A 288,358-nucleotide genomic window follows, 5' to 3' on the forward strand; every position below is an offset into this window, starting at 1 on the left:
TTTTTTTCTCTCCATAGGGAGAAAGGAGTAACTTGTTGCTATACACTTATGACCTGAATCATTTGCCATTGAAGGGCAGTTAAGATGCCCCCCCCCATACTCATCTATGCATACACATGCCAGTAATACTTGATAGGAAAGGCCACTTTATAGTAAGGGCCGTATTACTCGGGCGATTATCGATTTAAAAAATCGTTAGATCTTTGGATTTGAACGATAATTAGTAGACAACGATTAAACTACCAACGAGAAATCGTTGGGCGTTTGATAGAATTTGGACCTAATTTTATCGCTAATAGTTTGCAAATCATTCGCATGTAATAAGATTCGCAGTAGCAACGACAGTAGGGCCGCAAGAGCAATCATAAGTAACAGTCATCGTTCCGTGTAATTGGGAGAAAAATTTCAGGTCATTTGCCGTAGCGGCTGTTTGAGATTGTTTATTGTTGAAAAATTTCTTAGTGTAATAGTACCCTGAAAGTGTTTGGTTGATTCTATGGGTAAGTGTACTCACTGCACTTGCTGACAGTCCACATAGCACTAATAAGAGACGCCCCACCTCCAGAGTGTCAATCCTGTCTATAAGATGGCCGAGCATAAAGGAGCATGTGACCATGCACCTCTGGGCCTGTATATGCCTATAGAGGACACCATTTAAACATTGCGCTTTTTACTACTGCAAACAAGGAAACTATTCAATGCTTTTCTTTTCAGGCCTTTAGTGCAAGTTTTTAGTTTAACTTTTTTTTATTTATTCTTTTTTTTTATCTTTTGCAGAAAACAAGCAAGTTTCCATAAGATGCCACTGCCCTGCCCCCCCTGGACTTTCTCCTCAGAGCCCTGGCAAAGATCAACCCTCCGACACTAGTTATAACCACCACTTTAATAGAATAACCAGTTTTATATACACACGTTTTATAGCAGAATAAAAAAAAAATACATTTGGAATTGGAGGGGCTTCCACACATCTGGAGAGTAAAAAAAAAAAGTAATTTAAGAATCACCTGGAAGTTGTCTGTATACTGTGAATAATGAATGTGACTATTACATGAAAACCACTGGAAATGTAGCTTTAGAGACTGCTCATGGAGTTGAGGTGTCTGAGGCCTTGACAGAAATGTTATCCGTAGGACACACAGGTGCTATAGCTTGCAGTACTAATATTGGATTTTACTTCTGTAGGTGTACACGACTGGTATAGAGAAGTAATCGTGTTTTATCATCTTTGTTTTTTTGTTTTTTTAATTCTTGGACGTGATATACCATTATGTTAACACTCTGTGTTGGTGTCAAATCATGTGATTCACCATAGTACAGATTTAGTGTGTCACCTGTATTACTGCTTCCAAACGATATAGATCATCTCCCTGAATTTGTCACATTACGGGTCTATTACTTTCCATCTGTCACCGTGTCAGTTTTTAAGATTTCAACTATACGCATGCTCCGACAGTATCGTGGGTGTAACCCACATCTTCTGAGACCATGGGATTCATGAATGTCTCAAAACCATCTCGAGCTGATGATAAGGAGGATACAGGGGTGAGGGGTCATTACAATGAAACAAACGTGTGCGAAATCTGCTTTCTTTTTTTTTTTTTTTTATTTAACATTTTCGTATATATACAATAATTGAGTCTCATTCAGAGGAATTTACAAATAAAGCAACTCATGATGTATTATTTTCTACTTTTAAATAATGAAGGATATTTGTAAATGTGGCTTAATTCGATTTTTATATATAAATAAGTTGTGATAGGTTGTATTTTAGCACATTTTATTGGCTTTTGAGGCGTGACAAGTAAAGTTCTCATCATGTTGTTGCAGGATTGCACATTGAAGTAAATATTTGTAGCTTCTGAAATGTGTCTGCGCTGTTTCTTCTCAATTTTACTCCAACTTACACCTTTCAAGTGGAAAAAAAATAGCTTACAGCCATTTACTATTTATAGTGTTAAAGGAAGACTATGATGAGGTAAGAAGAATCCAACCTGCTGTTATGTTCCTATAATACACGGGGCGCTAAGGATGAAGGTCAGTTTCTCACCTTCATCTTCAGCACCATTTCTGTGCTATTTCCAGTTTAATCCATATGTCAATTAGGTGTTTTGGTATACTGAGGGCAGGTCTACCACCCCTTTCTAATGAATATCAGCAGAGTTGGGCGGATCGGTTATAGAAGGGCGGTCTGCAGCAGTTACTATCTATTAAGTGATCCAAGGACGGACTATCATTGACATGGTTATAAGTGTCCAAGGCTCATCGATGCTTGTGAAGATCAAAGGCTAGGATGCCTGGCCCGATTGGCCTGATCTTAGTAGCTACTGTAGCACAAATTTCTGGAACAGTTAAAAGTGTACTCCAGAGGAAAAAAAGGATTTCCCATGAACTGGTCAGAAAGTTGTACAGTTTGTGAATGACTTCTATTTAATCTCAAACCTTTACGTACTTAAAGCGTAACTGTCATTTAAATGTAATTTTTCAGAAATCAATAAATATCAATGGTACAAGCTATTTTAAGAAACTCTGTAATAGGTTTTATTTAGGGTCCATTTACACAGAAAGATTATCTGCCAAAGATTTGAAGCCAAAGCCAGAAACAGACTATGAACAGAGATCAGGTCATAAAGAAAAGCCTGAAATTTCTCCTTTTCAAATCCATTCCTGGCTTTGGCTTCAAATCTTTGGCAGATAATCTGTCAGATAATCTTTCTGTGTAAATGGACCCTTAGAAAAAGAGTTTCCTTCTGTACTTAAAATGCTTTTTTTTTTTTTCTTTTTTTTTTTTTTTTTTCTTACCTTCCCCCTCAGAAGAAGCAGGATTTCGGTGTCCATTATGCTCTATGGAGAGGGGAGGGGTTGAGGGGAGTGAGTGAGCACGGAGGAGAGAAATGGCAGTCCCGCACAGCACATCATCCTGCAATCTTCTATCAGCAAGTTCCTAGATAAGCACAGACCTTTCTGGCCTCTAAATCCTGCATTTTAGGTGCCCAGACAGTCTGCAAACAGCTGACCTTCATGTCTCCTCTTTCTGCTCCCTCATCTCCCTCAGCCCCTCCCCCCTTCATAGGCTTACAATGGAGAGAGCAGAACCCGTCTTCACTGGCTTCTCTGTAATGAAGGCGGATTTTGAGTACAGAAAGAGGCGTTTTTGCCTAATAAATCCTATTACAGAGGTGTTTTTTTATTTTTTTTAATCGCTTGTACTGTTCATTTCTGGGGGGAAAAAAACACCATCACAGTTACACTAAGGATCTAAGCGGACAGCCATTATGTGTTAGTACACTAAAGTGATAATGATGAGATGGACCGCCGCATGTAGGTGTAGACGGTCAAATATTGCAATTGACAAACAGCAGTAGTTTTGGAATTGTGGGTGGTCAAGTAATGTATAGCTGGTAAAAATTACCTTTTGCAGGTTCCATGGAGGAAATCTCCTCCTCTTCCTCCTGTTTGAATCGCTAAGAGATAAAACCAGTACACGATCATCTACGGCCAGGCAGGGAACAGTAGGTGAAGCTAGTTTAAGTAAGTGGAGATGGCTCTGCTTTGGCAGACAAGCTGCTTCTATAAATCCAGAGCGTGTGGCCACATGCACACCCTAGTGGCCAGATGTATCACTACAGCAGGGACCAGAAAGATAAAGGAGATGCTGGAAGACACAAATGAGCAGGCCCAGGATCAGAACAGAGCAAAGCAGAAGAGCAGGACCCAGATGGCACCGCCGAGGGTAAGTGACCGTTAACCACCGGGTGGCGCCTAGTAGCGTTACAAGGCTGCTGATCCCTTGTGCAAAGGTGGTGTATGTATACAGGTTGCTGTAAAGCTATATTGTGTTTGGCTGTACTGAGTACTAGCTCAGCTGCACCCTGTAGTCAGGGACTGTGATAAGGCTAGGAATTTCTGCTTATGATTTGTGTTTTTGTCATATGCCACCTGTAAAAAAAAAAAACTGGCAAGGAAGCTGGTATACATATTATTACGTATTGTACTGTGTCCTGAGTCTTCAAGTGTGCTGTGCCAAGCGGACTGTGGCCTGTTTATTTTCAACCCAGAAAAGGTGGTCTCATGAGACTAGTGACATTACTTAGGCTTAAAGGACAAATCTAACCTGCTGATATGTCCCTTTTGCACATGAAGGAGGAAGGTATGTCTGGTGAGACCATTAGGACATTTATTGTACTGCAGGACATTGTAGACCACAGGTGTGAAACTCAGGCCCTCCAACTGTTACACAAATACAATTACCATCATGCCTGGACAGCTATAGCTTTGACAGTCCAGGCATGATGGAAATCGTAGTTTTGCATCAGCTGGAGGGCCGCAGTTTGACACCCCTGTTGTAGACCTTTTTCTCTCTTCAATGTGGATAGACATCTGAGGGAGTAACAAAAAGCAAAATATAATATGTAACAAGTATGTTTTCAGGTGCAAGAATGAGCTGACTAGTTGTGAGACACTCCTTAGCTGGTTGGACCCCTCTCCCTCTATAGCCCTTGATTTTACCAACACGTGCCAAATGCCACAATCCCTGTCCTCCTGCGCTATCAGGGTCCCATGTTTTGCAAGACAACCAGAAGATCCAAAGGGCGAAGGGATAAAATGCTGATGGTTTAGAAGACAAGTACAAATGCCAGAAAAAGCCAGGGAAGACGGCAAACAACATTTTACAAACATTTTAAATACCAGATATGGACCGGACTGAACTAGAGCCATTAACTGGATTGTGGAAAAATACATTTAGCAGAACCAGTAGGTGTCTCATTTTTACAATAATAGTTTTACAACAATAGTTCATACTTAGGGTCCATTTACACAGAAAGATTATCTGACAGATTATCTGCCAAAGATTTCAAGCCAAAGCCAGGAACAGACTATAAACAGAGATCAGGCTGTAAAGGAAAGCCTTAGATTTCTCCTCTTTTCATATCCATTCCTGGCTTTGGCTATAAATCTTTGGCAGAAAATCTGTCAGTTAATCTTTCCGTGTAAATGGCCCCAAAGTAACTGAGAAGTGGTCTGTGGTCCCCACCTGCAGAACCACTCCTTGATTGTGTCTTGCTAATTGCCAATAATTTCCACCTGTCTATTCCATTTGCACAACAGCATGTGAAATTGATTGTCAATCAGTGTTGCTTCCAAATGGTGCGTTTACACAGGCAGATTTATCTGACAGATTTTGGAAGCCAAAACCAGGAATGGATTTGAAAAGAGGAGAGATCTCAGTCTTTCATTTATGACCCATTCCCTGTTTATGGTCTGTTCCTGGCTTTGGCTTAAAAAATCTGTCAGATAAATCTTCCTGTGTAAACGCACCATAAGGTTACAAACACACTGGGGGTATCCTCAGCGAATCTGTGCCCTGTACACTCTATGGGCAGACAAACTCACAGCGGGATGTCCATCTCTCTCCAGCTTGCTTCTGGCACGTACCACTCGGCCAATCAGTGCGCTGCCCCGCCGCAGCGCACTGATTGGCTGAGCAGGACGTTAAGACGCCGGGAGCCCCGAAGCAAGCCGGAGCGGGGAGCAGGTGATGTATATGCTCCAGCGGCGGGGGGTTAATGTGGCGGGCTGCTGACATACTCGTTCATCCCGTCCATTCTGCTGCAAGTTTGTTTGCCCATAGAGTGTACAGGGCAGGGAAGCGCAGCGAGAAAATCCGCTGCAGATATGCCCAGTGTATTTGTAACCTTAGTGAACAATTTGATTTCATGGAAGTTTGATTTACCTGGTTATATTGTGTTGTTTAACTGTTCCCTTTATTTTTTTGAGCAGTGTAGTAATAGGGGCTGCTGTGTCCTCAATATAGTAATAATGCCCCCTGCTGTGCACCCCATATAGTAGTTATGCCCCCTGCTGTGCACCCCATATAGTAGTTATGCCCCCTGCTGTGCACCCCATATAGTAATAATGCCCCCTGCTGTGCACCTCATATAGTAATAATGCCCCCTGCTGTGCACACCCACATAGTAATAATGCCCCTTGCTGTGCACCCGGTATAGTAATAATGCCCCTTGCTGTGCACCCCCATATAGTAATAATGCCTCCTGCTGTGTACCTCTATATAGAAATAATGCCCCCATGCTGTGTCCTACCATATAGTAATAATGCCCCCTGCTGTGCACCCCATATAGTAATAATGCCCCCTGCTGTGCACCTCATATAGTAATAATGCCCCCTGCTGTGCACACCCACATAGTAATAATGCCCCTTGCTGTGCACCCGGTATAGTAATAATGCCCCTTGCTGTGCACCCCCATATAGTAATAATGCCTCCTGCTGTGTACCTCTATATAGAAATAATGCCCCCATGCTGTGTCCTACCATATAGTAATATTGCCCCCTGCTGTGCACCCCATATAGTAGTTATGCCCCCTGCTGTGCACCCCATATAGTAATAATGCCCCCTGCTGTGCACCTCATATAGTAATAATGCCCCCTGCTGTGCACACCCACATAGTAATAATGCCCCTTGCTGTGCACCCGGTATAGTAATAATGCCCCTTGCTGTGCACCCCCATATAGTAATAATGCCTCCTGCTGTGTACCTCTATATTAGAAATAATGCCCCCATGCTGCGTCCTACCATATAGTAATAATGCCCCCTGCTGTGCACCCCATATAGTAATAATGCCTCCTGCTGTGCACCCCCATATAGAAATAATGCACCCTGTTGTGCCCCATATATTAGTAATGTTTCCTGCTGTGCACTCCCATATAGCAATAATGCCTCCTGCTGTGCACAAACCAAAAACAAACATAACACTCACCTAATCCCAGCATGGAGCAGGTCTTCATCTTTTCTGGCCTCTAGCCTGTGAGGACCTCCTGCAGCAATTATGTCATATCATTGCACCTACTAGATCATGTCCCTGCATCTCATCGGCTATGGGCGAGGAGTCCCTGCTGCCTATGCGAATGAGTTAGGAAGCCGGATGCTGACAGCTCCCTCTTCTCCATTCTGTTTACTGTAATGTTCACCCCGCTCGCCCTTCACTGCATCTACATTGTAGAGAAAGATAAGTGGAGCATCCCTAGAATCTGCGCAACTGTAGCTTCTAGGGATGCTCAAAATGTACCTACTACTCTGTCCACACAACACGATACCGTTTCAAAACTCCAGCAGTTCCGCACTCCACTTGTAAAGCGAATGTTGTCTTGACCTGTCGCAAACGCATGCATAGACTGCATTGTAAGTGTATTACAATGCAGTTAGCAGTGCTTCCCGCAGATCCATACAACACTCTTTTTAGAAGTGAAGTTGCTGGAATTTTGATTAGGTATCCTGCTGTGTGAATGGGGTGGTAGGTTCATTTTAAATGAACCTATCATCATGCCCATTGCAATATCGCAGCACCCCAGTTGGGGACCACTGTGCTACAAATTGCATCTAACATTTCAACATCTATATCTTCCTGCTCAACTCTCTGCCACATCATGGGGCAGAGAGTTCCATAGTTTCACTGCTCTTACAGTGAAGAATCTGCGTCTGTGCTGGTGATAAAACCTTCTTTCCTCTAGATGTAGAGGATGCCCCCTTGTCATGGTTACACGCCTAAGAGTAAAAAGACCACTACAATGATCTCTGTACTGTCCATTCATATATTTGTACATAGTGATCAGATCGCCCCTAAGACATCATTTTTCTAAACTCAATAGCCCCAAGCTTGATAACCTGTATTGGTATTGTAACCCACCCATTCCCTTAATGACCTTGGTCGCCCTCCTTTGCACCCGCTCCAGTTCCACTGTGTCCTTTTTATATACCTTTGCCCAAAACTGTACACAATATTCCATGTGTGCTCTGACCAGGGATTATATAGAGGCAAAATTATGTTCTCATCTTTAGCATCTCGGCCTCTTTTGATGCATCCCATGATTCTATTACCCTTGGCAGCTGCTACCCGGCACTTATCCCTAAGGTTGAGTTTACTGTCCACCAATACCCCCAGGTGCTTTTCGGAAGCAGTTTTACCCAGTGTTTTAATATTTAGCACATAACTCTATTACTACGCCCCAAGTGCATCTTACATTTATCCACATTAAACCTCATTTGCCATTTCTCTGCCCAAGCCTCCAGCTTCTCCAAATCCCTCTGTAATATTATATTATCGTCCTCTGTGGTGTTACTTTACCCAGTTTAGTGTCCTCTGCAAAAAATGGAAATTTTTACTCTTAACTCCTCTATATTACTTTACTGAAAGAGTAGTAGATGCTTGGAGCAAACTTACAGCAGATGTGGTAGGTAAATCCACAATAAATAAGTGAATGTAAACCTGCCTGGGATAAACATATATCTATCCTAAGATAATAAGAAAGTAGATACTAAAAGGGCAAACTAGATGGACCAGGGGGGCTTTTTCTGCCAACAATCTTCTGAGGTCATTAAAGGGAACCTGTCACCCCCCGTGCCGGGGTGACAGGCTCCCGACCCCCCGTTAGAGCCCCCTATACTCACCTAATCCCGCCGGGTCCCGCTTCTGGAGGTGGTCGGGTGATGAAGATGTCAGCCGCTGCAGCCCGGCGCGCACGCTGAGAGATGAGTCCAACACCCGTAGAGAATGACAGGAGAGTCCAGCGCTCCGTCATTCTCTATGAGCGTTGGACTCCTCTCTCAGCGCGCGCCGGGCTGCAGCGGCTGACATCTTCATCACCCGACCACCTCCAGAAGCGGGACCCGGCGGGATTAGGTGAGTATAGGGGGCTCTAACAGGGGGTCGGGAGCCTGTCACCCGGCACGGGGGGTGACAGGTTCCCTTTAATAAACATATAAAGAAGTGGGCCCGATACTAACCCCTAAGGTACACAGTTATCACTGAACTCAAGGAGAACAGTGAAAAAAATTCCAATGAAGTACTCAATCAAGAGTCTCCACTGATGCCCCCAAAAATTTAAATATGCAAGACAGGAGTCCGTGGAGCCTCGGTTGCGAGTCTCAAAACACGGGATAGCCAGATATCTCTAGCCTGTTGCCACGGGGTGCCTCCATGATAGGGAGAGCACCACACCACCCTGATAAATAACCCCTTAAGTCCCACTCGGTTGCGAGTATTGGAACATAAATAGGGAAACACCAGGGTGGCCCCTTTTTGTCAATGTCTAACTCAAGATGCGAGTATTGCGATCATGACAAGGGCTTGCCAAGGCAGGCTTCCATCCACAGACAGCCGTTTCGGGGTCTTTGCCCCTCGTCAGTGTGGAGTAGGATTCTGGCTAGTTGGGGCAATAGCAAATCCACCAACAAAACACAGTTATCACTGAACTCAACTCAACGGCTGTCTGTGGATGGAAGCCTGCCTTGGCAAGCCCTTGTCATGATCGCAATACTCGCATCTTGAGTTAGACATTGACAAAAAGGGGCCACCCTGGTGTTTCCCTATTTTACATAGTTACATAGTTACATAGTTACATAGTTAATACGGTTGAAAAAAGACACATGTCCATCAAGTTCAACCAAGGAGGGGATGGATACAGGGAAGGGGGAGGGGTGATAGGTTCTATACATATGCATTTATATTATTTTGGTCTAAGAACTTGTCTAGCCCTGTTTTGAAGCCCTCTACTGTTTTTGCTGTGACCAGATCCTGTGGTAGACTGTTCCACAGATTCACAGTTCTCATGGTAAAGAAGACTTGTCGCCTCCGGAGGTTGAACCTTTTTTTCTCCAGGCGGAGGCAGTGCCCCCTTGTCCTTTGAGGGGGTTTTACCTGGAACATCTTTTCCCCATATTTCTTGTAGGGGCCATTTATGTATTTAAATAAATTAATCATATCTCCCCTTAAACGTCTCTTCTCCAGACTAAACAAATGTAATTCTTTTAATCTCTCCTCATAACTAAGATGCTCCATTCCCCTTATTAGTTTAGTTGCCCGTCTTTGTACCCTCTCCAGCTCTAGAACATCTTTTTTATGAATCGGATTCCAAAACTGGACGGCATACTCCAGATGAGGCCGCACCAAAGCTTTATAAAGCGGTAATATTATATCCCTGTCCCGAGAGTCCATGCCTGTTTTAATGCATGACAATATCCTGCTGGCCTTAGAAGCAGCTGACTGACATTGTGTGCTGTTCTGTAGTCTATTATCTACAAGTACACCCAGATCCTTCTCCATCAGCGACTCTCCCAGAGTATTTATGTTCCAATACTCGCAACCGAGTGGGACTTAAGGGGCTATTTATCAGGGTGGTGTGGTGCTCTCCCTATCATGAAGGCACCCCGTGGTAACAGGCTAGAGATATCTGGCTATCCCGTGTTTTGAGACTCGCAACCGACGCTCCACGGACTCCTGTCTTGCATATTAAAATTTTGGGGGGCATCAGTGGAGACTCTTGATTGAGTACTTCATTGGAATTTTTTTCACTGTTCTCCTTGAGTTCAGTGATAACTGTGTTTTGTTGGTCTATTTGCTATTGCCCCAACTAGCCAGAATCCTACTCCACACTGACGAGGGGCAAAGACCCCGAAACGGCTGTCTGTGGGTGGAAGCCTGCCTTGGCAAGCCCTTGTCATGATCGCAATACTCGCATCTTGAGTTAGACATTGACAAAAAGAGGCTACCCTGGTGTTTCCCTATTTATGTTCCAATACTCGCAACCGAGTGGGATTTAAGGGGCTATTTATCAGGGTGGTGTGGTGCTCTCCCCATCATGGAGGCACCCCGTGGCAACAGGCTAGAGATATCTGGCTATCCCGTGTTTTGAGACTCGCAACCGAGGCTCCACGGACTCCTGTCTTGCATAACCCCTAAGGTACCCCTCTTGTAACTGTGACCCAATCAGAGTGACGTCCTCATAGAAACTGGTCAGATTAGTCTGACAGGACCGATCCCTCTGGGCATGCTCTGTGATCTTTGGAAAATTAATTCCACTAAGCAGGAAGTCTCCGCTTAGTTTTATGCATAGTGGGGAGAATGAACATTGTAAAATTTTGGGATTTTTTTAAAATATAGGTCATTCTCTGAATCCTTTTAAAGTCTAAAGCAGTGGTTTCCAACCTGCGGCCCTTCAGCTGCTGCAAAACTGCAATTTCCATCATACCAGGACGATCCAGGTCTAAAGGCAAAACTGGTGCATTGTTTGATCCTAGGAAGTCGCCTTTACTTTATGGTATGGGCCAGAACTGATAGAGTTAAGAAAACCTCTAAACTCCACAAATGATCTCCACCAGCAGCAGCAGCAGCAGGCCTATGTAGCCGGGAAGCTTAGATTCCACATCTGGATCCAATCACTTCCTCCCAGATGGGGCGCCTATGAAACCTTCTTACATCTCCAAGCACTTTTAACCAGTTCTTTACAGTTCACATAGACGGACCTATATTGCAAGCTTATAATCAAGCGAATACACTAAACTGTTAATTTAGAGATGGTATACTACAAAAAATCTGTGTTTAAAGGGACAGAATATGCTCTATAGACAACTAGAACTAGACGCTGGATGTCACTGTATTCTGGCAAATGATTTCTTATTTCTTAAGATGTAAGTGTCAAGTTAGGGTTGCACGGAAACTTTGTCTGCAACACATGTCACACAGCCAAATATTGCAGCGTTGGGTTGTCAGCAGCCCACATAATGGGCAGTAAGGGGAATGTGCTTGTGCTTGCAATATACCTTTTGAATAGAGTTTTGGTTGCAGTTGCAGCAACTTCTTGCTCGTGATTTGACTCATTATATTCCGATTACCTATAATACAGGCCAAAGTTAGTGATCCCGTTTTTTTTTTTAACATTCTTTACACCAGTGCTTCTCAATTCCAGTCCTCAGGCCTCACCAACAGGTCATGATTTGAGGATTTCCTTAGTATTTCACAGGTGATATACTCAGTGCGTCAGATATTATCACAGGTGTTCTTTGTATGAGATATCCTCAAAACATGACATGTTGGTGAGGCCTGAGGACTGAGATTGAGAAACACTGCTTCATACCATTGTCTAATTTCTTATATATACCTGGACAAATATACCTGAAATAAGGCATTTTACCTTACCTGTCACAATAATCTACAAGAGAAAATATCACTTAAACTTAAATAGCACAAACAACTCCTGTTTCACTCTTCATGACAGTAGGAGACCTGACAAATTATCAGAAGCTACAGCAGGTAAGGCCCAGGTGCTGACATATTTCCTTCAATTATAGGTCCAATCATTGCCGCCACATTAAGCCCACCTTCTACAGGGCACCCTGACAACAGCACCTTTAAAAAATTTACTTGCATCTCCAGGTAAAATTTTAAACTCTGATGGAGCCGGGGACCATCGGTATCTGAAATGGGAGAACCAACTGATAGCTCTGTATGGTGGTGGGGAAAGTAATGGGGGCCCAAGATGTTTGTCTGGCCATTCTAAGTAAATGAGTCATGGTTGGAAAGTCATGCCATCTTAGGCTGGATGGGAAACAAAAATACTCAGTTCACAGAAGACATCACCTGCGACTCCAAAGCTTATAGATGAGGGTGCTATTAAATGCTGATCATCCTACAGCAGCACAAGCTTGTGTTGTGCTGCCTAGGAACTCCAGCAAATTTCTGTAAGGTAAGTAAATTTTGGTTTTCCTGATCGTTCTTTGGCAGCACAACAAAAGCTTGTGCTGCCTACGAATACAAGGAAATTAAAATTTTGGTAAGTAATTTTTTTTGCATAAAAAAGTGCTTTTTTTTAAAAAAAAAAAAAAAAAAAAAAAAAAGCATATTTTTAAACAATGTTAATCCTTTATTGATCAAAAACACAAAAAACATGACTTCTTAAAAGGTGCAGACATTTTTATATGTACTTTTCCAAATGAGTTTTATTAGGTTTAAAAGGCACTACAAAACAGTGTTATAGCACCATAATAATGAGTATATATATATATATATATATATATATATATATATATATATATATATATATATATCTGAAAATAATGTATTGTATGCTCACCCATCTATTGTTTTATTCATTGTTATCTTTTATGGCATCATGGCAGAGAGAGTTTATAGGAATTGTCCAAGACCTTTATCATCTTTCTGTACTGTGAAATTTCAGGCCACTTCGGGCACAGTCTCCCGGCTGCTCTCCCTGCTCCCCTTTAACACTTCCTCTGAGGCTTCATGTAATTTTGTGCAATCGTCATCAACGATTTCTACTCTTGGCCAGCTGCGACACTTTTGACCTCTATGAGGGACCTGCATAATGCCTTCCTTTACTGGTCTCATACTCATATTTAATCTGACATCAGAGCTGTAACACCTTTCTGCTTCTTCCTTGAGTTTGATTCTCTCCCCCAGTTGTGGCAAGGAGGAAATACATGGATCAGAGTGTATACTTACAAGAGATAGAGAGAGGTCATTGATGGGCGGACACAGGAGCTGGGCTCTGATTAATATATTCCTCTTGTTGTCCAGTTCTCCAGAGCTGTCACTCCATGTATTCTGGGTTTGACCTTTTACCCCACTATTAGCAGATAAGGCCATGTCAGCCATGTGTCCCTGTGTGACCGCACTGATTTGGAGGAGCCTTCTTGTTTCCATGTCCCGGTTTTCATAGAGAAGTGTGTTAGCACATATGAATACAAACAAACCAAAACCCATTATGACTGGACCGATCAGCTTTAGTTTTTCTATCGATTGCTGGGATTGTGACGGTGATTGGCTGTTGGATTTGTAAGGCCAGTAGCCAATGACGGCCACCGTTAGGCCTATTACTACAAGAAATATACCAACAAATACAAAGGCTCCAGGAAGTGAGCGAAGACGTAGCCGCCCTTTAGGAGGGGCATCGGGTGGTTGAGGAGAAGATCGGCATCTTCTAAACAGACCCAAAAAACAGGGTAAGAAGCGAATGTCCAGATGGGGAGTCCTTAGGCGTTTCATGATTAGAGAGAGCTGTATGGAGATAATATAAAGCAGAAGACGTCTAACAATGCACAGACAAGGACAATGTTTAACGTGACAGTTATAGGTAGAGATGGGCTTACTGACCCCCAAAGTCCAACATCAAGGGGAAATTATCCATTTATCATTAGCCTATTGTGGCCCAAATGGGGTAACGTGACATTAAAGGGAATGGGGGGGGGGGTTAACATTCACAGGGAATATGTCTGCACCCAGTCCCTACCCAAGGTGCTGACAGTGTACTGTAGCTGGCAGTCCCCTAGTGAGCATGGTACCTTTTGGTCATTTTCCGTGCAGTGGATTATGCACAATCTCAGGTCTCCTTCTGTACTGAAGTGACAAAAAGATGATGTTTGTGTCACACTCTGGCCACCTCACCACTCCTCCTTCCTCTTCATGAATAATCAATGCTGCCCGGCCTCCTGCTCGCTCAGCTATCAGCCAGTGTCTCTGATTGCAGATCAGTCCTCTGTAGGCAGGTTATGTGTGAAAGAAACACTCAGATATAGTTGAATCTCTGAACCTAAGGGCCCTATTCCACAGTAACGATAATCGGCCGGATCGGCCCCATTTGGCCGATTATCGTTTGGTGAATTAGAGAGAACGATCAGCCGATGATCGTGTCATCGGCTGATCGTTCATTTAGGGCCAGACCTAAAATCATCGTTCCCCCACCGCGCATCGCTACGGTTGAATAGCGGTGCGCGGCGGGCGACCGACGATTTGACAAGCAGCAGCATCATACATTACCTGTCCAGGCTTCTTCTCCGCGCTGTCTTCATCCCCGGGTCCTGCATGCTCTATCTTCAGAATGGCCGGTCATTCTGAAGATAGAGCGCGCGGGACTCGGGGCTGTAGACAGCGCGGAGAAGACCTGACAGGTAATGTATGATGCTGCAAGGACATCGGGCCATGGAATAGATCCAGTAAACGAGCAGCGATCTAGCAGATCGCCGCTCGTTTACATCACTGATCGGGCCCTGCTCGGTCCGTGGAATAGGACCCTTAGTATGTTGGAGTTGGATGGCCGGGCAGCACTGATTATTCATGAAGAAGAGGGAGGAGTAAGGAGTGGTGAGGTGGCCAGAGTGCAGCACAAACAACTCCTCTTAGACTCTTCAGTACAGTAGAAGACCTGAGATTATGCATAATCTACGGACAAATTACCAAAAGGCACCATGCTCGCTAGGGGAATGCCAGCTACAGAACACTGTCACCACTTTAGGTAGGGCCCGGGAGCTTCCCATTAAAACTTTGTTTCCTCAAGTTGATCGAAAGGGGAAAAAAATAATATATACTGTATATATATATATATATATATATATATATATATATTACAGCATGAGTCAATCTTCCTAAAAGGCAAGTGTTGACATCCTAGTCCTAAGTGGCAATCAATATCATATCATATATATATCGTTCAACATAGGCACTCTATGACATACAATTTTATTTTGACTATTACACACATTTTATAAAATCCTAGACAATCAAATGGACCTGTCTAGTTCTGTTTTATTCTGTGGGATCGCTAGCCACACGTCTGTTCGTCGCCCTCTTGCAATATGAAATGACATCTTGGTTAGTCTTGCCAATTTCAATTGCTATCTACCTCTACAATTAGAAAGCTTTTCTTGTGCTGCAGTCACCACTTTGCTCAACTACACAATCACTGGAGGTTATTTCTAACTATAGATGAGCGGAACTGGAGCATGCCCCAGTCCAGCATTTGGCTGAAGAAGTTTGATGCAGCCCTAGGGAGTCTGGGAAAACATGTATACAGCCATAGGCCATAAGTTGTATCCATGTTTTCCTGGACTACTTCAGCCACTGGTAATCCAATGCCAACTGACTGGACTTCAGCACGCTCCAGACGCCCTTATCTCTACTCATTTTTGATGTTAAGATCCAATTTATACATCTGAAAGTCTTGATTTTTCTATGTAGTTAAATGGCAAAAAAATTCAGCTAGCGTGAAAATCCTCATCAGTTTCTCAATTGAAATGGTAAAATGTAATGAAATCCAAATAAGTGATCTAACCGGCAGCCATTGAGCATTGGGCATAGAACATTCCCACACGTTGAAGGTCAGCGATGTCCAGGGAAATACCACCAGGAGGGCCTTATATGGCATTAAAGACAGAGGACACCAAATCTTAACTGGAACAGATTCGTTTGAATTGAAACTTTAATCAGGAAGAATCCGGGGATACCAGTCCGGTGTGACCACATCTTATAGACAGTCCCACCCCATACTGTACATAGGCAAGCTTGTAGTCACTTGTAACTTACAAGAGAAATACACTAAATGAAGGCAGCCGTGGATCTTTCTTTTGTTTCCATTTTTTTCTCCATTTTGCAACAATGATCTAAAACCAATGATTATAACTGTAACCAGTGGTTGATACCTGTAGGCAAACATTATATACTTGAGTCTATACCAGGGGTAGGGAACCTAGGCTCTCCAGCTGTTGCAAAACTGCAACTCCCATCAAAGCTAAAGCTTTAGCTCTCCAGGCATGCTGGGAGTTGTAGTTTTGCAACAGCTGGGGAGCCAAGATCCCTACCCCTGGTCTATACCCATAATATGCTCAACAGTTTAATGTCTATCAATGACCGAGATGTATTCTGTTCATTTTTCTACATCCCCTATGGTACATACCTTACTGTGCGCTACATGGATCGAGCCCAGATTGGGTGCCAGCTGCTCCTCATGTACTGAGTTTTATTGTTCCTTCATTCCCAGACTCCTATCCGGACAAAGAGGTTACTTTTTGTCTTCTCTTTATTTTTCTTCCATCCTCTTGTTATGACTGTCCCAGGACTGAAGGTTTGGGTTAAGAATCAGAGTTTCTGGAATTGGGAGGAGGAGGCGAGAGAAGGGGGGACAAAGGGAGGGGGGCAGTTTTTAAAGAGAGAGAGAACACACATATGGTTTTCCTCTGTGTTGTAAAATACTTCACGCTGTTATATTGTGCGATGGTTTTCACAAAAAAAAAAAAAAGATATATGTAAAAACTAAACTCTAGTTAACAGCTCCTCACTGTTTGTGTGACAGTCATCCATAAAGACATCCCCAAAAATGATAATATAAAAATATTCTTTTGTAACTAGATGGATTCTAAGGCTTAAAGGAGTTGTCCAGCGAAAATATTTTTCTTTCAAAGTAATATAGATTTCTAAGTTACTTCTTCAAAAATCTTCAGTTTTCCAGTACTTATGAGCTGCTGTATGTCCTTCAGGAAGTAGTGTATTCTTTTTAGTCTAACACAGTGTCCCACCACTGGTGTTTTGCCTCTTCTGTGCACCTGTCAAATAAGCCTTTTTTCTCTCAGGTTAAGTGGTGATGAGGTATTCCAAAGTTTCACCACTAGGTGTCAGTATTTTATAATTATATTTGTTGCACAGCTAAAGGTAGTAATGAGATAATGTTTTATCTGTACCATGTGTTTTGTGCTGACCAACAGGAGACAGGGGCGGATTAACTTTACCATAGGCCCCGGGCTGTTCACTAAGCCTGGGCCCCCCCCCCCCCCCCCAACCTACTGTAACTATGGCAGCACAAGTGTGGTGTTCATAGTACAGGATAAATAATGTCATAATACCCTAATTTGTGCAAAATCGTGATAAAAAAGCAGCATTTTTTTTTTGCAAATCATGGCAGAATTGTAGCCAGAAAACAATACACACCTAAAGTAAAAGTCTGTTTTGGTGGCTGTGGGCCCCCAAGGAGCTCAGGGCCCCAGGCTGATGCCCGAAATGGACCTATTATAATCCGCTACTGACAGGAGATGCTCTTTTCCCTTTCTCTTATCCTTACCACTCACAGAGAAGCACACTACAAGCCCCTGTAGGAGGAGTTTCACTGGTGGAGGAAGTACACTTTAGTCTTATCCAGATTCTCACAGAGAAAGAACACAAAAAACACTGTTCCTGATGTAGTTAAGCCAGGGCCTGGCTGATGACAGGACCTTTGTCAGGGACAATGAGTTCAGTTGAGTTTAGTCTTCCTAGTGTACAGATGCAAATAGGGACCAACAGTTCTTTCACTATGACAACTATACCTAATATGCAGTGCTAAGCACACTAAAGGGAGAGGTAACCAAGGAACATCCTGACCCACACCAGGAACACGTTTGAACAGAGCAGGGTAGTATCCTGACTACAGAGGAACTAGCCTCGATAGGACAAAGCAATCAGTACAGAAGGCCTACGTATCCTATCGCGCAGTACAGGTAACTGGGACACCTCGGATGCCTAGCTACAACCAGATAACCACAATTGGGGCTTGTACTAACCTTCTAGGACGGGTTCAAAGATACCAGAGGGCAGAAGGTGGTCAGACTAAGTACAAGTAACTTTCACTACAAAGATATCTCCAGGTTCCGGCAGAGTACATTCCTACTCCTCTACTCCCCTCTACTCCACTCTACTCTTCAAGCACTGCTACAACTACCTCTCTTACTTCTCTTAAATCACCTACTCCATGCACAAAAGGTAAAGCACTCCAGAGCATGTAGAGATTTATCTATTCTGTGAAACGTGTACTGTTTTATTGAAAATCCTGACAGTAGAACTGTTATATTTTTATACTACTGGGACTCTGCCATCTTCTATCCGCACCGGCACCAATACACACACCACCCCACACCTTGGGTCATTTTTCCCCTCTCTCTGGGTGGCGATACCGACAGTATGGGTAGGTCAGTTGCCACGCAGGACTGCCTTGACAAGAGCCCAAGGGACCCGCAACAACCCAGCAGGTTATCGATCATTTTGGGAACACAGCCAGCCATACAACAAGCAGGTACCAACATCACACCTGTATACTGGACAAGCTCTGGCGTCACAACACTAACATCACCAGCTGAGCTGACACAAGCAAACACCTGCACCTCACCACACTCTCTGCTGCCACCTCTGTCCATGTCAGGAACTGTCCAGAGCAGCAGAAAATCCCCATAGAAAACCCTTTCGTTCCTGTCTTGGACAGAGGTGGCAGCAGAGAGCACTGTGTCAGACTGAAAAGACAACACCATTTTCTACAGGACATGGTAGCGCTTGCTGTAATAGGGCCTTTAGTTTGCCTGAATAAGTGCCGAGCTATCACAATCTCTCCAGATTTGTCCTCAGTTAGCTTTATTACAGCTCATTGTGGGAGCTCATAATCATTATTTACGGCCACCCTTATTAAATAGACTAATGGTGCGTTTAAACAGGCAGTTTTATCTGACGGATTTTTTTAAGCCAAAGCCAGGAACAGACTATAAACAGGGAACAGGTCATAAAGGAAAGACTGAGATTTCTTCTCTTTTCAAATCCATTCCTGGCTTTGGCTTCTAAAATCTGTCAGATAAATCTGCCTGTGTAAACGCACCATAAGTCTATGCACAAGTACAAGTAACTTTTTACTACAAAGATATCTCCAGGTACATTGCTACACTGGGTTGGGGCTCCTCTGACCAACTCCTCTACTAATTTAAAAAAACTGGAGGTTTTTGGCGCTCAAAAAACAATGGCCATTGTATTGAGTGTCAAAGTTGAAAATTGCATTGAAATCCACGCACAATGGCTGGAAATAATTTACATGCCAATCATTTCCTCGGCCGTAGCAAACAACGGCCGTTGTTTAATTCCATTGTGTGAACTACGGCCGTTGTTTGCATTGACTTCAATGCAGCACATTTCACTATGAAAAGATTGTCGAAAAATGGAAGTTTTGTGTTTTGGCCTTAAAGTGTAAAAGGGATCACATCCCAACACAATATCCGTAATGATTTTTCAAGTTGTATTACAACTATTCAGTTGAATTTTTATTCGAATCGGAGCATGCTGCATTTGATTACCAGTGGCTGAAGAAGTTGGATGCAGCCCTAAGGCTGCCTGGAAAACATAGATACAGCCTATGGCTTGTGCTCCATGTTCATATGTTTTTCCTTATGGCTGAGCACCTCATGCTAACCTGAACTCGGCATATGTACAGTGGAGCCCCCCAGCAAATTGGAATATAACGATTTTTCACACAATTCGCCCCCATGTAATGGGGTTCTTACTCCTGCATTGTTATCTAGACATCCATGCTATCAGCCATTAGCGTCTGGTTGAACGTCGCCATCTTTTCCTTTGCCACTCTGCGGGTAGCTGTCAGTGTGTCATGTTTCATATCAGTAACATGGCGCCTCTGCCGTATAGTCTCCCAACTGACTGACACAACTCATACAAAGAATACAATGTGGTGATACCCGCAGAACTGCAACAAAATCTAAACATAACACCTGCAGACTTTGCTATATATGTGCGGCCAAATCCATGGTGGAAAATTTCCATTAGATCTGTATGACGCCTTTAAAACAGGTAACCACATTTTTACAGACTTCCTTCATTTCCTGTAAGTATAATGACAATTTTCCCTGCCGTATACATAAAATCTGTATATTTCTTACCAAAGATGCTGATCCAGGCAGGAGAAGGGAAAAGCCATGGCTAATGCTTTCCTGATGGGTGATGCTTTCTACAATGGTAATTGAGTAAGTGAAGTTAAAGCGTAACTGTCATGTTTTTTTTTTATTGCAGAAATCAGTAGTATAAGCGATTTTAAGAAACTCTGTAATAGGTTTCATTAGCCAAAAAAGCCTCCTTCTGTACTCAAGAAGCAATCTCCCAGCCTCCCCCCCTGACTTCTTATCTGTGCATTATCAGGCAAACACGTCTTGATTACAGAGAAGCCAGTGAAGACGGGTTCTGCTCTCTCCATTCTATGCTTATGGAGGGGGGAGGGGCTGAGGGAGATGAGGGAGCAGGAAGAGGTGACATGAAGGTCAGCTGTTTGTAGACTGTCTGGGCACCTAAACCGCTAAATTCAGGTGTCAGAAAGGTCAGTGCTTATCTATGAACTTACTGAGAGAAGATTGCAGGGTGTTGTGCTGTGCAGAAATCCTCCGTGCTCAGTCACTCCTAACAGCCCCTCCCCTCTCCATAGCCACATAATAGACACATAAAATCCTGCTTCTTCTGAAGTGAGGGGGGAGGCTGGGAGATTGCTTTTTCAGTCCAGAAGGAAACTCTTTTGGTTTATAAAACCTATTACACAGTTTCTTAAAATCGCTTGAACTGTTGATATTTAATGTTTAAAAAAAAATTACCCTGAAATGACAGTTACGCTTTAAAGCTCTAAGGGTATGTTCACACTGATCAAAACAGGCGGAATTCTGTGGCAGAGCCCCCCCCGCCGCGGAATCCCTCCTGCCTCAGTGTCTCCATGGGATGGTTTGTGCGCCTTCGCTCAAACAATTGACACATCAGTTTTAGTAGAGAGCAACAGAAGCAGAGGCGCGCGAGCCCTCCCATAGAGACACCGTATGACACTGAGGCAGGCGCGAGCTCCACACTGCAGAATTCCGCCTATTTTACCGTGCGTACAATGACAGCAAACATGCTTCTAGAACTTGGGCCTTATTAATACAGTTCTGTGTAGGAGTCTTGTATATAATACTAAAATTGGGATAGGATCGTAAAATGGAAATGTATTTACTTTACTGGGTGTTGCATGTTCTATATACACTTTAATTTTTTATTTAGAGCTTATTGTGTTCTCCCATCTAAATCACATGACTTCCTGTTTCCTGTTCCTGCCAGTGAGAGAACAGCGAATCATCAGGTGGGTGGGGTTATGCATCCACATTGATTAAGCCCCACCCTTGTAGGAGGAGCTAACATCTGAGCCCAGTAGAAACTGCAGCAGTAAGGGCAGCATGACATGGAGGAGACCAGGAGCTGATAGCCATGTTGTGGGGGGCACAGAGGTCAGCCATATTGCTTTGTAGTGTTGAAGTCCTGGGACCAAATACCACCAAGGATTTTATCTCACACTCCAAAACATTGTGAGCCCCATTGGGGACAGGGACCAATATGAATGGCTACAATCTCTGTACAGCGCTGCAGGATAAGTTGGAGCTATATAAATAAAGGAACAATATTGTTAGTATTATATGAAACACAGTAGACAATAAGCATGGGGCACTCACCGATCTTGAGGCTTTAGCTTCTTTAACCCATACACAAAAGGGAGGGGAGGACAGGTAGACTAGCGGGGTGGTGTGCGCTCACTGGTCCACCTGTCCTCCCCTTCCTTTTGTCTATGGATTAAAGAAGTCATAGCTTCAAGATCGGTGAGTGCCCCATTCTTATTGTCTACTTTCATACAAGATACCGCTTTATACATTAGGAGCACCTCCGCACTAGGCATCTGTGTGCTTCACATATAGTTACGTTGCTTTGTAGTGTAGTGGTGCCGACGATAATCTACCTACGTCCATTGTTATTGTACTGTAAAGATGTACGGTGGCCAAGCAGTGTAATATGGAGAGGAGAGAAGCTACTTCATCTCATGTCAGTCACCATTTTATAACAAGAGCCTGGCTCACGAAGCCCCGCCCCACTGAAGCCACACCCACCCGTAAGTTGCTGACCCCTGTGACCTGGAAGTTTTTTTAAAAAATAAACAAACAAATCTAAAAAGCAGCAACAAGGGAGGATGCCCGGGATGCACAGAGGCGAAAAAGAGTAGAAGAAAACAGCCAAGGGAAAAGGACAGATTACAAATGATTCTCTATTCCAATAATAAAAGAAAATGGTCGGACAACCCTTTAACGGCCATACAGGTCATCAATAATAATATTGACTGTTGCAAAAAGGCTGAATTAATACTTGTTTGTACAACAGACTTCAGTAATATGGAGCAATTCGATTTCTTGAAGAAAACTCATCAAAGTACAGTGGTACCTTGGTTTAAGAGTAACTTGGTTTAAGAGCATTTTGGTTTGAGAGCTCACAGTTTTTCAAAATTGTGACTTGGTTTAAGAGCATTGCTTTGGTGTAAGAGCTCCCTGTACTGGGTGGGAGGGGGAGTGGGGGAGGGGCATGGTCTGCATAGCGGGGTCTACAGCACTGTACTCTGACCAGGAAGTCTTCCTCACCTTCCAAATCATAGCAGATCCACTTCAGGCTGGGGCTTACATCAGAGGACAGGACTGTGGGGGTAATCTCTCCATAGCTGCCTGTAACCCCTCTCTCCCCGGACAGAGAGTGCTGCTATACTGTGCCCACATCTGTCCTGCTCAGTCCTTCCTGCTCCCTGCAGTCTCTGTCCGCCCTTGTGTTTCCCATCCTCTCCATTACTGTACAGTAACTTATAATATCACATATTCTGCTGTTTCTGTTTATTTCATCTGTTTTACACGTTATTCAGAATATAAAATCATTATTTTTGGGGGGTGGAACCAATTGTCTGCATTTCTATAATTTCTTATGGGAAAATTTGCTTTTGTTTAAGAGTGGATTTGGATTACAAGCGCGGTCCCGGAACGAATTGTGCTCGTAATCCAAGGCACCACTGTACTAGATAAAAAAATACTTCCAGCAATATGTCAGGAGTATGTAAGACAGAACGGCTCGATCCAGACCTACTTGCAACTTGAGTCTTATCTGTTTCAGAGTAAAGCCCCTATATCCCACAAGATGTAAAATACATTGCATGAAGCCAAAGGTACATAACATTGGAGGTATCCAGGAGGCATTGCCCTAAAAGAAGATCCCAGTACGGAACCAAAAACAAGTCATGACTCACTGATACAATTGTTAAATCTGAGTTTATATTGGCATCACCTTTTATACAAGATGAAAAGCTACTGTATACAAGCACAGTGCTGAGCAGCCAAAAAAACCCTATGAATTACGAAGTTCAGAGAAACTGGTTCTGACAACTCAACTAAAGGCAGCTAACAGATTGGCTGAGGACAATGGTGTAAAGTTGGTGTTTAAGACAAGTTCCCAAGTTCAAATTTAAGCAAATGTACCATAAGGTACATTGCTTTTTTTTAAAATGATGATCGGCACAGACGCAAGGATCCCGATGCTGCGGTACTTTTTTTTTAAATGCTGCACAGTTCCCGCCCTCAGCACTGTTCTTTTGCAATGCTCCGGCCCTGCTCTATGAAGTGTGGCGATTTTCCTCCCCTCTGTGATGCTCCTCCATTGATTCTAATAGAGCCGCGTCACAGAGAGGAGGGGATATGCCCCCAGTGCATAGAGCCAGGCCGGTGTACGGCAAAAGAGCGTCACTGAGTGTGGGAACCAAGCGGCATTTTAAAAAAAGGACCATGTCGCCAGGACCAATCGCCTAATATACTAGACGGCTTTGTGAATTCTGCTGCGGCGGCCTAACAAGGTTGTTGTGGCTCATACACAACCTTGCCAGGTAAGCAGGTCCTTTTTGTTGAGGATTGTGGTGCCCCTGTATTAACCCCTTAGGGACCAAGCCTATTTGCACCTAAAAGACCAGGCTCATTTATCAAAATCTGACCTGTCTCACTTTATGCGCTTATAGTTCAGTGATGCTTTAACGTATGCTAGCGATTCTGAGATTGTTTTTTCGTAACATATGGTACTTTATGTTAGTGGCAAAATTTGGTCACTGTCTTGTGTGTTTTTTGTGAAAAACATCAAAATATCATGAAAAATTAGAAAAATTTGCACTTTATGAACTTTGAAATTCTTTGCTTCTAAAAAAAAGAAAGTCACATGACAAAAATTAGTTTGTAAGTCACATTATCAATATGTCATCTTTATTCTGGCTTCATTTCGTAAACACATTTCACTTTTTTTATGGTGTTACGGGGCTTAGAAATGTATCAGCAAATTATCAAATTTTCATGAAATTTCCAAAACTGATTTTTTTTAGGGACCAGTTCTTTTTTTAAGTTGATTTAGGAGGCTTGTATACTGGAAACCCCCATAAGTGACCCCATTTTGGAAACTAGACACCTTAAAGAATTAATCTAGGGGTATAATGAGCATTTTAACCCTACAGGGGCTGGAGGAAAGTATTCACAATTAGGCCAGAAAAAAATGGAAAATAGAAATTTTCCAATAATATATTTGTTAAGATTAAAGTATCTCATTTTCATAATAAGCATGAGAGAAAATGCACCCCAAGTTTTGTAACGCAGGTTCTCTTGAGTAGAACGGTACCCCATATGTGGGCGTAAACAACTGTATGGGCACACAGCAGGGCTCAGAAGGGAAGGAGCGCCAATTAGCATTTCCAGTTCAGATTTTTCTGAAGGAGTTTCTGAGCGCCAGGTGTGTTTGCAGCTCCCCTGTAGTGCCAGCAGAGTGAAACCCCCCCATAAGTCACCCCATTTTGGAAAGTGCACCCCTCAAAGTATTCATCTTAGGGTGTGGTGACCATTTTGACCCCACAGGTATTAGAGGAAAGTATTCAAAAGAAGACAGTAAAAATTTAAAAAAATGTAATTTTTCCAATAACATGTTTGTTTAATTTGAAATTTCTCAATTTCACGAGAAATTCACCCTAATATACAGTATGTAACGCAGGTTCTCCTGAGTAGAACGGTACCCCATATGTAGGCATAAACCACTGTATGGGCACACAGCCGGCCTCAGAAGGAAGGGAGCGCCAATTAGCATTTTCAGTGCATGATTTTTCTGAAGAAGTTTGCAGTGCCCCTGTAGTGTCAGCAGAATAGAACCCCCCATTTAGGAAAGTGCACCCCTCAAAGAATTCATCTTGGGGTGTGGTGAGCATTTTGACCCCACAGGTATTGGAGGAAAGTATTCAAAACTAGACAGTAAAAAAGAAAAAAAAAGATTTTTTCCAATAACATGTTTGTTTAGTTTAAAATTTTTCAATTTCACTAGGAACAGGGGAGAAAAAGCACCCCAACATTTGTAACGGGGGTTCTCCTGAGTACAATGGTACCCCATATGTGGGAATAAACCACTGTATGAGCACACAGCCGGACTCAGAAGAGAAGGAGTTTCATTTTAGTTACAGGCAATATGTGGGTGTTTACTGGTTATCTGGGGTGGTAATGGACAATCTCGGGGTGTTTACTGGCTATCTGAGGTTGCGACAGGCATTCTAGTGTGGTAATGGGCACTCTGGGGTGGTTACGAGCAGTCTGTGCCAATCTGGGTTGGTTACGGGAAATCTGGGGTGGTTAAGGGCAATCTGGGGGTGTTTACTGGCTATATGGGGTGGTTACGGGCAATCTGGGGGTGTTAACTGGCTATCTGGGGTGGTGACGGGCAATCTGGTGGTGTTAACTGGCTATCTGGGGTGGCGACGGGCAAAATGGGGTGGCGACAGGCAATGTGGGGAGGTCACGGGCAAACTGGGGAGGGGACAGGCAATCCGGGGAGGTGACGGGCAATCTGGGGTGGTTACGAGCAATCTGGGGTGGTTACAGGCAATTTGGGGTAGCTACGGGCAGTCTGTGGCAATCTGTAGTGGATACGGGCAATCTGTGGTGGTTACGGGCTGTCTGCGATGGTTACGGGCTGTCTGCGATGGTTACGGGCTGTCTGGGATGGTTACGGGCTGTCTGGGATTGTTACGGGCTATCTGGGGGGGGGGTTACAGGTAATCTGGGGAGGTGATGAGCAATCTGGGGTGGTTACATGCAATCTGGGGAGGTGATGGGCAATCTGGGGTGGTTACAGGTAATCTGGGGTGGTTACAGGTAATCCGGGGCACTTGACTTTGGTGACAGGGGTAAAAAAGTGCCAGCTCCATTTGGAACAAGCGATCAGTGGTATATAGTATATACCGCTGATCACTTGTACTGGGACCACACCGGGTGGTCCCCGATCATTGCCCCATGCTCTCTGCCACCCCCGGTAGTGGAGAGAATGAAGCTTTGATCATTTTTAGGAATCCATCACTGTGAACAGAGTCTGTTCACAGTGATGGCGGCGGCCATCTTGGATCAGATGGCCGTCCAGGGTGGGGAGGGTCAGTGACCAGGTCACTAGGGTTAATTCTGGGGACAGGGGGGGGACATGTTCTCATCTCCTCTCACCGTGGATTCACAGTGAGAAGAGATGAAAGCGTTCAGCTGCGCTGGCAATGTCTGTTACCGGTGGCCGCCGTTATACTGGTAATAACAGTGATCGCTGGTGAGGGGAATGGCAGGGACTGACCCCACACTCTGCCCCAACCCCTCAGCGACCTCCAATAGCTGAGAGGAGGGGGCTGCGGGCGTTACCAGCGCCGCTGCACTATTCTGCACCATCGCCATAAAGAGCTGATGGCAGCAGAATAGAGCCCATTAGTGATCGCTGTAAAAATCTGTATCGGCGGTCACTAATAACATAATACATGTATTCTCTGGGTCACTACGGTTACGGCGATACCACATTTGTATAGGTTTTTTTTAACTATTATCACTTTGGCGCAATAGAAACTATCTTCCTAGCAAAAACCCACAAAAACTGTTGCCACATTGCAAGATCTATAGCGTTCTTATCTTTTGCGCGACAGAGCTGGTTTTGGGCTTATTTTCTGCGGGAAGATCTGTAGTTTCTATTGATACCAAGTTTTATATGTATATGACTTTTTGATCTCTTTTATGATGTATTTTGTAAAGTGGATTGATAAAATACAGCTATTCTTGTACAGGTTTTGTTTTTTTTGTTTGTTTTTTTTTACAGCGTGTGTCGTGCGATATAATTATTAATATAGTTTTATAGATTGGGTTGTTACGGACGTAACAATACCATATATGTATAGGATTTGTGTTTTTGATCACTTTTATGTAATGTTTTATAGTGTATGGGGAATGTAATGCATTTTTATTATTGGGGGGGCTGTGTTGTGTTTGGTGCACATTTTTTTTCACTTTTTTTTACTTTTACACTAGTGTACATTACTGTACACTAGTGTAAAATACTTTGATCACTGATACAATACACTGCAGTACCTAATGTACTGCAATGTATTGTATCATGCCTCATGCTGACAGGCAGTGCCGTATTAACAGCTGCTGCCCTAGGCACTATACCTGAAGACGCCCCATCTTGGGGAGCGACGGGGAGAGTGATTTTGACCACATTGACCGCATTTCTCTACATGTAGAAATATTGTCTGAATTGCATCTTCATAGTTTTTAACTGCTTAAAACATAAATTTCCACATTAAATGAATGATTAGAATAGTCTGCATATTGTCTATTCTCACCAATTCTCACCACAGGATTGGTAGATTGATATGTAGTAGCTCCAGGCGCCACCGCCACACCAGACCTGATCATACCCCTCCCCCTCAAAAAGTCACCAGATTTACTGGCAAGTCTGACCAGGAGGTGGGAGACTAAAGAAATAAAAAACAAACAAAAAAATGTTCCCCCCCCCCTGCTCCCTGGTGCTGCCCCCCTGCAAGGTGCTGCCCTAGGCACCGGACCATGGGTGCCTAGTGGTAAATACGGCTCTGCTGACAGGCAATAGCCAAGGCCACCCCTGTCAGCATGAGGCATCTCCATGGTGAACCCGGGGACCTTCATTAGGACCCCAGATCACCATGGAGACCACCAGGACACCGGACGGCGCCGCGGGACATCGCGATCATGTAAGTGACCCACGGCGCCGACCGGAACTCGTTAGATGCCGCTGTCATGGTTTGACAGCGGCATTTAACGGGTTAAACTGCTCGGAGCGGAGAATCCTCCGCTCCGGGCAGTTTCAGGGGGGGTCAGCTGTCACACTGGCAGCTGATTCCCCGCACTGCTGCCGCCAGGCGGTAATTTATTCCGATGCGTCCGCCGTTAAAAGGCGTACGCATCGGAATAAATCCCATTAGTGGCCGCCGTTAAAAGGTGTACGCATCCTAATAAAGCCCATTAGTGGCCGCCGTTAAAATACATGCGGCGGTCGCTAAGGGGTTAAGATTTATCACCCAATGAGGCGCTCTGCCCTTTCTTTTTCTGTTTTTTTTTTACATTAGAGATGTCAGGTGACGCCCCTCAGGCCAACTCTTTCAGGTCTTACATAAAACAAGTAAGTGTCACAAAGTTGGGGATCCAATCAAATTGGTTTGTGCACCACTTTCTTAGCCCATGCCCCTTGGCAAGGAAGAACCTATACAACGCATCCCTGTGCTTAGTATTAGAACTTTCTTATTTTATATCTTTTTTTTCATTGTTTGCAGTGTCTGTATGTCTTTTTGTTAACCATTTTTTTGTAACCAAGTACTGTCCATTTTAATGCATTAAACCTAAAAGTTTGATAGTTTGTCTTGTACCCTAAAACGAACCTAGTTAGCTCCTTGAAGAGCGCATGTGCGGTGTGCAATCATATATTGTATGACCGGGTGGCTTACTCTACCGTCTGCTTGCGAGTGGAACACTCTTGGGGTTCCCTGTCTCCACTGTAAAGTAACAGATAGGGTGGTGGCAGCAAAGTTCTGTATGTATGTTGTGCTTGGGTGTCTGGACGCGGCTGGTGGGTCACATGTATGACAACAGCCGGTGGGTCCCAACATAGCAAAGTTCTGTGTGCGTGCTTTGTGGATGTGTGTCTGGCAGTGGTCGGTGGGTCACGTGTATGACAGCGACTGGTGGGTCCAGACTCAGCGAGTTTCGTGTTTGTGGTGGCCAGCGAGCAGGCAGCGTTCGTGGCCAAGTGGGTGTCTGGGTTTGCAGAAGGCGTCAGGTGGCGATTTACACTCGAGTTACAGCCTGGGAGCACGGCGAAAAAGCACAAGTGCGTGAGGTGAATCGACCTGTAGGGCAAGCGCAACCCAAGGAAACCCAGAGCTCCCAAATTCCTCCGATCCCCTTGTCTTGTCTCTCCCCCTTTGGTCTTTGTTGTGGTCTTTTCCCTTGTTTTGGTTAGGATTCTCCTCCCCCTAGTCACGGGACGGTCAGGCTTGGCCCGTGTATCCCTGACAAGTACAAATGAAAGAATCAACCTGTTATGGGCCTCATACACATGCTTAGGGTTGACTTTTTCAATCACACCTTGGTAGATATGACTGCTAACTCTTTGGAGGAACAATTTAAACAATGGAACGTCTCAATGAATATTTAAATATAATATATAGAACCTCCCAACAAGAGATTAACTGGACAACAAACACTTGCAATTGCAAACATCACCGAAGCATGGCAGCACCAGTGATATAAATGGTGCAGAACCGCAAAACTGCAACACCAATCCAGATGACTCATTTCAACACTATTCAAGGAGAGACCGTCTTCCCTCGCAGTATTATTTACTGAAAACATTGTGCTAAATTCATGGACTTTACCAGAATAATTGAGAATTTTGCAAAAATAAAGGCATGACGGGTTGTAATTTTTTTTAACCCCTTAAAGACCAAGCCAATTTTCGCTCTTGCATTTTTTTTTTTTTCCTTCTACAGGCCCACATGAGCCCTTATTTTTTGTGACACCAACTGTATTTAGCATATTTTATGGAAAAGTTAAGTCTGTAGTCACAAGGAAAGTGGCCCAAAAAATTATTTGTACCGTGAAATAATAATAATAATAAAAAAAAAAAAAAAAAATTTCCATTTCAGGGGTCCTGAGTTTAGGGTGTTCGTTCCGTAATAAAACTGACCTGTTCCTCAAGCCAGTGCAATTACTGTTAGGCAATTTATATAACTTTTATTTTAACAGCTTTTTAAAAAGCGAAGTTTTTTTTTAAAATTGCTCTATTCCCAGCCTTATAACACTTTTATTTTTGGTCTATGGGATGGTGTGAGGTGTCATTTTTTGCTTCATGATCTGTACTTTCTATCGGTATCTTGCTTGTGTATATGTGACTTTTTGATCACTTTATTAAAAACTTTTCTGGATTTGATGTAAGTAAAAATCAGCAATTGAATAGTTCGGCGGCGATATCAGATTTATTTTTTCATATATATAAATTTTTTATTTACAAAATGGGAAAAAATGTAAACTTTTATTAGAGGATGATTTTTTTTTATTAATGAAAAAAAACTCTATTTAGTAATTAAGTCCCCCTGGGGTACTTCTTATACAACTGCACATACTTTATACAAACTGCATTGATCCATAAGATCAGTGCTCCATTGCTATGGGCTGCTGAAGCCCAGAGCAATGGAGTGTCGAGCAAGGCTCAGCGTCTTTGCGACAGCTGCATTTAAATGTCTAATTAGCAAGCACAGCGATCGGCCTCATCCACTAATAGCTGCAGCCCCCGGCTACTATCAGCTAATAATAATATTAATAATTTTTATTTACATAGAGCCAACAGATTCCGCAGCACTTAACAATTCTGGGAGTATTTACAGAGACAAAAATCAGCCATTACAGAGATCTACAGATAATTATCCATACACGAGGAGTGAGGTGTGCAGACAATTACAGACTATTGGGAGGGGGTTTATGACAAAAAGGCAGAGGGGCAAAGTGCTTCATTGTTACAATGGTCCGGCCATCTTTATAAATAAGACAGTGCTGGTTAAGGTAGGTGAACCAGTCACTAACCAATGCTTGCATGTGTAGGTCTAAGTGCTTAAATGTTGGTGTGTGTATGTGTGTATGTGTGTGTGTGTGTTTGGGGGGGGGGGGGGGGGGGGGCGGGAGATTAGCGGTCAAATTAGGGAACCTGATAAGCCTGCTTGAACAGAGTATTTTGAGGGCACGTTTGACGCTTTGGGTATTGGAGGAGTCTGACAGTCTTGGGTAATGCATTCCATAGAATTGGTGCAGCTTGGGTAAAATCCAGGAGATGGGAGTGAGAGGTGTGGAGTAAGGTGGATGTTAGTCTTATGTTGTTAGAGGAGCATAAAGCACGGGTAGGATGGTAGACAGAGATGAGGGAGATGTAGGGAGGTGCAGCACTGTGGAAAGCTTTATAGGTGGGCAGGAGAAGTTTGTATTGTATCCTGTGTTTAATAGGGAGCCAATGTAGTGACTGGCACCGGGGGGCATCAGTATAGCGATTGGCACAAGGGGAGGCACTTGTATAGCGATTGGCACAGGGAGAGGCAACTGTATAGCAACTGGCACAGGGGAAGGCATCGGTATAGTGACTAGCATATGGGGGAGGCATTGGCATAGTTACTGGTACAGGGGAAAGGCATTGGTATAGCAGCTGGACAGGGAGATGAGCCTGGCCGCTGCATTGAGAATGGACTGGAGAGGGGAGAGTTTAGAGGAAGGAAGGCCGACTAGTAGGGATTGCAATAGTCTAGACGGGAATGAATCAGAGCAACAATGAGAGTTTTAGCAGATTCGACAGGAAGGAAGGGACGGATTTTTGAGATGTTTTTTAGATGCAGGTGACAGGAATGTGAAAGGGATTGAATATGGGGAATGAAGGACAGATCAGAGTCTAACATAACCCCAAGGCAGCGGGCTTGTTGTGTAGGGGTTATGGTTGCACCACAGACAGAGATAGAGATGTCAGGTGTTGGGCGGTTAGCAGAGGGAGGGAATACAAGCAGCTCAGTCTTAGCAAGGTTGAGTTTTAGGAATAGGGAGGACATAGCGTTAGAGACGGCAGACAGACAGTTACTGGTGTTCTGTAGAAGTGCGGGGGTGATATCACAGGAGAAAAGGAGAGGGCCCAGGACTGATCCCTGAGGAACCCCGACAGTAAGAGAGGTGAAAAGATGAGGTGGAGACGGCAAATGATACACTAAAGGAGCAGTCAGAGAGGTAGGAGGGAAAACCAGGAAAGAGCAGAGTCCTTGAGGCCGATAGAGCAGAGCATGGAGAGGAGGAGCTCGGTGGTTCAGAGCAGGGTCTCCGCGTGACCCCTCTTTGAACCCCCCTAAGGCTATCTTCACACAACATATCTTTTCGTAAAAGTACGCCCGTTGTAGCAATCGACAACAACGGCCGTACTTTTTACGAATAGATACGTTGCCCAGCCTTCTATGGGATCCCGGCCGGAGCGTATACACAAAAGAGGATTTTTGTACTCACCGTAAAATCCTTTTCTTGTGGATTCATTGGGGGACACAGGACCAGTGGGTATAGGCTACTGCCACTAGGAGGCGACACTAGACAGAAGAAGTGACTCCGCCTGGCAGGCTATACCCCTGCTACAGACACCAGGCTAACTCAGTTTAGTCACAAGCAGTAGTACACAGTAAGGAAAACAAGCAGCAAAAAACCAGGCTGGTCCCGGGAACAAAAACCCAAGAACAGAACAAGCCCTGGGAGCAACCACCTCAAAAAAACAGGGTGGAAGCTGTGTCCCCCAATGAAGCCACAAGAAAAGGATTTTACGCTGAGTACAAAATCCTCTTTTCTTGTGCCTGTCATTGGGGGACACAGCACCAGTGGGACGTACAAAAGCAGTCCCAGAGGGTGGGGAAAGAAAACGACAATCAATGGCGGTCTTTGGCACCAAGCACCCCAAGCGATCGCTTGGGGCCCCCAACATCCAGGGGGGCCCCCACACCCCGCTCTTGTGCTCAAGACCGCTGAACAGGGCCGCTGCCCCGCTCGCTGCTGCCATCTGAACTGCAACTATGAGCACTCGTAATGAGCGCTCATAGTTACATGCAGCAGCACTGACAGGACGGGAGACATTGGCTCCCTTCCTGTCAGTCACTCTTGTGGCCGCAGGAAGTGTTTTCCCTGCGGTCACAAGTGGCCGCTCTGTCCTTGTGGTGTCGGTGCTCCAGTGACATCACTGGAGAATCGGCGACAGGACAAGGGGAGTGCGACCTCTTGTGATCGCAGGGAAAACCCTTCCTGCGGCCACAAGAGTGAAGAGAAGAGGAGACGCCCCGGACCCAGGTAAGTATAAGTGTTTGTTTTATTGTGTTATATACTATATTGGAGGGGGAGCACGCAGGGGCCTGTGTAACTGGGGGAGCGCACATCAGGGGTCTATATAAATGGGGGGAGCACACAGGGGGGCTATAGACTACTGGGGCTTCACAGAGGGGTCTATATACTACTGGGGTCAGCACACAGGGGGTCTATATACTACTTGGGGCAGCAGAATGGGGTCTATATACAACTTGGAGAGCACACAGGAGGTCTATATCCAAGTGGGGGAGCACACGGGGGCTATGTACTACTGGGGGAGCACACAGGGGTCTATATACTACTGGTGGGGCACACAGGGGGTCTATATACTACTGGGGGAACATACAGGGGGTCTATATACTACTTGTGAGGCACACAGGTGGTCTATATATAACTGGGGGAGCACACAGGGGTCTGTATACTAATGGGGCAGCACACAAGGAGTCTATATAATACTGGTGGGGCACACAGGGGGTCTATATACTACTGGGGGAACCACACAGGGGGTTTATATACTACTGGAGGAGCACATAGGGGTCTATATCCAAGTGGAGGAGCACACAGGAGGTCTATATCCAAGTGTGGGAGCACACAGGGGGGCTAAATACCCCTGAGGGAGCACACAGGGAACCTATATACTAGTGGGGGAGCACACAGGGGGTATATACAACTGGGGGCAGCACACAGGGGGGTCTATATACAACTGGGGCAGCACACAGGAGGTCTATATACTTCTGGGGGAGCAAACGGGGGCTGTATATAACTGGGGGAACACAGGGGTCTATATACTACTGGGGGAAGCAATCAAGGGGTATATACTACTGGGGGCAGGACACAAGGGGTATATACTATTGGGGGCAGCACACAAGGAGTATATATTACTGGCGGTAGCACACAAGGGGTATATACTACTGGGGGTAACACATTGTTTTGGAATGCGTGTCGAGGGGGGGGGGCCCAGACATAACTTCGCTTGGGGCCCCAGAAATGCCAAGACCGCCCCTGACGACAATCCCCATGCGGCCTGCAGAACCGTGCGGCCGAGACTGGCATCAGAGGAAGCCAGGACATGGACCTGATAGAACTTTGAAAAAAGTGCGAACCGAAGCCCAGGTGGCAGCTTTGCAGACCTGGGACACTGAGGCCAGATGGCGAACTGCCCAAGAAGCCCCCATCGCCCGAGTAGAATGAGCAGTGACCCGAAAAGGCGGAGCCCTGCCACGAACGCGGTCGGCCTCCGTGATGGCTGCCCTGATCCAACGCCCAATGGTGGTCTTGGAGGCAGCCAGCCCCTTGCACGGACCTGATGGGACCACGAACAGTGAATCCGAGTGGCGGAAGGAATCAGTGATGGATAAGTATATCCATATGGCCGGGACAAGGTCCAAACAATGCAGGGACCGTTCCCTAGGATGGGAGGGGGCAGGACAAAAAGAGGGGAGAATTATATCCTCATTAATGTGAAATGCCGACACGACCTTCGGCAGAAAGGAAGGAATAGGGTGAAGCACAACCTTGTCCTTGTGAAGGACCAGGTAAGGGGAGCGACAAGAGAGTGCCGCCAGTTCAGACACCCTACGGATGGACCTAATCGCTACCAAGAAGGCGACCTTCCAAGAAAAGAGATGAGACACCTCCCGTAAAGGCTCAAAGGGAGGACCTTGCAGAACCTCGAGGACCAAATCAAGGTCCCAGGGCTCCACAGGCTGTCGGAAGGGAGGGGCCAAATGGGCCACCCCCTGAAGGAAAGTCTTCACCTGAGGGCGAAAAACAAGAGCCCACTGAAAAAGAACAGACAAGGCAGAAACCTGAGAACGTAAGGTGGAATGACTGAGGCCCTTATCTAGACCGGAGTGCAAAAAGGAAAGAATCTTGGGCGTGGAACACACCATGGGGTGAAAATTATTCTGTTCACACCAGCAAAAGAAGGCCTTCCACACGCGATGGTAGATCCAAGCCGACTGAGGCTTAGGGGCCTTAAGCATGGTTTGGATGACTGGTTCCGAAAACCCATGAAACCTCAATACCTGAGGAAAACTGGGGTGGAATATTGGCCCTTGTGAAAGGAGGTCGGCCCGCAGGGGAAGACGCCAGGGGGCGTCGACCAGGAAGTGCACTACGTCGGCGTACCAGGACCGACGCGGCCAGTCTGGAGCAACAAGAATGGCAGGAACGCTGAGTGCCTTGATGCGCTTCAGGAAGCGCGGGAGAAAGGGCAGAGGAGGGAAGACGTAAATCAGGGAGAACTGCTCCCATGGAAGACCAAGGCGTCCACCGCGAACGCGCAACCATTCCGGGTGCGAAGAGATGCACGTCTGGGAATCCCCAACTCCAAAGAAACACCCTGGGATGAAGGGACCATTCGCCTTGATCCAGCTTTTCGCAACTGAGATAGTCCGACACCAATTGTCCACCCCGGGAATGTGGACTGCTGAGAGAGCTGGAATAACCGCTCCGCCCAATGGAGAATGCGAGCGGCCTCGGTCATGACTGAGCGGTTCCTGGTGCCGCCTTGACGATTCAGATAAGCAACGGTGGTGACGTTGTTGGTCTGAACACGTACCGGGTAACCCCTAAAGAGATTGGTCCACTGAGACAGGGCGAGAAAGATGGGAAGACGAGCCTCCATCGGCGACAAAGAGCCCTGAGCCGTGTGGCTCTCGAAGACAGACCCCCACCCGGTCAGGTTGGCATCCGTGGAGATGACCAGCCAAATGAGGGGGGGAAATGAGCCGACGAGAAGGGCCACCAACCAACAAAGAAGCTCCCTGCAAACGGTAGGGGGGAGGAGGATCTTCTTGTAGAGAGACAGAGGGGACCTGTCCCACTGAGACAGAATTGCTCCCTGCAGAGGGCGTGAGTGAAACTGAGCGAAAAGAGCTGGCGCAAAGCAGAGCGGGGGGGGCGTATCGGTGTTGAAAAGCATGCCGAGAAACTCCATAGAACGCTCCCGAGACGCGACCACTAACCGTAAGGATTCCATGCAGAACCGCCGCAGGCGAACAAACTTGTTCAGCCGCTTCAAATCCCGGATAGGACGGACGGAACAGTCCTTTTTTGGGGACAGTGAACAGATAGGAATAGAATCCCTGGAAGCGCTTGGAGGGGAGGACTGGGACCACAACTCCTTGAGCAAGGACAGTCTGAACTGCCCGGAAAAGCTTGGAAAGCCGTGCCGAAAAGCGTGGGAGATTTGATGGGAAAAAACGAGGGGGTGGGATGGACACAAACTCGATCTTGTATCCTGAAGATACCACCTCCCGATCCACACATCGGACACATGGGCGATCCAAACTTCCTTGAAGGAGTGCAGACGACCCCCCAACTGAGAAAGAGACCGGAGTGGGGAAAGACCCTCAGGAAGAAGACTTGGGGGCAGGACCCCTGGAAGGGCGAGAGCGGGGCTGCCAGGAAGGACGGGGTTTGAAGGAGGGCTTCCTAGAAGAGGGAGCTGGAGGCGTATCCGTAGCAGGGTGCCGACGTGCCGGAGGCTCAAAGGAGCGAAATCGGCTGGATCGCCTGGTAGGCTGCGGACGTCGGGACCGGTTTTGAGGGAGCAAGGAGCTCTGCCCTGCAGTAGCGTCCGAGATTAACTTATCCAGGCGCTCCCCAAAAAGTCTGCTTCCTGCAAAGGGAAGAGAAGTAAACACCTTCTTGGAGGCGGCGTCAGCTGACCAGGATTTTAGCCAGACAGAGCATGGATGGCTACAGAGTGCGCCAGGGCCCGAGCAGACAAACGAGCGGCTTCCTGAGAAGCGTCGCACAAGTATTTAGACGCCTGCAGAATCTGCGTGGCCCGAGACAGGAGGTCCTCACGTGGAGAGAGGTCATGGACTAACTGTCTGGCCCAAGAGGAACAAGCTTTGCTGACCCAAGATGCTGCAAAGGTAGGACGCAAGGCCGAACCAGCTGCAAAAAAGACAGATTTTCTTGTCCACTGGGTCAATGAGTGAAGCACCATCTGCCAGAGGCAGAGTAGTAGACTTGGCGAGTCGTGAAACAGGAGGGTCCACCGATGAGGGCAACGTCCATGCAGAGGCCAAGTTAGGGGAGAAGGGAAACCAAACCTCGGCATGCTTAGAGTATGGACTCCGCCAGTCAGGGTGTTTCCACTCCTTGGTGAGAAGATCCTCAAAAACCGTTTGACTGGGAAAAACCAAGGGCTGCCGTTCATGGCGACTGAAGGAGACTTCACTCTTAGATGTAGAAGGGGACTCTTCCTGAATACGCAAGGTGTCCCGCACTGCACGGATCAAGGCTTGCACAGCAGAGGCCAGCTGATCCTCCCTGTCAGACTCTGAGGCAGAGTCAGAGGGGTCCCCCAAGGTGGCGGAGAGGGGTCGCTGGGAAGCGGAACCGCCTGCAGTGGATCTGACAGGAGAAGGGTCTGAGGAATACCGAGAGGGTGACCGTGAGACAGAGAGTCTAGATCTCTTATATGACCGTCCTCTGGAAGGGGAGTCCAGAGATATCCTGGATGGTCCCGCAGCTGGGGGCGCCTGGGAGGGCAACCGCTCAATGGCATGAAACATGACCTGAGACAGCTCAGAGAGGTCACCGATCGCCTGTGACAGGGACCTAGCCCAGTCAGGAGAGGCTACATCTGAGCTTGGAGGGGGGGCCCTCCTGGGAGTTAGCACCACGGTTAAGGCATAGCAGGCAGAGTGAACCAGGCTGACTGCAGGGGAACTTCTTATTACAGCGAGCACAAGCAAAGTGTGTCGCCACAGCCACGGGGGTGAGCTGCCTAGGGGGGTCGTCCAGGAAGGGCAAACATGGTAGCTAGGGCTGTTAGTCTGGGGAGTGGAGGAGGGGGATATCACCCACTGGGTGAGCTTACCCGACCCTGGACCTGCTGTGTCGGCCACTGGAGCTGCACTTGCACTGGATGCTGGAGCAGCTGCTGCACTGGATGCTGGGGCAGCTGCTGCACTGGATGCTGGGGCAGCTGCTGCACTGGATGCTGGAGCTGCTGCTGCACTGAACGCTGGAGCTGCTGCACTGAACGCTGGAGCTGTGGAGCTGACAAGCTGGGGAAACGCAGGTAGCCACAAACTGCTGCACTGATAATAGTCAGCAGAGAGGAGGAGGGAGAAAAACAAGGGTGGGGGCCAATGGGAAAGGAGTAGCCAATGAGAGCAAAACAGGCGGGCGGGAAGGAGAAGTACAGGCGGGCGCTCCGCCCCCAGTGAAGTCACAATGTGCGCCGATGCGGCCTAGCTCCGGCCAAAGCCAGGGACTAAATTTATGGGGCAGGCGGCGAGGCGGCGGCGCGGAGCGCCGAGCAAACGTGCCCACTGGAGGAAAGGGGGGGGGGGGGGGGGAAGAGTCAGCAACCTCCTCTATGAAGCTGCAGCAAAGCCCCAGGTGCGGCCCACGGTGATGCGGCCTAGCTCCGGCCAAAGCCGGGGACTAAAGTTATGGGCCGGGCCGGCGGCCACGAGGAGGCAGCGCGGAACGGCAAAAACGTGGCCGCCGGAGGGAAGGGGGGAGGGAAAGACCCATGACCCCTCCGGTGGTCCCCTATGGAGCTACTGTGGCTGCAGGAGAGGGAGAGAGGGCTGTGCTGCAGTGGAGGCTGCCACCGGGAGGCTGCCCTGCGGAGATTAGGGACAGCACTTGGGTGCCATGGGACGACCCCCCACCCCCTAAAGAGAGGCCTAAAGGGGCGCTAAGGACAGGAATACTCACCTGTCCAGCGTCTTCAGGTGCGCGCAGGGTCACCCCTTCGGTCACCTCGCACCTTGGTGGGGCACCGGAATCCTGCCGCAGGGAGCAGACGTTGGGGGAAGGGTGACCGGCGCAGGGAAGGAAAACTTTCCGTGCACCCTCAGGGGGAACTGCGTCTGATGTGGCAGCCCACGCCGAAGGTCCCCCTGATAACCTAAAAGAAAAAGAAAAGAAATAAAACTAAAATAAAAAAGGAGGTGCATGGCACCTGTGTCTACCTCCTACGGACACTAGACTAAAACTGAGTTAGCCTCGTGTCTGTAGGAGCGGTATAGCCTGCCAGGTGGAGTCACTTCTTCTTCTGTCTAGTGTCGCCTCCTAGTGGCAGTAGCCTATACCCACTGGTGCTGTGTCCCCCAATGACAGGCACAAGAAAGTATACGCTCCAGCCGGGATCCCTTGCGGCGCTGCAAAGAACTGACATGAACTGACATTCAGCGAATAGCAGCCGTAGAACACCATGTCAGTGCACACTATAAAGCAAGCGGCTGCAGCTGCAAGCTTCATAGTTTGCTGTGGAGAGTTCTGATGCGAGCGCGCAGGGATGCACCCGCATCAGAACTCTGCGGCGTGAAAGATCATCGCATGTTCTTTTCAGAGACCGACCGCTCCGTGGGTCATGGAACGGCCGGTCTCTTACGCCATGTGAACATGGCCTAAGGGCGCGATAACATACAGGTTAAACTGCAACATCTTTGTTTTGTAAACATTTTGTACTTGGAGTTCCTAAAATAGTTTCAGTTATGCTGAGGATTATTGGTGCTACCCGTACACTATACTGATTACTCGCAGCCTTTGAAGTATAGAGGAAATTATGACTCAAGAACAAGTAATCTACATTTACTCCTAGGTTTTTTTTTCTCCTGATGGGCCATCTACACTCACAGAGTGGCCCTGCTGCCCTTGATATCTTTATTTTATTGTACAACTTTCTGGCCTATGGAGAGCCTGCCCACCAGGATGATGGAGTACAAATATCTCACCTGGTGGTTCTCTTTGAGTCACCCCTATAATAGCATCCCTGATTATGTGTTTATCCTAGAAAACCCCTTTAACTATGACTCTAGAATTTATGCTGTTAAGCTATTATGACACCTATGACATTATGTCACTGTATTAACATATCTTTTGAAATATTCTATGACCCACCTTGTGAAGAGGCCATGTAACCTCTATTTTATACTTTGTATACTCAACAAAAAAAAAAAAAAACTAAACAAAAGAAGAAATAAACCTGCTTCTGACATTTACTGCACTCCTTCTCTGTGTGCACGGTTATCATTTGCACCTCCTCTCGTCCCGACCTGGCTGTCTTTGCGGAGCTCGATGCCTTCAGTTTCCACACATTCCTTCAGTTCAGCCTGCCAAAGTTGAAGGAATGTGGAAATGTGTGGAAATAGAAGGAAGGAGGAAGCAAGTACAGCAGAGCCTGTCCGGGACAAGATGTAGTAATAAAAGAAAAGACAGGGGTTTAATGCAACTAAAGTATAAGGACTTTATATTTCTAGAATATTCCTTTGCCCAGCATAACCAAAATGCCACTGTCCAACATATCAGCATAAGGTTAATCCCGGCATAGCCACCCCACATTAAGTGACCCCTTAGTGACACTGCCAATTTTAGTTCTCATAGTTTTATGTTTTCCCCACCACCTTCTTGAACCCATGACTTTAAAGTGACTCTGTACCCACAATCTGACCCCCCCAAACCACTTGTACCTTCGGATAGCTGCTTAAAAGCCAAGATCTGTCCTGGGGTCCGTACGGCAGGTGATACAGTTATTGTCCTAAAAAACAAATTTTAAACTCTGTGCCCAATGGCTGTGGTCTAGATTGTGTATGCATTAGGCTGGCACAACCTCTCTGTCCCTCCTCATCATTAGCAATGCCCCAGACAGATTTTCTACTATTCATCACCTGTGTCAGCATGGCACATGGGCTGGATCGTTAAGGCACCTGTGTAGCTTTCACTGCAAAGGAATAGGAAAGAGGGTGGGGAGGAGGGACAAGGGGTGGTGCAAAGTTAGGGCACAGATACTCCAAGCCACAGCCGTTTGGCACAGGGCTGCAAGTTTAAAAGTTATTTTTTAGGACAATGACTGCATCACCTGCCGAACGGACCCCAGGACAGATCTTGGATTAAAAGTGGTTTAGGGTGGGTACAGAGTCACTTTAGGTTTTCCTTCTACAGTCATGGCCAAAAGTTTTGAGAATTATACAAATATTAATTTTTACAAAGTCTACTGCTTCATTTTTTAAAATGGCAATTTGCATATACTCCAGAATGTTATAGTGATCAGCTTAACAGCAATTACATGCAAAGTCAATATTTGCCTAGAAAATGAACTTTATCCCCCAAAACACATTTCAACATCATTGCAGCCCTGCCTTAAAGGGACCCGCTAACATTGTTTCAGTGATTGCTCCATTAACACAGGTGTGGGTGTTGATGAGGACAGGGCTGGAGATCAATCTGTCATGATTAAGTAAGAATGACACCATTGGACACTTTAAAAGGAGGTTGGTGCTTGGCATCATTGTTTCCTCTTCTGTTAACCATGGTTATCTCTAAAGAAACACGTGCAGTCATCATTTCACTGCACAAAAATGGCCTAACAGGCAGGGCTGTGGAGTCGGAGTTGTGGAGTCGGAACTAGTTTTGGCTGGAGTCGGAGTCAGAAAAAAATGTACCAACTCCGACTCCAGCTTTAAAAAAATCTTTAAAAAATTTAGATTTGAGTTTTGATATGAATTTTATAAGTTTTTCTCATCAATATATTTTATGAGCAACATTCTAATAGGACACTGGCCCTATTAGATAAGGGTGGTCGGGGAAAAGTTGTCAGCCACTATTTGGCCGTTTGTTTCTAAGCTGGAATACAGGAGTCAATTGTGTGGGGGGAGATCTGTGCTGTTCTCTTCCTGGATGCTGGAAGACTGTATATGAGCAGCAGTGTAATATGAAGATATCCTGTGTAATATAGAGGAGGAGGAGAAGACATAAGTAGTGTAGCTGTAACCTCTGTCCTCAGTGGGGTGTTTTCTCTCTGGGAGAAGATTGTGTGTTTTTCTTCAGTGTTCTATGGCAGCAGCTGTGTGTGTGTGCTATGGCTGCAGCAGGCTGTGTGTGTGTGTGTATGTATGTATGCATGTATGTGTGCTATGGCTGCAGCGTGCTGTGTGCTATGGCTGCAGCAGGCTGTGTGTGTGTGCGCACGAGCATGTATGTATGTGTGCTATGGCTGCAGCGCCCCCACAGTGACCCTCAACATCACTATGTGTGACCCCTCTCTATCAGTATGGCTGACCCCTCTGTATCACAGGGATTTGGCATTGTTAGCAGTGTTTCTTTGTGTATGGTGAGTATTTAGTTAGAAACATAGAAGACTGTAAGCAGGAAAAAAACCCTGCTCCATCTAGTCTAGTTCTGAGTTGTTCAGGACATAGAGGCTGGAGACTGGCTGCATCCACTGCACACACAGGAGAATCTGCTATATATACAGTATTCCTTTATTCACTCAGAAGTCGCCCCAGGATCATGTAGGACATTAGGGAGAAGCTGCTGAGCCAGTGTGATAAATAACTCCCCTGGTATCTGACCGACCATTTATGAAGGAGCAGGAGTCGGAGTCGGTCCTGATAAAATTCAGGAGTCGGAGTTGGAGCTGCAGCTTACCGACTCCACAGCTCTGCTAACAGGGAAGAGTATTGCAGCTAGAAAGATTGCACCTCAGTCAACAATCTATCTCATCATCAAGAACTTCAAGGAGAGAGGTTTCATTGTTGCCAAAAAGGCTCCAGGGCGCCCAAGATAAACCAGCAAGCGCCAAGATCGTCTCTTAAAAGTGTTTCAGCTGCAGGATCGGGCTACCAGCAGTGCAGAGCGTGCTCAGGAATGGCAGCAGGCAGGTGTGAGTGCATCTGCACGCACTGTGAGGCGGAGACTCTTGGAGCAAGGCCTGGTCTCATGGAGGGCAGCAAAGAAGCCACTTCTCTCCAGAAAAAAACATCAGGGACAGACTGATATTCTGCAAAAGGTACAGGGAGTGGACTGCTGAGGACTGGGGGAAAGTACCTTTCTCTGATGAATCCCCTTTCCGATTGTTTGGGACATCTGGAAAACAGCTTATTCTGAGAAGACGAGGTGAGCGCTACCACCAGTCTTGTCTCATGCTATCTGTAAAGCATCCTTGCATCTAACCCAATTTTAGTTTGTTCTTCTTTTACACTTCATCTACAGGCAGCACATGTAAACGTCTGTGCTGCCTTTGACTTTGTGTAAAGCAAAATTACAGGTATGCAAAAATTTCTGCTTTGTGCATTTACTAATAATTTTCTGTAATAATCCTGGATAATTATAACATCTATAGAAGCTGCGTCTAAAGCTCAGGAAGAAAGATACATTAAAAGTTTAACTGAGGCCGTTGATAGTTATTGGCACAATAACAATATCATAGGTTTCACAATATACAGATGTTTGGCATTGCTACGCAAAAGAGAACTAGCGGATTCATCTTGGGGGGAATACCCCTTTTAAGCCGGCTTATTCAGTGAAATTTATTTACCCCAAAGAGCCAAAAAATGAAATTCTCCCAAACCTAGCTGTTCTTACTCACCAAGTCCCCCTGAGTATTTTGAGCAGTCTCCCGTCATTCTAGCTGCTGCCGTTACCGAGAAAAAGTTTTTCTAAAAAAACATATATGTATACAAGATGGTGCTGGCCGGGGAACTACACAGTGCTCCCTCCTGGGACCTGCCAAAAGGACATGATGGGATATGTAGTTCTGCAACCTGGATGGCTATCCAGGTTGCAGAACTACATCTCCCATCATTACCTGTCAGCAGGGCATGATGGGAGTAGTTTTGCCATCTGAGGGCATCCAGGTTGCAGAACTACTACTCCCATCATGCCCTGATGACAGGTCTTGATGGGATTTGTAGTTCTGCAACCTGTAGCCACCCAGGTTAAAGAACTACATCTCCCATCATTACCTGTCAGCAGGGCATGATGGGAGTAGTAGTTCTGCAACCTGGATGCCCTCAGGTTGCAGAACTAAAACTCCCATCATGGCCTGTTAGCAGGCGGCCACCCAGCTGCAGGGGGGTCGGGTGGCCAGCACCGGGTCACTTGCGGGGGAAATGGGGTTACACAGTGTGGTGGTGGTGGGCTGCTTTCAGAGAGGGGGACAGTGGTTTGCAGCGGCAGCTGTCAGTGGGGGTGAATGCCTCTAGATAACAGCAAAACTGGGCAGAATCAGTAGAAACTTTATATTAAAAAGGTGGAAAGCTAGGGGTGGGCAACATATTCATGCAAAAATAATTTTGGGGGAATACCCCTTTAAAACATAGCTTGGAAAAAAAAACAAAAAAAAACTACGCACTGTTGCCAAGAGTGCTGGGGTCCTGGGTTCAAATCCCATTACGGGTAACAAAGTTCGTATGTCCCGTGTTTGCATGGGTTTCGTCCAGGTACCCCGGCTTCCTCTCACACCCAAAAGATACAGACAGGTAAATTTAGATTGTGTCTCCAATAGGCATGGGGACAAACTATGTGAAGTGCTGCGGAAGCAGTTGAAGCTATGCAAGTAAAAGGATAATAACAATAAAATTATCATATGGACTATTTTTAAATAATTAGAAAACACAAAGGGTCCCTTCAACATTATGGCCCAGCTGAGAGATTACCTGCTCGCCAAACAGTGCTTGTGGTGCTGTCCGCCCCTGTCACCAATTGGCTGAGTGGGCAATTGCTCAGCCAGGCACGTGACATTCCAGATGGAAGGGCTGCAGGCAGCCAACGTCTATCAACAGGACTCGGGAGCAGCGCTACAGGGCACCCTCCTTTACCTTTCTGGGTTTTTTTTTAAGGGTATGGGATTTATCCTTCAGATTTAGTCTTCATTCACTCATTGCAGATTTGGCAACTATTTTACATTAGCCAACCCCAGGAATTATTTGCATCCACTTTTGATTCCGGCTTATATTGATTAAATAGGAGTTAGCCATTAGCCTTGTATTAGCTTCTGCTTGCTTTAAAGCGTAACTATAATTTCAGTAGCCAAAAAATGAAATTCCTCAAATAAAAAGCCCACGTGTTACCCTTTAAAAAGAGCCCTAAACTGCGTTGATAGTGTGTACGCTCGCTGAGATATCCCCAGTTGTTTGGCTCAGAGGAATAAATGAATTTTTCTTCTGGCTGAGAGAATGTGGGTGTGGCCTCTCCCTCATCTCCCTGGCTGACAGAAAGTGGGCGTGGCCTATCCCTCATCTCCCTGGCTGCGTCCCTCCATACACTGAGCAGCACCTTAGCAGATGTATCACACATAGCAGGATTAGATACAGCCCCAACATACAGTATCACAATGTAAGATTAGATTCAGAGCCCCAGCCGATGGTATCACACACAGTGGGATTAGATACAGTCATCTGCTCTCATTACACTGTAGGATAATGTCAGCTCCAGCTCTTCCCCTGCGCTGCTCCTCACACACAACACCCTCAGCTCTGCTTAGTCACCTGTGAGGGGAGGGGGGAGAACGTGCTGCTAGGAGGGGGGAGAACGTGCTGCTAGGAGGGGGGGAGGGGGGAGAACATGCTGCTAGGAGGGGGGGAGGGGGGAGAACGTGCTGCTAGGAGGGGGGAGGAGGTTTTGTTTATGTTTCTCTCTGTGTCAGGACTGTTATCTGTTCCTCCTGTCACAGTCCGTACACTCAGGACGGATCTGCAGGGAGGGGGCGTGTCCAGCAGGAATGCAGAAATAAGTCAGAGCCAGAGAGGGCTGTAAGGGCATAGTCAGCCTTATGTATTTAAAAAACTGTTCATTTTAGGTTATTAATGTATATTGGAAAAATTCTTATCATGACCTAAGCTAACTAAAACTGAATGGTCAAAATATTTTATAGTTGCGCTTTAAACTATAACAAGGTTGACAGGCTTGTTGACTATAGCTAACCCCTTATTACTAGAAGGGTTCCTGAACAGTAAACAGCGTGTTGCGCCTCAGATATAATCAGATACAAGATGCAGCATTTGGCTGGGTTCACAGTATGTTTTTGCAATCAGTTTTCTTTATCCAATTTTTTTTTACATACACAAACGTAGTGGACCTCATTTTTGTGTCAGTCTTGATCCGTTCTTTTTATAATGGAAGTCGATGGAAAAACGGATGCACACAAATGCATCCGTTTTTTCCATCCGCTTTTTGAAAAAGACGGATTGCAAAAACGTAGTAAGGACCCGCCTTTGTCAGTTATCAGTGATAGTGAGGATCATCTATAGTCCCGAACAGGAGCCCCCTCCATCCTCTATCAGTTTCAAGTTCCCTAACAGAGTATTGGGTAAATGGTTTTTTGGACCTTGACAATCACTTAAATTCTTCAGTTTATTACAGATATACCAAACTTAGAAATCACTTATTTCTTTCATGAGAAAACAACAACAAAAAAAAATCTACCATTAACCCCTAGTGGACAGATCACTAGGAATAAAAGCAGTAAGGCACCACAGCAGCAGCAAAGTGTATCCTGCTCTTCAGTGTTAGAGGATGCATACTCTGCCGACTCATGAAGCAGGTATCACAGCAATGGAGCAAACAAAACGCAATATACAAACACCATGGCGGATTTTTTAGTTCAGGACTGTTGAAGTCTTCTATAAAAAAAGTTAATATATTCTTTAAACAAAAGGTAATATATTCTTTAAACAAGGTATTCCTGTACGTCATACCCCATCAGGATGGGACTCAGAAGAGTTCAGTTTCTGACATGTTGTTCTTCTTTTATTTCCTCCTTGTTGTTCTGCCTTTGCTTTTCTTTAAATCTCATTAGTCTTGAGCCAAATTATGGAACATAAGAATAGAATTGTAGATTTTTAGAGCAGGTCCTAATTTGAGTCCCAAGATCTTCACCAAATCTGTCTGCGTAAGCAGGAGAAAGGCCTCACCGTCTATTTGCTGTGGGGAAAAGAGAGGGAAAAATAGGGGACATGAAAATGGTGTTAGAAGAAGTGTTATCAATATAAGCCTGCAAGGGTGACCCTATGTAATTATTTTAGGGAATTGTCATGAGAAAATGATCTACTGCTTAAAGAGACTGTCAGTACATTTCTACTGTCCAATCTCAGAGAAGCATAAACTAGTGACAGAGAAGCTGAACAGAATGATGTATCACTTACATTGTTCTGTGCAGCTGATCCAGAGAGATTCTCCTGAATAACATGGACAATAAGCAGTCCTCTCCATTATGTGCATGAGCCCAGTAGTCCTGGATATTCATGAGCACCAGAAAACTCCACCCACCAGCTGCTGATTGGCAGTAATCACCCATGCTGTATATAGGCAGTCTGGAGGGTGGGGAAAGGGTGTGGCAAGAATCCTATTCTCCTGCATATTAGGAGAGCGGCTGAACAGAATGATGTAAGTAATACACCAATCTGTTCAGCATTTATATCACTAGTCTATGCTGCCCTCATTTAGGGCAGAATAAACCTAGTGACAGATTCTCTTTAAATCACACCTTAATGGTAAAACATACATGACATATATTATACATTTATAATTTTTGGTGATCACTTCGGTAATCAGTCATCAGGGTCAGGATTACAATGAAAGTAACACCTCTATTATAAGCCTACACACAAGCCACCATTCGCAATAGGGGATGGATGCAGTTCAGCCCCTCCTACTCCCTGCACAGGTCATATCATTTGTTGACTTCTACGGGAAAGCATTATCTCTTACAGTTCATGTAGTTGATGTAAACCATTTTTTAGTGTTAAGGAGTATGCGATCCACACTGGGTGGTAAGGTTGCCGTACGATGCCCAGCAAGTTTTGTGCATGAGCCTTTTTCTAACTAACCCCTTGAGGACGGAGCCAATTTCCATTTTTGTGCCTTTGTCTTTTTCCTCCTCGGGTTTAAAAGGCCACAGCGCTTGCATTGTTTCACCAGATGAGCCCTTATTTTTTGTGACACCAATTGTACTTTGCAACAATGACAGACTTAATTTTGTGAGGTGAAATTGAAAAAATACTTTTATAAAAAAAATCGTTAAGAGGGTTGTGTGTTTATGCCATTCATCCTATAGTAAAACATACTATGTTATCTATGTTCCTTAAGTCAGTACGATAATGATAGGCAACTTATATTGGATGAAAACCTTTTTATTGCTCTATTCCCATCCTTATTACGTTTTTATCCTTTGGTCTTTGTGAGGTGTCAATTTTTGCACCATGATCTGTACTTTCTATTGGTACCTTAATTGCGTATATGCAGCTTTTTGATCGCTTTTATTTAAAATTTTCTAAATATGTGACCAAAAATCAGCAATTTTGCACTTTGGCTTTTTTTGTGCTTACGAGTGAGATCAGGAATGCCATCATTTAGTAGTTTGGGGGATTTCACATGCAGAGATAGCAAATATGTTTATTTTTTATTTATAAAATGGGAAAAAGAGGATTTTTTACTCACCGTAAAATCTCTTTCTCGTAGTCTTCATTGGGGGACACAGATACCATGGGGTATAGGCTGCTGCCACTAGGAGGCGCTGACACTAAGAGAAACAAAGGAAGTGACTCCTCCTGAGCAGGATATACCCGCCCACAGGCACTGAGCTAAACCAGTTTGTACAAGAGCAGTAGGAGAAGTCAAGAACAGGTAAAGTAGGAATAACACCAAAAACGGAGAAAACTACCATACCGAGGAAAAACCCCAAAAGAAAATGGGTGGGTGCTGTGTCCCCCAATGAAGACTACGAGAAAGAGATTTTACGGTGAGTAAAAAATCCTCTTTTCTCGTGCGTCTTATTGGGGGACACAGATACCATGGGACGTCCAAAAGCAGTCCATGGGGTGGGAAAGATAACCGCTAGACAAAAGCGCTTGGTGAGAAGGCACAGAATAGCACCAACACAACCATCAACTAGGAATAGAGCAAGGGATGATGCTGAATGCATCAGAGAAAACCCCTACAGGTCCGCAGCAAAGGAAAAAATGTCTAGTCCCTGGAGCAACGTGCTGCACGGCAGACAGAGTGGGTTGTGTCCGTCCTGGAAGCCAGCAACATGATGTAACATCGAGTCCAACAGAACTAGTAAGCTAGATGTGGGGAAAAAAAGCAGACGCCCAGCCAAGTGGGTGACCACAGGCGGCAGGGACTTACTCTGAGGTAGAATAGAATAAAAGGCAAATACAACCATGACGGGAGAGACTGGAAAATGTTTCATGGCACATAGAGGTCTAAGGCGACAAATAAAGGAGAGAGAGGACTGAGCGTCTCTCATAGAAGGTGCCACATGAGATGCAGGAGAAGCTGCGTCCTTGACTATGGAGCTGGGAAGAATGGCCAGGCTGGAAGCTCCATGGGCCTAGGAGTACAGTCTTCACTGAGAAGACAAAACTTGAGCACAAGAGAAGCCATGGCCTATGACATGAGTTATCCCATCTGAGAAACACATGTTAATAAGAAGAATCAAGCTGTCCAAGCATAATGCAGTCCAGGGAAGGAAGGAAAAACAAGATCAGAATCCTGTGTAAGTTGACCTGGAAGGAGTACAGTAGTACCTGGTACCCCGCAGTGCCCGGCAGAAAAGAGGAGCAGAGGAAAGCCGGTAAGCCGGGGAAAAAACAACTCCATGGGCTGTTAGAGCCTTAGAAAGGAGGTTGATCATATAAAACACTCCGCTCCAAGGAAGCCTAGAGGTACTCGAGAGCCTGGAGTCCCAGAAGAAAACTGTCAAGGGAGGTCAAGGTAAGGCTGATGGGCATGGGAGTTGTCACAGGACAATGGGCACAACAGGTAATACATAGACTAGAGTCCATATGTAAACTAGATCCAGAAACCAACGCCTCAAAGGGTGAGCAGAGACGTTGCTTGGTAAGAGCAGAACAGCAAATGTAAGTCCTGCCAGAATGGGCCAGTGAACAACCCTGTTTCCAAGGAGAGGAAACCCTTAAGGGATTAAGTTCTCAAGGAATCCACATGGGAGACAACATAAGGGAGGGGGATGGCCAGTCAACAACAAGACCAAGGACAAGGAATTCAAGCAGGAGTGCTCATAGAGGCCAGTGAGGGTCGGAAACCCACACCTGCCTGTCGGAAGAAGCTATTACGGAATAGCAGTCCTCAGGAGGATACTTATACTAAATATTCCATCCTCCTGGAGGAGGGAAGGGCTGCTTGAAGATTTTCTGACTGAGTGGTAAAAAACCAAACCCAGGATGGGGGGGTCATGCACAACAGTGCATTAAGCCAGGGAGAAGGAGTAATGGTGTAAGCGGGAGCACTGCAAAACCCTGAACTGAGAGCAATGCTTCATAGTCCATATGGCCAAGCAAGGACACCTGGAAAAGCTAGACCACGAAGAGACCATACACCTATGCTTAGGATGGTAGAGAAACAGTGCAGGCAGTAAACATGAAATCCTCACCCTGTGACACTGCAGCTGCCTAAGAGAGAAGACTAAATACTTGCCATGTTGGCCATAGGCAGATGCAGAAGGAGAAGTCCTAAAGTAGCACTGTGATAGACATGTAGGCAATTGATGTCCTACATACACCAGGGGTAGAAGAAACCCTTTACTGTTTTACCTGAGGAGCAGAGAGGCCTCACTTCATCCAGATCAAAGAGGGGACGGCCTAAGCAATTCAAGCCATACTACTGGGGAACAGCCAGCGAGACAAATGCCAGAACATGGTAGTTATGCCCAGACAAAGGACAGAAGAACTACCCTGACAGTACCAGGATGAAATAGTGACCGGATCTGTATGCTGCCGGCCACTCAGAGGACCAGAGTATGAGAGTCCAACAGTCCAGGGGCAGGTAAAGCGAGGGGTTCTGTACCTCGTGTAGTGGGACACGTAGCAGGATGCTTGGGCTTTAGAAAGGATACAGCCCAAGAGGAATACAACAAGGTTACGCTGCCTGAGAGCAGGTAATGAGACTTGTTAGTGGAAACATATAGAAGACAACATGGTGTAGTAACAAGTTACCCCATGATGATCCCCTGAAGTGACAGGCACAGATCATGGAAGTCCTACGAGGATGAAAGGTAATATACAGGGTAACACGAGCAGAGTAGCTGCAAGCAGTAAGTAACAGAAGACCAGCATTCAAGAGATACAAATACCTGGACTGGAAACAGGTAACGTGCCTGGTCAGACCTGTAAACAGAAGCCTACAGTGTGTGCCCTGGGAGCAGGGAAGAGATCAGGACTGTGTCCCTATGTAAATGAGGACTGGATACGAGAACTGCCCAGCATCACCAGGATAGTGAGCAAACCTGAAGGTGGTGTATTACATCGTGTAACAGAATACCACAATCTGTGCACACCGAACTACAGGTAATGTAGTTGGAGCCATATCATGCAGCAGAGGGGAGAGGTCTGAATAACCTTGTACCACCACCTGGGAGGGGGTAACATGTCCAGTTCTATGTCTGTGACATCATGTAGTAAAGGAATCTATGTCATGAAGATGAGAGGCAGGTCTGAAGCACCGCCCGCTAATGGGTGATGTGAGTGACAGGACTGGAAGCTCTGAGTAACACCGGAACAAGGACTGGCAATGGGTGATGAGTCTGGTCCCATAACCTGTCTAACAAACCATGTAGCAGACGGTTCTGTTGTGAGAGCACAGGAACACAGCATAGTAATAGGTAATGTGTCTGGTTCCATGTCCTGCTTGCGACATCATTTAGCAAAGGATTCTGCCTCAAGAACACAGTAGTCCCCTTAGGAACGGTAATGTGTCTGGTCTCATGTCCTGCTTGTGAAACCATGTAGCAGAGGGTTCTGCTCAGAGATAGTTTGTCAACGAGTAACGTGTCTGGTTCCATGTACATACCGTGACACTGTGTAGCAGAGGGTTCTGCTCAGGGCACAGATACACTGTCTGGAAACAGGTAACATGTCTGGTTCCGTGTACTTACCATGATACTGTGTAGCAGAGGGTTCTGCTCAGAGCACAGATACACTGTCTGGAAACAGGTAACGTGTCTGGTTCTGTGTACTTACCATGACACTGTGTAGCAGAGGGTTCTGCTCAGAGCACAGATACACTGTCTGGAAACAGGTAACGTGTCTGGTTCTGTGTACTTACCATGACACTGTGTAGCAGAGGGTTCTGCTCAGAGCCCAGATACACTGTCTGGAAACAGGTAACGTGTCTGGTTCTGTGTACTTACCATGACACTGTGTAGCAGAGGGTTCTGCTCAGAGCACAGATACACTGTCTGGAAACAGGTAACGTGTCTGGTTCTGTGTACTTACCATGACACTGTGTAGCAGAGGGTTCTGCTCAGAGCACAGATACACTGTCTGGAAACAGGTAACGTGTCTGGTTCCGTGTACTTACCGTGACACTGTGTAGCAGAGGGTTCTGCTCAGAACACAGATACACTGTTTGGAAACAGGTAACATGTCTGGTTCCGTGTCCTGCTCGTGACACCGTGTAGCAGAGGGTTCTGCTCAGAGCACAGATACACCACCTGGATAGCGGGTAACGTGTCTGATTCCATGTACTTCTCGTGACACCATGTAGCAGAGGGTTCTCAGAGCACAGATACGCCACCTGATAGCGGGTAATGTGTCTGGTTCCATGAACATCTCGTGACACCATGTAGCAGAGAGTTCTCAGAGTACAGATACACCGCCTGGATAGCGGGTAACGTGTCTGGTTCCATGTACTTCTCGTGACACCATGTAGCAGAGGGTTCTGCTCAGAGCACAGATACACCGCCTGGATAGCGGGTAACGTGTCTGGTTCCATGAACTTCTCGTGACACCATGTAGCAGAGGATCTCACTGAGGGCACAGAAACACTGTATGGTGATGGGGAATATGTCTGTGCGTATGTGGTTGGAGGGGAACCAGAGTGTCTGTATATAAGTATTAACGTAATCTTATATATATAAAATCTGACACAGAGGTGTCAACCAGCACCAAAAATGCTGGATCTGCAGACCAAGGGTTGCTGGAACATTATATGGAACATTGGCCATAATAAAACATGATGCAAGCCATTCTCATATATGTAATGGTGTAATAACCACTTCCACCAGTAGGTGGCAGGAGAGATGCATCAAGTGTCCCAAGCTGCTGGAATAGAAGGGTAGTGTGTGTGGTAGCTCCATCAGGAGACCGCACACACACACATGGCAGGGGGAGGGGGAAGCAGCATCCCTCAGTGCAGGCTCTGGAGAGAGCCAAAAGGGGGAATGCCACGGTCCGCGCTGCACCCGAAAAGGGGCGGGGCCTACCGGGAGAGGGCGGAGCATCTTACTGTGAAGGCTCCACGGAGAGCCACAGGTAAGATTAAGGTGGGATGCTGAGGCCCACCCGACTCCCGAAGGGGGCGGGGCCTGCCGGGAGGGGGCGGAGCATTCCAGTGCAGGCTCCACAGTTAAGAAAAAAGGCGCAATTCTCCGGGCCGCGCGGCACCCGGAAGGGGCGGGGCTTACCTGAGAAGGCGGGGCATCCCCAGAGCAGGCTCCAGTGAGAGCCAAACATAATGAGAAGTAATGAAGAGGGCCGCGCAGCGCCCGAAAAGGGGCGGGGCATATCAGGAGGGGGCGGAGGTAGCCCTGTGTGTACTCTGGAGAGCCACAATATAGGGAAAAAAGGGCAGGATGCCGCGGCACCCGGTAAGGGGTGGGGCTTAGGGAAAAGGGGAGGAGCATCCTTTAGTATGGTCTCTAGAGCCACATGAAAAGGAAAAGTGCGGGAAGCTGCGGCCTGCGCAGCACCCAGTCAGGGGAGGAACATCCCTCACAGTGGCACCCAGAGAGAGAGACACTAATAAAAATAAAATGGTGGAGAGGGCTGGCCTGCTACCGACTGAGGGGAGAGGAGTATCTGCCTGGGGAGGGCTGCAAGTGACTGGAGAGGGAGAGCTGCCTATGTGGAGTAAAATGGCGGCCTGGGAGGGAGGGCAGGGGGAATATACTCACCTATATAGGAGCACATACTCACCATTGTCGTCTTCAGCCGGTGGGTGCCTCACCTTAACGCGCCAAGCTTTGGGGGGCGAGGCGGGAAGGGGCTGTGCGGATACAGAGTCCGCAGAAAGGCGACCAGATAGTCAGACTGATCTGGGGCCCTGGTGTCACGTTGCCGGCCGGTGGCGACCGAGGGGTCACAGCCCATTTACATTTATGGTCTGTTCCCTGGTCGCATAGTGGGGGGATCAGGGTGAGTTTTAGATAACCCACCGTGCCCAAGAATCCATAGGACCTAGAAGGAAAAAGAAAAACCAACTAACTAAACATAAAGGAAGAAACTGGTCTGGAGAACCCAGACCTGTGTCTGCCTCCTACTGACACTAAGCTAAACTGGTTTAGCTCAGTGCCTGTGGGCGGGTATATCCTGCTCAGGAGGAGTCACTTCCTTTGTTTCTCTTAGTGTCAGCGCCTCCTAGTGGCAGCAGCCTATACCCCATGGTATCTGTGTCCCCCAATAAGACGCACGAGAAAGGGGTGATTTAAACTTTTTTATGGGATGACATTTTTTATTGATTTGTAGTTCCCCTAGGGCACTTCTGAGCATCGCAATGATTTCCATAGTGAAGATTGAGTGGGCAGCTATCATTCCTTGTATACTCCCATACCCATGAATGTATGCTATACAAGAGTGGAGGAGTATTACTCATTCCTAGTGAAATATCACACCTCTTCTCTGAAGACTGAGGCTTGTTCCATACAACCTGGTAGCTGCTGGACAAACTCAGCAACCTGCAAAATAAGGGAACATAAAATTGGTAAGACTCAAAATGCCCTTGCATACTGTTCTGTGGCATTTACATTCAGCTACAATGTACTCCCACTCATACTCCTATTTGCCAAAAATTGAAAGGCAACATAACACCAGGAAATATCTAAATCAACTCTTCATTATATAAAAATTTACTAGTTTTACGTGACTATCCAAACTTATAAGATCTTTCTGCTTTCACAAAGGCTGCTACAGCAGACGTGACTGCACTAGGGCCAGTGATTGGCTGAGCGGTCCGTCACCCCCAGATGAGTCCGTCTCGTAAGTGGAGTCAGGATCACTGAGCCGGGGGCCTGTAGATAAAGTAGTAAGACGCCGGGGATGCAGAGAGGTAAGAATATGTTGTTTATGTTATCCCCATGAGCGACAATATATTAAATAATTTTTGAGCAGAATACTCCTTTAACTCCCATTCATTGTGGATTTAAAGCATACCACACACCCTACTGCACCCATACGGGAAGGAAGCATGTATCTCCAATATGGCAAACTTCTGGGAAAGTTAGAAGAGGGGAGAAAAAAAAGAGAAATAGGGCGATTGTTGTGTTTAACAGAATTAACATAATTAAAAGTATGTAATCATGTAAGTTATTTCCAAATGGTCAAAATGCACATTAAAAACTTAAAACCACAAGCTTTTCAGTGATTAACCCTTGTTTGCCCAATCCTCATCTGCTCCATGGACCAACCCCTGGCATATGAAAGTGCCCTTATAATATATAACCTTACTTCTTCAGCATTCCACTTGCTGACAGTTTTGGCAGTATACGTGGACACCTCAGGAAGCAGGTGGCATTGCTTTTCCCAGCAAAGATGAATGCGATGACCAGGATCAGAAGACAGGGATGTCATGAATACTGACTGATGAAGGGCTTGCTCCAAACTCAGCTCACAATCTGAAGAAAATAATACAATTCAAAATTAGTTAAACACTTAACGGCCAAGATTTAGCAATCTGTGTAAAACAGAAACTGATACAATTTGCCAATATCCTATCCTAAGCAGCACCTCTTTTGTCCCTTCTTCCCAGTCACCGTGCTCAGGGAGTTGATGTGGTTCTAGCTGGTGCCAGAAGCTTTGCACCACCAAGACGTCACCATCCTGACAGGACTGCGAGGTGGAGTCGCAAAGTGCTGACCTTCAGTAATGTTTGGGGCCAGATTTAAACATTTAGGTCTGGCAACCTCTCCATCTATCATTTTTGCCTCTATATTCTCTGGGTATAGTCCTAAAGGAACGAAAATTTGTCTTTCATTCTGGGGTCTGATCATCAGTTATGTCTGTGCGGCCCTTGCTGTTATCAGCCGTGTCCTTTAAGTCCGATGATCAGTTCCTCAGCTGATCACTGCCTATTACCAGGGGTTATATCTGCCTCATTCGGCAGAAAGCTGCTCCCTTAATAGGGCCCGAAGCTGATATTGTATTTTTTGAAGGAATAGCTGAGCTTTAAGGCCCTTTATCACGGCCCGATGTGCGGTCACAAATGTTGATCAGTGCATTGACAAGGCGAAATTAACAGAGTGGCCGCATATGTCCTGCTTAGGCCGGACAAAAGATAACATTTTTGCTCGCTCGTTGGCTGATCGCTGGCCCTTTTACAAGGGCTGATTATCGCGTGAATGAGCAATCCTAGGAATGCTAAAGGAGAAGTCTGGCGATTTCTAAAATCTGACAGCCAGCAGGGGCAGGGGGGAAAATAGATTGCAATTAGGAACTTACCTCTCCCAGTGCCCACGGTGACCCCCGTCGGGTTGTGATCACTGTCCAGGGTGATGGACTGGCTGCATAGCCAACTGGTGTCCTACCCCAGTCAGTTATGCAAAAGAACACTGCAGAGACACCATCACATGTCTCGACGTCAGTGAACTAGCCAGACCTTCCCTCCGGGAAGGAACAACCAAGCCAAAGGCGTTCTCCAGTTAAGGAGACCACCTCAGCAAGGTATCCATCCACAGACAGCTGTTTCGGGGTTTTTGCCCCTCATCAGTGTGGAGTAGGTTTCTGGCTAGTGGGAGCAATGACTAGTAGGTGCATGCAAAAGGACGCTGGTTGACCTCAGGGAGATCAACCAAAACACCGCAGAGACACCATCACGTGTCTCAACGTCAGTGTATTCTAGAACATTGCCCCCTGGGAAATCAAATATGCAAAAGAACACTGCAGAGACACCATCACATGTCTCGACGTCAGTGAACTAGCCAGACCTTCCCTCCGGGAAGGAACAACCAAGCCAAAGGCGTTCTCCAGTTAAGGAGACCACCTCAGCAAGGTATCCATCCACAGACAGCTGTTTCGGGGTTTTTGCCCCTCATCAGTGTGGAGTAGGTTTCTGGCTAGTGGGAGCAATGACTAGTAGGTGCATGCAAAAGGACGCTGGTTGACCTCAGGGAGATCAACCAAAACACCGCAGAGACTACCCCAGTCAGTGACTGACTGACTGAGCAGCCAGTCCATCAGCTGGGTTGTGACGTGTCAGCGCTGGAGATCCCGGAGCCCAGCGGGGGGTCCCAAGGCCAGTCCTGCCGCTCACTGTGTGCACAGGGAGAGTTAAGTCTGTATTTGTAATCAATTTCCCCCCTGCCGCATTTTGGAAATCGATGGACTTCTACTTTAATCTCTCCATAGGACAGGAGACAAATGTTTGATATTTAGCAGAGTATCAGGCATACACTTAAAGGGTAAACAGCCCTAACCTATGTAAGCAAAAAAGTCTTCGACATTTTGCACAAAAATATGCTAATTTGTTTCACCCCTAGAGAACTATGAAAGGCAATCCCTATTGCTTATAATAGGATATGATTTCCTATCATACTTCTATCATTCGTCAGCTGCACATCACCTATTTCATACAGCAATGTGTGGCCAAATTTTTATTTTCGACAGGACACAACAATATGATCAGCTGACAAATGAGTGTATGTCCTTTCTTCGACTAATTTCTGGCCTTACTAGACTGGAAGATATTGGCCTGTTCTATAATCTCTCCAAGTAAGAAGGCCATAAGACTTATACTATATATACAAAAAAAGATACATACCTGTACCATCTGTCTCTTGTTTAATCAGCTGCAGACGGATATAAGTGTGTGCACCTCTAGAGAGAAAAAAAGTTATACGGTAGTAGGGATGTCACAATACCAAAATTTTGAGTTCGATACCGATACCAGCTTTCGGATTTCGATACTCAATACCAATTCGATACTAATAAAAAGTTTGAGAAAAAAAACACGTAAAAATACAAATATAATTTCCCTTTTCCCTGACTACAGATATGTTCCCCCCATGCACAACATTTTTATTTATGTGACTTCTTGATCACTTTGTTACATTTTATAGTTCGGACAATTCACATGTAATGGATGTATGCTCTGATACATGTATGTTCTTTTTTTTTTTACTTTTTTTTGAAAAAAAGGGAAAAGGGGGGATTATTAGAACCTTTATTTTTTGTTTTATTTTAAAACACTTTTTTTTACATTTTTTATTCCCCTCTAACCTCAAACATACCTCCCTGTGCACAACAACTCCCAGAATACCTTCTTGTGGGGAGCTGTAGTGCACAGGGAGGTATGCTAGGAGTTGTAGTGCATAAGAAGGTATGCTGGGATGTTTTGAAAGGCTGCTGCCGCGCAACTGTAACTCCCAGCATACCTCCTTGTGCACTACACCTCCCAGCATAACTCCTGGTGAACAACAACTTCCAGCATAATTCCTTGTGCTTTGCAACTCCCCACAAGAAGGTATGCTGGGAGTTGTAGTGCACAAGGAGGTATGCTGGGAATTGCAGTTGTGCAGCTCCTGACACAACTCTGTGCAGCATACATTCTTGTGCACTACAACTCCCAGCATGCCTCCTCGTGCACAAAGAGGTATGCTGAGGGATGTAGTGCATAAGGAGGTATGCTGCTGGGAGTTGTAATGCATTAGCAGCCTCCTGGCACAACAACTCCCAGCATGCCTCCTTGTGAACAACAACTCCCCACAAGAAGGTATTCTGGGAGTTGTTGTGCCACTGTATCGGTGGGCCCCGCGGGAATGGAGAGGCGGCGACAGGATTGTGGACCCGGAGGTTGGGGAACTGGCTGGTGTAAGGGACCGCTGCCGCAGCACCGGCGGGTCCCGTATTTGGAATGGTTGAATGACTGCCGCCCGCGGGATTGCGGGCCGCAGTCATTAGCAGTGAGGGGCCGATCCATATGCAGCAGACTCGTGCTGCATATGGAGCGGCTCTGCAGGGGTTAAATGCCGCTGTCGGTTATGACAGCGGCATCTACCCTTTAGGGCAGGGGTACTCAACAACTTTTAGTGAAGGTCCACTTACCGGGGTCTATTGTCAGGTGAAGGTCCGAGCTGAACATCAGTAGGGAACATGTTTTGTTACTTTGTCACAAACGTTCAACTATTTATATACAGAATTGCTGCTTATTAGCGGGAAAATTGGCATTTTTTTCTCTCTCACCAAGCCTTTGATATAAGGTACAAAGGGAGTGACTGCCCTGGTAGTATATAGCCCCCCTGTTGCTCCCCCAGTAGTGTATAGCCCCCCCTGTGCGCTCTCCTTCAGTAGTATATAGCCCCCTGTTGCTCCCCCAGTAGTATATAGCCCCCCTGTGCGCTCTCCCCCTGTAGTATATAGCCCCCTGTGAGCTCCCCCCAGTAGTATATAGCCTCCCCGTGCGCTCTCCCCCTGTAGAATATAGCCCCCTGTGCGCTCCCCCCCGTAGTATATAGCCCCCCTGTGCGCTCTCCCCCTGTCGTATATAGCCCCCTGTGCGCTGTCCCCCAGTAGTATATAGCCCCCTGTGAGCTCCCCCCAGTAGTATATAGCCCCCCTGTGCTCTCCCCCTCCTGTAGTATATAGCCCCCTGTGAGCTCCCCCCAAGTAGTATATAGCCCCCCTGTGAGCTCCCCCCTGTAGTATATAGCCCCCTGTGAGCTCCCCCTGTAGTATATAGCCCCATGCGCTGTCCCCCTGTAGTATATAGCCCCCTGTGAGCTCCCCCCAGTAGTATATAGCGCCCCTGTGCTCTCCCCCCAGTAGTATATAGCCCCCCTTGTGCTTTCCCCCTGTAGTATATAGCCCCTGTGAGGTCCCCCCTGTAGTATATAACCCCCTGTGCGCTCCCCCCAGTAGTATATAGCCCCCTCAGTAGTATATAGCCCCCTGTGAGGTCCCCCCTGTAGTATATAACCCCCTGTGAGGTCCCCCCTGTAGTATATAGCCCCCTGTGCACTCCCCCCAGTAGTATATAGCCCCCTCAGTAGTATATAGCCCCCTGTGAGGTCCCCCCTGTAGTATATAGTCCACCTGTGCACTCTCCCCTTGTAGATGCCCCCCAGACAGAAAAAAAAATAACAAAAACAACTCACCTAGCACCTCGTTCCCCACTGCGGCTGTCTTCTTCTCTTCCCGTCGGTCCGGCCCCCAGCTGATACGCGCTCTGTAGGGATGTCCCGGGGATTCCCCAGCAGAGCGCGCATCAGTGACCTCAGCGTACGCCGCCGGCCTGCACTTCCGGGAAGGACAGGCCGGCAGCGTACACTGAGGTCTGTGGTGCGCGCTCTGCTGGGGAATCCCCGGGACATCCCCAGAGAGCGCGTATCAGCCGGGGGCCGGACCGACACTGCCCCCAGCCCCACAGGCGTACTGACATCTAAGGACAGTACGCCTATGGGGCGGGAGGCAGTGCGGTGGGGAGCGGGACCTCCTAACCGCCCCGGGACAGACCGGATCCGGGGCGGTTAGGAGGTCTGACCAGGGGTCCGGACAGCTGGCCTCCGCGGTCCGGGTTCGGACCGCGGTCCACCAGTTGAGGACCCCTGCAAATAGCCGGCACTAGCGATCGCTGTGTGCCGGCTATTTAAATTTGGCGCCGCCGGGAGCGGAGAGCTCGCGGGCGGAGGAGGGGACACCAGGGGGCAGGGGGCAGCACACAGAGAACACGGCCGGCGCTCAGGTAGCTGCCGGCCGTGTTCTCTGCACCATACTTTATGTTAATCTGCACTATTATGCAGATTAACATGAAATATCGATACCAGGAAATCCTGGTATCGAACCGTTTTTCTGACCGAAATATCGATAGTAGTATCGATATTTCGGTGCATCGTGCATCCCTATACGGTAGTTACAGAAAAGTAATAAATCATATAGTTAAATGCAGAATCCTAATTAAAGGAAGAGTCAAATCTTAGCAAAACTGGGCCTACACTTTAAACATGTTACAAAAAGTGGAACATTTTGAACTTCTTTACTCCCTTTCCTACAGCAGCACTAGTACTGGGATTCTTTAAGGGGTTTAATTTAGCCCTTTGTTCTGGCAAAAACATAGGACTTAGGTCCCATGGCATCTATTGTGTGAACTGAAAATCACTCTTAATTTATCTATATGGGACGTTTAATATCTCATAGGAATGAACAGAAAAAATAAAATCCTGTCCACACAGCAGACATTGTGGGATTCAAAAAGCTTCATCAGTGACCAAGTGGTGAACATAAAAGCCAAACTAAAGCGAGAACTACTAGTGCAAAGTGCTCAAGTGTTTAAAAAAAAACCAAACATACTATCACCTTTTATGCCACGACAATTACAAATGGAAGGGGGATTTTTTTTGTGGGAGTAACACTTATAAATAAAGTGAGTTTTCTCCAGTAATTGCATACTCTATTACTATTTAGATGAGTATTGAAGATTGAGCTCTTGTCCAGTATGACTGGACAAGTTCAGCAAGGCTGTGCAGATATGGTTTCCCCCAGCACGTATAGATCTACGGCACGTACCGCCCGCGGCTGCAGCAGTAGCTTTAGTAAGCAGAAAAAGACGTTTTATTCTGCCGTGCAATACTGGAAGAGGGGCGGGAACTAGTCACCTGGGTGGGGAGCAACCCGTGACTAGTCACTGTTCCCTGCCTGTCGGCACACAGTGCGGGGTATGATTGACAGGCAGAGAGGCCACCAACAGGTAGAGAGCTGTGACTAGTCATGGGTGGCTCCCGCCTAGATGACAAGTTGCCACCCCTCTTCTGGCCTTGCGTGGCACAATAAAACTTTTTTCTACTTACTAAAGCTACTGCTGCAACCAGTACATGCCACAAGCTGCACAGTAGATGTATACAGTGCTGGAGGGAACCATGTCAGCACAATCATGCAGATTGGTTCCCTTTAACCTACTGAGGTTTTTAGCTTGTTCTTTGGCAGATGGTTCATCAGATGATTACGTAGTTACAGAAGTTGCTGTGTTTGCCCCTATATTGCAAACAGGTATAAAAAAAAATAAATCGTAAAAACATACTTTTTAACTGGTGGCTTTGTATCCGCTTCATCTTCTAGCCATTCCGCCATCTCCCACAAGTTGCCTCGTCCCCACTGCTCCTCTGAAGGAGTTGGAGACTTCCTAAGTTATAAAAAAAAAACACCTTAAGTTAAGTAAAGGTATCATCAGAAAATGACATATGTAAAATCGGTTTGGTTTGTTACCATTCACATAACAGAAGTCTTGCTGTTTGCATGTTGTCCACTAGAGGGCATATAGTCGTAACAATAGTCTTATATTTCCAGTAGCTCACGTATCAGCTTTGCAGTGTAAACTGGACAATTTGTCATACTACCTTTAGAAGGTGGTTAATAAAAGCTCTGTTGTAATAGTTTGAAGCCTAGACATGGCAGCTACATAGATAAAGGGAATCATTTTAATGCTGCCTAAACCATAACTAAATAATACAAGTGAACAAGACGTACATCTCCACCTACTGTCCGTTTTAAGAACATGCTAAAAATTGAAAGTCCTTTTCAAACCCTGCAGAGAATCTAGCAGTTAAAGGGGCATTCCAGTCAGGTAAAATACATGCTAAATCATCCACCTTCTGGGGACTAACAGTTTGTTCCATACTTATTATCTTTCAGTCCCCTTACCCCAGTTCTCAGCTGCTGTTTTTTGTTGAAGACACAGAAAACTGTGTGTAACCTGTTCACTCCATCTCCGCTTTGATCTCCCTCCCCCCCCCCCAATATACATAAAATTTAAGTTAGATATTTGTGTTTAAACTGTAAAAACAGAGAGAATTAATAGCAGGGAAGACATTTAAAATGGATGGTGCTGATATTTTTGTGCATTTTGTGTTCTCATGCATTACCAGTGTTCCTCTGGCTTAAATAATATTTTTATACAAAATATTTTTAAGAATTTTTGGTGACATTTCTTCTAATTGTCCATATTCCTATCTACATTATAAAATAATCCTGGTATCCTGCAGTTTTTATTCTCACCACTGGGGCTAAAACAAAGCTGAGACTTCCTGTTGTGTCTATGGTGATATAAGAGGGGGCTGCGGTAAAAAGATCTGTACAGCATTGCAGCGACATGTGACACCAGTAGATAGAGGAGACAATAGCAGCTTCCTGTGGAATGACCTCTTCAAAGGTCACAGAGCACGCTCAGTAATGTTTCACATTCATCTCAAGGGGACAGAGACTGTTTATTGTCGTATATGTCCATGAGTCTTGCTGTAATGCATGTCACTAAATGCTGTTAAAAACAGCTCAGGCAGCCCCCTAATTATGTACAAAAAGTGAAATAAAAGAAATATATTATAGTTAAAAAAATTGAAACTGATTAGAATTAAAGAATATTTTTTTAGTATCTGACTCTAATCAGTAAAATAAAATGTAGACAATAAATTCCCTTTAAATGGGTTGGCCACTTTATAGTAAAATTGATCTATGTAGAGTATTAGTAACTGTACTGACAGCAGCTCCTTGTGTACCTCAGAGCTAAAATCAGACTCCCCTCCTCCAGGCTGTGCTGTCCTGCTCTGTGGCGAGTCTGTCCATTAGCGGAGCTGACATGGAGGAGTATGTGACCATGCCCCACCCCCAGTGTCCTCCTTGGTATAAACAGGCTCAGTGGTGGACACTGGGGGGAAGGGCATGTCACATGCTCCTCTATACTAGTCAATCTTATGGACAGAATCACCACAGAGCAGGACCGCACACAGCCTGGAGGAGGGGAATCTAATTTTAGCTCTATGAGGTACAAAGGGAGCTGCAGTGAGATAGTACACTTACCAATTCTGTACACTGATCTATTTTACTAGAAAATGGCCAACCCCTTTAAATAAATAAGACACTCCCTTTAAAATTACCTAGACTGTGGAGAATCTGGTGGGGGGTCAGGAACAGGGTTAGGTGTCCCAGGTCTCCGAGTTTTTAATGTGTTTTGAGATGATGGTAATGGTCTTTCCCCACTAAGACGATCTTGCAAGAAAATCTCTCTGTTGAGGTTTACATCTGAGTAAGGACATCCAACAGCACTAAAAGAGAAGAAGAAAAAAAGCAACATAAATACAAAATCATTGAAACTTAACAAGTACATTATTCTCTCTGACAAAGGAAATTTGTACATACGTATAATGGGTACCATATTTTGGCCCCCGCACATGTCCGATTCCTTTACATCCAGCAATGGGGCAGCCTTGTCCAGGCACGGGGGATGTATCTGCAACACCTGGGGGAAAAAATTGTTGCCACAACATATTAAATTATCAAATTTTAAATAAAACTTTAAGGGCTTTCAACACTTTCCCAGATATTTATCTTTATTAATAAAATTTTTATGTTGAAGTAAATAGCAAAAGGTAACAACCACACATTCCACAGAGATAGGAAAGTGCTGTGTTTCTCCAAAAAGATTTTTTTTTTCTCCAAAAAATGACCACGTCTTATTTTTGGGGTATTTTAGAGATAAACAAAATCTATAAGCAGATTCATAGTTTGGGCACAAATTTGTGGACTCGGAAGGCACGAGGCCAGACTGAAGTGGGCGAGCAAATTCTGCCCTGCCATGGCAGGTTGTAAGGGAGCACTTGTACAGGAAGGTTGGGAGTTATGGTATACCTATTCTCCATCTCCATGACATCAGTGACGTCACATGATATAAGATGGCGCTGGAGTCAAAAGGCAAGTCAGGGAGTGAAGTACATGGCTTTGGGACCCTACATGGTTTAATCTATTTGTCCTTTTTCGGCCATGTACCTGGGTGATCATCACATAGACCGAGATTATCCTTTAGAAATAAACAAAGGTTCTCAAGCAGATCTTGAAACCATGAGGGAAAACTGTAAAACACATTCAATCACCAGCAATGTAGGAATAGGTTAAACATTCTTCTCTTACCAGGAGGCAATTGCAGAGGGTGCCCAGTCTTTGCACACCAACCAACTGGGTGAATGTCTGGACTGTCTGCATCAACCCAATAGTCGTATAGCGAGCTCCAGCCGTCAAAGTGCAGCTGAAAGAACAATATATCGATTGTCAACAAATATCCATTAGACTTGAATTCTGAGACGGCAAGTTTAGATGCAAATTACCTTGATGCGGTTTTCCTCTCTTTCAACAATCGTGCAGACTCGGATTAACAAGGGGTTTCTTTTGTCAACAGCTTCTAGTTTCATCTGTGGCTGGAACCCATGTGGGGGACGCTGAAACAAGAAAGCAAGCTCAAAGTATAAATTAAATGTTTAAAGACATGATCAGAAGAGATTTTAGCTAAAAGGGTTATTTTGGCCAGGTAAAAGTTAATCCTCCCCAATCCACCATGCCAATACCTGCCATTGTCCGATAGACATGTAGTATATGTATGACGTAGTTTCCCTGAATTTTGCCCCGATTCATCTGCTCTGGATGCAAAAATACTGCTCTTGGGGGAAGTTTTCTTTCCCTCCTCTGGGACCGGAGGAAAAAAAATCCTATGGAAGAGGGTAGGATTGTACCAGCTGAGCAAAGCAGGCCATGGGCATTCTAAGGCATCAACAAAATGGCCTTATTCCGTTTCTTTAGAGACCCCCTGTTCCCCTTCCTAAGAGATTTGGAAGTTCAGACAAACTGATGTAGTAATCAAGAGAGAGCATGGAAGGCAAAATCAGAAGTAGGTGTGGTGGAGGTTGTAGTAGCAATGACTCAAAGGGAGAGAGGACAGAAGAGACTGTAACTGAGAGCGAGAGCCTGAACAGAGTCCTCTCGAGGGAATCTCCGCAAAGGGAATCAAAAAGAGAAAGGGCAGCACTGTCTGAAATAGTCATTTAGGTTCAAGCTTGTCCGTTACCAACGTAGAAAAAGGTGTTCTTGGCGCAGGTTAAAATTACGGATCGTCAAACAGCAATTTGCAGAGTCAGGTTACGTCAAAAGGTGGCCAGCTTTAACAAGCCCGTCCCAAACAGACATAGACTGAGCAGCAACAATAAATAATGAGGGAGTGTAAGTGCTTCCAGTGAATCCAGAGGGAGAGTAGTCAGCACTACAGGCAATAGGTCTTTCCCCTACCTAGCCCACCATTTACAGCCCCCCGAAAAGGAACCAGTCAACCACTCGCATACACACTGCCCCTGGGTCACTGAAGGATAGACCTACATGTCCAATGCTGCCCCCCACCCCCCAAAAAATAATAAAATAAAATTAAGCAAATAACTGAGCCATGCAAGCAAGCAAACAGGGACCTGGGAGTAGGTTGTCCCCCCCCCCCCCCCCCAAAATGTAAGTATCTACGAACATGCAGGTCAGTATTCTAGAGGTCTAGGGTATTATGTATCTGTAGGACCAAAACAGGCACTAGCTCTCTTATTCTTATACAGTATGTGTAACCGTCATTTAATTTTCTTTTTTGCAGAAATCAATAGTAGAAGTGATTTTAAGGCAAATAAGCCTCTTTCTGTACTCTAAAAGCTGTTTCCCAGCGACCCCCCCCCCCCCCCGCACACGCTTATCTGTTCATTATCGGGCAATGCCGTCATTGCAGAGGAGCAAAGTGGAAATGGGTCTGCAGAGTCCATTTATAACTTACGTAGGGAGGGGAGGCTCGAGAGGGATGAGTGAGCAGGGAGAGCAGAGAAGCAGCTGTATAGTTAGGAGACTGTCTGGGTACATAAACCGCTGGACTCAGAAGTCAGAAAAGTCACTGCTGGTCCGGAAAGTTGGTGAGAGAAGATTGCAGGATGTAGTGTTTTGCAGGGCAGCCTTTACTCTGTGCTTACTTACCGGACCCCTCCCCTCTCCATAGAGCATAATCGACACAGAAATCCTGCTTCTTCTAAAAAACAGCTTTTGGAGTGCAGAAGAAAACTCTTTTGCTTAATAAAACCTTTAAGTTTCTTAAAATCGCTTGTACTATTGATATTTATTGATTTATGAAAAATTACATTTAAATGCTTTAAATTAAATCAGCATAGTCAAATACTTACTGCTTTGAATGCCCTTGCTGGTGCAGCCTGAGTCCCAGTCTTCTCCAGATATATTTCCCAAGAGAAACTTTTAGGATCTTTATATTCTAAAAAAATTTAAGAAACAATTTGCTATTTGTATGTGGGAAATATTCTGCATAAAAATTCATGGCATATCACTACAAACTGTATAGAACACATGCAGATTCTATAAAAACACAAAAATAAATGCAACAGATAATGTCAAGACATACACCATGAATACGGAGACAAAGTCAGATAATAAAGCAAAATGCATTTCCACAGCCTTAAAGCTTGCTGAAAGACTGCACAGCCTTTCAACAAGCTTTGTGTACACAAATTTGTGAGCAGCATGCAGTACTTTAGAGTAGCCCGATACTTGAGCATAAACTATACCCAATAGAACGCGCTCGCTCATCTCTAATGATAACTAAAAATAAATTTAAAGTGCAAACCTGCTTTATATTACATCACCTGATGATTTAGATTTTGAATGTTAGGGACACTTTAAAATTACTGTTGCTTGATATTTGCAAGAAGAACATTACCCCTACTGTACAGAACCTTGTATTTTACTTATGTGTGCAAATTGGCCTATGAAAGGATTTAATAAATCAGGTCACATTCTCACGGCATCTCTCTAATTAAATTGGCGCTGTTGTGCTGGAATGTAACATGGGCCGATTATCAGCCGAGAATTTTTCTAGAATCACTCCTGTGGCCAATAATCTCCCTGTGTTAAAGTGACAGCAATCAGCTGAGGACCAGGCGAACGCCTGATCCACAGCTGATCTGATATATTTATTGGACGTACATTTTCCTGTATAAACAGGGTTACGTGTGGCTGATACCGATTAAGGGAAACTGACGTGCTGTCGGTTTCCAGATCACACAGCAGTGTACACTTTTACCATCAGCGCTGCTGGTGATCCGGCCAGCTCTCCTGTCCAGCTTCGGCTGCCACCTCCTCCAAATTGATTGACAGCGGGAGGAGGAGGGGCCCGAAGATTCAACGGCCAGAGGACTGGAAAGCAGGATGTCAGATCACAAGCAGCACGGATGGTAAGTATACACTGCTTGTGATCCAGAAACTGACAGCATGGATAGATAGATATATCTATCCCAGACCTCAATATATACATATCTGCGCAGTCAGTTTCCATGGCTGTATGAATGATACAAGGATCGTTCGTGCAGCCAGGAAGTACGATTTGTTGTGCCATGTAAAAGGCACTGCAAACAATCGCCAATATCGCCGATGACAAACCTTCAAGTGTAACTTAGATAAAGAGAGCTCTACCTGTGCAAAAATATTTATCGATATAGGATGCATTACCGGGTGGGGGAGTCAGTGAACCACCAGCCTCCTGACAGTGCCCAACAGGTCTGATGTATGGACTGCTAGCATCACACCTGGGAAATAATCAATAAGATCTAGTCAGGAAATTTCTTACAATAAAAAGAAAGATTTAGGTAAAACAAACAAAGTCCTTGTCCAAGCTGCTAGAACAATCATGAAATGATGATTTTATACAAACTTTCCCTAATTTTATTATGTACAAATGACAAAACCAAACTGTGAAACAAATTATACAGGTTTACCAATTCCTTTTTTTAAAGGGGTACTCCATGAAAAATCATTTTCTTTCAATTCAACTGGTTTCAGAAAGTTATTTAGATTTATTATTTACTTCTATTTAAAAATCTCCAGCCTTCCCATACTTATCAGCTGCTGTATGTCCTGCATGAAGTGGTGTTTTCTTTTCAGTCTGACACAGTGCTCTCTGCTGACACCCCTGTTCAAAGGTTTTCTATGGGGATTTGCTATTGCTCCGGACAGTCCCTGACATGGACAGAGGTGGCAGCAGAGAGCACTGGAAAGAATACAACACTTCCTGGAGGACATACAGCAGCTGATATGTACTGGAAGACTTGAAATTTTTAAATAGAAGTAAATTACAAATCTGTATAACTTCCTGACAACAGTTGATTTGAAATAGAAAGATTTACCCTGGAATACCCCTTTAAAGGCCTGAATCAGACATATATGGTGGTCCCATATATGTACACTTTTTAAACTTATTTAAAATATTAAATGTAAATTTACATGACGAATATAAAGAATACCAGTAATCATAACTGTGATCCCAGTTGTCAAAGTGAATGAGCAGTCTGTTTTCCACAATATCTGAAATCGTAGCTACACAAAGCAAAGAAGGATTTTTCCGATCCACAGCTTCCAATTTCATGCCAACCCGAAACCCAGATGGAGTAACCGGCTGTATGTAAAAGAAAACCAAGAATAAGAGTAATGCAACAATCAGATGATAAGAAAAAGCTGTTGATGTGGTCACTTGTTATGCTATATTAACTTTGCCTTCTTACCGTGTTGTAACTTTTAAAGAAGGTTTTGGGAGCAGCCTGGGCTTTAGATTGTTTCAGATATACAGGCCAGCTAAACTCTCCATCTTTGTAACCTAGAAACACAATGTAAAGAACGCTAAATATTATAAACGCTAATATATATAAAGCAAAAAAAAAAAAACTAAAAAAAAAATTATTATTATTATTATTATAATAAAAAATACAAGTACTTTTCCCATGTAAAATAAATATAAAAAGTGTGTAGACGTCTTCTAGACACTGCTAAGGATTTCAACCACGTTCTGAAATCAATGGATATAATTATTGCAGGAGTCTCACTCAGCTTTTCTAGCAACACATAATTGAGGAATAAGCAGTAGGGGCTGCTAAAGTTGGATGCCCATGGCCATATCTATGTTTTCCAGGACTGCCTAGGGCTGCATCCAACTATAGCAGCCATTGCTAATCAAATGCTGCACGCTCAGGTTCGACGTTTGCTCACTGAAGGGATATGTTCACACTGAGTAAAACAGACGGAATTCCTCCTGCCTCAGTGTGTTGATAGGATGGCTCGTCAGCCTCTGCTTTTGCCGCTCTCCACCTAAAGAATCATGTCAATTCTTAAAGCAGAGAGCAGCGGAAGCGTAGGCACGCAAGCCATCCCATTGACACTGAGGCAGATGGGGAGCTCCGTCGTGGAATTGTTTTACCCAGACCCTAAGGGTATGTGTACACTACGGAATTGGGGAGGACATTTCAATCGCAGTCTGCCCTTGAAGTTCTGCCTGTCCTATAGACTCAATGATATTCTGAAGCTCAATTAGCCCAAATAGGACATGTCAATTCTTGAGCGGATTGAGCTTCAGAGTATGTAAGGACTTTGATCTGTCCTTAGGAGAAATATGGTAAAAGCCATTAACTGCTCACATTGCTTACACCTATACTCCACTGTGTCTATATCAAATTAGAAAAATGTTGACATGTTCTTTGTTAAAAGTGTACCTGTCATTTTAAAACAGTCTGTTTTTGTTAAATTAAAGACGCCAAGTGACCACCCTGAAGGGTTAATGCTCTTACTGCTGTTCCTTCCAAGAGGGAAGCCTTGATTTACCTTTTTAGGGACAAGAAGAATCCTCTGGAGAATGAGTATAGGCTGATTGCTTGCAGGTTTATAGCCCAGGCTTGCTTTCCCCCTTCTCCTGTACATATCACTAGCTAAGTCCTGCCCCCACTTCCTGTATTCCATCTTGTTTTTTTTCTTACTAGAGAGGGATTGAGCCTAACAAACAGGCATTGGGCAGCAGATCGTAGAGAAATAAGGCACCCAGTAGTCTCTATTTAGATTGCTTTTCCAGGGTAGAGAGTCATATTTGGTAAGGTAAGTGAGTTACAATTGTATTACAGTTCACACAGGTTAGCAAATAGAGAGTTTGTGTTACAAAAGTTACAAAACTCATTTACTTAAAAAACCAAAAATGTTGCAGACAGTCACCTTTTGGGGGCATAAGCTTATGTCCAGTTTTTTCACACCATCCCACAGGATGTATATCCAAAGAATCAGCATTAACCCAAAAATCATAGCAGTCAGGATAGCCATCAAAATGAAGCCTGATTCGATAGCCTTGAACCTATAAGAAATTAAACATGATAAAAATTTGTACAAAGCTTAGAGGAGAAGTCCAGTGGATTATAAAATCCGTCAGCCAGCAGGGGTAGGGAGGAAATTGATTACAAGTACTGACTTACCTCTCCCCGTTCCCATGGTGAGCAGCGGGCCCCGAGATCTCCAGAGCTGACAAGTCACGACCCGGCTGATGGACTGGCCGCTCAGCCAGTGACTGGTGCGGGATGCCGCACCAGTCACTGATTGGCTAAGCGTCCAGTGCATCAGCCAGAACCGGCATTAACACCCCCCCCTCCCCCAAGTTGTGATGACATAACTCGCAACTAAGGGTCCTATTACACTGAGCGATTTTTAACAATTGCAAACGAGATTGTTTATCGTTAACCTGAAATCGTTCACCATATTACACGGAACGATGGTCGTTAGATACGATTGTTATTGCGATCATTTGCTCCTTCTGATTTAGGAAAACAATGGGCAATGTGCTATTACGCTGAACGATTAGTGAAAAAAATGCGGAACTTGAACGAACAAATGTGGAATTACAGCGAACGATTAGCGACAATTTTAGGTTCAGATCTAAATCAACGATCAACGACATACGAAAGATTTTTCGATTGTTGCCTGCAATTACATAGAACGATTATCGTTTAAATTCGACCGATATAACGACTTTTTGCACAATAATCGTCACGTGTAATAGGGCCCTTAGGTGAAAAAGCCTTCCGGCGGCGGTCCTGCTGCTCAGCACAGGCACAGGGAGAGGTAAGTTAGTACTTGTAATCTATTTTCCCCTGCCACTGACAGATTTTATAATTTGACGGACTTCTCCCTTGGGGTGCGTTCACACGTACAGGATCGGCAGCAGATTTGATGGCCCAGATTTTCTTTGAATCTGCAACTTCAAATCCTGTACGTGTGAACGCACCCTTAAGACTGACTTTTTCATCACCATGTTGTCTATGAATTTTTCCCCTTGTTAAAATACATAATACATACAGTCAGGATTTAGTAGAGATCAGATGTATAAAGAACTAAACTTACTACAGAGATCCAGCAGAACAACAATGCCCAGCTCTGCATACAACTAACATTCTCTGGTCCAGCTCGCGGGATCTCAAGCTATCTGGCAACTTGCTCACATTATTAATGTACTAAACAAAATGTTGGCAACTAAACTTTGTGGTTCTCACCTCTACAACAGTCAGGACACAATACAAGGATGGATGTTCTGGATCTATTCCTTCTAACTTTAAACCCACTTTAAAGCAATTCCGTGACTGGGGAAAAGACTGATGCTGAAAGCAAAGAAAAACAGACAAACAAATAAAGTTAAAGTGCAAAACAGGCAACAAGAACGTTGCACGCAAAAGAGGAACCCCGGCAAAAATATATATATTTTTTTAAATCAACTGGTGTCAAAAAGGTATATAGTAAATTACTTCTATGTAAAACCTCCAGTATTCCAGTACTTATCAGCTGCTGTATGTCCTGCAGTAAATGTTGTCTTTCCAGTCTGACATAGCGCTGCTGCCACCTCTGTCCATGTCAGGAACTGTCCAGGACAGGAGAGGTTTTTCTATGGATATTTGTTACTGCTATGGACAGTACCTGACATGGACAGAGATGGCAGCAGAGAGCACTGTGTCAGACTGGAAAGAATACACCACTTACTGCAGAACATACAGCAGCTGATAAGTACTGGAAGGATTGAGATTTTTTTTTATAGCAGTAAATTACAAATCTGTATAACTTTGTGGTGCCAGTTCTGGTACCAATATTTTTTGCCAGAGTCCCCCTATAAGAAGTTATTTCAACTATTTGCTACACAGATAATAAAACAATTACACATTTGGATATGGAGCAAACGCCGTAAGAGGAAACCGCCAAAACCAATAAAAGAAATTATACAAGTACAACAGAAACCCTCCAGTACTCCTTTATTTGGAATGGCTCATAAAATGGCAAGAGGCACAGGTCGCTTTTATGACCTGTTCTTAGTAAGGATGACATTGTACTGGATGAAGTCCTGATATATTTCGGTTGATTTCTTATTAACCGCCTGCTGACACCTGCTTATAAGTTTGCAATGAGTACAGCTGAGCCGATCTTTAGTTTTACCTCTTTGAAGAGCTTGAGTGGCGCAGCAGGCATCTTCTCCTCTTCCAGGTAGGATACCCAGTTCCATAGCTTCTTCTTCTGTCCTGATTATTATTTAATAAACAAAAAAAATTATTATGAATAATTACTTGAAAACAAGCAAACACCTGCCTTTTAAGGTGCCTTTAATAATCCCAACTTCAAACTTTAGCGTGTATTTTTTTAAAGATGGTGCCTATTTAAGATCAATTTTGCACATTGACAGAAGCCTCATTATCTAACATTATTAGTAATTCATTTTATTTAAAAAAAAAAAATTCTGTCCTTAAATTAAAGTTATAACATTGCCCACAAGATGTCACCGTTTCTGCTCCTAGTTGTTAAAGGGGTACTCCAAAGAAAGTTATACACATTAGTAATTTACTTTTATTTACAAGTTTCCAGTCTACCAGTACTTATCAGCTGCTGCATGTCCTGTAGGAAATGATGTATTCTTTCCAGTCTGACACAGTGCTCTCTGCTGCCACCTCTGTCCATGTCAGGAACTGTTCAGAGCAGTAGCAAATCCTTATAGAAAACCTCTACTGCTCTGGACAGTTCCTGATATGGACAGAAGTGGCAGCAGAGAGCACTGTGTCAGAATGGAAAGAATACACCACTTCCTGCAAGACTTACAGCAGCTGATAAATACTGGAAGATTGAAGATTTGTAAAGTAACCCCTTAATGTTTAATCGCCCCTACGTGTGGTTTTGCTGCTGTGCGTCAAGGTTTAAAGCCATTATTGTAAAAAATTATAAACAGCATTAAAGAAAAACAAACAAACAGCTTATACAAGGAAGGATTATAGATTTTGACAATTTACACGACCATCTACCTGCTTTAACTTGCTTGCCCGGTTTTCCTCTTCTCTGGTGTCCTCTGATTCGATCCTATTAAATTATTGACAGGTTTATGCATTTTTATATCATGTACAAGCCAGGATGGGTTCAAGCATACATGCACTGCCACTTAGAACCTCTAAGGATATACATCCCCTCGAAATGCCACTTAGAACCTCTAAGGATATACATTGCCATATGTTCTTTAAAATATCTGATCTAGGAATAAAGTGCTTTAAATTGTTTATTTGCTTAATTTAGCTGCACAATCCATTCACCTCAGTACATGCGGTTACAATAGCTCAGGCAAGATGGCAGCCGTCATAACCATGCACAAAAACAAGAGGCTCTGTATGTGGCCCTATCTAATGGTAGCATAAACTAGAGACAGAGAGGCTGAACAGAATGATTTATAATGATGCCCCAAGTGCACAGATATTCCCTCCCTTAGGTGACGTAAGTCTATCAAAATCATGTCTGGTCGTGTCCTAGAGGGGTGGGGATATCAGTGCACAGGGAGCGCTGGGCACACCTCCAAGAAGGCCGAATTGCAGATTGAGAAATTGGCAAAGATAATGGGAACCAGGCAGTGGTTAGAAAAAATGGACCACGCCCCAGGGATCTACATGCTGGCACCGACCAGGGAGTATAAAAAATTTTGGGGATTAGTGAAGTGGTACATTTGCTTTAAACCTTCGCGGTACTGTAGTGGCATGGCCAGGCAAGTTCCAATAATTTGTTCCGTTGCATAGTGTTAGTATATAGTATATACGGGGTGTGCACAGGACGTGGGAATAAGGCCAAAGAGATAAGTGTGTCAGAAAACAAAGACTGAACAGGCTCTGACCAGAAGTGATTTTTTTTTTTTTTTTTTTTTACCTCATCCTCCTCAATTGCATCTTCCTCGTCTCCTGAATCCATTAAAAGTTTCCTCTTCTTCCGCAACCTCTGAGGACGCTCGTTCTCTGTGCTGGGGACAGGACCCGGAGGCCCAATGGACGGAGTAGGTGTAATAGATTGTCCTTCTAAAGAGGGCTCCTCTTTTATTTCACTAAAGCAAACAAGAGATTATATTATAGAAAAGCTTATCCGTTCCATTGTGTCAGACAGACATGGGGGGGGGGGTAAAGTATCAAGGGCTTTGAGCTTATTTTCAGGTGAATAATTACTGTATTTTCTGGAATATAAGACGATTGTTTAACCCCGAAAAATCTTCACAGAAGTCGGGGGTCGTCTTATACGCCGGGTATGGTCGCCGCATACGGTACAGGAGTTCAAAAACGGCTGCATCCCCACCGTATGTGGCGACCCCTGTAAATAAAACAAACTATTTACCTCACCTGTGACTCATTCCAGACAGCCATGCATCCCCTGTCACGTTCCCGTGGCAAGCGGTGTGATGCACACTGCCTGCGCGGGAGGTTCCTGAAGCTCGCTCGGCTGTTAGGAGAGCTTCAGGGACCTCCGGCGCAGAAAGCGTGACGGGAATGAGACGGGGGGACACGCGGCTGCCGGGAAAGGGTCACAGCTGAGTTGCATTGTGTTTTTTTTTAATTGTTTATCTTTAGTTAACCCCTGCCTGACCGCAGCAGGGCTCCAGCTAGTAAACCCTTCTGCAGTCAGGTAGGGGTTAACATTTTCCGGCGTACATGGCAAACTCCTGAAAATCTTCTTAAAAGTCAGGGGTTGTCTTACATGACGGAAAATACAGAAGATTTTTCTGTACAAGAGAAATATCCATTAAACATTTAAAAGTTTACTGAACTCTATCCATAAAAAATATTACAGTTAAAAAAATGCACTCTCCCCTGTACGCTTCAATTTGATTTTTCATCTCTTTTTTGCTCTAAGTTTTATTTATCAACCAGTATTTGACAGATTTAGATTTTTTCTTTTAATCTGCCTGCTTTGAGTATTCACCCAAAAATTCACATAATCCGGGATTTGCGCCCGATTTTTCATTGGCGACTTTTTTTAAAAGAAAAACATGGCTGCCAACTACAAAAACAGCTCCATGCTTGTCCTCAGCTTGTGGTGGGTATTACAACTCTGCTCTATTCACTCCATACAATGCGGGACACATACTGAGGATAAGGAGTGGCGCAGTTTCAGGTGAAAAGCAGCAATATTTTTTTCTATTCCTGGATAACTCCTTTAGGCTGTGTTCACACAAGGTATGAACAACGGCCGTTGTTTGACACTCAAAAACAATGGCAGTTGTTGCAGTGAAACTTGCCTCTCAGACAACCACTTTAGATGTGAATATCTAGAGAATCACGAAGCCGAGGGTAAGAGTCACAGTCATGCCCTGCGGCCACAAACTTACTCATTATCTACAGCTTCCTTTTTCTCCATGTTACCAGGTTTTTCTTCACTTTTTTTTATTTCTGTGGAAACAGAAAATGACGTATTGTTTGAATTAAGCTTTTATGTAGAAAAAAATTTTTATTGAGAATTTTAGTTTTTTCCTTCTAATTTTCCATTTTACTATGTACATTTTTTTTTATTAATCCTGAAATCTTGCAATTTTCACTGTGGCTAAAAAAAAATAAAAAAAAATATAATAATATTATTATTAATATACTCCTTGTTCTGTAATGAAAACTTTTCATCAGTCTCCTTTTCATCATTACATTCAGGATTACACTGAAAAGTAATAGCAGTATATAGATAAAAATGGCATCACACCATTCACAATAGGTAATTGTCAGAGCTCACCTGCACAGTACCTGCTGCAAAGGCCACAAAGCATGCCAGGAAAAAAAGAAAAAAAAACAACAACAACTCAATAGTCAATAGACAAGACAGACCAGTCATCAGACCGGATTTAACAATCTGTCTGAAATCGAAACCAGACGGTTTTGGTCTCAGGCAGATTGATGAATATTAGCAGTTCCATACAATCTATTGTTCCTCTGTCCATATGGCTGTTGTAAAGCATCTCTCGGAGACCCTTTTACACACACAGATTAACTGACAGATTATTGAGGTAAAGGAATGAATATGAAAAGAGGAGAAACCTCCAGCTTTCCTTTAATACCTGTTCTCTGTTTATAGTCTGTTCCTGGCTTTGGCTTCAATAATCTGTCAGATAAATGTGTTTAAAGGCAGAATTTTTCAACTGGTGTTAGAAAGTTATACAGATTTGTAATTTACTATTTAAAAATCTCCTGTATGTCCTGTAGGAAGCGGTGTATTCTTTTCAGAGAAGTAGCGAATCTCAATAGAAAACCTCTCCTGCTCTGGACAGTTCCTGACATGGACAGAGGTGGCAGCAGAGAGCACTGTGTCAGACTGTAAACAATACACCCCTTTCTGCAAGACATACAGCAGCTGATAAGTACTGGAAGACTGCAGATTTTTTTTTTTTTAAGTCCTTTACATATCTATGTAACTTTCTCACACCAGATGATTTGAAGGGAACCTGTCACCCGGAGGGGGGGAAATGTTTTTAAAGAGAACCTGTCACCGGGGACTTGGGCACAGAGCCCGCCCAACCCCCCGGTGCAGCCCCCGGATACTTACCCTTTCCAACAAGTCCCGTTCATGGAGCCGGTCCCAGGATGAAGATATCAGAGCCCGAAGCAGTGCGCGCGTGCCGCTGAGATGAGTCCGATGCCCACAGAGAATGAATGGAGCAGTCATCTCAGCGGCGCGCGCATGGCTTCGGGCGCTGATATCTTCGTCCCAGGAGCGGCTCCAGGAACGGGACTTGTCGGAAAGGGTAAGTATCCGTGGGCTGCATCGGGGGGTCGGGCGGGCTCTGTGCCCGCGTCCCGGGTGACAGGTTCTCTTCAAAAACATTTCCCCCCCCCTCCGGAGTACCCCTTTAACAGAGCAGGAGCTCACGTAATATGGCTGCCCCCCATAAAAATTTACACCCCTCATACCTTGTTCGGGGACAGTACAGGATGATCGCTTAACAGATTTCTCTGTATCCTGAATCTTGGAGGAACAGTCCAAGGTCTTGTCAGAATCTGTAATGATCTCTAGGGTACCAAACTCACTAAGCCGGAACTAGAAACATAAACCAACCGTGAGAAACAGGAATTTTATCAGATTCACTTTAAATACAGGCCGGTGAGGGCAGAATATTAGAAGGGTGGTTCATTAGATAGAAGGGTTAATAAGTTCGGACCCGTATTTGACTTCCGGGAAGGGTAGCGATGCCGTTACTCCAGTCCAGAGCATTCATTAGGTCGAAGTCTGAAGCAGATCCCTGAGACATCTCCCCTTACCACCTGCAGAGAGAAGAATCTGTTATACAATCTACAAAGGGTTGCACCCTGCGATGAACGAACAGCCCTGATCTTTATATAGCTGTAGAGGCAACATCTTTATATATCTGAAGGTGCAGGGTAGCTAGATCGGTGCCACTGTTATATTTGAAGGATAAATTGGCGCCATATTTGTTATCTGTAGAGCTAAGCAAACTTTTGAGCACGGTCAGGTACATTCAAACTCGAGCATGCTGCATTTTTTATTACCGGCGGCTGCTGAAGTTGGATGGAGCCCTAGGGAGTCCTGGAACACATGGATACAACCTATGGCCCATGGCTGTATCCATGTTTTCCAGAACTCCCTAGGGCTCCATGCAACTTCTGTCTGCAGACCCCAAAAACTCACATGCCGCACACTCGTGACCTGGGCGTGCTCAAAGTTTGCTCATCTCTACCTGTAATTAGAAAAAAATATCTATATATTGAGGGGTGCTTTTTAGAGATCCTTTTACACTAATCAATTTTTGGCCGTCAGTAAGATTGGAGCTGGTTTGCAGTTCCTTTACACGGCATGATTAGTCGAGCAGCCGGGCCACACAAATGACTGCCGTATCATTCGTAGACCTATATAACCCTTTCACGACGAATGACGTAAATATACATCATGGTGCCGCTAACTGGGTTCAGAGAGGGAGCATGCCGTGACCCTGCTCTGAACCACACCGCTCTCGGCTGCTATCAAGGGCCCGCTGCATCAGAGGGCCAAGTTGCCCGCTCCTGTTTGTTTTTTCATGAATAAAAAAATCCCATCCCATTATAAAAGTTTAAATCACCCCTTTTTTCCCCATTTTATAAATAAAAACAAACATATTTGCTATCGCCGCACGCGGAATCACCCATTCTAGTAAATTATGGCATTCCTGATCTTCTAAGGTAAATGGCATAATCGCATAAAAAAGGGCCAAAGTGAAAAATTGCTCTTTTTTGGTGATTTCAAATCCGGAAAAACTGTAATAAAAAGTGATCAAAAAGTTGCATATACACAAGCAAGGTGCAAATAGAAAGAAGAGATCATGGAGCAAAAAATGACACCTCCCGTGACCTCATAGACCAAGGGATAACAGCGTTCTAAGGATGGGAATAGAGAAATAAAAATAAAAAAAATTAAAAAAGGTTTTCATTTTTAAAAGCTGTTCAATAAAATAAAAGTTATATAAGTTGCCTGTCGTTGTAATCATACTGACTTGAGGAACATAGATAACATGTCACTTTACAATAGGACGAATGGTGTAAACACGAAACCCCCTAAAATTAAAAACACTTATTTTTTCCCATTTCCATGTCAAATAACATCATCCCAGTTTGCAGCATATTTTATGGACACATTAACCCCTTAGCGACCCATGACGTATCTGATACGTCATGGTGCCGCGGGGGGTGTTCAGAGTGGGGTCCCGCCGGGACCCCGCTCTGAACGGCACTGATCCCGGCTGACACGTGCAGCCGGGCAGTGCCTCTATTAGCCGGCGCGGGTCCCGTTGCTGCTCCGGCTAATTAAGCCTCTAAGTGCAGCTGTCAAACCTGACAGCTGCATTTAGAGGCTAAAGACCTCACGTCCCTGGTGTCTAGTGGGGCGGATCTCCCCCCCGCGATGCGATCGCGGGGGGGAGATCCGTTCTTCTGCCCGTGCCGGGCCTCAGCGTCGGAATGACGCTGATCCCGGCTCGGCAATAGATTGCTATGGCCTGCAGAAGGCCATAGCAATCTATGACCGATCTGATCGATCTTTGCTGTGTATATACACAGCATTGATCTCTATGAGATAAGTGCTGTTTATATACAAGTCCCCCAGGGGGACTTCTAGTTAAAGTAAAAATAAAAGTTTAAATGTTTTTTTTATTAATTTCCCATTTTATAAATATAAATAAATAAATAAATAAACATACATGTTTGGTATTGCCGCGCGCGTAATCGCCCGAACTATTAATTAATCACATTCCTGATCTCGCACGGTAAACGGCGTAAGCGCAAAAAAATTCCAAAGTGCAAAATTGCGCACTTTTGGTCGCATCAAATCCAGAAAAAATGTAATAAAAAGTGATCAAAAAGTCGTATATGCGCAATTAAGGTACCGATAGAAAGAACGCATCATGGCGCAAAAAATGACACCTCAAACAGCCCCATAGACCAAAGGATAAAAGCGCTGTAAGCCTGGGAATAGAGCGATTTTAAGGAACATATATCTGTTAACCATGGTTTGAATTTTTTACAAGCCATCAGATAATATAAAGGTTATACAAGTTATATATCATTGTAATCGTAACGACTTGAGGAACATGCATAACCAGTCAGTTTTACCATATGGCGAACGGCGTAAATGCAAAACTCCCCGAAATCAAAACAAATTCCTTTTTTTTTTAATTTGACAGAGCAAATGATTTTTTTCCGGTTTCGCAGCATATGTTATGGAAAAATAATGCCTGTCATTGCAAAGTACAATTGGTTTCGCAAAAAATAAGCGCTCATATAAGTCTCTAGGTGAAAAAATGCAAGCGCTATGGCCTTTTAAACATAAAGTGGGAAAAGCAAAAGTTCAAAAACGAAAATTGGCTTCGACCTTAAGGGGTTAAAGGACAGATGCCCATAGAGAATGAATGGGGAGTCCGATGCTCCGTCATTCTCTATGGGCATCGGACTCATCTCTCAGCGCGCGCGCCGTGCTTCGGGCGCTGAAATCTCCATGACCCGACCGGCTCAGGAAGCGGGACCCGGCGGGATCACGTAAGTATAGGGGGATCTAACAGGGGGTCGGGAGCCTGTCACCCCGGCACGGGGGGTGACAGGTCCTCTTTAAGTCTGTCACTGCAAAGTAAAACTGTAGGTGAAAAAAAGCAAAGAAGGAAAAAGCAAAAGGGCAAAAATGAAAAATGGCTCCGTCATTAAGGGGTTAAAGAAGTACTCCAGCATGGGGGCTATTTTTAGCTCTGGCTGGGGAGGAGGTGGCTAAAAGAAAAGACGTCCACTCACCTCCCCGGTTCCAGCGGCGGCTCCCGCATTGCAGCGCTCCGGTGCCCGGCCGTTTTCGTTTGTCTGACGCGGGCCCGAGACGTGACGTCTCAGGACCGCTCAGCCACTCAGTGAAGGAGGCGAGATGCGGGAGCTGCCGCTGGAACCGGGGAAGTGAGTGGACGTCTTTTCTTTCAGCCACCTCCTCCCTGACCAGAGATTAAAAATAGCCCCCACGCTGGAGTACCCCTTTAAATTTGTTGCCATCGGCCACGCATCCCGTTTACACATAAAAGATACCGTCAACTGAGGGTCGGGCGTTTTGCCACTCCTCGACTGATCGCTGACACTTTTACACGGCCGATTATCGGCCAAATTAGCATTTCTAACTTATTGCCGCCTGTGGCTCTCCGGCTATTGCAGAACTACAACTCTCATCAAGTTCGGACAGGGAGAGTGAACCTTGGCTCTCCAGCTGTAGCAAAACTACAACTCCCATCATGCCTGGACAGCCTTTGGCTGTCCATGCATGATGGGAGTTGTAGTTCTGCAACAGCTGGAGAGCCAAGGTTCTCCACCCCTGCTATAGGCAATAGCTTTCCTATGTAAATCGATCCACGTACAGAAGACAGACCTGGCCCTTAGGTCGCACGTATGCGCCTTATATAACAGCTCACAGGCTGCAGTACCCACTACTGGCCACTAGAGCGCGCACACGTCCTCAGGTGAGAAGATGTAGCCCCGGAGTTCCAGTAGTGAAATAGTGCTGGTTCCTACACTACTGCAGTCCCGTAAAGCAGCGCGGAAGTCGTCCTGTCACCTCTGTATCGGTAAAGCATCTGTGAGGAGACCGAGCGTGTCGCGTCCACCGCTATGTCACAGCTCGGCTCGCCTGCTCCGCTCTCCGGGACAAACAACCATTTGCCGTGAGGGAAAAAACTCCTAACCCGCCGCCCGCGCCCACAAATGGTGATTCCTATATATTCTGACTGCAAAGCAAAACTCCCCTCTCACTTTGCAGGGCATCACTCCTCACCACTCCTCTGTCCCGGAGCCGCCTCTTCCACCATAAGATGGCGTCAAAGGGCGGAGCCAGCGGTCGCCCCGCCCACCCGGCTCCTATTTCCAAGGCAACCACTCCGGCCCGCTCCCCCACCCGTGAGGTGGAGGCAGAGTCTCGGGCACCTGTGTGTGAGGGAACTACAACATATACAAAGTCCCAAAAATAAAAGGGCTTGTCCAGGAAAACGGAAACACAGGCGCATTCCCTTACAGACAGCGCCACTCATCTCCATTCAGGTCATCTCCATTTATTTCAATGGACCTGGGCTCTGATACCTCATACAGGGGCACTGGGCTGTGATACCTCATACAATGGACCTGGGCTGTGATACCTCATACAGGGGCACTGGGCTGTGATACCTCATACAGGGGCACTGGGCTGTGATACCTCATACAGGGGCACTGGGCTGTGATACCTCATACAGGGGCACTGGGCTGTGATACCTCATACAGGGGCACTGGGCTGTGATACCTCATACAGGGGCACTGGGCTGTGATACCTCATACAGGGGCACTGGGCTGTGATACCTCATACAATGGACCTGGGCTGTGATACCTCATACAGGGGCACTGGGCTGTGATACCTCATACAATGGACCTGGGCTGTGATACCTCATACAGGGGCACTGGGCTGTGATACCTCATACAGGGGCACTGGGCTGTAATACCTCATACAGGGGCACTGGGCTGTGATACCTCATACAGGGGCACTGGGCTGTGATACCTCATACAGGGGCACTGGGCTCTGATACCTCATACAGGGGCACTGGGCTGTGATACCTCATACAGGGGCACTGGGCTGTGATACCTCATACAATGGACCTGGGCTGTGATACCTCATACAGGGGCACTGGGCTGTGATACCTCATACAGGGGCACTGGGCTCTGATACCTCATACAATGGACCTGGGTTCTGATACCTCATACAGGGGCACTGGGCTGTGATACCTCATACAATGGACCTGGGCTCTGATACCTCATGTAAGGGGAGCGCACTAAAAAAAACAACTTTATTCCTATAAATACAAAGATTTTACAGATACAACAATTTAGCTAACTTCGGTCCTGTGCTGCTCTTTTCCTTCCATTGTTGAGGTTTTGTTGTCTAGGTTACCGACCATATAGCTCTATCTCTACGGTAAGATGGTGACCACAGACTGCTTCTCTGTTCTCATCACTTTTGCCATTGTTTTCACCCATAGAGGTAACATTAGACAGAGTCTACAACCCACAGAAGCCGGTCAGGTAGTGCAGCTCATCCAGGATGGATCAGTGTGAGCTGTGGCAAGAAAGTTAGCTGTGTCTGTTAGCGTAGTGTCCAGAACACGGAGCAGGTACCACGAGACAGGCCATTATTCCAGGAGACATGGAGGGGCCATAATGTCCAGAGAATGGAGCATATACCCGGAGACCTGGAGGGGGCTATAGTGTCGAGAGCACAGAGCAGATACATGGAGATGGGCCAGTACACCAGGAGACATGGAAGAGGCCGTAGTGTCCAGATCACGGAGCAGATACATGGAGATGGGCCAGTACACCAGGAGACATGGAGGAGGCCATAGTGTCCAGAGCACGGAGCAGATACATGGAGATTGGCCAGTACACCAGGAGACATGGAGGAGGCCGTAGTGTCCAAAGCACGGAGCAGATACATGGAGATTGGCCAGTACACCAGGAGACATGGAGGAGGCCATAGTGTCCAAAGCACGGAGCAGATACATGGAGATTGGCCAGTACACCAAGAGACATGGAGGAGGCCATAGTGTCCAGAGCACGGAGCAGATACATGGAGATGGGCCAGTACACCAAGAGACATGGAGGAGGCCGTAGTGTTCACGGCATGGAGCAGATATTAGGAGACAGGCCAGTACACTAGGAGACATAGGCTGCATTCACACGTTCCTTGTTCTGTCTGTGAAACACTGATGTTGATTGCCCGACCTAGACTGTTTTCCCGCTGCTGGCATGATATTGAAACAATCAAGGTTGGGCATTCAACATCCGTGTTTCACAGACAAAACACAGAAAATGTGAATGCAGCCTTAGATTAAGCCGTAGTGTCCAGAGCATGGAGCAGATACCAGGAGACGTGGAAGGGGCTGTAATGTACATGAAGCAGATAGCAGGAGACATGGAGGAGGCTGTAGGCCAGTACATCAGGGTTGGGCAACAACCCAACAGCAGGGAGCAACAGGAAGAGCAGTGCCAGAGCCCTGCAAAATGACCACTAATATCCATGTCTGCTCAAACTAATAAACAGACTCCACAAGGATGGTATGAAGGCCTGATGTCCAGAAGCTGGTGTTCTGCTTACAGCCTAACAATGTGCAGGGCGATTGGCATTTGCCAGAAAACACCAAAATTAGCAGATTGGGCATTTGCACCCTATGCTCGCCATGGATGAGAGCAGGTTAACACTGAGCACATGTAACAGAGTCTGAAGATACCATGGAGAACGTTCTGCAATATCCTATGCATAAATGGTTTGGCAGTGGGTCAGTAATGGTGTGGGGTGACATTTCTTTGGAGGGCTGCACAGCCCTCCATGTGCCAGAGTTAGCCTGACTGCCATACGGTTCCCGAAGGGAGATCCTCAGAGCCCTTGAGAGACCATATGCTGGTGCGGTTGGCCCTGGGTTCCTCCTAATGCAGGACAATGCTAGACCTCATGTGGCTGGACCTGTGTCAGCAGTTCCTGCATGATTAAGGCATTGAAGCTATGGACTGGCTGCCTGTTCCCTAGACCTAAATCCAGTCCAGCACATCAGGGACATCATGTCTCGTTTTATCCCCAAACATCACATTGTATCTCAGACTTTCCAGGAATTGACTGATGCTTTAATCCCGGTCTGGAAGAAGATCCCTTAGGAGAACATGTGTCTTCTCATTAGGAGCATGCCCAAGCGTTGTAGGAAGGTCATACAGGCAGAAATGAAAAGGGAAAATGATGTATCTGAATAAGCCAGCAAGTAATGGTGGGCTTTGTGCGGCTACATTGAATCAATGGGTCCTTTTTCTGTCTGTAATGGTACATGTACTGTATTGCAGTGGACTTTACGCTGGGAGTCTTGCACTGAAATCAGGCCGCAAATCTGATTACCATTAAACTCTATGCCACTTCATTCCCACTGTGGCACTCGTCTTAGCCAGTGATGGGGGGACCTGGAGACACCGGAGGGGGGCAGGGAGGGCAGACAGGTAAGAATGGCTTCTTTTTATTAGAATAATAATTCACAGGCTTACTGGCATAATCTGGAAAAGTAAGTGCAATGTTTCAACCCTACATGGGTCTTTGTCAAGCATGACAAAGACCCATGGAGGGTAAAAACGTTGCATTTACTGTACCAGATTATGCAAATAAACATGTGAATACGCTGTACGGATGCTGTTGGATTTTCTTTTTTCTATGTTTAAATGTTTTTATCAGCCGGTTTCTTGAGACCCCGACTGGTCAGGCGGATTCCACTGTACGCCCAAAGAATTCACATGTCTATGCGACGGACGGAACTTCAAGTGAGAGCGCAGGGGTTGGGGGGGGTGGGGGCTGTTGGTGGTCAGATTAGCGACGGAATCCCTGCTGAGTTATCTGCCACATTTACTCTGTGTGCATATACCCTTGTGGAGCGATCTGGTGTTTTAATATGAGTTTTTACTTACAGGTAATCACAGGCATTATAATCCAATGAATGCCTCCCAGGTATAATACTTGGCCTTGCTATATGCTTTTTTCAGCTAAGCACAGTTGTGCACTACCCTATTTTTGTCAGGTGGAAGAGTATTACAAGTTAATTTTACCTTGTGCTAGGTTTAGTGGTGACCAATCTTAGGCTACATTCACACGTTCCGTGTTCCGCACAGAATACGCACACATCTGTACAGTTCCCCCGCTCCTAGCATCTTATCACAGATGCTGCCTGGGGGGAGGGGGGTATAGTTACAGGCCTTCCACGTCTGTGTTCCGTGTGGAAGACGGAATGTGTGAATGCTGCCTTAACATATAGCCAGAACTAGTCGCTCAGCTTCCAGGACCCTGAATGGACACATATTGGAGCTTAGACACCTCAGTTATGCTTCAACATCACACTTAAGTAACGATTATTCAAGTATCAAACCCGGTTTCAGTGGATGTCCAAATGTAATGGAATCACCCATTTGCACAACAAAGTCCGGACCCAAATGGATGAAAACAGAAATGGAAGAGAAAGCGAAACGACAACCTCCTATCTGAAAAATAATGCCAACGATGACCAGCATATAGTGGGGACAATGGCAGGGTGCTCATCCAAGGAAATGCAGTTTGCATATATAAATAATCCAAACATAGAGAAGATACATGGAGTCTTCTTTATTCAAGTGAAATCGTTAAAAACTTGCAGAGTGTGTAGCAGTCGGCGTGGAGCTGCACTACCTGAGCCACTTGTGTGGGTGGTACAGTCCGTCTCACGCTACCACGAGTGTGAAAGCACCAACATTCAAAGGTGCCCAAAACATTTTGTGTGATTTTGTTTTCAGCACATTCAACTTTGTACAGAACAGAGTATTCAATGAGAAGATTTCATTCATTCAGATCTAGGATGTGTTGAGTGTTCCCTTTATTTTTTGAGCAGTGTATATATCTATGTGGATTTATTGACCTATGAAATAATGCTCACATCATCTGAGCCATTTGCAAGCTTAGTAGTAGCAAGAAAAAAAAAACAGAATAATGGTGCACCCACACACATAATCCATTAGTACAAAATTACATACTTTAAGTCACAAAAATAACATACATAAAAATCGACATGCATTTAAAAACACTAAAAACCCAATACGGGTGAACTATCACTTGGAGGTTGGTGGAAATACACCCAACCACAAGTGCGGACCTGCCCAATCCGGTGGTGGTTGGGTGTATTTCCACCAACCTCCAAGTGATGGTTCACCCGTATTGGGTTTTTAGTGTTTTTAAACGTATGTCCAAGCCGTTTTTATGTATGTTATTTTTGTGACTTAAATAAAGTATGTACAGTATTTTTGTACTAATGGATTATGGTTGTGGGTGCACCATTATTCTGTTCTTTTTCTTACACGTGATAGCTTCCTCTTATTTTGTAGTTCAATTTTTAAGCTTACATAAACACACAATCCCCGATCAGGGTATATATCAGTATCAATAAACTGCAATCAGGTGTTAAACAAATCAAGAAATAAGACAAGAGGAAAAAAAGGAGACGGGAAGATGGCACCACATGTAATCCTGTTACGTGCAGATGTGTGAAATAAAAGTATAGGTGGACTCCCTCCTTTGAGCCCCTTGTGCTTTATGTGTATCACCTTGCTTTGGGGTAGCTCGTAGCATCGAATAATGGCTGCCAGTCAAAGGATCCAGGAAATGGAACTCTCCCAGTGTTGGGACCTGTGGTTTTATGCAGTGGAGAGAAGAAAAAAAAAATACCTTGGTAGGTATCCTAGTGCTGCCAAAAATTCCTTCACAACGAGTGGAGTATAACAAATTAAATAGCTGATTTATTGGATAAAATCTGTACAAATTTACATAAAATAAGCAATTACACATTTAAGGAGTTCCATCTCCCTTTATCAGATTCTGCCGCAAGTCCTTCGCGTGTTTTCCTCAGTGTGCGTATACCCTTACATGAGTTTTCACTTGGATTCAAAATTTGCAGGGTGAAAACTGGTATACGTGCGTGAACATATCTGTGCTACAGAAGGCACAATGGTGGTGTGAATGGCTATCCCAAAAGTGGCTGTTATGGCTATCCCAAAACTTAAAGGGAAACTATCCTTAGTGCACGGGGCACTGAGGATAAAGGGGAATTTTATACTCACCGTAAATTCTCTTTCCTGTAGTCCGAAGCAGCAGCACATAATGGGGAAGATTCTATCTTCCTGCAATGATAGGACAGATGGTAACAAGCAATAAAGAGTTAATTGCCCCTGCCAATAAGGCCCTATGCTGACCCAGCCTCCTTATATACTTCTAACGATCTAGGAAAAACATAACCCAAAACACTCAAGGTATGCTGCATAAACTTTTATAGGGAGGGTTAGTTTGTGCTGCTGCTTCGAACTACAGAAAAAAGAATTTACGGTGAGTATAAAATTCCCCTTTCCCTTACGTCCTAAGCAGCAGCACATAATGGGGATATAGCAAGATCACATAAAGAGTGGGAGAATCATACAGCAGCCATGAGAACCGGTTTACCAAGATTGGTTGCCCAGAGGTTCTAATGTCCAAAAGTATAAGAAGACCACAATGCAGTTCTGCATAACTGATCAATGAGAATGCACATCTCCTCCACCCAGGATGTAGACATTGCCCTTGTGGTAAGGTACTTGGACTCTCACCTCTTGGTAACACACAGAGTCTGCCATAACCATCTGGATAAAGTGGCTTTTGAGGACTTCCAATCACTGTTCCTTCCTGAAAAAGATACAGATAAAATCTTCTGACTTCTCTGGTTCTCACTAAATAAACTCTCAAGGCTCCGCCCACACCCAGAGAGCGCAGGCTCAAGGCTCCGCCCACAGCCAGAGAGTGCAGTTGTAACGCTTCCTCATTGGAGGAATTTAGGCAGAAACAGGTAAGGATAAAAAAACAAAGTCCTGAAGGATAACAAGATATGGTTCAGTCGCTCCTAATGTCTGAACATACTCCTGCGTTTAGCAGATGTAATAGCTACTAGGAAGCACCTTGAGGGTCGGGTATTTTAATTCAACTAAAGATAACTCAAAACAGAGCCGTGCAAGGTGATGAAGGACGAGTCCTAGATCCCACCTGGGAGTTGGTTCCATTACAGTTGCTTTAATCCTCTGCGTAGCTTTAATAAATCTCTGTATTAGGGATTTATGGGACAGTCAGCTGTCTGGAAGAGCATAAAGAGCAGAGACATGTACTTTGACGGTCGCAGCTTCAGCCCATTCTCAAACCCATCCTGGAGAAATCGAAGGATCGCCTTGATAGACAGTGATATGGGAAAGGTCCGATTCTTCTCACACCAGGATAGAAAACCTTCTTCACCCTCAGGGAGGTTCTCTTTGTGGGTTCTGCTCTTAATAGCAGAATCATGTTTACCACCAATTCTAAAAAGCCTCAGCTCATCAGGCCTGTCCATCTTCAGGCCGTCAATCATAGGTGGTCCAGACCCAGACACAATCTGCCCTTCTGTGACAGTAAGTGAGGATTCTGGGGAAGTCTCCAAAATGTCCTTTTGGACACATGCATCAGGAGAGAACCACCATGCCTTCTTGAGCCATTAGAGGAGTATTGAGGCATGATTCTGTCTTGTCCTTACAAGACTACTACGGGTTGTCGTCCCTAGCAGTTTTAGGGAGTAAAAACCACGTATTCTGGCGTTATCCGAAATGGCCATTAGGTCCACGTAAGGGTCGCCATAATATCTGGTGATTTGCCAGACAATCTGTCCTCATGGGGCAGTAGGTGAGGAATCTGGGAAAGTCTCCAAAATGTCCTTTTGGACATATTCATCAGGAGAGAACAACAATTACCACAATGACCTCTTGGGCCAATCTGTGGTTATCAGGATTAATGAGACTTGATCCTGTATTGTCTTTTTACAAGACTTCTACTGATTGTTGTCCACAGTATTTTTAGGGAGTTAAAACCACGCATCCTGGTTTTACCCGAAATAGCCATGGGACCAATGGGTCGCTGTAATATCTGGTGATTTGCCAGAACATCTTCTGGTCCAGAGACCATTCTTCTGTCAGGGTAATATCATGGCTTTAGCCTTTTACATTAAGGCGTTGTGACTTCCCTTGTTGCTGGATAGATCTCTTGGTCCATGCAAAAAACGCTTCGGCTTTTAACAGTAATGCTACTGATCACATGCAGCTCTGAAGATCGATATGCACCACTGTAGATGCATTCTTGAGCTTACCCCGATAGCTTCCCCATAGATGGATATGCACCACTGTAGATGTGTTACTTACTCCGATAGCTTCCCCATAGATGGATATGCACCACTGTAGATGCTTTCTTGAGCTTACTCCCATAGCTTCCCCATAGATTGATGTGCTGAAGTGGACTGGAGCTCACTTACAGCTCTCATCTCTCACATGTTGGATGACAGCCACTTCTGTTAGGAACAAAGTCTTCTTCGCCTGTCTCACCCTTTGTTAGATGAATCGGTGGTTGCTTCCACCCACTTTGAGGGCGAGATTGGTCTGCCACTGACTGAAGAAAATGTTGAGGCCCTTTTATCTGTGGGTATAAACCATAACGCAATGTAGGCTGTTTATTCTTTGGTCCCATACTGACAGCATCTGCTGCACGGGGATACATATGCCAACCTGCCTATTCAATTTGTTGCTTGCAGATGTCATGAGACCTGACAATCATCATTGGGTGAAGGGACACCAATTGGGGAGTTCTAGGAATCCTGACCCAGGAATGGTTACGGGTAGGTGAAAATATAGTGGTGTAAGTTTTTGACAATTAACAATCACTTGTGCAGGAAGGAGACAATGGTGATCTTGGATTCTCTCCAGATGGTGACTACAGCTGACATAACAGAGTGTCCCATCTACTTCCCTTCTTATCATAGGATAGATATATGTTATCCCAGGTCCGGCAGGTAACCTTAGTGGATGTAAAGGGAGCGGAGGTGATTTCAGAAAGATGCAAAGGAATATGCAGTCTTCTCTGTAGCCAGGTACATGTAGGTGTATACAGTCTTCTCTGTAGCCAGGTACATGCAGGTGTATGCAGTCTTCTCTGTAGCCAGGTACATGTAGATATGTGTCTCTCACAACTAGCATGGTTAGTCTCCTTTAGGAGGGGGAACACAGAGCATATGTTCTCCATATGGAACCTTCTTTGCTTAGAACTGTAGATCTATGGACGTTCACCAACAACTTACCTTCTTTGGATCGGAAACTGTTGAGAATATGGCATCATAAGGTAAACCCACGGTTGCTGCCAGAGGAGCTTTAGGGTGGTATTACACGAAGCGATTATCGTTCGAATAATCGTTCAATCGGTCGTATTTGAACGATTATCTTTAAGTGTAATAGTAGACAACGATTAAACGACGAACGATTGGTCGCTGGTCGTTTAATAGGTTTTGAATCTATTTTTATCGTTTGTCTTTTACACATCGTTCGCACATCGTTCGTTTGAATAAGATGTCGTTAGCCGTTCCCTGTTCATTCGCAAATTGAAAGGGGAGTGTTCTTGAATTTTGTTGCTCCAATATAACCGATAATCTTTCCGTGTAGTAAAACGAACGATTATTAGGCAACCGCTATTGCGATCGTTGGAGATAGTTTATCGTTAATTGAAAAAAAATCGCTTCGTGTAATACCACCCTTAGTCACAAGCTTTTTTGTCCCCATCCACAAGACCTCTGAGATGGATGATCCCTTTTAGTGACGGATCCATCATTTCTTCCAGTACCTTCCATGCTGGAAACTTCTATAGAATGGGGGACAAGGGAGGATTTCCTTCTCCTTTTCAGACTGGGGCAGAGATTGTACCTTTCTGTAAGGAAGAGTCCTTCCTCAGTGTTCCCAATCCATTCAGGTGGATTCTCATGGTACATAGAGTATTATTAGAAAGAACATCCATCTCTGGCAAAGTCTAATGCTCCTCTCCAAGCGTGGAGGGGCCACGGATCGGGAAGCCAAATGTGGAGTGACACGCATACTCAGAAGTAAGCACCATCTGCTTAAGATATAGCATCTTCTGTAATGGTTTACAATGAAGATACAATCTACAAACAAAAATAAATTCCACTGCCATCTAGATGTGGAATCTTGCAGGATACACATACATAAGTGACTGAGCTTTCTTTCATTCATTGTTCATTTCTTTCTTTCATTGTTTCAATAGCAGAACTAATGTAAGACAGCTACCAGGTATACTCGGTACACAACTAGAAACTCTAAAGCTGTGATCATACCCTGCAATATCTTTGTTTTACTTATTTTTAAAAATAGCAGTACAATACATGTAGCAACTCTAGGCGTGTGTAAACACAATGCTGTTTCATAGCTTCAATGCAACATTAAATACCAGTAACCGTGCTAGAAAAGACCCCAGATGCACTCAATACATACCCAGGAACTTTAGGGTTGTGTTCATATAATGCAGTCTCATAACTTCACTGCATCATACAAAAGCAGTACTGAATGAAACATCAGGTGTAATAAAAAATAGCAACTCTAGGCTTGTGTTCACACAATGTATCTTTCCACAGCAGAGCTAGAGCAAGGAATCAGACATCAGGTGCAATAAATAGCAACTCTAGGTTTGTGTTCACACAATGCATCCTTCCACAGCAGAACTGGAGCAAGGAATCAATATTCACCTAGCAACTTTGGGCTATTGTTCACACACTGCAGTCTCACTGCATCCTTTAATCGCAGTACTAGAGCTAGTAATCACACTCAGGTGTAATGAATCACGCATCAGGTGTCACCAATACACACCTAGCAAATGTAGGTTTGTGTACACACAATGCAGTTTCATAGCTTCAATGCAACAAGAAAAAGCAGTGCCAGTGTAAGAAAGATACCAGGTGCAATCAATACACAACCAGCAACTAGTGCAAGAAATCAGCAACCAGGTGCACAAAAAGCTCAGTGACCGCATAACTAACAGCTCTTATCTAGGGCTGCATACACATATAGCAGATAGTTTTTACTGTATTATTACATAACAGGACCCATACCGCATGATCACATAGCGGAACTGTCTCACAGAGCTCGCACAGGCAAAAAAAATAAATAAATTATAAACTATTATAAATCTCATGAAATTTATGTCCATTTGCCTGCACACAGGCCTCCTGCAATACAGGTCAGGCTTCCAGGCAGAGAGCCTGCACAGGCACCATACAATTCCTCACAAAAAAGGCCGGAGGACTATGACTTACCTCTCTGAAGAGCGAAGACAGACACCAGGAAGCGGCGTCCTGACTGAGCAGCGCCATGGTTAGCAGCCACATGCAGCCCGGCAGCGGATGGCGCCATAATACTTACTGACCAGAGCATAGAAGCTGAGCGATCACTGAGATGGCGGCTGCTTCCATAAGAAAAATAAAATCTTTGCTCTGTACACAACAAAGCAAGATAAAAAACAAAATACATATACAAAAAAACTCTCCCTCTCCACACGACCATGTGAAAAAGAAGAATTATTGGAAGGAGAGCAGAGAAACACACATAGGCCTGCTCCCCGCTCTCCTCCTACCACCTGTCCCATAGAAGGACAGAAAAAAACACAAGGAGGCTGGGTCAGCATAGGGCCTTATAGGCGGGGCAATTAACTCTTTATTGCTTGTTACCATCTGTCCTATCATTGCAGGAAGATAGAATCTTCCCCATTATGTGCTGCTGCTTCGGACGTAAGGGAAAGGCTATTTTCTTTCACTGATCTCCAGCATTGTTTTTCGGAACTTTGTTAGATTTGTAGAATAGGCGGTTTGGTGCACTAGGAGCGGAACTACCACCACTTGTATTTTTAATCTAATGTGTATGGGTACCTTTTAACACCAAATATATGTTTTTTAGGCATGTTGCTCATACCTGAGTTCCAGGATCGGAAAATTCATTTCTTGGATCTAACCATCTCTATTGATGAAAATTTCCAAATACAAACAGATATCTATAGTTAATCTACTACTACAAGCAATGAGAAACTGTTTGGACCAATCTCAGTTTTTAAAGGAATGTCAGAATTTGTGCCAGGGTTTGCCAAGAGACTAACCCCACAAACCCATCAAAAAGGACTTCCATTGGGCCGTACATTCAAATCGTTAAGCTCTACTGTTGAATTATGGTACATCTTTACAACCCCTGGAAAAGCAGATAAGGTGCATTGGCATCTATGAAGCTAATGACCAACTTGTTATGCGCATTTGACGCAGAGATTGGAAGATGTTGCTAAATGATAATGATTTAGGAGGAGTAGTAGGCCTAAGACCGAGTGTCACCTAAAGGAGAGGCAGAAATCTTTGCAATATTTTAATTTAGTTATTTAAAGACACAGATGAAACCTGGTTGCGGTCTGTAATAGTCGGTTCTCACCCACGTGGCCGATGTCAATGTTGCAGGTACTTACCTTCTACCAAAGAATTTATCAATCCGATAGATTCTAAGACTGATCAAATATGGCAATTATTAATTGTAGATCGAGGAGAGTGGTCTATGCAACTTAATTGTTATGCTCCTCTCGAGACATGTACGTACATTTTATGGCAGAAAGTGTTAAACTCTCATTTTCTGTGGCATCTGTCAACCCAAACTGGGACAACCTGGATAGTCTTCTACTAAGTGAAGAAGCAGGGTGGATTCATAGGTTATCATGCATGAACCCACAGGGCTTAAATGAAGGTTTCTCCTTTATGGCCTTCTTGTTGTAGCATTTGCAGCAATTGGTAACATGTAAACATGCCAAAAGTGGTGGTCTAGAATTCTAAACAACGCATTTTTTATATCTTATTGACCCATAAAGGATAGTGGCTAGGATATATCGGCTCCTGATACTTATGCATTCAAAATATGTTTTCAAACTCGGTATGGTACCTTTACCATATAGTGCTATCTTGTGGCATATCTAATGCTAATATAGATGCCAACTATTGGTCTATGGCATCTACAGTTTGCCTGCTTAGGCATTTGGATGCAATATGATGCTTTTTTTTGGATGAAATGGGGAGATATGACTTGAGGATATAGCCAGTTTCGACATATCGAATCAGTATCTTTTTTATTCTTTCAACCAACATTTACCTATGTCATTTCCCTCCTGATTCCTTAGTCCAAGATTATGCCTGTTATTTCTGCTTTAGGTGAGCAAGTACATGATTTGGCAGCAGATATAGGGCTCTAGCCTGTAACAGTATACTTACCTCCATACTCGAGCATGCACAATGGAGGCCATTCACATCACACTCATCTATTATGCATCTGATGTGGTAACATTGACTCCAGGATTGCTTACGCTGTATCCAAAAGTACTTCCTGAGTGGCCATCTTGAGTTACATATGATATCAGTGGTTGCAAGTTCTTCAATTTGTTATTGGCAGAGCCTGTGTGTCACCCAATGGGGCCTTTTGTTTACCTATAGCATCACAGTCATCTACTCATAAAAAAAGAAGCACATAGGACAATGCAGATTTGGTGTCTGATGTGGCGCCATATGGTTGGTGCTTTTTCTAGCAACTAGTATGGTACTGGTGCATTGGTTAATTTGGTTAAAAAGGAGCCAAACACCATGGGGGGCTATGCCGTTTATGTTTTAAACAATGTAACTCTGTCACTAGCTCCTGGTCATATTAATCCAAGTCAATAGTCTGCAGCTACATACTGACTACTGTCAGATATTACATCATTCCGGCAACTAGCAGTGGGAAGACACAAACAGTGGCCAAGATTTTAGGGCTTTTTTCTTGTATCGTTTTAAGGTAATTTATGTGCGTAACAAATAAGTTAGGACCGGCTTTTAAATAAAGGGAAATTGTTTAAAATGACAGTGCCCATGTAAATGTTTTCATACCGTACACAATGATGCCATATTTCCTAGAGGTTGTACATTCAACAATGCCTTTTTTTTTTTTTAATCTTATTTCTAGACACAAGTACATGTAGGTGCACCTAGTATTGCAACAATACCCCATTCAAATGTATAGTGCTAGGCCTATCCCAAAAATAAGAGCTAGCTTCATTTCGCCAGCTTTTTGGAGTAGGCTTGAAATATAAGCCTACTCTAAAAATAAGACCTAGTCACAGTCAGCTGACCAGATGCCAGACACCAGTTGGCTGAGTAACAGCCAATCAGAGCCAGACTTGTTATGCTCCGCCCCCAATTGCTCAACACAAGCTGCAGGGGAGGCAGGATAAGTAAAAAGATGCACAGGAGGGGATATTAAATATGAGGGAATGGAGGGTCCATGGGCAAACAAGAGAGGGGGGGGGGGGGGGGGAAGGTATACAGTATAGGGGAAGAAGGTATACATTACTACAGGGGAACTTACAACATAGGAACCCAACAGTGGGACATATACTATGGCGGCTAACTACTGTATAGAGTGGGGCTACAATGTAGGGGCATACTGTGTTTCTTCGAAAATGAGACCTACCCCCAAAATAGGTACTAGCCATTTTTTTTAGAATGAAAAAATATTGTAACATCGGGTCTTATTTTTGGAGAAACACGACAGTGCTGGATCTCCAGGGGTGAAACACCCACTGGACTAGCAAGGACGGAAATTTCGAGAGGCAGTAGCATCTTTAGTAGTTGCAGAACTAGTGGCCGTGGCAAGCACTTTCGATATCCCAATAACTGTAGGCTGTAGTACCTGGACTTGCCACAGCTTGACGTGGCAAGACCAGGTGCCATTTTCCACTGATCAGGAATCCTAGGCATTAGCCGCGGCTGCTAGCACTGCCTGTAAGAACACCTTTAATCACCAAGAAAGTGAGAACTTTTGTTGGGAAACAGAAAAGACAAAACATACATTAATAAAAAAATTAGGCATCTGAGGTTAGTACTCAATGATGGCACCGAAGAAAATACTTTTTATTCAAACTGAAAAATTATGAATTAAAAAAAGAACAAGAAACATGGAAAAAACAGTAGTTGGCACAGGCACAAAAAAATTTAAATACATCAATGGCAAGTTATTTAAAAAGCATCTGTTTACGGACACAGCTCTTTATTTTAGCGAACCTGTAAAGATGCCTGGATAAAAGACTATTAGGTACATACTCAATTGCCAAAGACAAAAATGAACCCACGCTACATGCTAATGTTGGATCATGTGCCCTTTCAGTTTCCCAAGTAGAACTGACTTCTATAAACTGTATGAATGTGTATAAAAACTACAAGCAAACAGAGTGAGCCCCTATGTTAGCCTCCTCAGCCCAAAAAGAAGGTCCATACACAAAAGTAGGTCAGCTGAAATGGTGATCTGCGACATTGGATTTTATTGTCCGTCATTGGTGTGTAGGGGTATATGGGCACAAGCAGATCAAGTGCACAAGCAATTTTTTTTTTATTTATTTTTATAATTCTCCCCCCCCACATTCCTGATCTGCCAGTTCAGTCTGGTGCATTGAGAATTGAATCTTTCCTACAAACAATTCGGCATATGCTTGAAGTGTTAGGCTCCGTTCACACAAAGTAAACCGCCTCTGTGTCATACTGGCAGTCTATGGGAGGCTCGAACGCCTCCTCTCTCCGCACGGAATAATTGACATGTCCATTCTTCCACGTGGACATTGGAGGTGCGCAAGCCTCCCATAGACTGCCAGAATGATATGGAGACTGGCGGGATTACGCCAGTTTTACTCCGTGTGAACGGAGCCTTAGAAGACGTGTCCGCATTAGCACATAGCTCTGGTATGTCCCTACAGTACATCTCATTGTTAGCCTACAATACAGAGCTCTGTTTGGTAACAAAAATATTTAGATGTTAAAATTTTAATCATATCTTTACAAGAATGTAGAGTATTCTTTTTTTTTTTTTTCCAACAACTCGACTAACTTCACGAATGGAGGGGTTTTCCCGTGATAGATAATGATGGAATACTGCATGGATCTGAAGTGGCATGTCTCTTGGCTTTCTTAGATGGTTGTATCTCTATAGTCAATAGCTGACCTGAAACAACCCCTATTACAGTAGCATGCTGTGTAATACCTTCAGTGTGTGGTCAGTGGGTTCCCAATGGCTAAGAGCAGCTAATTTGTAGAAAAGCGTGGAATTGGCCATGTATAAGTTGTCACTTTCCTCTAAATTCAGTGGAGAGTGGCTGCCCCAACGGAACTGATAAGCCAGAAATGTTAATCATTGCAACATCCAAAACAGCACAGAAAAATAGTGGGCTCATTGGCCAACAGGAGAGATCAAGGAATACACCAGACACATGGATTATGAGAAGTGTTAAGCGGAGAGGCCAAACTTTCTCTGAACCTGAATGCAGGTTTGGAACAGTTGAATGGAACCCAAACAGTTTGGCCTCTCCGCTCAACAAGAATTATAAGCATGGTGTATTCATTGCCTTCCTTAGGGATTAAAGGGCTACTGAGTATATCAGAGTCGGAGGGAGGGGGTGCTCAACCTATGAATACAACATATTTCAAAGATAGCTCTGCTTTCAAACATACAAAATATTACTAAAATTTGGTAACACTTTTGTCCTGAAAAAGAATGGCGGGCTTACAGACCAGAAGATGTTTTAATTTCTGAAATAAATATAAAACATTAACATAAGGTGCAGAGTGCAACTTAGTTTAATAAAAGGGAATCAGAAAAAAAAAATCTCACGGCTCTGTAGGGGAAGGGGATCTCGACTGCTGACTGTGAGCAGAGTGAACTGGTGAGGATTCTTCGTCTGTGTCCTCGGGGGGAATATCTTTTGTAGGAGTTACAGCAACGTCATCATCTTCTTCTTCTTCTTCATCTTCTTCAGTTTCTTCCTTTCTGCACACAGCGACATCCTCCTGAATTTCCTTATCGGACTCTGTGGTAAATGTTGCAGCGTCTACTACGTTGCTTTTGTCGGAGGGCTCACTACTGCTGCTCCGGTCTTCGTGGCTAGGTTGCTGATTCCTTTCTATGCTTTGACTGCGGCCTCTTGTACCATTCCTTTCCGCTTCTTTGTGACCTTTGCTTCTATCTGTGCTTTGACTGTATTTATCGTTGTAGCTGCTGTTTTTGTCAGTTTCTTGGCTCAGACTCCTGTCTCTGCTCCTCTTGTGTTTATTTCTTCTGTCTCTGCTCTGGCCTCTGTCCCTATCTTTTCTATCCCTGGTCCCACTTCTCTCTCTCCTATCCTGGCTACTGCTTCGATCCCTATCTTTTCTTTGACTGCTATCCCTTTTTTCCATGCTGTGACTCCTTTTTCTATCCTCGCTCAGACTTCTTTCCCTTTCCGCATGTTCCTTTGCGGGACTTCTGTCTTGACTACCATTCTTTTGCCTCTCACTAATGCGACTTCTTTTGTTACTTTTGTAGTCCCTATCCTTGCTTTGACTCCTGCTTTCTCTTTCCTTGCTTCGGCTTGCACTATTCTTTTGTTCTGTACTAGGGCTTCTGCTAGCTTTGTCCTTTCTCAGTTTACTAGGGCTCCTGCTCCTATTTTTGCTTTTTACTCTGTCTTCACTGTAGCTGTGACTTTGTCCCCTCTTCTTCTTGCTTACACTTTTACTCAGGCTCCTGTCTTTAGAGCGACTCCTGCTATCCCCTTTACCCTTGCTAACACTTTTGCTATGTCTCCTGTCTCCACTGCGACTCCTGCTCCTCCGGGTTCGTCGCTTGCTTCTGCTACGCGATCTGCAAATTTGGGGGAAAATGCATGAAAAAACAGAGCCCACAACCAACCACTTCTTAAATGAACAAAAAATATCATTTTAACTCTTAGTGACAAACCTGGATCTAGAGTTGGATAAAACTATAGGTTACATGAGGAGAAATTTAGTTACATATCGTGATAATAAATATTATGATTTAAAAGGGAATAATAAAAACTTTTTTGTGGGTTAGGTTTGTCTTCCTTAGAGCCAGTCTTAAGTATCCTGCTTCTTTAAAGAGGCATTCAAACCAAATTTTTTTTGTAAGAACTCAACAGGGGTTGCGATTACAAGCAGTTTTACAATAAACTCTAACATTGTACATATGATCACTAGGTGTCTCCCTTCACTGTGCATGTGTACAGTTGCTGCGCGTCCACATTCAGTAGCAGAGAATCCTGGGGGTGCTCGCATTGTATGGTCAGCTCTCCTGTCACACACTACCAAAACCTCTGTAACCACACAGTGACATTATACTGACTGAATTGTTACACAAAAAAAGAGCATTGTCTCCTGGTAAGCTGCAGAGCTGATTATATAATTAGCAAAAGTTAATTCATATACAACCTGCATGGTGAACATGTGTCTTTCCTTGTGTAAGTGCACAAAAAAAAAACCGGGGACTTCCTGTTTGGTCTTTTTTTTTTTTTTTTTTAACAGAGAAAAGACCAGATATTGGCACAGAGGGAGCATGGACCATAGTTTGGTTGTATGTATACCGTTAATTTAAACAAAAGAAAAAAACTTAAAAAAAAAAAAAATAGAGTATGTTGCAAAACTGCTTTCGATCACAACCCCTGAAGCAGCTAACCACAGTAAACTCCCTCCTGTCTTACACTGAGGAGGTACCTATACCATAATATCTGTCCCTCAGAACCAACCACATAAACCTCAAAAGAACAAGACAGAGGGGATACAATGATTCCTGCATATCACCTTGGTGTTTTTCTTTTGAGATTTACATAGAGGAATTGTTCACTGCGGAAGGTATCAGTATATTGCCTTTAAAAAAAATATATAATAATAAATTATAATATATATATTATAGGCATTCTAACTTTTCGGTATTACCCTCTCAGTGTTTCTTCCAGCCCTACCTTGATTTAGAGCGGCTGCTCCTCCATGATCGAGATCTGAAATTTGACCTGAAATCGTAAAGAAAGATTAAAATCGATAAGAAAATACAGTATTTTAAACATATTTGCAGGGTGGAATCTTTTTCGTTACACCTGACTTTTTGGAACTAGTTTGCTTAGATTTGATCTGTGTTTGTACGGACGTCACGGATGCGACATTCGTGTAAAACACAGATCCCATAGGCTTCTATGGGTTAATCACGATCCACACTAGGACACGTCCTATTTTTTCACGGAAAGGATTGTGGATCCGTGAAAAAGCGGGATGTAAATAGCACAATGGAAATCAATGGGCAATAAGTTGATTCATGATTGTGGATCCACAATCATGGACAACTTTGCGGGACGTGTGAATGTGGCCTTTGTTTGAAAGTGTATTTCAAAGGAAATCTGTACCCAAACGCCGCCCCCCCCCCCAAAACCACTGGTACCGTTGGGATTGATGGATTTAATCTTTGACCTTTCCTGGTGTCAAAGGGGTGGGGTCTAGAGCATCCAAGCTTAAGGCCTTGACCTTTTCTGGTGTCAAAGGTTTTGCTCCAAGCCTACCCTCTGAAGCGTCACCCCCTGCCAGGATTATCTTTGGAACTGGTTTGCAAAAGCTCATGTGCTGAATTGGGACGGTGTGGCTTGGGAGAAGGAGGGTGTGGACAAAGACCTGAGGCCTAGGGCATGAATGTTTTGACACTGTCTGTTGGAGTAAACTATTTTTTAAGGAGAAGTCCAGCAAAAATTTTTTTTATTAAAGTATTGTATTGCCCCCCTCGAAAAGTTATACAAATCACCAATAAACACTTATTACGGGAAATGCACATAAAGTGCTTTTTTCCCTGCACTTACTACTGCATCAAGGCTTCACTTCCTGGATAACATGGTGATGTCACTTCCTGGATAACATGGTGATGTCACTTCCTGGATAAAATGGTGATGTCACGACCTGACTCCCAGAGCTGTGGCCGCTGTAGAGGATGATGGCAGGGGGATGCTCGGTGTCCCTTCAGCGCCTTGTGTCCCTCAGTGTCCCCCTGCCCTCAGTGTCATCCTCTCTAGCAGCCACAGCCGCACAGCTCTGGGAGTCGGGTCGTGACATCACCATGTTATCCAGGAAGTGACATCACCACGTTATCCAGGAAGTGAAGCCTTGATGCAGTAGTAAAAGCAGGGAAAAGAAGCACTTTCTATAATAAGTGAATATTGGTGATTTGTATAACTTTTAGGTGGCCAGTACAATACTTAAATTAAAAAATGTCACCAGACTTCTCCTTTAAGAAAATAATGGCATCAGTTTGGGTACAGATTTGCTTTAACAACTGAAAACTTTGATAAAGTGTCACTTTGTGAATGTATGGACTTACTTATGTACTGACCATGTGTTAACGCATGCATTCTAGTCTAATTCATGAGAAATGATGATTACTTCTCTGGATTAATACAGCACAATTAGATCATTATCAACATTTAGAATAATTACCTTGAACGGCTGCGTGAGGAAGAGCGTCTGGCCCAAGAGCCAGCCCTATCCTCCACAAGACGGATCTTTCGGCCGTTGATCTCTTTGCCATCCAGCCTTTCTAGAGCTCTTTTCATATCAGAGTATGAACGGAATTCTATAACTCCTTCATTTGGTCGTAGATGGTGAGCATCGGAAAAAGTAACCTCCCCCACTTGACCCATAAAATCCTTAAAAAGAAGAAATGGCGAACAAAAGAATCAGTGAAACTTTATTAGATGCACACAACGGGGGGAGATTTATCAAACATGGTGTAAAGTGAAACTGGCCCAGTTGTCCCTAGCAACCAATCAGATTCCATATTTCATTTTCCCAAGGGTCTGTGAGGAATGAAAGGTGGAATCTGATTGGTTGCTAGGGGCAACTGAGCCAGTCTCACTTTACACCATGTTTGATAAATCTCCCACAACATGTCTGCATAGTTACTCAAGAAGGAACATTATGACAAGATTGGGGAAGATTATTGCAAACAGAAGAATTCTGACTATCAGGCTGCCTGGAAAACATGGATAGAGCCATAGGCAATAAGACTGTATCCAAGTTTTCCAGGACTCCCTAGGACTGCATCCAACTTTTTCAACCACTACACGCTCAGGTTTGGATGGACTTCTGCATACTCGAGTTGCACTCATCTCTATTGAGCATGCACTCTGCCGCACCATTCACTCAGAAGACAAGGGATAGTGTTAGAATTATGGGATAAAGTCAGGAAATGCTGGGGCTTGTAGTGTTTCCATCGCTGCAGCAGGAAAGGGGTTAATTAACACAAATTGAAAATATTTTATCAGTTTACTTTTCATTTTGCGGTGTACTATTAGGGAAATTTTACTTTTAGTTATTTTTTTCTAAACTATAATGTACCCTCATATGTGTTTAAAGGAGAAGTCCCAGGAAATAAAAAAAATAAAAAATACAGGCAGGCAGGAGGGTGTGGGATTGTAATAAAAAAAGTATACTTACCTATCCTTGTGCCCCTGTAGTGCTGCCTGAACGATACTGGACAGCCACCGGCCCCCTAGAGCTGCAACGTCACATACACCACTGATGGATTTCCTGCTCAGCCAATCAGTGACTGGGGCGGGACATCTCTGCAGTCACTGAAAGGCTGAGCGGGCAATCCATCAGTGGGGCATATGACAATCCAGCAGCAGGACCTGGGGCCGTGACATATGGAGAAGCCAGCCAAAAATGACTTCTGGCAGCTTCCCGAGAGCAGCACGGTGGAGGCACGGGCACAGAAAGGCAGATAGGTATACTTTTCTTAATTATGTTTACGCAACCCCCCCCCCCCCATATAAGGTCATCACTTTTTATCACATTTTTATGTATTTTTCACTATTATATGTATCATCGATTGATATGATGTCACTTTATTAGTGGGCTGTCTTATGGTGTGTTATATACCAGCCCCTTATTGCTCACTTTTGTGCTTGACAAAGATCTCATTGAGTAGATTGAAACGTTGCATACTGGGTGAATAAATTTAAACCACGTTTTATTCACTATAATCTTGGAGTGCCGCCTCTTGCCTTCTTTTTTGAGTTACCTTCGGGACCTGGGTCTGGAACCGTGGGGCAGTGCACCCTATTTGAGCCTTGAGCCACACAGTGCCGTTTGGCAACTCTACATATATATATATATATATATATATATTTTTTTTTTTTTTTCATGGGAGTTCCTCTTTAAAGGGAATGTGTCTCCTAAATTTTCTTTCACTGATTAAAGTCAAATACTAAAACTTATTCTTTTATTCTAATCTGTTTCTTTTTTCTGACTTTAATTTTTTTTTATTTCCCTTTTTGTACATTGTTACGGAGGTGGCCATATTGCCTGAGCTGTTCTTAACAGCATTTAGTAACATGCTTTACAACACGACAATAGACAGACTTTCTCCCTTTGAGATGAATGTGAATCTACTGGTGTCACATGACGCTGCAATGCTGTACAGATCACTTTATAGCAGCCTCCTCTTTATCATCACAGACACAACAGGAAGTCTCAGCTTAGTTTTAGCCCCAGGGATAAGAATGAAAACTGCAAGATCTCAGGATTATCTCTTATAATATAGATAGGAAAATAGAAAATTAGAAAAAAAAAAAAAGTCACCAAAAATTCTTAAAAATATATATTTAACATAAAAACATTATTTAAACAATAAGTGATTATCTGAAGACACATTCCCTATAAGTGTAAATGCCTGTGCGTGTAAAGCTATGTCCCAACAGTTACAAACAATCCTACCTTTAAGTCTTGACAACTACAACGTGTAGATAGATTCTCCACCCTAATGCGATACATTGTGCGAACTGGAGGGCCGAACTTGTCGCCTGTACTTTTGCGGTAGCCAAAGCCATCTAGGACACAGGGAAAGAATCCATGGTTGTGCATTTGCAGGTAATAATGAAAGTAGTTTGAAATAATTAAGTATTTACTTGCAGAATTTTTTTTTAACCTTTTATAGCACATTTACATGTGATGACCTGAATAGGATGCAATAGTGCAACAGTCACTTAGCCTCTTCCAAAACGGCAACCATTATTTTCAATATGGAACTATGCTTACATGAATTTGGGTGTTTTTTCCTTTTCTTTTTTGGTTCCCTAGACCCTTTTCTGGATCTCACAATAGGAACCACCCCTACTACTAGGTATAGAATTGTAGAACGTAATGGGTCATAAAGACTCGGCAACATATAAAGAGGTATAACCAGGGGAGTACATTATTATATTGAAAATACGGCTGTATTTCTGTATTTTTACTTCAAAATTACGGCTGTATTTTCTTTATTTAACAGTGTGTGAACATTGCCTAAAACTGTCCATTCCTGTTCAAGATAAGCTTTTTCCCTATGTTCTTTTCAAGTTCCCCCAAACTAGTTGGTGGAGCCTAACGTCTTTGGTAGTTCACGCACACAGAAGAAGTTGTCCTGCTCTTTTTGTTTCTTTACAGTACATCCTAAGAAGCAGCATAGAGGACATTATAAAGCAGCACTGGGGCAAGTTCACACACTGGATTTGTTCGTAAAACAATGTCCGTTCTTGCTGCTCAATCGATTGGATGGGACAACGGCCGTAGTGTATATATACGCGGTACACACTACGGCCGTTGTTCACTGCGTCCGAAGAGAATAATCGAAAGGACTATTTTCTATGGCTGCAGTTCGGTGAACAGCGGTCGTAGAAAATAGTCTGTGCACACAGTGTAAAGTATGGCTTCTGACCAATGGTCAATTGGAGTGCTACTTCTACTCCGCTCTGTGTCCGTACTAGATGGAAAGAGTAATGAGGGGGTCTACTCCCCCTCATTTATTCCTTTGCTTCCATTAAAGGAGAAGTCCGGTTATAGCAGGCGGGGAGGAATATAACAAACAAGCTCTACCCGTCCCTGTGCCTCCGCAGGGCCGTCTCACCGCTCCAGGATTCCCACCAGGCTTCTGGATCTCATTCTGTACCGATGTCATGTCCCCCCCCCCCCCCCCCCCCCCCCCCCCAAAGCTATGACAACATTGCAACAAAACATAAAATGATATCCGGCGGGGTCCGGCCACTGCAGAGGCACGGGGAGAGGTTTCAGAAAATAATACGTCCCTGGCATACTCACTGTGTACGCCCCTTCTTGGTGCTCGTGTGTGTTCTACTATGACCCGCTCTCCGCATAGGTCTCTTCCATTCATTTCATACACAGCGTCATCAGCATCGCGGACATCTTCAAACTCCACAAACCCATAGCTGGAACACAAACAGTACGGGTCAGAAAGATACCAGCGGCAGGAATCCCCAGCGTTCTCTATAACTATGAGGCTGCCCTTATGCAATCATACAGGAGTCAGCTGCCTGGTCACTTACTAAGGCTGGGTTCACACTGCTTTTACACTGCAGTCTGTTTTCCGCAACAAAAAAAAAAAGTGAAAAAAAGGAAAAAACTAATGCATTTATGTGCATCTGTTTTGAGTTTTGATCAGTATTTTTTCCATTGACTTCCATCTTAAAAAAACAAAAACAATGGATCAAAATGTATTTGTATGACCACATTTTGTGTACAATAATAAAAAAAAAACACATGCGTTTTGATCCATTTTTTTTTTAATAGTGGAAGTGTATAGAAAAACAGATGCACATAGATGCGTTTTTTCATACGTTAAAAAAAAAAGATGAAAAAAAAATTAAAAGGGTCCTGCTGATAATTTTTTTTAATTTTTCTGAAATAAAACAGGTATACAGTCAATGTATTGACCTGACGTGTCAATTATTTCCGGCCATTGTGCATTGATTTAGATGCAAAAACGGCCTTTATTTCACAATCAATACAATGGCCGTTATTTTTGAGTGAATGGCCAGTACATTGTGGGAACATAGCCTACCTGTGTACCTGTCATGAAAAATAACTTTTGACATGTCAAAAGTTGCTAACAGGTGTCACAGCGGGGGGAGGGAGCGGAGGGGGTGGGCTAGAACAGGGCGTATGTTATATTCTCAACAGGAGTAGACACATTTCCTGAGAAACTGACAGACAGGAGAAAGGCAGAGGGGTGCGGGAAAATAATAAACAAAGTATTCTTACCCGTCCCCGTATCGCCCAACTTACCTGGGTTATCAATTGCCCACTCAGCCAATCAGTGACTGGGACAGGACTCCCCAGTCACTGATTGGTTGAGCAGGCAATTGCTCAGCCTGGCCATGCAGCCGGAAGAGGCGGGTACATGACGTACCCGGATTCAAGCTGAAAATTACATCCAGCGGTGGACAGCTGGATAAGGGAGCGGCACTACCGAGACATGGGGACATTAAGTTTAGTTTATTCCCCCCCACCTTCCTCCCTTTTGTAAATTTTACAGGACTTCTCCTTTAAGTTGTCATCCCCTTTTTTAACAGGTTGCTGACACACTGCATAGACAGGGCAAATTCGATGTGTACTCACCCTTAGGCTCTGTTCACACAACGTTTTTTTCAGCTCTGTTTAAAATCACGTCCGTTATTTTGAGGCTAAAATAACGGATGTCATTTAGCTGTCTGGCCTCCCCTTATTTTATTTTAGGATTTCTTATTGCCCTTTGGATGCGGCTTAATTGAAAGGTCCATTGAGTTTAATAGTAAAAACTGAGAAAGAACGGTGACAAAAGAAAAACTGTGTGTGAACGACTAATAAAAAACGTCCGCTGTTTGCAAAAGACGTTCAAAAATAATGATCATGTTCATTATTTTGCCGTCGGTGATAAAAAACAGGATTTACTATCATCCATGTACAAACTTGTGAAACATGGAGCGTAAGTTTTCCACCCAATGGAGATCACAGGACATCCTATTCCTATGCCAGTATACAGACAAGCCACGGCCAGGCCGCCAGTATACAGACAAGCCACGGCCAGGCCGCCAGTATACAGACAAGCCACGGCCAGGCCGCCAGTATACAGACAAGCCACGGCCAGGCCGCCAGTATACAGACAAGCCACGGCCAGGCCGCCAGTATACAGACAAGCCACGGCCAGGCCGCCAGTATACAGACAAGCCACGGCCAGGCCGCCAGTATACAGACAAGCCACGGCCAGGCCGCCAGTATACAGACAAGCCACGGCCAGGCCGGCAGTATACAGACAAGCCACGGCCAGGCCGGCAGTATACAGACAAGCCACGGCCAGGCCGGCAGTATACAGACAAACCCTAGTCAGGCCGGCAGTATACAGACAAGCCACAGCCAGGCCGGCAGTATACAGACAAGCCACAGCCAGGCCGGCAGTATACAGACAAGCCACAGCCAGGTTGGCAGTATACAGACAAGCCACAGCCAGGCCGGCAGTATACAGACAAGCCACAGCCAGGCCGGCAGTATACAGACAAGCCACAGCCAGGCCGGCAGTATACAGACAAGCCACAGCCAGGCCGGCAGTATACAGACAAGCCACAGCCAGGCCGGCAGTATACAGACAAGCCACAGCCAGGCCGGCAGTATACAGACAAGCCACAGCCAGGCCGGCAGTATACAGACAAGCCACAGCCAGGCCGGCAGTATACAGACAAGCCACAGCCAGGCCGGCAGTATACAGACAAGCCACAGCCAGGCCGGCAGTATACAGACAAGCCACGGCCAGGCCGGCAGTATACAGACAAGCCACGGCCAGGCCGGCAGTATACAGACAAGCCACGGCCAGGCCGGCAGTATACAGACAAGCCACGGCCAGGCCGGCAGTATACAGACAAGCCACGGCCAGGCCGGCAGTATACAGACAAGCCACGGCCAGGCCGGCAGTATACAGACAAGCCACGGCCAGGCCGGCAGTATACAGACAAGCCACCGCCAGGCCGGCAGTATACAGACAAGCCACCGCCAGGCCGGCAGTATACAGACAAGCCACGGCCAGGCCGGCCGGCAGTATACAGACAAGCCACAGTCAGGCCGGCAGTATACAAACAAACCCTAGTCAGGCCGGCAGTATACCGACAAGCCACAGCCAGGCCGGCAGTATACAGACAAGCCATAGTCAGGCCGGCAGTATACAGACAAGCCATAGTCAGGCCGGCAGTATACAGACAAGCCACAGCCAGGCCGGCAGTATACAGACAAGCCACAGCCAGGCCGCCAGTATACAGACAAGCCACAGCCAGGCCGCCAGTATACAGACAAGCCACAGCCAGGCCGCCAGTATACAGACAAGCCACAGCCAGGCCGGCAGTATACAGACAAGCCATAGTCAGGCCGGCAGTATACAGACAAACCATAGTCAGGCCGGCAGTATACAGACAAGCCACGGCCAGGCCGGCAGTATACAGACAAGCCCTAGTCAGGCCGGCAGTATACAGGCAAGCCACAGCCAGGCCGGCAGTATACAGACAAGCCACAGCCAGGCCGGCAGTATACAGACAAGCCACGGCCAGGCCGGCAGTATACAGACAAGGAGCCTCTCCTGGGCACCTGTCTGCCACTCACCCATTCTTAAGATCCACCTCCACAATCTTCCCGAAGCCCTTGAAGAAGCGCTCCACATCACTCTCCCGAGTCCGGTGATTGAGTCGCCCGATGTAAATCCTCGGCATCGCCGATAACCGCGACATAGCGCCCCGTGCACAGCGTCAGAGCTGTCACCCCAACACTCATTACCCTACACGCAACAGCCGGAGCGCATGCGCGGAACTGGATGGTAACGGCAGGATCGTCGGCTTAATGCGTGGAACGCAAATCTTACGTGATGACGTAGTTCCGGGGGAGGGGCTAGCTCAGGAGAAGCATGGCTGTCAGTGTGAGCGTTGGTACAGTGGTGGAGGCGCTGAAACTCCTGATAACTCCGAGAGGTAAGTACAGCCCGAAGAGGACGGTCTAAGGTGGAGGACTACTACTACCAGCATGCGGCAAGGTGCTCTGGGACTTAGTATTAAGTACATCTCTCTCTGTGCAGCTCTGTTTGGAGTGACTGGTGGATACATAGATGAATGCTCCCCCTCTTCATTACAGAACCCATGTCCCTGTGTCCTGTCAGAAGTCATGGTTGTCCTGTAAGTTGTGAGTCCTATGCTGATCTATGACCACATCACATCACGTAAAGGATTGTTCAGGACTTTTGGTGATGGGAAATGCATTGCATTAGCAAAACTGCTTTCTTTTGAAGTTTGGCCCCTTTCTCTCCCTGTCCGTGTTGGCGGTAGTCGCATAGATTCCTGACCACCCTACCAGCTATGAGAGTGGTGGCCAGGCAGTGACAGGACTGGCGGTCAGGAGCTGGTAAGTATGATATTACTACTTTTGTGTCACCCTCTGACATCCCAGGTGAGTACAACCCGAAGAGGACAGTCTGCAGTGTAGGGCAGGTAGAGGACTACTACCCCCAGCATGTGACAAGGTACTCTGGGACTTAGGGTCCTATTACACGGAGCGATGTTTAACGACTAACGATAAATGATTGCAAACGAGATTGTTTATCGTTAACCTGAAATCGTTCACCATATTACACAGAACAATGATTGTTAGTTACGATTGTTATTGCGATCGTTACTATGATCGTTTACTCCATCTGATCCCAGCAAAACAATGTGCAATTACACTGAACGATTAGTGAAAAACCTGAAATGGAACTAGAGCAAACGAATGTGGAACTCCAGCGAACGATTATTGATAATTTTAGGTTCAAATCTAATTCAGCCACATACAAACCATTTTTCGATTGTTGCCTGCAATAACACAGAACGATTATATTTTAAATTTGAACGATATAATGATTTTTCGCACGATAGTAGTCCCGTGTAATAGGGCCCTTAGTATTGAGCACATCTCTCTCTGTGCAGCTCTGCTTGGAGTGAATGGTGTACATATAGATAGTCTCTGTCTTTGCTTGTCTGACTTGGTGGGGCTGAGCTGGGGGAGTTGACACAACCCCTTTAAAGCAAATCTGTATCCACCGGATTCCCCCCCCCCTTCCCGACCGCCCGTGCCGTTCTGTCACCTTTCTCAATCCATGCTTGGTTTTGGGGCCAGTTTGTTTTGTTTTCTGGTGCTAGTATTTGAGCTAATAAAACTTTTATTCAAGTGGTGCAGTGTCAAAGAGGCGGGGCCTAGAGCATCTGTGCCCTAGGCCTGCAGCACCTCTCTCGACCCCCCCCCCCCCATATCTATCCATCTTTGATGGAACGTCTCGTGGCTAAATATTTATCTTCAGCAGGCCTAGGCATGGATGCTTTAGGCCCCTCCCCTTTGACAATATTCTGGATTAAAAGATTGTCCCCCCCCCGAATACCGCCACAATACTCATCGTCGCCGCCACAAAGTGAGCTGAGACAAATTGCTTTCGGCCCGCTCTGTGTAACTGTGAGTAGTTCTGGGTAACTGTGTTGCTTTCTCTGTTACAGTATTCTTTCTAATTTGCTGTGTGTGAATATTGTTTCTTCCTTCTAGTCTCACACTATGTATCTTTTTTTATTACAGAATCCAGCGTTAGTGCCCATAACCTGGATAAACCGGCTGCCTTACTCAGCACCTTACAGGGAAATGCATCCGCCTTGGAAGAAGAGCTAAAGCAAGCGTCTAAGTGGGAGACTCTAGTGACTTTGCGAGAAAGCGTCTCTAAAGATGCCGTATGGTTACATGAAAGTCCACAGGCTCAAGGAGACCCATCGTGGAGGTTCACGTCAGAAGCCTTGCTGCTATTGCTATGTCTAAAAGATTGTATGATCGAAGTGGCAAAGACCTTTCAGCCCCCTAAGCCCAACCTGAGGACTCCTGAGGCCGCCCCTGCTCTGAGTCCAGATACTCTTAGCGTTGGCCAGCAGAAGACTGTGCAGTCCGCTCTGCAGTTTGTGGTTTCTTTAGGAGTTTGCCCATATCTTCTTCCAGGGGTTGGCCTTCCTCTTCGGTATCGATCAGAATTCGGCGCCCTTGTGTGTTCAGTTGTGTCATGTGACTTGCCAGAAATACGTGCGCGTAGGCTGTACATTACATGTATGTCCCTGCTGGAGGTGTCTCACCATTCATCTCTAGGAAGCCTGCTCTTTACCCAGCATCTGGGAGACGTTATGGCTGGACTTTGTCAGCTTGGATACTGCCCCACAAAAGTTATGGCTGATCAGGGTACGGAAGGGACTGTGAAGGTATAATAACTTTTGCTTTTTCCTTTTTGTCGTCTTTTTGACCTGCATCTTTTGGGGGCCATTCACATGTTCGCAGAATATTGTCAGTGCATTGACTCTGTATTGTGTTCTGCAGGCGGGCCTCAGAGCTCCCGGCATCATGATGCTGAGAGCTCTGAAACTGTTTAAATGTTCACGCTACTGTACTGATACAGCTTCGCGGCTGTTTCAGTACGGTAGCGCAAAATTGCAAACTGTTTCGGAGCTCCTGACATCATAATGTTTTATTATATTAACCCCTTCCCGCATATGAACGTGCCAGCAAGTCCTGCAGCTGCCAGGAAAGTTCAGAGAGGGGTCACTCCGTGACCCTGCTGTACAGCCTGTGACACCCGGCTGCAATCTACAGCCGGAGACCATGGGCATTAGCCGACACAACAGATTGCCGCTCTCGGCTAATTAAGCCATTTAAATGCAGCTGTCAAAGTTGACAGCTGCATTTAAATGTCTTTTGTCCCCATCCTTGGTGTCTAGTGGGGGGGGATTGCATCGTGGAGGGGAGATCCCTTCTTCTTACTGAGCCGGGGCTCAGCGTCACACTGGCGCTGATCTCCCCTCGGCAATCTGTAGATCTGGTCTGTAGCAGCCCAGAATAATACAGCACTGATCTAATAGATCAGTGTTGTATTAAGTATACTGCAGTGATCTCTATGAGATCTTGAGATTGTTTAATAGAAGTAAATTACAAATCTCTGGCACTTTCTGGCAGCAGGAAAACAAAATTTGGTTATCAGCCCCTTTAAACTAACATGTTTAATATATTCTATGTCAGTACAAATCCAGCTATAAAAAAACTACAGTACAGGTGTATAGGTTATAGGGGAAAAAAACAAATGATGACTTTGCTGGTGACCATTGGTAGAGTTAAAAAGAAGTGCATTTTTCCTTGGAAGCTGAAGTGCTACAGAAGTGATGCTGAACCACAGCATACTCACCACCTTCCTCCCACATTGTTCCTGTCTTTACTGTCAAGGCAGATAGAGGTGGAGGAGGAGGCGTGCATGCTGTGGCACAGCCTCCAGGTGGAGAGGTGGAGGAAGAGGCATGCATGCTCTGGCTCAGCTTCCAGGTGGAGGAGGAGGTGTGCATGCTGTGGCTCGGCCTCCAGGTGGAGAGATGGAGGAGGAGGAGGTGTGCATGCTTCCAAGGAAAACTCCAATTTAATAGGACAAAGGCATCATCTCCCTTTCACCTATCTGCCTGTGTCTACAGCTGTGTACCTGATGGATTCCCTTTAAAGCGACTCTGTACCCACAATCTGACCATCCCAAACCACTTGTACCTTCAGATAGCTGCTTTTAATCCAAGATCTGTCCTGGGGTCCGTTCGGCAGGTGATGCAGTTATTGTACTAAAAAAATACTTTTAAACTTGAAGCCCTGTTTCAAACGGGAGTGTCTGTGCCCGAACTTTGCACAACCTCTCTGTCCCTCCTCCCCACCTTCTTCATCATTAGGAATGCTCCGGGCAGATTGCCTCCTATCCCACCTGTGGCAGCCCGGCACATGGTCTGGATCGTTAAGACGCCTGTGCAATGTTTAGCATGGAGAAAATGTTTCAGTGGTATTCCTAATGAGGAAGAGGGTGGGGAGGAGGGACAGAGAGGTTGTGCAAAGTTAGGGCACAGACACGTTGGGCACGGGGCTTCAAGTTTTAAAGTATTTTTTAGGACAATAACTGCATCACCTGCAGAACGGACCGCAGGACAGATCTTGGATTAAAAGCAGCTATCTGAACGTACACGTGGTTTGGGGGGCTTAGATTGTGGGTACAGAGTCGCTTTAATCATGTCCCCTCTTACCCTTCATGCCTCCAGACTTTACAAATGTAGCTCCTTAAAGGGAAACTAAGAGCAAGCTAGAAGAATCTAATTTGGTGTTAATTTATGTTAATGAATGCACAAAAAGCACTCTGCTGTGACATCACTCCCTTATTGTCCAGTCACACGTAGAGGATCTGCTGCAGATATCAAAGTAACTAAATGACTTAAAAAAAAGCATGAAACTGCTGCAGATCCTGCATGTGTGAATAGACCCTTAAAGGGTTTATCAGGATTATAAAAATATAGCACCTTTCTTTCAGAAACAGCACCACAACTCTCCTAAGGTTGGGTGTGAGTTTTGCACCCTAATTCTGTTGAAGTGAATGGAGTTGAGTTGTAATACCACACAAGGACAGAGGTGGAGCTGTTTTTACAAGAAAGTAGCTGTGTTGTATCTAATCCCATTCACCATTTTTGGAGCCGTTCTCCAAACTCAAGGACGGATAAAGTGTGATGCAAGTCATCTGGAGTAGCCATGAAGTATTTTTTTGTAGTTTTTACACTATAAGGCTATGTTCACATACAGTATTTTGATCAGTATCTTTTTTTTTTTTTTTTCCACTTGCAATTTTTTTTTCATCAAACGTATCAGCACGTGGATTGTCATCCCCAAAGAAGAATGGATTGCAATGGCATCTTTTTGCAGTCATATAAACTAGTACTCATACGGTTATGTATAAGCATGCTTAGGTTAGCCTAGATATCAATAAAGTTATTCAACAAGTATTAACTTAATTACCAATCACAGCTGTTTTCTAAATAGAGTTAATTTATTTCGCGGCCGCGTTTATTATTTATTTCCACTTTCTTCATTGCCTCACACCTGCTCTTTTCAGAAGAGTCGGAGGTGGCCGGAACTTTCCGGCATGCAGAGCGGCTGGAAGGGCCCCCATGAGCCTTTGCCCACTGCACCATTAATACACAGTAATCTCCCACTATCCTGTGCGAGATCGCTGTGTATGTCTAACTGTCTCTGTACTTCTCCGTTATTAGTCTATTCATGAAGATACAGATTGCCTTTACAGTCCATCTTCTACTTTACCTAATCCTCTGTACTGGTGCAGTACGGCTGGGCGCTACCAGCTTGATGATGTCACTTGCATTCCAGCACTTGAACACAAGTGACGTCATCAAGATGGCGGCACCTTACCTTACTGCATCGGTATAGATGATAGGTAAAGTATAAGACTGTAAAGGCAGTCTGTATCTTCATGAATAGACTTGGGGAGAGGTAAACTTATAATAGGGACAGTCAGATTTAGATGATAGGTTTAAAGAAGATATCTCTTGTGCACATCAGTATATTCAGTAAGACTTTGCATCCTATCCAGCCACCGAATAAGCGACAAAGCATATAGTGCGAAGAACAGAGAAAGGCTTAAAGGGGTTGTTCATTAAAAAAAAAGTGCTTTATGCCACCTCTGTCCATGTCAGGAACTGTGCAGAGAAACAGCAAATCCCCATAGAAAACCTCTCCAATGGTAAGCTCTAAGCAACTAAGAACCTTACCAAATGTGAGCGTTCATGACTCCACCATAAGGAGGACACTTGAAGGGTGATTTTGTTTCTTTCAAATAAACTGGTGTCAGAAAGTTATATAGATTTGTAATTTTACTTCTATTTAAAAATCTCCAGTCTTCCTCCATGTCAGGAACTGTCCAGGGCAGGAGAGGTTTTCTCTGGGGATTTGCTACTGTGCTGGACAGTTCCTGACATGGACAGAGGTGGCAGCAGAGAGCATCGTGTCAGACTGGAAAGAATACACCACTTCCTGCAGGACATACAGCAGCTGATAAGTACTGGAGATTATTAAATAGAAGTAAATTGCAAATCTATATAACTTTCTGAAACCAGTTGATTTAAAAGAAGAAAAATTTGCCAGATCTCCCTTTAAGCAGTGGTGTATGTGACAGGATTGCAAGGAGAAAGCTGCTAATAACACTAATGCCCATCTACTGTTTCTTAAAAATCACCTGAGCAACCCAGAAGGTGAACGGAAAAATATTTTAATGCTAAATGACTGAAAAATAGAGCTTTTTGGTTTAAATGAGAACCTCATACCGCCTTAAACATTGCGGTGGTATCACTGTTGGAACAAGGAATTCTGAATTGTAAAGGAAAATGATAGGACATCTGTCCATGAGCTGAATCTAAAGAGACAGCGGGGGAGATTTATCAAACATGGTGTAAAGTGAAACTGGCTCAGTTGCCCCTAGTAACCAATCAGATTCCACCTTTCATTTTCCAAAGAATCTGTGAGGAATGAGAGGTGGAATCTGATTGGTTGCTAGGGGCAACTGAGCCAGGTTCACTTTACACCATGTTTGATAAATCTCCTAGACGACACTAAGAACTTCCTATTCCAAGCGCGAAAGGCAAAACAATTCTATTAATACTATCCCTGCATGGGCAGTGTGTCACAGAGCGGACTCGCTCACCTCCTGGCATCATGATACATTGCTTTGAATCAGTTTCTTTTAACCAAATCTGGTTTATTTTGTTTATAATAACAAAAGAAAACATAACAGGGTAAATGGAGCTAACACATACCACAGTGCAGTGCTGTTACACGATGAGGAATGTTATGTATGTGAATGGCCCCCTTCCCCGTGTTTCCCCCTCACCGCATCTCCTGTCGACCCCCTTCCGCCATCTTGGGACAATGATGTCATCTTCGGGAGGCCGGCCGAACCGCTCCATCCGTCCCTCATGCCGGCCCACCTCTGCCGCGTCGTCAGCAGCTCAGCCGCGATTGGCTGAGCATAACTCTCCCAAGGTGGCGGACGGGGATCGACATGTGAGATGAGGTGAGGAAAGATGAGCGGAACTTCGGACTTTCGGTCCGAAAGCCGCTCACTCCAGTGCGATGCCTGCGATCCCGGGTGCATAGTTGCGCTCCCGGGGATCTGCGGCCGGGATCTTTTAGGGAATTCAAGATACATTCCCTGGAAATCCAGGGAATGTATCTTGAATTCCCTGGAAGATCCTTCCCGCAGATCCCCGGGAGCGCAACTATGCACCTGGGATCGCAGGCATCACAGGCATATTAATTGAGCGAAGATGCCATCGGACCAAAAGTCCGACGGTTCACTCATCCCTAGCGGTGAGTATAATGCACCACACTTCCAAGTCTAGCGTGGGTGGGCGGAAACACGGGGAAGGGGGCCATTCACATACATAACATACATTACAAAGTTGTATAACTTTGTAATGTGTGTTATTTTGTGAATAATTGTTTAGCGCCGCACTACCCCTTTAAAGTGTTGTTTAAAATTTTTTTAGCAGACATCAATAGTACGGGCGATTTTAAGAAACTTTGTAATTGGGATTATTAGCTGAAAAATGCATTTTTATCATGAAAAAGCAGTTTGAAGCTCTACCCCCTATCTTCATGGTTTTCTATGGAGAGGGGAGGGGTGGAGAGAGATGAGGCACCAAAACAGGACAACAAAGAGTTAATTTACAGCTACATCACTGGGCTATCTCCTCTGAAGTCAGGTCTGACCTCTGAATACCGGCTTTCACACAGCTCCCACTGCAACCATTAACTACAAGAGGACAGGACAGGAAAGGAAAGAGAAAAAAAAGAAGCCATGCAGCTGTGTCAGTACAGTACAGCAAAGATTTAAAGTGATTTGGAGCTCCTGGCATCATAATGATACATGATGCCAGAAGGTCAGCGAATCTGGTCCGCGGCACACTGTCAGTATATACGAACCGTGCCCAGAACGTGTGCATGAGACCTTACAGTTGATGCCTCTTATTTGTTTTCTTAAGGCTTTGACGGAGTGCGAGAGGAGCAAGTGCAAGGAGGCTTTGAGAGGACTGCTGGATCAGTTATACCAGCCACTGCTGATCAGAGAGCTGCTGATCCTGCAGGGGGGCCCTAGACAAGTAAGCTTTTGTCGTTTCACTATACATTGAAGGAGAAGTCTGACCGTTCTGAAAATGTAGCAGCCGGCAGGGAAAAATTTGGTAACGATTGGGCACTTACCTCTCCCTGTGCCTGCGGTGAGCGACGGTACCAGCCTCAGGACCTGCTGGAAGGCATTTTTCCCCAAGTTGTGATGACGTCACTCCCGGGGGGGTGTTAAAGCCTGTCCCGGCTGATAAACAGCCCGCTCAGCAAATCAGTGACTGGGGTGGTGTCCCATCCCAGCTACTGGCTGGTTGAGCGTCTAGTCCATCAGCTGGGTCATGACGTGTCAGCGACGGGGATCCCGGAGCCCAGTGGGGGTCCCGACTCTGCCGCTCACTGCAGGCACGAGGAAAGGTAGGTTAGTACTTGTTTCATTCAGGTAGAATCTGTGATTGTGAACCACGTCAGGGGTTTGGCTCAAACAATATGGACCACCACTAGTCACCGATATCTCATTCAATGATAATTGGAGCCAACGTGCAATATATATACAATGATAGTGCAACAGGTAAGGAAGCAAGAGATCGACTCACTTTTTGCCGTCTTCAGATTCAGTTTTATTCATATTCTTTTACATGTTTTCAACTGAGGAGGCTTTGGAGGTCTGCATCCACGGAGTTGGCGTGGGTCCCGTCTGCCACGCGACGTTTCGAGGGCGTGTCCCTCTTACTCATGCGTGCTGACGGGATACACACCCCTCCCTTTTACTCCATACAGCCCGGCCTCTAGTGATGACATCATGAATAGTAGTTCAGGTAGATAAATAATTACATGTGCATTTTGCTATATTTCATTCATTAATATACATTTCAGCATAATATACCAGACCTTTGTAAAAGGTAATGAATGGTCCTCATATTAACCCTTCATAGGAATGTTCTAAAGCTACATATTTCGTTTAACCCTTTGGGTTCCACGCTATCTAGAGTTCTTATCCAATAGCATTCCCTTTGTAATAATCTTTTTCTGACGCTGGTTTGTGTGCCTCTGTTGTCAATCTCTTCTAGAACCCGCCACCTTAGCTCATGTACCTGGTGTCTCCTTTCCCTAAAATGTTGTGCTACTGTGGTTTCCCCAAATGTTTTTCCTTCTGTGTCTATCTGTTCTTTTCTTATGATTTTTCTGATTAGGGCTTTATGTTCGTTAATTCTAACATGTAAAACTCGTATGATACAAAAATTCATCAATCGAGGATATGATCATAAACAAATAAAAACGATCAGGGAGGAACGCACATACTCCAAACATCCAACACAGGACAAAACGCAAAATAAGATTATTTTTGTCACTAAATATGACCATCACACAAACCTAATAAAACACACAGTAACTAAATACTGGGGACTCTTACAAAGAGACCCGAAGTATGGTAAATTGTTCCAAGATAAACCAACTTTTGCTTTACAAAAAGGAAAACGTATAGCTAATAGAATAGTTAGGGGTGATATCAAGAAAGGATCGGTTAGCAGACAGAGATTTTTGAGAACAAGGAAGAATGGCACTTACCCTTGTTTAAATTGCCAAAATTGTACCTCCATAATCAAGGGGGACACAATGTGTCACCCTACTAAAGGACATGAAATTCCATTAAGGGGGTACCACACGTGCTGCTCTAGTAATGTGGTATACCTCTTAAAATGTCCCTGCGGGAAAACTTACGTAGGGCAAACTAGCAGACAGGTTAAGATTAGAATTAACGAACATAAAGCCCTAATCAGAAAATTCATAAGAAAAGAACAGATAGACACAGAAGGAAAAACATTTGGGGAAACCACAGTAGCACGACATTTTAGGGAAAGGAGACACCAGGTACATGAGCTAAGGTGGCGGGTTCTAGAAGAGATTGACAACAGAGGCACACAAACCAGCGTCAGAAAAAGATTATTACAAAGGGAATACTATTGGATAAGAACTCTAGATAGCGTGGAACCCAAAGGGTTAAACGAAATATGTAGCTTTAGACCATTCCTATGAAGGGTTAATATGAGGACCATTCATTACCTTTTACAAAGGTCCGGTATATTAATGAATGAAATATAGCAAAATGCACATGTAATTATTTATCTACCTGAACTACTATTCATCCACAGAGAAAATAACAATTGAAGACAGCGTCTCTTAACCCCTTAAGGTCAAAGCCTATTTTCGTTTTTGCGCTTTTGCTTATTCCATTTTAAGTTTAAAAGTCCATAGCGCTCGCATTTTTTCACCTAGAGAAGTATATGAGCGCTTATTTTTTGCGAAACCAATTGTACTTTGCAATGACAGGCATTATTTTTCCATAACATATGCTGCGAAACCGGAAAAAAATCATTTGCGCTGTCAAATTGAAAAAAAATTAATTTGTTTTGATTTCGGGGAGTTTTGCATTTACGCCGTCCGTCCTATGGTAAAACTGACTTGTTATGCATGTTCCTCAAGTCGTTACGATTACTATGATATATAACATGTATAACTTATATTGTATCTGATGGCCTGTAAAAAATTCAAACCATTGTTAACAAATATACGTTCCTTAAAATCGCTCCATTCCCAGGCTTATAGCGCTTTTATCCTTTGGTCTATGGGGCTGTGTGAGGTGTCAGTTTTTGCGCCATGATGTGTTCTTTCTATCGGTACCTTGATTGCGCATATACGACTTTTTGATCGTTTTTTATTACATTTTTTCTGGATTTGATGTGACCAAAAATGCGCAATTTAGCACTTTGGAATTTTTTTTGCGCTGACGCCGTTTACCGTGCGAGATCAGGAATGTGATTAATTAATAGTTCGGGCGATTACGCGCGCGGCGATACTAAATATGTTTATTTATTTATTAATTTATATTTATAAAATGGGAAAAGGGGGGTGATTTGGACTTTTATTAGGGGAGGGGATTTTTTATTAATAAAAACACTTTTTAACTTTTTTTTTACTGTAACTAGAAGTCCCCCTGGGGGGCTTGTATATACACAGCACTGATCTCTCATAGAGATCAATGCTGTGTATATACACAGCAAAGATCGATTAGATCGGTCATAGATTACTATGGCCTGCTGCAGGCCATAGCAATCTATTGCCGAGCCGGGATCAGCGTCATTCCGACGCTGAGGCCCGGCACGGGCAGAAGAACGGATCTCCCCCCCGCGATCGCATCGCGGGGGGGAGATCCGTCCCACTAGACACCAGGGACGTGAGGTCTGAAGCCTCTAAGTGCAGCTGTCAGGTTTGACAGCTGCACTTAGAGGCTTAATTAGCCGGCGCGGCAACGGGACCCGCGCCGGCTAATAGAGGCGCTCCCCGGCTGCACATGTCAGCTGGGATCAGCGCCGTTCAGAGCGCGGTCCCGGCGGGACCCCGCTCTGAACACCCCGAGCGGCACCATGACGTATCAGATACGTCATGGGTCGCTAAGGGGTTAAGGTATCAAAAAAGTTTCTTCTTTTATTTTGCCATATACGTACAAAAAAAATTAAACAACGTTTCGGCCCTTTAAAACATACTGAGCCTTTCTCAAGAATCAATGGAACCCTATCATAGAGGGGCGGGTGGGTCAGCCCGCCTCCAGTGCTTCGGCCTGGTGGTAGTCACTTTAAGGGGTTATCCAGTGCTACAAAAATGTGGCCCCTTTTTTCCAGAGACAGCTCCACTCTTGTCAGCTTGGGTGCAGGTTTTGCGGCTCCTTCTAGTGAAGTAAATGGAGCTTAACTACAAACCACACCTGACCTAGAGACAAGAGTGGTGCTGTCTCTGGAAGAAAGTGGCCATGTTTTTGTAGCACTGGATAACCCCTTTAAACTACAAATCTCATATGTCTTTGGTTTTTGAGGGATGAAGCATTGTATTTTTTAGGGCCCTGGTCCTTGTGGTGCGGCCTCTTCCCTGCAGAGACCTCCAGCCCCTGCCTGGTTACGCCGCCTCTCTGGACAGTTACTGTCTGAAAGATTGATGAGACCTAACGGGGTACAAGCTGTGGTACGTGGGATCCTAGAAGATGCAGGAGGTTTGTTCATTGCTTTACAGTCCTGGGAGCCAAAGCACAACAGATTTCATAGAATATTTAAAGGGGACCTCCGGGTAGAGGTAAAAAAAAATGAAACTTCTGCAGAAGCATATAGCATTACTTACCTAACTATCCCAGTTTTGAAACTACCAAAAATCCATTTGTTTTGGGGGGTTTTGTTCTGTTTTGTGTTTCTGTATTTCCTGGTTGAGCAGATGTACTCAGTACTACAGGTTCCAGAATGCAATGCTGTCCCTCAGCTGTTCCATCACAGTCCCCCACCCTGCCTATTCCCCACCCAAAGCTGTTGCAGAACATCTAGGCTGTGTTCACACATTGCAGTTTCATTGTGTTACTGAATTATTTGCAGTACTTTATCATTTCATTGTGGTCCCACCCACACAGCTACTACCTGTAACACCACACAGCACACTGTATTCTCTACCTGTAACACCACACAGCACACTGTATTCTCTACCTGTAACACCACACAGCACGCTGTATTCTCTACCTGTAACACCACACAGCACGCTGTATTCTCTACCTGTAACACCACACAGCACGCTGTATTCTCTACCTGTAACACCACACAGCACGCTGTATTCTCTACCTGTAACACCACACAGCACGCTGTATTCTCTACCTGTAACACTACACAGCACGCTCTATTCTCTACCTGTAACACCACACAGCACGCTCTATTCTCTACCTGTAACACCACACAGCACGCTCTATTCTCTACCTGTAACACCACACAGCACGCTCTATTCTCTACCTGTAACACCACACAGCACGCTGTATTCTCTACCTGTAACACCACACAGCACGCTGTATTCTCTACCTGTAACACCACACAGCACGCTGTATTCTCTACCTGTAACACCGCACAGCACGCTCTATTCTCTACCTGTAACACCGCACAGCACGCTCTATTCTCTACCTGTAACACCACACAGCACGCTCTATTCTCTACCTGTAACACCACACAGCACGCTCTATTCTCTACCTGTAACACCACACAGCACGCTCTATTCTCTACCTGTAACACCACACAGCACGCTCTATTCTCTACCTGTAATGCTGATATTGGAATAAAACAAAGAATTTTTAAATAAATTTTTTTTTCTTTTCATCTCCACACACATATTATGATGAAGCATCTTTTATCTTTGAAGTTGATTCCCACAATAAGGACTTTATTCGATATTATCTTACATGGCATATACTGTTTATGCCTTGTTTTTGTGCAGGTGGGATTGGCAGTGCCGCCTCTTATCCTCTCTGCCGTTTAGCATTATCTATTGGTGTTACTGCATCATTTTTGTGCAGATACTGCAGTACTGCAATAACACTCCAACATGAGTGAACATAGCCCTAATTTCTCTGTAGACTTTTAAACAATCAGCGAACACCTGCTTCTGGCCAGTCTGAGATGGTGAATCATGCCCTGCCCCCTCTCTGCATCATCAGCCTGTGTCTAGCAAACACACACAATGTGAGAAAGAAGCATGGAATATTTGTCTCCTAAGGGGGGAGAGCAGAAGGAGCAGGAGACAATGTGGATTGGCACAGGGGCCATATTTCTTTACTTCCTGGATTTCAATCAGCTACTAGTGTGACAGAACTGGACAGATATGGTAATACATTGTATAGACACATCTATATAACTTTTAATGTACTTTTAATAGAAAACAAGTTTTTCTTATCTGGAGTTCCCCTTTAAAGCTTATGCTGTAGAAGTCCTGATAAATGAGGTTTATGGCTGAATATTTCTATTGTGGAACAAGCTACAAATCCTTGGTGAATCAAGAAAGTCACCATTTGTTAGGATAGGTTTACTCGACTTTTACTCCTACCAGTCCTACCAGTGTTCCATGCTGTCATCCCAAACATAACTCAAGGCTATTTACTGCTTGTATATGTTCATTTAGCAGGACTTGCAGGAAGCGCAGCAGACCACTAAATGCATGCATACAAGTGGAAATTATTTGACTATAGTCAGATCAACTGGTGTCAGAAAGTTATATATTACTTCTATTTAAAATTCTCCAGTCTTCCAGTACTTATCAGCTGCTGTATGTCATGCAGGTAGTGTATGCTTTCCAGTCTGACACAATGCTTTCTGCTGCCACCTCTGTCTGTGTCAGGAACTGTCCAGAGCAATAGCAAATACTCATTAAAAAAAACCTCTTCTGCGCTGGACAGTTCCTGACATGGACAGAGGTGGCAGCAGAGAGCCCTGTGTCAGACTGGAAAGAATACACCACGTCCTGCAGGACATGCAGAAGCTGATAAGTACTGGAAGACTAGGTATTTGCTACTGCTCTGGACAGATCCTGACATAGACAGAAGTGGCAGCAGAGAGCACTGCTGCCGACTCCTGTTACTGTGATGATCATGATGAATGACTACTGGGAATCATTACAGAACAGGAAGTGTCAGCTTATTGAGGGATCAGAGGTTGGTATGAAAACAGTAAATACTTCCCACACTCACTGGAGAGAAGATTTTGTCATTACCGTCTGAAGTTTATGGAGGGTTTTTTTTGCCTTATGTTATATATAAGGTAAAATATTGTTTTCTGATGTTTTATATTACAGCTGGTGCAGCAGGCGGTCGTGAAGCCGAAGCCGCTGCCAGCAACTGGAAGAAGTGCAATGCTATAGCAAAGGTCTTGGCTTCCTGTCCTCAGCAGTCTATTACTGTGGAAGAGTATTACTGTATAGTATGTCCGCAGGTAAGAATTCACACAACTAAACTTCAGATAAAAAGTAAATGCCATGTATTTTATTTACAACACGGACATATCATTTAATGTCTTTACAAATAACCTTACAGATAGAGGGCCTGTGCAGGTATATGTAATCTGGGCTTCTACAATAGTAATAGTATACCTCTGCAACCTGTACTGCAAAAAAGTTTTAAAAATCTCCTGCCATTTGTGTACAGCTCCCATGCAGACTTATGTCTCTCTGTGGGGACAGATTACATACGAACCTCATGCTTTGTAAGCAAAGTGTTATACAGGGGTGTCAAACTGAAATACACAGTGGGCCAAAATAAAAAAAATTGGACAAAGTCGCGGGCCAACCTTGATAATTATTGAAGTGCAAATGCTGCGGTGCTGGCACTGTCAGAGCAGCGTGCGGTGTCCCTGGCACTGTCAGAGCAGCGTGCGGTGTCCCTGGCACTGTCAGAGCAGCGTGCGGTGTCCCTGGCACTGTCAGAGCAGCGTGCGGTGTCCCTGGCACTGTCAGAGCAGCGTGCGGTGTTCCTGGCACTGTCAGAGTAGCCTGCTGTGTTCCTGGCACTGTCAGTGGTGTGCGTCTCCCAGCCCTGTGCGCTATGATAAATGACATGATAAATTGCCATGACGTGATTAAACCCCAACCCATATAATAGCCAATGCCCCCCAAATTGCCCCACATATTAGCCAGCCCTTCCAATAGTGCCCAAGTAGTTGCCAGCCCCCCACGTGTCCCATATAGTAGCCAGCCCTCTCCAATAGTCTCTTTTATAGTAGCCAGCCTTCCCCCATAGTCTCTTATATAGTAGCCAGCCCTCTCCAATAGTCTCTTTTATAGTAGCCAGCCCTCCCCCATAGTCTCTTATATAGTAGACAGCCCTCCCACAGTCTCTTATATAGTAGCCAGCCCTCCCCAACAATCTCATATAGTAGCCAGCCCTCCCCATAGTCTCTGATACAGTAGACAGCCCTCCTCATAGTCTCTTATACAGTAGCCAGCCCTTCCCCATAGTCTCTTATATAGTAGACAGCCCTCCCATAGTCTCTTATATAGTAGCCAGCCCTCCCCCATAGTCTCTTATATAGTAGACAGCCCTCCCACAGTCTCTTATATAGTAGCCAGCCCTCCCCAACAATCTCATATAGTAGCCAGCCCTCCCCATAGTCTCTGATACAGTAGACAGCCCTCCTCATAGTCTCTTATACAGTAGCCAGCCCTTCCCCATAGTCTCTTATATAGTAGCCAGCCCTCCCCAATAGTCTCATATAGTAGCCAGCCCTCCCCAACAATCTCATATAGTAGCCAGCTCTCCCCAACAATCTCATATAGTAGCCAGCCCTCCCCAGTAGTCTCATATAGTAGCCAGCTCTCCCCAACAATCTCATATAGTAGCCAGCACTCCCCCATAGTCTCTTTTATAGTAGCCAGCCCTCCCCCATAGTCTTATATAGTAGCCAGTCCTCCCCCATAGTCTCATATAATAGCCAGCCCTCCCCCATAGTCTCTTACATAGTAGCCATGGTGGGCCAGATGTAATTAAAACTCTGAATTGCCTGGCGGGCCAAAAATAATTGCACCACGGGCAAGATTTGGCCCGCGGGCCAGAGTTTGACATGACTGGTGTAATAGGAGTCCTAAGGGTACTTTTACACTGTAAGATTTGGTGGCCGCAAACTAGCACCATTCAGCGAGGAGCCTTTATTTACACGGCAAGACAAATCAAGGGGCCAGGCTGCACAAACGATCCTTGTATCGTGCAGCCATGGAGACTGACAGCACGGATATGTATATACCTGTGCTTTCAGTTCCCAGACCAAACAGCAGTGTATACTTGCCATCCGCGCTGCTTGTGATCCAGCAGCCTGCTCTCTCTGTCTCTACAGTCTTCCATCCGCTGCTGTAACTTTACGCCCCACCCCTTCTGGCTGTCAATCATTCTGGAGGAGTCTTTATGACCTGAAGTTATAGCAGCGGTCGGAAGGACAGGAGGGCTGGACAGTGGATCACAAGGTGGTAAGTATGCACTGCTGTTTGATCAGCCACACATAACCCTGGGAGATGTGCAGCTGGTAATGATACATTTTGGAGCAGGCTCAAAAGACACAATCAGCCAAGGATCAGGCATTTGTCCGCTCCTGAGCTGATCCCTGTCACGTTTACATGGGCTGATTATCGGTTGCAGGAACGTTTCTAGCAACCCTTTTGGCCGATTATAACCCTTTTTAAAAGGCCCTTAACATGGCAGCCACAGCGCCCTTCAGAAGGCTCCTGGCTTCTGTGACAATTGTTCAGCACCAAGTCCACTCCCTACTTATTATCCACCATTGTAATGTACCTAGAATGTCTGTAAAGGGTTAGGGCCCTATTCCACCGGACGATTATCGTTCGCATAATCGTTAACGATTAATGATCTCAAACGACCGCTATTGCGAAAGACCTGAAAACGTTCACTCATTTCCATGAAACGATAATCGTTACTTATGATCGTAATTGCGATCGTTTTTCTTCGCTATTTATTCGCTATTGCGTTTGTATCTATTGCAAACGACCGAACAATGTCTTATTCAATGCGAACGATTTGCAAACGCTTTGCAAATGAGCAACGATAAAAATAGGTCCAGGTCTTATAAAGCGATCAACGATTTCTCGTTCGGTTGTTAATCGTTAACTGCATTTCAACCGAACGATTATTGTTCAGATTCGAACGATTTAACGATAGTCTGAATGATAATCGTCCGGTGGAATAGGGCCCTAACTCAATAACCCAATAATATTTTATATCCATTTGAGTAATCAAATTGTGGTTGCATTGATATAAATAATCACATGTTAATCCTATAGGATGTGATGCAATTGGTTTCTATATTGTTAGTTAAAGGGGAACTATCAGCAGGTTAGACAAATCTGGTAAGGTGGACCATACCAGTCCACAACTTATTCTCTCTATTTTCTTTAGATCCTAGACTTGCTTCACATCCAGAACGCCTTGACAGCTCGACAGTTTCAGAGAGTCGCTACCGAAACGTTTCTGAAGATGGGACGGGATCAGCCTCAGCTGGCGGAGAAATATTTAATTCTACCCATGCTTAAACCCCTGCTGGATTGTACCGCGGCAGAACCAGGTCAGAATCATTCAGCCAAAATAGAGTGCTATGTTCAGTCCCAGGCGATGGTAACATATCGGTTTTTGTCTCATACTTACTTGTACCTGCAAAAAAACACAAATATTTCTTTGAACTCGTTTGCTTAAAGGACAACTTTGGCTGAATATTAAAAATCCTGGGCGGGCAGGGGGTAGGGGGAGCATAATACAGAATTATACTTACCTGTCCCCGTCTCCTCGGGATCAGACCATGTGGCAGTGTGTTCCTTTCCCTGCTTGTTCTGTTGCTCGGACAGCCTTAGGGCCCTATTCCACCGAGCGATTATCGTTTGCATAATCGTTAACGATTAACGATCTCAAACGACCGCTATTATTAAAGACCTGAAAACGTTCACTCATTTCCATGGAACGATAATCGTTACTTATGATCGTAATTGCAATCGTTTTTTCTTCGTTATTTATTCGCTATTGCGTTCGTATCTATTGCGCATGACCGAACGATGTCTTATTCAATGCGAACGATTTGCGAACGAGCAACGATAAAAATAGGTCCAGGTCTTATAAAGCGATCAACGATTTCTCGTTCGGTCGTTAATCGTTAACTGCATTTCAACCGAACGATTATCGTTTAGATTCGAACGATTTAACGATAATCTGAACGATAATCGTCCGGTGGAATAGGGCCCTTAGTCTTGTGCAACACAGCAAGCTGCAGAATTGAGTAAAACTGAAACACAATTGGGCTGATATGGTTCCCTGAACTGCTGTATACAGCTCCTGTATACAGGTCCTTTACTGGTCTCTCTGCCTATCAATCATCCCTCCGAGCGTGCTGCAGAAAGCGGAGACTAGATATGGGCGGAGAGCAGGCCAGATGACTACTTCACACGTCTGGGGGATTAAAGCCTTTTTTTGAGGTATACAGCCACTTCTGCAGCCGTGGCCGATACGTGCCGCGGCTGCTGCAGGAGCTGTATACAGCAGTTCAGGGAACCATATCAGCCCAATTGGGCTGATTGGTTCCCTTTAAAGTAGTATTCTGGCCCTAGAATAGACAGTTAGTGTGCTGCAGGGGGTGGGACAGGTAGTAAAAAAAATCCTTACCTACCTAGCCCTGGTCCCCCACTGCTCCTATTTGCCTCTGTCCATTGAATGGGAGCGTTTTTCTATTTTCCCGGGTCCCGGCTGCATATTCATTTTTTACTTTAGGGCCAGAAAGCCCCTTTCAAGGGGTACTCCAGAGAAATTTTTTCTTTTTCAAATCAACTACAGTCAGAATGTTGTATAGATTTGTAAGTTACATTATCTAATTATGTGGTGTATTCTTTCCAGTCTGACACAGTGCTCTCTGCTGCCACCTCTGTCCATGTCAGGAACTGTCCAGAGCAGTGGCAAATCCCCATAGAAAACCTCTTCTGCTCTGGACAGTTCCTGACATGGAAAGAGATGGCGGCAGAGAGCACTGTCACAGACTGGAAAGAATACACCACTTCCTGCATGACATACAGCAGCTGATAAGTATAGGAAGACAGGAGATTTTTAAACAGAAGTAATTTACAAATCTATATAACTTTCTGATATTAGTTGATTTAAAGACTTTTCTTTCTATAGAGTACCCCTTAAAAGGAGAAGTCCGGCACTGATGTCACAAATGAGGTGTAATTCCTATGGAGTGTCTAGAAGGGGCGCACAATATGTAGAAGTCTATGTAGTGTATTGTATATGCAACTGTGTGTAATGTATCACCGGGACACTGGGCATCTCCCTCTCTCCCTTTGCTGCCGATGACCAGACTAACACCGGGAGATAGGGATATAGATGGCACCGAGCAGGGAGGGAGAGAGGTGCCCATACATCTAACTGGTGAATGGAGGGATGTATGCTGGTTGGCGGAATGTTGGGTGGTTATGGTGATGGGGATTGGCCTGGTACTACTCCATCATCTGCTCATACTATGAGCAGATGATGGGAGGAGTAGTACATTGTGTATGTGTCCCACATGTACGGGCACCTCTCTCCCTTCCTGCTCGATGCCATCTATATCCCTATCTCCCGGTGTTAGTCATCGGCAGCACAGGGAGAGATAGAGATGCCCTGTGTCCCTGTGATACATTTCATACAGTTGCATATACAACATATTACATAGACTTCTACATATAGTGCGCCCCCCTGCTGGACACTCCATAGGAATTACACCTGAAACCGCTTGTACCTTCGGATAGCTGCTTTTATTCCAAGATCTGTCCTGGGGTCCGTTCGGCAGGTGTTGCAGATACTGTCCTAAAAACAACTTTTAAACTTGCAGCCCTGTGCCCAACGGCTGTGGCCTAGATTGTGTATGCATTAGGCTGGCACAACCTCTCTGTCCCTCCTCCCCGTCCTTCATCATTAGGAATGCCCCAGGCAGATTGTCTCTTATTCCTCACCTGTGTCAGCACGGCACATGGGCTGGAATGTTAAGGCACCTGTGCAATGTTCAGACAGGAGAAAATGTTCCAGTGGCATTCCTAATGATGAAGATGGTGAGGAGGAGGGACGGAGGGGTGGTGCAAAGTTAGGGCAGAGACACTCTAGGCCATGGCCGTTTGGCACAGGGCTGCAAGGTTAAAATTTGTTTTTTTAGGAAAATAACTGCATCACCCAGGACAGATCTTGGACTAAAAGCAGCTCTCCGATAGTACAAGTGGTTTGGGGGGTCAGATTGTGGGTACAGAGTCGCTTTAAGTCTAAGAGTGTTTGCCTAATTCCTGGAGGCCTATTGGTTTCAGGATTACATTTTATATGTGTAAATACGGCCTCTACATATCACAATGTCTGTGTCACCTCCAGTTTAGTCAGCCTACTTGCAAATGTAAAATGGCCTTTGATTCTCTCTAGAGGAGTCACATTGCCCCGACCAAACTGTGTGATTGTCGGCTTTCCTTTTTTTTTTTTTTTTTTAAATGTAATATGTTGGCTTTTCTTGTATACATGGGGAACTGTTTACTGGCTCTCAATAGTAAGAGATAGTCCCAAACAGATCCCGATTACATTAATGCGCCCTAACAGAGCACACGGAGAGGAGTTGTTACTTAGTGTACTGTGATAAATCTAAATGATGTATTAAATCTAAATAATTCTCCTCTTTATTCACCTAAGAGAAGTCTCCATCCCCTGGGGAGACCATGGTCTCTGAATCTGCACTGTCGCAGTGTATTGAGGATATGGTTAAGGTGAGTGGTTAGTCGCCATTACACGCAGGTTTATATTTGATAAATTATATCTTATATTATATGATGCATTATATATATATATATATATATATATATATATATATATATATATATATATATATATATATATACACACATACACTCACTGGCCACTTTATTAGGTACACCATGCTAGTAACGGGTTGGACCCCCTTTTGCCTTCAGAACTGCCTCAGTTCTTCGTGGCATAGATACAACAAGGTGCTGGAAGCTTCCTCAGAGATTTTGGTCCATATTGACATGATGGCATCACACAGTTGCCGCAGATTTGTCGGCTGCACATCCATGATGCGAATCTCCCGTTCCACCACATCCCAAAGATGCTCTATTGGATTGAGATCTGGTGACTGTGGAGGCCATTTGAGTACAGTGAACTCATCGTCATGTTCAAGCAGAAATCGAGACTCATCAGACCAGGCAACGTTTTTCCAATCTTCTACTGTCCAATTCAATGAGCTTGTGCAAATTGTAGCCTCAGTTTCCTGTTCTTAGCTGAAAGGAGTGGCACCCGGTGTGGTCTTCTGCTGCTGTAGCCCATCTGCCTCAAAGTTGGCCGTACTGTGCGTTCAGAGATGCTCTTCTGCCTACCTTGGTTGTAACGGTTGGCTATTTGAGTCACTGTTGCCTTTCTATCAGCTCGAACCAGTCTGCCCATTCTCCTCTGACCTCTGGCATCAACAAGGCATTTCCGCCCACAGAACTGCCGCTCACTGGATGTTTTTTCTTTTTCGGACCATTCTCTGTAAACCCTAGAGATGGTTGTGCGTGAAAATCCCTGTAGATCAGCAGTTTCTGAAATACTCAGACCAGCCCTTCTGGCACCAACAACCATGCCACGTTCAAAGGCACTCAAAGCACCTTTCTTACCCATACTGATGCTCGGTTTGAACTGCAGGAGATTGTCTTGACCATGTCTACATGCCTTAATGCACTGAGTTGCCGCCATGTGATTGGCTGATTAGAAATTAAGTGGTAACGTGCAGTTGGACAGGTGTACCTAATAAAGTGGCCAGTGAGTGTATGTGTGTATATATATATATATATATATATATATATATATATATATATATATATATATATATAAAATTATAGATCATAATTTCAACCTGTATCTCAATCACTTGCCAAGAATAAACATTTAGTGTGCAATAACTCTTAGGGCCCTATTACACGGGACGATTATTGTGCAAAAAATCGTTAAATAGTTCGAATTTAAACGATAATCGTTCTGTGTAATTGCAGGCAACAATCGAAAAATCGTTCCTATGTCGTTGATCGTCGATTTCGATCTTAACCTAAAATTATCGTTAATCGTTTGCTAATCGTTCGCTGTAATTCCACATTTGTTTGCTCAAGTTCCGCGTTTTTTCACTAATCATTCAGTGTAATTGCACATTGCCCATTGTTTTGCTGGGATCAGAAGGAATAAATGATCTTAGTAAAGATCGCAATAACAATCGTAGTAACGATCGTAACTAACGATTATCGTTCTGTGTTATTTGGTGAACGATTTCAGGTTAACGATAATCTCGTTTGCAATCGTTTATCGTTAATTGTTAAAAATCGCTCCGTGTAATAGGACCCTTAGTATATTTTTCTAGAAAGAAAGGCTGCACGCGACCCCCGTGAGCGGTAAGCCGCCATGACGGGGTGTCCAGCCATGAAGGGGTTAAAATTAGGTGAAAGGAAGGTTAACGCGGGAGTTGCTAGGGGAGGGGTAGGGGAGGGGACAGGGAGGGGACAGAGTTGATTTAAGGGACTGGCTCTCTCCTCATGGTAACACTCGGGAGGAGAGAGCAGTGTGAAGAGTGTCAGGCAGTTAGGGAAGATCGGGCCTACCATGTCTCTAGCCGCCTTACTGGATCAGCTGCGGGAGGCGGCCGCTTCGGCTGCGGACCGCGGCTTGTTTGAGGAACAGATCCGGGCGGCGCTCCGTCCGGTGCCGTCCGGCGATGCTGGCGGGGGATCCCTGGCCCGGTCAGGTGAGGGTTCTGGTTCGGCCGAGCTCCAGATGGATCCCCTCTCCCCCTCCTCCCCCCCTCCCCGCCAGCGGAGCTCCCGGCGCTCCCGGCCGCCGACGCGGCTCAGCCCGGAGGCGGGCGTTAGAACCCGGCGGCAGCATGTGAGCCCCTCCGGGGACCCTACAGGCCGGGCTCCGCCTCCTACTCGCACCGGTCGCGGGGCACGGCCTGGGAGGAATCCGAGGAAGCGGCCGGGTTCTGCGGAGCGGGGGAGGCTGAGGCTGCGGGCCCGTGGCTCCCCTCCCCCCTCCTGTCGTCCTGCACCTGCTGCTGCGGCTGGCTCCCCTGGCGATGATCCAGTCGGGGGAGGAGCCTGTCACCCGCCCCCGGCAGGGGGGCGCCCCGGTACTTCGCGCTGGCCCACGGTCCGGGCCGGGCGCAGGGATGTCGGCCTCAATGCCATCGGTTTCCCTTCCTGGGAGCCACCGGGTCCCAGTGGGCCCAGGAGTGTCGTGGCGGCGGGGGGCTCGGGGGCCCCTGCTCCGGTCCATCAGTGCCGAACCTGCAGCGGCCAGCCCAATTCTGCTCCCTCTCAGAGAGTGGTGGAAGACGGCGCAGTGGCAAGTGAGAGCGGTCGTCATGGAGAGCCCGGACCTCCGGCTGGCGGGAACACAGCGCCCGGGCAGCCTGGTGAGTTGTCTCTTGTGATGTCTTCTGTGTCCGATGTAATTAGGGGGGAGGTGGGGGGTAGGGTCCCCATGGTTGCTGGCCCCGGGGGGGTTGGGGGGGGGGGTGCGCCCGGTGATAGCGCTATGTGGCAGGAATTGTTTAGTGGTTTTAGGGCATATTTGGCGGGGGGGGGCAGGGGGCCTGTGGGGGGTACGTCGCCGGCGGTGGCATGGACTGACGCGGGGTTACCAGCGGGGGGTAGGGCGTTGGAAGTGGGGGGTTCAGGGGGTGTGGCGGTTGCAGTGCAAACGGATAAGGATAGGGAGGTGGATTGGGTGAGGATGGATGATCGGGCTCGAGGGGAGGTGTATGTGTGTTTTGAGGGGCCGTTGGGGGCCCATCTGAAGCAGGAGGTGAGGGACAAGATTGGCCGGGATGAGTACGTGGAGATTTTCTCCCTTCTCCCGTTGGAGAAGTTCAATCTTGACAAAGGGAAGCGCTTTGAGAGTAAAAAGGAAGAGGAGGAGAAGCGCCGGTGGCGTCTTATTCCTCAGACCTTCTCCAATTGGCTCCAGGCGTTTGCGATCTTGGCCAGCGTGATCGGCGACAAGGCGCCGCAGAACTGCGCGGCCTTGTTTTGTTACCTGGACTCAATTGGGGAAGCTCAGCGTGTTTATGGGGGCCAGTTTTGGCTCCGCTACGACGAACAGTTTCGTCAGCGTAAGGCGGTCAGGCCCAGTATTCGCTGGGACCAAAAAGATATTGGTCTGTGGCTGCGGGTAATGGGTTCGGCGCGTTATGGTCAGCCCTTTCAGGGGGGGGCCGGCTCGGCCGGCCACGCAGGACCGTCCGGACAGGCCTCGCCAGCGGGGAGCGGCAAGTCCGGTTTGTGCTGGCTATTCAACGAGGGCCAGTGCAAATACGGGGGCGCCTGTAAATTCAAGCACGTCTGCGGGACTTGTGGTGGAACATCGCACGGCACGGCGCGGTGTTTTAGAAAAGGCAAGGGGCGAGGGGGCGGTAGTTCTGGTCATGGGAGTGACGCCGGTGAGGGTGGGCGCGATGCGACCGTTTCTAGATAGATTCCCGGATAGGGGGAAGGCGTTGTTGCTGTTTGACGGTTTTACTTGTGGCTTTGTCATCCCGGCCCCTCCTTATGAGGTGCCTTTCTCATTGCGCAATTTGAAGTCGGCGTATTTGCATCCGCGGGTGGTTCAGGAAAAATTGGACAAGGAGGTGGCCATGGGGCGGATGGCAGGGCCTTTTGAGTCACTCCCCTTGTCCAATTTGGTTGTTTCTCCGCTGGGGGTCGTTCCTAAGAAGGAGCCGAATAAATTTCGGCTCATTCACCATCTGTCATACCCTCAGGGTCAGTCGGTGAACGATGGTATAGACCCTGATCTTTGTTCGGTGGTTTATACGTCTTTCGACGCCGCTGTGGCTTGGGTGCGGGACTATGGGCAGGGGGCTCTGCTGGCCAAGACGGACATTGAGTCCGCCTTCCGCCTGTTACCCGTACACCCTGACAGCATGAGGCTGTTAGGTTGCCATTGGGAGGGAAAGTTTTACGTGGATCGTTGCCTCCCAATGGGTTGCTCGTTGTCTTGCGCTTATTTTGAGGCGTTTGGTTCTTTCCTGGAATGGGCTGTGCGGGACCTAGCGGGCTTGAAGTCAGTCATTCACTACTTAGACGACTTTTTGTTCGTGGGGCCGCCCGACTCGCCCATCTGTGGAACTTTGTTGGGTACCATGGAATGGGTTGCTGGTCAGTTTGGGGTCCCCTTGGCTTCGGGGAAAACAGAGGGTCCGGCGACGGCACTAAAGTTCTTGGGGATCGTGATTGATTCCTGTAGAATGGAGTGCCGGCTGCCGGAGGATAAACTTGTGGCCCTGAAGGCCGAGGTGCGGCGGGCGCAAGGATTACGAAAAATCACTCTGAAGGAGTTGCAATCCTTGCTGGGCAAATTGAATTTTGCCTGCAGGATTATGCCAATGGGACGAGTTTTTTGTAGGCGGCTGGCGGGGGCGACGGCTGGGGTGCGGGCGCCTCATCATTTTGTTAGGTTGACGGTTGAGCATCGGGACGATTTGGCTGTGTGGGCGGGGTTTTTGGATACCTATAACGGTAGGTCTTTGATGTTGGCCCCGGCGGTGGATTCCGTTGATTGGGAGTTGTTCACGGATGCGGCTGGGAGTGTGGGTTTCGGGGCATACTGCCAAGGGCAGTGGTGTGCGGGGTCCTGGCCGGGATCATGGGAACAGTCGGGTCTGGTGCGGAATTTGGCTTTCTTGGAGTTGTTCCCGATTGTGGTGGCGGTGGGTGTCTGGGGCGACAGGTTTAGGGACAGGAAAGTCAGATTTCACTGTGATAATGAGGCTGCGGTGTCTGCGGTGAACACTGGATCTGCATCTTCGCCTCCAGTAGTGTGCCTGTTGCGACATTTGGTTCTTAGTTGCTTGTCTTTGAATGCGTGGGTGGTGGCGGTGCACGTGCCAGGAGTAAAGAATGACATTGCCGACTCTCTTTCTCGCCAGCAGTGGGAGCGTTTTCGAGCCCTGGCTCCGGAGGCCGACGAGGAAGGGATCCCGTGCCCGCCGCACCTGTGGACTCTGGTCTGTTGATGGTTGGTGGACTGATTCGGTCGTCTCTGGCGCCTGCTACATGGAGGTCGTATGCGGCGGATTGGGTGGTCTGGGAGGAGTGGTTGTGCGGTTGGGGAGGTGCTTGCTCTGATGGTGACAGGACTTGGGCCGTATTGGGCTGGTTGGGTAGCGTGGCTGGGGGCGGTTGGTCGGTGGCCAGGGTCAATCGTTTTATGTCAGCGTTGGTTTTCTGGCTTAAAGTGCGAGGGTTGCGGGATATCACGAAGGAGTTTGTGGTGTTGCAGGCTTTGAAGGGTTTTCGTAGGGGCAAGTTGCGCCCGGACTCGAGAAGGCCTGTTTCGTTTGCCCTGTTGGAAAGGATTGTGGGCTGCTTGGGGGGGATTTGTCGGTCGCAGGGAGAGTTCCTTTTGTTTCGTTTGGCTTTTTCGTGGGCTTTTTTCGGGGCTTTGAGAGTGGGTGAGTTGGTGTCTCCGTCGGGTAGCCGGCCGGGAGGCTTGTTGCGGGAGGATGTGGTGCTTGAGGATGGTCGGGTGTTTTTCTGGATCCGTCGCTCCAAGACGGATCAGGACGGCCGGGGGCGTCGGGTTGCGCTAGGGGCAGTGGCTGGTTCGGCGGTTTGTCCGGTGCGGTGCTTGCGGGAGTTTTTGGAGGTTAGAGGTTTACAGGGTGGCCCATTGCTGCGCCATGCGGGGGGTACATTCCTGTCGAGGTTTCAGTTCTCTGCCATTTTCCGGAAGTGTTTGGTTTCTTTGGGGTTGGACGGGTCGGCGTTTGCTCCTCATTCATTCAGGATCGGGGCGGCGACCGAGGCAGCGAGCTGGGGCCTCAGTGCTGAGGTGGTTAGGCGGATTGGGCGGTGGGAGTCGGGGCGCTACAGATCATATGTGCGCCCGCAGTTGGTTTAGGTGGTCTGGGGCTTCGCTTATAGTTGAGTGACGCACGGCATGTTGTGTTTTCTTCTCGTTACAGGTCCCCCCTTTTTAGTGTGGATTTTGGGCCATTCTTATGTGGTTCGGGGAGCGCAGAGGGCGGAGGTCAGGCCGGATGGTCGACAGCTCGGTTTTTCCCGGAATGTTGCGGTGCTCCGATGGTTGGGAAAGGGGGGCATGCTGTGGAACCGGGCGCTGCCAGACTTCCAGCGGTATGTGGGGTTGGATAGGGCCCCTGATGTGCTTGTGTTGCATTTGGGGGGGAACGATTTGGGAAGCCGTCCTTTCAGGGAATTGATCCGGGATATACGCTATGATATCCTGCGCTTATGGGTGGCATGGCCACACGTGCGGGTAGTGTGGTCGGATATTGTCCCGAGGCAGTGCTGGCGGAAGGCTCGGTCGGTTGAACGTCTGAACAAGGCCCGAGTTAAGGTGAACAGAGCAATTGGAGGTTTTTTGGCCCGGAATGGCGGTGTGGTGGTACGGCATCTGGATTTTGAGGCCGGGCAGGGCAACTACTGGTTGGGGGATGGTGTTCACCTCAACGCGGTGGGCACCGATTTGTGGGCGTTGAGAGTTCAGGAGGGGATTGAGCGGGCCCTGGTCTTGGTGGGGGGCTCACATACTTGAGGTTTCAAGGTATGTTCGTGGTGGCGGGTGTAGAGGGTCCTTGGGGTTGGTCTTGGATTCTGATTTGGGGGTACATGGGTAGCAATCCTCTGATGTACTGGTATCATCAGGGGAAGTTCTGGGCTCCTGCCAGTGTGGTGTCACGGGGAGCGGAGTTATAGTTATGGTCAATACAGCCATCTGCTGAGCTTTATATAGAGGGTGTGGGGCCTTTGAGCCGGTAGCGGGCGGCTGGAGGTTTTAAATTGATGGGGAGCAGATTGGTTGGGAAATTGGAGCCCCAAGGACCCCCTGCACATTAAGAAGGCTCGATATATATATACGTATCTAACATTACTGGTTTGGCCGTTGGATATGTATATGTATATATTTATTTCTATATTTAGTTTTAATATTTGGATTTAATATTTGGTGCAATATTTTTGTATGATTGTTTTGTTAATAAAATGGCTGCTGTGGCCAATTTTTCCAAACAGGTTTCCGTGTCTCATTCGGGGACGAGAGGGTTGGTCCAGCAGAATGGGGGGAAGGGAGGTTTTACTGTAAGGTAAAGGAATGGTCTGGGCTACCCCCTGTCAAGAAAGGCTGCACGCGACCCCCGTGAGCGGTAAGCCGCCATGACGGGGTGTCCAGCCATGAAGGGGTTAAAATTAGGTGAAAGGAAGGTTAACGCGGGAGTTGCTAGGGGAGGGGTAGGGGAGGGGACAGGGAGGGGACAGAGTTGATTTAAGGGACTGGCTCTCTCCTCATGGTAACACTCGGGAGGAGAGAGCAGTGTGAAGAGTCCCGCCCACCCTCCCTTATTAATTTTGGCCGTGGGTGCCTGTACGTTTGGATATGTGGGAGGGGGGATTTGTTTCTCTTGTCATGGCAGCTGTGGCGGGTGTAGAGGGTCCTTGGGGTTGGTCTTGGATTCTGATTTGGGGGTACATGGGTAGCAATCCTCTGATGTACTGGTATCATCAGGGGAAGTTCTGGGCTCCTGCCAGTGTGGTGTCACGGGGAGCGGAGTTATAGTTATGGTCAATACAGCCATCTGCTGAGCTTTATATAGAGGGTGTGGGGCCTTTGAGCCGGTAGCGGGCGGCTGGAGGTTTTAAATTGATGGGGAGCAGATTGGTTGGGAAATTGGAGCCCCAAGGACCCCCTGCACATTAAGAAGGCTCGATATATATATACGTATCTAACATTACTGGTTTGGCCGTTGGATATGTATATGTATATATTTATTTCTATATTTAGTTTTAATATTTGGATTTAATATTTGGTGCAATATTTTTGTATGATTGTTTTGTTAATAAAATGGCTGCTGTGGCCAATTTTTCCAAACAGGTTTCCGTGTCTCATTCGGGGACGAGAGGGTTGGTCCAGCAGAATGGGGGGAAGGGAGGTTTTACTGTAAGGTAAAGGAATGGTCTGGGCTACCCCCTGTCAGGGCATCCGGCTTTTCTTTGCCTTGTTTAATGAGTCAACCATCGCTACATCATGTGGCAGAGAGTTCCATAGTGTCTCTGCTCTTACAGTAAAGAATCCCTGTCTGATGATGGTTAAACCTTCTTTCCTCTAGATGTAGCTCCCCCCTTGTCATAATTACAGTCCTATGTTTCAAAAGATCTCTGGATTATATGCAGGGCTGTGGAGTCGGTAAGCTGCAGCTCCGACTCCAACTCCGAATCCTGAATTTTATCAGGACCAACTCCGACTCCCTACTCCGACTCCTTCATAAATGGCCAGTCATGTACCAGGGGAGTTATTTATCACACTAGCTCAGCAGCTTCTCCCTAATGTATTACATGATCCTGGGGCGACTTATGAGACATACAAAGGAAGCTTCTTCTGAGTGTGCAGTGGATGCTGCCAGTCTCCAGCCTCCATGTCCTGAACAACTCAGAACTAGACTAGATAGAGCAGGTGATCTTTTCGTGCTGACAGTCTTCTATGTTTCTAACTAAATGTTCACCATATACAAAGAAACACTGCTAACAATGCCAAATACCTGTAATATAGAGGTCAGCCATAGTGATATACAGGGGGTCACACATAGTGATATAGAAGGTCACTGTGTGGGCACGCAATAGCACGCACACACACAGTCTACTGCAGCCATAGCATACACACACAGGCTGCTGCAGCTATAGCACACACACACACAGCCTGCTGCAGCCATAGCACACATACATACAGCCTGCTGCAGCCATAGCATACACCCACACAGCCTGCTGCAGCTATAGCACACACACACACACACACACACACACACACACAGCCTGCTGCAGCCATAGCACACACCCACACATCCCGCTGCAGCTATAGCACATACACACAGCCTGCTGCAGCCATAGCACACACACACACACACACACACACACAGCCTGCTGCAGCCATAGCACACCCACACAGCCTGCTGCAGCCATAGCATACACACACATCCTGCTGCAGCCATAGCATACACACACAGCCTACTGCAGCCATAGCATGCGCACACACACACACACAGCTGCAGCCATAGCACGCGCACACACACACACACAACTGCAGCAATAGAACACTGAAGAAAAACACACAATCTTCTCCCAGAGAGAAAACACCACACTGAGGACAGAGGTTACTGCTACACTACTTATGTCTTCTCCTCCTCCTCCTCTATATTACACAGGATATCTTCATATTACACTGCTGCTCATATACAGTCATCCACCATTTAGGAAGAGAACAGCACAGATCTCCCCCCCCCACACAATGGACTCTTCCAGCTCAGAAACAATCTGCCAAATAGTGACCGACAACTTTTCCATGACCCCCCCTTATCTAATAGAACCAGTGTCCTATTACTGATATATTCCCCGACAACCCTTATGTAATAGGGCCAGTGTCCTATTACTGATATATTCCCTGACCCCCCCTTATGTAATTGGGACAGTATCCTATTAGAATGTTGCTCATAATATATATTCATGAGCAAAACTTGTAAAATTCATATCAAAATTCAATTCTACATTTTTTAAAGATTTTTTTTAAAGCTGGAGTCGGAGCCGGTACATTTTTTTCCGACTCCGACTTCAGCTAAAGCTAGCTCCGACTCCGACTCCATGACTCCGACTCCACAGTCCTGATTATATGTTTATATATTTATACATGGTGATGAGATCGCCCCTAAGGCCAAATCTATGTCTCATATACCTCAACCTCCTTATTACCACTGGCTGGGTGGTCATTGTATATAGAGCAGGCTCAGAAGCTGAGCCCACTCCATATGTGGTTGGTGCTGACTGTATCTTCTAATAATAATAATAATAATTTTTATTTATATAGCGCCAACAGATTTCGCAGCACTGTACAATTCTGGGGTACATACATAGACATCAGACATCACAGAGATATACATATAATTATCCATACATGAGGAGTGAGGTCATCAGCTTACAGACTATTGGGAGGGGGTTTGAGACAAAATGACAGAGGGGCAAAGTGCTTCATTGTTCTTATGGTCCGGCCATCTATATAAATAAGGCAGTGCTGGTAGAGGTGGGTGAACCTGTCACCAACCAATGCCTGCCTGCTACAGGTCTAAGTGCTTAAATGTTGGTGTGTGCATGTGTGTGTGTATGTGTGTGTGGGGGGGGGGGGGGGGTACCATTTTAGGGAACCTGATAAGCCTGCTTGAACAGATGTATTTTGAGGGCATAATTGAAGCTTTGGGTATTGGAGGTGAGTCTGACATTCTTGGGTAATGCATTCCATAGAACTGGTGCAGCTCGGGTGAAGTCCTGGAGACGGGAGTGAGAGGTGCGGATTAAGGTGGATGTTAGTCTTAAGTCGTTAGAGGAGCATAAGGCATGTGCAGGGCGGAAGACAGAGATGAGGGAGGAGATATATTGCAGTGTTGTGGAGAGATTTGTGGGTGAGCAGGAGGAGCTATATTGTATCCTGTGCTTAATAGGGAGCCACGGGGGGAGGCATCAGTATAGTGACTGGCACAGGGGGGAGACATCAGTATAGTGACTGGCACAGGGGGAAGGCATCAGTATAGTGACTGGCACAGGGGGAAGGCATCAGTATAGTGACTGGCACAGGGGGGAGGCATCAGTATAGTGGCCGGCACAGGGGGAAGGCATCAGTATAGTGACTGGCACAGGGGGAAGGCATCAGTATAGTGACTGGCACAGGGGGGAGGCATCTGTATAGTGGCTGGCACAGGGGGAAGGCATCAGTATAGTGACTGGCACAGGGGGAAGGCATCAGTATAGTGGCTTGCACAGGGGGAAGGCATCAGTAATAGTGGCTTGCACAGGGGGAAGGCATCAGTATAGTGACTGGCACAGGGGGAGGCATCAGTATAGTGGCTTGCACAGGGGGAAGGCATCAGTATAGTGACTGGCACAGGGGGAAGGCATCAGTATAGTGACTGGCACAGGGGGAGGCATCAGTATAGTGGCCGGCACAGGGGGAAGGCATCAGTATAGTGACTGGCACAGGGGGGAGGCATCTGTATAGTGGCTGGCACAGGGGGAAGGCATCAGTATAGTGACTGGCACAGGGGGAAGGCATCAGTATAGTGACTGGCACAGGGGGGAGGCATCAGTATAGTGACTGGCACAGGGGGAAGGCATCAGTATAGTGGCCGGCACAGGGGGAAGGCATCAGTATAGTGACTGGCACAGGGGGGAGGCATCTGTATAGTGGCTGGCACAGGGGGAAGGCATCAGTATAGTGACTGGCACAGGGGGAAGGCATCAGTATAGTGACTGGCACAGGGGGGAGGCATCTGTATAGTGACTGGCACAGGGGGGAGGCATCAGTATAGTGGCTGGCACAGGGGGGAGGCATCTGTATAGTGGCTGGCACAGGGGAAAGGCATTGGTATAGCGGCTGGACTGGGAGATCAGCCTGGCTGCTGCATTGAGAACGGACTGGATAAAGGAGAGTTTAGAGGAAGGAAGGATGATTAGTAAGGAATTGCAGTAATCTAGAAGTCCTTCTGGGCCTGCCATGGTAAAATCTTCTTGTACAGTCCCCCAATTAAGTTTTTAAAAGTATAAAAAAAATCTCTTAATCATATCATATCAGATAAAATTGAAATAAAAGCAAACAAAAAGCACCACCCCTACTGCACTGTTCACCAAAAATAACATGCATTTTTGAGGGGAGGGACCACCAAGAAATCATTTATATGGTAAGATTTAAAATATCCAGACTATAAGCTTAAGAAGAGTGCTGAGAACTTGTTATATGGAAAGGGGGGACAATATCAGGTCCATTTCCCCATCCAAATCCGTGTCTGCATCATCAATGACATAGAAAGCGTCAGTCCTGTATATATTTGGTTATTGATGAAGATAGCGATTAGGCAGAACAAGAAAAGAGTACTGGATATCTGCTGACAAGCAAGATGGGGATCCATGAAGAAGCCTTCATAAACGTTAGAATAAAGTATACAGGACCCATTTATAAGGTCATTATAAGAACGGATTTATTGTTCTAGTTTCAAGTAGAGTAAACCTATGAGCTTATAATAAAAAGTGTGGCCTGTCTAGTTTTTATATGTTTGTGTTATAATTTGCAGGTGTTTGTAGTGGGGAATGATGCCACTGCCACCATATTGGATTACAGCAGACAAGTCCTCCTGGTCATCTTTTCCTTGTACTGTTTTGCCAGACAGAATGCATCCCACATACGGTAAGGAGACACAATACATGGGGGACTCGGCATTCCCATTAAGCACATATGAGATTATGTCTGCACTATTGAATTACTTTAAAGTGTCACTGCCGTTTAATTTTTTTGCAGAAATCAATAGTACAGGCGATTTTAAGAAACGTTGTCATTGGGTTTATTAGCCGAAAAATGCATTTTTATTATGAAAAACCATTTTCGAGCTCTCCCCCCTGTCTTCATGGTTCTCTTATGGAGAGGGGAGGGGTTGAGGGAGATGGGGCACCAAAACCAGACAACAAAAAGTTAATTTACAGCTTCATCACCGGCGATCTCCTCTGACAGTCAGCACTGACCTCTCTGACCGCTGAATAGGCTTTCACACAGGTCCCACTGTGTAATCTTTTGTTCTCTGCTCTCTGCTTGCGACTAATCTCCCTCCTCCCCCCTCCCTGCTCCATAGGTTACACAGGGCCAGACTGATGTAAAAGAGTCGAGATTTCTTGATAATGAGCAATGAATGAGAGAGAGGGGGGGACACCTGGGGAAAGTCTTTCTGAACGCAGATAATGGTATATTTGCCTAATAAACCCAATTACAAAGTTTCTTAAAATTGCCGGAATTATTGATTTCTGCAAAAAAAAAAAAAAAAACGACAGTGAAACTTTTTTAATTCTTTATTTATTAAATTTTTTCATTGTACAAACATACAGAATAAGAAAGGTAATAGGCCAAAAAAAAAAACAGGGAGTACAATACTCTTAATGAAACAAGTAGAGAAACATAGTAACCAGCATATAGCCAGCGGTTAGCCATCCGTATCATGATATTCTAATATTTGAGTTGATTCATGACACCAAATCGGGGGTTCGGTGGTAATGGCCTCTGTGTGGAGCGATCTAAATAGGTGTCTTTGTGGAGAAGGAATATATCCGGGACGTCTCTCAGGTGTAAGACATCCTATTTCCGATATTGGTGTCGGGAGCATGGATGATGTTGTTCAGAGATGGAACAACTTAATTAGTAAACAGGACACAACAATGAACACGAGACGAACATCTACAAGAAGGTGGGGGGGGGGGGGAAGGGTTTGCTGTCATCATATCAAGAGAAAGAAAGACAAGTGGATGTAGAGGTCCGTGGGATCAGTCCAGTCTACAATGTGAGCTGATGAGTCAAGGTATAATGCTTCCAAGGCACCCCTGTCTTTAGAAAAGTGGTGTGCGAACGCATTATCCAACTTACTAGCTCTTCCATAATGCTCATGTTTTCTATCTCAGCATACCAAGCTGATATAGGGGGTGGTGTGGGTTGTTGCCAATAAGTTGGTATAAGTACATTCGCAGCTGTGATGAGGTGAACCAACAGACTCTGTTTAGACAAGTGGGTGCCTACAGGGGGTAGCCATAAGAGTACGAGTTGCGGAGTTATATCGACAGACTCGCCACACATCTCTTTAATGGCTTTAATCACATGCGTCCAAAAGGGGGTAAGTAGAGGACATGTCCAGAAGATATGGGTTAATGTGCCTCCTAGGTTACCACATCGCCAACAAGAGTCTGCTGATATAAGTCCCCAACGGTGAAGCTGGTGAGGTGTTCGGTACCATCTAGTAAGAATTTTATAGGAATTTTCCTGTGTAGTGATGGAAGTAGAGAACCCATGAGAATGAGAGAGTATAAGTTTGACATCTACCGGAGTAAAGGAGATGTGTAGTTCGTCTTCCCAGGCGATAAGGAAGTTGGGTTTGGTGGGGATATCTAGAGACAGGAGATACGAGTGTATTGCTAAACACTTAGCAATAGGTTGTTTCAGCGTCAATAACGCTTCAAAACTATTCGGGGTTTGTCTTCTATCTCTCAGTGAGAGAAAGGTCTTTAAGGAAGAGGTAAAATCGTGAATATGTAGGAAGTTCAATGGAGTGGTGCGAGAACCCAGCAAAGGTGCTATGGGTGCGTCGTCTATGGAAACAGGGACATCTGCCAAAGTTTTCTTTACAGGGATCGTGTGCCAAAAGGAGTCAGTAAGCGGACCTCTTTTTAAATATTGCTTTAGATACCGAAGAGGCATCATCGGTGAGGGTCCTGGTGAGAACTTGTGTTTTTGAGTTTATGCCATAGTTCTAAAGTGGCTTTAGTGATAGGATTTAATGGTCGTGGAATGGGGGTGTCAGGGGGTGCCCAGAACAAGTAATGAGAGGAGAGGGGTATCGTAGCCCACTCCACGCGTATGTGGAGAGGAATGGTGTCTGTATGGAGGATCGCCATCGTCCTGCTCAAATGTAAAGCTTCATAATATTTTATTGGGTCGGGGGGTCCCACACCTCCATCACATTTCCTCCTATTAAGGGTGGAAAAAGCAATCCTAGGTGTTTGTTGATTCCATAAAAATTTATTAAACATCTTCTTAAGGTTTTTTAGAAAATTAATAGAGTGTAATAGGAAGCATTTGCATAGTGTAGAGTAATTTCGGTAGTATGTATGATTTCAGCAGATTTTTCCTACCAATCCATGAAGGAAAGGGGATAGTAAGAGAGTCCAGATGGCTTTTAATCTTTTGGGCTAAAGAGGGGAAATTACTAATGATAAATGTCCTGGGCCGGATGGCCTACCAGCCTTTTATTACAACATTTTTTAGGTACCCTTAGTCTATACTTAGTTAGATGGTGCACGGCCATGATGCAGGGTACGCCACCTCCTCCTCAGTCGCTGCAAGCCACGATCGCCGTCATACATAAAGAAGGCAAACCACAAGATTCTTGTGGTAGCTACCGACCGATCTCTCTACTTAAAGGGGTTATCCAGCGCTACAAAAACATGGCCACTTTTCCCCCTCTCTTGTCTCCAGTTCAGGTGTGGTTTTCAATTAAGCTCCATTTTCTTTAATGGAACTGAGTTCCAAACCCCACCCAATCTGGAGACAAGAGAGGGGGAAAAGTGGCCATGTTCTTGTAGCGCTGGATAACCCCTTTAATGTAGATGTCAAAACATAGGCTAAGTTACTGGCAAACCGTATAGCCCCTCTGTTACCTAAGCTAGTGAATGAGGAACAGGTGGGATTTGAGCGTAATAGAGAAGGTAATCATAACACCCATACTCTCATTAGTATAATCCACCACGCTCATACCCATAAAGTTCCACTCATACCGTTAGGCATCGACGCAGAAAAAGCGTTCGATTGGGTGGACTGGAATTTTATGGGTAAAACTTTAGAGAAATTCGGCTTTCCTCTTCCATTTATTTCCGCTATTTTCACCTTATACTCCTCACCATCAGCACGAGTGCTGGTCAACGGGCACCTATCCCCTCCTTTTAATATTAAAAATGGCACAAGACAGGGGTGCCCGTTGTCCCCCACTCTTTTTATTCTGGTAATGGAAACCCTACTCCAGTCTATACGAGAACATCCGCTGATCCTGGGACTGATGTTGGGTAAAGACAAACACCACGCCGCAACTTTCGCTAATGACCTCTTAATATTTGTGACAGAACCTAAAATAAACTAAAAATTTTTTCGAGGACTTTGGCTACGTATCCAACTTTAAAATCAACCATGATAAGTCAGAAGCCTTAAATATTTCGGCAGATGAAGCCACAGTCATGCACATAAGAAGAACTACCCCGTTCAAATGGCCATCAAAACACATTAAATTTATTGGGCTACACATACCTAAAGACAGTGAAACTTTAAACATTGTTGTACATGCAGAGAAGGTGTCATGTAATATGTACAGTATGTAAGTCATACTCACCTACCCCGGTTCCCAGCTGCTCCTAGTGTGTCTTGCTCATCACTCTTCTTCCTACTGGACCCTTTTTAGCAGGAACTGCCCACTCGGCCAATTAACTGATTTACTGAACGGGCCGTCACTGTTGAAATAGTCTATCTTGGAAGTACTGAAGAAGCCAGTAGGCAGATAATGGCACAACAGGAGCTGCAGGGGACCTAGATGGGTGAGTATGCCTTTTTATTGCTACCCCAGAAAAAAATGTGGTATACCCAGATAACCCCTTTAATCTGTCATTAATTGGATCCAGCAATTGTCAGATTATTCCATGGGTAGTCAACCTTCGGGCTTCTTACAATCAAAGTCATTACTATTTAACCCATTCATTTTTACTCCTCCCAGATCTCCATGCCAGGATATCCTTCTTTGGTTCCTAGAGAAGTCGGAGAGAGAAACAGCAGTGTCTGCACTGGCTGGACTGAGTGGCATGGAGTCCTCCCTTCCATCTTTGCCTGACTATAGCCATATCAAGCCCGGGAGTCATGGTGGAGCAATGATCGTTGTGCGGGAAGACCAGAGGTGAGAGGTGGGCTTCTTGTCAGTTCTGCTATTTATCGGCAGATTGATGACATAGTAGTGAGTACACCGCTCCAATGTAGCTTTAGTATAAAAGTAAAGTACTCTAAAAGAAACCATATTGAAATGCTGTTATGCTTACAGAGTCCATATTAATTTATTTGTGCAAGAAGTGTTGTTAGTGAATTCTGGGCACCAGAAAGTTATCATCTTAGGGTTTACCCACCCTAAGTGATTTTTTTTTTTTTTCAAATCATGTAAGGTCAGAAAGTTTTACAGATTCATAATTGACTTCTATTCAAAAAATCTCCAGTCTTCCAGTACTTTCCAGCTGCTGTATGTCCTGCAGGAAGTAGTGTATTCTTTCCAGTCTGACACAGTGCTCTCTGCTGCCACCTCTGTCCGTGTCAGGAACTGTCCAGAGCAGGAGAGGGTTTTTTAATGGAAATTTGTTCCAGGCAGTTCCAGAGGTGGCAGCAGAGAGCACTGTGTCAGACTGGAAAGAATACACCACTTCTTGCAGGATATACAGCAGCTGACAAGTACTGGAAGACTTGAGATTTTTAATTAGAAGTAAATTACAAATTTATATAACTTTCTGACATCAGTTGGCACCAGAGTCCCTCTTTAACCGGTTATTTTCTTTGTTTTTTTCTTCCAGGGATGATGATGATTCCCTGTATGACAAAGTGACTGGGGAGCAATGGCGGCTGCAGTGTTTAGTGGATTTACTCTCCATTAATCCTCGCACAGGACTAGCAGCAGATTTCTTTCTGTTTTGCCTTAAGGTAACTATGCACCACGCAGCTACCAGGACTGCTGGTATTATCGCTCCATCGGAAGATGGCTATTTAGGTGCACGTTTCTAGTGAGAATAGGCATGGCACAACAGAGAGCTATGCCCTGTCCTGTGTATATGAACAGCAGGACTATATCTGGCCATTCGATCACTAGTATAGGCCATTTTCTCCTGGTTACACACCTGCAAACTCCATCTCTCTGTCTGCTTTTCCTATTCTCAGCTGCAGTAAGGATGCAGACTAACATCTGTGCTGCCTCCTATACACTAAACACTAAAAATAACATCCTGCAATCCTGCGGAAGTTCCCAGACCAGCATTGAGCAATCTAACATGTGAATTCAGCGTTCTCTCTGGACAGAAAGTCTTCACTGTGCACAGGCTGTTTGTCTCCTCTTCCTGCTCACTCATCCCCCTCGGCCCCTCCCCCTTCCATAGGCTATAATGGGGAGTTCACTCTGCTTCTCTTTGCTGTAGACGGCTTTTCCTTGATAATGGAAAGATGAAGGGGGGGGAACAGCCTTGTGAGTACATCGCACGCTTTAAATGTTGGTTTGCAGTAGCCAATTATAATATGATACACTGTATCATAAAAGTAATTGTCCAGTGTAAACAAATAAAAAGAACTGTTAACCCCTTAGGGACTGCCTTTTTATGGCCATCACTAATGGGCCTTATTCCAAGCCATACACCTTCCTGGGAAATCACTTAACCGCTCCATAGACTGTAATGAAGCAAACAAACCACTGTGCACCCCAACCAGCTGTATCTCTGGATTGCAGTGGGACACAGGGGTGAGATCTGGTGTGATTAGTAACTTTTGATACATCTGGTGACATTTCAAAAGTTCTCCCTTAAAGTTAATCCCTTAAAGTGTCACTGTAATTTCAAAAAGCTTTTGACATGTCAAAAGTTTTGAACAGTCCGAGTGTTTAGACCCATACCGATCAAGAGAGCAAAGCGGGAGAAGACCACAGCTGCAGCGCTTCTTCTCACAGCTCTGTTAGTTGGACTTTTAATGGAGCTCTATGGAGCCCTACTGACCATGTGACACAGAGCCAGGAGAGGATACGCATATGGAAAATGGCAAATATGCCATTATCTGCATTCAAAAAGACTTTTCCCAGGCCCCCCCCCCCTCCTCTCTCTCATCCACTGCTCATTATCAGGAAATCATGCCTTGTTTACATCAGTCTTGCCCTGTTTGTTCTATGGAGAGAGGAGGGGGAGGAGGGAGATTAGTCACTGGCAGAGAGCAGAGAATAAAGGATTACACAGTGGGAGCTGTGTGAAAGCCAGTATTAAGAGGTCAGAGAGGTCAGTGCTGACTTTAGAGGAGATAGCCCAGTGATGTAGCTGTAAATCAAATCTTTGTTGTCCTGTTTTGGTGCCTTATCTCCCTCCACCCCTCCCCCCTCCTTAGAAAACCATGAAGACAGGGGGGAGAGCTTCAAACAGCTTTTTCATGATAAAAATGCATTTTTTTGGCTAATAAACCCCAAATACAAAGTTTCTTAAAATCGCCTGGACTATTGATTTTTGCAAAAAAATTTAAACGACAGTGACACTTTACTTTAAGTTATCACTAGAGATGAGCGAACCTCGAGCATGCTCGAGTCCATCCGTACCCGATCGTTAGGTATTTGATTAGCGGGGGCTGCTATAGTTAGATAAAGACCTAAGGCTATGTAGAAAACATGGATATAGTCATTGGCTGTATCCATATTTTCGCATGCTCGAGGTTCGCTCATCTCTAGTTATCACATTCCTGATCTCACACAGTAAATGGCGTATGCGCTCGTGTGTGTGTGTCTTGTAATGACAGCTCTGTGCTGATTTTATTTATTTATTTATTTTTTTTAGCGGCTGACCCCCATTTCTGCAGGAGCAGACCTCAGTCCTCGTCCCGAGGATAGTCTTTTGGATATAGAGCGTAAGCTTACACTCCGTTTTCAGTCTCAAGAGAAGCAGCTTCAGCTCCTTCAGGTTCTGTCTGTGCTCTGTGAGAGGATCTCCGACTCCATTTTTACAGACATCAAGCAGGTGACAAAACATTTTTCTGAAGATTTTACCCCAGAAGCAAAACTGTGGTTGTTGTAATGTAACACACGTCCTTATGTGCGTACAGGTGGTGGACTTTGTCCTGATCACGCTCGAGAGGGCCTGCACCAGCCTCGCCACCTCAGAAGGTGGTACTGTGGCATCTCAGACGCTCAGCATGGCTATGGGACTGATCGCCGCCATGCTGGGAGCTGTGGAGGTATCACTCTTGTCCAGATTCGTAGTAATCGTGTAAGTCACGTTGCATCGTTCTAAGTCGTCTTTACGATATTTTCCCACACAGTTGACTTCAACAGATTTCGGACACTTGAAGAGATTGATTCCAGTGCTGGAAAAAGTAATGGCTTCCCATCCGGAGGTAGTGATTCAAGAGTTGGCGCGTGACCTGCGCGTTACTATTGCCACACATTGTGCTGTTCCCCTAACAAACACGACACCCCATGGCCATGACCCCCAGAAACAGGACACAAAACAGCAAAGGCCAAACCGAGATTCTGACCTAAAAAACATTCAAGAGATGCTCCGCTCAGCTAAAGATTCCGATGTCCCCACCAGGGCGGCAGCTCTGCGCTCTCTTACTCGCCTCCTAGAGCAAAGGCATCCTCAGGTGGTAGAGCGCAGGGAGGAGGTGATGCAGGTAAGCTGCGCAGTATCTTTTATTATCCACTAGATGGCGCTGTCTATAGATTTCTCAAATACATTTTTAATTTTGTTGCAGCTCTTAGTGGAGAGTTTAGAGCAAGAAGACCCCTTTGTGTATCTATCGGCTATACAAGGTAATCTCATAGCCGCACTCTGCAATTGTGACATACAGAGGTTCAATCTTCAATCTGCCATATGATTATTGATAATTCCCATCTGGTGTCTTGCAAATAAAAAAAAGCCCCAATTCTTCACTGTTCACTGAAAAAAATTTTTCTTTAAAATCAACTGGTGCCAAAGATTTGTAATCTAGTTCTATTAAAAAAAAACCTCAAGTCTTCCAGTTAGGGCTGGGCGATTAATCGAATTAATTCAATTAATCGCCCAGACAGTTAGAATCGATTTGATTTTTTGTGAAAATCGTAAATTCGATTTTCACAAAAAATCATTGCGGGCGGCGCGGTAAAGTGTCGGGTCCGGAGAGAGTTGCAGGACGGCGCGGTGAGGTGCAGGGCCGGCGGTCAGGAGAGATGTGGTATCGGCGGCTCCAGCCTCTTCACAGAGCCGCGGCTGACCTCTCCCGCCCCTTACACGTTAGTGCCGCGCTGAGCTGCGTCCCGCTCTCTTCCTGTCACACGTGCAGGTCCTGTTCTGTGGAGGAGGCGGCAGGGATCGCAGCAGAAGGAGAGAACGTCGCTGCCCGCTGTACAGCTCCAGGACCCGCAGCGACGTTCTCTCCTTCTGCTGCGATCCCTGCCGCCTCCTCCACAGAACGGGACCTGCACGTGTGACAGTAAGAGAGCGGGACGCAGCTCAGCGCGGCACTAACGTGTAAGGGGCGGGAGAGGTCAGCCGCGGCTCTGTGAAGAGGCTGGAGCCGCCGGTACCACATCTCTCCTGACTGCCGGCCCTGCACCTCACCGCGCAGTCCTGACACTTTACCACGCCTGCCTAGTCCCCCTCAGCTGCCCCATACCCCCTCAGTGTCCCCTCAGCTGCCCCATACCCCCTCAGTGTCCCCTCAGCTGCCCCATACCCCCTCAGTGTCCCCTCAGCTGCCCCATACCCCCTCAGTGTCCCCTCAGCTGCCCCATACCCCCTCAGCTGCCCCATACCCCCTCAGTGTCCCCTCAGCTGCCCCATACCCCTGAGTGACCCCAAGCCGGCTTCATATCCCTCAGTGACCCCCAGCCTGCCCCATACCCCTCAGTGACCCCCAGCCTGCCCCATACCCCTCAGTGACCCCCAGCCTGCCCCATACCCCTCAGTGACCCCCAGCCTGCCCCATACCCCTCAGTGACCCCCAGCCTGCCCCATACCCCTCAGTGACCCCCAGCCTGCCTCATACCCCTCAGTGACCCCCAGCCTGCCCCATACCCCTCAGTGTCCCCTCAGCTGCCCCATACCCCTCAGTGACCCCCAGCCTGCCTCATACCCCTCAGTGACCCCCAGCCTGCCCCATACCCCTCAGTGACCCTTAGCCTGCCCAATACCCCTCAGTGACCCCCAGCCTGCCCCATACCCCTCAGTGACCCCCAACCTGCCTCATACCCCTCAGTGACCCTTAGCCTGCTTCATACCCCTCAGTGACCCCCAGCCTGCCTCATACCCCTCAGTGACCCCCAGCCTGCCCCATACCCACTCAGTGACCCCCAGTCCACCCCATACCCCCTCAGTAGTACTACTACACCCATCATCTATACCTGTACTACTACCACACTCCTCATCTTTACCTGTACTATTACACCCCTTATCCACTATACCCTCACTACTACTCCCTACCTAGATGAAGGCACAAAGAAGATCGCCTATACTATATGGGGGCACAGAGTACATAGGGCACATATTTGGGAAAACTACTTATATGGGGCACACAATGTGTTTGTCTACTACATAGGGGAACGGGAGGAGCACTGTTACACTGGGAAGCAATATGGTTGTCTCAAACGTCAATAAAATCGTATCTGATGCTGCAGGGAGAAAAATGTCCTATTTATTTAGCAAAAACAAAAAAATCGAGATTTAAATCGAGAATCGTCCAAAATTTTTTAAAAATCGAGATTTTATTTTTTGGCCATATCGCCCAGCCCTACTTCCAGTACTTGTCAGCTGCTGTATGTCCCTCAGGAAGTGGTGTATTCTCCCCAGTCAGGAGAACAGGAGAGGTTTTCTATTTATCTTGCAATGAATTCCAGGTAATACTGCTCAATCAGAATTCTTAAAGTGCACTTGTCACACATTTTTTTTTTCCCAAAGAAGTCAACAAGGGTTGTGATCACATGCACTTTTGCAGTATATTCACTTTATTTTAAGAAAATCTTTTTATTTCAAATCAGCTGGTTTCAGAAAGTTAAATAGATTTGTAATTTTCTTATATTTAAACATCTCCAGTCTTCCCATAATTATCAGCTGCTGTATGTCCTGCAGGAAATGTTGTTTTCTTTCCAGTCTGACACAGTGCTCTCTCCACCTCTCGCCACCTCTGTCCATGTCAGGAACTGTCAAGAGCAGGAGAGGTTTTCTATGGGGATTTGTTACTACTCTGTACAGTTCCTGACATGGACAGAGATGGCAGCAGAGAGCACTGTGTCAGACTGAAAAGAAAACATTTCCTGCAGGACATACAGCAGCAGATAAGTACTGGAAGACTGGAGATTTTTTAATTGAAGCAAATAACAAACTCTGGTACAGTTGATTTGAAAGGCCGTTGTTAGCGCAATTACGGCCGGTTTTATGAAATACGGCCGCGTCTTTTACATAGTGTGAACCTGGCCGTATACATACAGCCATCCACTTTCCACCATGATGATCAGCTCTCTTGACACCAAATTTTCAGAGCATTTAGAATGTTATAATCCTAGTAGTAGTCTGACTTTTAACAGGTCCATTTAAAGGGTGCTTTAGCTTTAACGCCAAATTTACAGTACATTGTATTGTACCTGCCAGCTTTGGACTTACAAATAATGTTGTATCTTTTTTATTACCAGGCATTGCTGTACTGTCTGGACACATCCCTGAGCGCATCCTGCCTATCCTCCTAGCACAGTATGAGAGTGTAGTGTCCTCTAAGGCAAAGGCACCAGCTCCTGAGACCAGGATGAAAGTAGGGGAAGCTCTGATGAGATGCACAAGGATTCTGGGTGAGCACCGCACTTGGGTAAATTCAGTAACAACAGAGATGGTGAATAGAGACGAGCGAATCTCGAGCATCCAAACCTGAACGCTCTGCATTTGATTATAGTGGCTGGAGAAGTTAACGCTAGGGCTGCCTATGGCTGTATCCATGTTTTCCAGGACTCTCTAGAGCTGCATGTAACTTCTTCAGCCACCAGTAATCGAATGCCGAGTGTTCGGGCTGGGATGAAGCCGAGTGTGCTTGAGATTCGCTCATCTCTACTGCTAAGCTCAACTGATGTTGTGAATTGTGCACCAGTATGTCCTTAGCTTGTGGCAACATAGAGTGATCAAGCCAGCCCATTGAGTTATACAAGTCCATAGCAGGAGAGGTTTTCTATGGGGATTTGCTACTACTCTGGACAGTTCCTGACATGGACAGAGATGGCAGCAGAGAGCACTGTGTAAGACTGAAAAGAAAACATTTCCTGCAGGACAGGAAAATGCTGCACAACTGGCGCGTTTTAACCTACTGTGCTTCTGTGATTGAAGGTAGGACCTTAGGTCTGAAACACATTGGATGTACAGTTTTTTTTTTTCTGAACACACTTAAATGAACCTTGAAGGGATTATTGAATAAAGGCTATGGACTTTTATCATTTAATGTGCTGGCTGAATCTTACTTTGGTAAATACTTGAGCTCACATAAATACCGTTCTGTAAAAAAAAAAGAAAAATAATATCTACAAAAAAAGAGAAATGTAGAGGGCACTTGAGACAGCTGTTTCGCATAGCGTAGATACGCTTCTACAGACACGTCTGTAGAAGCGTATCTATGCTACGCAAAACAGCTGCCTCGCTGATTAGAAGGATTAGGCGTCTGCTCTCCTGCTTGTCCTGCTATGGCATTTTTAAAGGAGACCTGTCACCCCCCGTGATGGGGGGATGACAGGTTCCCTTTAAGAAGATTGTTAGTAAAGAATACGTTTTTTTATCGGTGAGTGCCCTCTACATTTTCTCTTTTTTTGTGGATATTGACTTCGCACTACTGCATTTATAGTAGAAGTGAGCACCCCATTTTTTGTAAAAACTCACATCATTGGCAAAATTCACATTAAGGAAAACCATCTGGTTGTTTTTTCAGAAGTGGCAGTAGCTGTACCTTCTTTTCACATACTTGAAAAATTAAGTCTCTTGATTTTTTTTTTCTTGCTTTGATTACTACTGGATAATCTCTGTTTAGAGTTGTACCTCCCAGAAATCTGACATTAAAGGGGGTTTTCCACGAAAAAATGCATACTTAGCCATGTAGCTGGAGCTGCGGGGGACAGTAATGTATACTTACCTGTCCCATCTCCACACAGCTGCCGGTTCCCAGGCCACCTACTCTGCTGTATTTTTTCCCTTTGTTTGAATGCGTTTCCTCCCACACCAAAAAAAACATACAGATGGGTGAATTTAGATTGTGAGCCCTAATGGGGACAGGGACCAAATTAGGCAAGTCTGTGAAGGGTTGTGGAATCAGTTGGCGCTATATAAAAAAGTACATACAGAAATTGTAACAAAATGAGAGGGTACTTTAAAATCCTCCTTTATTCTATCATAAAAACCAATTACTGCTGCGGGCGGCATGGACACCCAACACCTTCATAAGAGATATGTGTTACAGCTGTTTCGCGCTCTGCTGCACTTCTTCAGACACCTCCCCCTCAGTCACGTCCCAGGTTAAATACCTGCGTGACGACATGGTCGACGTGGTGTTTACATCTAAAACATAAAGTTAAAATCACATCATAATACAAAAATAATCCCATCTATATGTGCTAAAGAAACATACTAAGGTCAATCCTGTCATTCAGTCCACTTGCTCCCTGAGTGTTTGTAGCTAGGATCCACCTTGCTTCTCTTGGATGGAGCATATTGTTCCTATCTTGATTTTCCCTAGTGTGAATGGGCACATACACTACCGTTCAAAAGTTTGGGGTCACATTGAAATGTCCTTATTTTTGAAGGAAAAGCACTGTACTTTTCAATGAAGATAACTTTAAACTAGTCCTAACTTTAAACAAATACACTCTATACATTGCTAATGTGGTAAATGACTATTCTAGCTGCAAATGTCTGGTTTTTGGTGCAATATCTACATAGGTGTATAGAGGCCCATTTCCAGTAACTATCACTCCAGTGTTCTAATGGTACAATGTGTTTGCTCATTGGCTCAGAAGGCTAATTGATGATTAGAAAACCCTTGTGCAATCATGTTCACACATCTGAAAACAGTCTGGCTCGTTACAGAAGCTACAAAACTGACCGTCCTTTGAGCAGATTGTGTTTCTGAAGCATCACATTCGTGGGGTCAATTAAACGCTCAAAATGGCCAGAAAAAGAGAACTTTCATCTGAAACTTTACAGTCTATTCTTGTTCTTAGAAATGAAGGCTATTCCATGCGAGAAATTGCTAAGAAATGGAAGATTCCTACAACAGTGTGTACTACTCCCTTCAGAGGACAGCACAAACAGGCTCTAACCAGAGTAGAAAAGAAGTGGGAGGCCGCGTTGCACAACTAAGCAAGAAGATAAGCACATTAGAGTCTCTAGTTTGAGAAACAGACGCCTCACAGGTCCCCAACTGGCATCTTCATTAAATAGTACCCGCAAAACACCAGTGTCAACATCTACAGTGAAGAGGCGGCTGCCGGATTTTGGGCTTCAGGGCAGAGTGGCAAAGAAAAAGCTATATCTGAGACTGGCCAATAAAAGAAAGATTAAGATGGGCAAAAGAACACAGACATTGGACAGAGGAAGACTGGAAAAAAGGGTTGTGGACGGATGAATCCAAGTTTTATTTACAGCAGAAGCGGCAGCTGGTATTCTATGGAGTGGCCAGCGCAGTCACCAGATCTGAACCCCATTGAGCTGTTGTGGGAGCAGCTGGACCGTATGGTACGCCAGAAGTGCCCATCCAACCAATCCAACTTGTGGGAGCTGCTTCTAGAAGCGTGGGGGGCAATTTCTCCAGCTTACCTCAACAGATTAACAGCTAGAAGGCCAAAGGTGTGCAATGCTGTAACTGCTGCAAAAGGAGGATTCTTTGATGAAAGCATAGTTTGATGTAAAAACAATGTTATTTCAAATACAAATCATTATTTCTAACCTTGTCAATGTCTTGACTCTCTATTTTCTATTCATTTCACAACTTATGGTGGTGAATAAGTGTGACTTTTCATGGAAAACACAAAATTGTTTGGGTGACCCCAAACTTTTGAACGGTAGTGTATCTCTTATGAAGTTGTTTGAATATGAACAATAAAGGGACATATTAAGTACCAGTGAGTGCCCTCTCGTTTTTTTTGTTTTTGTTTTTTTTTTACGTGTACATTGACTGCATACTTTGGAAACCTGACCCCCACCATTTATAAATTAATGGCATATCCTTATGATATGGAATCACTTTGAAGCAATTAAAGGGGTATTCCTCTCAAAAATAACTTTTTATATGTTGCTAGCCATGGGGAAAACATAACAAACAGCCTATTCTTACCTTTCGCACTTCCACGGTATCCTCCTGAATCATCGTCGGGTCTCAGTCTGAGCCATATCGCCTCTGCTTCCGAGATGGACTCGTCTGGGAGTGACAGCTGCTCAGCCGATCACTGGCCACAGCACTGTACCATCTCAGCCAGTGATTGGCTGAGCGGCCTGTCGCCTTCAGACAAGTCTGTTTAGGAAGTGAAGGGGGGGATGGTTTAGCAGGGGATCAGAAGATGGCGTAGGAGAACAGCGAGGGAGAGGGCAAAGGTGATAGGCTGTTCATACCACTGACAGCAACATATGAAAAGTTCTTTTTGTGCAGAATACCCTTTTAAGACCCCATTACATAGGTGATTATTGCAATTGCTCGTTTGTCGGCTTATGGCTTATCAAACCTGCTAAAAAAAAATTGACGTCCGCACATCTCCCTGTGTTATAGCTTCAAATGATTAAAGCAAAGTGTCACAGGGGTGAGCTTGCGATCATTCATGTAGTTCTGGATGCACAGTTACCAAGATTTTATATGAGTTTTTTACTTTTTATATGATCAGTCAGATTGGCACTCTCTAAGCAGCTTGGGCTGTGTAATATGGCCCTTACACACTGGATCACCCATTTTGCTAATGGACGTAGAAAACATAGCTACATTTCAGAAGAAGACTTATGTTGACAAAAGTTTTTTTTCAATTCTGTTTGTATCGATTTCTTGCTCTGCAGGCGACATGGTTTATCAACACAAAGACGCATTGATTCACGCCTTCCTGAGGGGTTGTCGGGATCCAGACAGTTCTATAAGGGCTAGCAGCCTTTCCAACCTGGGGGAATTGTGTAAGCAGCTGCAGTTTTCCCTGGGTCCTGTTATCCATGAGGTAAGTAAAGGAATTCTTCCAGGAACATTTCAACGTAACCAACCAGCACAATATATTATAGAGGGTTCCCAGCTGCACGATCTAGATCTACTGTACAGCTCATGAAGCATACCAGCCGTGGCTGCAGCAGTAGATTTACATTGGGGAAAAGGGTGTTTTATTACGGCGCACAAGGAGACACGCAAGGGTGCAAACAAGCGTCGATCTTGTTTGCAGCGTGGCACAGTTAATCGAGCTGCCGAGTTGCTCAAACAGTCCTTGTATCGTTGGTGCAGCCATGAAAACTGACAGCACAAACATGCCTAAATCCGTGCTGTCAGTTTCCAAATGACACTAGCAGTACGTACTTACCATCAGCTCTGCTGTGTGATCCAGCACTGTCAGCTCCCATCCTACCGCTGCTGTAACTACACCCTGCCTCCTCCAGAATTATTGACAGCTGGAGGAGGCGGGACAACAGCCTGTAGAGACAGCAGTGGCTGCAGATCTGGACGGGACGGGACGATCTGACAGTGCCGGATCACACAGCAGTGCAGAAGGTAAGTATGCACTGCCTGTGTGATCTGGAAGCTGACAGCACAGATATATACGTATCAATGCTGTCAGTTTCACTTTGCTTTTGGGCACACATCAGTTTACAAAGTAAAATGTGTGACCGATAACGAAAAAATTTAACGCTTTCTTAAAAAAGATGAGATCAGGCGTTTTCCCTGTCCTCGGCTGATCGATCGCTGTCACTTTTATGTGGCCGCAGTAGCGTTTCTAGCATCCCTGCTAGCCAATAATCGACCAGTGTAAAAGACCATTTTGGTATTAATAGTCCCACGGTCTACATAGCTGTACAGCTGACAGTTTCCCTTTAAGGGATTGCCTGCTCCTATATTCAAAAACTTCTTGGAACAAACAACAGTTTTTTATTGTGTTTTTTTTTTTTGTCATTTTTTTTTCCTTTAAGGTGACCTCCTGTTTATCAGCTGTGATTCACACAGACCCGGAGGCCCAAGTAAGACGAGCAGCCATCCATGTTATTGTCCTACTTCTAAGAGGGCTCAGTGAGAGGGCGACTGAGGTAATACTGGAAATGAGTCATGTAGCTATGTTGTTGTTCCACGCTGTACCAGAATGTCCCTATTAACTGGATTCTACTTCCCACCAGCAGCAGTACGGGCTTTCTGATGCATGTTGGGCCTATACACTTTCCAATCGGTTGTCATAGTAGCAGAGGAGGTTGTACAGTAGTGTAGGCCAAAGCCTTTGCTTGTTTCCATAACAACGCCTATAGTTTGTTCCAGATGGATGAACTCTTGTTTTCCGAATGATTTATATTAATAAGAATAAGAAATAAATCACATTACAAAGAAATAAATAGTTCTGTCAAATCCAAAGACTGAAGCTGTGTGCCTGCCATGAGCAGCAAGTCCCAGCGATCTCCTCTCAGTAAACTACTACAGTGATCTCAATATAAACTGGTTGTTTTAGGCTGTACGCACACTGCCAAAATGACGTCCGATTTTATCATACGGCCATCAGTTAAAGCAATTCTGTATCCACCAACCCACCAAACCGCTAGTACTATCCATTTGAGGAAAGTGAATATTACCGGCGTGTCTTTTAAAATGTACCCGGTGCTTTGGTTACAGAAAAAATTTATTTGCAGCGCTGTGCAATATTGGCGTGGCCTAGAGGGTCTGTGCCCCAGGTCTGCGATGACTCTCTTTTCTTCCTCCGCCACCCTTCTCATCATTAGGAATGCCCCCCCAGACAGGATCTCACCATATGGACACAGGTCGTCTGTTTATATAAGCGATGAATAGAATCCCTTCCTGGGGGCGTTCCTAATTATGAGGAGGGAGGGGAGTAAGAGAGGAGAGGCGTTGCAAACCTGGGCCACAGACACTATAGGCCATGCCAGTATGACACAGCACTGCAGATTAAAAGATAATTTTTTCCCTCTAACCAAGGCATCAGGCGCATTTTAAAAGACATTTTAAAAAACAGTTACTTTAATCAAACGGATGGTTCTAGCGGTTTGGTTGGGTGGGTTGGTAGATACACAGTCACTTTAACGGCAAATAACGGCCATTATGTTAAAACAACCTCCTATATTGGTATAAGAGCTCTCATTTTAAAATAACGGCCGTTTATTTTGACAGTGTGTGAACGTAGCCTCAAAGTGCCATTTTTAATCTTGTTCCCTTTTTGTCCTGTGTTTTCCGTCAGGTTTTACGCGATGTGCTGCTGGACCTGTACCGCTTGTTAAAATTTGTTGTTCAGTGTGAAAAGGATTCCATATCCGTGCTTCACGCCCAGCTGGGACTGGAGGAACTGGACGGCATCATGAGGGCTTTTCTCTTCCCTCTTCAGAAACTTGAGAAGAAAATTGTGGTTTTACCCTGAGATTTATAAAACGTCATTCAGACATTACATCCAATCTGTAGACCTTTATCAGGCACCAATAATTCAGGCTTACATGTACATTATATAAACTATTTTTCTAAAACCTGAAAGGGGGCTTATATAACGTCTGAGAACTAAGGTGTATAGGAAGTCAAACATGAACATTTCTGACAGTAAGGGTCCTATTAGACAAAGTGATTTTTAACGGTAAACCATCGCAAAAAAGATTTTTTATTGGTAACCTGAAAATCGTTCACCATACTACACAGAACGAAAGTCGTTATGATCGTTACTATGATCGTTTACTCCATCTGATCAATGAATGATGTTCAATTACACTTAACGATTAGTGAACGAATGCGAAGGAACGTGGAATTACAGCAAACAATTAGCTAATGATTAGCAATGATTTTAGGGTCAGATCTAAATCAACTATCAACGACACACGTAAACGATTTTACGATTGTTGTCAGCAATTACACAGGACGATTATTTAAATTTGAACGATATAACGATTTTCCACATGATAATCGTCTTGTGTAATAACGCCCTAAGAACTCTACTATGCACACTCTGTAATGAACACAGTTGTTCCCCACTTACAGGCCAAAGTTTATCAAGAAGCTCAGTTTCACTAGAAAAAACAAAACAAAACTGAACTACAGTAATCAGCAAATAGTCTAAAAAACTTGTGTAATTTTGATCTTGCATTCCCCACAGTAAGGGCCCTATGACGCTAAAAGACCGTTAAAAAATTATTATATCGTTTAAATTTAAGTGATAATCTTTTCGTGTGTATGCAGGCAGTAATCAAACGACTAACAAAAATTTTTTGTATGTCGCAGATCGCATCTTTCGAGCTGACCTTAAAATCTTTGTTAATCATTTACAAATCTTTTAGTGTATGTACACATCGTTGGTTCGTTATTACCATTGTTCATATACTCATATACCTGGGTATACAAACTATCATAACTAACGACTGTCATTCCGTGTATTATGGTGAATGTTTGACGTTCGATAAACGTTGGCGATTGTTTATCATTAATTGGAATTTAGCTCAGTCATTCTCTCTGTATATCAGCATGGAGCACATCGGAAATCAGAATCCGCTTATCTCAGTTTGATTTATTGAAGGGCTATTCCCATCTGGGCTTGTAATCTCCTATCCATAGGTTACAATAGCATTTCCCAACCGGGAAGCCGCCAGGGGTCCTGCAGGATCCCGGTGAGAATAGTAACACTGTCACTTTAATATCGATATATTGATCACATTGAGTGGGCAGAACATTAGGGCCCTATTCCACAGTAACGATAATCGGCCGGATCGGCCCGATTCGGCCGATTATCGTTCGGTGAAATAGAGAGAACAATCAGCCGATGATCGTGTAATCGACTGATCGTTCATTTAGGGCCAGACCTAAAATCATTGTTCCCCCACCGCGCAACGCCACGGTTGAATAGCGGTGCGCGGCGGGCGACCGACGATTTGACAAGCAGCAGCAGCATACATTACCTGTCCAGGCTTCTTCTCCGCTCTGTCTTCATCCCCGGGTCCCGGGCGCTCTATCTTCAGAATGGCTGGTCAGCGACCGGCCATTCTGAAGATAGAGCGCGCGGGACCCGGGGATGAAGACAGCGCGGAGAAGAAGCCTGGGCAGGTAATGTATGATGCTGCAAGGACATCGGTAACAATGTCCTTGCAGCCCTCGCTCAACGATCATCTGGCCGTGGAATAGGCCCAGTAAACGAGCGGCGATCTAGCAGATCGCCGCTCGTTTACATCGTTGATCGGGCCCTCCTCGGCCCGTGGAATTGGACCCTTAAAGTGAGCAGAATGTAGGAGCAGGAAGTGTCAGCGTCCTGCTCCTACATTCACTCCCATAGGCCCTTCATGCCGCCAGCCTATGGGACACCGGGGCGTGACCTCTCCGGCAGGCGTAATGATGTAACATCATCACACCTGCCGGAGGTCCCGTCCCCGCAGCTCACAAGATGGAGCCAGAAGAGAAGAAGAGCTGCTCCCTGCAGCCACACAGCGCGGATTAGGTAAGTATGATGGCAGGGGGCATTATTATTATATGGGGGCATATTGCAGGGGGCATTATTATTATATGGGGGCATACTGCAGGGGGCATTATTATTATATGGGGGCATACTGCAGAGGGCATTATTATTATATGGGGGCATACTGCAGAGGGCATTATTATTATATGGGGGCATTATTATATGGGGGCCTACTGCAGGTGGCATTGTTGTATAGAGGCATACTGCAGGGGGCATTATTATATGGGGGCATACTGCAGGGGGCATTATTATTATATGGGGCATACTGCAGGGGTCATTATTATTGTTATATGAGGCATACTGCAGGGGGCATTATTATTATATGGGGGTATTCTGCAGGGGGCATTATATGGGGCATACTGCAGGGGACATTATTATTATATGGGGGCATACTGCAGGGGACATTATTATATGTGGGCATACTGCAGGGGGCATTATTATATGGGGGCATACTGCAGGGGGCAATATTGTATAAGGGGCATACTGCAGGGGGCATTATAATTGTATAGGGGCATACTGCAGGGGGCATTATTATGGTATGGGGGTATACTGCAGGGGGCATTATTGTATAGGGGCATACTGCAGGGGGCATTATTATGGTATGGGGGTATACTGCAGGGGGCATTATTATGGTATGGGGGTATACTGCAGGGAGCATTATTATTTATGGGGGTATACTGCAGGGGGCATTATTACTGTATGAGGGCAAAGCAGGGGACAATATTATTGTAAGGGGAAATGTGCGGAGCCTAAGATGTTTGTCTCGCAGGTTCTGAAGAGATGAAACGTAGCTGGAAGAAATCGTCATGGAGGTCGGGGCTAGATAGAGAGGAAAAGGGAAGGTGACACCTCAGATCAAAGAAGACGTCACCTGTGAGTTACTGCATGACGGTTTTCGTATTTTGTAGAACATTATCTAGTAGGGGTGCTCCAAGGTAATTTTTTTTTTTCCAAGGGGTGCCCCGAAGTTGAAAAGGTTGCGAAGGACTGGGTCAACCTGTTGCTGACTGCTGGTGCCCTGTAACCTCTGTGTGGAGCAGTTCGGGGGCAGTTCACATAGGTCTCACTTGCAGTCCAGGCAGTGTCGTCAGCTTTCACATATTATTTGCCCTGGTAAAGTGAAAGGGGAGCTCTGATTGGTTGCTATGGGCTACTAAGGACACTAAGGGAAATTTAATGTTCTGTTTTATAGCAAGAGACGGATAGCAACAAGGAGTCTCTTACCATTAGAAGCTTAAAGAGAACCTATCACGGGGGTCTGGGTAATTTAGTATTTTATAGTAATTCAATGGCCTTAGTTGCCATTGCATTACTGTACATATATGTTATTACTTTCATTGCCTCTGTGAGGCACTATATGAGTTTATAAACTGTCAAGCGCCGCCTATGTTCCAAAGGGTCGGTGCGTGACAGCTCTGCTGGATGTTCCCGGCATCCTCTGCGCTCTTGAGATACAGAACAATCTTGCGAGATCGCTCTGTAACTCTTAGGCCCCCTTCACACATCCGGAAAAACCACCCGGATTTCCTATCAGGAAATCCAGACGGGTTTCCGGACCCATAGACTTCCATTAGTCACGGATACCCTACCAAATTTTTTTAGAACCGATCCTAATTTTGTCCGGAATTGTGGCCCGGATGCCTGCATAGAAGTCTATGGGAGCCTTGAAATCCCGGAAGCACATCAGGAAAGCGTCAGGAATTCCACTCACCCGAATCTCACGAGTCGGCTCCCCAGGCCTCCTTCTGCCACTGCTTTCGTTCTGCCCCTACCACCTTCCGCCGCTGCTCCTGGTGTGCCCCAGCCTCCTGCTGCCCCCTCTCCCCTCCCTGGATCACAGCAGCAACACCCCCCCCCCCCCCCCAGACCTCAGCAGCTGCCCAATGTCCAAATCCAGCCCCCTGGACTTCAGCGACCCCCCCCCCCCTCCCTAGACCTCAGCAGCACCGCCCGACAGCCTCCGCCCGCAGCGATGACAGGTCATGATGGGAGTTTTAGTTCTGCAGCCCGTGGCCATTCAGGTTGCCGAACTGCTACTCCCATCATGGTCTGTCAGCTGGGCATGATGGGAGTAGTAGTTCTGCAGCCTGGATGGTTGCAAATGGCAAAACTACAACTCCCATCATGTCATGCTGACAGGTCATGATGGGAGTTGGAGTTTAGCTACCAGTGGCCATCCAGGTTGCAGAACTACAACTACCATCATGACCTGCCAGCAGGGTATGATGGGAGTTGGAGTTTTGCCATCTGCAACCATCCAGGTTGCAGGACTACTACTCCCATCATGCCCTGCTGACAGATCATGATGGGAGTTGTAGTTCTGCAGCCTGTGGTCATCCAGTTTGCAGAACTACATCTCCCATCATGTCCTGCTGACAGATCATGATTGGAGTTGTATTTCTGCAAGATGTGACCATCCAGTTTGCAGAACTACATCTCTCATCATGTCCTATTGGCAGGTCATAATGAAGGTTGTAGTTCTGCAACAGATTAGAGGATGACACATGGGGGGCGAGATGGTGGCACGGTACACAAGGAGCCATGTGGGTACTTGTGATGTATGTGGCCATGCTAGACCATGTTAAAAACACTTTTTTTTCTGTAGGTAAAAATGGTTAACTGTCAGGAAATCCTGATACTTTCCTGATGCCATTTGAGGCCTCCTGATCAGGATTTCCTGACAGGAAAAACTGACACGGACATGTGAATGGGGCCTTACTGTCAATAAATGTCCCTGCAGCCTGTGCCTTATGCTGCAGAGACATTACAGTGCCTCCCATGCAGTGCAGGATACAGGCACAGAAAGCAGCTTCCCTGTGTCTGCAACCTCAGCTCACAGCCAGCTCCCAGAGGAAGGGATTCATTGCTTTAACCGCTTTTTGTACCCTGTGCCTGTATACTGCACTGCATCCTTCCCAGCAAGGAAGGGGGGCACTTAATCCCCCCTACCTTGCTGTTATAGGTGCACTGTAGGATCAGTCTGGCCTCCCGGCGGTTAATTGGGGATGCAAAGTATCCTAGCTTAACCCTCTGGGAGCTACATTTTTTTTTTTTTTTTATAAAATACTTTTCTCTATTGTGTTGTGTTTTATTTTTTCTTAAAGGCTAAGTAGTGGAAGCTGTCTGATAAATGGCATTCATTACTAAGTCGGGGCCTGGTGTTACCCATCATTACCTCAGTACCCACCGCACCAGGGGTACTGGAAAGAGCCGGGTTCCAGTAGTCCCGGAGCATAAAATTTGACACTCCTGGACTGGGCGGTAGCAGACTGGTATTATTAGTCTGGGGAGGGCCAAGAAAAATATCCCTTTCCACCCTGGTACTACTAGGCTGCTGCTGTTTGGTTTTTAACCCTTTAAGGACGGGGCCCATTTTAGTTTTAGCATTTTCGGTTTTTCCTCCTTGTGTTTAAAAGGCCATAGCACTTGCATTTTTCCACCTAGAAACCCACATGAGCCCTTATTTTTTGCGTCACTAATTGTACTTTGCAATGACAGGCTGAATTTTTGCATTAAGTACACTGCAAAACCCGAAAAAAATTCAAAGTGTGGTGAAATTGAAAAAAAAAAAGCATTTCTTTTATTTGGGGGGTATGTGTTTTTACGCCATTCGCCCTGGGGTAAAACTGACTTGTTATGCATGTTCCTCAAGTCGTTACGATTAAAACAATATATAACATGTATAACTTATATTGTATCTGATGGCCTGTAAAAAATTCAAACCATTGTTAACAAATATACGTTCCTTAAAATCGCTCCATTCTCAGGCTTATAGCGCTTTTATCCTTTGGTCTATGGGGCTGTTTCAGGTGTCATTTTTTGCGCCATGATGTTTACTTTCTATCGGTACCTTGATTGCGCATATATGACTTTTTGATCGCTTTTTATTAAAAATTTTTCTGGATTTGATGCGACCAAAAATGCGCAATTTTGCACTTTGGGATTTTTTTGCGCTGACGCCGTTTACCGTGCGATATTGGGAATGTGATTAATTAATAGTTCGGGCGATTACACACGCGGCGATAGCAAACATGTTTATTTATTTGTTTACTTTTATTTAAAACCTGGGAAAAGGGGGGTGATTCAAACTTTTATTAGGGTAGGGGGCTTTTTACTATTAACAACACTTTTTTTTTTACACATATACTAGAAGCCCCCCTAGGGGACTTCTAGTATATCCACTTTGATCTCTCATTGAGATCTTTGCTGTATAGATATACAGCAAAGATCAATGAGATCGGCACTCGCTTGCTTCCGGCTGCTGCAGGACGGCCGGGGACGGCGCCATCTTGGACGCGTCCCCGGCCGGCATCAGACAGGGAGATTGCTCCTCCGGGACAACGTCCCGGAGGAGCGATCTCCCCCACTAGACCCCAGGGAAAGGTTGCCTCCGGTAATCAGAGGTAGCTGTCAACTTTGACAGCTGCCTCCGATTAGCTAATTAGTGGGCACGGCGATCATACCGTGCCCGCTAATAGCGGCGGTCCCGGGCTACACGCGGCACCCGGGACCGCGTCGCTTCAAAGCGGGGTCGCCGCGCGGCTCCGCTTTGAAGTGCAATTGAGGACATATGACGCATGGGTACGTCATATGTCCTTAAGAGGTTAAACCAGGCTGGTTATGGAAATAGGGTGAACCATACAAGTTTTTTTTCTCAATTAATTATTATTATTAGTAGTATTTTTTAACACATAGGGTTTGCCCTATTTCCATAACCAGTCAGGTTTAAAGCCAAACTGCAGTAGCCTAGTAGCACTGAAAAGGGTCATTTTTCTTGGCCCTCCCCAGCCTAATAATACTAGGCTGCTACCGCCCAGTCCAGGAGCGCCAAATTTTATGCTCCAGGGCTACTGGCACCCGGCTCTTCATAGTACCTTTAGTGGGGTGGGTAATAGGGTAATAATGGGGGCGTTAATGTTAGCCATTTTATACCGGCTTACACTAGGCCCAGACTTAGTGATGGATTCCGTCTATCAGACAGCTTCCACTACTAAGCCTGGAAGAAAACAAAAATAAAACGGAACACAATAGAGAAAAGTTTTTTATTCAAAAAAATAACACCCCCACACCCCTTGTTGGCCATTTTATTTAAAATAAAAAAAAAAAAAAAGAAAAGATAAGATGGTAGTCCAACGATGCCGCCGAAATCCTCCGGATACCGGTATGTAAAAAACAAAAGGGAGAAATGCACACACAAATGAGGTGTTCTGCACCTTACAGTACGCAGCATCTTGGCAGATGTTGCTTACAGTCACACAAGGGGTTAAGTGTGCCAGATTGAACATATATTCTATACAGGGGGTAGGGCTGGGCAGTTAATCAAATTAATTTGATTAATTCACCAAGAATTTGTGAATAAATTTTGTGAATTCGATTTTCTAAATAAATAAATAAGATGTGCGCTCCGACCTGCAGGGGTAGCAATGGCGCTGCAGGTCAGAGCAAGACTGCACGCCCGTACCCATGTGATCACCGCCACCCGCCCTCAGCCACATGCCCGTAGCCAAGCGATCACTGCCGGACGCCCTATGCCACCCAATCTTCGTTGACTGCCTTGTGCCCACTCATACGATCTCCGCCACCCCCCTGTGCCCGCCACGTGATCACCACCGGTCTGCCCGCCTACAGCAGAACCAGCAGCAGCAGTAGCTGGGCACTGAGCAGCCCCTGGGGCATTATTGGAGATTACCCTCGAGGATTTGACCTGGCACCCTGCCTCTCCCTCACCACATCTACCCAACTAAAACTACTACTAACACTACCACCCCACTCCTGATACTACTACTCCCATTACTATGACTACTACTACCCCCACTCCTGATACTACTACTATTCCCATTAGGGATGAGCAAACTTTTGAAAAGTTCGGTTCGGTTCCATCCGGCGAATATTCCTGAAGTTCGGCTTCATCCGAACCGAACCTAAAACGAACCTTGCAATAACGGCTGAATAATTGCAGCTACAATAGTGGGAGTGTGATAGGGTATAGTTTCGTTTAGTTGCAGTTGCTATTACAATGAAAAAAGTGGAAAAAACCAAAGTGCAAAAATTGTGAAAAAAAAAAATTGCCGGCATTAGCCGCACCCTTTAATAGTTAATATTTAATTAACAAACTTTCGTTCTAAAAAACCCCATTTTCGTTGTTCAATAGCATAATTAAAAGGAATCCATGCTTTTGCAATTAAATATACTGTTAATAAAAAAATAAATATGTAAATAAATGTGTGTGTGTATGTATATATATATATATATATATATATATATTCATTTATTTATTTACAGTATATTTAATTGAAAAAGCATTGATTCGTTTTAATTATGTTATTGTACAACGATAATAGCTTTATTAGAACAAATATCTGCTTTATTAATGAAATATTAACTATTTAATGGAGCAATATTAATGCATGGGTCGGGTGCAGTGGAGTGTAAAGAGTTAAGTAGTGATGCAGTAGCATCACTACTAACCTTCTGTAGCTGTACAGTAAGGAGGGGTGCATAGCGCACCCCTCCTTACAGTACAGGAGCAGGGAATCCCTTAATTAAGTGGGGATTCCCTGCCCTACGGGGTTTCCCACCAGAAGCATGGAAGTTACAGTCTGGCTCCCAGGGATTTAACCCCCTGGGAGCCAGACTGTTCTAGCACTGCACCTGCACCAGCAAGGAAGGGGGTTAAGTGTCCCCTCCATTGCTGGGGCAGATGCAGTGCGATCTACAAGGGGTGGTGGGGGAGGGGGGTGATGGCTGGGGCTTACCTGCTGCTTTGTCCATAGTTGCTAGCAGTCCCGGAGTGTCCCGATAAGCCTGACCCCCGAGACCTAAGTCACGGGGGCGGGGCTGCTACTAACTATAGACAAAGCTGCAGGTAAGCCCCAGTCATCACTTCCCTCACCCCCCACCCCATGGAGATCGCACTGCATCTGCCCCAGCAAGGGAGGGGACACTTAACCCCCTTCCTTGCTGGTGCAGGTGCAGTGCTAGAACAGTCTGGCTTCCAGGGGCTTAAGTCCTTGGGAGCCAGACTGTAACTCCCATGCCTATACTGGAGGTCACCCAGCTCTCCCAGGAACCTGTTAGGGTTAACCTTACAGGATGGTGGGAAAGCTGGGTGACCTCCAGCATAGGCATGGGAGTTACAGTCTGGCTCCCAAGGACTTAAGCCCCTGGGAGCCAGACTGTAACTTCTGTGCAGGGGATTTTAAATTTCCTACTGAGAAGCAGACCGCTTTCTGCTTCTCGGTGGGAAACCCCGTAGGGCAGGGAATCCCTACTTAATTGAGGGATTCCCTGCTCCTGTACTGTAAGGAGGGGTGTGCTATGCACCCCTCCTTACTGTACAGCCACAGAGGGTTAGTAGTGATGCTACTGCATCACTACTTAACCCCTTAAACTCCATGGACCGGGTGCACTGCACCCGACCCATGCATTAATATAGCTCCATTAAATAGTTAATATTTAATTAATAAAGCAGATATTCGTTCTAAGAAAGTTATTTTCCTTGTACAATAACATAATTAAAACAAATCCATGCTTTTTCAATTAAATATACTGTAAATAAATCAATAAATATATATATATATATACACACGCATTTATTTATATGTTTTTTTTTTATTAACAGTATATTTAATTGCAAAAGCATGGATTCCTTTTAATTATGCTATTGAAAAACGAAAATGTTTTTTTTAGAAGGAAAATTTGTTTTATTAATTAAATATTAACCATTAGAGGGATCGCTAACCCCGGTAATGCTGATTCCTGTAATACTGTTTCCCTGCTTTCCCAGATGCAAGAAAGTGATGCAAACAGAGGTGTTTGCATCAGTTTCTTAAGATTTTATTTGTTATTGTTTTTTTAACCAGATTCGTTACGAACTTTCTCAAAGTTCGTAACTAATCTGGTTCGTTACAGTTCGGTTCGCTCATCCCTAATTCCCTTTAATATGGCAACTACCACCCCCACTCCGGATACTACTACTCCCATTACTATGGCTACTACCATTCCCACTCCTAATACTACTACTCCCATTACAATGACTTCTACCAGACCCTCTCCTGATACCACTACTATTACTCCCATTACTATGGCTACTACTGTGAAGGGGGCCATGAAGGGGTTATTACTTTGGGTAAAAACATTGTAATCCCTAAAATGGCTTCGGCCTTGTAACTGCTTCTAGAAGAGGGAGAGGAATGCTGGCAGCACGCCCATGAGAAAAGCATCATGAACCTACATTGTAGTCATAATACAAAGCTAGGAAGAGACACTTATCTATAAACAATTTATGGTAAACATTATGTTGTGCCAGCCTGACTGCGCAGGATAGGAAGCCAATGACCATTTATGGACTGACCAATCAGAGTGTGACATGTACAGTATGTGTCTTGTGACTTGAAACCCCACCTGTATATATATATTTCTTGTGAAACCAAATAAAGTGTGAGTGCGCACTCCTAAACTCAGCTGAGTGAGGAAGTTATACCGTCTTTTTGCCTGGTGTCATGTCCTCGTCGCTAGCGCTCAGCTTACTTAATTTGGACAGGAATAGTCACTTGGGAACAAGGGAGATGAAAAGCAAATCTCACCTTGACAGTGGTGCCCCGTATGAGGAATCGTACCCCACACGGGGCAGTACTCGTGGGGACACTGAGCTCTTGGGATCGACCGCCTGCCATCCACCAGAGGAAACAGAACTGGCTGAAATGGGAGACTAATCACCTCCACTGAAACATGATGGGCCACATTTATCATCCGGCGGACGGATGATTTTTGGCGGAAAGTGCCGATTTGCGTATTATTTTATACGCAAATGGCCGATTTGCGAATAAAATAATCGCAAATCGGCACTTTCCGCCGAGTACGCCAGGGGGCGGAAAGTAGGCGGGAAGTGGGCGGAACGGAGGGCGCGGACTCAGAGTCCGCGCGATTTATCATCCGTTCCGCCCAAATGTACGCCGAAAACCTACTCCAGTCCTCAGCTGGCGTAGGTTTTCGGCGGTGCGCACCGGCGCGCACAGGATTTATGTACAGGCAGTCCGCCTCTACATAAATCCCCGTACCGCCGGAGCTGCGGGGGCATTTTTAAGTCCGGCGTAAAAAACGCCGGACTTAATAAATGCCTCCCGATAAGTCTACTGATTCTTTGAATCTGTGCCTTATCCGTGTGTCAGAGAGTTCTGATTGAGGCTGTGGGTGCATGTGTCGATCTCTGGAGGTCACTGAACGGCCAGTAGGTGTTTCCGCTGTACTGTCCTAAGAATCTTTAAGAGTATATATATATGTATATATATATATAGCCGTAACCAACTGACTGTCACCTGAGCTGCTTGCAGTTTTCGCCCTCTGGAGTTGTGCGACTGGTTGTTTTCTTTTTTGTTTTTCTGTATTGAGTTTATATTTTGCGCAGTTTTTTTCACGGTTGTCGCAAGTTTTTTTTTGCTGTGTTTGGTGCCACTTTGTTGGGCTTTTTACTGAGAAGAGTTCGCTAATCAGACACCACAGGGTATCTGCCTCCTGAGTGAGATCGCTAGATTAGCTACGATCACTTCACGAGGTACAGACTGACACAGGGACAACCGGGTGTCTGGTGTTGTGACGCGGAAATGGGGGGTGGGGGGTTTATCAGTCGCTCAGCTTCTGGGGGAGCTTACTGTACTCCATTCTCTGATGGGACGTTTGTGACCGGACTGTATACACTGTTGAATTTTATTTTTGATGCATTTTTTTTTCTGGGTGTCGGAAGCTTCCTGAATCGTCTGCGGGACCCACTGGGTTAATTACACTGGGTTAATAAACCGCACACAGGTTAGCCCACGGGATACGCCGGTATACGCCTAGTGAGACAGCCGGAGATTAGCTCTGGTTGAATCATGTAGGTATAGTCTGACACCTGGAACAGCGTAGCATCCTGATTTCAGGTACGCAGATAGGGAATCGGTCACATTCGCCCCAGACGGGAAGCAGAAACCCTTAGTGTGATGGAAAGCCTACAGTCCTTGTTCAAGTTACAAGTTGGTCTGAAAAGGAATGCAAGCCCAGTCGAGCTGGTAGCCTGGAAAGGGAAAACACTTGTTGTGAGTTAGAAGAGACTGTGAAAGTAACGTGCCTCCACGCAGGTGGAAGTTGTCAAAAACCTGTCAAAAAGATAAGAAAGAAAAGCAAACTGATGCACAATTAGCGAGAAACTAGCATAAGAGGGGGGAGAAGTGTTTATAATGAAAGTAATTTGTGTATTAGATAGTAGCAGACGATTACAGGATTTATGGTGTGAAAAGATTCTAACTCCCATCATGTCTGTTACAATTGTGGATCACATTGCATCACGCCTCTCCCCCGTCCCTAGAGAAAAAAAGGTGTCTTTAGAAACAGCGCCTAAGATGACACCACCTATCACCACGCCCTAAGCCAACACCCCCCATATCCGGTTATTGCTTCTAGTCCAGTTGCCATTTTAACTCCTGGCATTTCTGTCATCCGCCCTCCCGAACACCCCACCCACCCTCCGATAGAGATTAACAACTGTTTTGTACTTTTGCTAATGAATGTTATTACGTGATGGTTAGAAAAGTTAGACAAAGGTTTATGGACTGTTTTAAAGAGCAGGGTGTATTAGACCAAGTGAGGTCATAATTAAGATTGTCTCTTGGAACTGTTAGTAGGAGTAGGAGCTGAAGTTTTTTTCACAGATATATATCCTAATAAGTTCTAAGCAAGTTGAAAATTTCTCACCTGTAATTTTCATTTCCTGGAGTCCGGAGGCAGCACACCATGGGTTAACTGGATCTCGTCCACCCGGATAGAATAGAGTAATTATTCCTAGCAATACAAACAGAATAATTAGTTATCCAATCAGAATAGACCTTGCCCTATAAGGCTTAGCTAGGAACCCAGAAGTACGTACAGTTTGTAGCAATGACACCATGGGCGGGATTATTGTGCTGCCTCCGGACTCCAGGAAATGAAAATTACAGGTGAGAAATTTTCAACTTCCTGATCCGGCAGCACACCATGGGAATGGAAAGCAATGATATAGAGGTGGGTTTTAGGCCGATGTTGCCTCCTGGATCACTCCCTTGCCAAAGGCTGATCCCTCAGAGGCAAATGTGTCGGGCCTATAGTGCTTAATAAAAGTACTTGCTGAGGACCAGGTAGCAGCTTTACATATGTCCTCTAATGGTATGTTGGCACGTTCTGCCCATGATGTAGCTGTTGACCTTGTTGAATGGGCTCGTATAGAAAGTGGGCATTCCAGCCCTTCAGCTGAGTATGCAAACTTGATTACATCTTTAATCCATCTCGATAAAGTAGGTTTCCTTGCTTTGGCCCCTTGGTTGGTTGCTGAAAATTAAACAAATAATGCTTCAGTCTTCCTGTAAGTGGCTGTTCTTTCAAGGTAGGTAAGAATAGCCCACTTAACATCTAGTAAATGAAAGTCCGAGTCTTCTTTGAGAACAGGTAAGATGATTTCTTGGTTCAAATTTGAAGTTGATGACACTTTGGGGAGAAACCCCGGCATGGTACTTAAGATAACCACATCTTCTAGTAAATGCAAATAAGGTTCTTTACATGACAGGGCTTGTAACTCACTTATGCGTCTGGCTGAGGTGATTGCTGTCAAAAATAAAGTTTTCCAGGATAAAAACCTGATATCTGTTGACTCTATTGGTTCAAATGGTGGTAGACCTAGTACCTTCAGTACTAAGGACAAATCCCATAATGGCACCGGACTTCGAAAATTTGGTCTTAATTTCGCAATTGCTCTAAAAAACCTAGAAACCAAAGGTACTCCCATAAACCGTCCTTCTAGATGAGCGTTAATTGCTGTTAGGTGTACTTTCAATGTGTTGCATTTAAGGCCTTTTTCAAATCCATTTTGAAGAAACTGGAGAAGAGCACCCACTTCGTTTGTGGATCTAGATGATTCAGAGCACCACGCAGAATATAGTGACCAGATTCGAGAATACACTCTCATAGTGCTTGGTTTCCGTGAGGCTAAGATTGTGTTCACCACTTCTTCAGACCCCTTCTTCTTAAGGAAGACCTCTCATCCTCCATGCTGTTAGATGGAGGTTGCTCACTTATGAGTATGTCATGCCTGCTTGGAGTAGGAGATCACTGGATTGAGACATTTTCCAGAATTCTATTTTCGATAACCTCAATGCGAGTGGAAACCAAGCTCGTCTGGGCCAGTGAGGTAATATGAGGATGGTATCTACTTTCTCTTGCTGAATCTTCCTCAGCACTTTCGGAATCATTCTCCAGGTAGCATCAGATGTCTGCTCAGCCAATCCGCTTGGATGTTCAATAACCCCTTGATATGAATGGCTGAGATTGCCATGACATTTTCTTCCGCCATTATTAGGGCATCATTATTAGGGCACATTCCTTCTCTAAGGGCCCTATTCCACGGGACGATTATCGTTTGGATAATCGTTAACGATTAACGATCTCAAACGACCGCTATTGCGAAAGACCTGAAAACGTTCACTCATTTCCATGGAACGATAATCGTTACTTATGATCGTAATTGCGATCGTTTCTTCTTCCGTATTTATTCGCTATTGCGTTCGTATCTATTGCGAACGACCGAACGATGTCTTATTCAATGCGAACGATTTGCGAACGTTTTGCGAACGAGCAACGATAAAAATAGGTCCAGGTCTTATAAAGCGATCAACGATTTCTCGTTCGGTCGTTAATCGTTACTGCATTTCAACCGAACGATTATCGTTTAGATTCGAACGATTTAACAATAATCTGAACGATAATCGTCCGGTGGAATAGGGCCCTAACTGAGGGCTCCTCGTTCCTCCCTGCTTGTTCATATAATAAACTGCGGAAATGTTGTCTGACTCTATTTGAACTTGTTGATGTCTCAGTAGATGATTGAAATGTATTAAGGCCAATCTGACTGCTCTTAGTTCCTTCAAGTTGGATGACAGGTGACTTTCTTCCAATGACCATGTCCCTACATGGGCACCCCAGCCCCAATTGGATGCATCCGTAGTGACTACCATAGGAAGGTGGTGAAGAAGAGTCCTGCCCAGGCGTAGATGAGGAGCTGTAAGCCACCAGTGGAGGCTGGTCTTGAGGGTTGGAAGTATTGGCATTTGGTGATTCAGGGTAGATTTGTCCCAGAAATGTAGAATGTGTTTCTGCAAAACTCTAAAGTGGGATCGAGTCCACGGGACCGCCTCTATAGATGAGGTTAGTAGACCTAATATCTTCATCGCTGCTCTCACTGTGCATGTTCTGCTCTTCCTTAGAAAACGCACTGCTCTTAAAATCTTCGTGTTTCTTTCTTCTGAAAGTTGCAGGGTCATGTTCTGAGTATCTATGATATATCCCAGGAACTGTATCCTCGATGACGGTACCAGAGACGATTTCTTGTGGTTGATAAGAAAACCATGAGCAGTGAGACACTGTAGGGTAACTTCTAGGTGTTGAGACAGAATCTCTGCTGATGGGGCTTTGAGAAGCCAGTCGTCCAGGTAAGGTGTTACAAAGATCCCCTTCAACCTCAGACTCGCTGCCAGAACCACTGCCACTTTGGTGAATACCCGTGGAGCTGAACTGATGCTGAATGGTAGACAGGAAAATTGAAGATGTTTTATTCCTTGTCTGGTCTGGACTGCTATCCGTAGAAATCGTCTGTGTGCTTGTAGAATTGGGATGTGTAGGTAGGCATTGCGAAGGTCTATCTTTGCTAGAACATCTCCCTGCTGGATAGACATTGTGGCAGACAGGATGGATTCCATCTTGAAATGTTTCTTCACTAAGTACCGATTCAGAAAGGTTAAATCTATTACTAGGCGCCAATCTCCTCCTGCTTTTGGAACTGCAAAAATTGGGGAGTAAACCCCCCTGCCTCTTTGAAGAGGTGGGACTTCTTCTAGAGCCTGTTTGAGTATGAACTGATCTAGTAAGTCCAGGATTACAGGCTTAACGTTTCTGTTGACCATGAAACGGTTCGGAGGCATATTTTGGCACTCCAAGGAGTAACCTCTAGTCACTGTCGAAGTTACCCAGGCATCGTTTGATTTTATGGACCAGAAATCGGCAGAACTCTGAAGTTTTGCTCCAACAGGAGGAGGAGAGGTCCTGGCGTCAAAGATCGGAGCCCTTGTCATTGAACGGCTTCTTTCTGGAGGTGTCCTGTTCCTTCTTGCCTTTGTATCTATTTTGTCTATTATAGGGACGAAAATTACGTTCTCTGCGCGGTGAACTTCTGCCTCTGCTTTGGTATGGTCTCGTCGGTCTCCTTTTGTTGGGCTTCGGAAAATTAATCCCTTTATCCTCATTTAGAGATTTGAGGATGTCCTTTAATTCTGGTCCAAACAAGAATGTTGGGTTAAAGGGCAAGGAACAAAAATTATGTTTGGAGCCAGCATCTCCGCCCCATTGCTTTAGCCATATGGCCCTTCTTGCCACTGTAGATGAGGCCATAACTCTAGATGCAAACTTTAAATTGTCCATGCTGCTATCGCACATAAAGTATGCCGCCGCCATCATTATAGATATATTTCTTATAAGGTCATCTCTACTTACGTTGGACTGGATATCCTCCGTCAGCTGGCTCAGCCACATCCGAAGAGCCCTGTCCACCAGTATTGAGGTTGAAGCAACCTTGGCTCCAGATGCAGCAGAGAAGAATGTACGCTTTAGCATTGTGTCGGCCTTACGCTCCATGGGGTCAGAAAGAATTGATGAATCATCTGCAGAATACATAGATTTGTTAGATAAGCGTGCTACTGACAAATCAATTTTAGGAGTTTGATCCCAGTCCTTATAGAAGTCGGGTTCCAGAGCATAGATAGACTTAAACTTAGAGCCTTGCTCAAACCTCCTTTCTGGCTTATTCCAGTCCTTCTGTAACCACTCTTTAATGATGGGATGAGAGGGGAAAGCTTTACTTGTACTGGGTGGAAAACTGAACAGTTGTTGTCTTTTAGACTGCGTTGAGACGTCCGCTTCTGTCTCTAATGTGCGCTTAACTGCAGAGATTAACTTAGGTACTTTATCTTTGTTAAGAAGATATACATCATCATCTCTATCTATCACAATTTCCTCCTCATCAGAATGTGAAAATAATAATTCTTCTGCAGATGAGTATGTGGCTGACTGAGCCGGCTGAGTGTGAGAGTGATGGGCCTGATGATGGATGATCTGACCTCAGTAAATGTGTCCATTAACTGCCCTTTAAACCATGACAGAAACTGCTTAGTTTCTGATTGGGGTTGTTCATGAGATGCACAGGCTGAACAGACATCCTGGTGACATGATTCAGGTAATGGTTGCTGACATGATCTGCATATGTTACGTTTGGACTTGCGCTTCCTTTAAGGAGGAGGGCTCGACATCTGCAAGAAAGCAGATGCATAACATAGGAATTACCCCACAAACTAACACACAAAGAAATTCAAATGTGTACAACATCCCCTGCTTACATGCAACATGTAGCAGGCATGTACTTACATTGCACGTCTGAGGGATCTGCTGCCCGGCGAAGTGCAGTCCCCCCGACGTGCACGCCGGCATTTACTACCTCCTGCGCCTGACTTCCGGTCCGCTCGGGCCAGCGGCGCGACGTCACTTCCGGCGCTCCTCTGTGACGTCAGACGCCAGCGCTGGTCACATGGGAGGTTGCGGCCGCCATCTTGGAGGTGGCAGAGCGGAGCTGAGTTGAATATCTTTAGAAACTGTCGTTTGCAGGTAGCGATTTTCAATGTAAACACTTCAGGAGGGGTGCAAGAGCTCACCACAGCAAGATAACACCCCATAGTGGAAGGCTTATAAAACAGGGGAATCACCATGGCGACCAGGGGCGTAGCTAAAGGCTGATGGGCCCTGGTGCAAAATTTTAGCTTGCCCCCCCCCCCCCCATCTCCCCCCGATCAGGCAAAGTCCTATCTAACGTTATATCCAATTACTCTAATGTGCCACCATGTTCTAATGCCCTGTCACTGCCTCCACCTCATGTACTGCACTACTGCCCCCTATAATTAATGGACTGTACTGTGTCATTGTCTAATCATTGTATTCCAATCTTTGACTCTACAGCTGAAAAACTACAACTCTCATCATGAACTGCCAGTTGGAAACGATGGGGGTTGTGGTGCTGCAACCTGAAGAGCCACATGCTGCAAAACTACAACTCCCATTATAAACTGTCAGCAGGGCATGATGAAGTTTGAACTTCTGCAACCTGGAGAAGTCACTTGATATCACCTGCAGTCCTATGTAACACCACAGATAACAGTGATATCCCTCTGAGTACAGATAATGTAGTAGTCATCTGCAGTCCTATGTAACACCACAGATAACGCAGTGATATCTCTGAGTACAGATAATGTAGTAGATGTCCCCTGCAGTCCTATGTAACACCACAGATAACACAGTGATATCTCTGAGTACAGATCATGTAGTAGATGTCCCCTGCAGTCCTATGTAACACCACAGATAACGCAGTGATATCTCTGAGTACAGATAATGTAGATGCAGCACAAGCTGGAGCTCAACGCGGTAAAGATACGGCCATAGGACATAGCTTGGGCCGCCAAGGCAGATGTCTGGAGGAGGGGGCGCTGGTACTTGCTGTCATCTGATTAGGTAAGACAACTTCTGCAAAGTGATTTATTTACACGTGCATATACAGACAGGCGGATAAGGACGCGTTTCGGCGTAGAGCCTTTCTCAGCAAGCCTATCCCGAACTATACATGTCACAACTTTATACATATGATGGGCGCTCCAATATGGCGTCAAAGCAGCTGGAATCAATCAAATTCTTTAAACGTCATCAATGTAGGTCCGGGCCGATGAACAGCTGATAATCCACGTGACCTCACAGTGTAAACAACGGAACTCTGGAATCAGCTGATCGCTGCGTCATCTTGTAGGCGTAACTGCTAAGTCAGCAGGACAGGAGGCGTGGATAAGAGGCGTGGATCGGCGATCGGTTACCACGGAAGATGTAAGTTAATCGTGAGACTATATCGATACATCATATAAAATATACATATAAATAGTGACCATGTGAAATAGAAACATGTGAAGCCAAAGCTAAAAACAGCTAGCAATTATCCCAAACGTATAATGAGTGAAAACTAAGTAGTAATAATGTAACACATAAACATCCCGTATTAACCTTCTACTGTCTCGTTATTTTCATTGTTTTCCAAGAGACCTATCTAAAAAGAGAGTATAAAGTTAGCTAAAGACAAAAAGTTAAGGATAATCATGGTACAAAATACTACAACTACATTGTATATATAAATACATTAATAAATAAATAAATAAATAAATAAACTACTAAATACAGCCTAAGTGAATGTAGTTAACCCCTAGACGACCCTGGACGTAGGGTTACGTCATGGAAGTCTGTCCCCAGACGACCCATGACGTAACCTTACGTCATGGGTGTTATTCCCGCTATGAAGCGCGCTCCGGAGCGGAGCGCGCTTCATAGGAGGTGGGGGCCGGCTGCAGTGAGCAGCCGGGACCTCACCGGTAATGACACGCTGCAGCGATCGCGCTGCCGCGTGTCATTAACCCCTTAAACGCCGCGATCACGGCGCGACCGCAGCGTTTAAGTGTAAGTGACAGGGGGAGTCCCCTGTCACTTACCGATCGGGACCCCCGCAGTGTGACTGCGGGGGTCCCGATCGGTAAAACGGACTGCAGGAGGTCTCTCACCTGCCTCCATGCGGTCCGATCGGCGATCTGCTGCACTGAGCCTGCACAGGCAGGCTCAATGAGCAGATCGCCGATAACACTGATCAATGCTATGCCTATGGCATAGCATTCATCAGTGTAGAAATCAGACTAATCTATGTACAAGTCCCCCAAAGGGACTTCAAAAGTGTAAAAAAAAAAAAAGTTCAAAACACTAACACACTATCCCAAAACCCCTCCCCCAATAAAAGTCTAAATCACCCCCCTTTCCCAATATATAAATAAAACATATAAAAATGAATAAATAGATAAACATATAATATACCGTAGCGTGCGTAATTGTCCGATCTATTAAAATATAACAAGCGTCATTGCGACCGGTAAACGGCGTACACGAAAAGAGGGGAAAAAGTGCGCAGATTACCGATTTTATGTTACATTATATATTAAAAAAAATCAATAAAAAGTGATCAAAACGTCCGATCTTCACAAATATGGTATTAATAAAAACTAGAGATCATGGCGGAAAAAATGACACCCCATACAGCCCCATAGGTGAAAAAATAAAACTGTTATAAGCGTCACAATAGGTCCATTTTATTAATATTTAATTGCCAAAAAAAAGGATTTCATAAAAAAAAATATATATAACATTAGAGAATCTGTGTAACCTGCATATGGTTGTGTTCGGACTGACCTATAGAATAATAGTGTCATGTAGCTGTTACCATATAGTGCATTACGTAGACACAGGAACCCCCCAAACGTTACCATATTGCATTCTTTTTTACGATTTCACCTATTTATATCTTCATAAATAATATATTTGGAATTCCATCATACATGTTATGGTAAAATGAATGACGCCATTACAAAGTACAACTATTCCTGTAAAAAACAAGCACTTACATGGCTTGTAGATAGAAAACTGAGAGTGCTAGAGCTCTTAGAAGGGGAGGAGGGAAAAACAAAAGCACTAAGATCAAAATTTGCGCGGTCCACTGGGTCATTTTGGGCCTGGTCCTCAAAGGGTTAAATCATAATCTCTATTAAGACCCATAGGCTCCAAGGTTTGGAGCGTATGGATCCAGAACGCTTCTCTGCGATGCAATAATTTCTTGATGTTACCACCCCGTCTTGGTATCTGTACCTTTTCTATAACCTGAAAACGTAACTGTGCAATGTTATGGTGTGCTTCCTTAAAATGATGGGGAATAGGTAGGAGCCAGTTACCACACCTGATAGTCGATTTGTGTTTGGATATTCTGTCTTTTATGGATTGAGTAGTTTCACCGACGTAGAATTTACCGCAGGGGCATATCATGATGTAAATTACATTTTTACTATCACACGTAAATTGGCCCTTAATCTGATAGTTCTTGCCTGTCAGTGGATGACTAAACGTACTACCCTTTTGGACATTATTACATTGAGCACATCTTAAACAGGGAAAGGTGCCCAATTTTCTCTGCATCAATACTCTTTGATCATCTCTCTCGTTGTTGCAACAACTGTCTGCTCTCACCAGAGTGTTATACAGGTTGGGGGCACGTTTGTTGCATATTAATGGGACAAAACAAGAGTCCGTGGAGCCTCAGTTACGAGTCTCAAAACACGGGATAGCCAGATATCTCTAGCCTGTTGCCAACGGGGTGCCTCCATGATAGGGAGAGCACCACACCACCCTGATAAATAACCCCTTAAGTCCCACTCGGTTGCGAGTATTGGAACATAGACAGGGAAACAACAGGGTGGCCCCTTTTGTCAATGTCTAACTCAAGGTGCGAGTATTGCGATCATGACAAGGGCTTGCAAAGGCAGGCTTCCACCCACAGACAGCCGTTTCGGGGTTTTTGCCCCTCGTCAGTGTGGGGTAGGATTCTGGCTAGTTGGGGCAATGAAAAATCAACCAACAAAACACAGCAATCACTGAACTCAAGGAGAACAGCAAAAAAAATTCCAATGAAGTACTCAATCAAGAGTCTCCACTGATGCCCCCAAAAATTTAAATATGCAAAACAAGAGTCCGTGGAGCCTCAGTTACGAGTCTCAAAACACGGGATAGCCAGATATCTCTAGCCTGTTGCCAACGGGGTGCCTCCATGATAGGGAGAGCACCACACCACCCTGATAAATAACCCCTTAAGTCCCACTCGGTTGCGAGTATTGGAACATAGACAAGGAAACAACAGGGTGGCCCCTTTTGTCAATGTCTAACTCAAGGTGCGAGTATTGCAATCATGACAAGGGCTTGCAAAGGCAGGCTTCCACCCACAGACAGCCGTTTCGGGGTTTTTGCCCCTCGTCAGTGTGGGGTAGGATTCTGGCTAGTTGGGGCAATGAAAAATCAACCAACAAAACACAGCAATCACTGAACTCAAGGAGAACAGCAAAAAAAATTCCAATGAAGTACTCAATCAAGAGTCTCCACTGATGCCCCCAAAAATTTAAATATGCAAAACAAGAGTCCGTGGAGCCTCAGTTACGAGTCTCAAAACACGGGATAGCCAGATATCTCTAGCCTGTTGCCAACGGGGTGCCTCCATGATAGGGAGAGCACCACACCACCACCTTCATTGGAATTTTTTTTGCTGTTCTCCTTGAGTTCAGTGATTGCTGTGTTTTGTTGGTTGATTTTTCATTGCCCCAACTAGCCAGAATCCTACCCCACACTGACGAGGGGCAAAAACCCTGAAACGGTTGTCTGTGGGTGGAAGCCTGCCTTTGCAAGCCCTTGTCATGATCGCAATACTCGCACCTTGAGTTAGACATTGACAAAAGGGGCCACCCTGTTGTTTCCCTGTCTATGTTCCAATACTCGCAACCGAGTGGGACTTAAGGGGTTATTTATCAGGGTGGTGTGGTGCTCTCCCTATCATGGAGGCACCCCGTTGGCAACAGGCTAGAGATATCTGGCTATCCCGTGTTTTGAGACTCGTAACTGAGGCTCCACGGACTCTTGTTTTGCATATTTAAATTTTTGGGGGCATCAGTGGAGACTCTTGATTGAGTACTTCATTGGAATTTTTTTTTTGCTGTTCTCCTTGAGTTCAGTGATTGCTGTGTTTTGTTGGTTGATTTTTCATTGCCCCAACTAGCCAGAATCCTACCCCACACTGACGAGGGGCAAAAACCCCGAAACGGCTGTCTGTGGGTGGAAGCCTGCCTTTGCAAGCCCTTGTCATGATCGCAATACTCGCACCTTGAGTTAGACATTGACAAAAGGGGCCACCCTGTTGTTTCCCTGTCTATGTTCCAATACTCGCAACCAAGTGGGACTTAAGGGGTTATTTATCAGGGTGGTGTGGTGCTCTCCCTATCATGGAGGCACCCCGTTGGCAACAGGCTAGAGATATCTGGCTATCCCGTGTTTTGAGACTCGTAACTGAGGCTCCACGGACTCTTGTTTTGCATATTTAAATTTTTGGGGGCATCAGTGGAGACTCTTGATTGAGTACTTCATTGGAATTTTTTTTGCTGTTCTCCTTGAGTTCAGTGATTGCTGTGTTTTGTTGGTTGATTTTTCATTGCCCCAACTAGCCAGAATCCTACCCCACACTGACGAGGGGCAAAAACCCCGAAACGGCTGTCTGTGGGTGGAAGCCTGCCTTTGCAAGCCCTTGTCATGATCGCAATACTCGCACCTTGAGTTAGACATTGACAAAAGGGGCCACCCGGTTGTTTCCCTGTCTATGTTCCAATACTCGCAACCGAGTGGGACTTAAGGGGTTATTTATCAGGGTGGTGTGGTGCTCTCCCTATCATGGAGGCACCCCGTTGGCAACAGGCTAGAGATATCTGGCTATCCCGTGTTTTGAGACTCGTAACTGAGGCTCCACGGACTCTTGTTTTGCATATTTAAATTTTTGGGGGCATCAGTGGAGACTCTTGATTGAGTACTTCATTGGAATTTTTTTTGCTGTTCTCCTTGAGTTCAGTGATTGCTGTGTTTTGTTGGTTGATTTTTCATTGCCCCAACTAGCCAGAATCCTACCCCACACTGACGAGGGGCAAAAACCCCGAAACGGCTGTCTGTGGGTGGAAGCCTGCCTTTGCAAGCCCTTGTCATGATCGCAATACTCGCACCTTGAGTTAGACATTGACAAAAGGGGCCACCCTGTTGTTTCCCTGTCTATGTTCCAATACTCGCAACCGAGTGGGACTTAAGGGGTTATTTATCAGGGTGGTGTGGTGCTCTCCCTATCATGGAGGCACCCCGTTGGCAACAGGCTAGAGATATCTGGCTATCCCGTGTTTTGAGACTCGTAACTGAGGCTCCACGGACTCTTGTTTTGCATATTTAAATTTTTGGGGGCATCAGTGGAGACTCTTGATTGAGTACTTCATTGGAATTTTTTTTGCTGTTCTCCTTGAGTTCAGTGATTGCTGTGTTTTGTTGGTTGATTTTTCATTGCCCCAACTAGCCAGAATCCTACCCCACACTGACGAGGGGCAAAAACCCCGAAACGGCTGTCTGTGGGTGGAAGCCTGCCTTTGCAAGCCCTTGTCATGATCGCAATACTCGCACCTTGAGTTAGACATTGACAAAAGGGGCCACCCTGTTGTTTCCCTGTCTATGTTCCAATACTCGCAACCGAGTGGGACTTAAGGGGTTATTTATCAGGGTGGTGTGGTGCTCTCCCTATCATGGAGGCACCCCGTTGGCAACAGGCTAGAGATATCTGGCTATCCCGTGTTTTGAGACTCGTAACTGAGGCTCCACGGACTCTTGTTTTGCATATTTAAATTTTTGGGGGCATCAGTGGAGACTCTTGATTGAGTACTTCATTGGAATTTTTTTTGCTGTTCTCCTTGAGTTCAGTGATTGCTGTGTTTTGTATATTAATGGGACATCATGAAACTCCTCTATCTTGGGGTGTGCCTGTCTCAGTATGTGCCAATGTTTTTTGATGATATTATCTACCTTAGTACTATAAGGGTGATACTCTCGTACAAAAGGGATTCTTTTAGTCTGGACTAGTTGTGATCTGGGGGGTCTAGGTGCATTAGCTTCATTCAATATTTGTGTAGGGTATCCCCGATCACAGAAGCGACCCTTCATTTCATCCACGCGCATGAGTCGGACAACAGGGTCAGATACCAGCCGGTTGACCCGTTGAATCTGCGATCTCGGGATAGACTTTTTGACAGAAAGAGGATGGGAGCTAGTATAGTGTAAAATACTATTCCTATCCGTAGGCTTACGGAATAGGTCTGTAGTAAAGTGACCTCGTGCATCTTTGGTTACTGTCACGTCCAAAAAACTGATGGACACATAATCACTGGTTTGTGTAAATTGTAGCTCCTGCCAAACGGAATTCAAATGAGTCATGAATGCGATAAGGGTCTCAGGTGGCTCCCCCCAAACACAAAAAACATCATCGATAAATCGGCGCCATATTTTGGCGTATTGTGTAAACAAAAAATTACAATATACAAATTTCTCTTCAAAATAAGCCATATAGGCATTTGCGTAGGGGGGGGCCACGTTCGACCCCATCGCAGAGCCTCTTTTCTGTAAATAATAAGTCTCTTTAAACATGAAATAGTTTTCATGTAGGACCACTGTAAGTAAATCAAGAAAAAAACTTTTTTCCTCATCAGTATATGTACTCTCATCAAGGAGCCACTTGACAGCCTCAAGTCCCTTATGGTGTTCGATTGACGTGTACAGACTCGCAACATCAATGGTTACGAGGATGTCCACGTCAGTCAAATCTGAAAACTCGCCAATAACCTGTAAAAATTCGGACGTATCCTTCAGATGTTTTGATGTTCCTTATTTGGCCCAGGCACCGCTTGTTATTGGAGTGCCGACCTTTTCCAGATTACACTGATTAGGTAAGAGGCCCAATCAGATGACAGCATGTGCCAGCGGGCGCAGCGGGACAGATTAGCGCAGTGCTTCCCAACCTTTTCCACCTCGGGGCACCCCTACTAAATGATGTTCTACAAAATAAGAAAACCGTCATACAGTGACTCACCGGTGACGTCTTCTTTGATCTAAGGCGTCACTTTCCCTTTTCCTCTTCATCCGGCCCAGACCTCCATGATGATTCCTTCCAGATACGTTTCATCCCCTTAGAACCTGCGAGACAAACAATTTAGGCTCCGCACATTTCTAGCAACTTCCTTCCCTTCCTCCCTCCTGTAGGCTCCCATAGTAACTGCGCTGTGTGGTGTAATGTGCAGTAAAGTGAGTAGGAATGTGGGATGCCCCCTGTATGTAGGATCCCCTGCTGTGCCCCCATGAGCTAATAATGTCCCCAGAGGTGCCCCCATACAATAATAATGCCCCCAGAGGTGCCCTCATGAGCTAATTATGCCCCCAGAGGTGCCCCCATAAACAAATAATGGCCCCAGAGGTGCCCTCATGAGCTAATAATGCCCCCAGAGGTGCCCCCATACAATAATAATGCCCCCAGAGGTGCCCTCATGAGCTAATTATGCCCCCAGAGGTGCCCCCATGGACTAATAATGCCCCCATGAACTAATAATGCCCCCAGAGGTACCCCCATGAGCTAATAATTCCCCCAGAGGTGGCCCCCATGAGCTAAAAATGCCCCCAGAGGTGCCCCCATGAACTAATAATGCCTCCAGAGGTGCCCCCATGAACTAATAATGCCCACAGAGTTGCCCCCTATGAACTAATAACGCCCCCAGAGGTGCCCCCATGAACTAATAATGCCCCCAGAGGTGCCCCCATGAGCTAATAGTGCCCCCAGAGGTGCCCCCATGAGCTAATAGTGCCCCCAGAGGTGCCCCCATGAACTAATAATGCCCCCAGAGGTGCCCCCATATACTAATAATGCCCCCCAGAGGGGCCCCCATGAGCTAATAATGCCCCCAGAGTTGCCCCCATCAACTAATAATGCCCCCAGAGGTGCCCCCATGAGCTAATAATGCCCCCAGAGGTGCCCCCATGAACTAATAACGCCCACAGAGTTGCCCCCATGAACTAATAATGCCCCCAGAGGTGCCCCCATATACTAATAATGCCCCCAGAGGTGCCCCCATACAATAATGATGCCCCCAGAGGTGCCCCCATACAATAATAATGCCCCCAGAGGTGCCCCCATACAATAATAATGCCCCCAGAGGTGCCCCCATATACTAATAATGCCCCCAGAGGTGCCCCTAAAAAAACAAACATCCTACTCACCTAATCCGCGCTGTGGCTGCAGACAGCAGCTCTCCTCCTCCTCCTCTTCGGGCTCCATCTTGCGAGCCGCAGGGACGGGACTTCCGGCAGACGTGATGACGTCACATCCTCACGCCTGCCGGAGAGGTCACGGCCCGGCCTCCCATAGGCTGCTGGTATGAAGTGCCGGCAGCCTATGGGAGAGAATACAGGAGGAGGACGCTGCCAGGTCCTTCTCCTGTATTCTGATCGCTTTAATGTTCCGCCCGCTTACTGTGCGGGCGGAACATTAAAGCGATCTGTGCATCCCGAGAAGCTGCGCGGCCGCAGTTTCTCGGGATGCTTAAAGTGACACTGTCACAAGTGGCAAGGGGGGGCCGTGCGGGCCCCCCTAGCGTAGGGGCCCGGTCGCCATGGCGACCCCGGCGACCCCTATAGCTACGCCACTGATGGCGACCATGAGATAAGGAATAGGTCAGACTACTCCAGCCACCTGATATTTTGTTAATCCTTACCCCTGTTTCAGCAGGGTAGAGGGATTGCAGCCTGAGACAAAGCTCTTTAACCACTATTAACCACATTTAGGCTATGTTCACACTGCGTATAAATACAGCCGTATATTGTTTCAGTCCGTACCTGTACGGCTGCTCGTCAGTCCGTAGTTTGACTGCACTTACGGTCTAATCGTAAGAGCACGGCTGTAGTGTCATGTGGATTCCTGGCTTGGTTCGATCCGGCGTGAAGCAGGTAATTTATTCAGCAATCTGCCCCCAGCCAAATAACCACACCCACATCCCTATAAAATGTACGCCCACACGCGAACTAAATCCATGTGCTTTTGTTTTTGTGGAAAAAAATGGCGGACGCTGGAAATGTTCATCCACGGCCTCATGGCCCAAGGATGCGGCTGTTGCGAAGGCATATGCCCCTTGTCCTGGGTGTTCTTTGGAACATACGCCATCATTACAAACTCATGTGTGTAAGTGTTATTTTCAAAATGCTTTATCTTTGTTTAATAGTTAAGCTTTGTACACATGTTATTTAAATCTTGTAAAAAGGTTTATTATTAGAATATTTTCACCTTGTGTTCATGTTTTTTTCAAGGATATCCCTTAGGATACGTTGACACTTACCGGATCCGCAGCTGATTTTCCGCAGCGGATCCGCATCAAATCTGCACCATCAAATCGGCTGCAGATCTGCTGCAGATCCTGTAGGTGTGAACGCACCCTTAAGTACTGTTTACAGTAAAAGGTCCTTAAATGCAAATGTTGAAATTTATGTTTTTTTTGTTTATGTTAGAAGAGGCGACAAAATATACTGCAGCGGCGTCAGGCTGGGCGCCGCTATTGGGTGCACCCAATCAATACCTGGAGGGAGACCCGTGGCCATATTGGTTGCCTCTACGAGGAGCTGCGTCGGTATGTAATAATTTTATTTTTTAATTTTTTATGTTTTACTTAGCTCTTTAATAATCTTATCTTTTTAGATTATGGCATTAATGTTAGCTTTTGCCTTACAATCTTATTTCATTTTCTGGCTTTGTTTCCCTCTCACACCTTCCTATGATCTGTGTGTATGTGTTTTTTTAATGAAATTAATATTGCCACATTTGTTCCAGGCATCCAGAGAAATTTGTTGGCTTTGTTAGGATGCCTATAGAGGCGTTTGACCGGCTCCTCGAGCTTTTGAGCCCACATCTCCAGAAACAGGACACCCACCTGCAGAAATCCATCCCTCCTGTGGCCCGTCTGCTCATAACGTTGAGGTGAGGACCCTTTTTTGTAATTTTTTTGGCTGAGAAAAGTAATGTAAATTTTGTTAGTAAAAATGTTTTTTTTCTTTCTTCTTTTCCATATTCTTGGCGACAGGGGAGAGTTATGCATCGTTGCACCTCCAATTCTGGGTTGGTAAGTCTACCATCTCTGGAATTGTGAGGTGCATGTGCGGCGTGATCTGGGAGCATTTGCAGCCCATCGTGATGCCCAGTCCGACCCGGGAGATTTGGTTGCGGTCAGCAGCAGGCTTTCAGTCTGTGGCCAATTTCCCCAACTGTATAGGGGCGGTTGATGGTAAGCACATACATGTGCAGCAACCACCGCGATCAGGATCACTGTATTTCAATTATAAGAAGTTCTTTTCTGTGGTCCTGATCGCGGTTGTTGATGCCACGTATCGTTTCCTTGCCATCGACGTCGGCTCCTATGGCAGTACTGGGGACTCCCGGGCGCTACTGAGATCAGAGTTTGGGAGGCGAATACTGTTAGATCGCGTGACTCTACCTTCTCCCACTCCTCTTCCGGGTACCACGCATCCCGCTCCATTCGTCATGATAGGGATTCAAGCCTTTCCTTTATTGCCCAACCTGCTGCACCCTTACCCACGGAGAGGGCTAGATGAACGGGGGAGAGTCTTTAACCGGAGGCTGAGCCGGGCACGTAACTTCGTGGAGTGCGCCTTCGAAATCATGACTAGTCAGTGGAGAGCGTTTACCACTGCCCTGCAGTTGAACTTGGCCACAGTTGACATGGTCATTAAAGCTGCCTGTGTTCTCCACAACTACGTTCGGGACTATGCCCCCCCCCCCCCCCCCGATGTGGACGTGGAGACACTGGCAGCTTTTAGTGCCCGTGTCAACTTTGGCCAAGGTAGACAACCCAACCGCGGGGAGTGGTGAGGAACCTCTTTGCTGACTACTTCATGACTCCTGAAGGCGCCATGCCCGTGCCCCTTTCACAGCCTCCGTTATGAGCCACGACCACAGGACTGATGGATTTCCGCATGTGTGTCACCTGTCTCTGGGATGTGTCAGCTCTTTTTTTTTTTGCCTTACTATATATTTGTACAATTTACATCTATAATGGCGAAAAAGCTTGTATAAATTAGTTTTTCCCAAACAATGTGTCTCGGCTTGCAATGTATGTAAACCATGTAGTGCCTGGCAAGATTGTTGTTGTGTGATAAAATACACATAAGCTCACTAGATCTACTAATGGCCATTAATTAGCGAGCAAGGCCAGATCCTGCTAATGTTCGAATTGTATTGTGATCTGAAAGTAGTGTGCAGAAACTGTGATGTGGGCCAAACATGTGTATTTCCTATGGAGTGTCGAGCAGGGTGCGCACTATATGTAGAAGTCTATGTAGTGTCTTGGATATGTAACAGGATCTGATTTCTTCTAGGGCCACAGGGCATCTCACTTTAGCCATCACCATTAACACACCACATACATCCCTACAGCCATCACCCAGGTGCGTCACGTGGATGGAGGGATGGATGTGGGCTAGTTATGTAGCTGGTTATGTGTAACTTTACCAATTTTCGACGGTTAAACCAACTTGCCAGCTGCTGTATGTCATGCATGACATTTTTTTTTACAATCTCTGACTGACACATTGCTCTCTGTTGAAATTTGTGTGTCCACATCGGAAACCTTTATTAGCAAAATAATATTGACTATCCCAACCCTCTCCTGCTCTGCCCACTTCCTGCCTCGGCCACAGATGTCAGCAGAGAGCAGTGTCAGACTTTAACACATCATAAAAAAAGGTAACAAATATTCTTATGCAAACAATGTCCGATTTTTGTTTTGTTTTTGTTTTACCTCGCAACCCTAAAAAATACATACAGTTACATTTATCCCCCCCCCCCAAAAAAAAATCAAAGTCAAATCAAAGTCAAACAACGATATATCTCAAACTATCTTTATTACATGGTCAAATAAATCTACAGCACAGGATAGTGGTTGAGGGGGGGGGGGGGGGGCAGAGGGTGTGTGACCACTAATCACGATCATTTATGACAACAACCTTTGAAGATCTTGTCACAACGTGACAGGAGGTGGATCAGTGTGCAGATGCTGGAGTGTTCGCATTATGTCAACCCCACATCTGTGTCACAGCAGCTGCCCACAGCCAGCCTGACTGTAGGCTGACAACACACGGGAGGATAGTATCGGATAGCGACACAGCGGGGACACGCCTCTTCTCTGTAGAATCGCCACCTCATCACTGGGCGTAGTGGGGGGTGGGGGAACAATTGTGTGTTCTGTGCTAGGCTAATGGCTAATGGGGCGGGCCTCCGCCAGATGAGGTTCTTCATTATCTTCATCCGATGAGGCCTCTGCTGGTTGGGGAGCTTCTTCGGCTCTGCTGACAAAGGAACAGTGAACACAATCTGTTATTCCAAACATGTTTGGCACATTGTTGTAAGTTGCAATAACCAATATGCATCCAATGCAGTAGCTTACTCAGGCTGTTTTGGGAATATTGTATCCAATATGTCCAATGTGTCAGCCTTAACTTTGCTATGAAGCTACAGTATTCAGCAACATTCACACACTGCTACCCAAAAATTATGGCCTTGAAATAAAAAATTAGGAATTGTCACATCTGGCGCTAATTTGCCCTTGCCTACCTACAGAAAAATGGCAACATTGTTAGGTTATGCAATCATTTATGAGAAAATTTCTGCATTTATCCTGTCCATGCTTTATAGAAAATGCTAAGTCCAGTTATGTCTTAGATCATGGACTAATCCAAATGCTTTCAAAATACGGTTATGCCACGCTGCATTTCTAAATAATATTGAGTGTCCAGCAGGGGGCGCACGATCTTAGAAAAGTCTATTAGTAGACAGTTACAGAAAGATAGTGCTCCCCCTGCAGGACGCTCAATGTATATAATCTCGGTCTACGTAACACATGTCTATGTATGCACACATAAGACACTGAACTACTACTCCCATCATGTGATCCTAGCATGGACAGATTCAATTAAGAGACACACTTACTGGCGCCGTCTACTGGCATTCAAAATGAAACTCAGCATTCGGGCAAAACGCAAAGAGGCGAGTTTTTCTTGTGAGGCCCCACGCCTCATCAGCTGCCGTCGCTCCCTGATGAATCTGTCCCTCACACTGGAGCACCTGGTCTCCACATGTTTGGCTGAAAGCAAAAAGGGTACAGACATTTGTAAGATATGAGCGTCTTGTGACCATACGAGTTGAATTTGTTGGTTGGCATAGTGGTTAACTAACTTACCAATGATCAACTTCTGTAATCTACTATGCTTGTCCCAACCTGGGTACACAACCGGCCAACCTCCCTCCATGCGGCACTCCGCCTTAGCCGGCTTGTGTACCCAGGCGCAGGGCCGTCCCATAGCAGTGGCCGAGCATGGACCTTTAAAAAAAAACAAAAAATAAAACCGTAAGCTCTTGCAAACAATGATCGCTTATTAAGGTAATAGCTAGTTGAGGAATTTCCCTTGTAAGAGCCCATGTTGATTAGAAAATAGTACGTCACTTCTGTGGGTGGGTTATCGAGCTTCCCGTGCAGCTAACTCCCTCCCTCTCCCTCCTCCCTCCCTCCATGATGGCTGCTGCTGGCCCATATCAGATACACAGTACAACTACTCCCATCATGTGGTGATAGTATAAGCCGCAAATATTAGAGATTAGTACTAGGGAATTCAACCCCACAATCCGCCGCGGGAGGATAGTATCGGATAGCGACACAGCAGGGACACGCCTCTTCTCTGTAGAATCGCCACCTCATCACTGGGCGTAGTGGGGGGGGGGGAACAATTGTGTGTTCTGTGCTAGGCTAATGGCTATGTTAGACCATTTTGCGCTGGTCTGGTTTGCCCTTTTTCAGGCCTTGTAACGTCGGAAGCTGGCGCACTACAAGTCCCATAATCCCCGTCCACGGCGCTTAGAACGTGGCTGCTGGCACTTGTAGTGCGGCTGGTTTCGCTGTTTAACAGAGTGAAAAAGTTGAAAGCACACACAATTAGCATAGCAAACAACACACAATTGTTAACCCCCCGCTACGCACAGTGTTGAGGTGCATATACTACAGAGAGGAGGCGTGTCCCCGCTGTGTTGCTATCCTATACCATCCCCCCCGCGCCGGATGGTGTGCTTGATTTCCCTGGTATTAAAGACAAATGGTTATGATTACACTATCAGCACATGATGGCAGGATTTGTACTGTGTATCTGCTATGGGCCGCCAGCAACCATGATGGAGGGAGGGGGAGGGAGTTAGCTGCACGGGCAGCTCGCTAACCCACTCCATAAGTCACGCCCTCGTTTTTCAGCAACATGTGCTCTTGCAAGGACAATTTCTGGACTAGCTATTACCCAAACATAGCGATGAAAACATGATGTGCGGGACATTGGCCAAAATTAAATATACATTGCATTCTTTTTAACACAGACACATAGCCAAACACAAAGACATTTACTGCGCGATTTATAGCGCCCCCTGATGGCCAAGCTATAGGAATTACCCACATTCGTTGTGACGTTAACTACTATGAGTGATGTATGGTGACAAAAATAGTCACACAGGGCAATAGGTGGTGGCAAAATCAATAATGCACATTTAACTTCGTCATAAATAGAGATAAGGAATAACTTGGTAGTGAAAAATTAGCAAGGAAAGAGCCTTTAAGAACACATATATAAATTTTAGGCATTTAAACAACCGGGACAGAATCGAAGCATTCAGAGCCACACTGTCAGGCACACCCCGTAACCGGGCGACCAGATACTGCCCAAAAAAATCGTTCTGGTCATCCTCGGTATCGAATCTGCGTACAAATTCGATAACCGACTCATCGGCCGCAGACAACGGGGGCTGCTCATCGTCCTCATTCCTGATGGTGGTGGAGCGGGTCAGTGGGCTCCTGCTCCTGCTGTGGTGCTTCAACTTCAGCACCACCAACTTCCTCTGGGCTGGGCGGCTCACAGAAATTGCCACTGGTCCTGTGGACATACAGCAAGGTTAGAGAATCTCGACACCTTCCCAAAGCAACGTTTTAATGTTAAATTATTACAATTACTTGTCCAACATACAGTGTTGTTACATTTCCCTATTTGGCCAAAATACATTATGTAGTGGACTCACCATCCTAGGCCAGGACATACAACTGTTTAGTCCTAGTCTTTCAGTTGAGTGTGTTTGTAGATACAATAATCCACATTTTCAGGAATTATTTTCCCCTTTATCACTGTGGCAAAAATGCTCTCATCTTCGTGGCATGTTCTGGCCATGGAAGCATTGTTGTGACCACACAATAACAAGTGTATTCTCATGTCGGCCATCATGGAGAGGGGCGTCAGTTAGTAATGTCAGCAGATACACAACCGTCCAGTAACAGGGCTCTGTAGCTGTCATTGATCCCCGCAGAGCACAGTGACAGTGACAGAGCAGGAGGCCGCCCAGCATTGAGTATTCAGGAAGTGACTAGTGTGGGCCGACCACCAGCTCTCTGACTGTTTTGTACAGTAGGAGACATATGATTGAACATTATCCGCTGCATGGAAAAGGGCATTTCATTCACCATGCTTACTGGCTCTGCCACCTACAGCACACGCTGAACAACTGAGGGAGTGACCGTGATATGAGAAATGCACTATATTTGGATTTATTTGTTTTGCTCCATGACAGCAAATCCCCTGATGGAAATTAAATTGATGTTTTTTGGCAAATTTTGGCATTTAATGGCAAATGATGATTATTATTTTTTTTTAAACAACGTTCGATATTTGCCAGTAAATGACGGCCATCTGATCAATTTCAACAGTGTGAGAAAATAGCCTTTCTGTGTTCTCAATCCACTCCTGGTTTGGGTTGCAAAATACTGAACAAAATAATGAGCAAAAATACTGTGTGAACATAGCCTTAAAAATGATACAATAATGAGAAAAATAAAAATTTGTATTTAATTTTCATCAGGGGAGTTGAACCCAAGAATGAACTGCTGGCAGACCTCTAGACAGGTGAGTTACCCCTAGACCACAGCTCCTACACATTAGGGAGGAGAGATTCTTTGAGAGATAAACTTCCTACAGAGGACTGATCTGCAATCAGCTGACAACTGAGCGAGCAGGAGGCCGGGCAGCATTGATTATTCCTGAAGAGGGAGGAGGATGCATGACGAGTGTGACACGAACAACTGCTCTGTGACAGTAGGAGACATAAGATTGTACATAATCCGCTGCACCGAAAATTAAAAAAAAGGCACCATGCTTACTGGGGGACTGCCAGCTACAGCATACTGTCAACACCTTAGGTAGTGCCCGGGAGATGATGGATTGCCTTTAAAAATATTGTAACATTTGTCTCTAAACAATTAATTAATGGATTGGTGTTTTAAATCGCACTAATTAGGAGTCCACAATAGCCTCTAAATGATACTATTTTGGTTATACATAATCCAAAAATATTTAAAACATTGATTCGAACACGCATCAACACATGTGGCAAGCAGTCAAGCTAAGCAGCAAGCCACGAGGCTACAATCACACTACTGCGGTTAGTGTTTTGTGGGGTGTGGTGTGTTGACATCAGTAGTGTTCAAAAATACCATTGGCCAACGGCTATGTTCACACACAGTTATATTTGGTCAGAAGTTTTGTCCAGATTTTGACATCATAAACCATAGTGTCTGATAAAGCAATAAAGGCTGACAAGTTCAAGTATGTCTTTTATTCTAAATAGATAATGACGGACAGACACTAACAGTCCACAACGTGGAACACTAAACTTTGTTTGGCCTTCGGCCAGGGGCGTAGCTAGGATTCATGGGGCCCCATAGCAAAAAACTTTATGGGGCCCCCCTACACTCTATAATATATTTGACAGACAGAGGAGAAGAACATGTAAGAGAACACTGGGTCACTTACACACTGCAGTACATAAGGGGTTAAGAAAAAGGACACAGGAGGCTCCTATCTTCCCTGGGCCCCCTCCCTCCACGGGCCCCATAGCAACCGCCTTCCCTGCCTCTATGGTAGCTACGCCACTGCCTTCGGCCTCGGAGGAAATAATCATGACAACGAGACTGTGTGTGAACAGAGGCAAAGAAGGAACATCTTTGCTTTCGGTATATATTCACACCTAGCATTTAGCAGACACTTAGAATAGGTGTAAGTAAAGCGTTTGTCACCCAAGGCCAAAAAATAAAAATAAAAAAAATTAACAAAAAAAAAAATTGCCACATACATACATACACCTTGGGACGTGTGCCAATCAAGCCCATTACCTGGCCCCTTTTAAACACTGAAGGCTGGTCCTCCGCTTGGATGCGGATGGAAATCAGGGTTCCGTGTGAGCACGCTTGCAAATACACGCACGAAGTTGGACCTTTCAGGACGGAAATAATGGTTTTGTTCATTTTTCACGCCAACGTATCCAATCCGTGCCTAGCCTCATACGTAGTGTGCATTGTGCAGCCGTAAGTGTATACTTTGTATTGTACGCAGCAAGCTCAAAACTACTGCCGTATATTCGCGGTTCATACTACGGCCGGAAATATACGCAGTGTGAATATAGCCTTAGGGTTGACGGCGGGGGCGTAGCTAGGATTCATGGGGCCCCCCTCCCATATATTTATATATATTCGATGATGTGGCAAAAAAAAAATTCTCTTGTGGCCAGAGGCAGAATCCTGCATGCAGCAACAACAGTGACTGGCAGAGGAAAAAGCCAATGTCTGTTTGTTCTGTCCATCCACTGTATATAACTATAACAGCATATTAGGAGCCTCATGGTTATATACATAGGTGCAGGAGCAGACTACCTTTTGCTTAACCCTTTATTTACTGCAGTGTGTAAGTGACCCAGTGTTCTCTTACATGCTGTAACACAAACAAAGGGTTAATACAGAAGACAATTATCTCTCTCCTGCTACTCCTGCACTGATAACCCCTGACTTCTGCAGGAGCTCAGAGGTCAGAGGTTATCAGAGAGCTAATTGTCTTGAGCTTATATTAACCTTTTTTTGTGTTGCAGCATGTAAGAGAACACTGGGTCACTTACACACTGCAGTACATAAGGGGTTAAGCAAAAGGACACATGAGGCTCTTATCTTCCCTGGGCCCCCTCCCTCCACGGGCCCCATAGCAACCGCCTTCCCTGCCTCTATGGTAGCTACGCCACTGGTTGACGGTGCAAATTCCCAATCCCCCTGCTGGCTGTATGTTTTGGATTTTGGCAGGAAAAGCAGGCCCACCCCGCGCACACCCACACAGGGAGAGCATGCACACTTCTTGCCCATGCGGGATTAGAACCCAGGACCTGAGCATCCCTAAGCATCAGTTGCCAACTGCCACAGACAAGCGCAAGCTGAGGCTTCAGCCAGAGTGCCGTATGCAAATGAGGAGCCAGCCAGCCAGCAGTTGATGGTGCTAGTTTTGGCAGGAATGTCAGAAAAGCGTCACTTCAGGGGACTATTAAGACCCGGAAAGAATGTGGCCATGATTTTTTGGCCAGCCTTTCTTTATGGACTGGTCCAAAAAAAAAGTCCCCGGGTCTCTCCCCAATGTAGTTCCTTAAGCTCCTGGAGGGGTATAAATACCAAGCTAGCCCACTCATATAGTGTGAAGGGATGGCAGGGCATCACTCATGCAAGGACCCTCAATGCTAAAAAAATAACTAAAGAAGAAGAAAAGGACCCAACAAACAGTAATCATTGAGGCCTTACACCATTGCAATGCCTTCCTGTCACTTTTGGCTTTTTCTCTATGCACACAACTTTTACTTTTTCATTTCTTTTCTTTTCTAAGGGACAGAGGAATCACAGCCATTTCCCCATGCCCTCTATCACTTCTAAACCCAACGCCCACTACTATGACCCTTTCAACTACCTACTCATCTGCCTGCCTTCACTGAGGGAGTTGAGGGCAGACATTTCACACTAGCGGAGTACGGGCTTTTCTTTTTTTAACAACGAATCATCTTTTTGGCTTCACTGCTCGAAGAAAAAAGACGTAAAGTGGGACACTACACATACTAATCAGACGCCGTCGCTGTAGGCAAGGGCTTCATCATGTGGCCACCCCCACCCCCCCAATGGGCGCCTCATTACTATGCCCCCGGTGCTGCCACCTGAGCCGCACGCAGGGGCCGTTGCCGTAAGCCGAGCCATTTATGTCGATCATCCTGGGCACGCGCAAAGGGCGCGCGCAACGTACGCCCCAACCCAATCCCTATGGGTTTTTGCATTGGAAATTGCCCAAATTTGAGGGCTTCGTTCTCCGGAAACACGGGTGCTAAAAATAAGTGGATCCCCTTCTTTGGACAGCACAAAGTCTCCCCTGCAAGCACTGTGAATCTTGGGTCTGTACCCCAAAAGGCGGTTGCTCGGTTCGGGTTCAAAGTGACCGCGTGTGCCCTAAAATTTAACATTGGTTTTCCCATAGGGAAATTTAACATGGGGAAAGCCATAGGGAATTTGGACCGATTTTGCGGCTAAGTTTCTCCCGAACGGTTCGGTCTAAAAATAAGTGGGACCCCTCTTTCTAAAGACCAGGGTCTCCTCTACAAGCCCTGTGAATCTTGGATTTTTAACCCTAAAGGCGGGCGCTCGGTGACGGGGTAAAGAGGTAGTCCGCCGTGGGGGGAATTTAACATTGGAACGTCCCATAAGGAACGGCGGAACTTCCGCGGCCCATAACTACCGAACCACGGTAGCTAGAAACTAGCGACTTGTGCCCCCGAGGTCACCGGAGTCTCTCCTGCAATCCCTGAAAGTTTGGGGTCGCTCGCCCTAAAAACCCGGGAGCACGTCGTGAACGCCACTACCCTCTTGGGCGATACCAACTCCCTATGGGAATTTAACATTGGAAATCGCCCGATTTTGAGGGCTTCGTTCTCCGGAACCACGGGTGCTAAAAATAAGTGGGACCCCTCTTTGGAAAGCTCAAAGTCTCCTCTACGAGAACTGTGAACCGTGGGACTCTATCTCAAAAGGCCGGCTCACAGTTCCGGGAGGAAAGGACCATGTCCCGATGAAATTTAACATTAGATTTCCCATAGGGAATGTTGACCCACTTTGCGGCTAAGCATCTCCCGAACGGTTCGGGTTAGAGACTAGATTGGGGGAGCAAGGAGGCGGGGCTGTGCAGCGGCACTTTAGCAGCCGGGCTCCGCCTCTTTGACTTTTTAGCCCAGGACGAAAACATGAGTTAATAAACTTGGAAAAGGCCAACAGCTTTACAAAAGCGAGGGTTGACTTTAAAGGGAAACCATCAGCAGGTTAGAAGCATCTAACCAGCCGATATGTCCCTAGAGCCCAAGGGGCGCCGGGGATGGAGGTAAGTTTCCTACCTTCATCCTGGGCATTGATTTCGGGGAATTTTGTAGTTCGATCCATATGCTAATGAGGCCCCCCACACACACACACACACACACACACACGAGTACCTTATGACTATGCCCCCCGCTGCCGACACATGACCCGAATGCAGGATGCCTTGCTGTAAACCGAGCCATGTAGGGCTCCGCCTCTGGCTGCTGCCCTCTACCCCAGGGAATGCCCGGAGCCCCTCTTTCGGGAGCGTTTCCATAGATATACTGCATTTTTCAGTCAACAAGACACAGCTCTGCTACGACAACCCCCTACGCGCACTTTCTGCTCTGCTTCATCAACCTGCCTTGTTCTGTTGCACGTAAGGTTGCGGCGCCATGCATGCCAAGGAGGTGCATCGCTGTGGGCAGGGGATTCATCAGGCAACCGCTTCTCGATAGCGCTGGCGGTGCAGCCACCTGATCTGCATAGGAGTAATCCTTCCTTCATTAATAACAGCAGCAACTTATAGGGCAGCGCTTTACGGGGCACGCATGGCTCACATGGCTTCCTGTCCTCCTTTAGGGTTGACGGTGCAAATTCCCAATCCCCCTGCTGGCTGTATGTTTTGGATTTTGGCAGGAAAAGCAGGCCCACCCTGCGCACACCCACACAGGGAGAGCATCCACACTTCTTGCCCATGCGGGATTAGAACCCAGGACCTGAGCGTCCCTAAGCATCAGTTGCCAACTGCCACAGACAAGCGCAAGCTGAGGCTTCAGCCAGAGTGCCGTATGCAAATGAGGATGCAAATGAGGAGCCAGCCAGCCAGCAGTTGATGGTGCTAGTTTTGGCAGGAATGTCAGAAAAGCGTCACTTCAGGGGACTATTAACCCCTTGCCTCTAAAGCCTGTTTGGGCCTTAATGACCAGGCTCATTTTTCAAAATCTGACCTGTCTCACTTTATGCTCTTATAGCTCAGTGATGCTTTAACGTATGCTAGCGATTCTGAGATTGTTTTTTCGTCACATATGACACTTTATATTAGTAGCAAAATTTGGTCACTACTTTGTGTATTTTTTGTGAAAAACATCAAAATATCAAGAAAAATTTGAAAATTTTGCATTTTATGAACTTCTGAAATTCTCTGCTTCTAAAAAAGGAAGTCATAGCACATAAATTAGTTACTAAATCACATTACCAATATGTCCTCTTTATTCTTGCATAATTTGGGAAACATATTTTACTTTTTTAGGGTGTTACGGGGCTTAGAAATTTATGAGCAAATTATCACATTTTGTGAAAATTTCCAAAACTGATTTTTTTTAGGGACCAGTTCTTTTTTTAAATGGATTTAGAAGGCTTGTATACTGTAAACCCCCATAAGTGACCCCATTTTGGAAACTAGACACCTTAAAGAATTAATCTAGGGGTATAATGAGCATTTTAACCCTACAGGGGCTGGAGGAAAGTATTCACAATGAGGCCGTAAAAAAATCGAAAATTTAAATTTTCAAATAATATATACGTTTAGATTAAAGTTTCTCATTTTCAAAAGGAACATGAGAAAAAAAGCATGCCAAAATTTGTAACGCAGGTTCTCTTGAGTACAACGGTACCCCATATGTGGGCGTAAACCACTGTATGGGCACACAGCGGGGCTCAGAAGGGAAGGAGCGCCAATTAGCATTTTTAATGCAGATTTTGCTGAAGAAGTTTCTGAGCGCCAGGTGCATTTGCAGAGCCCCTGTAGTGTCCGCAGAATAGAATCCCCCCAAAAGTCACCCCATTTTCGAAAGTACACCCCTCAAAGAAATCATCTTCGGGTAGGATGAGCATTTTGACCCCACATGCATTAGAGGAAAGTATTCAAAATTACACAGTAAAAATGAAAAACACGAATTTTTCCAATAATATGTTTGTTTAGTTTGAAATTTTTCAATTTCACGAGGAACAAGAGAAAAAATGTACCCCAAAATTTGTAAAGAAGGTTCTCCTGAATACAACGGTACCCCATATGTGGGCGTAAAACACTGTATGGGCACACAGCAGGGCTCAGAAGTAAAGGAGCGCCAATTAGCTTTTTCAATGCAGATTTTGCTGAAGAAGTTTCTGAGCGCCAGGTGCATTTGCAGTGCCCCTGTAGTGTCCGCAGAAGAGAAACCCCCCAAAAGTCACCCCATTTTGGAAAGTGCACCCCTCAAAGAATTCATCTTGGTGTGTGGTGACCATTTTGACCCCACAGGTATTAGAGGAAAGTATTTAAAATTAGACAGTAAAAATGAAAAACTTTAATTTTTCCTATAATATGTTTGTTTAGTTTGAAATTTCTCAATTTCACGAGGAACAAGAGAAAAAAAGTACCCCCAAATTTGTAAAGAAGGTTCTCCTGAATACAACGGTACCCCATATGTGGGCATAAACCACTGTATCGCCACACAGGAGGGCTCAGAAAGAAGGGAGCGCAAATTAGCATTTTCAGTTCAGATTTTGCTGAAGAAGTTTCTGAGCGCCAGGTGTGTTTGCAGAGCCCCTGTAGTGTCCCCAGAAGAGAACCCCCCCAAAAGTCCACCCATTTTGGAAAGTACACCCCTCAAAGAATTCATCTTGGGGTGTGGTGACCATTTTGACCCCAAAGGTATTAGAGGAAAGTATTCAAAATAAGACAGTAAAATTGAAAAACTAGAATTTTTCCAATAATATGTTCGTTTAGTTTGAAATTTCTCAATTTCACTAGGAACAGGGGAGAAGCTGCATGCCCAAATCTGTAACGCAGGTTCTCCTGAGTAGAACGATACCCCATATGTGGGCATAAACCACTGTATGGGCACCCAGCCGGGCTCAGAGGGGAAGGAGCGCCAATTAGCATTTTCAGTGCAGATTTTTACGAAGAAGTTTCTGAGCGCCAGGTGCGTTTGCAGCGCCCCTGTAGTGTCAGAAGAATAGAACCCCAGCAAAAGTCACCCCATTTAGGAAAGTACACCCATGAAAGAATTCATCTTGGGGTGCAGTGAGCGGTTTGACCCCACAGGTATTAGAGGAAAGTATTCAAAATAAGACAGTAAAAATGAAAAACTCGAATTATATGTTATATAATATGTTTGTTTAGTTAAAAATTTCTTAATTTCATGAGGAACAGGAGAGAAAACGTACCCCAAAATCTGTAACGCAGGTTCTCCTGAGTACAACGGTACCCCATATGTGGGCATAAACCACTGTATGGGCACACAGCAGGGCTCAGAAGGAAGGGAGCGCCAATTTGCTGGAGCAAAACCACAGCTAGTAATAGTTATTAGAATAGCGCAGTTACTAAAATACAATAAAAAAATGAGATTACAGGTAATGTGGGGTGGTTACGGGCAGTCTGGGGTGGTTATGGGCAACCTGCGGTGGTCACGGGCAACCTGGGGTGGTTATGGGCAACCTGGGGTGGTTATGGGCAACCTGCGGTGGTTACAGAGAATCTGGGGTGGTTACGGGCAACGTGGGGTGGTTACGGGCAACGTGGGGTGGTTACGGGCAACGTGGGGTGGTAATGGGCAACGTGGGGTGGTAACGGATAAACTGAAGTGTTTATAGGTAATCTGGGATGGATACCTGTAATTTGGGGTCGTTACAGGCAATCTGGCGTGGTTACGGGCAATCTGGAGAGGGTCACTGGCAATTTGGGGTGGTTAGAGGCAACGTGCGGTGGTTATAGGCAACGTGCGGTGGTTATGGGCAACGTGCGGTGGTCAGGGGCAACGTGCGGTGGTCAGGGGCAACGTGCGGTGGTCAGGGGCAACGTGCGGTGGTCAGGGGCAACGTGCGGTGGTTAGGGGCAACGTGCGGTGGTCAGGGGCAACCTGCGGTGGTCAGGGGCAACGTGCGGTGGTTAGAGGCAACGTGCGGTGGTCAGAGGCAGCGTGCGGTGGTCAGGGGCAACGTGCGGTGGTCAGGGGCAACGTGCGGTGGTCAGGGGCAACGTGCGGTGGTCAGGGGCAACGTGCGGTGGTCAGGGGCAACGTGCGGTGGTTAGGGGCAACGTGCGGTGGTTAGGGGCAACGTGCGGTGGTCAGGGGCAACCTGCGGTGGTCAGGGGCAACGTGCGGTGGTTAGAGGCAACGTGCGGTGGTCAGAGGCAGCGTGCGGTGGTCAGGGGCAACGTGCGGTGGTCAGAGGCAACGTGCGGTGGTCAGAGGCAACGTGCGGTGGTCAGAGGCAACGTGCGGTGGTCAGAGGCAGCGTGCGGTAGTTACGGGCAATCTGGAGGGGGTCACTGGCAATTTGGGGTTGTTACGGTCAAGATGTGGTGGTTATGGGCAACGTGCGGTGGTTACATGTAATCTGGCGTGTTTACGGGCTACTTGCGGCGGTTACGGGCAAACTGGGGCGGATACGGGCAACCTGCGGTGGTTACGGGCAAACTGGGGCGGATACGGGCAACCTGCTGTGGTTACGGGTAATCTGGGAGTAAACCGCAATTATTACTATAATAAAAAGTGTGTTTTATTTTGTTTGTATGTTTTTCACTTTTTCACATTTACACTTTTTCACTTGTTCTTTTTTCACTTTCATTTTCACTGTATTACTATGATTACTGTGATATTTTCTATCACAGTAATCATAGTTTAGTGACAGAGACCAAATTGGTCTCTGTCACTTTAAATTTTCAGAGCTAACTGCTTCTGACGCGCATGCGCACATCAGAAGCAGTCAGGACGTCGAGGAGGACGGAGCTCCAGGATCCGGTGAGTATATGGGGAAGGGGGGTTGACTGGGGGACGGGGGTGACTGGGGGGTGGGGGGCGACTTGGGGGGGGGCACGGTGACACTTTTTATCCCCTGTCACCAATGATTTATGGTGACAGGGGATAAAAAGTGCCGGGCAGCACTGGGAACAGGCGATCGGCGGTATATAGTATATACCGCCGATCGCCTGCTCCGGGACCACACGGTGGGGTCCCCGATCACTGCCCCATGCTCTCCGCTACCTCCGGTGGCGGAGAGCATGGGGCTTTGATCATTATTTTATATCCATCCCTGCGAACAAACATCGCAGGGATGGGGGCGGCCATCTTGGATCTGATGGCCGCCCGGGTACGGGGATCTGGGGTCTGATCGGGGGGCTGATCTGGGGTCTGAGGGGACATTTTTCATCTCCCCCCACCGTGGATTCACGGTGGGGGGAGATGAAAGCTTTCGGCGGCGCCGGTAATTCCCGGTACCGGAGATCACCGCTATAACGGTAATAGCGGTGATCTCCGGTATCGGGGGACAAGGGGAGGGGGCCGGGGGACATACTAGTTGTGGCGGTGGGGGGAGGCAACGTGCTGCAGCCTCCCCCCGCCGCCTGATCGCCCGATCTCCCCATAGACGCTGCGGTCGCATTGACCGCGGCGTTTATGGGGTTAACTGCCCGGGGGGAGCGCGGCTCCCCTCCGGGCAGAGGCAGCAGGGGGATGCTGTGTGACACAGCCTCCTCCTGCTGCCCGATCTTCTATAGGGACAGCGGGGGGAGGCAGGGAAGCCATGACGTTCCTGGAACGTCATGTTGCGGGAACTACCTGCTTTACATGACGTTCCAGGAACGTCATTTTGCGGCAAGGGGTTAAGACCCGGAAAGAATGTGGCCATGATTTTTTGGCCAGCCTTTCTTTATGGACTGGTCCAAAAAAAAAGTCCCCAGGTCTCTCCCCAATGTAGTTCCTTAAGCTCCTGGAGGGGTATAAATACCAAGCTAGCCCACTCATATAGTGTGAAGAGATGGCAGGGCATCACTCATGCAAGGACCCTCAATGCTAAAAAAAATAACTAAAGAAGAAGAAAAGGACCCAACAAACAGTAATCATTGAGGCCTTACACCATTGCAATGCCTTCCTGTCACTTTTGGCTTTTTATCTATGCACACAACTTTTACTTTTTCATTTCTTTTCTTTTCTAGGGGACAGAGGAATCACAGCCATTTCCCCATGCCCTCTATCACTTCAAAACCCAACGCCCACTACTATGACCCTTTCAACTACCTACTCATCTGCCTGCCTTCACTGAGGGAGTTGAGGGCAGACATCTCACACTAGCGGAGTACGGGCTTTTCTTTTTTTAACAACGAATCATCTTTTTGGCTTCACTGCTCGAAGAAAAAAGACGTTAAGTGGGACACTACACATACTAATCAGACGCCGTCGCTGTAGGCAAGGGCTTCATCATGTGGCCACCCCCACCCCCCCAATGGGCGCCTCATTATTATGCCCCCGGTGCCGCCACCTGAGCCGCACGCAGGGGCCGTTGCCGTAAGCCGAGCCATTTACGTCGATCATCCTGGGCACGCGCAAAGGGCGCGCGCAACGTACGCCCCAACCCTCCCGGCGGGAGCACAATCCCTATGGGTTTTTGCATTGGAAATTGCCCAAATTTGAGGGCTTCGTTCTCCGGAAACACGGGTGCTAAAAATAAGTGGAACCCCTTCTTTGAACAGCACAAAGTCTCCCCTGCAAGCACTGTGAATCTTGGGTCTGTACCCCAAAAGGCAGCCGCTCGGTTCGGGTTCAAAGTGACCGCGTGCGCCCTAAAATTTAACATTGGTTTTCCCATAGGGAAATTTAACATGGGGAAAGCCATAGGGAATTTGGACCGATTTTGTGGCTAAGTTTCTCCCGAACGGTTCGGTCTAAAAATAAGTGGGACCACTCTTTCTAAAGACCAAGGTCTCCTCTACAAGCCCTGTGAATCTTGGATTTTTAACCCTAAAGGCGGGCGCTCGGTGACGGGGTAAAGAGGTAGTCCGCCGTGGGGGGAATTTAACATTGGTATGTCCCATAAGGAACGGCGGCGGAACTTCCGAGGCCCATAACTACCGAACCACGGTAGCTAGAAACAAGCGACTTGTGCCCCCGAGGTCACCCGAGTCTCCCCTGCAATCCCTGAAAGTTTGGGGTCGCTCGCCCTAAAAACCCGGGAGCACGTCGTGAACGCCACTACCCTCTTGGGCGATACCAACTCCCTATGGGAATTTAACATTGGAAATCACCCGATTTTGAGGGCTTCGTTCTCCGGAACCACGGGTGTTAAAAATAAGTGGGACCTCTCTTTGGAAAGCTCAAAGTCTCCTCTACGAGAACTGTGAACCGTGGGACTCTATCTCAGAAGGCCGGCTCACAGTTCCGGGAGGAAAGGACCATGTCCCGATGAAATTTAACATTAGATTTCCCATAGGGAATGTTGACCCACTTTGCGGCTAAGTATCTCCCGAACGGTTCGGGTTAGAGACTAGATTGGGGGAGCAAGGAGGCAGGGCTGTGCAGCGGCACTTTAGCAGCCGGGCTCCGCCTCTTTGACTTTTTAGCCCAGGACGAAAACATGAGTTAATAAACTTGGAAAAGGCCAACAGCTTTACAAAAGCGATGGTTGGCTTTAAAGGGAAACCATCAGCAGGTTAGAAGCATCTAACCAGCCGATATGTCCCTACAGCCCAAGAGGCGCCGGGGATGGAGGTAAGTTTCCTACCTTCATCCTGGGCATCGATTTCGAGGAATTTTGTAGTTCGATCCATATGCTAATGAGCCCCCCCCCCCCACACACACACACGAGTACCTTAAGACTATGCCCCCCGCTGCCGACACATGACCCGAATGCAGGATCCCTTGCTGTAAACCGAGCCATGTATGTCAGTCAATCGTCCGGCGCTGGGAGGCTGGGCTCCGCCTCTGGCTGCTGCCCTCTACCCCAGGGAATGCCCGGAGCCCCTCTTTCGGGAGCGTTTCCATAGATATACTGCATTTTTCAGTCAACAAGACACAGCTTTGCTACGACAACCCCCTACGCGCACTTTCTGCTCTGCTTCATCAACCTGCCTTGTTCTGTTGCACGTAAGGTTGCGGCGCCATGCATGCCAAGGAGGTGCATCGCTGTGGGCAGGGGATTCATCAGGCAACCGCTTCTCGATAGCGCTGGCGGTGCAGCCACCTGATCTGCATAGGAGTAATCCTTCATTAATAACAGCAGCAACTTATAGGGCAGCGCTTTACGGGGCACCCATGGCTCACATGGCTTCCTGTCCTCCTTTAGGGTTGACGGTGCAAATTCCCAATCCCCCTGCTGGCTGTATGTTTTGGATTTTGGCAGGAAAAGCAGGCCCACCCTGCGCACACCCACACAGGGAGAGCATCCACACTTCTTGCCCATGCGGGATTAGAACCCAGGACCTGAGCGTCCCTAAGCATCAGTTGCCAACTGCCACAGACAAGCGCAAGCTGAGGCTTCAGCCAGAGTGCCGTATGCAAATGAGGATGCAAATGAGGAGCCAGCCAGCCAGCAGTTGATGGTGCTAGTTTTGGCAGGAATGTCAGAAAAGCGTCACTTCAGGGGACTATTAAGACCCGGAAAGAATGTGGCCATGATTTTTTGGCCAGCCTTTCTTTATGGACTGGTCCAAAAAAAAAGTCCCCGGGTCACTCCCCAATGTAGTTCCTTAAGCTCCTGGAGGGGTATAAATAACAAGCTAGCCCACTCATATAGTGTGAAGGGATGGCAGGGCATCACTCATGCAAGGACCCTCAATGCTAAAAAAAATAACTAAAGAAGAAGAAAAGGACCCAACAAACAGTAAGCATTGAGGCCTTACACCATTGCAATGCCTTCCTGTCACTTTTGGCTTTTTCTCTATGCACACAACTTTTACTTTTTCTTTTCTTTTCTAGGGGACAGAGGAATCACAGCCATTTCCCCATGCCCTCTATCACTTCAAAACCCAACGCCCACTACTATGACCCTTTCAACTACCTACTCATCTGCCTGCCTTCACTGAGGGAGTTGAGGGCAGACATCTCACACTAGCGGAGTACGGGCTTTTCTTTTTTTAACAACGAATCATCTTTTTGGCTTCACTGCTCGAAGAAAAAAGACGTTAAGTGGGACACTACACATACTAATCAGACGCCGTCGCTGTAGGCAAGGGCTTCATCATGTGGCCACCCCCACCCCCCCAATGGGCGCCTCATTATTATGCCCCCGGTGCCGCCACCTGAGCCGCACGCAGGGGCCGTTGCCGTAAGCCGAGCCATTTATGTCGATCATCCTGGGCACGCGCAAAGGGCGCGCGCAACGTACGCCCCAACCCTCCCGGCGGGAGCACAATCCCTATGGGTTTTTGCATTGGAAATTGCCCAAATTTGAGGGCTTCGTTCTCCGGAAACACGGGTGCTAAAAATAAGTGGAACCCCTTCTTTGAACAGCACAAAGTCTCCCCTGCAAGCACTGTGAATCTTGGGTCTGTACCCCAAAAGGCAGCCGCTAGGTTCGGGTTCAAAGTGACCGCGTGCGCCCTAAAATTTAACATTGGTTTTCCCATAGGGAAATTTAACATGGGAAAGCCATAGGGAATTTGGACCGATTTTGCGGCTAAGTTTCTCCCGAACGGTTCGGTCTAAAAATAAGTGGGACCACTCTTTCTAAAGACCAAGGTCTCCTCTACAAGCCCTGTGAATCTTGGATTTTTAATTCTAAAGGCGGGCGCTCGGTGATGGGGAAAAGAGGTAGTCCGCCGTGGGGGGAATTTAACATTGGTATGTCCCATAAGGAACGGCGGCGGAACTTCCGAGGCCCATAACTACCGAACCACGGTAGCTAGAAACAAGCGACTTGTGCCCCCGAGGTCACCCGAGTCTCCCCTGCAATCCATGAAAGTTTGGGGTCGCTCGCCCTAAAAACCCGTGAGCACGTCGTGAACGCCACTACCCTCTTCTGGGGCGATACCAACTCCCTATGGGAATTTAACATTGGAAATCACCCGATTTTGAGGGCTTTGTTCTCCGGAACCACGGGTGTTAAAAATAAGTGGGACCTCTCTTTGGAAAGCTCAAAGTCTCCTCTACGAGAACTGTGAACCGTGGGACTCTATCTCAAAAGGCCGGCTCACAGTTCCGGGAGGAAAGGACCATGTCCCGATGAAATTTAACATTAGATTTCCCATAGGGAATGTTGACCCACTTTGCGGCTAAGTATCTCCCGAACGGTTCGGGTTAGAGACTAGATTGGGGGAGCAAGGAGGCAGGGCTGTGCAGCGGCACTTTAGCAGCCGGGCTCCGCCTCTTTGACTTTTTAGCCCAGGACGAAAACATGAGTTAATAAACTTGGAAAAGGCCAACAGCTTTACAAAAGCGAGGGTTGGCTTTAAAGGGAAACCATCAGCAGGTTAGAAGCATCTAACCAGCCGATATGTCCCTAGAGCCCAAGGGAGCGTTTCCATAGATATACTGCATTTTTCAGTCAACAAGACACAGCTCTGCTACGACAACCCCCTCACGCACTTTCTGCTCTGCTTCATCATCCTGCCTTGTTCTGTTGCACGTAAGGTTGCGGCGCCATGCATGCCAAGGAGGTGCATCGCTGTGGGCAGGGGATTCATCAGGCAACCGCTTCTCGATAGCGCTGGCGGTGCAGCCACCTGATCTGCATAGGAGTAATCCTTCCTTCATTAATAACAGCAGCAACTTATAGGGCAGCGCTTTACGGGGCACCCATGGCTCACATGGCTTCCTGTCCTCCTTTAGGGTTGACGGTGCAAATTCCCAATCCCCCTGCTGGCTGTATGTTTTGGATTTTGGCAGGAAAAGCAGGCCCACCCTGCGCACACCCACACAGGGAGAGCATCCACACTTCTTGCCCATGCGGGATTAGAACCCAGGACCTGAGCGTCCCTAAGCATCAGTTGCTAACTGCCACAGACAAGCGCAAGCTGAGGCTTGAGCCAGAGTGCCGTATGCAAATGAGGATGCAAATGAGGAGCCAGCCAGCCAGCAGTTGATGGTGCTAGTTTTGGCAGGAATGTCAGAAAAGCGTCACTTCAGGGGACTATTAAGACCCGGAAAGAATGTGGCCATGATTTTTTGGCCAGCCTTTCTTTATGGACTGGTCCAAAAAAAAAGTCCCCGGGTCTCTCCCCAATGTAGTTCCTTAAGCTCCTGGAGGGATATAAATACCAAGCTAGCCCACTCATATAGTGTGAAGGGATGGCAGGGCATCACTCATGCAAGGACCCTCAATGCTATAAAAATAACTAAAGAAGAAGAAAAGGACCCAACAAACAGTAAGCATTGAGGCCTTACACCATTGCAATGCCTTCCTGTCACTTTTGGCTTTTTCTCTATGCACACAACTTTTACTTTTTCTTTTCTTTTCTAGGGGACAGAGGAATCACAGCCATTTCCCCATGCCCTCTATCACTTCAAAACCCAACGCCCACTACTATGACCCTTTCAACTACCTACTCATCTGCCTGCCTTCACTGAGGGAGTTGAGGGCAGACATCTCACACTAGCGGAGTACGGGCTTTTCTTTTTTTAACAACGAATCATCTTTTTGGCTTCACTGCTCGAAGAAAAAAGACGTTAAGTGGGACACTACACATACTAATCAGACGCCGTCGCTGTAGGCAAGGGCTTCATCATGTGGCCACCCCCACCCCCCCAATGGGCGCCTCATTATTATGCCCCCGGTGCCGCCACCTGAGCCGCACGCAGGGGCCGTTGCCGTAAGCCGAGCCATTTATGTCGATTATCCTGGGCACGCGCAAAGGGCGCGCGCAACGTACGCCCCAACCCTCCCGGCGGGAGCACAATCCCTATGGGTTTTTGCATTGGAAATTGCCCAAATTTGAGGGCTTCGTTCTCCGGAAACACGGGTGCTAAAAATAAGTGGAACCCCTTCTTTGGACAGCACAAAGTCTCCCCTGCAAGCACTGTGAATCTTGGGTCTGTACCCCAAAAGGCAGCCGCTCGGTTCGGGTTCAAAGTGACCGCGTGCGCCCTAAAATTTAACATTGGTTTTCCCATAGGGAAATTTAACATGGGGAAAGCCATAGGGAATTTGGACCGATTTTGCGGCTAAGTTTCTCCCGAACGGTTCGGTCTAAAAATAAGTGGGACCACTCTTTCTAAAGACCAAGGTCTCCTCTACAAGCCCTGTGAATCTTGGATTTTTAACCCTAAAGGCGGGCGCTCGGTGACGGGGTAAAGAGGTAGTCCGCCGTGGGGGGAATTTAACATTGGTATGTCCCATAAGGAACGGCGGCGGAACTTCCGAGGCCCATAACTACCGAACCACGTAGCTAGAAACAAGCGACTTGTGCCCCCGAGGTCACCCGAGTCTCCCCTGCAATCCCTGAAAGTTTGGGGTCGCTCGCCCTAAAAACTCGGGAGCACGTCGTGAACGCCACTACCCTCTTGGGCGATACCAACTCCCTATGGGAATTTAACATTGGAAATCACCCGATTTTGAGGGCTTCGTTCTCCGGAACCACGGGTGTTAAAAATAAGTGGGACCTCTCTTTGGAAAGCTCAAAGTCTCCTCTACGAGAACTGTGAACCGTGGGACTCTATCTCAAAAGGCCGGCTCACAGTTCCGGGAGGAAAGGACCATGTCCCGATGAAATTTAACATTAGATTTCCCATAGGGAATGTTGACCCACTTTGCGGCTAAGTATCTCCCGAACGGTTCGGGTTAGAGACTAGATTGGGGGAGCAAGGAGGCAGGGCTGTGCAGCGGCACTTTAGCAGCCGGGCTCCGCCTCTTTGACTTTTTAGCCCAGGACGAAAACATGAGTTAATAAACTTGGAAAAGGCCAACAGCTTTACAAAAGCGAGGGTTGGCTTTAAAGGGAAACCATCAGCAGGTTAGAAGCATCTAACCAGCCGATATGTCCCTAGAGCCCAAGGGAGCGTTTCCATAGATATACTGCATTTTTCAGTCAACAAGACACAGCTCTGCTACGACAACCCCCTACGCGCACTTTCTGCTCTGCTTCATCAACCTGCCTTGTTCTGTTGCACGTAAGGTTGCGGCGCCATGCATGCCAAGGAGGTGCATCGCTGTGGGCAGGGGATTCATCAGGCAACCGCTTCTCGATAGCGCTGGCGGTGCAGCCACCTGATCTGCATAGGAGTAATCCTTCCTTCATTAATAACAGCAGCAACTTATAGGGCAGCGCTTTACGCGGCACCCATGGCTCACATGGCTTCCTGTCCTCCTTTAGGGTTGACGGTGCAAATTCCCAATCCCCCTGCTGGCTGTATGTTTTGGATTTTGGCAGGAAAAGCAGGCCCACCCTGCGCACACCCACACAGGGAGAGCATCCACACTTCTTGCCCATGCGGGATTAGAACCCAGGACCTGAGCGTCCCTAAGCATCAGTTGCCAACTGCCACAGACAAGCGCAAGCTGAGGCTTGAGCCAGAGTGCCGTATGCAAATGAGGATGCAAATGAGGAGCCAGCCAGCCAGCAGTTGATGGTGCTAGTTTTGGCAGGAATGTCAGAAAAGCGTCACTTCAGGGGACTATTAAGACCCGGAAAGAATGTGGCCATGATTTTTTGGCCAGCCTTTCTTTATTGACTGGTCCAAAAAAAAAGTCCCCGGGTCTCTCCCCAATGTAGTTCCTTAAGCTCCTGGAGGGGTATAAATACCAAGCTAGCCCACTCATATAGTGTGAAGGGATGGCAGGGCATCACTCATGCAAGGACCCTCAATGCTAAAGAAGAAGAAAAGGACCCAACAAACAGTAATCATTGAGGCCTTACACCATTGCAATGCCTGTCTACTGTCACTTTTGGCTTTTTCTCTATGCACACAACTTTTACTTTTTCATTTCTTTTCTTTTCTAGGGGACAGAGGAATCACAGCCATTTCCCCATGCCCTCTATCACTTCAAAACCCAACGCCCACTACTATGACCTTTTCAACTACCTACTCATCTGCCTGCCTTCACTGAGGGAGTTGAGGGCAGACATCTCACACTAGCGGAGTACGGGCTTTTCTTTTTTTAACAACGAATCATCTTTTTGGCTTCACTGCTCGAAGAAAAAAGACGTTAAGTGGGACACTACACATACTAATCAGACGCCGTCGCTGTAGGCAAGGGCTTCATCATGTGGCCACCCCCACCCCCCCAATGGGCGCCTCATTATTATGCCCCCGGTGCCGCCACCTGAGCCGCACGCAGGGGCCGTTGCCGTAAGCCGAGCCATTTACGTCGATCATCCTGGGCACGCGCAAAGGGCGCGCGCAACGTACGCCCCAACCCTCCCGGCGGGAGCACAATCCCTATGGGTTTTTGCATTGGAAATTGCCCAAATATGAGGGCTTCGTTCTCCGGAAACACGGGTGCTAAAAATAAGTGGAACCCCTTCTTTGAACAGCACAAAGTCTCCCCTGCAAGCACTGTGAATCTTGGGTCTGTACCCCAAAAGGCAGCCGCTCGGTTCGGGTTCAAAGTGACCGCGTGCGCCCTAAAATTTAACATTGGTTTTCCCATAGGGAAATTTAACATGGGGAAAGCCATAGGGAATTTGGACCGATTTTGCGGCTAAGTTTCTCCCGAACGGTTCGGTCTAAAAATAAGTGGGACCACTCTTTCTAAAGACCAAGGTCTCCTCTACAAGCCCTGTGAATCTTGGATTTTTAACCCTAAAGGCGGGCGCTCGGTGACGGGGTAAAGAGGTAGTCCGCCGTGGGGGGAATTTAACATTGGTATGTCCCATAAGGAATGGCGGCGGAACTTCCGAGGCCCATAACTACCGAACCACGGTAGCTAGAAACAAGCGACTTGTGCCCCCGAGGTCACCCGAGTCTCCCCTGCAATCCCTGAAAGTTTGGGGTCGCTCGCCCTAAAAACCCGGGAGCACGTCGTGAAACGCCACTACCCTCTTCTGGGGCGATACCAACTCCCTATGGGAATTTAACATTGGAAATCACCCGATTTTGAGGGCTTCGTTCTCCTAAACCACTGGTGTTAAAAATAAGTGGGACCTCTCTTTGGAAAGCTCAAAGTCTCGTCTACGAGAACTGTGAACCGTGGGACTCTATCTCAAAAGGCCGGCTCACAGTTCCGGGAGGAAAGACCATGTCCCGATGAAATTTAACATTAGATTTCCCATAGGGAATGTTGACCCACTTTGCGGATAAGTATCTCCCGAACGGTTCGGGTAGAGACTAGATTGGGGAGCAGATGTTTGTCTGGAGGCAGGAGACTGTGCAGCAAGAAATCACTTTGCAGCCGATCAAAGAAGACTCCGCCTCTTTCGAGGCCCATAACTACCGAACCACGGTAGCTAGAAACAAGCGACTTGTGCCCCCGAGGTCACCCGAGTCTCCCCTGCAATCCCTGAAAGTTTGGGGTCGCTCGCCCTAAAAACCCGGGAGCACGTCGTGAACGCCACTACCCTCTTGGGCGATACCAACTCCCTATGGGAATTTAACATTGGAAATCACCCGATTTTGAGGGCTTCGTTCTCCGGAACCACGGGTGTTAAAAATAAATGGGACCTCTCTTTGGAAAGCTCAAAGTCTCCTCTACGAGAATTGTGAACCGTGGGACTCTATCTCAAAAGGCCGGCTCACAGTTCCGGGAGGAAAGGACCATGTCCCGATGAAATTTAACATTAGATTTCCCATAGGGAATGTTGACCCACTTTGCGGCTAAGTATCTCCCGAACGGTTCGGGTTAGAGACTAGATTGGGGGAGCAAGGAGGCAGGGCTGTGCAGCAGCACTTTAGCAGCCGGGCTCCGCCTCTTTGACTTTTTAGCCCAGGACGAAAACATGAGTTAATAAACTTGGAAAAGGCCAACAGCTTTACAAAAGCAAGGGTTGGCTTTAAAGGGAAACCATCAGCAGGTTAGAAGCATCTAACCAGCCGATATGTCCCTAGAGCCCAAGGGGCGCCGGGGATGGAGGTAAGTTTCCTACCTTCATCCTGGGCATCGATTTCGGGGAATTTTGTAGTTCGATCCATATGCTAATGAGGCCCCCCCCCCACACACACACACACACACACGAGTACCTTATGACTATGCCCCCCGCTGCCGACACATGACCCGAATGCAGGATCCCTTGCTGTAAACCGAGCCATGTATGTCAGTCAATCGTCCGGCGCTGGGAGGCTGGGCTCCGCCTCTGGCTGCTGCCCTCTACCCCAGGGAATGCCCGGAGCCCCTCTTTCGGGAGCGTTTCCATAGATATACTGCATTTTTCAGTCAACAAGACACAGCTCTGCTACGACAACCCCCTACGCGCACTTTCTGCTCTGCTTCATCAACCTGCCTTGTTCTGTTGCACGTAAGGTTGCGGCGCCATGCATGCCAAGGAGGTGCATCGCTGTGGGCAGGGGATTCATCAGGCAACCGCTTCTCGATAGCGCTGGCGGTGCAGCCACCTGATCTGCATAGGAGTAATCCTTCCTTCATTAATAACAGCAGCAACTTATAGGGCAGCGCTTTACGGGGCACCCATGGCTCACATGGCTTCCTGTCCTCCTTTAGGGTTGACGGTGCAAATTCCCAATCCCCCTGCTGGCTGTATGTTTTGGATTTTGGCAGGAAAAGCAGGCCCACCCTGCGCACACCCACACAGGGAGAGCATCCACACTTCTTGCCCGATGCGGGATTAGAACCCAGGACCTGAGCGTCCCTAAGCATCAGTTGCCAACTGCCACAGACAAGCGCAAGCTGAGGCTTGAGCCAGAGTGCCGTATGCAAATGAGGATGCAAATGAGGAGCCAGCCAGCCAGCAGTTGATGGTGCTAGTTTTGGCAGGAATGTCAGAAAAGCGTCACTTCAGGGGACTATTAAGACCCGGAAAGAATGTGGCCATGATTTTTTGGCCAGCCTTTCTTTATGGACTGGTCCAAAAAAAAAGTCCCCGGGTCTCTCCCCAATGTAGTTCCTTAAGCTCCTGGAGGGGTATAAATACCAAGCTAGCCCACTCATATAGTGTCAAGGGATGGCAGGGCATCACTCATGCAAGGACCCTCAATGCTAAAAAAAATAACTAAAGAAGAAGAAAAGGACCCAACAAACAGTAATCAGTTGAGGCCTTACACCATTGCAATGCCTTCCTGTCACTTTTGGCTTTTTCTCTATGCACACAACTTTTACTTTTTCATTTCTTTTCTTTTCTAGGGGACAGAGGAATCACAGCCATTTCCCCATGCCCTCTATCACTTCAAAACCCAACGCCCACTACTATGACCCTTTCAACTACCTACTCATCTGCCTGCCTTCACTGAAGGGAGTTGAGGGCAGACATCTCACACTAGCGGAGTACGGGCTTTTCTTTTTTTAACAACGAATCATCTTTTTGGCTTCACTGCTCGAAGAAAAAAGACGTTAAGTGGGACACTACACATACTAATCAGACGCCGTCGCTGTAGGCAAGGGCTTCATCATGTGGCCACCCCCACCCCCCCAATGGGCGCCTCATTATTATGCCCCCGGTGCCGCCACCTGAGCCGCACGCAGGGGCCGTTGCCGTAAGCCGAGCCATTTACCTCGATCATCCTGGGCACGCGCAAAGGGCGCGCGCAACGTACGCCCCAACCCTCCCGGCGGGAGCACAATCCCTAGTGGGTTTTTGCATTGGAAATTGCCCAAATTTGAGGGCTTCGTTCTCCGGAAACACGGGTGCTAAAAATAAGTGGAACCCCTTCTTTGGACAGCACAAAGTCTCCCCTGCAAGCACTGTGAATCTTGGGTCTGTACCCCAAAAGGCAGCCGCTCGGTTCGGGTTCAAAGTGACCACCGTGCGCCCTAAAATTTAACATTGGTTTTCCCATAGGGAAATTTAACATGGGGAAAGCCATAGGGAATTTGGACCGATTTTGCGGCTAAGTTTCTCCCGAACGGTTCGGTCTAAAAATAAGTGGGACCACTCTTTCTAAAGACCAAGGTCTCCTCTACAAGCCCTGTGAATCTTGGATTTTTAACCCTAAAGGCGGGCGCTCGGTGACGGGGTAAAGAGGTAGTCCGCCGTGGGGGGAATTTAACATTGGTATGTCCCATAAGGAACGGCAGCGGAACTTCCGAGGCCCATAACCACCGAACCACGGTAGCTAGAAACAAGCGACTTGTGCCCCCGAGGTCACCCGAGTCTCCCCTGCAATTCCTGAAAGTTTGGGGTCGCTCGCCCTAAAAACCCGGGAGCACGTCGTGAACGCCACTACCCTCTTGGGCGATACCAACTCCCTATGGGAATTTAACATTGGAAATCACCCGATTTTGAGGGCCTCGTTCTCCGGAACCACGGGTGCTAAAAATAAGTGGGACCTCTCTTTGGAAAGCTCAAAGTCTCCTCTACGAGAACTGTGAACCGTGGGACTCTATCTCAAAAGGCGGGCTCACAGTTCCGGGAGGAAAGGACCATGTCCCGATGAAATTTAACATTAGATTTCCCATAGGGAATGTTGACCCACTTTGCGGCTAAGTATCTCCCGAACGGTTCGGGTTAGAGACTAGATTGGGGGAGCAAGGAGGCAGGGCTGTGCAGCGGCACTTTAGCAGCCGGGCTCCGCCTCTTTGACTTTTTAGTCCAGGACAAAAACATGAGTTAATAAACTTGGAAAAGGCCAACAGCTTTACAAAAGCGAGGGTTGGCTTTAAAGGGAAACCATCAGCAGGTTAGAAGCATCTAACCAGCCGATATGTCCCTAGAGCCCAAGGGGCGCCGGGGATGGAGGTAAGTTTCCTACCTTCATCCTGGGCATCGATTTCGGGGAATTTTGTAGTTCGATCCATATGCTAATGAGGCCCCCCCCCCCCACACACACACACACACACACGAGTACCTTATGACTATGCCCCCCGCTGCCGACACATGACCCGAATGCAGGATCCCTTGCTGTAAACCGAGCAATGTATGTCAGTCAATCGTCCGGCGCTGGGAGGCTGGGCTCCGCCTCTGGCTGCTGCCCTCTACCCCAGGGAATGCCCGGAGCCCCTCTTTCAGGAGCGTTTCCATAGATATACTGCATTTTTCAGTCAACAAGACACAGCTCTGCTACGACAACCCCCTATGCGCACTTTCTGCTCTGCTTCATCAACCTGCCTTGTTCTGTTGCACGTAAGGTTGCGGCGCCATGCATGCCAAGGAGGTGCATCGCTGTGGGCAGGGGATTCATCAGGCAACCGCTTCTTGTTAGCGCTGGCGGTGCAGCCACCTGATCTGCATAGGAGTAATCCTTCCTTCATTAATAACAGCAGCAACTTATAGGGCAGCGCTTTACGGGGCACCCATGGCTCACATGGCTTCCTGTCCTCCTTTAGGGTTGACGGTGCAAATTCCCAATTTCCCTGCTGGCTGTATGTTTTGGATTTTGGCAGGAAAAGCAGGCCCACCCTGCGCACACCCACACAGGGAGAGCATCCACACTTCTTGCCCATGTGGGATTAGAACCCAGGACCTGAGCGTCCCTAAGCATCAGTTGCCAACTGCCACAGACAAGCGCAAGCTGAGGCTTGAGCCAGAGTGCCGTATGCAAATGAGGATGCAAATGAGGAGCCAGCCAGCCAGCAGTTGATGGTGCTAGTTTTGGCAGGAATGTCAGAAAAGCGTCACTTCAGGGGACTATTAAGACCCGGAAAGAATGTGGCCATGATTTTTTGGCCAGCCTTTCTTTATGGACTGGTCCAAAAAAAAAGTCCCCGGGTCTCTCCCCAATGTAGTTCCTTAAGCTCCTGGAGGGGTATAAATACCAAGCTAGCCCACTCATATAGTGTGAAGGGATGGCAGGGCATCACTCATGCAAGGACCCTCAATGCTTAAAAAAATAACTAAAGAAGAAGAAAAGGACCCAACAAACAGTAAGCATTGAGGCCTTACACCATTGCAATGCCTTCCTGTCACTTTTGGCTTCTTCTCTATGCACACAACTTTTACTTTTTCATTTCTTTTCTTTTTTAGGGGACAGAGGAATCACAGCCATTTCCCCATGCCCTCTATCACTTCAAAACCCAACGCCCACTACTATGACCCTTTCAACTACCTACTCATCTGCCTGCCTTCACTGAGGGAGTTGAGGGCAGACATCTCACACTAGCGGAGTACGGGCTTTTCTTTTTTTAACAACGAATCATCTTTTTGGCTTCACTGCTCGAAGAAAAAAGACGTTAAGTGGGACACTACACATACTAATCAGACGCCGTCGCTGTAGGCAAGGGCTTCATCATGTGGCCACCCCCACCCCCCCAATGGGCGCCTCATTATTATGCCCCCGGTGCCGCCACCTGAGCCGCACGCAGGGGCCGTTGCCGTAAGCCGAGCCATTTATGTCGATTATCCTGGGCACGCGCAAAGGGCGCGCGCAACGTACGCCCCAACCCTCCCGGCGGGAGCACAATCCCTATGGGTTTTTGCATTGGAAATTGCCCAAATTTGAGGGCTTCGTTCTCCGGAAACACGGGTGCTAAAAATAAGTGGAACCCCTTCTTTGGACAGCACAAAGTCTCCCCTGCAAGCACTGTGAATCTTGGGTCTGTACCCCAAAAGGCAGCCGCTCGGTTCGGGTTCAAAGTGACCGCGTGCGCCCTAAAATTTAACATTGGTTTTCCCATAGGGAAATTTAACATGGGGAAAGCCATAGGGAATTTGGACCGATTTTGCGGCTAAGTTTCTCCCGAACGGTTCGGTCTAAAAATAAGTGGGACCACTCTTTCTAAAGACCAAGGTCTCCTCTACAAGCCCTGTGAATCTTGGATTTTTAACCCTAAAGGCGGGCGCTCGGTGACGGGGTAAAGAGGTAGTCCGCCGTGGGGGGAATTTAACATTGGTATGTCCCATAAGGAACGGCGGCGGAACTTCCGAGGCCCATAACTACCGAACCACGTAGCTAGAAACAAGCGACTTGTGCCCCCGAGGTCACCCGAGTCTCCCCTTCAATCCCTGAAAGTTTGGGGTCGCTCGCCCTAAAAACTCGGGAGCACGTCGTGAACGCCACTACCCTCTTGGGCGATACCAACTCCCTATGGGAATTTAACATTGGAAATCACCCGATTTTGAGGGCTTCGTTCTCCGGAACCACGGGTGTTAAAAATAAGTGGGACCTCTCTTTGGAAAGCTCAAAGTCTCCTCTACGAGAACTGTGAACCGTGGGACTCTATCTCAAAAGGCCGGCTCACAGTTCCGGGAGGAAAGGACCATGTCCCGATGAAATTTAACATTAGATTTCCCATAGGGAATGTTGACCCACTTTGCGGCTAAGTATCTCCCGAACGGTTCGGGTTAGAGACTAGATTGGGGGAGCAAGGAGGCAGGGCTGTGCAGCGGCACTTTAGCAGCCGGGCTCCGCCTCTTTGACTTTTTAGCCCAGGACGAAAACATGAGTTAATAAACTTGGAAAAGGCCAACAGCTTTACAAAAGCGAGGGTTGGCTTTAAAGGGAAACCATCAGCAGGTTAGAAGAATCTAACCAGCCGATATGTCCCTAGAGCCCAAGGGAGCGTTTCCATAGATATACTGCATTTTTCAGTCAACAAGACACAGCTCTGCTACGACAACCCCCTACGCGCACTTTCTGCTCTGCTTCATCAACCTGCCTTGTTCTGTTGCACGTAAGGTTGCGGCGCCATGCATGCCAAGGAGGTGCATCGCTGTGGGCAGGGGATTCATCAGGCAACCGCTTCTCGATAGCGCTGGCGGTGCAGCCACCTGATCTGCATAGGAGTAATCCTTCCTTCAATAATAACAGCAGCAACTTATAGGGCAGCGCTTTACGCGGCACCCATGGCTCACATGGCTTCCTGTCCTCCTTTAGGGTTGACGGTGCAAATTCCCAATCCCCCTGCTGGCTGTATGTTTTGGATTTTGGCAGGAAAAGCAGGCCCACCCTGCGCACACCCACACAGGGAGAGCATCCACACTTCTTGCCCATGCGGGATTAGAACCCAGGACCTGAGCGTCCCTAAGCATCAGTTGCCAACTGCCACAGACAAGCGCAAGCTGAGGCTTGAGCCAGAGTGCCGTATGCAAATGAGGATGCAAATGAGGAGCCAGCCAGCAAGCAGTTGATGGTGCTAGTTTTGGCAGGAATGTCAGAAAAGCGTCACTTCAGGGGACTATTAAGACCCGGAAAGAATGTGGCCATGATTTTTTGGCCAGCCTTTCTTTATTGACTGGTCCAAAAAAAAAGTCCCCGGGTCTCTCCCCAATGTAGTTCCTTAAGCTCCTGGAGGGGTATAAATACCAAGCTAGCCCACTCATATAGTGTGAAGGGATGGCAGGGCATCACTCATGCAAGGACCCTCAATGCTAAAGAAGAAGAAAAGGACCCAACAAACAGTAATCATTGAGGCCTTACACCATTGCAATGCCTTCCTGTCACTTTTGGCTTTTTCTCTATGCACACAACTTTTACTTTTTCATTTCTTTTCTTTTCTAGGGGACAGAGGAATCACAGCCATTTCCCCATGCCCTCTATCACTTCAAAACCCAACGCCCACTACTATGACCTTTTCAACTACCTACTCATCTGCCTGCCTTCACTGAGGGAGTTGAGGGCAGACATCTCACACTAGCGGAGTACGGGCTTTTCTTTTTTTAACAACGAATCATCTTTTTGGCTTCACTGCTCGAAGAAAAAAGACGTTAAGTGGGACACTACACATACTAATCAGACGCCGTCGCTGTAGGCAAGGGCTTCATCATGTGGCCACCCCCACCCCCCCAAGGGGCGCCTCATTATTATGCCCCCGGTGCCGCCACCTGAGCCGCACGCAGGGGCCGTTGCCGTAAGCCGAGCCATTTACGTCGATCATCCTGGGCACGCGCAAAGGGCGCGCGCAACGTACGCCCCAACCCTCCCGGCGGGAGCACAATCCCTATGGGTTTTTGCATTGGAAATTGCCCAAATATGAGGGCTTCGTTCTCCGGAAACACGGGTGCTAAAAATAAGTGGAACCCCTTCTTTGAACAGCACAAAGTCTCCCCTGCAAGCACTGTGAATCTTGGGTCTGTACCCCAAAAGGCAGCCGCTCGGTTCGGGTTCAAAGTGACCGCGTGCGCCCTAAAATTTAACATTGGTTTTCCCATAGGGAAATTTAACATGGGGAAAGCCATAGGGAATTTGGACCGATTTTGCGGCTAAGTTTCTCCCGAACGGTTTGGTCTAAAAATAAGTGGGACCACTCTTTCTAAAGACCAAGGTCTCCTCTACAAGCCCTGTGAATCTTGGATTTTTAACCCTAAAGGCGGGCGCTCGGTGACGGGGTAAAGAGGTAGTCCGCCGTGGGGGGAATTTAACATTGGTATGTCCCATAAGGAATGGCGGCGGAACTTCCGAGGCCCATAACTACCGAACCACGGTAGCTAGAAACAAGCGACTTGTGCCCCCGAGGTCACCCGAGTCTCCCCTGCAATCCCTGAAAGTTTGGGGTCGCTCGCCCTAAAAACCCGGGAGCACGTCGTGAACGCCACTACCCTCTTGGGCGATACCAACTCCCTATGGGAATTTAACATTGGAAATCGCCCGATTTTGAGGGCTTCGTTCTCCGGAACCACTGGTGTTAAAAATAAGTGGGACCTCTCTTTGGAAAGCTCAAAGTCTCGTCTACGAGAACTGTGAACCGTGGGACTCTATCTCAAAAGGCCGGCTCACAGTTCCGGGAGGAAAGGACCATGTCCCGATGAAATTTAACATTAGATTTCCCATAGGGAATGTTGACCCACTTTGCGGATAAGTATCTCCCGAACGGTTCGGGTTAGAGACTAGATTGGGGGAGCAAGGAGGCAGGGCTGTGCAGCGGCACTTTAGCAGCCGTGCTCCGCCTCTTTGACTTTTTAGCCCAGGACGAAAACATGAGTTAATAAACTTGGAAAAGGCCAACAGCTTTACAAAAGCGAGGGTTGGCTTTAAAGGGAAACCATCAGCAGGTTAGAAGCATCTAACCAGCCGATATGTCCCTAGCGCCCAAGGGGCGCTGGGGATGGAGGTAAGTTTCCTACCTTCATCCTGGGCATCGATTTCGGGGAATTTTGTAGTTCGATCCATATGCTAATGAGGCCCCACACACACACACACACACACGAGTACCTTATGACTATGCCCCCCGCTGCCGACACATGACCCGAATGCAGGATCCCTTGCTGTAAACCGAGCCATGTATGTCAGTCAATCGTCCGGCGCTGGGAGGCTGGGCTCCGCCTCTGGCTGCTGCCCTCTACCACAGGGAATGCCCGGAGCCCCTCTTTCGGGAGCGTTTCCATAGATATACTGCATTTTTCAGTCAACAAGACACAGCTCTGCTACGACAACCCCCTACGCGCACTTTCTGCTCTGCTTCATCAACCTGCCTTGTTCTGTTGCACGTAAGGTTGCGGCGCCATGCATGCCAAGGAGGTGCATCGCTGTGGGCAGGGGATTCATCAGGCAACCGCTTCTCGATAGCGCTGGCGGTGCAGCCACCTGATCTGCATAGGAGTAATCCTTCCTTCATTAATAACAGCAGCAACTTATAGGGCAGCGCTTTACGGGGCACCCATGGCTCACATGGCTTCCTGTCCTCCTTTAGGGTTGACGGTGCAAATTCCCAATCCCCCTGCTGGCTGTATGTTTTGGATTTTGGCAGGAAAAGCAGGCCCACCCTGCGCACACCCACACAGGGAGAGCATCCACACTTCTTGCCCATGCGGGATTAGAACCCAGGACCTGAGCGTCCCTAAGCATCAGTTGCCAACTGCCACAGACAAGCGCAAGCTGAGGCTTGAGCCAGAGTGCCGTATGCAAATGAGGATGCAAATGAGGAGCCAGCCAGCCAGCAGTTGATGGTGCTAGTTTTGGCAGGAATGTCAGAAAAGCGTCACTTCAGGGGACTATTAAGACCCGGAAAGAATGTGGCCATGATTTTTTGGCCAGCCTTTCTTTATGGACTGGTCCAAAAAAAAAGTCCCCGGGTCTCTCCCCAATGTAGTTCCTTAAGCTTATTGAGGGGTATAAATACCAAGCTAGCCCACTCATATAGTGTGAAGGGATAGCAGGGCATCACTCATGCAAGGACCCTCAATGCTTAAAAAAATAACTGAAGAAGAAGAAAAGGACCCAACAAACAGTAAGCATTGTGGCCTTACACCATTGTCTTACTGTTTGTCACTGTCTTACTGTCACTTTTGGCTTTTTCTCTATGCACACAACTTTTACTTTTTCATTTCTTTTCTTTTCTAGGGGACAGAGGAATCACAGCCATTTCCCCATGCCCTCTATCACTTCAAAACCCAACGCCCACTACTATGACCCTTTCAACTACCTACTCATCTGCCTGCCTTCACTGAGGGAGTTGAGGGCAGACATCTCACACTAGCGGAGTACGGGCTTTTCTTTTTTTTAACAACGAATCATCTTTTTGGCTTCACTGCTCGAAGAAAAAAGACGTTAAGTGGGACACTACACATACTAATCAGACGCCGTCGCTGTAGGCAAGGGCTTCATCATGTGGCCACCCCCACCCCCCCAATGGGCGCCTCATTATTATGCCCCCGGTGCCGCCACCTGAGCCGCACGCAGGGGCCGTTGCCGTAAGCCGAGCCATTTATGTCGATCATCCTGGGCACGCGCAAAGGGCGCGCGCAACGTACGCCCCAACCCTCCCGGCGGGAGCACAATCCCTATGGGTTTTTGCATTGGAAATTGCCCAAATTTGAGGGCTTCGTTCTTCGGAAACACGGGTGCTAAAAATAAGTGGAACCCCTTCTTTGGACAGCACAAAGTCTCCCCTGCAAGCACTGTGAATCTTGGGTCTGTACCCCAAAAGGCAGCCGCTCGGTTCGGGTTCAAAGTGACCGCGTGCGCCCTAAAATTTAACATTGGTTTTCCCATAGGGAAATTTAACATGGGGAAAGCCATAGGGAATTTGGACCGATTTTGCGGCTAAGTTTCTCCCGAACGGTTCGGTCTAAAAATAAGTGGGACCCCTCTTTCTAAAGACCAAGGTCTCCTCTACAAGCCCTGTGAATCTTGGATTTTTAACCCTAAAGGCGGGCGCTCGGTGACGGGGTAAAGAGGTAGTCCGCCGTGGGGGGAATTTAACATTGGTATGTCCCATAAAGAACGGCGGCGGAACTTCCGAGCAGGGCCGTTTCTAGCGGCGGGCGGGCCGGGCGACCGCACGGGGCGCCGACAGCTAGGGGGCGCTGGTGGCACCTTCCCAGACCTCACCTAGCTGCGCACGCCCCCGCCAGCCGCCAGCCCTTCCGTCGGCCACATTATCTGCCCGACCGCAGCTCCTGCCTCCGCGCTTGCCGGCCACATTATCAGCCTCCCCCGCCCGACCGCAGCTCCTGCTGCCCTGCGCGCCGGCCGCATGATCTGCGCAGATCGCCGGACTTCAGCTCCTCCCCGGCCCATCACCTGACAGCAGGCCGCCGCCCCCGAACACATCTTCTCTATCCTCAAGCAGGCGAATTACGTCATATCACGGCGCCTGCTGGAGGATAGAGAAGATGTGTTCGGGGGCGGCGGCCTGCTGTCAGGTGATGGGCCGGGGAGGAGCTGCAGTCCGGCGATCTGCGCAGATCATGCGGCTGGCGCGCGGAGAGGCAGGAGCTGCGGTCAGGCGGGGGAGGCAGATAATGTGGCCGGCGGGTGGGGAGGCAGGAGCTGCGGTCGGGGGAGGCAGATAATGTGGCCGGCGGGTGGGGAGGCAGGAGCTGCGGTCGGGGGAGGCAGATCATGCGGCCGCTGGGCGGGGAGGCAGGAGCGGCTCCTCACAGGCCAGAAGAGAAGATCTGATGAGAGAGAGAGGGACCCGCTGTGTGCAAGAAGGTGAGTATAATGTTGTTTTGTTTTTTTTTGTGTTGTGTTGCGGCAATGAAGGGTATCACTAAGGAGCAGAACATGGGGGGAGGGGGGGGGGAGATTATTATTATATAGCAAAACATGGGAGGGGGATTATTATTATATGGCAGAACATGGGAGGGGGGATTATTTATTATATGGCAGAACATGGGAGGGGGATTATTACTATGGGGCAGAACATGGGGGGGTTACTATGGGGCAGAACATGGGGGGGTTTACTATGGGGCAGAACATGGGAGGGGGAATTAATACTATGGGCAGAACATGGGGGGGTTTACTATGGGGCAGAACATTGTAGGGGGATTATTACTATGGGGCAGAACATGGGGGGGGGTTACTATTGGGCAAAGCACAGGGGGATTATTACTATGGGGATAGAGCACAGGGGGGATTATTACTATGGGGACAGAGCACAGGGGGATTATTACTATGGGGACAGAGCACAGGGGGGTTATTACTATGGGGATAGAGCACAGGGGGGATTATTACTATTGGGCAAAGCACAGGGGGATTATTACTATGGGGATAGAGCACAGGGGGGATTATTACTATGAGAACAGCAGAGGGAGGGATTATTACTATGGGGCAGACCACAGGGAAGATTATTTCTATAGAGACAGCACAGGGGATATTATTATTATAGGGACAGCACGGGAGGGGGGGGGTTATTACTATGGGGCAGAGCACAGACGTCATAAAAAGGGGAAGTTGTTGTAAAAGTGCGGAGCCTAAGATGTTTGTCTGGCAGGTTCAGAAGAGACAAATTGTAGCTGCAAGAAATCATCATGGAGGCCTGGGCCAGATGGAGAGGGAAAGGAAAATGACGCCTCAGATCAAAGAAGACGTCACCTGTGAGTCACTGACTTTTTTTTTGTTTCAGTTGAAAATGGTTAAATAACACTGCTCAATGCCATAATACACACACTGTTTCTTCATAGCAACAACTCCCTCCCCCCTCCCCGACATCACTTAAGAGGGGATGGGGGGGGGGGCGCTTTTAGCAAGATTCGCCCTGTAGTCAAAACTACCTAGAAACGGCCCTGCTTCCGAGGCCCATAACTACCGAACCACGGTAGCTAGAAACAAGCGACTTGTGCCCCCGAGGTCACCCGAGTCTCCCCTGCAATCCCTGAAAGTTTGGGGTCGCTCGCCCTAAAAACCCGGGAGCACGTCGTGAACGCCACTACCCTCTTGGGCGATACCAACTCCCTATGGGAATTTAACATTGGAAATCACCCGATTTTGAGGGCTTCGTTCTCCGGAACCACGGGTGTTAAAAATAAATGGGACCTCTCTTTGGAAAGCTCAAAGTCTCCTCTACGAGAATTGTGAACCGTGGGACTCTATCTCAAAAGGCCGGCTCACAGTTCCGGGAGGAAAGGACCATGTCCCGATGAAATTTAACATTAGATTTCCCATAGGGAATGTTGACCCACTTTGCGGCTAAGTATCTCCCGAACGGTTCGGGTTAGAGACTAGATTGGGGGAGCAAGGAGGCAGGGCTGTGCAGCAGCACTTTAGCAGCCGGGCTCCGCCTCTTTGACTTTTTAGCCCAGGACGAAAACATGAGTTAATAAACTTGGAAAAGGCCAACAGCTTTACAAAAGCAAGGGTTGGCTTTAAAGGGAAACCATCAGCAGGTTAGAAGCATCTAACCAGCCGATATGTCCCTAGAGCCCAAGGGGCGCCGGGGATGGAGGTAAGTTTCCTACCTTCATCCTGGGCATCGATTTCGGGGAATTTTGTAGTTCGATCCATATGCTAATGAGGCCCCCCCCCCCCCACACACACACACACACACGAGTACCTTATGACTATGCCCCCCGCTGCCGACACATGACCCGAATGCAGGATCCCTTGCTGTAAACCGAGCCATGTATGTCAGTCAATCGTCCGGCGCTGGGAGGCTGGGCTCCGCCTCTGGCTGCTGCCCTCTACCCCAGGGAATGCCCGGAGCCCCTCTTTTGGGAGCGTTTCCATAGATATACTGCATTTTTCAGTCAACAAGACACAGCTCTGCTACGACAACCCCCTACGCGCACTTTCTGCTCTGCTTCATCAACCTGCCTTGTTCTGTTGCACGTAAGGTTGCGGCGCCATGCATGCCAAGGAGGTGCATCGCTGTGGGCAGGGGATTCATCAGGCAACCGCTTCTCGATAGCGCTGGCGGTGCAGCCACCTGATCTGCATAGGAGTAATCCTTCCTTCATTAATAACAGCAGCAATTTATAGGGCAGCGCTTTACGGGGCACCCATGGCTCACATGGCTTCCTGTCCTCCTTTAGGGTTGACGGTGCAAATTCCCAATCCCCCTGCTGGCTGTATGTTTTGGATTTTGGCAGGAAAAGCAGGCCCACCCTGCGCACACCCACACAGGGAGAGCATCCACACTTCTTGCCGTTGCGGGATTAGAACCCAGGACCTGAGCGTCCCTAAGCATCAGTTGCCAACTGCCACAGACAAGCGCAAGCTGAGGCTTGAGCCAGAGTGCCGTATGCAAATGAGGATGCAAATGAGGAGCCAGCCAGCCAGCAGTTGATGGTGCTAGTTTTGGCAGGAATGTCAGAAAAGCGTCACTTCAGGGGACTATTAAGACCCGGAAAGAATGTGGCCATGATTTTTTGGCCAGCCTTTCTTTATGGACTGGTCCAAAAAAAAAAGTCCCCGGGTCTCTCCCCAATGTAGTTCCTTAAGCTCCTGGAGGGGTATAAATACCAAGCTAGCCCACTCATATAGTGTCAAGGGATGGCAGGGCATCACTCATGCAAGGACCCTCAATGCTAAAAAAAATAACTAAAGAAGAAGAAAAGGACCCAACAAACAGTAATCGTTGAGGCCTTACACCATTGCAATGCCTTCCTGTCACTTTTGGCTTTTTCTCTATGCACACAACTTTTACTTTTTCATTTCTTTTCTTTTCTAGGGGACAGAGGAATCACAGCCATTTCCCCATGCCCTCTATCACTTCAAAACCCAACGCCCACTACTATGACCCTTTCAACTACCTACTCATCTGCCTGCCTTCACTGAAGGAGTTGAGGGCAGACATCTCACACTAGCGGAGTACGGGCTTTTCTTTTTTTAACAACGAATCATCTTTTTGGCTTCACTGCTCGAAGAAAAAAGACGTTAAGTGGGACACTACACATACTAATCAGACGCCGTCGCTGTAGGCAAGGGCTTCATCATGTGGCCACCCCCACCCCCCCAATGGGCGCCTCATTATTATGCCCCCGGGGCCGCCACCTGAGCCGCACGCAGGGGCCGTTGCCGTAAGCCGAGCCATTTACCTCGATCATCCTGGGCACGCGCAAAGGGCGCGCGCAACGTACGCCCCAACCCTCCCGGCGGGAGCACAATCCCTGTGGGTTTTTGCATTGGAAATTGCCCAAATTTGAGGGCTTCGTTCTCCGGAAACACGGGTGCTAAAAATAAGTGGAACCCCTTCTTTGGACAGCACAAAGTCTCCCCTGCAAGCACTGTGAATCTTGGGTCTGTACCCCAAAAGGCAGCCGCTCGGTTCGGGTTCAAAGTGACCGCATGCGCCCTAAAATTTAACATTGGTTTTCCCATAGGGAAATTTAACATGGGGAAAGCCATAGGGAATTTGGACCGATTTTGCGGCTAAGTTTCTCCCGAACGGTTTGGTCTAAAAATAAGTGGGACCACTCTTTCTAAAGACCAAGGTCTCCTCTACAAGCCCTGTGAATCTTGGATTTTTAACCCTAAAGGCGGGCGCTCGGTGACGGGGTAAAGAGGTAGTCCGCCGTGGGGGGAATTTAACATTGGTATGTCCCATAAGGAACGGCAGCGGAACTTCCGAGGCCCATAACCACCGAACCACGGTAGCTAGAAACAAGCGACTTGTGCCCCCGAGGTCACCCGAGTCTCCCCTGCAATTCCTGAAAGTTTGGGGTCGCTCGCCCTAAAAACCCGGGAGCACGTCGTGAACGCCACTACCCTCTTGGGCGATACCAACTCCCTATGGGAATTTAACATTGGAAATCACCCGATTTTGAGGGCCTCGTTCTCCGGAACCACGGGTGCTAAAAATAAGTGGGACCTCTCTTTGGAAAGCTCAAAGTCTCCTCTACGAGAACTGTGAACCGTGGGACTCTATCTCAAAAGGCGGGCTCACAGTTCCGGGAGGAAAGGACCATGTCCCGATGAAATTTAACATTAGATTTCCCATAGGGAATGTTGACCCACTTTGCGGCTAAGTATCTCCCGAACGGTTCGGGTTAGAGACTAGATTGGGGGAGCAAGGAGGCAGGGCTGTGCAGCGGCACTTTAGCAGCCGGGCTCCGCCTCTTTGACTTTTTAGTCCAGGACAAAAACATGAGTTAATAAACTTGGAAAAGGCCAACAGCTTTACAAAAGCGAGGGTTGGCTTTAAAGGGAAACCATCAGCAGGTTAGAAGCATCTAACCAGCCGATATGTCCCTAGAGCCCAAGGGGCGCCGGGGATGGAGGTAAGTTTCCTACCTTCATCCTGGGCATCGATTTCGGGGAATTTTGTAGTTCGATCCATATGCTAATGAGGCCCCCCCCCCCCCACACACACACACACACACACGAGTACCTTATGACTATGCCCCCCGCTGCCGACACATGACCCGAATGCAGGATCCCTTGCTGTAAACCGAGCAATGTATGTCAGTCAATCGTCCGGCGCTGGGAGGCTGGGCTCCGCCTCTGGCTGCTGCCCTCTACCCCAGGGAATGCCCGGAGCCCCTCTTTCAGGAGCGTTTCCATAGATATACTGCATTTTTCAGTCAACAAGACACAGCTCTGCTACGACAACCCCCTATGCGCACTTTCTGCTCTGCTTCATCAACCTGCCTTGTTCTGTTGCACGTAAGGTTGCGGCGCCATGCATGCCAAGGAGGTGCATCGCTGTGGGCAGGGGATTCATCAGGCAACCGCTTCTTGTTAGCGCTGGCGGTGCAGCCACCTGATCTGCATAGGAGTAATCCTTCCTTCATTAATAACAGCAGCAACTTATAGGGCAGCGCTTTACGGGGCACCCATGGCTCACATGGCTTCCTGTCCTCCTTTAGGGTTGACGGTGCAAATTCCCAATTTCCCTGCTGGCTGTATGTTTTGGATTTTGGCAGGAAAAGCAGGCCCACCCTGCGCACACCCACACAGGGAGAGCATCCACACTTCTTGCCCATGCGGGATTAGAACCCAGGACCTGAGCATCCCTAAGCATCAGTTGCCAACTGCCACAGACAAGCGCAAGCTGAGGCTTCAGCCAGAGTGCCGTATGCAAATGAGGATGCAAATGAGGAGCCAGCCAGCCAGCAGTTGATGGTGCTAGTTTTGGCAGGAATGTCAGAAAAGCGTCACTTCAGGGGACTATTAAGACCCGGAAAGAATGTGGCCATGATTTTTTGGCCAGCCTTTCTTTATGGACTGGTCCAAAAAAAAAGTCCCCGGGTCTCTCCCCAATGTAGTTCCTTAAGCTCCTGGAGGGGTATAAATACCAAGCTAGCCCACTCATATAGTGTGAAGGGATGGCAGGGCATCACTCATGCAAGGACCCTCAATGCTTAAAAAAATAACTAAAGAAGAAGAAAAGGACCCAACAAACAGTAAGCATTGAGGCCTTACACCATTGCAATGCCTTCCTGTCACTTTTGGCTTCTTCTCTATGCACACAACTTTTACTTTTTCATTTCTTTTCTTTTTTAGGGGACAGAGGAATCACAGCCATTTCCCCATGCCCTCTATCACTTCAAAACCCAACGCCCACTACTATGACCCTTTCAACTACCTACTCATCTGCCTGCCTTCACTGAGGGAGTTGAGGGCAGACATCTCACACTAGCGGAGTACGGGCTTTTCTTTTTTTAACAACGAATCATCTTTTTGGCTTCACTGCTCGAAGAAAAAAGACGTTAAGTGGGACACTACACATACTAATCAGACGCCGTCGCTGTAGGCAAGGGCTTCATCATGTGGCCACCCCCACCCCCCCAATGGGCGCCTCATTATTATGCCCCCGGTGCCGCCACCTGAGCCGCACGCAGGGGCCGTTGCCGTAAGCCGAGCCATTTATGTCGATCATCCTGGGCACGCGCAAAGGGCGCGCGCAACGTACGCCCCAACCAACCCGGCGGGAGCACAATCCCTATGGGTTTTTGCATTGGAAATTGCCCAAATTTGAGGGCTTCGTTCTCCGGAAACACGGGTGCTAAAAATAAGTGGAACCCCTTCTTTGGACAGCACAAAGTCTCCCCTGCAAGCACTGTGAATCTTGGGTCTGTACCCCAAAAGGCAGCTGCTCGGTTCGGGTTGAAAGTGACCGCGTGCGCCCTAAAATTTAACATTGGTTTTCCCATAGGGAAATTTAACATGGGGAAAGCCATAGGGAATTTGGACCGATTTTGCGGCTAAGTTTCTCCCGAACGGTTCGGTCTAAAAATAAGTGGGACCCCTCTTTCTAAAGACCAAGGTCTCCTCTACAAGCCCTGTGAATCTTGGATTTTTAACCCTAAAGGCGGGCGCTCGGTGACGGGGTAAAGAGGTAGTCCGCCGTGGGGGGAATTTAACATTGGTATGTCCCATAAGGAACGGCGGCGGAACTTCCGAGGCCCATAACTACCGAACCACGGTAGCTAGAAACAAGCGACTTGTGCCCCCGAGGTCACCCGAGTCTCCCCTGCAATCCCTGAAAGTTTGGGGTCGCTCGCCCTAAAAACCCGGGAGCACGTCGTGAACGCCACTACCCTCTTGGGCGATACCAACTCCCTATGGGAATTTAACATTGGAAATCGCCCGATTTTGAGGGCTTCGTTCTCCGGAACCACGGGTGCTAAAAATAAGTGGGACCTCTCTTTGGAAAGCACAAAGTCTCCTCTACGAGAACTGTGAACCGTGGGACTCTATCTCAAAAGGCCGGCTCACAGTTACGGGAGGAAAGGACCATGTCCCGATGAAATTTAACATTAGATTTCCCATAGGGAATGTTGACCCACTTTGCGGCTAAGTATCTCCCGAACGGTTCGGGTTAGAGACTAGATTGGGGGAGCAAGGAGGCAGGGCTGTGCAGCGGCACTTTAGCAGCCGGGCTCCGCCTCTTTGACTTTTTAGCCCAGGACGAAAACATGAGTTAATAAACTTGGAAAAGGCCAACAGCTTTACAAAAGCGAGGGTTGGCTTTAAAGGGAAACCATCAGCAGGTTAGAAGCATCTAACCAGCCGATATGTCCCTAGAGCCCAAGGGGCGCCGGGGATGGAGGTAAGTTTCCTACCTTCATCCTGGGCATCACGAGTACCTTATGACGAGTACCTTATGACTATGCCCCCCGCTGCCGCCACATGACCCGAATGCAGGGTCCCTAGATGTGAACCGAGCCACGTATGTCAGTCAATCGTCCGGCGCTGGGAGGCTGGGCTCCGCCTCTGGCTGCTGCCCTCTACCCCAGGGAATGCCCGGAGCCCCTCTTTCAGGAGCGTTTCCATAGATATACTGCATTTTTCAGTCAACAAGACACAGCTCTGCTACGACAACCCCCTACGCGCACTTTCTGCTCTGCTTCATCAACCTGCCTTCTTCTGTTGCACGTCAGGTGGCAGCGCCATGCATGCCAAGGAGGTGCCATCGCTGTGAGCAGGGGATTCATCAGGCAACCGCTTCTTGTTAGCGCTGGCGGTGCAGCCATCTGATCTGCATAGGAGTAATCCTTCCTTCATTAATAACAGCAGCAACTTATAGGGCAGCGCTTTACGGGGCACTCATGGCTCACATGGCTTCCTGTCCTCCTTTAGGGTTGACGGTGTAAATTCCCAATCCCCCTGCTGGCTGTATGTTTTGGATTTTGGCAGGAAAAGCAGGCCCACCCTGCGCACACCCACACAGGGAGAGCATCCACACTTTTTGCCCATGCGGGATTAGAACCCAGGGAAGAAAACACAAAGCGGCATGGCCACAGGCCACCCAGCCCCCATAAAAGACATACAATGTAGAGGCATCAATAAACATCCCACAATCAGGCTCGGACTGGGCCACCGGGGGGCCGGGGAAACCCCCGGTGGGCCCCGAGCTGGAGTGGGCCCCCTGCTCCTAGGGGGGCCGGGGGCCGCACCTCCCTTTTTAACTGGAAGCGATCGCAACAATCGCTTCCAGTTAAATGTAAGCTTCCCGCCCTGTCAATCACTCTTGTGACCGCAAGCAGAGATTTGCTTGCGATCACAAGAGTTACGCAAGCTCCGTTGCGAAGTCCCGGCGGCGCCATCACTGACCTCAGTGTGCGCCGCGGCGGCTAGGACTTCCAGTTCATGCAGCGCATACCGGACACCGGCGACCGACGGGGGAGCGTGTGGTTAGGTGAGTTGTCTTGTGGTTTTTTTTTATTTTTTATCAGAGGGGGCAAGATAAGGGGGGGCTGTATACAGGGGAGGACAACATAGGGGGGCTGTATACAGGGGGGAGGACAACAGAAGGGGGGCTGTATACAGGGGAGGACAACATAGGGGGGCTGTATACAGGGGAGGACAACATAGGGGGGCTGTATACAGGGGGAGAACAACATAAGGGGGGCTGTATACAGGGGGAGGACAACATAAGGGGGGCTGTATACAGGGGAGGACAACATAGGGGGGCTGTATACAGGGGGAGAACAACATAAGGGGGGCTGTATACAGGGGGAGGACAACATAAGGGGGGCTGTATACAGGGGGAGAACAACATAAGGGGGGCTGTATACAGGGGGAGGACAACATAAGGGGGCTGTATACAGGGGGAGGACAACATAAGGGGGGCTATATACAGGGGGAGGACAACATAAGGAGGCTGTATACAGGGGAGGACAACATAAGGGGCTGTATACAGGGGGAGGGCAACAGAAGGGGGGCTGTATACAGGGGGGGGCGCAACAGAAGGGGGTCTGTATACAGGGGAGGACAAGAAGGGGGTCTGTATACAGGGGGAGGACAACATGAGGGGGGCTATATACAGGGGGAGGACAACATAAGGGGGGCTATATACAGGGGGAGGACAACATAAGGGGGGCTGTATACAGGGGGAGGACAACTTAAGGGGGGGCTATATACAGGGGAGGACAACATAAGGGGGGCTGTATACAGGTAAGGACAACATAAGGGGCTATAAACAGGGGCAGGACAACATAAGGGGGGCTGTATACAGGGGGAGAACAACATAAGGGGGGCTATATACAGGGGGAGGACAACATAAGGGGGTATATACAGGGGCAGGACAACATAAGGGGGTATGTACAGGGCCGTATTTGCCACTAGGCACCCGTGGTCCGGTGCCTAGGGCGGCGCCCTGCAGGGGGCGGCACCTACAGGGATCAAAATATATTTTTTTTAATAAAAAAAATATTTTTAACCCCTGCCGCCCTAGGTACCGGACCGCGGGTGCCTTGTCCGCGGCCGGGGGGGGGGGGGGGGGGGGGGGGGGGGCCACACCGCCGCTGCCGCCACCGTTGTGCAGGGGTGGGCTCCTTCCGGCACACGCTGCTTCTATCTCAGGCCGGCAGCTCACCCCTGCAGCCCCGCGGTGCCCGAACTTCTTCCTGCTCGGCGCGATGACGTCACGAGCGCTGCAGCAGGAAGAAGTTCGGGCACTGCGGGGCTGCAGGGGTGAGCTGCCGGCCTGAGATAGAGGCAGCGTGTGCCGGAAGGAGCCCACCCCGGACGCCACGAAGCTGCTTTGGGGGGACCTGACCGGTCTGCCTCTGCCCCCGGCTGTTCCCTCTTCCCCCCCACAGCTCCTCCCCCTGCCTGTGCCCCCCATCTGCTCCCCCTGCCCCCATCTGCTCCCCCTGCTTGTGCCCCCCCATCTGCTCCCCCTGCCTGTGCCCCCCATCTGCTCCCCCTGCTTGTGCCCCCATCTGCTCCCCCTGCCTGTGCCCCCATCTGCTCCCCCTGCCTGTGCCCCCCATCTGCTCCCCCTGCTTGTGCCCCCATCTGCTCCCCCTGCCTGTGCCCCCATCTGCTCCCCCTGCCTGTGCCCCCCATCTGCTCCCCCTGCCTGTGCCCCCATCTGCTCCCCCTGCCTGTGCCCCCCATCTGCTCCCCCTGCCCCCATCTGCTCCCCCTGCCTGTGCCCCCATCTGCTCCCCCTGCCCCCATCTGATCCCCCTGCCTGTGCCCCCATCTGCTCCCCCTGCCCCCATCTGCTCCCCCTGCCTGTGCCCCCCATCTGCTCCCCCTGCCCCCATCTGCTCCCCCTGCCTGTGCCCCCCATCTGCTCCCCCTGCCCCCATCTGCTCCCCCTGCCTGTGCCCCCCACCTGCTCCCCCTCCCCCTGCCCCCATCTGCTCCCCCTGCCTGTGCCCCCCATCTGCTCCCCCTGCCTGTGCCCCCCATCTGCTCCCCCTGCCCCCATCTGCTCCCCCTGCCTGTGCCCCCCATCTGCTCCCCCTGCCTGTGCCCCCCCATCTGCTCCCCCTGCCCCCATCTGCTCCCCCTGCCTGTGCCCCCCATCTGCTCCCCCTGCCTGTGCCCCCATCTGCTCCCCCTGCCCCCATCTGCTCCCCCTGCCCTCATCTGCCCCCTTTGCCTGTGCCCCCCATCTGCTCCCCCTGCCCCCATCTGCTCCCCTTGCCTGTGCCCCCCATCTACTCCCCCTGCCCTCATCTGCCCCCTTTGCCTGTGCCCCCCATCTGCTCCCCCTGCCCCCATCTGCTCCCCTTGCCTGTGCCCCCATCTGCTCCCCCTGCCCCCATCTGCTCCCCCTGCCTGTGCCCCCCATCTGCTCCCCCTGCCCTCATCTGCCCCCTTTGCCTGTGCCCCCCATCTGCTCCCCCTGCCCTCATCTGCCCCCTTTGCCTGTGCCCCCCATCTGCTCCCCCTGCCTGTGCCCCCAGCTGCTCCTCTGCTTCCCAGTGGCTCCCTCTTCTCCCCTTGTCCCCCCAGCTTCTCCCCTGCCACCCCAGCTGCCCCCATCCTCTCCCTGCCACCCCAGCGGCTCCCCCTGCCCCCTCAGATGCTCCCCCTGCCTCCCCAGATTCTCGCCCTGCCCCTGCCACCCCCAGCTGCTCCCCTTTCCGTCACCCCAGCTTTTCCCCCCTGTCTCCCACAGCTGCCTGCCTTCCCCAGTCACCCCCAGCTGCCTCCCTTCCCCAGTCACCCCCAGCTGCCTCCCTTCCCCAGTCACCCCCAGCTGCCTCCCTTCCCCAGTCACCCCCAGCTGCCTCCCTTCCCCAGTCACCCTCAGCTGCCTCCCTTCCCCAGTCACCCCCAGCTGCCTCCCTTCCCCAGTCCCCCCCAGCTGCCTCCCTTCCCCAGTCACCCCCAGCTGCCTCCCTTCCCCAGTCACCCCCAGCTGCCTCCCTTCCCCAGTCACCCCCAGCTGCCTCCCTTCCCCAGTCCCCCCCAGCTGCCTCCCTTCCTCAGCCCCCCCCAGCTGCCCGCCTGCAGACGAGTTGTGGTCAGAGAAGTCTTCATGATGGTTGCGCCAGATGGAGAAGAAAGCAAAAAGTGAGCAACGGCAATCAGAGAAGACGTCACCTGTGAGTCATAAGTAACTGCACTGTAATCACTTCTATAGTGTGCAGAGCCTGTGTACCATTGGGGTCTAAATGGGTCAGTGTATGGTTTGCGGTAGTGTACTGACACAGCCCCGCGTACACTACAGTACACTAGCGCAAACTTTTAAACTAGAATCAAACTACAACAGCTGCAGGCACTACAACTCCCAGCATATGCTGAGGGCTGCAGACTGTCAGTACATGCTGGGAGTTGTAGTGCCTGCAGCTGTTGTAGTTGGGCCCTAGGTGGCATATAAGAATACATAGATCTGTGGGGGCTCAGTGCAGGGAAGTGACCCCAGAACATCACTAATAGGGGATAGAACAAAAACATCTCCCCCTACCATATTAGTGATATTCTGGGGTCACTTCCCTGCACTGAGCCCCCACAGATCTCTGTATTATTATATGCCACCTAGGGCCCAACTACAACAGCTGCAGGCACTACAACTCCCAGCATTTACTGACAGTCTGCAGCCCTCAGCATATGCTGGGAGTTGTAGTGCCTGCAGCTGCTGTAGTTGGGTCCTAGGTGCATCATACACTGGATGCTTTGTGGCATATAAGAATACATAGATCTGTGGGGGCTCAGTGTAGGGACGTGACCCCAGAACAGCACTAATAGGGGATAGAACAAAAACATCTCCCCCTATCCCCTATATCTTAGTGATGTTCTGGGGTCACTTCCCTGCACTGAGCCCCCACAGATCTATGTATTCTGATTTCCCACAAAGCATCCAGTGTATAGGACCCAACTACAACAGCTACAGGAACTAGAACTCCCAGCATATGCTGACAGTCTGCAGCCCTCAGGATATGCTGGGAGTTGTAGTACAGCGTAGACAGATGTATTGCTGGACCTTCAGGGCTGATGGTTGTCACCCACAGATTGCAGCCTCCAGGAGTCTCAGCACACAGTGATTTATTACAGGGTTGTCCTCTCAGAGACTACAACTCCCAGCATAGCCGGAGAGCTGTATAAATGTAGGGATTTGTCACAGATACAGATGAATTCAGGAAAGGAGCGGGGTCAGCATGTCGTGTCTCACTGGTTCTATATTGGTGGGCCCCAGGTGCCCCAGTCCCAGACTGGACAGAAGCGGCCCCCGAACTAAGAAGTCCCCGGCCTCCTTCCTTCCTCCATCACGTCTGTTTGATGAGAACAGCGGGCATCAAGCAGAGCGACACCCAAGTGCCAGGGTATATACCATGTATGTAACTGGGGGGGGGGGGGCGCCTCAGCAAGCAAGGTGCCTAGGGCAGCATGAACTCTAAATACAGGCCTGGGTATGTATACAGGGGGAGGACAACATAAGAGGGGCTATATACAGGGGGAGGACAACATAAGGGGGCTGTATACAGGGGGAGGACAACATAAGGGGGCTGTATACAGGGGGAGGACAACATAAGGGGGGCTATATACAGAGGGAGGACAACATAAGGGGGGCTATATACAGGGGGAGGACAACATAAGGGGGTATATACAGGGGCAGGACAACATAAGGGGGTATGTATACAGGGGGAGGACAACATGAGGGGGGCTATATACAGGGGGAGGACAACATAAGGGGGGCTGTATACAGGGAAGGACAACATAAGGGGGGCTGTATACAGGGAAGGACAACATAAGGGGGGCTGTATACAGGAAAGGACAACATAAGGGGCTGTATACAGGGGGAGGACAACATAAAGGGGTCTGTATACAGGGGGGGACAACATAAGGGGTTATATACAGGGGCAGGACAACATAAGGGTGGTATATACAGGGGAGGACAACATAAGGGGCTGTATACAGGGGGAGAACAACATAAGGGGGGCTGTATACAGGGAAGGACAACATAAGGGGGGCTATATACAGGGGGAGGACAACATAAGGGGGCTATATACAGGAGAAGGACAACATAAGGGGCTATATACAGGGGCAGGACAACATAAGGGGGGCTGTATACAGGGGGAGAACAACATAAGGGGGCTGTATACAGGGGAGGACAACATAAGGGGGTATGTATACAGGGGGAGGACAACATAAGGGGGTATATACAGGGGCAGGACAACATAAGGGGGGCTGTATACAGGGAAGGACAACATAAGGGGGGCTGTATACAGGGGGAGGACAACACAAGGGGGGCTGTATACAGGGAAGGACAACATAAGGGGGGTATATACAGGGAAGGACAACATAAGGGGCTGTATACAGGGGGAGGACAACATAAGGGGCTATAAACAGGGGGAGGACAACATAAGGGGCTGTATACAGGGGGAGGACAACATAAGGGGCTGTATACAGGGGAGGACAACATAAGGGGGGCTGTATACAGGGGGAGAACAACATAAGGGGGGCTATATACAGGGGGAGGACAACATAAGGGGGTATATACAGGGGCAGGACAACATAAGGGGGTATGTATACAGGGGGAGGACAACATAAGGGGGTATGTATACAGGGGGAGGACAACATAAGGGGGGCTATATACAGGGGGAGGACAACATAAGGGGGGCTGTATACAGGGGGAGGACAACATAAGGGGGCTGTATACAGGGGGAGGACAACATAAGGGGGGCTATATACAGAGGGAGGACAACATAAGGGGGGCTATATACAGGGGGAGGACAACATAAGGGGGTATATACAGGGGCAGGACAACATAAGGGGGTATGTATACAGGGGGAGGACAACATAAGGGGGTATGTATACAGGGGGAGGACAACATGAGGGGGGCTATATACAGGGGGAGGACAACATAAGGGGGGCTGTATACAGGGAAGGACAACATAAGGGGGGCTGTATACAGGGAAGGACAACATAAGGGGGGCTGTATACAGGGAAGGACAACATAAGGGGCTGTATACAGGGGGAGGACAACATAAAGGGGTCTGTATACAGGGGGGGACAACATAAGGGGTTATATACAGGGGCAGGACAACATAAGGGTGGTATATACAGGGGAGGACAACATAAGGGGCTGTATACAGGGGGAGAACAACATAAGGGGGGCTGTATACAGGGAAGGACAACATAAGGGGGGCTATATACAGGGGGAGGACAACATAAGGGGGCTATATACAGGAGAAGGACAACATAAGGGGCTATATACAGGGGCAGGACAACATAAGGGGGGCTGTATACAGGGGGAGAACAACATAAGGGGGCTGTATACAGGGGAGGACAACATAAGGGGGTATGTATACAGGGGGAGGACAACATAAGGGGGTATATACAGGGGCAGGACAACATAAGGGGGGCTGTATACAGGGAAGGACAACATAAGGGGGGCTGTATACAGGGGGAGGACAACACAAGGGGGGCTGTATACAGGGAAGGACAACATAAGGGGGGTATATACAGGGAAGGACAACATAAGGGGCTGTATACAGGGGGAGGACAACATAAGGGGCTATAAACAGGGGGAGGACAACATAAGGGGCTGTATACAGGGGGAGGACAACATAAGGGGCTGTATACAGGGGAGGACAACATAAGGGGCTGTATACAGGGGAAGGAAAACTTAAGGGGGCTATATGGGGCAAGGACAACATAAGGGGGCTATACGGGGGAATAGACAACATAAGGGGCTATATGGGGGGTAGGGATGGCCAACATAAGGGGGCTATCTATATGGGGGGATGGATAACACAAGCGGGCCAGTTATAAGGGGGATAACACAGGGAGACATCTATAAGGGACACTGGATGGGGGCAATTTATAAGGAGGACAACACTGAGGAGGCATCTATAAAGGGCACTACACAGAGGGGGACAACAATGGGGGGCATCTATAAGGTTAACTATACTGGGTGCGGTGTGTATACAATAGGCTATAGGGGGCATCTACTTTAGTGGACTACACAGAGGGGTCATCTATAAGGGGACTACACAGAGGGGGCCATATACTATAGGGCAGGAATAGGGAACCTTGGATCTCCAGCTGTTGCAGTTGTTGCAGGCATGAAGAGAGTTGTAGTTTTGCAACAGCTGGAGAGCCAAGGTTCCCTACCCCTGATAATAGGGAATGCACAGAGGTTGTCATCTACTATAAAGGGATTACACAGAGGGGGATCTCTACTATAGTAGAGGCACACAGGGACACAGGGCCATCTATATGGAGGACTGAACAAGGGGCCATCTACAAGGTGTGTGCACAATATATATATATATGTATATATATATATATATATATATATATATATATATATATATATATGAACACACACACACAATAGTCAGGGCTAACCACTGAGAGAAGGTGTAAAGAGGCCAATACAGATGTGCAGTTTGTAGAGAGATGAGGATGGTGACAGAGTGTGGAGCCTAATATATTTCTCTGGCAGATTCTGTGGATTCGTGGCTCGGAGAAGTTCTCATAACGGCCCAGGGCAGATGGAGAAGTAGATGAAAAGGGAAGAACTCCGATCAGAGAAGACGTCCCCTGTGAGTCACTAAATCTATGTGCACTGTAACGTATATAGTGTAGAGCTGGGGCTACCTCTGTATGACTGTATGAGGGGATATTGATCTTTGTTCAGAGGATTTTATTCAGTAGCAGCTGGGGTGTTAGTCAGTAAATGGCGGTGTTAGTCAGTATGTGGGGGTATTATTTGTTACTTGTAATCTGGTGCGGTGTTCATTGGTCTTAGTATACCAGATTTGGTCAGTAACAATATGGTGGTGATGGTTGTGGTGTGGCGGTAATATTTCCCCCTTGTGTACTGGTAATTTTGGTCTCAGTATACAGGATTTGGTCAGTAACAGTATAGCGGTAATATGTATGGTGATACTATTTCCCTCCTGTATACTGGTTTATTGGTAATATCGGTCTTGATATACAGGATTTGGTCAGTTACTGTATAGCGGTAATATGTGTGGGGATATTTGCTCTTTATATACTGGTGTTATTGGTAGCATACAGTGTTATCATGCAAAGAAAATTGTCTTATAGCGCGATTACACCGGCCAATAATCGGTAACAAGTGCTCCTAGGAAGTCTATTCAGCCGATGATCGGCCCATGTAAAAGTGCCAGAGATTGGCTGACATGCAAGCAAATGCCCCATAGTCGGCTGATTTGATCTTTTGTGCGGCTAAGATCATTGCTGTCGGCTGCACATCTCTATATATTCCTGCCCTGCTGATTAGCAATCATTTGCAGCCCTACACTGCCCCATATCACGCCGTGTTAATGTACCTTTATTAATGTTACCATAGATAAGTGTGGTGGCAGAAGGGTGGGCCCCAAGAATGATTTCCCCTGGTGGGCCAAGGCACTCCAGTCCGACACTGCCCACAATAGCCATAAGTATACAACCTTCATAATACAAATATAACATTATAACCCACAGGGTTAGCCGGCAACCGCGCCATCCCGCCCTGGTCCCCCGGTAAGAGTTTTTTGAAGGGGAAGGGAGAAGAGATGCCACATTCAGAGTCGTGGCACCAGTAAAAGAGAAGAGACAGCCAGCCGTAATTGGCTAGATGACAAATAAACACCAACAAACAACAAAAAAAAAAGAGGGGATAAGACGCAGACAGACACAGAAGTGGGTACAGGGAGAAGAGGGAAAGGGAGAGTGAGGGGGGCCATGGAGGGAGGGGGGAGGGAAGGAACGGACACGGGAAGGAAGGGGGAGGACTTAGGGGGAGGGACCCGATCGCCAGCGCCGACACCGCCAGCCACAACCCGGCGACCGGTCCTAACAGCAACCGGACTGCAAGGCTCGTCATACCTTAGGGGTACTAAAGGATCGACCCATTCCACTAGCCGGCCTCCGGGTCTTCCAGTAGTTCACGGTATTCCGGGGTGTCCTTGAATGACATCCACGCAAACCACGTGTTCCTAAAACTGTCATTGGAATTATGGATGGAAGAAGTCATGTCCTCCATCAACATGAGGTCATTTACTTTTGACACCCATAAGGAGAGAGGAGGGGCAGTCGTCTTTTTCCAATACAAGGGGATGCATGCTTTCGCCGCCATAATTAAGAATCTAAGAAGAGATTTCTTATACTTGGGGAGAGGGAGGGCACAGTGCTGAAGGAGGAAGAGCGCCGGCGTCAGGTCTATAGTACCATCAGTGACATGGCGAATGAGTCTCTTTACACCCTCCCAAAAAGGAGTGAGGACTGAGCAGGACCAAAATATATGAAGATGTGTTCCATCCTCAGTACCGCATCTCCAGCACACCGGCTCCACATGTGGCCAGATTACATGTAATCTGGTGGGTACCCTATACCCTGTCTCCTGAAAGCTGGAACAAATAGAAGTTGAAGAATTTTCTCCTGTTGTGACGGAGAAAGAGAGAGGTTTAGGTCCGCTTCCCACTTCAGTAGGAAGTCTGGGGGAGGTTGATCAGGTGGGGACTGCAATGCGGCATAAGTTAAGGAGAGAGAGTGACGCAAGGGGCCTTCATTTAGGCACAGAGCCTCAAAGTATGTTCTGGAGCCTTCCCAGTGTGAGTGTCTTTAATGGCTAGGGAGAGTTCCTCCGAAGTCAGTGGCCGCTCAAGATCTCCCAGTGCATCCCCATCCAGCCTAGGCATCCCCGACTCAACCAGGTACCACTGTATCCGTTCCCGGAACCCTGCACTCGAGGTGTTTGGATTGACTGAGTCAATGGAATATAGGCCTGCGTAATAATCTCGGAAAGTCCGAGCAATGTTAGCTGGGACGTGTACAGGTGTATCCCGGGGAGATCTAATCATTGGGACATAAGAACGTACCTGCTGCGCACGTAAGGCCCTAGCAAGCGCCCTTCCTGGTTTGTTCCCATGCTCATAATAGTACCGTCTACATTTCGTCAGGGTAGCTTTTGCATTATGTATCAGATGGGTCCTCAGCTCATCCCTTTTCTGCCTCAGGGACACCGTCGCTTCCGGCGTCCGTTTATGGGTCTCCTCTAGTTCTTTAAGTTGGCCTAAAAGATTTAGCGTCTTGGCCGTCCTTTCCCTCTTAAGTCTTGAGCCGTGTTGTACTAACACACCTCTAACCACACATTTGTGTGCCTCCCATATATTCATAGGGCTCACCTCAGGAGTCACATTGGTGTGAAAGTAGTCAACCAGGGCAGTCTCCACCGCCCGCTTGACCACTACATCTTGAAGCAGAGAGGAGTTCAGTCTCCACTGCCACTGTGTTCGTTGAAGAAAGGGCATATCCAAAGTCATTCCAATCAAAGCGTGATCCGAAAAAGTAATACTGTCTATCCATGTCTGTTTTAGTAAAGTCAAGTCCCTGTGTCTGAGAAAAAAAAAGTCTAAACGTGAGTACACGTTGTGTGCGGGGGAGTAGAAGGAATAGTCCCTCTCAGCTGCATGAAGAACCCGCCACGTATCCACCAATCTATGTTCGTGTAAGGTCAGCCTAATCCTACGCAGGGACGTCTCACTTAGGTGGAAAGAACCAGTAGAAGAGTCTAAGGAGGGGTTTAATGCCACATTGAAGTCGCCACCCAAGATCAAAGTGCCTTCGGCAAAATTATCTACAATATCCAACATAGACGTCAGGGCAGGGCCCTGACTCGAAGTGGGTAAGTAAAATGAGGCCAGCGTAACCGTGTGTGCTGCGATACGGCCCTTTAATAGGACCATCCTACCTTCAGCATCTGTGCGAGTGTCTATATGCTCCCACGGCAAATCTCTGGAGATAAGAATGCAGGATCCACTTGTCTTGGAATTGGGCGAGTAACTGTGGTATACAGAGGGAAAAGCAGCATTAGACAGAGTAATCAGCCTAGACTTCACCAAATGGGTTTCCTGCAGAAATACTATATGCAGACGTTGTTTCTTCAGGAAATTCCGTAAAATGGACCGTTTACCAGGGTCGTGTAGGCCCTTCACATTGAGGGAGCCCAACCTGAGTTCAGACGGCCGAGAGGCCATGGCCGAGGCAGCAACAGCACCAGCGAACGGGTCTGGGGATGGGGGGGGGGGGAGCGGGGAGTAAGGGTTTATAGACAGGAAAGGAAGGGTACAGGCGGGGATGGGCCAAAACAGATAAGCTTTACAAAACACAAGAGGGTAAACACGTGGAGGGAATAGAACAGACGGGAGACGACAAACACTTAGTAAAGAGAGAGAGTCAGAAAAGCAGAAGGGAAGGAGGGCAGAGCCCAGAAGAATCTCGCAAGGGAGACCCACACAGGGACCCACTAGAGAGAGAAGAAAAGAAGGAGGCGTGGAAAACCATGGGGAGCAGGCCGTAGCCAACCACCACCCGACTATTGTTTCAACACTGGAGGCCTCCCAGAGTGTCCCAATCCAGGGGGACAGACCAGGGCCTCCAGGGCACGAACTTAGAGCTAGAAAACAGGAAAACATATAAAAGCTTTCAACTCAACATTAAACATGGCAACCCATATCTCACATCGTCTTAGGATGAACTACAGTTTCCCTATTGGGCTAATGAGTGAGAGTTAACCCAGTGTGGAACCAGGACCCAAGGGGAAGGTAAAGAACTAATGTAACTATCTGAAGTGAAACTGTCATCCCATTGGACCCAGATCGCTCTATCGTATGGGGGGGGGCACAATCCGTCGGACACAACTTTCCAACTACCCCACTAACCGCGTAATAATCTCGGAAAGTCCGAGTAATGTCAGCCGGGACGTGTACAGGTGTATCCTGGGGAGATCTAATCATTGGGACATAAGAACGTACCTGCTGCGCACGTAAGGCCCTAGCAAGCGCCCTTCCTGGTTTGTTCCCATGCTCATAATAGTACCGTCTACATTTTGTCAGGGTAGCTTTTGCATTATGTATCAGATGGGTCCTCAGCTCATCCCTTTTCTGCCTCAGGGACACCGTCGCTTCCGGCGTCGGCATCCGTTTATGGGTCTCCTCTAGTTCTTTAAGTTGGCCTAAAAGATTTAGCGTCTTGGCCGTCCTTTCCCTCTTAAGTCTCGAGCCGTGTTGTACTAACACACCTCTAACCACACATTTGTGCGCCTCCCATATATTCATAGGGCTCACCTCAGGAGTCACATTGGTGTGAAAGTAGTCAACCAGGGCAGTCTCCACCGCCCGCTTGACCACTACATCTTGAAGCAGAGAGGAGTTCAGTCTCCACTGCCACTGTGTTCGTTGAAGAAAGGGCATATCCAAAGTCATTCCAATCAAAGCGTGATCCGAAAAAGTAATACTGTCTATCCATGTCTGTTTTAGTAAAGTCAAGTCCCTGTGTCTGAGAAAAAAAAAGTCTAAACGTGAGTACACGTTGTGTGCGGGGGAGTAGAAGGAATAGTCCCTCTCAGCTGCATGAAGAACCCGCCACGTATCCACCAATCTATGTTCGTGTAAGGTCAGCCTAATCCTACGCAGGGACGTCTCACTTAGGTGGAAAGAACCAGTAGAAGAGTCTAAGGAGGGGTTTAATGCCACATTGAAGTCGCCACCCAAGATCAAAGTGCCTTCGGCAAAATAATCTACAATATCCAACATAGACATCAGGGCAGGGCCCTGACTCGAAGTGGGTAAGTAAAATGAGGCCAGCGTAACCGTGTGTGCTGCGATACGGCCCTTTAATAGGACCATTATACCTTTAGCATCTGTGCGAGTGTCTATATGCTCCCACGGCAAATCTCTGGAGATAAGAATGCAGGATCCACTTGTCTTGGAATTGGGCGAGTAACTGTGGTATACAGAGGGAAAAGCAGCATTAGACAGAGTAATCAGCCTAGACTTCACCAAATGGGTTTCCTGCAGAAACACTATATGCAGACGTTGTTTCTTCAGGAAATTCCGTAAAATGGACCGTTTACCAGGGTCGTGTAGGCCCTTCACATTGAGGGAGCCCAACCTGAGTTCAGACGGCCGAGAGGCCATGGCCGAGGCAGCAACAGCACCAGCGAATGGGTCTGGGGATGGGGGGGAGCGGGGAGTAAGGGTTTATAGACAGGAAAGGAAGGGTACAGGCGGGGATGGGCCAAAACAGATAAGCTTTACAAAACACAAGAGGGTAAACACGTGGAGGGAATAGAACAGACGGGAGACGACAAACACTTAGTAAAGAGAGAGAGTCAGAAAAGCAGAAGGGAAGGAGGGCAGAGCCCAGAAGAATCTCGCAAGGGAGACCCACACAGGGACCCACTAGAGAGAGAAGAAAAGAAGGAAGCGTGGAAAACCATGGGGAGCAGGCCGCAGCCAACCACCACCCGACTATTGTTTCAACACTGGAGGCCTCTCAGAGTGTCCCAATCCAGGGGGACAGACCAGGGCCTCCAGGGCACGAACTTAGAGCTAGAAAACAGGAAAACATATAAAAGCTTTCAACTCAACATTAAACATGGCAACCCATATCTCACATTGTCTTAGGATGAACTACAGTTTCCCTATTGGGCTAATGAGTGAGAGTTAATCCAGTGTGGAACTAGGACCCAAGGGGAAGGTAAAGAACTAATGTAACTATCTGAAGTGGAACTGTCATCCCATTGGACCCAGATCGCTCTATCGTATGGGGGGGGGGCACAATCCGTCGGACACCACTTTCCAACTACCCCACTAACCGCCCCACCACCCCAAAGCTACAGAAATAGGTAAACTGCAAGGTGCATAAAATTTCGAAGATGCCCTGAGAGGGGGCTTCTGACGGTCATCAGTTACAGAAGAGTACAGTGAACATGTCCCGAAGATGTCCATTATCTATGGGATCTTTTCAGGCTTCCATCGGCATGCCCACGGAGAGATCAGGGCCTAGGGCTACTTCTGAGGCAGCTTCCGGTTCACGTAGGGGGGAAATTGCCCACCCGTTTCTCCTGCTCGTACCAGATCCTCTGCATGGTCTGTTGGATGATGGAGGAATGCGGTTCACTTGAAGCCAGTTAGGGACCAAAATCGGGTCTGTACCCAGAAATGAAAATAGGGCTGGTAGCTCTTCCGGAGCCCTGAGCGAGAATGTACGCTCCTCCTTCTTAATGATAACATGGAAGGGGTGGCCCCACCGATATGAAGCACCACAGTCACGAATCAGTAGGAGGAGGGGCTGCAGCAATCTTCTCATGTATAATGTACGAGACGATACATCTGGGAACAAACGGATCTCAGAATCCTCGAACGTGATAGAACCAAAGTCTCTGGCCTCACGTAGGACAAATTCCTTTTCGGTATTATAATGTAGCCGACACAGTACATCTCTAGGGCCCCGAGCAATGGCCCCCTGCGACCTAACGACCCTGTGCACCCGGTCGATCATGAAAGTAGCATCCGTAGGCCTATGGGTAACCAGATTGAAAATGGCCGTCACCCTGTGGATGAGGTCATCTTGCGGCCCCCGCTCAGGCAGCCCCTTAATTCTCACATTATTTCTACGCCCACGATGCTCTTAATCATCCAATAACAATGTCAGTGATTGCACATGGTGTCGGGTTAGAACAGAGTCTGCCTCAAGACTGGTAACACGTGCCGATAAGGCCACAATGGCGTCCTCATTTGTCGTGGTGCGTGTGGAGAGGGCGGTAACATCGTTCCTGACGGCCTCTATAGCCTGCTGCTGGGCAGCCTCAATCCTCTGTACCACAGTCCAGATCTTGCTTAGAAGGCAATGCTTGAATGAGGCCCCTCAATAACTGTAGCTCTGACAGTACAATGGCGGCGGGGGAGCCTGCCGGTGGGGTCGCCGAAAGCAGTGAGTCTCTCTGTGAAAGTGGGGCTGGATGTGACAGGTCCGGACCCACCAGTATCGGCGGGAAGTCTATCAGGGGGGAGGCAGCTCTGATATCAATCACCCCGGGTCCGGTATATCAATCGCCTCAGGGTCCTGGTCGCGCCTTCTCACTGCCGGCGCCATGTTGATTCCCTGTGCGGGCAGCTGTGCAGGAGCAAGCGGATCAAAGAAGCGCTCGATCCCCGGCGTGGAGACAGTTGAGCGGGTCAGTGGCCGGTGTGACGTGTCCGCCGGGTTACCCTGTCGTCTGGACATCGGTTGTAGCTGTGTGCCGCTCTCTAAATAGGCAGTCTGGCGGTCTGTAGCGCGGAGCTCCAGAGAAGCGCGTCCTCACTCCGCCATAGCTAAGCCACGCCCCCTCATTTCTTTTCTAGGGGACAGAGGAATCACAGCCATTTCCCCATACCCTCTATCACTTCAAAACCCAACGCCCACTACTATGACCCTTTCAACTACCTACTCATCTGCCTGCCTTCACTGAGGGAGTTGAGGGCAGACATCTCACACTAGCGGAGTACGGGCTTTTCTTTTTTTAACAACGAATCATCTTTTTGGCTTTACTGCTCGAAGAAAAAAGACGTTAAGTGGGACACTACACATACTAATCAGACGCCGTCGCTGTAGGCAAGGGCTTCATCATGTGGCCACCCCCACCCCCCCAATGGGCGCCTCATTATTATGCCCCCGGTGCCGCCACCTGAGCCGCACGCAGGGGCCGTTGCCGTAAGCCGAGCCATTTACGTCGATCATCCTGGGCACGCGCAAAGGGCGCGCGCAACGTACGCCCCAACCCTCCCGGCGGGAGCACAATCCCTATGGGTTTTTGCATTGGAAATTGCCCAAATTTGAGGGCTTCGTTCTCCGGAAACACGGGTGCTAAAAATAAGTGGAACCCCTTCTTTGGACAGCACAAAGTCTCCCCTGCAAGCACTGTGAATCTTGGGTCTGTACCCCAAAAGGCAGCCGCTCGGTTCGGGTTCAAAGTGACCGCGTGCGCCCTAAAATTTAACATTGGTTTTCCCATAGGGAAATTTAACATAAGGAAAGCCATAGGGAATTTGGACCGATTTTGCGGCTAAGTTTCTCCCGAACGGTTCGGTCTAAAAATAAGTGGGACCACTCTTTCTAAAGACCAAGGTCTCCTCTACAAGCCCTGTGAATCTTGGATTTTTAACCCTAAAGGCGGGCGCTCGGTGACGGGGTAAAGAGGTAGTCCGCCGTGGGGGGAATTTAACATTGGTATGTCCCATAAGGAACGGCGGCGGAACTTCCGAGGCCCATAACTCCCGAACCACGGTAGCTAGAAACAAGCGACTTGTGCCCCCGAGGTCACCCGAGTCTCCCCTGCAATCCCTGAAAGTTTGGGGTCGCTCGCCCTAAAAACCCGGGAGCACGTCGTGAACGCCACTACCCTCTTCTGGGGCGATACCAACTCCCTATGGGAATTTAACATTGGAAATCACCCGATTTTGAGGGCTTCGTTCTCCGGAACCACGGGTGTTAAAAATAAGTGGGACCTCTCTTTGGAAAGGTCAAAGTCTCCTCTACGAGAACTGTGAACCGTGGGACTCTATCTCAAAAGGCCGGCTCACAGTTCCGGGAGGAAAGGACCATGTCCCGATGAAATATAACATTAGATTTCCCATAGGGAATGTTGACCCACTTTGCGGCTAAGTATCTCCCGAACGGTTCGGGTTAGAGACTAGATTGGGGGAGCAAGGAGGCAGGGCTGTGCAGCGGCACTTTAGCAGCCGGGCTCCGCCTCTTTGACTTTTTAGCCCAGGACGAAAACATGAGTTAATAAACTTGGAAAAGGCCAACAGCTTTACAAAAGCGAGGGTTGGCTTTAAAGGGAAACCATCAGCAGGTTAGAAGCATCTAACCAGCCGATATGTCCCTAGAGCCCAAGGGGCGCCGGGGATGGAGGTAAGTTTCCTACCTTCATCCTGGGCATCGATTTCGGAGAATTTTGTAGTTCGATCCATATGCTAATGAGGCCCCCCACACACACACACACGAGTACCTTATGACTATGCCCCCCGCTGCCGACACATGATCCGAATGCAGGATCCCTTGCTGTAAACCGAGCCATGTATGTCAGTCAATCGTCCGGCGCTGGGAGGCTGGGCTCCGCCTCTGGCTGCTGCCCTCTACCCCAGGGAATGCCCGGAGCCCCTCTTTCGGGAGCGTTTCCATAGATATACTGCATTTTTCAGTCAACAAGACACAGCTCTGCTACGACAACCCCCTACGCGCACTTTCTGCTCTGCTTCATCAACCTGCCTTGTTCTGTTGCACGTAAGGTTGCGGCGCCATGCATGCCAAGGAGGTGCATCGCTGTGGGCAGGGGATTCATCAGGCAACCGCTTCTCGTTAGCGCTGGTGGTGCAGCCACCTGATCTGCATAGGAGTAATCCTTCCTTCATTAATAACAGCAGCAACTTATAGGGCAGCGCTTTACGGGGCACCCATGGCTCACATGGCTTCCTGTCCTCCTTTAGGGTTGACGGTGCAAATTCCCAATCTCCCTGCTGGCTGTATGTTTTGGATTTTGGCAGGAAAAGCAGGCCCACCCTGCGCACACCCACACAGGGAGAGCATCCACACTTCTTGCCCATGCGGGATTAGAACCCAGGACCTGAGCATCCCTAAGCATCAGTTGCCAACTGCCACAGACAAGCGCAAGCTGAGGCTTGAGCCAGAGTGCCGTATGCAAATGAGGATGCAAATGAGGAGCCAGCCAGCCAGCAGTTGATGGTGCTAGTTTTGGCAGGAATGTCAGAAAAGCGTCACTTTAGGGGACTATTAAGACCCGGAAAGAATGTGGCCATGATTTTTTGGCCAGCCTTTCTTTATGGACTGGTCCAAAAAAAAAGTCCCCGGGTCTCTCCCCAATGTAGTTCCTTAAGCTCCTGGAGGGGTATAAATACCAAGCTAGCCCACTCATATAGTGTGAAGGGATGGCAGGGCATCACTCATGCAAGGACCCTCAATGCTAAAAAAATAACTAAAGAAGAAGAAAAGGACCCAACAGTAATCATTGAGGCCTTACACCATTGCAATGCCTTCCTGTCACTTTTGGCTTTTTCTCTATGCACACAACTTTTACTTTTTCATTTCTTTTCTTTTCTAGGGGACAGAGGAATCACAGCCATTTCCCCATGCCCTCTATCACTTCAAAACCCAACGCCCACTACTATGACCCTTTCAACTACCTACTCATCTGCCTGCCTTCACTGAGGGAGTTGAGGGCAGACATCTCACACTAGCGGAGTACGGGCTTTTCTTTTTTTAACAACGAATCATCTTTTTGGCTTCACTGCTCGAAGAAAAAAGACGTTAAGTGGGACACTACACATACTAATCAGACGCCGTCGCTGTAGGCAAGGGCTTCATCATGTGGCCACCCCCACCCCCCCAATGGGCGCCTCATTATTATGCCCCCGGTGCCGCCACCTGAGCCGCACGCAGGGGCCGTTGCCGTAAGCTGAGCCATTTATGTCGATCATCCTGGGCACGCGCAAAGGGCGCGCGCAACGTACGCCCCAACCCTCCCGGCGGGAGCACAATCCCTATGGGTTTTTGCATTGGAAATTGCCCAAATTTGAGGGCTTCGTTCTCCGGAAACACGGGTGCTAAAAATAAGTGGAACCCCTTCTTTGGACAGCACAAAGTCTCCCCTGCAAGCACTGTGAATCTTGGGTCTGTACCCCAAAAGGCAGCCGCTCGGTTCGGGTTCAAAGTGACCGCGTGCGCCCTAAAATTTAACATTGGTTTTCCCATAGGGAAATTTAACATGGGGAAAGCCATAGGGAATTTGGACCGATTTTGCGGCTAAGTTTCTCCCGAACGGTTCGGTCTAAAAATAAGTGGGACCACTCTTTCTAAAGACCAAGGTCTCCTCTACAAGCCCTGTGAATCTTGGATTTTTAACCCTAAAGGCGGGCGCTCGGTGACGGGGTAAAGAGGTAGTCCCCCGTGGGGGGAATTTAACATTGGTATGTCCCATAAGGAACGGCGGCGGATCTTCCGAGGCCCATAACTACCGAACCACGGTAGCTAGAAACAAGCGACTTGTGCCCCCGAGGTCACCCGAGTCTCCCCTGCAATCCCTGAAAGTTTGGGGTCGCTCGCCCTAAAAACCCGGGAGCACGTCGTGAACGCCACTACCCTCTTCTGGGGCGACACCAACTCCCTATGGGAATTTAACATTGGAAATCACCCGATTTTGAGGGCTTCGTTCTCCGGAACCACGGGTGTTAAAAATAAGTGGGACCTCTCTTTGGAAAGGTCAAAGTCTCCTCTACGAGAACTGTGAACCGTGGGACTCTATCTCAAAAGGCCGGCTCACAGTTCCGGGAGGAAAGGACCATGTCCCGATGAAATTTAACATTAGATTTCCCATAGGGAATGTTGACCCACTTTGCGGCTAAGTATCTCCCGAACGGTTCGGGTTAGAGACTAGATTGGGGGAGCAAGGAGGCAGGGCTGTGCAGCGGCACTTTAGCAGCCGGGCTCCGCCTCTTTGACTTTTTAGCCCAGGACGAAAACATGAGTTAATAAACTTGGAAAAGGCCAACAGCTTTACAAAAGCGAGGGTTGGCTTTAAAGGGAAACCAACAGTAGGTTAGAAGCATCTGACCAGCCGATATGTCCCTAGAGCCCAAGGGGCGCCGGGGATGGAGGTAAGTTTCCTACCTTCATCCTGGGCATCGATTTCGGGGAATTTTTTAGTTCGATCCATATGCTAATGAGCCCCCCCCACACACACACACACACACACGAGTACCTTAAGACTATGCCCCCCGCTGCCGACACATGACCCGAATGCAGGATCCCTTGCTGTAAACCGAGCCATGTATGTCAGTCAATCGTCCGGCGCTGGGAGGCTGGGCTCCGCCTCTGGCTGCTGCCCTCTACCCCAGGGAATGCCCGGAGCCCCTCTTTCGGGAGCGTTTCCATAGATATACTGCATTTTTCAGTCAACAAGACACAGCTCTGCTACGACAACCCCCTACGCGCACTTTCTGCTCTGCTTCATCAACCTGCCTTGTTCTGTTGCACGTAAGGTTGCGGCGCCATGCATGCCAAGGAGGTGCATCGCTGTGGGCAGGGGATTCATCAGGCAACCGCTTCTCGATAGCGCTGGCGGTGCAGCCACCTGATTTGCATAGGAGTAATCCTTCCTTCATTAATAACAGCAGCAACTTATAGGGCAGCGCTTTACGGGGCACCCATGGCTCACATGGCTTCCTGTCCTCCTTTAGGGTTGACGGTGCAAATTCCCAATCCCCCTGCTGGCTGTATGTTTTGGATTTTGGCAGGAAAAGCAGGCCCACCCTGCGCACACCCACACAGGGAGAGCATCCACACTTCTTGCCCATGCGGGATTAGAACCCAGGACCTGAGCATCCCTAAGCATCAGTTGCCAACTGCCACAGACAAGCGCAAGCTGAGGCTTCAGCCAGAGTGCCGTATGCAAATGAGGATGCAAATGAGGAGCCAGCCAGCCAGCAGTTGATGGTGCTAGTTTTGGCAGGAATGTCAGAAAAGCGTCACTTCAGGGGACTATTAAGACCCGGAAAGAATGTGGCCATGATTTTTTGGCCAGCCTTTCTTTATGGACTGGTCCAAAAAAAAAGTCCCCGGGTCTCTCCCCAATGTAGTTCCTTAAGCTCCTGGAGGGGTATAAATACCAAGCTAGCCCACTCATATAGTGTGAAGGGATGGCAGGGTTCATGCAAGGACCCTCAATGCTAAAAAAAATAACTAAAGAAGAAGAAAAGGACCCAACAAACAGTAAGCATTGAGGCCTTACACCATTGCAATGCCTTCCTGTCACTTTTGGCTTTTTCTCTATGCACACAACTTTTACTTTTTCATTTCTTTTCTTTTCTAAAGGACAGAGGAATCACAGCCATTTCCCCATGCCCTCTATCACTTCAAACTGGAAAGGGGTCGGCACTCCGATCTCAGGTGGTGCCTGGGTGAGTAGTCAAACATCAAAAGGAAAATCCCGGCACTCGCCAAATTTCTGCAAGGTGATTTATTAACTAGTGCATGTACAGACAGGCGGATAAGGACGCGTTTCGGCGTAAAGCCTTTCTCAACAAGCCTATCAGAAGCTATACATATCACAAATTTATACACAAGGTAGGCGCTCAAATATGGCGTCACAACAGCTGAAATCAATGAAGTAGCTCCAACGTCATCAGAGTAAGTCCGGGCCGATAGATCAGCTGAGTAGCCACGTGTCCCAGGATTGTAAACAGCGGAGTCAGCTGATCGCCGTGTCATCTTGTAGGAGTTATGCTGCAAGAGCTGAACGGAAGAATAAGCTAGACAGGAGGCATGGCTCAGCGATCAGTCCGCAATATACGTCATATAAATAGTGATAGTATAAATAGTGATGTGAATTATAACCTAAACATATAAGCTAAAAACAGCCAGACAAAATACAGACTTAATATACAAACATACAAACTTATACAAATTATTAGTGAAAACGTAGTTAGCAATACTGTATCACATAAGTGTCCTACATTAACCTTCTACTGTCTCGTTATTTTCATTGTTTTCCAAGAGACCTATCTAGAAAAAGAATATAAGGATTAGCTAATAGCAAAAGTGATACAAAAAGAATGATTACAACTACAAAAGCATATAAATAAATAAATAAATAGATTAATAAATAGATTCCACGATAAATGACTCAATACAGCCTAGGTGAATGTAGTTAGATCGTAATCTCTATTAAGACCCATAGGCTCCAAAGTTTGGAGCGTGTGGATCCAAAACGCTTCTCTGCGGTGCAGCAATTTCTTAATATTGCCACCGCGTCTTGGTATCTGTACTTTTTCTATGACTTGGTAACGTAGCTGTGCAATATTGTGATGTGCTTCTTTGAAGTGATGGGGTATAGGTAAGAGCCAGTTACCACATCTGATAGTAGATTTGTGTTTTGAAATTCTGTCTTTTATGGACTGAATAGTCTCACCGACATAAAGTTTACCACAAGGGCATGTAATAATATAAATTACATTTTTACTATCACAAGTGAACTGGCCCCTAATCTGATAGCTCTTACCCGTCAGGGGATGGCTGAATGTACTGCCCTTTTGGACGTTATTACATTGGGCACATCTAAGACAGGGAAACGTACCCAGTTTTCTCTGCATAAATACCCTTTGATCATTTCTCTCATTGCTGGTACAACTATCTGCTCTCACCAGAGTGTTGTGCAGGTTAGGGGCGCGTTTATTGCATATCAGTGGGACATCATGAAATTCCTCTATCTCTGGGTGTGCCTGTCTCAGTATGTGCCAATGCTTTTTAATGATGTTATCCACCTTTACACTGTAGGGGTGATATTCTCTTACAAAAGGGATTCTCTTGTGCTGATCTCGTACTCTAGGGGGCCTAGGTGTATTAGCCTCATTCAGTACTTGTACTGGGTATCCCCGATCGCAGAAGCGGTCTTTCATCTCATTTACACGTACCTGTCGGACAGCAGGGTCAGAAACCAGCCGGTTGACCCGTTGGATCTGTGATCTCGGGATAGACTTTTTCATAGAAAAGGGGTGGGAACTAGTATAGTGTAGGAGGCTATTCCTATCTGTGGACTTGCGAAATAAGTCTGTAGTAAAGTGACCTTGTACATCTTTGGTTACCATTACGTCCAAAAAACTAATGGACACATGATCACTAGTGTAAGTGAATTGCAACTCCTGCCAAATAGAATTCAAATAAGTAATGAAGGCAATAAGGGTCTCAGGTGGCCCCCCCCAAACGCAAAAAACATCGTCAATATATCGACGCCATATTTTGGCGTGCTGTAAAAACAAAAAATTACAGTATACAAACTTCTCTTCAAAATAAGCCATATAGGCATTTGCGTAGGGGGGGGCCACGTTCGACCCCATCGCCGAGCCTCTTTTCTGTAAATAGTAAGTGTCCTTAAACATAAAATAATTTTCATATAGGACCACTCTGAGTAAATCAAGAAAAAAACTTTTTTCATCAGGAGTATATGTGCTCACATCAAGAAGCCACTTTACTGCCTCTAGTCCCTTATGATGTTCAATTGACGTGTACAAACTCGCAACGTCAATAGTTACGAGGATGTCCACGTCAGTCAAAGCCCGAGATTCACCAATCACCTGCAAGAAATCAGACGTATCCCTCAGATATGATCTGGTACCTTTTACCCAAGGTGTCAAGACTCTGTCCAAAAAGATGGATAAGGGAGAAAAGACAGAATTAATCGACGCCACTATGGGTCTTCCTGGAGGGTCAATCAGAGTCTTGTGCACCTTGGGCAGAATATACAGCACCGGTGTCACCGGGCAGTCCGACTGCAAGTAATTAACCATTTTGGGACTAATAGTCCCTTTTTCTACATACAGTTTCAAAAGATCTTTAATCTGCAATTGAATTTTAGACACGGGGTTACCTGGTAACTTTTCGTAAGTATTGGCATCAGTGAGCTGACGGGCAATTTCTCTATCATAGCTAGACGTATCCATCACAACGATGGACCCGCCTTTATCGGCCGGTTTAATTGTAACTTCCTTGTTGTCGGCCAGCTCACGGAGTGCCAATTTCTCACTCTTAGATAAATTAGGGTTAACACGAAGAGAACCATGAGATATTGTGTCAAAGAGATTATGCACTTCATCGCGTACGAACTTAATAAAAGTCTCAGTGGGATGATCATTCCTTGGCGGGTTAAAAGTACTTTTAGTTCTCAAACCAAAAAGGTCAGGTGACAGTCCATTACAGTCTCTGGCCGAACCCGATAGGGTATCAGAACTCATATCTTTGATATTATAAAAATATGACTTAAGTCGCACATTGCGGAAAAAACGTTGTAAGTCAATGTCCATTTGAAAACTATTGAAAGGACCCACAGGGCAAAAGGACAAACCCTTCTGTAGGAGCGTCAACTGATCAGGGGTTAAAGATCTCGAGGAAATATTTATGACAATTGATTGTTGCCTACCTGGGCTCTGGTTGATTTGGAGGGACCCATCGCCATCCTGGCTTGGCTCAGCGGTATAATGTCGGTGGTGGCGGCCGGCTCTCCTCGTTTTCCTGGGGGTCGCCCCCTCCTTCCCTTCCGGAAAAAAGGACGCTTGTTCCCCCCCTGTCCAGATCGGTCGCTGCTTGACCCTGAGGAACGGTAGCCACCACTGGGTATGGAGAACTGTTTTGCTCCTCCGGACGGCTCCTGCCATCTGTATACCCGCTTAGCCAGGTAGTCCTCAGCGTCCCGTAGGTATTTGTCACGTTTCTGTATCTCCAGATCTTTCTTGTACCCCTCAAGTTGGCTATCAACAGACTCCTTTAGTTTTCTCAAGTCCTCTGCATTAAGTGAGTCCTCCAGTTGTTGTTCAGTGGACGCTACTTTCTCTTTTATTTCACTTATGGCTGTATGGAGACGGTCAATCGTTAAAAGAATAATATCCAGTGAGCATTTATTTAAGATTTTTTCAAAACTCCTGCAATAAGTTACATCATCAGTAAAAAAAGTCGGGCGAAGATGACTTCTCAAACCCCGAGGTATACGTTCGGCTTTATGGTATTCGGTTAGTGTAACCGCATGTAATTCATATGCAATCAGTTTCTTTGAGTCTCTAGCCCAGTCTCTCTTTTTGTACTCACTGGTGGGGATCTGTAAAAAGCTGGCTGAGCCCGTCGTCTGTGACAATATGCGAGTAGTCTCCTCTTGTCCAAAGGAAAATGTAGTGGACATCAGTGCAGATTCGGGTGCTCGTACCCAAGACAAAATACGTATAAACTGGAAAGGGGTCGGCACTCCGATCTCAGGTGGTGCCTGGGTGAGTAGTCAAACATCAAAAGGAAAATCCCGGCACTCGCCAAATTTCTGCAAGGTGATTTATTAACTAGTGCATGTACAGACAGGCGGATAAGGACGCGTTTCGGCGTAAAGCCTTTCTCAACAAGCCTATCAGAAGCTATACATATCACAAATTTATACACAAGGTAGGCGCTCAAATATGGCGTCACAACAGCTGAAATCAATGAAGTAGCTCCAACGTCATCAGAGTAAGTCCGGGCCGATAGATCAGCTGAGTAGCCACGTGTCCCAGGATTGTAAACAGCGGAGTCAGCTGATCGCCGTGTCATCTTGTAGGAGTTATGCTGCAAGAGCTGAACGGAAGAATAAGCTAGACAGGAGGCATGGCTCAGCGATCAGTCCGCAATATACGTCATATAAATAGTGATAGTATAAATAGTGATGTGAATTATAACCTAAACATATAAGCTAAAAACAGCCAGACAAAATACAGACTTAATATACAAACATACAAACTTATACAAATTATTAGTGAAAACGTAGTTAGCAATACTGTATCACATAAGTGTCCTACATTAACCTTCTACTGTCTCGTTATTTTCATTGTTTTCCAAGAGACCTATCTAGAAAAAGAATATAAGGATTAGCTAATAGCAAAAGTGATACAAAAAGAATGATTACAACTACAAAAGCATATAAATAAATAAATAAATAAATAAATAGATTAATAAATAGATTCCACGATAAATGACTCAATACAGCCTAGGTGAATGTAGTTAGATCGTAATCTCTATTAAGACCCATAGGCTCCAAAGTTTGGAGCGTGTGGATCCAAAACGCTTCTCTGCGGTGCAGCAATTTCTCTCTATCACTTCAAAACCCAACGCCCACTACTATGACCCTTTCAACTACCTACTCATCTGCCTGCCTTCACTGAGGGAGTTGAGGGCAGACATCTCACACTAGCGGAGTACGGGCTTTTCTTTTTTTAACAACGAATCATCTTTTTGGCTTCACTGCTCGAAGAAAAAAGACGTTAAGTGGGACACTACACATACTAATCAGACGCCGTCGCTGTAGGCAAGGGCTTCATCATGTGGCCACCCCCACCCCCCCAATGGGCGCCTCATTATTATGCCCCCGGTGCCGCCACCTGAGCCGCACGCAGGGGCCGTTGCCGTAAGCTGAGCCATTTACGTCGATCATCCTGGGCACGCGCAAAGGGCGCGCGCAACGTACGCCCCAACCCTCCCGGCGGGAGCACAATCCCTATGGGTTTTTGCATTGGAAATTGCCCAAATTTGAGGGCTTCGTTCTCCGGAAACACGGGTGCTAAAAATAAGTGGAACCCCTTCTTTGGACAGCACAAAGTCTCCCCTGCAAGCACTGTGAATCTTGGGTCTGTACCCCAAAAGGCAGCCGCTCGGTTCGGGTTCAAAGTGACCGCGTGCGCCCTAAAATTTAACATTGGTTTTCCCATAGGGAAATTTAACATGGGGAAAGCCATAGGGAATTTGGACCGATTTTGCGGCTAAGTTTCTCCCGAACGGTTCGGTCTAAAAATAAGTGGGACCACTCTTTCTAAAGACCAAGGTCTCCTCTACAAGCCCTGTGAATCTTGGATTTTTAACCCTAAAGGCGGGCGCTCGGTGACGGGGTAAAGAGGTAGTCCGCCGTGGGGGGAATTTAACATTGGTATGTCCCATAAGGAATGGCGGCGGAACTTCCGAGGCCTATAACTACCGAACCACGGTAGCTAGAAACAAGCGACTTGTGCCCCCGAGGTCACCCGAGTCTCCCCTGCAATCCCTGAAAGTTTGGGGTCGCTCGCCCTAAAAACCCGGGAGCACGTCGTGAACGCCACTACCCTCTTCTGGGGCGATACCAACTCCCTATGGGAATTTAACATTGGAAATCACCCGATTTTGAGGGCTTCGTTCTCCGGAACCACGGGTGTTAAAAATAAGTGGGACCTCTCTTTGGAAAGCTCAAAGTCTCCTCTACGAGAACTGTGAACCGTGGGACTCTATCTCAAAAGGCCGGCTCACAGTTCCGGGAGGAAAGGACCATGTCCCGATGAAATTTAACATTAGATTTCCCATAGGGAATGTTGACCCACTTTGCGGCTAAGTATCTCCCGAACGGTTCGGGTTAGAGACTAGATTGGGGGAGCAAGGAGGCAGGGCTGTGCAGCGGCACTTTAGCAGCCGGGCTCCGCCTCTTTGACTTCTTAGCCCAGGACGAAAACATGAGTTAATAAACTTGGAAAAGGCCAACAGCTTTACAAAAGCGAGGGTTGGCTTTAAAGGGAAACCATCAGCAGGTTAGAAGCATCTAACCAGCCGATATGTCCCTAGAGCCCAAGGGGCGCCGGGGATGGAGGTAAGTTTCCTACCTTCATCCTGGGCATCGATTTCGGGGAAGTTTGTAGTTCGATCCATATGCTAATGAGGCCCCCCCCCCACACACACACACACACACGAGTACCTTATGACTATGCCCCCCGCTGCCGACACATGACCCGAATGCAGGATCCCTTGCTGTAAACCGAGCCATGTATGTCAGTCAATCGTCCGGCGCTGGGAGGCTGGGCTCCGCCTCTGGCTGCTGCCCTCTACCCCAGGGAATGCCCGGAGCCCCTCTTTCGGGAGCGTTTCCATAGATATACTGCATTTTTCAGTCAACAAGACACAGCTCTGCTACGACAACCCCCTACGCGCACTTTCTGCTCTGCTTCATCAACCTGCCTTGTTCTGTTGCACGTAAGGTTGCGGCGCCATGCATGCCAAGGAGGTGCATCGCTGTGGGCAGGGGATTCATCAGGCAACCGCTTCTCGATAGCGCTGGCGGTGCAGCCACCTGATCTGCATAGGAGTAATCCTTCCTTCATTAATAACAGCAGCAACTTATAGTGCAGCGCTTTACGGGGCACCCATGGCTCACATGGCTTCCTGTCCTCCTTTAGGGTTGACGGTGCAAATTCCCAATCCCCCTGCTGGCTGTATGTTTTGGATTTTGGCAGGAAAAGCAGGCCCACCCTGCGCACACCCACACAGGGAGAGCATCCACACTTCTTGCCCATGCGGGATTAGAACCCAGGACCTGAGCGTCCCTAAGCATCAGTTGCCAACTGCCACAGACAAGCGCAAGCTGAGGCTTCAGCCAGAGTGCCGTATGCAAATGAGGATGCAAATGAGGAGCCAGCCAGCAGTTGATGGTGCTAGTTTTGGCAGGAATGTCAGAAAAGCGTCACTTCAGGGGACTATTAAGACCCGGAAAGAATGTGGCCATGATTTTTTGGCCAGCCTTTCTTTATGGACTGGTCCAAAAAAAAAGTCCCCGGGTCTCTCCCCAATGTAGTTCCTTAAGTTCCTGGAGGGGTATAAATAACAAGCTAGCCCACTCATATAGTGTGAAGGGATGGCAGGGCATCACTCATGCAAGGACCCTCAATGCTAAAAAAAATAACTAAAGAAGAAGAAAAGGACCCAACAAACAGTAATCATTGAGGCCTTACACCATTGCAATGCCTTCCTGTCACTTTTGGCTTTTTCTCTATGCACACAACTTTTACTTTTTCATTTCTTTTCTTTTCTAGGGGACAGAGGAATCACAGCCATTTCCCCATGCCCTCTATCACTTCAAAACCCAACGCCCACTACTATGACCCTTTCAACTACCTACTCATCTGCCTGCCTTCACTGAGGGAGTTGAGGGCAGACATCTCACACTAGCGGAGTACGGGCTTTTCTTTTTTTAACAACGAATCATCTTTTTGGCTTCACTGCCCGAAGAAAAAAGACGTTAAGTGGGACACTACACATACTAATCAGACGCCGTCGCTGTAGGCAAGGGCTTCATCATGTGGCCACCCCCACCCCCCCAATGGGCGCCTCATTATTATGCCCCCGGTGCCGCCACCTGAGCCGCACGCAGGGGCCGTTGCCGTAAGCCGAGCCATTTACGTCGATCATCCTGGGCACGCGCAAAGGGCGCGCGCAACGTACGCCCCAACCCTCCCGGCGGGAGCACAATCCCTATGGGTTTTTGCATTGGAAATTGCCCAAATTTGAGGGCTTCGTTCTCCGGAAACACGGGTGCTAAAAATAAGTGGAACCCCTTCTTTGGACAGCACAAAGTCTCCCCTGCAAGCACTGTGAATCTTGGGTCTGTACCCCAAAAGGCAGCCGCTCGGTTCGGGTTCAAAGTGACCGCGTGCGCCCTAAAATTTAACATTGGTTTTCCCATAGGGAAATTTAACATGGGGAAAGCCATAGGGAATTTGGACCGATTTTGCGGCTAAGTTTCTCCCGAACGGTTCGGTCTAAAAATAAGTGGGACCACTCTTTCTAAAGACCAAGGTCTCCTCTACAAGCCCTGTGAATCTTGGATTTTTAACCCTAAAGGCGGGCGCTCGGTGACGGGGTAAAGAGGTAGTCCGCCGTGGGGGGAATTTAACATCAAAAGGCCGGCTCACAGTTCCGGGAGGAAAGGACCATGTCCCGATGAAATTTAACATTAGATTTCCCATAGGGAATGTTGACCCACTTTGCGGCTATCTCCCGAACGGTTCGGGTTAGAGACTAGATTGGGGGAGCAAGGAGGCAGGGCTGTGCAGCGGCACTTTAGCAGCCGGGCTCCGCCTCTTTGACTTTTTAGCCCAGGACGAAAACATGAGTTAATAAACTTGGAAAAGGCCAACAGCTTTACAAAAGCGAGGGTTGGCTTTAAAGGGAAACCATCAGCAGGTTAGAAGCATCTAACCAGCCGATATGTCCCTAGAGCCCAAGGGGCGCCGGGGATGGAGGTAAGTTTCCTACCTTCATCCTGGGCATCGATTTCGGGGAATTTTGTAGTTCGATCCATATGCTAATGAGGCCCCCCCCCCCCCCCCCCACACACACACACACGAGTACCTTATGACTATGCCCCCCGCTGCCGACACATGACCCGAATGCAGGATCCCTTGCTGTAAACCGAGCCATGTATGTCAGTCAATCGTCCGGCGCTGGGAGGCTGGGCTCCGCCTCTGGCTGCTGCCCTCTACCCCAGGGAATGCCCGGAGCCCCTCTTTCGGGAGCGTTTCCATAGATATACTGCATTTTTCAGTCAACAAGACACAGCTCTGCTACGACAACCCCCTACGCGCACTTTCTGCTCTGCTTCATCAACCTGCCTTGTTCTGTTGCACGTAAGGTTGCGGCGCCATGCATGCCAAGGAGGTGCATCGCTGTGGGCAGGGGATTCATCAGGCAACCGCTTCTTGATAGCGCTGGCGGTGCAGCCACCTGATCTGCATAGGAGTAATCCTTCATTAATAACAGCAGCAACTTATAGTGCAGCGCTTTACGGGGCACCCATGGCTCACATGGCTTCCTGTCCTCCTTTAGGGTTGACGGTGCAAATTCCCAATCCCCCTGCTGGCTGTATGTTTTGGATTTTGGCAGGAAAAGCAGGCCCACCCTGCGCACACCCACACAGGGAGAGCATCCACACTTCTTGCCCATGCGGGATTAGAACCCAGGACCTGAGCGTCCCTAAGCATCAGTTGCCAACTGCCACAGACAAGCGCAAGCTGAGGCTTCAGCCAGAGTGCCGTATGCAAATGAGGATGCAAATGAGGAGCCAGCCAGCCAGCAGTTGATGGTGCTAGTTTTGGCAGGAATGTCAGAAAAGCGTCACTTCAGGGGACTATTAAGACCCGGAAAGAATGTGGCCATGATTTTTTGGCCAGCCTTACTTTATGGACTGGTCCAAAAAAAAAGTCCCCGGGTCTCTCCCCAATGTAGTTCCTTAAGCTCCTGGAGGGGTATAAATACCAAGCTAGCCCACTCATATAGTGTGAAGGGATGGCAGGGCATCACTCCTGCAAGGACCCTCAATGCTAAAAAAATAACTAAAGAAGAAGAAAAGGACCCAACAAACAGTAATCATTGAGGCCTTACATCATTGCAATGCCTTCCGGTCACTTTTGGCTTTTTCTCTATGCACACAACTTTTACTTTTTCATTTCTTTTCTTTTCTAGGGGACAGAGGAATCACAGCCATTTCCCCATGCCCTCTATCACTTCAAATCCCAATGCCCACTACTATGACCCTTTCAACTACCTACTCATCTGCCTGCCTTCACTGAGGGAGTTGAGGGCAGACATCTCACACTAGCGGAGTACGGGCTTTTCTTTTTTTTAACAACGAATCATCTTTTTGGCAGTTTGGAGAATGCTGTTACATCTTTAGATATATTTAATATAAGAGCATTAATATTTTTTATAACCAATTTTGTCAGTGGGAAAGTAAGGGTAATACCTAAGTATGGTACAGCCTTTTCAGACCATTGGAAAGGGTATGTGTTTTGTAATTGGGACTTAAGAACTGTGGGGATGCCCATGTCTAAGATGAGGGACGTAGATGCGTTTAGTTTATAGTAGCTGATGGAGCCATAATTGTGAAATATTTGGGATATGTGGGGAAGGGACTCAGATGGGGACAAAACACACAGCACAATATCGTCAGCAAAGAGCCCAATGCGATGCTCACCTTTTCCAATAGTAATACCCTTTATTCCTGGGGCTGATCTTATAGTTTGGGCTAAGGGCTCAATAGCTAGTACAAAAATAGTAGGAGACAGGGGGCACCCCTGTCTCGTCCCGTTACTTATTTGGAAGGGGTATGATAAGGTACCGGAGGAAAAGACCTGGGCAGAGGGGAGGGTATATAGAGCCATGATTGCTTACAGGAAGGGACCCTGGAATCCAAATTTAGTAAGTACAGAACGGAGGTAACCCCAATGAACCCGGTCGAACACCTTCTCCGCATCCAGAGTGAGGAGCAGAGAAGGTGTTCGACGGCGCTCAACTTCAGAAATAATATTTATCATTCTACGGGTTCCATCCACCGTCTGTCGTCCCTTTACAAACCCTACTTGACTGTGATGGATCAATTGGGGAATTATATCTGATAATCTGTAGGAGAGTAATTTGGAAAAAAAAATTAGATCTGTGTTTAAGAGAGATATGGGGCGAAAATTGGCTGGGGTATCCATTTTTTTACCTGGCTTGGGCAAAGTTACAATAAGGGCCTTTAGCATTTCAGCAGGGAGAGATCCTGAGTTCATTATGCAGTTAAACAGTCTAAGTATGGGGTTAAAATATCTTTGTAATGCTTAAAATATTCATTTGTAAATCCTTCTGGACCTGGGGATTCGTTAGATTTTAAGGTACGAATGATGGTGATTACTTCTGTGCTAGTTATAGGTTGGGCTAGTGCTTCCTGTTGTTCCGGGGGTTAGGGAGGGTAGAGAGATATTTTCTAAGAATTTGTCAATTTCAGTTTGATTTGGTTGGGGTGTGGAGGGATCTTGTGCTAGGTTATATAAAGAATCATAATATTCTGCCATAGTGTCAGCTATGCCTTTGGGGTCCATTACTTTCTTTTGCTGTTGGTTCACTAAATAAGGTATGCGCGATTTAGCCGCCCGGTTTGAAAGACATTTAGCTAGAATGGCTGATGGTTTGTTGCCATGCCAATAGTAGTTCAATTTCATTCTTTTTAGGGCATAATCATGCTTATATGCTAGCAAAGTTGTTTGTAAGGGTGGAAATTTCCTCTGCTGTGGAAGAGTCATAGTGCGCCTTATTTTTCCTGTGCAAAGCACCTAGTTTTTCTTGTATAGTGATTAGTTGTTGTTTGGAACATTTGTCATAAGAGGCTTGTTTAATAAATTGGCCCCTAATGGTGGCTTTGTGGGCGCACCATAGAGTGTATTCTGAGACTGTGTTGTTATCATTAATGGAAAAGTAGTCAGAGAGAGAGGCAGAAATAGTCGGGGAGTATGTCGGATTCTGAAGAATGTAGTTATTTAAACGCCAAACAGTGTTAGTAGAGGATGTGAATTGTTCCTCCACGCATAAACTGATGGGAGCATGATCAGACCACAGTATGGTTCCCACAGCAGAGGAAACTACACGGGGAATGCTTATATGGTCCACTAAGAAATAATCAATTCTAGAATAAGAACGTAAAAAAAAGTAAAATCGCGTTCTGATGCATGCTGCAGGCGCCAAATATCATAAAATCTATGGCTGTGTAGAGTTTTAGTAAAAGAGGAAGGTTCTGGGAGTGATCCGGGGTTAGTGGAGTCCATGGAGGGCCATAGGGTTTTATTAAAATCACCCCCAATTATTACGGCTCCATGTCTTATTGAGTTAATTTTAGTTAGGAGGTGTGTCAAGAATTTATGTTGTTTTTTATTTGGAGCATATGCAGCTACTAATGTGTATGGAGAGTTGTTAAGTGAGCATTGTAGGATCACGTACCTGCCTTCATCATCTACTATTGATTTAGAAATAGATAAGGCGACAGAGTCCCTAATAATAATAGAAACCCCACCTTTTTTCTTAACCGCTGGTGCGGATATCACAGTAGGGTACCTTTTATGCTTCAGGCGGCCCGTATCACTCTCATTTAGATGGGATTCTTGGATATAAAGTATATCTACATTTTGGGACATAGCTTCCCTCCATAAAAGAGAGCATTTATAAGGGGAATTTAACCCTTTAACATTAAGGGATAAGAATTTAAGTACCATTATAATTAAGAAGTAAGAGGGATGTAGCCGCGTGAAGAAAGAAAGGTGCCCCTATGTCAACATTTCGGTGCCATTTCACAGTATTTTGAGCATTAATTAGTGGAAAGGAGATGAAAACAAAAATATAACCTTCAAACAGGAACTCAATCTGTCTCAAGTAGACAAACAGTAACATGAAAGTTAGTGTAAAGACCATCGGTCTGTCCTGAGGGGGACAACTGAGTGTGATCTCAGCACAATCCTGTCCCAACAGCCTTCATGGGCAATAAAGACACCCAACCTAGAACAAAAAGAGGGTTATAAAGTGGCCTACATCAGAACAAATAATGAGGAATGCCATATCCAGGTAAACGCCTTCTGCTGGAACCTGCGGTCATCCATTCTTGATCCAACCTCCTAGGAGATGATCTTTTCTCCAGAGCCGTAGATGGGGGGTTGGGAGCAAGATCCCATTCTTTGCATAGGCGTAGGGCTCCATCTGGTGTACTCACTATGCGTTTGGTGCCGTTCCAAGAAATGATCAATTTCCCTGGAAATCCCCAGCGGTAAGGGATTCCATGGTCACGGAGCAGTCTGGTACTTTGTGCAAACGCTCGTCGTCTCGCCATGGTGGCCGCAGATAGGTCAGCAAACATTGCGATATCCCTAAATCGCTCTGGGAGATCAGGGTGACGTCTGGCTGCTTCTGTTATTTTCTCCTTAACATGGTAGAAGTGAATCCGTAGAATCACATCCCTTGGTATGTCGGCAGCCATACTTCTAGGCTTGGGTAAGCGGTGGATTCTGTCTATGATTAGGTCAGAGTCTGTCAAGGAGGGCAGTAAGGCAGTAAAGTAATCTATTGCATAGTCCAGTAATGCATCTGGTTTGACTGATTCTGGTATGCCACTTAAACGCAGGTTGTTCCTGCGGGAATGATCCTCCATATCTGCCAGCTTTAATTTTAGAGATTCTATCTCCTCCTCCATGTTGTTGGTAGAGTCCGCTATAGTATTGTGGGCTGTAGTGAGCTCCGCCATTTTGTTTTCCACATGAGAAGTACGTTCTCCCAAATTATCCACATCTTTCTGGAGGGAGGAGCAGGTTTTCATAAGGTCATTGTGGATTGAGGTTTTAAGTTCCTCTAGCATGTGGCGCATCATGTTCACCGTTAAAGGCGCATCGCCTGCAGTCGCCATGCCTTGCGCACTTGTTATGGATACTGGTGAAGTGATAAACACCTGACTCCTTTGTGGTGTTTTCCACGATAGTGGGGTAGGAGGCAAGGACGGGATGTCTAAATCCACCAGGTTCTTTCCCTGTGAGGGAGAGCAGCAGCCTGCATTGGGAGGGGACGCAATGTTGCTGTCCTGGATCGGGCTGGCTGACGCCAGACTGCTATCTGTGGATGGCGGCAGAGAGAGTAAAGGCTCCGGTAATGAAGCGTGACCGCTTACCTCCTCCATCAGCAGGTTGTGTGAGGAAGACCCCGAAGATGATGTTTCCCGGTTGGGAGAAGCTGTGGCGGGTGGCGTGGCAAGCAGTGTCGGGTCCGCGCCGGCACCATTTTGTGCAGCTATCGCAGGCGGAGTGAATTCTTTCACTGTCAGAGGGCTCTTCTTCTTGTTTTTACCCCTTGTCATGGCTCTAGGGTTGATGAGGAGTAGTTGAGGCTGCAAATCGTCCACTTTGTGTGAGTCGGGTGTCGCTTTGGAGCTGGTTTAAGGCCGTGTTGTGCGGGAGCTCAGCTAGCACACGTCTCTCTCCATGAACGGCTAGGACACGCCCCCCTATGGGGAAAGCATTTTATACACACACACTTACAATATAGTGCCACATATGTGATAGGTACCACACTTTGTTTGTAATGTGGCGCCACGTATGAACGTTAATAGGCTCCCCCACACACACACAAACATTTATGTGACGCCACATTTGAGCATTGATCAGAGCCGCCCCCACATACACATTTACAATACACATACCTCCCAACTTTTGAGCAGAGGAAAGATGGACAGTCACGGCAATGTGCCACGCCCCCCCCTGTAGCCACGCCCCTCATAACCGCATCACCTGTTACCATTACATATGAAACAAATATTATCACCAGATCTTCGCTACATAGTGACTTATCCCCCCCTAATACCATTACTACATAACATCCAGTATACACAGAGCAGTACTCTCCCTTAGCAGTCACCATATAGCAGTAGATGAGGCTGTACACCTGCAGACCTTATAGGTGATTGTATTGCCGGTATTCGGTGACTCACAGGAGACGTCTTCTCTGCTTCAATTTTGTGTTTCTTGCCATCTTTTCCCTCCCCCTGTGCAGCAGTCCCCATAGAGTATAGCCCTCCCCCGTAGCAGCCCCTATATAGTATAGGACCCATTCCTGTGCAGGAGCCCCCAAAAAGCACATAGAATAGCCCCCACATAATATAACCCCTCCTTTTTAGCCCCCACATGGTATATAGCATGCCCCTATGTTGTATGCCTCTTTGTATCCCTTTAGTATGCCTCTTAGTATCCCCTCAGTATGCCCTGTAGTACCCCCCGTTTTACCTTCTTAGTACCCCCTTAGTATGCCCCTTAGTACCTTCTTAGTATGCCCCCTTAGTATGCCCCTTAGTACCCCCTTAGTATGCCCCTTAGTACCCCTTAGTATGTCCCTTAGTACCCCCTTAGTATGCCCATTAGTACCCCCTTAGTATGACCCTTAGTATGTCCCTTAGTACCCCCTTAGTATGCCCTTTAGTACCCCCTTAGTATGCCCCTTAGTACCTGTGATGCCCTGGCCCCTGGGGTCCACTTCCGCAGTGCTGATGTTATGAGCGGGCAATGACCGGGGCAGCTGCAGGGGTTATACTTGTCACGGTATAGGCCCGAGGGCGGCACAGCTGTAGGGCCGGTCTGTGGAATCTGCGGGTGATGATGGGCATGCGATTCTTCGCTGCACCTAGTCAGGGCACCAGTTAGTAGACACCAATGCCAGGGTTCAGTAACAGCGGTTTTATTAAAGTTGAAGTAACTTGTAGTAACGAGTTCCTCCGGTTGCAACCGGGTATATAGCAGGCTTAGACAGTTAGTGCAGGAGTGATGCTGCATAGGCTGCGGAGATACGTGCCGGATGTTGGGAGTAGTAGTATGAGAAAAAACTAGCGTTGCTGGGTGGACGAACTTGGGAGTAATACTTGCTGTGGGTACTTGTAGAGATGAGAGAGATATCCGCATGACACCCAGATGAGAGAGAAGATGACTCCGGACACTTGTATAGGCAGGCAGCCGTTTACTGGAACGCAGCAGCAGAATCAGTCACTCTTCTTATGGTGAAAAGGCTGCAGAGACGCTTCTGTCCCCTTCTGAGGGAGAGGACAGAGCAACACAACCTCCTTGCTTGAAAGCAGGGGCTGAACTCCCTTGTCAGCAGGAAGTGGGAAGACATGGTTGCTCCTGGCCAGAGCTAGTCGGCCATTGGAGGAACCATGGTTACAGGGCACTGGCACGTGATCCACAGCCTTGCATACCACTGTACAAGGTAATAATAATACACAGGAGTATATATATATACCAAGATATACATGAGAATACACATAACCAGGGAATATCAGGGGGAAAACTAGCAGCAGTTGCAGTGTGCACAGTTACCAGAACCAGCATGGACTAAATGATAGAAATGAGCACGATAGGAGTAGTAGTCTTTGCGTTTTGGGACACTGCATACCTCCCTAGCAAGTTTGAGCTGACCTCGGCGAATCTAGAAGGTAGCAAACATGAATAGACTGGATAATCAAACAACAGGAATGAATTATGAGAGTGAGTGTGATGAGGTGTGTGTCTCCCACGCCCAAGGCACAGGTGAAAAAGGAGAAAGAATGAGAAACCCTAGTGGCAGGACTTCACCTAGGGGTGCCTAGCGTACTCTGGCGACCAGGTAGCTAGTGCGTGAACCATCTGACGTGTAAGCCAGGACAACTTAACTGCTGCCGGGTGACCCTCCATGTTCCAGCTAGTTAGACAGTAGGTTTTCTGTATAAAGTGTTACCCTACTGGAGGAGAACTGTGAAGACCTGTGTATTCCCTTGGCGTGTTTGTGAAATGTCTTGGATACCTGGAAGAGAGAGAGAGAGAAAAATAATAAAAGCAACCATAAACTTTTGGGGTCCCTCATACACAAAAGCAATAATGCGACACAAGCACTTTATAGGCCAAACACACGAAAATGCATCCAAGGTGCAATGGGTATGGACAAGTGTAAATGTTGGAGTATTACTATGTGTGGTTACTAACGTGTGGAGACAAAACAGGGCGACCAACACTAGAGACACAAGGAAGGGAAGTACAAAGGACGACATATACAACGAGATCTTTGATGAGAACTGGCTCAAGTAAATCTTTCCAGCTATAAAGATAATATAGACAATACTGAGAATATGAGACTGGATGAGAAAATACACTCATATATAATCTAGACTTTCTCTGAGGTATATATGAACTGACTTCTCTTACTCAGAGGAGGAGCTATCTGACTTTGACACTAGAAAAATACAAAATTACAAAAAGAGGCACTCTACTCTGAGGCTACTTATACATCCTTTTGCCTGCTCAGAGGAGGAAATATAAGAGACTTTGATAATACTGAAGTACAATAGCAGAAATAGGTGCAATACTTGAATAAGTGCAATAATAACTTTGGGTATCACACATTCACAGAAAAGTGCTTTAGGAAGGAATGGGTTAAGTGTCTCTGTTAGGGAGAGTCTCTTTGAGGCAATAAAGACTATCGTCCATGGCTAAAGGCTCTGGGACAGGCACTAGAGAACAGTTTGGTTATGGTGAGTGTCCATCAGCTCATGGCTGGTTAGTACAGGAAACTTGGTCAGGAGGACCAGGCACGAACCTTGAACTTTGCATAACTTTTCACACCAAACAAAAACAGAAATACTGAACAGCAAAACAGTTTAACCCTCTAAGGGCTTAGCTCTCTGTATCGTACAGGTGGAACTCCTCGGGTTGAACGCTCAGACCGTCTCAGCGGAAGGGCCTCTTCAACAGTGAGTGTCTCTGGTGCAGGTTGACGATCTTCTCTGGTAGGTGACGGCAGAGGCGGAGCCGCTGGAGGTAGACTTGGAGGAGGAGGAACAGCAGGCGTGGACAGGGATAACCGCATAGCCGATGGGTATGAGAAACGGTTCCGTTTGGAACATCTCTTCCAGAGAGAGAGGTTTGGCTGGAGGTGCCGGAGTGGCAAGGGGTGTTGGTGCAGGTGCCGGGCATGGTGCTGCAAGGCCTTGTAAATATTCCTTGGCACACAGTTTTATCCGATTCCTATGCACAGTCTGTGGAGCTAGTCCCGGTTTTTTAATCTCGTAAACATCGGTCTCTGGATAGGGAATCGCAGAGATAACATAAGGCTCAAGCTCCCATAGGCTGTCGAGTTTGTAAAAGCGGTGATACTTTTTCAGCCAGACTCGGTCTCCCACTCGTAGGGGTGCAGCAGTCGCTCTCCGGTTATAGGCCTCTTCCTGACGCTAATGAGCTTCTCCCATCCTTTGGTCCACAATCTCCCGAGCATCCTGAATTCTCCCTTGATGCTCTTGGACCCAGTCAGTCTCGGGCAGGGGATTGAGAGTGTCAGGAGCTTGGATCCCGAGTGCGCAGTCCTGAGGGAGTTGGCCTGGGCACCCAAACATCAAGTAGAACGGAGAGTAGCCCGTGGAGCAGTGGGTGGTATTATTGTAGATTTCCACCAGCTCGTCCAAGAGATGAGGCCATTCCACTCGTTTGGCCACTGAAGCCGTCCTTAACATGTTGATAAACACTTGGATTGATCTTTTCGCACAGGCCATTCCCTTGGGGGTGATAGGCCGTAGTGCGGAGTTTCTTACACTCGTGGTAGGCACACAGCTCCTAGAACAGTTGTGATTCGAAGGCCGGACCCCGGTCCGTCAGCAGAGACTCTGGACAGCCGTAATGTTTCACGTACTCCCGGTAGAAGGTGAGGGCTGTAGTTTTAGCGGTTAGATCTCTGACAGGCACCACGACTACCCACTTGGAATAGTGGTTGACCATCGTTAGGGCATAAGTATATCCACATCTGGTGGGGGCTAACTTCACGTGGTCCAGGGCGACAAGCTGATTCGGCCTGTGGGTGCTGATGGGATGTAAGGGGGCTCTTGGTTCCCTTCCTCCAGCCTTGGAGATATTACAAGCAGGGCACTCAGCACACCAGTTTTCGATATCGGCTCTCATTCCGATCCAATAGAATCGCCGTCAAATGGTGGTCTCCGTTTTGTGGACCCCGAAATGACCGGACTGGTCATGGTAGGCGTCTAGCACCACCTTAGCATCCCGCCGGGGAATTAGGATCTGGTGGCACCTCTCCCCAGAGACAGGGTCGAGGGAGTTTCGCAAGATTAGTCCCTTTTGTAGGAAGAGCCTCTTTCTCTGCCTCCAGAGTCGCCTCAGCTCGACATCCGGGTAGGGTCTCTTGATCCGCATGGGAACCCGACCGGTAGAGGGTTAATCATAGATTTCTCCCAGGACTCTGGACTCCTCTTGAACAGTCTGCCACCTGGCCAAGTCCTGCGGAGCCTTCGGTGGAGAAGAGGACATTTCAGGCCTAGCTGCTTCTATGGTGCCTTGGGTGGCGAACCTTTGATAGAAGGGAGGCATTTCGACGTCTTCCCAATCGCTGTCCTCCGGGGGCTCTTCACCTCTAGGTAGCCGGGAGAGGAGGTCTGCATTGACGTTAGCCTTTCCACTGCGGTATTTGATCTCAAACCTGAAATTGGCCAGCCGAGAGGCCCACCGTTGTTCCAGGGCACCTAGCCGAGCAGTATTGAGATGTGCTAGCGGGTTGTTGTCAGTGTAGATCGTAACAGGAGTGGCAGCAAGGTAGTCCTTGAACTTCTCAGTGACAGCCCACACTAGGGCGAGTAACTCCAACTTGAAGGAGCTGTAGTTATTGTCATTCTTCTCAGCACCCCGCAGACTCCGGCTGGCATAGGCCACAACTCTCTCTTGACCATCTTGAACTTGAGACAACACGGCACCTAGGTCCTGGAAACTGGCATCGGTGTAGAGCCGGAAGGGAAGGTTATAGTCTGAGTAGGCTAGGATAGGAGGCGTGGTCAACAGACCTTTTAAGGTTTGGAAGGCAGTCTCTTGTCGATCGGTCCACTCAACGGGGAGTCGCCTATTGTAACTTTCCCGAGGGCACCCCCAGAGCAGTTCAGTGAAGGGCTCGGCCACTTGTGCAAAGTGGGGAATGAAGCGGCGGTAATAGCCGGCAAATCCGAGGAAACTTCTCACCTCCTTCACGGTCCTAGGGGTATCCCACTGTTCCACAGCTGCGATCTTTTCTGGATCTGGCCGTATCCCCTCGGCGCTAACAACATGCCCCAGTTGGTTCACTTGGGGTTTGAGCAGGTGGCACTTGGAGGGTTTGATCTTTAGGCCGTGATCAATGAGGACCTGAAACACCTCCGCCAGGTGTCGGATATGATCCTCATAGGTGCGAGAGTAGACAATCACATCGTCTAGATAGAGCAGGACGCTCTGGAAGTTGAGATGGCCGAGACATCGTTCCATTAGTCGCTGGAAGGTAGCAGGAGAGTTACATAGGCCAAAGGGCATGCTGGTGAATTCAAAGAGTCCCATGGGGGTAGTAAAGGCCGTTTTCTCCCGATCTTCGGGCGCCATGGGAACTTGCCAGTACCCACTCGTGAGATCCAAGGTGGAGAAGTAGGCAGCCGACCCCAAAGCGGCAATAGACTCCTCGATCCGGGGCAAGGGATAGGCATCCTTGTGCGTGATTGCGTTCAGTTTTCTATAGTGCACGCAGAACCAGATGTTGCCGTCTTTTTTTCTCACGAGGACAATAGGGGCGGCCCACGGACTCTGGCTTTCCTGTATAACGTTGGAATCTTTCATCTCCCGGAGCAGTTGTTTAACCTGCTGATAGCTGGCGGGAGGAATAGGCCGATGTTTTTCTTTAATAGGCAGATCGTCCCCAGTGTTGATCCGATGCTGGACCAGCTGGGTCTTCCCAAAATCGAGGGAGTGTTTGCTGAAGGCCTCATGATACCTTTTGGCCACCTTGAGGATGCCGTGGAGATATTCAAGTGGAGTATTGGCATCACCAATATGGAGTTCGTCCCACCAAGGGGCAGGTGCCCTGTTCGAATCTCTTTGAGTGCCACGGATGGACCTCTGATAGGCAATAGTTTCCTCACAGACAATGTCCTCAGGATCGAGTTGATATAGCATGGCCACGGTGGTGAACTTGGGTAGATCAGCAGGAGAGTCTCCAAGATTCACTAGACGGACAGGGACCTGACCATTGGAGATGGTCACCAGGCTTCTAGCGGCTCTGACAAGAGGTTGTCCCTCAATCTCGATAGCATCCAGAAGGGCCACATAGTCAGCATTGTTGAGCCCCGGACGAACCCTGCACCAGATAAGGAACTCACTGTTAGCTGGGATGGTGATCGGACGAGCGTCTCTAGTGCGGACACGGCAGATTTCTCCTCGAGGATTGGCAAACTTCCGCTGAGCGGTGAGCACTTTAATGGTCTTCTGGACGACTTGCCTGTACTGAGGAGAAGCACAAGACATAGAGGCATTCAAGGCATCCAACACTTCAGTGAATACATGACGGATAATATTCATGCCTAATACCACAGTCCCACTATCTCCCTGAGCCTCAGTAACAATGATACCCTGACGTGCTAGCTCTCGTTTCCCAATGCAGACAGTGGGCTTCCAATAACCTAGTTGCACAATAGGGCGACCATTACTAGCAATAAGTTTCAGACAGTATTTCCCAACTGGACCTAGGGTTCTCAGATCCCAATGTTCTTCAAACACATGCCTCGGGATAGTGGTAACCTGGGAACCTGTATCTACCAGAGCCTCCAGGGGGACTCCGTCCACCCAGAGAGTCACATGCGGGCATTGTGAGAGGAACCTTGAGAACCACTGTGCTTCCTGCGGGCCTGGATCTCGACCTCCTGGGTGTTGGCCCTCGGACCCAGGGGTAGCCCGTTTAACTGATAGCACTGAGAGCGGTAGTGTCCATGTCGCCTACAGTGGCGGCAATAGGGGCGCTCAGGGGATCTAAGTCTCTGTGGAGGAGGCCGATCAGGAACTGAATACTCAGGGCAGGGGTCCTGTGGTGGTGGAGGTGTTGGATAGGCCCCTTGTAGCCCCCTTAGGGCTTGGCAGGGGCTGAACTCCCTTGTCAGCAGGAAATGGGAAGTCACATGGTTGCTCCTGGCTAGAGCTAGTCGGCCATTGGAGGAACCATGGTTACAGGGCACTGGCCCGTGATCCACAGCCTTGCATACCACTGTATAAGGTAATAATAATACACAGGAGTATATATATATACCAAGATATACATGAGAATACACATAACCAGGGAATATCAGGGGGAAAACTAGCAGCAGTTGCAGTGTGCACAGTTACCAGAACCAGCATGGACTAAATGATAGAAATGAGCACGATAGGAGTAGTAATCCTTGCGTTCTGGGACACTGCACATGGAGACAATAAGGAATGATGAACTATGTCTCACGATTTCTTATCAAGCTTTGAAGAACATTTTCAGAAGAAACTGGACTGTTTGTTACATTTGGGCCCTGGGAATCATTCTTTATTATCAGTGCAAGGAATGTATTGTTCTAACTTTCTCACATGCAGTGGCGTAGCTATAGGGGTCGCCGGGGTCGCCATGGCGACCGGGCCCCTACGCTAGGGGGGCCCGCACGGTCCCCCCTTGCCACTTGTGGCACTGTCACTTTAAGCATTCCGAGAAGCTGCGGCCGCACAGCTTCTCGGGATGCACAGATCGCTTTGATGTTCCGCTCGCACATTGAGCGGGCGGAACATTAAAGCGATTAGAATACAGGAGCAGGACCTGTCAGTGTCCTCCTCCTGTATTCTCTCCCATAGGCTGCCGCCACTTCATGCCAGCAGCCTATGGGAGGCCGGGCCGTGACCTCTCCGGCAGGCGTGATGATGTGACGTCATCACGCCTGCCGGAAGTCCCGTCCCTGCGGCTCGCAAGATGGAGCCCGAAGAGGAGGAAGAGTTGCTGCCTGCAGCCACAGCGCGGATTAGGTGAGTAGGATGTTTGTTTTTTTTAGGGGCACCTCTGAGGGCATTATTAATATATGGGGGCACCTCTGGGGGCATTATTAGTTCTTGGGGGCACCTCTGGGGGCATTATTAGTATAGGTGGGGAACCTCTGGGGGCATTATTAGTATATGGGGGCACCTCTGGGGGCATTATTATTGTATGGGGGCACCTCTGGGAGCATTATTAGCTCATGGGGCACCTCTGGGGGCATTATTAGCTCATGGGGGCACCTCTGGGGGCATTATTATTGTATGGGGGCACCTCTGGGGGCATTATTATTGTATGGGGGCACCTCTGGGGGCATTATTATTGTATGGGGGCACCTCTGGGGGCATTATTAGCTCATGGGGGCACCTCTGGGGGCATTATTATTGTATGGGGGCACCTCTGGGGGCATTATTAGTTCATGGGGGCCACCTCTGGGGGCATTATTAGCATATGGGGGCACCTCTGGGGGCATTATTAGTTCATGGGGGCCACCTCTGGGGTCATTATTAGCTCATGGGGGCACCTCTGGGGGCATTATTAGTATATGGGGGCACCTATGGGGGCATTATTAGTTCATAGGGGGAGACTCTGTGGGCGTTATTAGTTCATGGGGGCCACCTCTGGGGCATTATTAGCTCATGGGGGCACCTCTGGGGGCATTATTAGCTCATGGGGGCCACCTCTGGGGGAATTATTAGCTCATGGGGGCACCTCTGGGGGCATTATTAGTTGATGGGGGCAACTCTGGGGGCATTATTAGCTCATGGGGCACCTCTGGGGGCATTATTAGTTCATGGGGGCACATCTGGGGGCATTATTAGTTCATAAGGGGCAACTCTGGGGGCATTATTAGTTCATGGGGGCACCTCTGAAGGCATTATTAGCTCATGGGGGCACGTCTGGGGGCATTATTAGCTCATGGGGGCACCTCTGGGGGCATTATTAGTTGATGGGGGCAACTCTGGGGGCATTATTAGCTCATGGGGGCACCTCTGGGGGCATTATTAGTTCATGGGGGCACCTCTGGGGGCACTATTAGCTCATGGGGGCACCTCTGGGGGCATTATTAGTTCATAGGGGGCAACTCTGGGGGCGTTATTAGTTAATGGGGGCACCTCTGGGGGCATTATTAGTTCATGGGGGCACCTCTGGGGGCATTATTAGCTCATGGGGGCACCTCTGGAGGCATTATTAGCTCATGGGGGCACCTCTGGGGGCATTATTAGTATATGGGGGCACCTCTGGGGGCATTATTAGTATATGGGGGCACCTCTGGGGGCCTTATTAGTATATGGGGGCACCTCTGGGGGCATTATTAGTGTATGGGGGCACCTCTGGGGGCATTATTAGTGTATGGGGGCACCTCTGGGGGCATTATTAGTGTATGGGGGCACCTCTGGGGGCATTATTAGTATATGGGGGCACCTCTGGGGGCATTATTAGTATATGGGGGCACCTCTGGGGGCCTTATTAGTATATGGGGGCACCTCTGGGGGCATTATTAGTGTATGGGGGCACCTCTGGGGGCATTATTAGTGTATGGGGGCACCTCTGGGGGCATTATTAGTGTATGGGGCACCTCTGGGGGCATTATTAGTATATGGGGGGACCTCTGGGGGCATTATTAGCTCATGAGGGGAACCTCTGGGGGCATTATTAGTTGATGGGGGCACCTCTGGGGGCATTATTAGTTCATGGGGTACCTCTGGGGGCAATATTAGCTCATGAGGGCACCTCTGGGGCATTATTAGCTCATGAGGGCACCTCTGGGGGCATTATTAGTATATGGGGGCCACCTCTGGCGGCATAATTAGCTCATGAGGGCACCTCTGGGGGCATTATTATTGTATGGGGGCACCTCTGGGGGCATTATTAGTTCATGGGGGCACCTCTGGGGGCATTATTAGCTCATGGGGGCACCTCTGGGGGCATTATTAGCTCATGGGGGCACCTCTGGGGGCATTATTAGTTGATGGGGGCAACTCTGGGGGCATTATTAGCTCATGGGGGCACCTCTGGGGGCATTATTAGTTCATGGGGGCACCTCTGGGGGTACTATTAGCTCATGGGGGCACCTCTGGGGGCATTATTAGTTCATAGGGGGCAACTCTGGGGGCGTTATTAGTTCATGGGGGCACCTCTGGGGGCATTATTAGTTCATGGGGGCACCTCTGGGGGCATTATTAGCTCATGGGGGCACCTCTGGGGGCATTATTAGCTCATGGGGGCACCTCTGGGGGCATTATTAGTATATGGGGGCACCTCTGGGGGCATTATTAGTATATGGGGGCACCTCTGGGGGCCTTATTAGTATATGGGGGCACCTCTGGGGGCATTATTAGTGTATTGGGGCACCTCTGGGGGCATTATTAGTGTATGGGGGCACCTCTGGGGGCATTATTAGTGTATGGGGGCACCTCTGGGGGCATTATTAGTATATGGGGGCACCTCTGGGGGCATTATTAGTATATGGGGGCACCTCTGGTGGCCTTATTAGTATATGGGGGCACCTCTGGGGGCATTATTAGTGTATTGGGGCACCTCTGGGGGCAATTTTAGTGTATGGGGGCACCTCTGGGGGCATTATTAGTGTATGGGGGCACCTCTGGGGGCATTATTAGTATATGGGGGGACCTCTGGGGGCATTATTAGTGTATGGGGGCACCTCTGGGGGCATTATTAGTTGATGGGGGCACCTCTGGGGGCATTATTAGTTCATGGGGGCACCTCTGGGGGCATTATTAGCTCATGAGGGCACCTCTGGGGCATTATTAGCTCATGAGGGCACCTCTGGGGGCATTATTAGTATATGGGGGCCACCTCTGGGGGCATAATTAGCTCATGAGGGCACCTCTGGGGGCATTATTATTGTATGGGGCACCTCTGGGGCCATTATTAGCTCATGGGGGCACAGCAGGGAATCCTACATACAGGGGGCATCCCACATTCCTACTCACTTTACTGCACATTACACCACACAGCGCAGTTACTATGGGAGCCTACAGGAGGGAGGAAGGGAAGGAAGTTGCTAGAAATGTGCGGAGCCTAAATTGTTTGTCTCGCAGGTTCTAAGGGGATGAAACGTATCTGGAAGGAATCATCATGGAGGACTGGGCCGGATGGAGAGGAAAAGGGAAAGTGACGCCTCAGATCAAAGAAGACATCACCGGTGAGTCACTGTATGACGGTTTTCTTATTTTGTAGAACATCATTTAGTAGGGGTGCCCCGAGGTGGAAAAGGTTGGGAAGCACTGCGCTAATCTGTCCCGCTGCGCCCGCTGGCACATGCTGTCATCTGATTGGGCCTCTTACCTAATCAGATGACAGCAAGTACCAGCGCCCCCTCCTCCAGACATCTGCCTTGGCGGCCCAAGCTGTGTCCTATGGCCGTATCTTTACCGCGTTGAGCTCCAGCTTGTGCTGCATCTACATTATCTGTACTCAGAGATATCACTGCGTTATCTGTGGTGTTACATAGGACTGCAGGTGACTACTACATTATCTGTACTCAGAGAGATATCACTGTTATCTGTGGTGTTACATAGGACTGCAGGTGACTACTACATTATCTGTTCTCAGAGGGATATCACTGTTATCTGTGGTGTTACATAGGACTGCAGGTGATATCAGGTGACTTCTCCAGGTTGCAGAAGTTCAAACTTCATCGTGCCCTGCTGACAGTTTATAATGGGAGTTGTAGTTTTGCAGCATGTGGCTCTTCAGGTTGCAGCACCACAACCCCCATCGTTTCCAACTGGCAGTTCATGATGAGAGTTGTAGTTTTTCAGCTGTAGAGTCAAAGATTGGAATACAATGATTAGACAATGACACAGTACAGTCCATTAATTATAGGGGGCAGTAGTGCAGTACATGAGGTGGAGGCAGTGGCCGTGCATTAGAACATGGTGGCACATTAGAGTAATTGGATATAACGTTAGATAGGACTTTGCCTGATCGGGGGGGAGATGGGGGGGCCCAAGCTAAATTTTTGCACCAGGGCCCATCAGCCTTTAGCTACGCCCCTGCTCACATGTTATACCACCCTGACTGCGCCGAACAGGATGCTACTGACCATTTATGGACTGGCCTATTAGAGTGTGACATGTATGTGTCTTGTGACTTGGAACCCCGCCTGTATTGGATGTTACATATGTCATATGAATGAGTAGTACCGCCCAATATTCTGACTATAAAATGTGATTACCATAATAAAACTTGGGCCATTATTATCCAGGCTTATAATCATGATACAATGTCTTATCTGTGTCCGTGATTTATAAGTGACGAGTTGGTAATACTGCAGGTTACAGCTCTATCAATTGATAACCATCCATCCTGGGTATTTGACTTTTCTCCATAGAGACGGGTCAACATCTAAATTTAACCTTAACACAAATCCTGTGTAGTTGCCTCCTACGTATTCAAAACATTGGGTAAGGGTCCTATCAGACATAATAATTCATACCTCCCAACTTTGGCTGAGTGTAAAGAGGGACATAGACATGCCCCAAGCACACCCACGTCCCAAGACACCCCCCAACCATGCCCAAACACTTCTCCCACAATCATAGGGCAATCATAGGGCTACCCTCTCTGTGTAAGCCCTCACCTCTCTGTGCCAGCCTTTCCATCTCTGCCCCTTCTCAGATCAGTCCTCCCCTTTCTGTGCCCCTCTCTGTGCTAGTCCTCCCCTCTCTGTGTCAGCCCTCACCTCTCTGTGACAGCCCTCCCCTCTGTCAGTCCTCTCCTTTCTGTACCCCGTCTTGGTGCCATCCCTTCCCTCTGTGCCAGCCCTCCCCTCTGTGTCCCTTCTGTGTGGCAGCCATCCCAATCACTGACAGCTGGGACCCGCCGCAGATGACACAGGCACAGCTTCTCTGTGCCTGTGTCATCCAGAGAACGGTAATTAACGTTGCATAGGACTGTCGGGCATAGGATGCAGCAACATTAATTAACACAGGGCAGCAGTGGAGGTGGTGGGTATTGTGGGACACTGTCTGTGTTCTGGGACAGCACCCCAAAATTGGGAATGTCCTGCTGTATCTGGGCTGTTTGGTAACTTTAATAATCTTCGGCCATACGTGGCCACAAATGAGTGACGCTCAATGAGATCAGCGCTCTTTGCAATGCCCTAAGACAGCACAACTTATTGAGCGGCAGGAACTCCTGAACCATCCCTGTATAGTTTGTGCGGCCATTTAACAACATTGTTATTGGACACACATCACCTGTTTACACAAGGATTAGATCTTCTTGATTTTCATGCTAGTCCATACACTCGCAAGAAGTTATAAAATAATAAATATCGATTACAGAGCCTAATAATTTATGATAACATGGAACTGTCATCACTATACAAACAGTGCTGCATGCTTTCCATGGGTCTCAAACATTAAAGGATTTATAATATAGCGCCACTTATGAGGGTTGATCGCTGCTCCCTCTCCTTCTTTTCTGATCACAGCTTCCCCTTTAGGCTGAAGGCCCTATTCCACGGAACGATTATCGCTCCTTACGGCCAATAATCGTACTGTGAAATAGAATGCAACGATGAGCCGACATCGTTCATGTCGGCTGATCGTTGAAGTCGTTTGTCTTTCAACATGTTGAAAAACAAACGACCGATACAGCAACAATCTGCTGCCGTCGCTCCGTGGAATAGGAGCATCGGCAGCAGACGCTGCTGTATGCTATGGGCTGCCTGGACGATCTAGCGATCACCCGGGCAGCCCCCCCGCAGCTCCCCCCGGCCCTCCCCGGACTTACCCGCTCGCTTCTACTGCTGCAGTCGGCCCATGGAATAGGGGCTTAAGTTCACACATCGTAACTTAACAATTAAGCAAATTGCAACAACGGACGTGATTAATTTAGAATTTACATTGTGCTGCACACAATGGAATCCCGACCAGAGTTTATACACATAGCATACGCTCCAGCCGGGATTGCAAGCGGCCACAACGAAAACTGACATGTCAGTTCACACAATGGAGAGTGCAGCTCCAGCCACACTATTCCATTGTGTGCAATGGTGAATTAGGATGCAGGCACACACGGATGCATCCCAATGCATCTCAATTCAATAGAAAGGTTGTCTTACCAGTACTGCAGTAGCGGCCGGGCTAAAGTTCACTGACACCGGCCGTTCTGTGACACGGCTGGTGTCATACGCTGTGTGAACCCGGCCTTAAAAGTGCATGGCTGCAAAAGATCAGGAGGAGTTGCTGCTATTTTGAAGAAGTTGCGCAATTTGTAGCAAAATAGCCAGAAAATTGCAAAAACTCAAGCAAGTGTGAACACAACTTTTTACTAAGAATGGGGGTTATTTGTTAAAGGGGTATTCCCCCCCAATTTTTTTTTGCATTAATATGTTGCCAACCCAAGGCTTTTCATCTTTCCAATATGAAGTTATTATGGATTCTGCACAGTTTTGCTGTTATCCAGCTGCATTCACCCCCACGGAATGCATAGAATCATCAGACCTCAGTCCAACCCGACATGCTCCCTGCTCCTGGCCCGCACCCTCGGAGTCGGCACCACGTGTCCTCAGTCCCAGCACAGTGAAGTGACTGAGAACACTGATGGGGTGGCTGCTATTAGAGAGGGAGACAGTGATCAGCGCAACCCGGTCACCCCCAGCCCAGAGCTCACCCCCTGTGTCCAGAGCCTTCCGACGCACCGTCCAGCACTCACCCGCAGCATACAGCCCCACGCCCCATAACCAACCGCCCCCCCCAATCACCCGTGGCATCCCTCACTCACCCGGGGCATAGCCTCCGCACTCACCCGCGCCCCCCCCCCCCCGCGCAATCGTCCGCGGCAATCTCCACCCCCCGCGATCACCCGCGGCAATCTCCGCCCCCCGCAATCAGCCGCGGCAATCTTCGCCCCCACGATTGCCCGCGTCAAGCTCCGCCCCGTGATCGCCCGCGACAAGCTCCGCCCCTCGCAATTGCCCACGGTGAGCTTCGTCTCCACCCCCGATCGCCCGTGGCAAGCTCCGCCCCCTTCCTATCACCAACGGCACCCGACCCCGCGATCACCGCCCAACCCCTGCACCGTACGATCACCAAGTGGCACCCCCCCTTCGTGATCAGCCATGGGGCACCACCTTCACCCGCGGCACTTACCATCTCAGCTCTGCTACTCGGTCAGTGCCATCTCAGCTCGGCTACACCTTCCCCCCAACTGAGCTCTGCTACTCGGTCAGTGCCATCTCAGCTCTGCTACTCGGTCAGTGCCATCTCAGCTCTGCTACACCTTCCTTCCAACTCAGCTCTGCTACTCGGTCAGTGCCATCTCAGCTCTGCTACACAGTCACCGCCAACTCAGCTCTGCTAAAAGGTCATCCCCAACTCAGCTCTGCTACACCGTCACCACAAACTCAGCTCTGCTACACCATAACCGCCAACTCAGCTCTGCTACACCATAACCGCCAACTCAGCTCTGCTACACCATAACAGCCAACTCAGCTCTGCTACACAGTCACCGCCAACTCAGAGCTGAGTTGGGGATGACCTTGTAGCAGAGCTAAGTTAACGGTGACTGTGTAGCAGAGCTGAGATAGGGATGACCTTGTAGCAGAGCTGCTACACCGTCACCGCCAACTCAGCTCTGCTACATTGTCATCCCCAACTCAGCTCTGCTACACCGTCACCGCCAACTCAGCTCTGCTACACCGTCACCGCCAACTCAGCTCTGCTAAAAGTTCATCCCCAACTCAGCTCTGCTACACCGTCACCGCCAACTCAGCGTTGCTACACCTTCACCGCCAACTCAGCTCTGCTACGCCGTCACCGCCAACTCAGCTCTGCTACAAGGTCATCCCCAACTCAGCTCTGCTACACCGTCACCGCCAACTCAGCTCTGCTACACAGTCACAGCCAACTCAGCTCTGCTAAAAGTTCATCCCCAACTCAGCTCTGCTACACCGTCACCGCCAACTCAGCGTTGCTACACCTTCACCGCCAACTCAGCTCTGCTACGCCGTCACCGCCAACTCAGCTCTGCTACAAGGTCATCCCCAACTCAGCTCTGTTACACCGTCACCGCCAACTCAGCTCTGCTACACAGTCACCGCCAACTCAGCTCTGCTAAAAGTTCATCCCCAACTCAGCTCTGCTACACCGTCACCGCCAACTCAGCGTTGCTACACCTTCACCGCCAACTCAGCTCTGCTACGCCGTCACCGCCAACTCAGCTCTGCTACAAGGTCATCCCCAACTCAGCTCTGCTACACTGTCACCGTCAACTCAGCTCTGCTACACCGTCACAGCCAACTAAGCTCTGCTACACCGTCACCGCCAACTCAGCTCTGCTAGACAGTCACCGCCAACTCAGCTCTGCTAAAAGGTCATCCCCAACTCAGCTCTGCTACACCGTCACCGCCAACTAAGCTCTGCTACACCGTCAGCCCCAACTCAGCTCTGCTACACCGTCACCGCCAACTCAGCTCTGCTACACAGTCACAGCCAACTCAGCTCTGCTAAAAGTTCATCCCCAACTCAGCTCTGCTACACCGTCACCGCCAACTCAGCGTTGCTACACCTTCACCGCCAACTCAGCTCTGCTTCAAGGTCATCCCCAACTCAGCTCTGCTACACCGTCACCGCCAACTCAGCTCTGCTACACAGTCACCGCCAACTCAGCTCTGCTAAAAGTTCATCCCCAACTCAGCTCTGCTACACCGTCACCGCCAACTCAGCGTTGCTACACCTTCACCGCCAACTCAGCTCTGCTACGCCGTCACCGCCAACTCAGCTCTGCTACAAGGTCATCCCCAACTCAGCTCTGCTACACCGTCACAGCCAACTAAGCTCTGCTACACCGTCACCGCCAACTCAGCTCTGCTAGACAGTCACCGCCAACTCAGCTCTGCTAAAAGGTCATCCCCAACTCAGCTCTGCTACACCGTCACCGCCAACTAAGCTCTGCTACACCGTCATCCCCAACTCAGCTCTGCTACACCGTCACCGCCAACTCAGCTCTGCTACACAGTCACAGCCAACTCAGCTCTGCTAAAAGTTCATCCCCAACTCAGCTCTGCTACACCGTCACTGCCAACTCAGCGTTGCTACACCTTCACCGCCAACTCAGCTCTGCTACGCCGTCACCGCCAACTCAGCTCTGCTACAAGGTCATCCCTAACTCAGCTCTGCTACACTGTCACCGTCAACTCAGCTCTGCTACACCGTCACAGCCAACTAAGCTCTGCTACACCGTCACCGCCAACTCAGCTCTGCTAAAAGTTCATCCCCAACTCAGCTCTGCTACACCGTCACTGCCAACTCAGCGTTGCTACACCTTCACCGCCAACTCAGCTCTGCTACGCCGTCACCGCCAACTCAGCTCTGCTACAAGGTCATCCCTAACTCAGCTCTGCTACACTGTCACCGTCAACTCAGCTCTGCTACACCGTCACAGCCAACTAAGCTCTGCTACACCGTCACCGCCAACTCAGCTCTGCTAGACAGTCACCGCCAACTCAGTTTTGCTAAAAGGTCATCCCCAACTCAGCTCTGCTACACCGTCACCGCCAACTAAGCTCTGCTACACCGTCACCGCCAACTCAGCTCTACTACACAGTCACCGCCAACTCAGCTCTGCTAAAAGGTCATCCCCAACTCAGCTCTGCTACACCGTCACCGCCAACTCAGCTCTGCTACACCATCACAGCCAACTCAGCTCTGCTACACAGTCACCGCCAACTCAGCTCTACTACACAGTCACCGCCAACTCAGCTCTGCTAAAAGGTCATCCCCAACTCAGCTCTGCTACACCGTCACCGCAAACTCAGCTCTGCTACACCGTCACCACCAACTCAGCTCTGCTACACAGTCACCGCCAACTCAGCTCTGCTACAAGGTCATCCCCAACTCAGCTCTGCTACACCGTCACCGCCAACTCAGTTCTGCTACATTATCATCACCAACTCAAGTTTGCTACACAGTCACCGCCAACTCAGCTCTGCTAAAAGGTCATCCCCAGCTCAGCTATGCTACACCGTCACCGCCAACTCAGCTCTGCTACACCGTCACCGCCAACTCAGCTTTGCTACATTGTCACTGCGATCTCAGCTCTGCTACACAGTCACCGCCAACTCAGCTCTGCTAAAAGGTCATCCCCAACTCAGCTCTGCTACACCGTCACCGC

At 47.2% G+C, this 288,358-nt stretch overlaps 3 protein-coding genes across 6 annotated transcripts; 1 reads left to right on the plus strand and 2 right to left on the minus strand.

The window, feature by feature from the left end:
* Nucleotides 1-46,562: 46,562 nt before the first annotated feature.
* On the minus strand, nucleotides 46,563-82,486 carry LOC138793192 (lethal(3)malignant brain tumor-like protein 4). 4 transcript variants are annotated; one of them, XM_069971579.1, is made up of 22 exons: nucleotides 82,414-82,486; nucleotides 78,290-78,392; nucleotides 78,042-78,168; nucleotides 76,478-76,538; nucleotides 75,031-75,202; nucleotides 74,148-74,202; nucleotides 73,294-73,376; nucleotides 72,366-72,470; nucleotides 71,041-71,176; nucleotides 69,570-69,661; nucleotides 69,312-69,463; nucleotides 68,521-68,597; nucleotides 67,185-67,270; nucleotides 65,319-65,429; nucleotides 65,125-65,239; nucleotides 64,357-64,456; nucleotides 64,095-64,262; nucleotides 62,246-62,347; nucleotides 57,995-58,050; nucleotides 55,687-55,853; nucleotides 54,855-54,917; nucleotides 46,563-47,146 (listed from the first exon to the last, which is right to left on the minus strand). In XM_069971579.1, exons 2-22 carry the CDS (start codon nucleotides 78,377-78,379, stop codon nucleotides 47,018-47,020), a joined length of 2,247 nt encoding a protein of 748 aa, XP_069827680.1. In that variant the 5' UTR covers nucleotides 78,380-78,392; nucleotides 82,414-82,486; the 3' UTR covers nucleotides 46,563-47,017. The 4 variants fall into 4 exon arrangements, with proteins under 4 accessions (XP_069827680.1, XP_069827679.1, XP_069827681.1 ...); XM_069971578.1 differs by having other exon boundaries at nucleotides 82,392-82,470; XM_069971580.1 differs by having other exon boundaries at nucleotides 78,290-78,391; nucleotides 82,384-82,460.
* A 14,902-nt stretch (nucleotides 82,487-97,388) lies between these two features.
* LOC138793193 (serine/arginine-rich splicing factor 6-like) lies at nucleotides 97,389-109,546 on the minus strand. The gene is made up of 6 exons (XM_069971582.1): nucleotides 109,325-109,546; nucleotides 106,004-106,131; nucleotides 104,645-104,757; nucleotides 102,365-102,573; nucleotides 100,855-100,902; nucleotides 97,389-99,740 (listed from the first exon to the last, which is right to left on the minus strand). The coding sequence occupies exons 1-6, from the start codon at nucleotides 109,447-109,449 to the stop codon at nucleotides 98,729-98,731; spliced, it is 1,635 nt and encodes a 544-aa protein (XP_069827683.1). The 5' UTR covers nucleotides 109,450-109,546; the 3' UTR covers nucleotides 97,389-98,728.
* Nucleotides 109,547-109,622: 76 nt separating this feature from the next.
* Nucleotides 109,623-161,219, plus strand: TANGO6 (transport and golgi organization 6 homolog). The gene is made up of 18 exons (XM_069972988.1): nucleotides 109,623-109,686; nucleotides 111,311-111,972; nucleotides 117,610-117,726; nucleotides 121,583-121,733; nucleotides 124,334-124,470; nucleotides 127,437-127,602; nucleotides 130,722-130,795; nucleotides 143,194-143,306; nucleotides 147,412-147,588; nucleotides 148,247-148,373; nucleotides 150,248-150,427; nucleotides 150,513-150,644; nucleotides 150,729-151,082; nucleotides 151,164-151,221; nucleotides 154,075-154,227; nucleotides 158,450-158,601; nucleotides 159,557-159,670; nucleotides 160,822-161,219. Exons 1-18 carry the CDS (start codon nucleotides 109,623-109,625, stop codon nucleotides 160,996-160,998), a joined length of 3,108 nt encoding a protein of 1,035 aa, XP_069829089.1. The 3' UTR covers nucleotides 160,999-161,219.
* Nucleotides 161,220-288,358: the final 127,139 nt, after the last annotated feature.

This window comes from Dendropsophus ebraccatus, chromosome 5, assembly GCF_027789765.1.
Source record: "Dendropsophus ebraccatus isolate aDenEbr1 chromosome 5, aDenEbr1.pat, whole genome shotgun sequence".
NCBI classification, from domain to species: domain Eukaryota; kingdom Metazoa; phylum Chordata; class Amphibia; order Anura; family Hylidae; genus Dendropsophus; species Dendropsophus ebraccatus.

Excerpts from the sequence above, each read along its gene's own strand:
- LOC138793192 (XM_069971579.1), bottom strand. The coding sequence starts at position 78,379 with ATGTCTCAGGGATCTGCTTCAGACTTCGACCTAATGAATGCTCTGGAC. Across the intron at positions 65,430-67,184 it reads CAGCAAGGGCATTCAAAGCA|CGTCCCCCACATGGGTTCCA; the intron begins GTAAGTATTTGA and ends TTCTTGTTTCAG. Across the intron at positions 62,348-64,094 it reads CCAGATTCTCCACAGTCTAG|GAAGTCTCCAACTCCTTCAG; the intron begins GTAATTTTAAAG and ends TTTATAACTTAG.
- LOC138793193 (XM_069971582.1), bottom strand. The coding sequence starts at position 109,449 with ATGTCGCGGTTATCGGCGATGCCGAGGATTTACATCGGGCGACTCAAT. Across the intron at positions 102,574-104,644 it reads GTAGTTGTCAAGACTTAAAG|GATTTTATGGGTCAAGTGGG; the intron begins GTAGGATTGTTT and ends CTTCTTTTTAAG. Across the intron at positions 100,903-102,364 it reads TCCTCACGCAGCCGTTCAAG|GTCAAATTTCAGATCTCGAT; the intron begins GTAATTATTCTA and ends TTACGATTTCAG.
- TANGO6 (XM_069972988.1), top strand. The coding sequence starts at position 109,623 with ATGGCTGTCAGTGTGAGCGTTGGTACAGTGGTGGAGGCGCTGAAACTC. Across the intron at positions 147,589-148,246 it reads GTTGTGCGGGAAGACCAGAG|GGATGATGATGATTCCCTGT; the intron begins GTGAGAGGTGGG and ends TTTTTCTTCCAG. Across the intron at positions 148,374-150,247 it reads TCTTTCTGTTTTGCCTTAAG|CGGCTGACCCCCATTTCTGC; the intron begins GTAACTATGCAC and ends TATTTTTTTTAG.